The 288358-nt window shown below is 41.7% G+C and overlaps 7 protein-coding genes across 10 annotated transcripts; 2 read left to right on the forward strand and 5 right to left on the reverse strand.

Moving 5' to 3' along the window:
- Positions 1–18048: 18048 nt before the first annotated feature.
- Katnbl1 (katanin regulatory subunit B1 like 1) lies at positions 18049–56684 on the reverse strand. Its single transcript, XM_038330268.1, has 10 exons — positions 56556–56684; positions 28417–28547; positions 27762–27802; positions 26111–26390; positions 24796–24914; positions 23918–23968; positions 23737–23826; positions 23164–23253; positions 22196–22289; positions 18049–19891 (listed from the first exon to the last, which is right to left on the reverse strand). Exons 2-10 carry the CDS (start codon positions 28531–28533, stop codon positions 19859–19861), a joined length of 915 nt encoding a protein of 304 aa, XP_038186196.1. The 5' UTR covers positions 28534–28547; positions 56556–56684; the 3' UTR covers positions 18049–19858.
- Positions 56685–64856: 8172 nt separating this feature from the next.
- Positions 64857–70633, forward strand: Emc4 (ER membrane protein complex subunit 4). Its single transcript, XM_038329625.2, has 5 exons — positions 64857–65068; positions 65376–65490; positions 68696–68849; positions 69096–69256; positions 70246–70633. Exons 1-5 carry the CDS (start codon positions 64983–64985, stop codon positions 70279–70281), a joined length of 552 nt encoding a protein of 183 aa, XP_038185553.1. The 5' UTR covers positions 64857–64982; the 3' UTR covers positions 70282–70633.
- A 1328-nt stretch (positions 70634–71961) lies between these two features.
- On the reverse strand, positions 71962–177134 carry Slc12a6 (solute carrier family 12 member 6). 4 transcript variants are annotated; one of them, XM_038329627.1, is made up of 27 exons: positions 176508–177134; positions 176124–176209; positions 175738–176017; positions 112969–113013; positions 101272–101366; positions 100309–100440; positions 99092–99238; positions 97949–98003; positions 97362–97492; positions 96051–96292; positions 93654–93868; positions 91608–91766; positions 91358–91456; positions 91056–91113; positions 87120–87294; positions 86769–86887; positions 84608–84706; positions 82986–83105; positions 82034–82138; positions 81509–81677; positions 79482–79677; positions 78788–78957; positions 77079–77210; positions 76142–76249; positions 75788–75972; positions 75249–75382; positions 71962–73253 (listed from the first exon to the last, which is right to left on the reverse strand). In XM_038329627.1, the coding sequence occupies exons 3-27, from the start codon at positions 176006–176008 to the stop codon at positions 73162–73164; spliced, it is 3453 nt and encodes a 1150-aa protein (XP_038185555.1). In that variant the 5' UTR covers positions 176009–176017; positions 176124–176209; positions 176508–177134; the 3' UTR covers positions 71962–73161. The 4 variants fall into 4 exon arrangements, with proteins under 4 accessions (XP_038185555.1, XP_041910998.1, XP_038185554.1 ...); XM_042055064.1 differs by having other exon boundaries at positions 175738–176209; XM_038329626.1 differs by having other exon boundaries at positions 176124–177134.
- A 5608-nt stretch (positions 177135–182742) lies between these two features.
- Positions 182743–183486, reverse strand: Nop10 (NOP10 ribonucleoprotein). The gene is made up of 2 exons (XM_038331961.1): positions 183346–183486; positions 182743–183102 (listed from the first exon to the last, which is right to left on the reverse strand). The coding sequence occupies exons 1-2, from the start codon at positions 183397–183399 to the stop codon at positions 182962–182964; spliced, it is 195 nt and encodes a 64-aa protein (XP_038187889.1). The 5' UTR covers positions 183400–183486; the 3' UTR covers positions 182743–182961.
- Positions 183487–186885: 3399 nt separating this feature from the next.
- Positions 186886–197485, forward strand: Nutm1 (NUT midline carcinoma family member 1). Its single transcript, XM_038331669.1, has 7 exons — positions 186886–186962; positions 189495–190200; positions 192289–192417; positions 193819–193955; positions 194370–194644; positions 195094–195210; positions 195542–197485. The coding sequence occupies exons 1-7, from the start codon at positions 186944–186946 to the stop codon at positions 197483–197485; spliced, it is 3327 nt and encodes a 1108-aa protein (XP_038187597.1). The 5' UTR covers positions 186886–186943.
- A 1158-nt stretch (positions 197486–198643) lies between these two features.
- Lpcat4 (lysophosphatidylcholine acyltransferase 4) lies at positions 198644–205847 on the reverse strand. Its single transcript, XM_038330668.1, has 14 exons — positions 205615–205847; positions 204222–204364; positions 203719–203939; positions 203249–203361; positions 203081–203141; positions 202780–202838; positions 202564–202598; positions 202034–202088; positions 201858–201940; positions 201481–201606; positions 201127–201259; positions 199723–199821; positions 199221–199377; positions 198644–198930 (listed from the first exon to the last, which is right to left on the reverse strand). Exons 1-14 carry the CDS (start codon positions 205726–205728, stop codon positions 198755–198757), a joined length of 1575 nt encoding a protein of 524 aa, XP_038186596.1. The 5' UTR covers positions 205729–205847; the 3' UTR covers positions 198644–198754.
- Positions 205848–278073: 72226 nt separating this feature from the next.
- Positions 278074–279036, reverse strand: LOC119814894 (olfactory receptor 4F15). Its single transcript, XM_038330983.1, has one exon. It carries the CDS (start codon positions 279034–279036, stop codon positions 278074–278076), a length of 963 nt encoding a protein of 320 aa, XP_038186911.1.
- Between the last annotated feature and the right edge of the window lie 9322 nt (positions 279037–288358).

Below are 288358 nucleotides of genomic sequence, written 5' to 3' on the forward strand. Positions count from 1 at the left end.
AAGCAGCAGATACAAGGAGGTGGCAAAGAAAGCTAACTGGGAAGGGTGTTAGCCCACCCCACTGACACATATCCTAATCCTTTCCAACAGTTCCAACAGGGGCCCAAGTATTCAAATATATGAGCCTATGGAGCTATTCTTTTTCAAACTGTGACACTACTCACAATTTAAATATAGCTGCTTACTCTGTCCCATGTTCAAGGGAGTGCACAGAAGTATTCTATACAAAAATTACAAGAGAAGAATGAAGTAAGATAGGGAGCTCAGAGCAACAGTATTTGGGGAAGAGGTAGGATGATGGGTGAAAGAAAAACAGGAGAGGAGGGAAAAGTGTTCTCAACACAGTGCGTTTGAAAGCTCGGAATGAAGTTGCACAGTGGTTCACGGAGATGGCCTGAAATGTGCTCTGTCACTGTATGTGTGGGGGGGGATGGTGTGGTCTGTGTGTGTGTGTGGTGTTGAGTTGAAAGGAGTCTGGAGAGAAAATACAAACCATGACAGTAAAGGTAAGTAGTCTGAACTTTATCCTGAAGCCTGAGGTGATGAACATCATTGGAAGGATCCTTTCAGCTGGTCATAAAGGATGAGTGAGAAGATAGTAATTCTTTTAAACTCCTGCCTCAAAGACACTTGTGAAATAGGATCATAAGATTTCGTCATCAAAATAGTTATTTTCTCAATTTACTGAAGCCTTATTAAAGCACCAAGAAATTCCAGTTAGGTCACTAGCAGTGGTGAGCAGAGGTCATTAACTCTGAACAGATCCTGGGCCAAAATGAAGTGAGTTAAACTCTGGTTTCTACTATATATAATGATGCTGTCATTCCTTTTCCTCTAAGATCTAACTACAAAATATGAGGCACACAGTGGTTTTGTTAACACCAACAATAAAACAATTCCAATGAGGCCAAGTGATGAAGGAATTAGGAAGCTTATATTGTCTGGATGAATTTTTTTTTTTTTTTTTGGTTTTTCGAGATAGGGTTTCTCTGTAGCTTTGGAGCCTGTCCTGGAACTAGCTCTTGTAGACCAGGCTGGTCTCGAACTCACAGAGATCTGCCTGCCTCTGCCTCCCGAGTGCTGGGATTAAAGGCGTGCGCCACCACCGCCAGGCTGTCTGGATGAATTTTATATTTAATATGTGCTATCTGAAATTGATAGTGCCATGTAGAAACCATGTTTTCACCAATCCTTCAGAATGAAGCAATCAACCCTAATCTGCTGTGGGAGCCCACAGACAGGATCTGTTCCACCTTGACCAAAGGTCAGAGAGTTCAGGCCACTTCTTGTTCCTTCAAGGTTAGGACAGAAGGCTTGACCCAGGGTGTGGCTACTAACACAGTGTTTTGGCCTAGGGTGTGGTTACTTGATGCTTTGAGAAGGTGATTACTTTGTTCCTTGTATCGTTGTTCCTTGCGTCATGGTAAAGAAGTCTTTTGTCTTCCCCCTCCTGTTTGGACTGGGGTATATAAAGCCTAAGAGACATGAATGCAGGACAGATTTTGTGGCTCTGTCTTTTCTTTTATATCTTTATTTTTCTACCTGCCACTTCTCAATCCTCACGCTTCCCTCCAAGCATGAACAAATAAGTCCGGCAGGATGTGGCTGAGTCGCCTGGACGCAGGAAAGGCATACCCACCCAAAAGAAACCTTAGAAGCCACTGATACACAGCCACATCTTCCAATCACCTGCTTTTAAGGAACTTAAACAATAATAAATTCTAATCAATAAACCAAAAGGATTTGTCAAGTTAATGTCATTGCAGGGTTGCAAAGTTGGCTCAACATACATAAATCAGAAAGTGTAATTGGGTACAGAAATAGACTTAAGGACAGAGGCCATATCATCATCTAAATTTATGTAAAAAAAGTTAAATATCACTACACAATAAAAGACCTTAGCTGGGCGGTGGTGCACTCGGGAGGAAGAGGGATACTCTGTGAGTATGAGGCCAGACTGGTCTACAAGAGCGAGTTCTGGGACAGACCCCAAAGTTACAGAGAAACTCTGTCTTGAAAAACAAAACAAAAAAGACGTGAGGGGGGTAAAACTAGGGATAGAAGGAACACACCTCACATAATAAAGACTATACATGATAAACCTACAGCAAGCATACTTCTAAATATGAAAGAAATGAGAGCATTTCTCTAAAATATGGAACGAGACAAGGGTGCCCAGTTTTTTTCAATATTAGTGCCCAAAGTGTTAGAACAATAAAAAATTAAAAGAATATAAATAGGAAAAGAAATCAATTTATCCCTACTTTCAGAAGACATAATCGTGTACTTAAATTAAGACTCCAAAGATTCCACTAGAAAACATAAAACTAAGAAAACACTTTCAGCGGCATACAAAATCAACACACAAAATTGGGAACTTTGCTGTATTCCAACAATCATTTTCTGAGGTGGAAAATCCTATTCATGGCTGCTCCAAAAATTTTAAATGTTGGCCTAGGGAGACGGCTCAGTCAGAAATGCACTTGATGCACAAGCATAATGAACTAAGTTTAGAAGCCACCAACCCACATAAAAGCTGTATGTGGTGGCACATGCCTATAATACCAGTGAAGGTAGAGAAAGGTGGATCCCTAAAGCTTGCAGGGCTAATCTAGCTCAATCAGTAAGCTCCATGTTTGGTAGGAGAATATGTTCCAAAATTTAAGGTGAAGAGCAAGAGAGGAAGATACCCAACATACATCTCTATACACTCAGCATGGTCATGGGAGATGAATGACAATGTTTAGTGACAAAGTGTTTGATAACGCCATGGGGAAAACTATTACTTTGTATCATATTAAAAGGAATGAAAAGATGAGACCTGAAGTACCCAGAGATGGTAAGACCAAGCAGCTTGAAATGGACTTCCCTTCAGAGACCAGGCTCCTTCTTTCTTGACTATCCCACTATCAAAGAAAGCAGCCTCCAGTGACTCTAGAAATATGTGCCCAACAACAGACTTCCTAGGAAAATTAGTTTTATTCTTATTTTAAAGATATTATTGAAAAGGAAGTTGTAAGTCTCTGAATTTAAATAATTAGGAAGAAAGCCAAAATTCTCTCTTAACTTTACACTCAAATTAGGAGTCTCATATTCATTGTGTGATTCTTATTATGAAATGCTGTATTTACAAATAAAGGAAAGGATTTCTGTAGTACTTTTCTTACAAATTTTGTTTGAGCTGGGCAGCAGAGGTTTGTGCCTTTAATTCCAGCACATAAGAGGCAGAGGCAGATCTCTGAGTTCAAGGATAGTCTGATCTACAGAGCAAGGACAGGACAGCCAGGGATACACAGAGAAACCCTGTCTTGAAGACAAAACAATAACAACAACAAAACAGATTTTAAAAACTCTAAATTTTCTGCTTTATAAATTGAATTAAACCTTCTTCTATATTATCAAAATATTTATAATTATGTAGTATGTAATGCCTAACTCAAAGTTTAAAATTAATATATTAAACAATATAGGATTTATATATGCAATATATTACATCACACAGACACACGCCTGCCTTACAACAATACTGGGAACTAACCTCAAGTCCTCTGGAAGAGCAGAAAGTGCTCTCTCCCAGATCCATGAGTGTTTTCTGATACAATGTCTTGCTATATAGTCCAGTTTGCCTTGAACTTACTATGCAGACAGCACAGCTTTCCTCCTGCCTCTTCTCTCAAGTACTAGGACTACAAGAGTGTGCCACCATACCTGCTTCAGTCTTTAGATGGAAAAGACAATCTCTGCTATTAAGGAGAAATCTGAGAGAAAACCCTCAATGTCTTGCTGTGTCAAAATAAAATTTAACTAGTACTTCTAATTTTCCTACTTTATCTTTAATTATAAAGGACAGTACTCTGGACATAAATTTGTTTGGAGCTGTTGTAGCAAAGATAAATGAAAGTACAAACACAGCAGGCACAAACATGTAAGATATATTATATTGCTATCAGAACACCCAGAACTTCACAAAAGCTGATCAAAACATTCATGTAAGATTTAATGTTTTGTACAAAAGAAACACATTAGACACTTATCCTGAGTAGCAAATTCTTTGAAAAACCACAAGACTGACACACTTAAGGGTATTAGGAACTCCTATTTTATTAGATGTCTATCCAAAGGTTATCTTCTTTACTCAGCTGTGTTACTGTTCTGGATGAGAACTACTAGGAAATGGTGAAGATCAAGGCTGTGGTGTCAGACTGCTACCTGCTTTCCTACTTCCTAGCTGTGGAGTGGCAGGCAGATCAGTTACCTTCTGAGCTTTCATTTCCTCCCACCAAACAATCATAGTACCCACTGCACTGGTGCTGAGAGGAAGAGATGACATGGAGTGGTAAGCTTTTGAAATCTCCAAGAACCTCTTTCTCTGCTGGGTCCTCAATTTCATCTAAGGCTTTCTTCATTTGTATTCTTCAGTTATGTCTTCGAAATGCAGCAATATATGTACATTATCAAAAAGCCAAAGAATAAGAAAAATGTTTATTAATGTAAATATAATCACTAACAACTGTTGGGAGAAAAATAGAGAAAATAGTTACAATAAAAATCTGACTCAAGTAAGTTGCTACAATGTTGTAAGGGCTCATGTACAAATAGCTCTGCTGTGCTTCACATAAGCAGTTCTCACAGTGCTGACCCAATCACAAACTGTGACTCAGCAAAATCTGCTAGAAGACAAGGGATTTACTGAATACTAGTCCAAATAAAGGGATTTGATGCTCTTCTGAACACAGAAATTCAAAGCAAATAATCTACTAATACTTTTATGTTTAGCAATCTTCAAGATCTAGAGTATACAAAAGGTCAAATCAGGACAAGGTGAAGGCACTTAAGCCTATTAGAGATTGCGGATTTACTTCAGCTTCTGGTCTTCAGGAATGCAAAACTTTCAGTGTGACAAAGTGTTGACCAAATATGTCAAGGCACATTAGGCAGAGGTTTATCAAGCTCACCTTTCCATTGTGGTATTCAAAGGAGGTTGTTCAGTGTAATGAGGACTTAGTATTTTGGGATACTGAAATGAAATTAGATTCATAACTCATAATCTATGTAAATAAAACCACTTTACTTGAAAAATCTTTCTGTGCCTCAATTTGAAGTATTTAAATATAAGGTCTCCAGGTGCTAGGCCAGTGCCTTCTCTAGTATTATCTGTGACTTTGACTGTAGTATAGAACACTTTGTCCTGAGTCCTTAAAATGAAAACTCTAGCTGTTAATGTAGCTCAATGTTGAGTGTGTGAAATCAGTATGTGAAACCCCTCATTAAACCACCAGCATTAAACCAAGCAAGCTACGAACCTCTCCCTAGACTGCCTAACAACATAAGCAATTTTAAAGCTAAAAGTTCCTTAATTTCCTATGAGATAGTTCATGGAATTTATTTCTTCTCAGCTAACCACACCCCTACAAAGGAAGTACTTTTGGCATATGGTTTGTGTTAAAAATGCAACCTGCAGTTATTGGGTAACCACTGTATAATGCCAATTTTGTTAAGCAATCACACACACACACACACACACACACACACACTCACTTTTTCGAGACAAGGTTTCTCTGTAGCTTTGGTGCCTGTTCTAGAACTAGCTCTTGTAGACTAGGCTGGCCTTGAACTCACAGAGATCTGCCTGCCTTTGCCTCCCAAGTTCTGGGATTAAAGGTGTGTGCCACCACTGCTTGGCTAAATAATATTTTTAGTTAAAAAAATTACAGAAGATGGGGGCAGGTGATGTGGGATTCCCCTCTGTATGCTATGAATATGTTTTACTACCACTGGTTAATAAAGAAGTTGCTTTGGCCTATAGCAGGGCAGAATACAGCTAGGCTGAGAGAAATATTGAGAGTACATGGAGTCAGAGAAACAAAATGTAGCTGCAACAGAGAAAGACACCAGAATAGAACCTTACCCGGTAAGCCATAGCCTCGTGACCATACACACATTAATAGAAATGGGTTAAGATGTAAGTTAGTTAATAAGAAACCTGATCTAACAGGCCTAACAGTGTTGTAATTAATATAGTTTCTGTGTGATTATTCAGGTCTGGGCGTCCAGAGAAACAAAAAAGCAACCTCCGCTCTACAAAATGGTACACAAATGTGGGATTAACATACATGACCAGCCACACACTTCAGGTCCAGATACTTGTATGCCCACTTGGGGTCAGCAGTTCAGCACCCCTACCTGGGCAAGCAGCCAAATCATGTCTGCTAGGTGTGCATAGGCAGCAGAGCATGGTGGATTCCCACTGCCATACACAGATATCTCCAGGCTGTGTAGTGCACTGCATGGCCCATTTAGCTAGCTTACTCAGATAAAAAGGGTTTATGTGCTGCATGCTCCTACCCAGAGTTAAAGCGGCAAGCATGGCTCTTACCCTGCAGTCCCAGAGCTGGTGGTAAAGGTACCTCTGCCATACTGAAAGGTTGAGAGAGGTGGAGTCAGCATCCATGGCCACTGTGACCAAGCTGCTTACCATTTTAAAAGCACTCCTGCTAAGGAAATGACTACAGATATGCTATAAAGACAGATTCAGATGGAAAAATACCTCCAAATGGGTCACAGTGTTAGATAAATGTATGTAGGTTTGGGAGAGAGAAGAAAAGGAGTACAGTTATAAAAAGAAGTCTTTAAAGAGACAGTAAAAGTAACATAAGAGTACAGACAGTCACTGATTAAAGGAGTAATGGAAAATAAACCACATAAAGATGGAAAATAAAGTGTCTGGACTATGTATATTTTATTGTTTTCTTTCACCTTTTTGATTGCAGGGAGACATTTGATTCTAGGGGCTGCTAAGTTAAACCAACATAAAGGTATCTTGACTTCAAAATTTGGGTCTAAGGATATGTTGCTTTGGAAAAGAGGTTCTGCTTTTGTTTCCACAGAAGATGAGAACCTGTAGATTCCTTCCAAGCTAATGTGGTCTGATGAAACAAGAGCCCTCAGAAGTTCTCTATGAACCCTAAAAATACTTCGCCCAAGAAAAAGCAGGAAACAGTTTGAAGAAAACTACACCCAAATTCCCAAAATGACTTTTTATAAGTGTTTGTTTTCATTTAAAGGGAGATATGATATACAGAGATGAATATTTTGCATTGGTATGGATCTTGATCTACTGATACAAATTTAAGGTCGATTTTATTACACTGTGTATGTATATTTAAGGTATTGTTTGTGCCGCTCATTTAAAAATGTAATGTATAATTAAGAAATACAGATTAATAGTTATCTGTAATAATCAAACATTTAATTGTTAGTTGGGTTTTCTAGATATAGAGATATATTTCAGAAAGATAATCTTCAACACTTCAGAGACCTACAAAATATGGCATTTAAAATGTTTTAAGAATTTAGACTTTTCTCGACATTGAAACATATCTGCTTCTGGCAGCACCAATTACAAGGATGATGAGCATTGAAGAGGCTCCTTATGGAGTTTGTTAGCCATTTGAGTAAGAAACTGTTCTTGTCTGGACTGCTTGATGGTATGCTTTATGAACTAGACATGCAGGAAAAGTGGAGAGTGAACTTGCCTAAAGAAGGTAAGAGTCCTTCAGGGCTCCTGATTCACAGAGGAAACTGCCAGACATTCTGCAGGACACAGAAGAAAGCAACTAATGAACAAGGCAGAATAGATCTTCAAATTTCCTGCTTCATGGAAAAGCCTGCCAGATAATATTGGCCTGTAGGCTGAAGATAGTTGCCCCAACATTTCAGAAGAACTTTGGGTGACTGTCCAGGCAGTGAGATGTCTCTGCTTGCTTGTTCCTGGCTTCCCAGATCTGAAATAACCACTCAGAAACTATATTGTTTGTTACTACAGTTTGGCAAATAGCTTAAGCATATTTTTAGCTAACTCTTATATCCTAAACTAACCCATCTCCATTAATCTGTATATCACCATGTGGCTATGGCTTACCGGGTAAAGTTCCATCCAGTGTCCGGCGTCTGTCTCTGGCGGAGCTACATGGCTTCTCCCTGACTCTGCCTTCTCTGTCTGTCTGTTTCTCTCTCTTCCAGCCTGGCTATATTCTGTTAAGCCACTGGCCAAAAGGAGCTTCTTTATTCATTAACCAATAAAAGCAACACATATACAGAAGGACTGCCCACACTATCTGTCATTTATAGAAGTTTGGAAGTTGCTTACAATGCACTTCTTGTTTACTTAGGTAAAATCCTTCTGAGTCTTTGATGGAGTTGAAGACATAGTTATAATTACATTTATTAGTTATAAATAATAAATTAGATATAAAACTTTAGACTCACAAAGATAGGTTAGATGATTAAGAATATTTTCCTTAATTTGCCAAATAGTAAATGGACTAAATACTGTATCTATAATTTTTGCATGATTACTATTTTGTCATATGTAATTTTACTATGTTAAATTTAAAACCTTTCTATTTAAAAAGAAAAGGGGAGATGATATGGGATTCCCCTCTGTATGCTATGAATATGTTTTATTACCATGGTTAATAAAGAAGCTGCTTCGGCCTATAGCAGGGCAGAATATAGCTAGGCTGAAAGAGATTAGGGAGAAAGTAGGTGGAGTCAGAGAGACACCATGTAGCTGCTGAAGGAGAAAGACATGAAAATAGAACCTTACCTGGTAAGCCACAGCCTCATGACAATACACAGATTAATAGAAATGGGTTAAGATGTAAGAGTTAATAAGAAGCCTGATCTTACAGGCCAAACAGTGTTGTAATTAATATAGTTTCTATGTGATTATTTGGGTCTGGGTGGCCAGGAAACGAAAAAGCAGCCTCCTTCTACAGGCAGGTACATTGATAGACTGGATTTATGTAATTTATACACACACCCCTCTATGAAAGATGACATAAAAATACAAAGAAGTTGGAGGGATGGCTCTGGTTAAAAGCATGTACCGTGCTTACAGAGGACCTGAGTTCAGTTCCCATCAGCCATGTTTGTTGGCTCACAAACGTGTAACTCCAGAGGATTTAATGCCCTGCTCTAGCCTCCAAAGGCCTATGTACTCATGTATATACCTTTCACAAACACACACTCATGCATATCTAAACTTTTAAAGAAAATATGAAGCAACTTTATAGTTTTCTTGCTATATATAATGTAAATTTTCCTCGAAAGAGCCAAAAATAGCAATTAGGAAAAATATTACTGCCACAATTTAGGAAAAAGTGGGAGAAAAAAATGAATCAATTTAGAATTTACCAAATAGTCATTTACTTAGTAGGATTCAAGGAGTGTAGTCCAGCAGACTTATTATATATATTAAACAGGACAATGATTTTTACAGAATATAGAATAAAATTTAAAAGGAAGAACCACAAAGGAGGGGAAGACAATTTTTAAAATTTTGTTAGCAGTTTCTCTCCTGAAATGGGTAAACAGTATAATTCATAATGGCATGATACTAAAGAACATCAGCACTAGGAAGTTCTGAAATCCTTAGTTCAAACAAGAAAAGATATTCTTGGAATGACGTAATAAAATGTGTAAGAAGTTCTCACCAGGAAACCTTCCCGGAACTCACACTCTACAAAGATGCAGGGAACAAATAAGGAGCATAAAAGTACAGAGCCTACTGGAAATTGGTGTTCTCCAAGGAAAATACAGTGGATAATATAATATATACATATGAAACATTTAGTTCATTTACATATTTTATGAGGTACTGGGACTCAAATTCAGAGCTTTGCACATGGTTGGTCAAGTGCTCGGCCACTGAGCTACAACCGGAATCCTCTCATATACCATAAAAATGAACAGATGACAATGATATATTAAACTTACTAGAACATTCTGATTACAAAGGGCTTGAGATACCTACTGATACAAGGGCAAACCACTTCCCTCCTCTAGTTCAAAGAAAAAGCTGAGCTGGATGTGTAGCCCATGACTATAATCCCAGCAGCTGGTATGATGTAGCAAGAAGCTCAAAAATTTGACCCTGTCTACAAAACCCCAAACAAATAAAGAAAAACAAGAAAAACAAACAAACAAACAAACAAACCCTGGTTTTAATGCAGTGCATTCCTTTTACGTTTGAGTACAACTGTTTAGTTTTGAATCTTCCCAAGAGTGAAGGTTAAAATGTAAGACTTCCAAAGCACAATTTTAGAACTATAGTGTACTTACAACTTTCTGAGGTAGAGAATGATTTACCCTTTGCGTGTGTGTCAATACACAGCAAGAAATTGGTAACTTATGAGCAGCCTCATCTTCATCCAACTGGTACCTGACAACCTGGCAGATTGATGCCTGTGTTGCATACCCACAGGCAATGGCACATAGAGAATGCTATTGTACTCTTGTAATACTTAGCTTGAATGTGGGCTCAAAACCATCTTAATTCTATAATAAAAAGTCTGGGGGAATCTAAAGTATGCCTTTAGAGAACTGAATCAGAATTAATGAAAAAGAAGTTCCTATTAGTTCAACTGGAAAAAAACATTCCAGAGTCTACTTAGATTTTGAGACTATATTCTTGCACTGAACCTACGGTGAGGTAAACCAAACATTTCATTGCTATTGCTAGCACTTCTTGCAAAAGCTGCATATGGACATTCAGAAGCTTAATTCTACAGCCCTCAGACCACTGCTAACAAACATTACTGCAACGGCCCAAGGAAGTTTTCTCTTTCTATGCAGTCAGCTGTGGCTTTATTCTCAGAAGATAGTACAGGAGATTATTTTAAGAGATAGCAAGTATCGACTAGAAACTTAATCCACACGTGATATGACAAATGGGAGTGCCAGCTGCTGCAAAGGCTCACGGAAACTGTATATTTTATAAATACCCTTTGATTAAAGTATTTGATTTCAAAGATATGTTAGTTTGTCGTATCACACTAGACAGCAGCTGCATTAGCATTTAAAGGTACCACATTGCATGTCAATCAAACAGGAAATCTGCAATTCACATATCAACCTACATTTTCAGAGTTATTGAGTTCTATTACCTTTCTAGCTCTATCCACCTCCCCTTTGCTAAGATCTGGAGGCAAGCACCACCACAGCTTTTACATGGGTGTTGGTGATCAGAATTTAGGTCCTCAAGCTTGCACAGCAATTTAACGAGTCATTATCCCAGTCTCTTTTATATTATTAAAAGACTAACAAATTTGCTATACTTACATGCAGTTAGTTACTTTTAACGAGTGAATTTTATCTTTAAAAAGCTTTTCATAGAAGACAAAACCAAAAAATAAAGCATTTAAAAAGTATTACATTTCGGCTGGTGTTTTGCTATTTGTTGGCTTAAGTGTTAAGTCAGAAATCCGGAGAGACTGCTCAGTTGGGCAAAGGCACTTGCTGTCTGAGAGTGTAAGCTGGTCTACCTGACTGAGAAAAGTGGGAGGAGAGGAACAACTCTATAGAGTTGTTCTCTGACTGCCATATATGTGCCATGACATTCATGCCCATACACATCACATACACAAAGTGAATTTTAAAAAATTAAGACTTTACTAAAAATAATAAAATCACAAATCTATTGGATCTTTCAGTTGGTGTTTACTGAAACAGGGTCTTTGCAATCCAGGCTGGCCTTGAACTTGAGTCTCTCAAAGACATCAGATAGATGTGTGCCAATACTGTGCTTTAAAAAAAAACCTTGAATTTGTACTATGCTAAGATGATCAGTAACTTTATAATAAGCAGAACTTATGCTAATTCTTTAAAACATTTAAATGCATCTTTTTAAAAAGCAAGCTAATATAAAAGGTGATTTCAGAGTTGACAAAGGCTTAAAAATTCTACCTATGTAATAGTATAAACCGTTAATAAGCTAGGGACAACAGTGATAAGTCAACAGCACATCTGTCTATTAAAAAATCCTACTCCTTTGCTCCCATGAGAAGACAAGAACCTTTTTGGCCAACTGTAATAACTATGTATGCACAGGGTAATACTGAAATTTTTGTTGTTGCTGCTATTATCAACAGGACCTCAGTAATCCTTTGTGGCCTGAACTTGCTATATTGGGCTTAAACTTCTCATTCTCCTGCCTCAGTTTCCTGAATATGGGGATTTCAGGTATGAACCACCATGCCTTGTCTACACACACACACACACACACACACACACACCCCAAACACATAAACATACATGTTACCTTAGTTCTTATTAACTTACTTTCTAGTTCCGATTATTAACTTTTATCTATTTCTAGCCCAAAGCCAATTTCCCCCAAGACAGAATATAATGATTACTGTTAAACTAAGACTACAGACTCTGTGGACTGGGGTGGGGGGTATGTTACTGTTCATAGGTAGAATATTTGCCTAGCATGCAAAAGGCCCTTGATTCCTAATACCACCAAAAGAACATTTAGGCAGGAATTTGTTAACTGTTGTTAGAAGTACTTTATTAAACTCTTGGTAGAAAATACTTTGAGAGTATGATATCAGGAATTATCTTATGGATCTTCAAAATCAACTCTTAATTCTACACTGACCTAATAGTTACAGCATTGTTTCATACTTAAAGAGAATGGGGTACCACCTAGAAAACTGTTTCCTGGCTTAAGAAAATCTACCTCACATCTCTGATTGCAGTACTCAGGAGGCTGTGGCAGGGGAATCTAAGGAGTCTAGACTATACAAGATGCTATCTTAAAAATAAAAGCGGTGACATGACATGATAAATCACATTTGTTCCATTTATTTACTTAGTGTGTGCATGCACATGTGATAAGGTACATGTACGTGGATCAGAAGACAACATGTGAGAGTTGGTTCTCTTCTTCCACTATGTGAATCCCAGGGATGGAGCTCAGGTTGTCAGACTTGGCAGCCAAGTGCATTTAACTGCTAAACTGTCCTACTAGCTCTGTATTGTTTCTCATTGTAAGACAACTTTCTGACATTAAAAACGTTGATTAGCAATGGTCAAAAGAGCAGAATCATACACTAAGACTGCTTTAAAGGTAATTCTCTAGCTGGGCATAGTGACACAGGTTTATAATCCTTGGATTTATATTTTTAACCTCTTACAAAGAAGTTTTTTTTTCCAGATTTATTATGAATACAGTATTCTGCCTGCAGGCCAGAAAAGGGCACTAGAACTCATTATAGATGGTTGTGAGCCACCATGTGGTTGCTGGAAATTGAACTCAGGCTCTCTGGGAAAGCAGCCAGTGCTCTTGACCTCTGAGTCATCTCTCCAGCCTTCTCTTCCAAAGAAGTTAACAACCACCATTCTCACTAGCATGGTGGCAGGGCATACTTATAATGCCAGAGTTGGGAGACAGAGGCAGAAGAACTGATTTCCTGCTTGCACACTACACTGTGAAATCCAGGCTTGCAATACATAGTGGAACCCCTTTTTCACTTCAAATTCCTGCGATTAAAGAAAAAAAGCTTTCCAGTTACCTTTGATCTTTTTCAGCAAGGAAATTAGGAGACCACATATCAAATCTCAGCATGTAGAGTACAACTTAACTTAGATTAAAAATATACATTCAGCTGGATGGAGGTAGCGGCACATGCCTTTAATCCTATCATTTATGAGGCAAAGGCAGGTGAATTTCCAAGTTCAAGGCCATCCTAATCAACATTCTAAGTTCCAGGACAGCCAGGGTTACACAGAAAAATCCTTCTCAAAAATTCAAAGTCAAGTGCATGCACTCAGCACTTACGTGGTGTGGGAAGTCCTGTAGCCCTGCTGGTGACAGACGCCCTATGGAACCTTACCTGGTAAGCCACAGCCACATGGCTGTATGAAGATTAATGGAGATGGGTTAGTTCAGGATATAAGAGCTAGCTAGAAGTACGCTTAAGCTATTGACCAAGCAGTGATTCAAATAATATAGGTTCTGAGTGGTTATTTCGAGTCTGGGCAGCAGGGAACGAACAAGCAGCCTTGTGCTGCGTGCACGCGCGCGCGCGCACACACACACACACACACACACACACACACACGAGAGAGAGAAAGAGAGAGAGAGAGAGAGAGAGAGAGAGAGAACATGAATGTACACATACATACTTGAATGCACGCATGTACACACAGAGGAAAATCTGTAAGAACAGGACCATGTGGTTTGCTATGGGATAGATTAATCCATGTTTAATTTGGGGAAACTATTTTGTGACTTTAAAAATGAATTTAAAACCACTAGAATGATTCCAAATTATTTCTAGATAAAAGTGGAAAACCCAGGGGACACTCTTGGATTATTAAAATTTACATATTTCACACATTCTATTAAAACACCCATTTTATCTTATAAGTGGCTCATTTGTATGGATTTGTATGGAATACAGATAGCATACGGCAGAGAAGACAAGCATCACAACCTTTAACAATCACACACTTCAGGTGATTTTATTTTGTTGCAGCACAAATATTCATAACCTAATATCCTAAAACAAAAGGAGAAAATAAGATTATTTTTATCCCAGAACTATTCATTTTATCTGCTATGCTATCAGAAATAACTGTGGAATAGTAAATTACTTCTTTATACAATTTAGGTCCAAAAACCCTACAATTTTGCTTAATTCTGTAAAAAATAAAAATTCCAATTGCTTCCTGGGTTTTGTGGTAAGAACTAGGGACCTAGCCAGGAACACAGCCAACCACAGAACACTGATAAGTTGGGGTAAGGAAACAGAGCTAATGAGACTGTCTGGTAGAGGTCTGTACTACCCAGAGGCTACAGAGGAGTCCCACAAAACCGTGAAGGCCAAGGAAGTGATCAACTGAGTGAATCTGGGGCAGACTGAAGGAGAACAAAGCATTTTCAGAAGAAGCACAGCATACCTCCAAATTGAACCAAGTGCTTTCTCTCCTTTAGTTCATATGCTTGTCCATTTAGTCAACCAAAATGCAGTTTCTCTTCTACCCTTCCCCCGAAATGAGAACAATTAATGCAGATGCTAAAGGAAATGACAGGAACAAATGGTGTTTTTCAAGAAAATGGTAATGAGCATAGAAGGGATCTGAAGGGTGTGAGTCAGGAACTTGAACACCAGTGTCTACAGTAAGTCTGGAAGCACATAGCTCTGGTGGTTCAGCATATTCTGGGACTCAATTTTTTTTTCTTTTGGTTTTTCAAGATAGGGTTTCTCTGTGTAGCTTTCGTGCCTGTCAGCTTGTTATGGAACTTGCTCTGTAGACTAGGCTGGCCTCAAACTCACAGAGATTCTCCTGCCACTGCCTCCTGAGTGCTGGGATTAAAGGTGTGGAACACCATCGCTTGGCTCTCAAGCGTCTTATCTGGACAAAGCATTAACTGTTCCTAGAGCTTTGGTGTAAATAAAAAATTTACATCACTCTTCAATGAAAATATAATACCTTATAGGGATTAGAGCTGGGCGGTGCTGGCACAAGCCTTCAGTTCCAGCACCCAGAAGGCAAAGGCAGGCATATCTCTATGAGTGAGGCCAGCCTGGTCTAGTCTACAGTGCAAGTTCCAGGACAGCCAGGACCACGCAGAGAAACCCTGTCTAGAAGGGAGAGGGAGGGGGGGGGGAAGAGAGAGAGCGAGAGAGAGAGAGAGAGAACTTGGAAATTCTCACCTGAAATCTATTCATAAAACAAAAAATTTTGTAATATCAAAACAATAGTTTATGACAGATTTAGAAAAAAATAGTGGTTGTGGTGTTGCTTTTACTGGAACTACAGGTAAAGAGCAACTGTATTATTTTGTTGTGACTAATTACTATCTTCAAGGGAGAACATGGTGACCTAATGATCTGTATGTAGTTGTACTTATTTAATAACGTTTGGCTTTTAAAAGATACTGCTAGCTTAATGGCTTGACCCAGAGAAAATTATGAAGACAGTATTTCAATATACTGACTTTTAAACTATGTCAAATATAGTGTTGGAAAATGTACCCAACATACTAGATACACAATGTGCAACATTCATGTCTATTGCTATAGTGTTGTTAGTGACTTAATACAGATATATATTATAAATTAGAAACATGTGTCGGGCAGTGGGGGCGCACACCTTTAATCCCAGCACTTGGGAGGCAGAGGCAGGCAGATGGATCTCTATGAGTTCAAGGCCAGCCTGGTCTACAAGAGCTGGTTCCAGGACAGGCTCCAAAGCAACATAGAGAAACTCTGTCTTAAAAAACAAAAACAAACAAAAAGAAACATGTAATATTTAGGGATAATTTTTGTTTACTTTCTTTTTGAAACTGGGTCTCACTCTGAAGCTCTGGCTGGCCTGAACTTGCTATGTAGATCAGGCTGACCGCAAGCCCACAGAAATGACCTGCCTCTGATTCCCAAGTGATGAGATTATAGGCCTGTGCCACCATGGCAGGCTTAGGAATGAACTTTTTATGGTATGCTCCTGCCACAAAATAAAAAAGGGGAAGAGAAGAATATTGAAAATAATTTTTTACAATTCTATGCCTAGAAAAATTAAAGAACACATATATCAACCTATCAATACACGACATTCTCCATTTGACAGAACACATATATCAGCAACAACCTATCAATACACGACACTCTCCATCTGAAAGAATCCAGAAAATAACTCTGTGCTAGAAGCCATGTTGTAAATTCACTCTGCATGAGTCAAGATTTATGGTTCTTACTCTTTACTTCTTCAGTGGACAAAGGCCAACTGATATAACCATCTTATTAAGCAGGACAATAACTATGAGCACCTGATGAAATATTAAATACTGCTTTTTCAAACTCCTTCACTAAGTAACCAAACACTTAAATATGATTTCTATTATTAGTATTTAAGAGCTAAGGATCCTTCCAATTAATTATGGCTAATGTTAATCATATTAATTTCAGGGATCTATTAATTTAATGGCTAAAAATATAGCGATGGAGCCAGAGAAGCACAATGAAGGCTCTGACATGGCATGAATCAAACATGTTTAAAGTCATTAGCATTTAATTTCTTAGCAGACCTTACAGTTTAGTTCTAGGAGTATAATGCCTCAGATACATCAAATTCCCACATTTTAGGATTTATACATAAAACTGATGCCAATCATCTTTTAAATTGCTGCCAAAAATATTTTAAAAGCTATTTGCTAATAACTGCTTCCTAATTTTAAGTCTTACTCTGACCATGCCCACGTATTACAAAAATCTATTTACTGTATCTGTTGTGGGTGCAAATTATTTGATAATGATCCTCTATCACAGCTCAATAATCTAGCTGCCCCTAACCCTGGAAAACTGCCAAAGTACAGAAAACTTAAGGCAGAAAAGCTCAAAGGGTAGAGAACTCAGGTAGTTCCTGTTTGGTATTTAGCAGTACAGTCACAAAAAGGCAACTGAATGTAATAATTGTCCTACTTGAACTAGGACAGCACAGCAAGTGACCCTACTATGTTCTTTGACTCTTTGGTGGAGATAATTCTATCCCAAATAAAATGTAGTATGAAAAGACTTTAGCAGTAATAAATGTGTCGAAAAATACTTATTTCACACACCTGTTGTCCAAGATCACAACTTGGTAGCTAAGGTGTAAAGGTCAAGAAAAGAACTGAAGTGTGTGCTAGGGAATAACATTTGTGAGATAAGGCTGCTGCTGCTGCTGCTTCTTTTTAAAATTTACTTATTATGTATACAGTGTATGCCAGCAGGCATGCCTGCTTGCCAGAAGAGGGAACCAGATCTAATTATAGATGGTTGTGAGCCATCACGTGGTTGCTGGCAATTGAACTGAGGACTTCTGGAAGAGCAGCCAGTGCTCTTAAGCACTGAGCCATCTCTCCAGCCTGTAAAACTGCTTCTTTCATTGTTCAGAGCATACAAAATAGAGCATGCAGTTTACTCAATGTCAGCAAACATTTAGGGATAAGCATTCTGTTAAAACAATAGCACTGTTTCTTACTAAATTTTTATTGATACTTCATTTACTTGAGCTTTGATTTATTTTAAAAGACACTGTTTAGTCAATAATCTGGTCCATATTATTTAATACTGTGCAACTAGAAATTACAAAGTATGTGAGATCTTATTTTAAATATGTTCTTCTCAAAACTGGAAATCTATACTAACATACAAATCAATCATTCTATTTCTCTCTGAGAAGTAAGCTATGAAAGCAAACTATACACACCACATCCTTTGTGATCACACATTAAATTTATTAGATGGATACTAAGGAAAAGTGCAATCTGAAGCCATGGAATTATTTCATGCATGTGAAAAGTTAATGAACTTAAAAGGATCAGAATCAAATCCTTCAGTCTCATGAGCATCACACTACACCATGTTAACCTGCCCAAATGGTCGATAAGACCATGGAAAGAAAAGCACTAAGAAGAAAGACAGGCTGTATTTCCTGTCTTAAGGTTTCAGAGATGATGCAGGTTATGAAATTCTCACATCCTGAAAAAGGACTTCTTACATACCTCACCTCTTAATCACAAAACTGCAGTCATCTGGAGTGAGAACATAGCAATCAATTACTACAAGCAATGTCCGTCCTGTGGAGTACATAGCCATCTGGAATGATAGCTATACAAAACCAGAATTTAGTGAAAAGTAACACTTTAAATATTTTCACAGCAAAAAAAGATGCTGGGGAGGCCTCTTAGTAGTCACTCTTTAGGTGTTAAAATGTTAAAGACGTACATTGGAGTATGAGGAGAAATTTGATTATCTCTTCTGGAAGTTTTGCAAGCCTTATTAAAGAAAGATGATGGATGGATCAGGAGTGATATTCAAAAGCAATTCTAAGACAAGGACAATTCAGAACTGTTAAGGTATTCCAGAATTGAGTACACTAATGCTAAAAATGGTTAAAACAAAACAAAACAAAAACCACTTGCATATAGTTTGCTGGGATTTCATACTAACCATTAGAGGAGGTAGTGATGCAATGTGTTGGAACTTAAAGTACAATGTCAGCATTAATTGTAAACAATTCTGAAACAAGTATAGAACTTTTCAGAACACATGTAGTGAAAAATTAGATTTCATATAAAATCAGAATTGAAAAAGCAAAAAATAGAAGTATTTAGTAAATTTACTCAAATGAAGTTTAAATGCTACAGAAATGAAAAATATTAGAAATTATATACAATAAAAAGTGAATATAAATTAGCCAACTCCAAGAACATTTCCAGTTAAACATTCATACAAATACATATTCACCTTTTTTCTTTGTATACGAATAACACATTCATACAAACATATCATGAAGATTCTGGCAAAAAGAAATTCAGAGATGCTAAAAATTTCTCAAGTTTAAAAAATGGTGTAGAATATATTTCAACAACATTCTACATGAATGTAAACCCCTGATTTAATTCCATGATTTTATCATGCCAGAAGCATGGCTGTTTTTAATTTTTTTAAAAGAGATATTGGTATTATAACACATTGGCTTATCAATAATTAAGGCATTTGTACACGGTATCAGTGTGGACAAAAATTTTTAATATTACTTATTATCATGTTTTAAACTTTTGAAGTCTTTTCAACAGAAGAAATAGCTGCACACATTTAAGTGTTTCTTCATAAAACACAACAAAAATTAATGATTGGTCTTTGTAGTTCCTGGTAATAGTCCTGTCTTGTTTTGAATACTATAATGATATTCTTATGCAGGAATGAGTTAAGACCCAGAAAGAAGTTCTTGAACACCCCTACCAAACGGCCATAATGGTTCTGTGTGCAGCAAAGGCGAACAGTCTTCATAGTGCACTTTCACCTCACTGAAGTTGAAGTTGCTCCTTCCGGATATTTCCACTTCAATGTGAAGTACATTGTTAGGATTTCATTAGTGGCTTTATTATGTGGCTTTTTAAAAGAAAAAAAATGTTTTTATTTCTTCCACAGTTCACAGTTCTCAGGAGAGACCTACTTTTGGAAATCATATAATCCAGCGCTGTTTGAACAGCCAAATACTCTTTAGAAGATGAAATCTCTCAATGCAACTGTAATAAATAAGCATCTACATCCTTAAAGGATAAAACAAAAACATTCCATTAGTTAATAAAGCAAATATAAACACACACAACCCTCTTTCTTTTCTGTTTTTGTTTCTTAATTTGCCCTAGATCCCTTTGTAACCTTTAAAAAGAAGGAAGAAATTTTATTCAAATTTTTTTTATTTTTATTTTTTTATTCAAAAATTTTATCTGCATTTGTTTATTGCAGGGCCTGGCATATAGTGCATGTTCAAAAATGCTGAGTAAAACTAAGTGAATGTTTTGATTCCTGTGCTCAAACAATTCTGCTTTGCAGTCAACATTTGCAGCAATTCTGTAACTGCTATATAAATCAAAGCTTGAAGCATACATAGTTTGACAATATCATTTCTCTAATTTTTAAATATGATTTATTTTTATTTCATTTTATTTTTTTATTTATTGTTTTGGTTTTTCTAGACAAGATGTCTCTGTGTAGCCCTTGCTGTCCTGGAACTCACTCTGTAGATCAGGTTGGCCTGGGCATGTGCCACCACCACCCAGCTTATTTTTATTTTATGTGTATGAGTGTTTGCATGCTTGTATGTATGTGTACCACAAGTTAGGAGAGGCAGGGTGATTGGAGGTGGTGGGAGGATACGATTAGTACCAGAATGTACTATACACACATATGAAACTGTCAAAGAAAACGTTTACTTTTAAAATGACATATTAGGTACTGATATTGTAATAAAGACTTGATTATCGATCTCACATTGAAATTAATTACTTAACAATTTTCAGTATTACTATAGTATCTTAAGTCCATGTTTATAAGAAAAGGTTTTTTTTTGCTTTGTTTTATTTTGTTTTTTTAAATAAAAAGAAAACTGAAGGGGGCTGGAGAGATGGCTCAGCGGTTAAGAGCATCGCCTGCTCTTCCAAAGGTCCTGAGTTCAATTCCCAGCAACCACATGGTGGCTCACAACCATCTGTAACGAGGTCTGGTGTCCTCTTCTGGCTGCAGGCATACATGCAGACAGAATAATGCACACAAAATAAATAAATAAATGAGTAAGTAAGTAAATAAATAAATAAAAAGAGAGCTGAAGATAGTCAGGCTTGGTAGCATATTCCTCTGATCCCAGCACATAGAGGGCTGCAGCAAGATGGTAATTTCGGCATCAGTGTGGGCCTCATAGAGCCCCAACTATACAGACCTTGCCTTAGTAACCATTAACATAAAAAAGTGAAGTTCTAAGGAAACATGCTTTCAGCTCTACTATGGTCTTCAGGGTAATGCATTTTGTATACCTTAAAAACACAAAACAAGCCGGGCGGTGGTGGCGCACGCCTTTAATCCCAGCACTCGGGAGGCAGAGGCAGGCGGATCTCTGTGAGTTCGAGGCCAGCCTGGTCTACAAGAGCTAGTTCCAGGACAGGCTCTAAAAAAGCTGCAGAGAAACCCTGTCTCGAAAAACCAAAAAAAAAAAAAAAAAACAAACAAACAAACAAAAAAAAACACAAAACAAACAACTTCAGGGAAATAAAGTTCTGTTTATAAGACTTTCATCATTAAAGATTCTGAAGGATATTAGAAAAGATGAATTTGAATAAAGCATGACTATACACAAAACATTAAAAAGTCAATAATCAAGAGGAAAAAAAAAACAGTGAATTAAAGAATTCTAAGGCATGGTGGCACAAGCCTTTAATCCCTGAACTTGGGAGGCAGAGACAGGTAGATCTCTGAGTTTGTGGCCAGTCTGGTCTACAGTGTGAGTTCCAGGATAGCCATGACTATACATTAAAACCCTGTCTCCAAACAAACAAACCAAAAGCATTTTTGCCAGCCATGGTAATATACATTTTTAATCCCCACACTTGGGAGGCAGAGGCAGGAAGACTTCTGTTTGAGTTTGAGGCCTGTTTGGTCTACAGAGCTTCAGGCCAGCCAGGGCTTCATGGGCAAACATGGTGTCAAGAGAAACATTAGAAAGGTGAGACAGAGAAGAGCAAATGGATTAGGGGGATCTGCTGAGTATAATCACCCAGAGTGACACATTTAATGCTTGGTGTCATTTGTTCCTTTTTATGTAGGTATCCAAGGAATGTTTCATGAGTCAATGATATAAAGATTTCCTTAATTCATATAATGCGCTTATTTCCTGGTAAATACCTACTAATTTTTTTTTTACTACTAATTCTTTCTGCAATTATACTATCAATGTCCTCTATGAGTTGAAGTATTAAAATCCAAACTAGCAATGTATCTTTTTCCTATAAGAGATAAGCATATCAATACATATTACTATTAGATTCATGTCTAGCTTTTAAATTACAAATATAGATTACCTTAGCTATATTACCAGTATATCCTGGAACCAAAGTAAGATGGCTTTCCTGTTCCCATAATCCATTCAATTGTTGCTTTAAAATTTTAATATTTCTAAGAGTAAAAAAAGAAAAATGAGAAAGCAAATAGTAAGATATGGACTTGATTTTAATTTACATCAGTAAAAAAAATACACCAATTCAAGCAACTTCTTGAAGTTGTACGTGCCAGGCATGGAAATTCAAGCGTATTTAGTTACAAAAGAAGATAAGCAATAAATAAGCAGGTATTTGTAGCATGTGAACAACCTTCTTGGATATGACAAAGAAAATTCTGTGAGTCTACAAAGATTATGGAATTTAAGAGGTGGTTAGGGAAGAGAAAGTGTGTGTTTTCAAGACTGTTTTATTGTTTCTTTGTCCCTCCTCCTCTTATTTTTTAATTTTAATTGTTCCACCATGCCTAGCTTGAATCCAGCTCATCCATGTAGAATCCTCTTATTTTCAAGCTAAGGCAATACTCAAATCAGGATGATTCTAACAGTTTTCAGAGAGATCAGGCAGGATACTTCCATTTCCTACTGCACCAGGGGCAACTCCTTCCTTCTCCCTTATTGGTACAGGGCATGTGAAGGTTAAACCACTGCTGGGTTGCTTTCCTTCTTGAGGGAATGGCTGAGGTAGGTATGCTGTCTTACACTCTGCACTGAGAAAGGTGGCTGAAGATTGCTGAGTTTGAAGGTAAGTCTTTGCTACACAATGAAAAGCCACGAAATAAAAAAACAAAAAGATCAAAGACAAGGTTCTGGCAGAAGAGATATAGGGAGTTAAAAGGTTCTGTGTGGTTTTTCATAAATAAAAATTACCTCGTTTTAATATTTCTCTGAAAATGAAGAGAATAAAATTATGGGATAAACTCACTACTTTGTTTAATTAAGATACTTTTTCATAGAAATTTCAGCATGAATTATCTTTAAAGCTATACGTACCCATCACTTGTAATTTCTGATTTAGAAGAGAGTTCTGACCACCACCTTTTTATTACTGCTTGAAGCCAGTTTAAGCCAACTATTACATATCTGAAATGAAATATTTTGACAGAATTTGTTTTCATATAACAAGCCTTTAGAAAAGACGACACTCTCCCACCTAAAAGCTCCCACACATACACATACTTCTCCCTTAAGAAAAACATATTTCAATACTCTTATGATCCTCACAAAACCATATAACTTACACAGCTGTTCTTAGATGCTTTTGTAACTATCCTTTATTATTTACATTTCTTTCCTAATCGAACTATAAACTTCTTGGAAATAGGAACAACAGGGATGGAGACCGAGGACTCCGTGGGTGAAGGCACCTGACACAAAACCTAACAGCCCAGTTAATCTCTGCAGTTCACATAGTGAAAGAGAACCAACTCCTACAAGTTGTTCTGTCCCCCTCTGTATATAACCAGGTTATCATATATGTCCCATGTAGCCCAGTCTCCTATTTATTTACGAAACGCAGAATCAGAATGTTGAAAGAGAAAAGGGGAGATTTAGATTAGTACTTACTCTTCAAATTTGCTTTGAAGTAAAGACTTTACTAGAGGCAGTAAGTCTACACAGCAGCCAAGTGAGATATATTGCTTTTCTTCCTGTAAACTAAGGAAATTCTAAGTTATAAAAGATAAGCCGATTATAATTTGTTTTTCTTTAAAGCTTACCTTTTTTTCTGAAAAAATACTGTTTTTACCTATTGGTTAGAACAGGAAGGCAATCTACCACAACTCCAAGGTCTTCTATCCTGCAAGTACAAAACAAGATACCACTGCTTACATTCATGTTGCAATTTCCATCCTTTTTTGGAGGCATTCAACATTTAACAAATAACTTCAGTATTCATCATGAGTCAAGGACTGAGGATATATATAAAGAGGAAAATGGAGACAGGGCTTGCTTTCCAATGCCTGAATAGGAGGTGGCAATGGAACAAAGGGACAAACAAGTAAAATACATAGAGCAGGACGCTAATGGTAAACACTACAGAGGAGAAGAAAACAGGAAGAGGTGGAAAAGGATGAATTACATCTTTTTAAAAAGTACTCAATGACCCAGCACTCGGAAGGCAGAGGCAGGCGGATCTCTGTGAGTTCGAGACCAGCCTGGTCTACAAGAGCTAGTTCCAGGACAGGCTCCAAAGCCACAGAGAAACCCTGTCTCGAAAAACAAAAAAAAAACCAAAAAAAAAAAAAAAAAACAAAAAAAAAAAAAAATACTCAATGAGGCATCAGTTAAGTATCAAGAAAGGAGTATTTGAGAGACTTAAATAAAACGAGGAGATGATGCTTAAAATTCTGAAAGGCTTTGTTTTTTCTTTTCAAAAGGTAAGTTTCCTACACTTAGTTTTACAGCTAAGAAAAGAAAAAGTAGCAGCTTTTTCAGTCTGATAAGAGTTTTCTGTATTCTCATTAAATTTAAATTGGTGATGAATGTAATTTAAACTATACTGACTCTCTGGATGCTAAATACAATGGCTTAAATTTTTAACATAAAAACTTTTTAAAAGAGTCACTTTTCATATCTTATTAAAATTATTCATGTTAAATAAAGAACAAAAAAAATCACACTCACCTCACTAAATAAGCTACAAGCTCACTTATACTTCTCTTTCTCCAGAAAGTCAAAGCTACATTCAATCTCAAATTCCTGCTGAACAGAACCTGGGCCATTGTCTCGTGGTCCTGAGACACCTGAAAGGCAATCAATCAGGCAATCATCTAATGTGTTAAATCATAATGAAACACGACACAGCCTTTTTTTTTTTTTTTTTTTTTAAATGAAAACAGTCTGGTAGACACAGCTTTAAATTATATAAGGGCAACAATTCCTTTTACTGGTCCTCAGAAAGGAATATAACAGTTTGCAGTTGAATACAGAGAATGAACGATGTAAACAAATTTAGGACCTTTTCTTGCCTCCCCTTGCTACCAATTTTCAAAAATCTGAGTTAAGCTATTTCTAGTTAACCCATAAACCCAAGACTTAATTTTATGCATGTGAATACAGAAAAAGGTAAGCATATAAACGGGTTATTATCAAATGAGCAGCATGAGAAAGGAAGTACAAACCTGAGTTATGTCCTGTTACAAAAGTTGCAAATGTACCATCTACATGAATTTTTAAACAAAGTAATATTTGGTATAAAAACTTTAGCTCAAAACTATTCAAGACAAAAAAATGAATACTCTACTGGCAAAACTGTGTGACATCATTCTCCAGAAACAATTACAGCTACTGAACTGGAATGTGTCCTCTAAATCATGCTTTAGACAATGAAAAGTAAGTATATCAAGCTAAAAATTAAATTTTTAAAAGCTCTTCCTTTTGACTATACATGAACATATGAAATCTATGAACATTTTCAATGCTAAAATACATATTGGCTTCAGTTAACAAAAAAAAATAGCATAGTTTTAGTCTTTACATATCACCATTTAGAATATTTGTTTCTTTTTATTAATACTGTTTCTGTGAATTTCATGATGTGTGTAAAATATATGCATCTGTACAATTACTTTCCTTAGAGTTTATTTTACAGCTAGAAGAGATAGTGGCAGGTTTGCTGAATAAGGTCCCCACCAGGTCGTTCTGAGAATCCAGCAAAATGTGACTGGATAACAGCCTTCAGTGATCTACTTTTTAAGGCAAAATGTCTTTTCCCCCTTTAATTTTTTCCTTGCCAACTTGTCATTTTGGGTATTTACAGTAGCCTGTCAGGCATTTGATTTTACAGGGAGTTAATCTGTACAACTGTCTTAGGGTTGATTTCAATGGGTGACTGCTGAGAGAGTAACACAAGGGGGAAAAGAAAGCAAGAACTTCAAACCAAGCCAAAGCAACCTAGTGTACTGTACAATATGAATGAAGTTAAGCTATAATGACTTACCTCAGAAAAGAAGCCACTATACTTTGATGACGGGCTTTCTGTCTGTGAAGAACCATGATCACTGGTGTTAACTACAAATGTTCGACTATCATGGCGTAAATTTTCAGGCAGATGGCCTGCGCAAGCCAGTTCATTTTCTTTATTTGCCATGTCACAGCCCCCGCTGTTAGGGGACTGCTTAGCTCTGTAACTAGGATTTGGAAAGGGATGACGAACTAACTTCCTGTGATAGAGCACCTTCCGCAGTTTATCTGGATTTTTCACAGCTTGTCCAACTGTTCTGTAAAAAGAATTTATTTCTTAAGTGAAAAAAAGGAAAAGGTACGAAGAGAAATTTTTAAATGTGAATTTTAATTGTCTACATTTTGTAATTGTAATCCACTAAAATTAGAAGATAATAATTTAAAAAGTCAACTTTTATTTTGAAGAGGAAAATAAAAGTTACAAATCAACTGGAAGGCAATGAAAAGAAAGTGGCAAGTTATAGGAAATGAAAACAGAAAAGGACAAGAGGTACTGTTTTTAAAATGACATTTTAAAGGCAATCATGGGAGCAAGAAAATATTAACATTTTTGAGACATCGAAGCTTTTTCTAAACTGAAATTTATTTTCTAACAAATAAAAATTATTCACATTTGAATATTTTAAATTTATGTATTTTAAGCTGAATCATACTTAATTTTGTGTATGAACGAACACAAGAGAGAAAAATCCCATAGAGTACAAGAGTTTCCAGATCCTTTGGGATCATTATTACTTTTTCTTTTTTGCATCCTTTCCACCATAAGAGAAACAGTTCTCTCTCACCATGATAAACTGCCTCATCACAGCCCCGAAGGCAACAAGTCATAGACTGAAGTTCTGAAACCATGAGCCAAAGGTTTCTCACTATGTGGCTTGGGCAAAGTCTGCATTCATAAAATTCTGTTGCAAGTGCTAGGAATCTAGGCATACACAACCACAACAGCCCCCCCCCCCCCCCCCCACACACACACAAGTTTCTTCCCTATAAAAAAGTCACAGTACTGGGAAGCTAACTAAAAAAAAAAAAAAACAAAAAAAAAAACATGCTACTATAGAATATTTTACCAAAAGAAACACGCTTTCCAGAACAAACAGAAAAATTATGAAAATAGCGGTTTCACAATTTTATCAATTTCTGATGCTCAGTTTAACAGAAGACTGTTTATTTTCATTTCTGTCTCTATTTGTTCTCTTGTATTTCATTTTATTCTATTTCCAAATAACTCTTCTTGTAGAAGAGTAGAAATGGACAGAATGAACAAGGACTTCAAACACTCCCTGCAAGGGCCTCAGAGAGTCCCAGGTCCTTGGGTAATATCTTGGATACAAGTAGTTTACAATGCTGTTTCTGATAACTCTGGAATGCATGCCATTTTTACTACTTTCTGGCTACACAACCTGAGCAAATCACTTATTTCCTGTGACTATTAGTATTCTCTTCACTGTTTAGTAATAATGGCAGCTATAAAAGGAACAGATAATACTAATGTATTAGTACAGAGACTGGCACAGAAAAACTGTCTGACAAGTTAACTACAATTATAATAAAAAGAACACTTATTTGTTTTATGTCTTTATCTCTAACCACTTTTAAAAATTTCCTTCAAACTTTAAAGAAGCTCTTACCTACTTATGTAAGCAGCCAACTGTTTTGGAGATTTCTTAACCTAAAAATCAAAGCAAATAGTGGTATCACATTCAGTTCTTTAGTAATAGTTACGAAAACTTTATGACTGATGTCAACAATGCAACGTAAAATTCAATAGGTTATTTTCAGGTCAATGTATTCTCTGTCCTAACATCATGGTTTCAACCACTAGGTACACTACTGTATCTCGTATATATGGAAAAGCAACATATCTACCACCCCCTTGTATTGAACTTAAAAGGTGCTAAATCAATCAGTTCAAACTTAATGTGGCTTAAAGCAAATTATTTCAGTGCCATTAAACCTCTCAATGAACAAAATGCATGACTGAGTTCCTTGTCAACTAAAACATTTATATTACAGCTTATAAAAACAGCATACTTGGCTGGGTTGTGGTGGTGCACGTCATTAATCCCAGCATTTAGGAGGCAGAGATCTATGTGAGTTCAAGGCCAGCCTGGTCTATAGAGTGAGTTCTAGGACAGGCTCCAAAGCTACACAAAGGAACTGTCTCAAAAAATAAAACAACATGCTTGACAAAATCTTATTATAACTTTAGGAATAATAGTCTTGTTTCATTAATTCTACTTAATCTAAGAAATTTAACAGATTTGGTTTAAATTTCTTACTTACCTCCTTCATGTTCTTACTAGTGAAATTAGAGATCCTCTTTCTAGGAAGATCAATAGGATGATCCTCAATACTATTAGAGAAGTTCCGTTTTTTAACATGGTGGGTGTCAGATGCCATAATCTCCTAAGTGCCTAGGAAAATAAAAATAATAGAAAATTTAAAAGGCCAAAGAACGTGATCTTTATAGCATGTATGTACGTAAATCAACGGCGCTGGGTGGTGGTGACACACGCCTTTAATCCCAGCACCGGGGAGGCAGAGGCAGGTGGATCTCTGTGAGTTTGAGGCCAGCCTGGTCTACAAGAGCTAGTTTCCAGGACAGGCTCCAAAGTGACAGAGAAAGCCTGTCTTGAAAAACCAAAAGAGAAAAGAAAAGAAAAGGAAAGGAAAGGAAAGGAAAGGAAAGGAAAGGAAAGGAAAGGAAAGGAAAGGAAAGGAAAGGAAAGGAAAGGAAAGGAAAGGAAAGGAAAGGAAAGGAAAAAAAGAAAAAGAAAAAGACATGGGTGTTACTGTTTGCTTGCTTCCTTCTGAGAAAAGGCCTTGTAGCCCAGCCTGGCTTCATATTCCAGATCCTCCTGGCGTCCTGACTGTTGGGGTTAGTATGTGCCAGGACTACAATTCTATTCTATGAAAAGCATAAACTCATGTTCTTAGAATAATATCAGGTACAAATGCAGTTGAAAGAACATATTCTAAACACCAAGAGTCATATAAGCGTTTACACGCTAAATTTTGAAACCTTTCTTTCACTTGGCTCACCAGGGCTTACAATTCTCCAAGGAGAGCACAAAAGATGATTCTTTGGAACACTGACCAGTCCCACAGTAAAACATACATACATATAAACCTATGAGCACACACACATATACATATCCCTTAAACATATGGATATAATGGTAGTAAAAGTTGTCAAAGAAGTTTCTGTATTTAGTTTACAGTGATGCTTATCTATCAGAGATAACAAAACCAATCGTGAGACCCAGTCTGAAAAAACAAAGCAATGAAATATTGCTAGAAATTTAAAAATAGGATATATTAAGACTAAAACAAATACACAAACAAAGAAAAAGAAAAACCTCAAATACGTAGGGACAGAGAGATGGCTTACCAGTTGAGAACACTGGCTGCTCTTCCAGATAACCTGGATTCAATTTCCAGCATCCATATGGTATAGATCACAAGGTCTGCAATTCTAGTTACAGGGGATCTGACATCCTCTTCTAGACTCAGTGGGCATTGAATGCATGTGGTGCACAGACATACATGCAGGCAAAGCACCCACACACATTAAAAAATTAAGACAAAACAAAACAAAAACCTTAACAGAAGTTGAAAGAGAAATTTGAAGTTATCTTCTAGAACATATGGGCAAATGATAAAAAGAATCAGAAGATAGGCTTAGAGGGCCCAACATCCAAACAAAAGAAGTACAAGGAAGAATAACAAGAGACCAATTAGAAATTAATGACAAAATTTAAGAAAACTATACAAAACTGAAGGTCACAAATTTCTAGATGAAAATGGCTCCACCCAAGTCACAACAATAATGAATGAAAACAAACCTAGATGGTACCACTTCAAATTTCACAGAATTAAAAATACAAAAAAGAAACAAACAACAACAACAAAAAACCCTAGAGAAAGTACTATGACTGATTAAAGAAGCTGGATTAAGAAAAAATGGCCAGGTGTGGTGGCACACACTTTTAATCCCAGGACCTGGAAAGCAGAGGCAGGAGATCTCTGTGATTTAAGAGGCCAGCTTAGTCTACATAGTGAATTCCAAGCTAGCCAGCATGATAGAGAGAACCTTTAACAAAACAAAACAAAACGCCCCAAAATCGGGCAACAACTTCATTTAGTCAAATGTGAGGGGCAGCAACCATTCAAAGTTCAAAACAAATTCCTTTCCAGTAGCAAGAATGACAGGATTCTAAAAGGATAAATGAATTCTAAAATGAAGTCTAACATTCTAGCAGTGTAGATTTTCTGATCTATACTGGAACAGGTTATAAAGCTTAGAAGAGCTAGGTGGTGGCAGCACAAGCCTTTAATCCCAGAATTCGAGAGGCAGAGGTAGGCTGATCTCTGTGAGTTCGAGGCCCGCCTGGTCTATAGAGCAAGTTCCAGGATAGCCAAAGCTACACAGAAAAATCCGTCTTGGGGGTGGGGGTGGGGTTTAGAATAAAAATATTCACAGAAATGAAATGAGTTTTTAAATAAAAACTGGGCCAGGCTTGGTGGCACAGCACTTTAATCACAGCACTCTGAAGGCAGAGGCAGGTCAGCCTGGTCTACAGAGTGAGTTCAAGACAGCTAGGGCTACACAGAGCTATACCCTGTATAAAGACATAAATAAACAAACATATAGACAGAAAAACAAACAAAGTGCTGGATACCCATTAAAGGAAAAAAGACAGAGAAAGAGAACTAGAGCCAGAAGGAAATGGCATACTTTAAAGTGCTATAACACACACTCCTCCTTGCCTAACTAGGCTTCTATAAGAAATAATATTCAGCAGGAATGAAGGGGGAACAATGACATTCTCTCTCTCTCTTTTTTTTTTTTTTGGTTTTTCAAGACAGGGTTTCTCTGCAGCTTTGTTAGAGCCTGTCCTGGACCTAGCTCTTGTAGACCAGGCTGGCCTCGAACTCACAGAGATCCGCCTGCCTCTGCCTCCCGAGTGCTGGGATTAAAAGCGTGCGCCACCACCGCCCGGCTGACATTCTCATACAAAAAAAATTAAGATAATTCATTGCCAGCCTACAAGAATGGCAAAAGGGCTGTGGGGGTAGCTCAGTGGTTAAGAGCACACTGCTCTTGGAGAAGACCTGAGTTTGGTTCCCAGCATCCATGTCATGTTGCTCACAGCCACCTGTAATTTTGGTTCCAAGGGATTTGATGCTGGCACCCTCAAGCACCTGTACTCATGTGCACAGATACATACACTCACATAATGTTAAAAGAGTCTTAAAAAATGAAGTGTATATTTGTTCTTGAGTTTTCAGAAATATTTTTGGTGGTTGAAGCATTTTGTAATACTACATAAACATGGTTCAAAATATACACAAAGGAAGAGTATTTACAATAACTGTAAATATTTACAAAAACTGTAACAGAGGGTAAAAGGAAATTAAGATGTAAAGTTTCTACATAACTTCACTCAAACTCATAAACTGCCAATACCAGTAAACCAATAAAAGGCTATATTAAGAATCATACTTTAAGCCAGGCAGTTAATCCCAGCATTCAGGAGGCAGAGGCAGGCGGATCGCTGTGAGTCAGAAGTCAGCCTGGACTACAAGAGCTAGTTCCAGGACAGGCTCCAAAGTTACAGAGAAACTGTCTTAAAAAACAAAACAAAACAAAACTTTAAAAAAATTGTAGCTAAAATAGAATATTCAAGCAATTCATAGAAAAGTAAAATAAACAAAAAAGAACAAAAACCAAAAATGACAGACTTAAGCCTAAAACACAGCAATTTACCTTATATGCATTTTTTAAAAATATTTATTATTATTATTATTATTAGTAGTAGTAGTAGTAGTAGAGTAGTAGTAGTAGTAGTAGTAGTAGTAGTAGTGTGTGTGTGTGCATAAGTACACACACGCGTGTGTGTGCATGTATACCATAGTGTGCCTGTGGGAGGACAACTCTGGAGTTGATTCTCTCTTCTGCCATTACATGTGTTCTAAGGATTAAACTCAGGCTCTGTGGTTTGTGCAGCAAGTACTTTCCCTATGGAGTAGTCTGAACAGCTCTTAAACGTTATTCAGTGATCTAGACACGCTAGTTAAAACACAGATGTTGGGACAGTAGATTAAGAAACATGACCTAACGATATGCTGTCTATTTTATATTGCTCAGGTTTTTTTTGTTTGTTTGTTTGTTTGTTGTTGTTGTTTTAGAAAGGGTTCCACTTTCACTATGTAGCCCTGGCCAGCCTCAAACTCAGAGATCCACCTGCCTCTGCCTCCCGAGTACTGGAATTAAAGGTGTGTTCCACTTTGACCTGTTATATAGTGCTGAGTATCATACATGCTAGTCAAACACTTTCCCAACTGAGCTACATTCCAACCACACACAACATTTTTAAAAATGAAAGACATTATCATTAGAAAAATAGAATCAAAACTACATGAAATACTATTTTATGCCCACTAGATGGCTATGCAACAAAGACAAAAAAAAAAAAGTGCTGAGAAAAATGTGGAGAACCAATGACCTTCAGGCATCACTATGCAAAGTCTTCTTTACACACTATCTCCTTCCCTCTGTCAGTACTGGGGATGGACATCTAGTGTGATATGTATATGAGGCAAGTGCTTTCCCAATAAGCTAAAATTCCAGCCATGTCAATTTCTTACTATTAAATACAAATTTACAATAAAAATCAGCAATTTCACTCTTTCATATTTACTGAAGGGGAAGGGAAACATGTTTACAAAAAAATTGTATGCAAATAATGAGGATAGTCAGAAGACAAATATTTTGAATGTTTATCAACTGGCTAGCAAATTAAATGTGTCCTATCTATCTATATTGACTAGCAGCAAAAATGAACTAAGTACTCATAAATCTGTGTACGCGTGAGCAGTATAGTAAGTAAAAGAGGACATGAAAGACAAGTCATGTGACAGAATTCCATTTATATGAAAAATGTACAGATAGAAAACAGGTTGCTTCAAGCTGGAGTAGCAATGGAAGTAACTGCCCAAGGGCACAAAGCTTTTCACAGTGACAGAAATGCTCTAAACATATATTGGGAGAATGTTCCATTCTGCACTTAACAATTAGTGAATTGTTTGTTTGTTTATTTATTTATTTATTTATTTATTTATTTATTTATTTATTTATTTATTTATTTTGGTTTTTCGAGACAGGGTTTCTCTGTAGCTTTGGAGCCTGTCCTGGAACTAGCTCTTGTAGACCAGGCTGGTCTCGAACTCACAGAGATCCGCCTGCCTCTGCCTCCCGAGTGCTGGGATTAAAGGCGTGCACCACCGCCGCCCGGCGAATTGTATATTTAAAACAGGTGAGTTTCATGGTGTATATATACTTTGCATCACAATAAAGATTTATAAGGGGAATTACCAAAATTGTAAGACAAAGACTCTGTAAGCTACACATTCTGTTTTACCCATGCCTCTTGCATTAAACAACACCTTTCTTGAGCAATAATACAGCATTGTCCTTCTTCCCCAAAGGCACTTAGCAATGCTACTACTGGAACTAGTTTCGAGTCTTCTATGCTTTTGAAGTTCTAACTGGAAAGGGTATTTTTTTTAACAAGCAAAGAACAAAATAAGTAGGGCCCTAAAAGAACAAAAGCAAAGAGAAAGAGATCGAAAAGGGAACAATATTCTAATTTTATTTTACAACGTCTAAACATCAGATGTATAATTTGTAGTTTTCTTACAATAAGGCAATGCTTACAATCAGTAGCTTGTTTGAGAAAAACAACAGCGTAAAAATGGAGCTCACAGGACGATTTCTCTTTATATAGTAACTATCTCCTACCAGAAAGATAAAAAGGGATCTATTCATATACTCTACTACAATGACTGCCTAATTAAGTAATTAAACACTCAAAGTGTTCAGATCCTCTCTGTCTCCTCACAACAAGGAAAGCTCATTACACAGGAATGAAACATGTCTGGACAGTTCAAGACCAAGTTAGCTTTCTCTTTACATAAATACACTATACTATATTAACCATCCACATTGTATTTAACTTTGTAATTCCACTAGGCAATTTCTCTATGAAACAAAACACAGCTGTTGTTTTTTTGTTTTTATTATGCCATATATTTTTCTCCTGCTTGCCTCCCTTCTTCCCCCTTCCTCTTCTATCCTCTCCCATGACCCCCATGCTCCCAATTTACTCAGGAGATCTTGTCTTTTTCTATTTCCCATGTAGATTAGATCCATGTGTGTCTCTCTTAGGGTCGTCCTCTTTGTTGTCTAGGTTCTCTGAGGTTGTGAACTGTAGGCTGGTTTTTCTTTGCTTTGTGTCTAAAAGCCACTTATGAGTGAGATAAAGACATTCTTCTACTTACTACAAGAATTCCTTCTATATCTTCTAAGAGTCATAAAGATGAAAACAGTTTTTAGCCACTATTTCTTTCCTTCTACCTTCCCTCTTCCCTCTCTCCTTCCTGGATAAATCTTAGTTGGAGCTTAAAAAAAAATCACTACCTTATAATAATAAAATACATAAATAAGAAATAAATTCAGCAGTGCAATACCTTAACCACTTGATCACTTTGTCATATAATCCCAGGATTCAGGAGACAGAAGGGTCCATCCTTTGCTAAACAGAGAGACTCTCTCTCGAAAACAAAACAAAAAAGACAAAGACAAATCCCTTCCGAAGAAAGTCCTGAAAAGTTAAAGTTTTAAAAATTGGTATTTTAAAGCATAGGGTACCGGAGAGAATATTTTAATGGTAATGTGTTTGCCAAGTATGCACAGAACCCTGGGTTTGACTCTCTAGACTCACAACACTTAACGACAACAACAACAAAAACCAAAACTATTAAAACAGGATACAAAGCAATATACTGCATAATCCTGGTGTGATGGTTAATCTTGGTTGTCAAGTTGACTATATCTGTCATCAATTAAAACCGAAGCAGCTGGACGTTGAGGGATTTTCTTGATTGGATCAGTAAGTGGAGAAGACTCACCCTAAATGTGAGCCATACTTTCAGGCAGCAGCCTATATAAAATGACATATAGGAAGCTTTTTTCTTTTTGCCTGCTTGTCCTCACTCTATCCTGGAAGGTTCTTCTATCCTGTCCCTGAGATGTTCCTTCACTGGTATTGGAACCTACTTTTTAGGAATTCCAAGGGAGACTCAAGACTGGCAGCCTCTAGTACTCTAGCAGACTGGGACTGCTGAGAAATCCAGTCTTGAGGCCTAAACAACAACCAGATCCATTGCCTTTCCCTCTGGAGACATCCATAGTTTGATTACTCAGACTACAGCCTGTAAGCTACACTAATAAATCCTTTATTGTATTCATGCAATCAGTGCTGTTCTTTTGGAGAACCATAACTAATATATCTGTTTTTAAAGGTCCTATTAGTCCCCCCACAAAGGACACAAGGATAGAAAAAGACAAATAAGATCACATCAAATTTAAAAGCTTCTGCACAAAAGAAACATTCATTAGAAAGAAAACCTAAAGAATGGAAAAATATTTGCAAATTATATAATCTGACAAAGAGCTAATATCCAGAATAATACAGGAACTCAAAACCTGCAAGAGCAAAAAAGAAAGAAAAGAAAAATCAAGCAGCTCGATTAAAAATGGGCAACGAACCTTATTACAGTTTGGATCTGGAATGTCTCTGAAAGGTTGAAGGAGGTAAGACCTAGTGTGGAATCTAGGGGAAGTAGGTCACTGGCAGCATACTTAACTCTTAGCCCCTGGTCCCTCCCCTGCATTCTTTCTCCTTGGCCACAGTGAAATAAACAGTTTTGCTCTACAAGACTCTACATACAGTAATTTTCTGTCTTGCCACAGCAATGGGGTCAAATGAACTATAACCTCTGAAACCGTGAGCAAAAATAAATCTTTGCTCTTCTCAAGTAGTTTGCTCAGGTATTGTCACAGCGGTAGTAAGTTAACATAACCTAAACAGACATTTCTCAAAGATAGACAAACTAATAGTCAATGGAAACATAAGTGCTAGCTAGCTAATATTACTACTCATCAGAGAAATTCAAATCAAGTCACAATGAATTATTACCATATTCTATGAGGAATGCCTATTATCAGAAAGAACAGAAAACAAGTGCTGGTAAGGATATATAGAAAAGAGAACCCCTTGGGCTGGTGAGATGGCTGTGTCCTCTGACCTATACATGCACACCAGGGCACACATGACCTCTACCCACACTCCTCCGCAAATCATACATACACACAATAATAATTAAAAGGTTTACAAACAAAGAGAGATTCCTACACACCAATGATGGGAATGAATATTAGTATAGTCATTATAAAAAACAGTACAGAAACTTTTCAAAAAAATCAAAAACTATCTGATGATTCTGTAAATCCACTATTGGATATTTATCCAAAAGAAATAATTCTGTTTGTCGTAGATAACTATACGCCTGTGTTTACTGTAACACTATTCACAATAATCAGGAAATGGAAATAATCTACTTACTAGTAAATGATGAAAAAGAAACTGTGGTAAATAAATATAAACAACAGAATACTACAAAGGATGAAATCTGTCTGGAAATAGAGATTATGTAAGTGAAATAAACCAAGGACAAAAAGATAATTAACTCATAATCTCCTACGTGGAATCTAACACTTCTAATCATGCAGAAGTTGAGAACAGAAGGATGACCTAGGTTGGTCAACAGGCTCTAGTTATAGGTAGGTATGAGTAAGAAGTTCTGGGATGTTGAAGCACAGCAGAGTGACTGCAGGGAACAATTACGTACTGTGTTTTTCAAAAGTCCAGCAGGAGGGATTTTTAGAAAATTTGCACCCTAAGGGAATGGTTAAGTGTTGGAGGAGATAGACATGTGTAACCTGACTTCAACAACACAAAATGTATACATGCATCAAAATACCATCTGTGCCCTATAGATTTTACAAATTTGTTTAGAGGTACATATTTTTGTTATTTTTTTTTCCAAGACAGGGTTTCTCTGTAGTTTTGGAACCTGTCAGGGAACTCACCCTGTAGACCAGGCTGGCCTCGAACTCAGAGATCTGCCTGCCACTGCCTCCCAAGTGATGGGATTAAAAGCGTGTGTCACCACCATGCAACCCTTAGAAATTCACTTAATCAATTAAAAACCTAGAAAAGAAACTACCAAACTTAAGTTGGGGATGGGGACTCAGTGATAGAGTGCTTGCCTAGCATGCTTGAAGCCCCAAATTTAATCCCAAGCACTGTAAAACAACAACAAACTTTAATTAAAATTAATGCTGATGGGATTATGGTCATTTCCTCAATCACATCCAGGTTTTTCTATTTTCTAAAAGTATGAATTATTTTTATTTAAAGAGACCAATCTTTTTAACTTTTCCAAAATTAGGACAACCTAATCTAATTTTCTTACTTCAGCCCACTTGCTTCAATGATTTTCTTTTAATTCTTCCCTTTGAACTGATTCCGCTCTGTCTGCTTTCAAGCATGCTCCAGTTTCTCCTATCAACTCCTATACTCTTTCTTGTTTTCCTTTCCTGCCAAATTTTTACAATGAGTGCTTTTTAAGCTTCCAATCGGTTCTTAACCCTTTACAATTTTACCTTATTCTGTTTTCTTATGTAAAAAAGTCTACCAATGTGTCTGCCTGTCACTTAAAATTATATGGCAGCCAGGCATGGTAACAGTCTGTGCGGAAGCACCCTGGAGGCTAAAACAAGAGACTGTGAGTTCAAAGCTAGGCTGGACAATATAATGAGACTTTGGCCAAAAAAGGCAAGAAAAAGAGAGAAAGAAAGATAGAGGGAGGAAGAGAGGGAGGGAGGGAAGGAGGGAAGGAATAGAAAGAAAGAGAGAAGAAAAAGGAAAAAACAAACACCTTTTCGCAAGAAGCTTTTAACACTTGATGCTCATGGAGAGCAACCAGGCCCATGCTAAACACCGCATAACAACTGCCTATAGTGTTCACAGAAAAATACTAATTCAGAATTTCCCAAGTTATGTTTAAATTACGTAAATCTTAAGGATGCCTTACTCTGTTCAAGTAAGTTTGGCTACACTGCATGTTAAACTACTTCTTGGAAATCTATACCTAAAAATGCTGAGACTTCATTCAATTAATGTTATTTAATTCTGTGAGACTCCTTTTTGGCTACCATAGTTTTGGGAATTAATTTATATATGTATATTAAACTATCTAAGCATTAAACAACTCTTGTTATTTGGCACCACACTGTTGTGGGAATTTTGTTGTTGTTGTTGTTGTTGTTTTTGAAGGGTGAGAAGTCAGGAACAGTGGTTCACACCTATCATCCTAGGACTTAAGAGGCAGCAGCAGGAAGAGCAGGAGCTCAAGGTTATTTTTTTACTATAGAGCAAGTTTAAGACTAGCTTAGACTACTTTTGAGATAACCCCTCAAAAAAAAAGAGAGAAAAAGAAAAATGAGAAATCTCAGCTACTTTTGAATGGAGAGGAGGAGAGCTGGAAAGGAAGTGATCCAATTCGATGATGTCAAATAATAAGTGTATAAATAACCTTATTAGATATCTGTATTTCTTCTCCATATGCACACACACTTATACATAAACACATACATTTGTACTTTTAATATAGATGAGAAACAAACTTGCCCTAAAATCAACAACAAAAATGCAAACAATGAGGGCTGGATTCTAGGCATTCTCCTTCTGTCTATAATCTTCAGATTGATTAAATAATTAACCATCCAAACCAAGACACTTTTGAAAGTGAGAAAAGGAATTATGAAAAATGATGTTAGGACAACAGGCATAAACTAAGCCTGTGCCACGCAATCAGGATATATAGTATTTGACCTCAGTTCTAATGTTTACTGTCCTACAATTATTTTTTTTCAGTAATTTCTTTTTATAAACATTATCAACTACTGACCTATAAAAATGAATAAACTAGCCAGGCGGTTGTGGCACACACCTTTAATCCCAGCACTGGCCAGCCTGGTCTACAGAGCTAGTTGCAGGACAGCTAGAACTGTTATACAGAGAAGCCCTGTCTTGAAACCCCCCACACACACACAAAAAAAGAATAAACTATAGACAACATGAATAAACTTAACTATACTGTGCTAAGTGAAGGAAGCTAAAAGTAAAAGGATATTTTTAGGACATTCTAAACAGCAAAAATCTAAGTGTGGAAAGAAACATATCAATAAAACCCAGAGACTGAAGGCAGAGAAAGTTTACTCCACAGAAACAAGGAAACTTTAGAGGTAAAGAGGTATTAAATACTTTAGTATAGTAACGACATGCCATTATGTGCAAGTGACAACTCATAGAAACAGTAGCTCAATACTCCATTTTTAAGGAAATTGGGGAATAAGATAGGAGTGTAGTTTAGCGGTAGACAAGATGCAAGGATTTAGATTCAATCCCCAGAACAAGGGGGAAAGTAGGGGAGAGAATCTATGTCTTTTCACCAGGCACTTGCTTGACAGAAGCAAGGAACTATGGGCTCATTCCCATTTTCTTCCCTTTAGGAAACTAATCTATCCTGGAGTCCTCAAAGTTTCAGAAGCATTCCTTAAAACACCTACAATATACACTTGTTCTGACTGAAAATGACCAAAGCCAGCCCAACTGGTTCTAGCACTAGACTGTGTGGGTTGGATCTGACGCTGCAGACCTAGCTGAAGATGCCCTTGGTGCCCTTTTTATGCAAAGGCATGTGGGAGTTTTAAAAGCTGAATTAGCAGAGGCTGCTGGGCTCCTTCCACACTCTCTCAACACTCTGGGAACCTTACTGCTCACTGTGTAGTAGTAAGTATGTACCACAGCTTATTAAGTAAAACTCTCTTCAAACTTAAAGATCAGTGTAGCTTAAAGATTAGGTTCAAAAGAACCAGCTTCCCCCCTTAACTATTCATGTAACTCTGGAAACAAACTATTTTAGTTTCTTATTAATAAAATTAAGATTTTTTTATGTAATTTGCCTTGACTTACTCCAAAAGAATGAAAAAAAAATTTACAAATGACAAAAAAGGACCTTGAAAAGGGGAAAAAATTGGAATAAAGAGAAACAAGAGTAAATAATCATTGTTATTGAAGCTTAATCTTAAAGAGAGAAATTTTTCTTTAAGACAGAGTCTCACTATTCAGTCATTGACCTGGAACTTGCATTAAGGCTAGCATATGGGTCCTGAGGACAAAATTCAGGTCACTGGGCTTGGTAGTAGTGCATTTACCCACCGATAGATCTCTTCAGTCCCAATTTACTTTAAAATTATTATTGCTCTTGATGGTGTTGGCGGTAGTGGTGTGGGGGGGTGTGCGTGTTCATGCGCTGATGTGGAGATCAGAGGACAACTTTGTGGAGCTGATTCTCCCTTTCAGATCATTAGGCTTATGCAGCCAAGTACTTTTTTACCTACTGAGCAAGCTCAAAGGCTCCCACCCTCAATTCCTGATCTTCTATTTCTGGCTCCCATTTTTTTGGGCCACAGATACATACTACCATGTCTGGCGTAAGAAGAGAATATTTTGAGGATTGGTCAAAGCTGATTTCAAGGTATCAAGCAGTTTGGAAAAGACTAATTATTGAACACTACAAAAGGAAAAGATGGGGGGGGTGACATGAGACCAGATATGGGGGACAGGACATGGAAAACCCTGAGGACATTAAACCTGTTTTACAAAGGGAAAGGATAGGACCTCTAACTATAGTAAGCATTCTTGAATATAGACAGCGTAACATTATCATTTTCCAAGCTTTTGCAATAAACACTGTTTGTTAGTGTTGCCTATTTTGTTGAAACAAAATGTTTCTTATCTAGGAAATGTTCCCTTCCCTCCTTTGTGCTTTATCACAGCCTCTCATATCATAAGACTGAGTTGGAATCTCCTTTTCCAAAGCATTTCTTGATTCTGGTCTTGATTCAAGTCTTCCTATACCACCTCTTGGAATACTCAGCTTAATATTGCACAGTTTAGACCTTTTGCAAATAACAAATACATGAGGGCTTAAACGTAAGACATGTCTGAGCACTAGCTGATTTTGGTCTGTCTCCTGCCAATCACAATGCATTTTTTTAAAAAACAAAAATTTTTCTTAATTTAAAAAATTTTCGCCGGGCGGTGGTGGCGCACGCCTTTAATCCCAGCACTCGGGAGGCAGAGGCAGGCGGATCTCTGTGAGTTCGAGGCCAGCCTGGTCTACAAGAGCTAGGTCCAGGACAGGCTCTAAAAAAAGCTGCAGAGAAGCTGAGGAGAGGGAGCCTGAAAAGGCCAGTTCCTATAGCCATACTGATGAATTTCTTGCATATTCACCTGACGATAGATGAAGAAAATGACAGAGCCCCACATTGGAGCACCGGACTGAGCTCCCAAGGTCCTGATGAGGAGCAGAAGGAGAGAGAACATGAGAAAGAAAGTCAGGACCGTGAGGGAACCTCCAGCTGGCGACAGATGGGGAAGGTGACTGAGCCCCACATTGGAGCACTGGACTGAGCTCCCAAGGTCCTGATGAGGAGCAGAAGGAGCGAGAACTTGAGGGAGAAAGTCAGGAACGAGAGGGGTGCGTTCACTCATGGAGACGGTGGGACAGAACTAATGGGAGATCACCAACTCCAGTTGGAATGGGACTGATGGATCATGCGACCAAACCCGTCTCTCTGAATGTGGCCAACAGCGGGGGCTGACTGAGAAGCAAAGGACAATGGCTGTGGGCTCTGATTCTTCTGCATGGACGGGCTCTGTGGGAGCCTTCTCAGCTTGGTCGATCACCTTCCTGGACCAGGGGGGTGTTGGGAGGACCCTGGTCTTAGCATAGAGTGGGGAACCCTGATGGCTCCTTGGCCTTGAGAGGGAGGGAAGGGAGGTATGGGTGGAGGGGAGGGGAGGGAAGGGGGAGAAGAAGGGGAGGGAAGGGGGAGGAGGAGGGGAGGGAGGGGGGAGGAGGAGGGAAGGAGATGGAAATTTTTAAATATAAAAAAAAAAAAACCCATGAAGGGAAAAAAAAAAAGCTGCAGAGAAACCCTGTCTTGAAAAACCAAAAAAAAAAAAAAAAAAAAAAAATTCTTAAATTTTCTGTGTGTTATGTGCACATAAATGTTACTATGTATGCAGAGGTCAAGAGGACAACTTGTCAAAGTTTGCCCTCTCTCTACTATGTAGGTCACAGGGTTGAATTCAGGCTGTCAGGCTTGGCATCTTTACCTAGTGAGCCATCCCTAGACTATAAAACTTCTGACAGACAAGTATGAATACATTAACATATACTACCCATAATACAATTTCACAATCACTAGTTAATATACTATACACAGGCATGTGCACACACACACACACACACACACACACACAGCCCTTTCAGTGAGCAAATATGTATACTCACAAATGATAAAACAGCATAGTCTCTCTACAATTTTGGTGCCTATAGAGGCCTGCTAGGAAGAGATTTCTAAAAGGCAAATTATGTCTAGAAGGCTGTGGTACAAGGTCACTTTTGCTGGCTAGAAGCGAGGTCTCTGGCACCAAGAGAGCACAGAGCTCTTCTTAAAGAGCCGAGGGTGTTAATGACTGAGATGAGACTGGCTTCTCCTTGGGCAAGAGATATGCTTATACATATAAACAAAGAACACAGTGACTACTGGAAGCAAATCAAACCAAACCAAACCAAACCAAACCAAACCAAACCAAACCAGAGTAATCTAGGGAAAGGTGACTTGGGCCCATGGAAACAGTGACATGGTTCCTGCCAAATTCCAAAGCAACCTTCCTGCAAAGGTCACTGGACACAGAATTTGTGTGATGTTGTATTATACTCAGATTTAAACTACTGAAAAATAAATAAACAAAAGTAAAAACAGCACATTCTACATTTAATTTACTATCTATTATACTTCAAAATATAAATAAGTCAAAAAAATATAAATAAGACAAAAAAAGCCAATAAAATTTATTATTTAAAAAGGCACGGTCAGCCAGGCGGTGGTGGCGCACGCCTTTAATCCCAGCACTCGGGAAGCAGAGGCAGGAGGATCTCTGTGAGTTCGAGACCAGCCTAGTCTACAAGAGCTAGCTCCAGGACAGGCTCTAAAAGCTGCAGAGAAACCCTGTCTCGAAAAACAAAAACAAAAACAAAAACAAAAAACAAACAAACAAGAAAAAAAGGCACGGTCAGTATTGGTTATTAGAAACCAGAAGCAGTGTATCTCACGGAGCACTAAATACTTAGAATATATCCCAGGTCACTTTAGACGTGAGTCTTGATGACAAATGGGAAATTTTTAAGGAAAAATAAAAGAGGGCTAGAGAGATGGTTCAGTGGTTAAGAGTGCTTACAGTTCTTCCAGAGGATCCAAGTTCAGTTCCCAGCACCCACAACAGGTAATTCACCACCACCTGTAACTCCAACCCAGGGGCATCCAATACCCCTGCCCTCTGCACTCAGGTACACATATATACACAGACACATCCATATAATTCAAAATAATAAATAGTAAATTTAAAAATGATATAAAAGAGAGATCTCTAAAACAATCACAGTAAAAGTCTTATGCATTCAAAAGTCAGAATCTAGGGCTTACTTATTTTCAATTCTTCTAATCAATTTGAGAATAAATAGAAAATGAAAAGAGTGATAGTGATCTTTACCAGAAAAAGATCAAGTTCACAACATCCGTCCCAGTGACCAACCAGAGCATCACAGAAGACAAAGCTGGAGATATGCTTCCTGTGATACAACAGGAAACTTTTTACAACACTACTATGTATTTTTGCAACACAATCTAATGATCACTTTCTACCAGTGATGAGTTTAAAAGAAATAATAATAATACAGGAGGAATTTGTTTACCCCCACCAGGTATTATTAGTTATTTTTCTCAGTGTTATAACAAAATATCTGACAAAAAGCAAACTTTACAGTATAGTTCACCATGTTGTGGAAATGATGGTGGCAAAAGCTTGAGAAGCTGGTCACACTGCATCTAAAGGTAGAAAGCAGGAAGGGAAAAATTCTGCTGCTCACCTTTTGATTCAGTACCAGACCCTAGATTGAAAAACGGTGCCACCCACATTGAAAGTGAATCTTTCTCAGTTAACAATCTAGATAATCCCTCAATAGGCATGCCCAAAGACCTGTCTCCAAGAGATCCTAGGTATTTTCAGGTTGGTAACTAATACTACTATAAGGAGCAATTACAAAAATTTGAAAATGGAAGCATGTGGGGACAGGACTTACTTTTTTGAATAGATACTTTGCAAGGAAAGAAGTTTCACTGCTTTAATTTTCTAATCAATACCTAATAATGAAGTGTTTAAGCCATTTGCTCTCAAATAGACTGTGCAACACATTTGTCCTGGGTAAGCTTTCTGTTGCAATGATAAACTCCATGATCAAAAGCAACTTGGGAAGAAAGGATTTACTTCATCTTCCACTTTACAGTCCATCATTATGGGAAGCCAAGGCATGAACTTGAGGCAGAAGCCACAGAAGAATATTGCTTACTGGCTCCCTCCCCAATTCAGTCAGCCACGTTTCTTATAAAGCTCAGGCCCAACTGCCTAAGAATGGCGCTGCTACAGGCCCATCTGAAGGAGACAATTCCTCAACTGAGGCTACCTCTTCCCAGATGACTAGGTTTGTGTTAACTAAAAGTAGCCAAATAACATTCCAGTAATTTTCATAGAAATAATACCTACTTGTTCACACTGGGAACTGAACCTAAGGCCTTGTATATATATACCAGGCAATTAAGTGTTCCACCTCTGGACTTTAGTACCAGTTTTCTGGGTGTGTGTGTGTGTGTGTGTGTGTGTTTCCATTTGAGACAGACCGCCCTCCAATCTGCATTCCTCTTGCCATACCCTCCAGTGGAGCTGGGATTACAGGCCTCTGTGCCTCCCTGTCCTGTTTTATAAACAGCAACTCCTATTTTAAACGATTACATTTACTAAATTTATAACAAAATAAACTTGGCAAATATGCAGGGATTGACAGTTGTCCCTACGAAGACTATTCTAAATCAGGATCCTGGTAGGAAAAGAACAAACTGACTACTATCTGCACCCTTAATAAAATATAGTATGTGGGACCCTGCATATGTTAGGCAAGTGCTCAACGTTGAGCTATACCCCTTTAAAACATGATTCTGTATTGGCATTCTTTCAATCTTCAAAAACTGACATATTATAAATAAAAAATTTTAGTTTAATCCAAGACTAAGTAGGGGGCAGGTCAAAGTGCTTGCTGTCAAACCTGACTACTTGAGTAGGAAGAGAACCAACTCTTGCAAGTTATCCTCTGAACTACAGGTGCATCATGGCATGCACACATGGTGGCACACACACAAACTGCAAAAAAAAAAAAATTAGTGAAGTTATAATTTTCTTGTTATTAAGCTAAAAAGAAAATGCAATATGATGCAACAGGGAAATAAAAACAAAGGGCATTTCAGAAAACTGTAATCTCCACAAAGAGAGGGCTGAGGTTGCAGGAATTTGTCTCATAAAATATAACAAGGAAACAAAAAAACTGCAAAGTCAGAGTTACTGAGTTTGAATTCTATTACAATCTTTTGTTGTTGTTGTTGTTATTTTGTTTTTTTGGGACAGTGTTTCTCTGTGTAGCCCTGGCTGCCTGGGAACTCATTCTGTAGACCAGGCTGGCCTAGAACTCACAGAGATCTGCGGGCCTCTGCCTTTCATAGATAGCCGTTGTTGGACTGCAGCTTATAAGTCATTCCAATAAATGTGCTTTATATGGAGAGAGAGATATCCATTCTCTAAGTTGTGTGATCCTAGAGAACCTGAATACAGATTTTGGTACCAGAAGTGCAATATCGCTGTGACAGACCTGACCATGTTTTTGGAAGGACTTTGGAATTTTGGACTAAAAGAGTCTTATCCAAGTGGAAGCTTGGATAAGAATGTTAAGATCACAACAGAGAATGGAGCCCTGACTTGTGAAGTTTCAGAGGGAAGTTTAAAGACACTATCAGGGCCATTTGTTATTTTGAATTAAGGTCCTGCGGTTCTGATCAGCTGGGGCTGAAGAATTAGCTGTGATGAAGATACCAGAACTACTAAAGCTAAATTCTGCTTTGCTGAGATACTCCATGCTAGTCAGCTGAAACTGAGAAATTGGTGGTGATGAAGAAGAGACCAGCAGCACTGAGGTGGAATCTTCTGAGAAGTGTTTCCTGAGAGCACAGAGAAGCTGTGTTCCAGAAGTGGCCAAAGTTCTACCTCGTGCTGGCAACCAGACTTGGTAATATGTAAGCGTCACCTAAATGATACTGGTATTGAAGGCATGAAAGGGTCACGGAGAGCAGCTGAGGCTTGGCACTGTGAGAAGCCAAGAGAGACCACTGGAGAAGGTGCAGCCTCAGTAGCTGTTGAAGGCCCAGGACTGAAGGGGTCATGCAAAAAATTTGAAGCTTAACACTGTAAAGACAGCCTGTGAAAAGATATTAGTAAAGTGCAGCTCAGTTGCAGCAAAAGACCCCAGTGTTTTGGAGATGCCAGTAACATGGGATGACCACCAGAACAATAGTAGCAGTGGAGTGGAACCAGCTGGAGCCTAGGAGACAAGCTGTGTGTGCTGCAGAGGACAGAGCCAGAGGTGACTCAAGCCCATTGGAGGAGTCCAGAAGATCATGAATGAATCCCAGAATGTTGGACATTGAGTTATTTATATTGTTGGAGTTCGGTTTTGCTTGGTTCAGATTCTGAAAGTGCCCTGATTCTTCCCTCTTGAAGAAGGTATTTAATTCTGATCAGCCCACAGATGAAAGACTTGAAATTTTAGGAGAGATTTTGATATTTTAAAGACTGAAATTTGAATGTGTTTGAATTTGTAAAGACTGTGGGACTTCTAAAGTTACTTGTGAGATCTTAGGGGTGAATACAAAATAAAGGGTTGTGCCAGCCTGGTCTACAAGAGCTAGTTCCAGGACAGGCTCTAGAAACTACAGGGAAACCCTGTCTCGAAAAACCAAAAAAAAAAAAAAAAAAAATAAAAAAAATAAAGGGTTGTGGCTTAATAGTGATGTGTTTGTGTGTTAAGTTGACAAGGAGTCAGTTGTACTGGCTAGTTTTATGTACGAACTTGACACAAGCTAGAGTCTTAAAAGAGGAAGGACACTGTTGAGGCAATGCCTCCATGATATTCAGAAATAGGGCATTTTCTCAATTAGTGATTAATGGCAGGGGGTGGGGGACATGGTAGGTGGTGTCATCTCTGGGCTGCTGGTCCTAGGTTCTCTAAGAAAGGTGCCCTGAGCAAGCCATGGGAATCAGTCAGTAAGCAGCACCCCTCCGTGGCCTCTGTACCAGCTTCTGTCTCCAGGATCCTGCTCTGTTTGAGTTCCTGTCCTGACTTCCTTCAGTGATGAACAGCAATGTAAAGTATAAGCCAAATAAACCCTTTCCTCCCCAACTTGCTTTCTGGTCATGGTATTTCATCACAGCAGTAGTATTAAGCATGGTGTTATTATTGAAGATCTATCCAAAAGCTTGGCAAGAAAACTGTCTTTTGTGTTTTTTGCTTGTTTTGTTTTTATTTTTTGTGTGTCTTTTTGTTTTTGTTCTTTGAGACAGTGTATCTGAACTTGCCTTGTAGACTAGGTTGGCCTGGAATTCACAGAAATCTGCTTCTGCCACCTGAATGCTGGGATTAAAGGTGTGACCAACACACACGGAGAAAACTGTTCCTTAAATTATGCAATTCAAAATGGAGTTGGAGAGATGCTTTAGTGATTAAGAGCACTAGCAGCATTCTTAGAGGACGTAGGTTCAATTCCCAGCTCCCATTCGACAGCTCACAACCATCTGTAACTCTAGTCCCAGGGAATTCAAAGCCCTCTTCTGTGGCCACCTCTGTACACATAAATAAATATTTTTTAATATTTATTTATTATGTATACAATATTCTGTCTGTGTGTATGCATGCAGACCAGAAGAGGGCACCAGATCTCATTATAGATGGTTGTGAGCCTCCATGTGGTTGCTGGGAATTAAACTCAGGACCTTTGGAAGAACAGGCAACGCTCTTAACCTCTGAGCCATCTCTCCAGCCCCTAAAATAAATATCTTGAAAAATATTTACTTTTTAAAAATAAATATTTACTTTTTAAAAAGAAAATAGAAAATAAGTTTAAAGCAAGTTATTTATAAGCTTTTCTTTTAAAAACTTTTGAATTAAAATATAATTATACCATTTCCCCCTTCTCTTTCTTTTTTTCCATATCAGTACCTCTCAAATTCCTGGCCTCTTTTTGTTATTGTTTTACACACACGTATACAAGCAAGCACAAACTAAATATATAAAAAACTACCTGCTCGGTCTGATTAGTGTTACTTGTACGTATATGATTTCAAAGTTAACTACTTTTTACCAAATAATCAATCAGGGAACTCATCACAGGGAACACTATATTCCCTAACTCTCAGTATTCCTTAGTTACTTACAGATCATTTTACAGTTAATACAGCTTCTATCCAACAGGATTTGCACTGTATTTCTCAGTGAGTGTTTCATTAAATTCTAATCACTGTGTAAAGTTTACTTTCATAATTATTAAAGTTTCAAAACAGAGCAGACATATGTATCCCAGTTCAGGGCAGCAAAATTTATCCTAAGAATAAAAAACTCCCTGTAGTCTAATACTAAGTCAGATCCAAAAGGACAGCACTAGTCTCTAAATTTGACAATCCTTTTTTGGGAATATTTAGTCACAAGTCAGTAGGAAGTAGGTTGCTCACAGGGACAGTACACTCATAAAATGATCAGTGATCAGTCAGGAAAGAACAATAATAAAATTCAAAGACATTTGGATATGTTAAATTATGAATGTACAATTATGATAAGCCCTAAACCGTGCCATGTAAAATTAGTTTTTCTTTCATATAAATGATAGGTTAGCATATTATCCTTTTTTGGAGGGTTGCTTTGGGGGACAGGGTCTCAGGTAGCCCAGATGCCACCAAATCGCTATGGAGCCGAAGAGGACCTTGTCCTGTCTCCACCTCCCAAGTACCAGGATATCAGGTATTACCAGGCATGGGCTTTCTCATCTTGAAGTCAGATATGGTCATGTGGCTCTGAACAATGAAATGTTTTTAAAAGGCTTTTTCTTTTCCTTTTTTCTAAAGACAGTCTCATATCACACCTCAAGCTAGCCTATAACTCACTCTAGACTAGGCTAGCCTTGAACTCACTCAGTCTACCAAGTGCTGGGATTACAGAAATCAAATTACCACACCCCACTTTAAAGAAACAGCCGGAGTGTGATTTCTATCAGTTTCACCACTATCATGACAGCCAGCCATAGGTAAGAAAATTACAAGTCTGCAAACACACATTCCTAAGCAAGGCCACCACAGAGCAAAGCCCACAGACAAATGTACATCCCATATCAAGGAGAAACAAAGCACTGTTGTTTAATGGGAGACTTGGGGACTATTTGCTACTGCAAAATAACTTAGTTTTTCCATACTGATAAGCCATACAAGTAATACTGTGCGTGAGAATGGTTTAGTCAGTCCCATTAAAAGAGCTGTAAATTGATACTCCCAAAGAGACATAATTTCCTTCTAAATATTACTTAAGTTTCCAAACAAGTCTGCCAACAAGGTTAAAAAGTATTTATATGTAGTATATCAGTAAACAGATAATTCAATGAATGTCGCCCCTAAAGGTTGAGAAATGGTCTGTCAACCTCTTTTCATCTCAAAGCATACTTTCTTGGTTAGAATCACTCCATTTTCCAAGTCAGCCATTAGGAAATTATTAGGCCTAAAGTATGGATCTCATAAAAGATAAATTTTTTTTCCTTTTTTTCTTTTTTATAATTTTGGTTATGAGCCTAGCCTTTAACGGCTACCCTCCAGCCTCTTTTTTTCTTTTTTAAAGAGACAGGGTGTCACTGTGCAGCCTTGGCTGTTCTGGAACTTGTGACATAAACCAGGCTGGCCACAAACTCACAGAGATCCATTTATCTCTGCCTGAGTGCTGGGGTTGAAAGAGAACTATTCAATACCATTTATTATTTGAGAACCAGGGTGTCTGAAACAAAAGGTCAGGGATATTAGTTTTCAGCTACTATGCCATGAATCCTCCATGGACAAAATGCCAAATTTGGTCAATACATAAGATTTATTCTTACTACAATAGTATATCCTATTGATGATGATAGTAAGTGGTATAGGGAATAGGCAGGGTACAGGTTTTTCTAGTGATGAACAAAATTGTATTTTGGGATTAAGAGGCACAGACAGGAAAGTATTCCAGAGTTCAGAAAGGCAGCCAGACTGTGGCTGTTCCACTACCACTGCACAACACTTCTTCACTGTAGGGCTGTATCCTGTTGGTCTGTACTCTGAATTCTTTCCAGGTATTTGGATGATGTGAACACTCATGCAAACTAGCTTTCTCAACAATCACCCATTCCTTCATTTTTTCATTTACTTAACAGCAAGTATCAAATGCTCATGCTGAATTAATGACCACTGTAGGCCCTAGGGAAATCCATGCACTGAGTTAATGACCACTGTTAGCCTAGGGAAGGCCCCAATCCTATGGGGGTAGGCGGTGGCATATACAGATAACCTCAGAAGAAATCCTTCTTATCAATTCACATTAAGATGTGAAAAATTATTTCTTTCCCTCCTCTCCAAAACTCTCCCCTTAAAAAATTCAGAGATTTTACAAATTCACAGTTTCTCTAAATTGGAAAGACCCTGGAGACAACTTCAGTTTACAGATGAGATTAAATGACTTGAATCCCAGAAACACTAAATTGCTAATAGGAGAGCCTAGTTTAGAACTATGACGTCAACTAAGAACGCCAATAATGAAGTTGCAAACAGAGTCTCAAGAGTAATGAGAGAATAATCATATGCAGGTCATGGGTATCTGGGAAACTAGCTCAAGGCAAAAGAATTTCAGGTAACAACACATAAAGAGAGGAGTAGTCATGGGGAAGAGAGTCAAACAAGACCTTTTAGAACAGTCTTCACCTCTACACTCAAAATGAGTCAAAAGCAAGGATAACAGATTTAACAAAAACATTTCCAAAGAATATACTTAGAATAAGAAACAGAAAATGCAGCATTTGAACCTGCTAAGGAAAATCCAAATAAGATCCTATCCAATCACCAGAGCATGCTCCTCGCTTAAGGTATGCCTTTAAAATCTGCTTTCGCAAGATGTGGTGATGACTCCACATGATGGTGGGTAAAGTGTGTGCCATACAAGTCTGAAGAACTGAGCTTGATATACAATACCAACTGGAATATGCTGGAGATGTGGCTTTCGAACTGGAAAGCCCCAGGTCTCAGTGAAAGAACCTATCTCAAAAAACAAGGGTGGACGGTTCTTAGGAACTTCTGAGGCTGACCTCTGCCCTCCAAATATACATCTGGGATGCTGAAGTACAAAGACTGTCATGGTTACAAGCCACCCTATACCACAAAAATAAAGCCTTGTTAATAAAACAAACAGAAACAAGAAAGCAAGCAAGTAGTCTTTTAATGGTTTTATATAGAGACTGGGAAATTCAAGATTCAAAGGCCACATCTAGTGAGGGTGTTCTACAATAACACAGTAGAAGAAGGCATCACCAGGGCAGGGTGAGGGGTGATGGTGGGGTGTGGGTGGTATGAATGAGAAAGGGGAAAAGGATAAGTACAAGAGGGTAGAGCACAGTTGGAACAGTCAGAATTACTGACGCAATGGCATTAACCTATTCATCGGCATAAAGCATATGACCTAAATGCCTCTCATTAGGCCACAACTCTTACACTGTCAATGTTACCTACATAGTCATGTATTGAAGCCTTGAGCCCAGCTGGTTGTACTATCTGGAAGGTGCTGAAAACTTTAGGTGGTGGGCTGAAGCTGGGGGAAGTAGGTCATTCACCAGTGTATCATCTTACACTCCATCTTGTCCCCAGCCCCTTCTTGACTTTGTCACTGTATGTTTTCTGTCCTCCCCACTCACTGCCACATTATTTTGCCTTGCCTCGGGCCCAAGCTATGAATGCAGCCAACCTTGAGTAGAAACCCCTGAAATCTAGAACCAAAATAAAACCCTTCTCTTCTTAAATTGTTTCTCAGGTATTTGTCACAGCTACCAAAGAACTAACAGTTACAATGACAAATTAGTTTGAAAGGGTCATTTACACAACAGCAATCAAGTAACATGACTGATAAACACTAATATTGACTGGTATATTTTATGACATTCTGTATGGACCATATATTTTTAAAGGTAATTTCCTGCTCCCCTGGGGAGAAGTTATTATCAGTTTATAAAACTGTATAATTGTTACATTAAAAAACAAAAACTTAGCCGGGCGGTGGTGGCGCACGCCTTTAATCCCAGCACTCGGGAGGCAGAGGCAGGCGGATCTCTGTGAGTTCGAGACCAGCCTGGTCTACAAGAGCTAGTTCCAGGACAGGCTCCAAAGCCACAGAGAAACCCTGTCTTGAAAAACCAAAAAAAAAAAAAAAAAAAAAAAAAAAAAAAAAACTTGGTGGGCAGTGGTGGTGTATACCTTGAATCCCAGCATCGGAAGGCAAAGACAGGCAAATCTCTGTGAGTTCGAGGCCAGCCTGATCTACAGAGTTCCAGGATAGCTAGGGCCATTACAGAGAAACCCTGTCTCAAAAATCCAAGAGTTAAGCTTTAAAAAACAAAAAACTCAACATTAGCCCCTTAAACTTTCTGCTTCATGACCAACAGATTTAAGTCTAATCTAGTAACAAAAAAAAATGTATTTTTGAAAACAGGGTGAAGCAGAAAGCTTGCTATCTGAAATGTAAACTTAGTATTAAAAAAAAAGAACACGATTAATCTTAGGAGTTTGGACAAAGATTAAGATGACAGAGAGTATGGGCCGACGCGTGTGCCACACGTGTGCATGCGTGCGTACTCAAGATACCTGGATATGTGGCGGAATGTTTGTCTACTATGCACAGGTCCTAAGCTGGATACTCAGCATGGCAAAACAAGAATTATCTGACTGGGCACTACATAGACAAAACTTTCTGACTTTAACCCCAGCTCTGAGGAGGCAAAGGCAAGTGGCTTTCTGAGTTTAAGACTAGCCTGTTCTACATAGTGAGTTTAGTGAGACCTTGTAAAAAATAATAATAAAAATTAAAAATCAGGGCCGGGCGGTGCACCTTTAATCCCAGCACTTGGGAGGCAGAGGCAGGCTCTCGACTCTGTGAGTTCGAGACCAGCCTGGTCTACAAGAGCTAGCTCCAGGACAGGCTCTAAAGCTGCAGAGAAACCCTGTCTCGAAAAACAAAAACAAAACAAACAAACAAACAAAAAACAAAAACAAAAAAAATTAAAAATCAGAATAAGTGTGTGTGAGAGGTGTCCTGAATGTATCTGTGTGTACCACATACATGTATGTGCAGATACCCTCAAGAGACCAGAAGAGGACTTTGGATCTCCTGGAACTGGAGTTACAGAACATCATAAGGGACCTGATGTTTGTGCTGGAAACTGAACCTGGGTCCTTTGCAAGGGCAGAGTGTTCTTAACTGCTGTCTCTCTGGTCCATAATCACAGTTTTATAAAAAGTAGCTATCAGCACTTAAAAAGCTTCAAGAGAAGCTAGGAGGCAGTGGCGCACACCCTTAATTCTAGCCCTCGGGAAGCAGAAGCAGGGAGATCTCTAAATTTTAGGACAGCCTGGACTACAAAGCAAGTTCTAGGACAGCCAGGGCCTTACACAGAGAAACCCTGTCTTGAAAAACAAAAGAGCTTCAAAAAAAGCCACACATCCTTTAATCCCAGCACTCACTGGGGAAGGTAGAGGCAGGTGGGTCTTTCTGAGTTCGAGGCCAGTCTGGTATACAGAGCTAGTTCTAGGACAACAGCCAGGGATACACACTGAAAACCTGACCAAAGAAAACAAACAAACAAACAATTAACAGTTGTTCTATTCAGGGCAAGTGTTTATAAGTGATCTATTTAAACTTTAAAAAATTGATTTAAAGTTATTTATTAAATATTTGTGTGTGAACATATGCAAAAGTATGAACAGAGGCCAAGGGATAACTTTAAGGAGTTGCTTTTTTCCTTCTTCCTTGCAGGGGAAGGATCCCTCTTGTTTTTGCCATGCTGCAATACTAACATAGGCTAGGTAGCCCTCGGACTTCTGGGGGATTCCATCTCCCATTTCTCCACTGCCTCCTGTCTTATGGTAAGGAGTGCTTGACTGGGATTATAGAGGCGACACTTCACCTCCTTTTGGGGGCTCGTTTTGTTTACTAATTGTGGGTTCCAGGATCAAACTCAGGTTTGCATACTATACTGACGACATTTGGAGTAACTGTTTCTTATGGGGAGGGTCTGTCTGATGGTAGGATGTTTATATGTACTCCAGCCTGTGCTCAGTAGATTGACAGTATCACCCCATCCTCAAGAGTTTCACATCCCTGCCCAGCGGGGTGGTGGGGTGGTGGTACTTCAAGGCTAGCCTGGTGAGTTCCAGGACAGTCAGGGCTACACAAAGAAACTGTCTCGAAAAACAAAACAAAACAAAACAAAGTTTCACATCTCCAAAAGTCCTATGGAGGGGAAAAATGCAAGGTACCCAGTTGAAACTCACTGACACAAACGTTTACAAACTCCCAAATCCTTGTTTGCTGGAGAGCTCTGTGAATGTGTACGTGTGTGCCTATCAGACCTCTCTGACACATCTCATTTATAACATTCCCTAGTCTTGCTTCATATAATATTAACCAACAAGAACTTTCAAAAGACCAGGCCTACTGTTTCCAATAAAAGTAATTTTTTTTTTCTGGATTCTTAGTCTTTGGACAATTTCCTCGATCCTCCACTTCCAGTAAATGTCTTATCAGCTGTTAGCTCCGCCACAGCTTTACTCAGTTCCGATTATCATTCAGATAGCCGCTGCACCAGTGAAAAAGAATATCACATACCGTTTTTGTTACTAAGTTCACACCAAATTAACTTGGTATTTGTTGCCTGTCACATTTCTTGCCTATAGCTGACTAGATTCACAACTGTGCTGGACAGTGAGGCAATCAAAACCTTGGTGAACAAAGTTGAAAGGTTTTGGTATAAATAAGCATGAACTGCTGACCACTCATGAAGGGGTTTGCTTTGGGGCTGCATTTCTTTTCATGCAGTCATTATGTAAATCCATTTCAAATACAAAACAGTGCACCATAGTTTTAAAGGAACATGTGTTTCCAGCTGTTCTCCACAATCCCTAAAAAGATGAACCTCAACTATGAATTCTATTTACCTTAGGAACAATTTAGTGGAAGGGGCTCGGGCCCCAAACTTAAGTGTGGTCAACATGAGCAGAGAACTCATTGGTGTGTGGACTGATTTATGAGTACACAAAGATATACTCACAGAAATATCTCCGAAGTTGAAGTAAACAAAAAGACAACACTTTGTACATCAGCAAGAGCGAAGCAAAGGTAGTCTCCAAGGGTTCCAACTGTATCAGCTGTGTAAGCTTGACTTCCCCGAGACTGTTTCTTGTCAGAAAGATGATAATAACACTATACCTATTCCAAAGCTACGCTCTTAACTCAGCACACAGAAAACTAAATAAATATCACTCGTTACAGTTTATTACAAGGTCAGCTTCTGGCCAGATAAAAGCCTCCGTGCATAAACTTCTCACTCGAAGAAGCTGATTTAAAAGAAATAAGAAAAATCCTGATTTTTTTTTTTAAACACAAGTTGCAGGTATTAGGGGACTAGTGTCTCAGAGCGTTTTAAAGTAGGAAACTGGCAACAATTACAGAACCAATTTCTCTTCCAACTACTTTTTCCTCCAAATCTGCAAAGAAACGGATACAGATATATTTTCAAGGAACTTTATAAGCCACTAGACAACAAATCAACTCTTTGTTGTCTCCACACGTAAGCCCAGTTAAGCCCCTAGGTACAATTACAGAATAACTTTACAGAAAGTACAACGAGGTTTTAAAAGCAGCAGTCAACAATTCCTGGGCAGCTCTGTCAAATTTCTGCCCTGAGAAACAAAAGCCGATCTGCCTGGGAATCAAAAATTCCTGAGAAAAATGAGGAAATGCCTCAGCCGGGCCTAGGCAGCTCTCGCGAAAACCTGTCCCCTCCTCGCGCAGCAAACCCCTCGCGCGTCCCGTCCTTCCCCGTGGGGCGTAGATGTCGACTCCACCCGAGAATAAAGAAGCGATGACAGCAGGTTGGGTCCACGCCTCTCCCGCCAGGACCCCTGAAGCCAGCAGCCCCAACCTTCCTGCCGGGGCCCGCCCGGGGGCTCCGCGGGAGACCAGGGGCCCCACCCGCCTGCGCCCCGCCCCGCCCCCGCCGCCCTGCCCGGGAAAGGCCGCCGCCGCGGGGCCTGCAGGTGGGCCCGGCCAGTCGCTTGAGCAGCCTGCGCACGAGCGAGCGGCAGCGGGCGTCCCAACCCGGTCCGGCCGTCACTTACCGGCGCCTCATGGTACCGCAGCGCCTCAGCCCAGCCACCGTGCTGATGAACCGCGCCCGGCAGCTCGGAGCGTCCCTCGGAGCCCCAGCCAGGCCCCACTCACAGCCATTCAAACGCCGCCGCGCGCGGCCCGCCGGGATAGCTACTCCGTGGGCGGCCCGCGGGCCCCGCCCAGCGCAGGCTCCGCCCCCTCGGATGCCGGCGGGAGGGGGAGCAGGGCGTGTGGTAGCGCCGCCCCCTAGTGGCCGCCGCTGCTCACGGACGCTTTGCTGTGGCGGTGCAAAAGAATTGCTGCTCTACAGGTCGCAGCTAGGAAAGAAAGACCCCGAGGGATAGGGATAATCTAGTAAGGGACCACACCCGGCGCAGACAATCTGCTGTTAAAATACCGTTTAAGGGAAGATGAGCGTTCATTCTCATTCAAACGACCAGGATATAGTGGTTAAAAGCGTAAACTTCGAGAATATCTTTTAACTATTCTTATAAACTTTATTATTTAAAAATAACTTGCAACTCCCAGCTTCCCAAACTCACAGAGTACGGCCAGAAATTTAAGAAATACATATGATAAGGCCCTCTCGTCAGGAAGCAGGTTTGGTTTCCTTGGGATGGGAACACTTGACTTTGAGATTACGATTTGTTCTGTCCCTGACGTGTTTTTAATTCCTGAAGACAATTCTCTCAATCAGAGACTAGTCAGGGTAAGTCTCTGGTCAGGGTTACCAAAACTGAGACAGTAAGTTTGTCTTCTGTGGCTGTCTTCCCCTGGGGAGAAGAAAGCAAGTGGGACATTTGATGGAAGTCTCCCTCAGTCAGACTACATCCCGTGGCTCACTTTTTTAGATGCTCCTTTAAGAATTCTTAGGGATTAGGGAAAAGGTTGCTTAAATTAGGTCCAACATGTTTAAGGACTTCCTCTGTGCCTAGGACACACAGCTCCAGGTGCTGGGGACAACAGGAAGTGGCTGTCGACGACTTGGAAAGTCAGAGAGTGATAGTCCCAATACACCACACTGAGTGAAGTCATGAAAGGTATATTCTAGGGCTGGAGAAATGGCTCAGCGGTTAAGAGCACTGACTGCTCTTCCAGAGGACCAGGGTTCAATTCCCAGCACCCACATGGCAGCTCAAAACTGTCCGAGAATCCAGTTCCAGGGGATCTGACACCTTCACACCAATGCACATAAAATAATAAAAAAAAAAAGATAAATAAATCATAAAAAAATTTAAAAAAAAAAAAAAAAAAAAGGTATATTCTAAATGCTGTGGGCATTAGAGCACTATTTGGGGCTGAGGGACCATTAGGTGAATATGAATGTAATGTGTTTCCTTCTGCAGTATCAGGGCCCCTACTTAATCCAAAAAAAAAAAATATGTAATGATGAAAATTTGAAGCAACCAGTTATGGCAATGGGAAAATATTTTTCGAATGCTTTGTGTGAGCCACGTCTGTGAGAGTTTCTCAGATGATGCCAAGCACAAGCAGGCACATGCCTCCATTTGTGGCCACACCTGTCAGCTCCAGCTGGCTGAGTGAGCGAAAGGAACTGGGGCAAGGCAGACTGCTTCCTGAGCATGGCTGCTACGAGGTGGGTGGTGGTGGTTTAAAAGAAAAACTTAACACACCTGAAGTCACTTTCCCTCAAGGTATTTCTTCATCATCACAAACATGAATTTCTCGATGGCCCACTATGCAATAAAAATCATTGTCGGTCCCTCGGCGGAGGAGAATAAAGAGTTAAGATATGTACCTTACCTCAAGAGCGGCTAGGTGGTGTGGCAGCAAAGAGCAGAGACCCAAGACTGCTTCATTAACAGAAAAATCTCATCAAGAATAAGGAGTCCCGGTGCCTAAAGACCAGAAAAGAACATTAATGTTCTCATTCACAGAAGATGATGAAATACAGAGTCTCAAAAGGGTTCTTTTTCTAGACCCAGACTCTAAGGTTTACACCAGCGATGAGCGGCCCAGGTTTCCCAGCTCATATTTTAGCACAAAGATTAAAGAAAACTGCATGGTATTGAAACCTTTGAGATACATACAAATCGTACCATGCTAATTCTGAAAGCACCAATACTTTTCCTATCAATAAAGTTGATTTTTTTCTTGATACCCAATAAAGATTGATTTTTTTAATGAAAGAAGCATAGCATGTGCCCCAGGGAAATATCTTAGTTGGTGTATAGAGCTTGCCTTGCAAGCACAGGGACCTGAGCGCAATCCTCAGAATCCATATTTTAAAAGCTAGGAGAGATGGCTCATGATTATAACCCTAGTAATGAGAAGGTGGAGGCAGGTAGGTGGACACCTGGCTTGGTAGACTACTCCAAAAAAAGAGGAGGGAGATCGTGGTGTGCAGGGGTACCTGCCTTTAAATTCCTGCACTCAGGGGTATGGGGACCCAGGAAAGAGGCAGGCAGATTTCTGAGTTCTGAAGCCTGGTCTACAGAATGAGTTTCAGGACAACCAGGGCTACACAGAGAAACCCTGTCTCAGAAAAACCAAAAAGAGGAGAAAAACCAAAAGGAGGGGGCAGCAAAATGGCTCAGTGGGTAAGGGTACTTACTGACCTAGGTTTGAGGTCCAGCACTAATGGAACCCACATAAAGATAGATGGAAAGAACCAACTAACTATACACAGACACACACACACACACACACACACACACACACTGGCACTCATGCACCATATTTTTTTTAAAAAAAAAAAAAGACAGTGCCAGGAGTGTTGATTGTTTTCTGTCCTGCCCAGTCCTTGTTCTGCCTGGTTCCGATGGTCGTATTGTCTGAGGCTTCTGACCTGCCTGGTTTCTGTCCTCTCACCAGGTCCCATAGCCATTTAGCCCCAAAGAAATCACACAGAGGTCTACATTTTATAAACTGATTGGCCCATTAGCTCAGGCTTCTTATTAACTCTTATAACTTATATTAACCAATTATTTTTATCTACGTTAGCCACATGGCTTGGTACCTTTTTCAGTAGGGCAGGTCACATCTTCCTTCTGCTGTGTCTGGGCAGGACTGGGGAGGGAACTTTCTGCTTCCCAGAATTCTGTTCTCATTGCCCCACCTCTACTTCCTGTCTGGTTGTCCCGCCTATACTTCCTGCCTTGCTACTGGCCAATCAGCATTTATTTAAAATGTAGTTGACAGAATACAGGTTATCCCACACTACCAGGAGCAGGAAGAGGAAGATCAGAAGTTTGAGGTTAGCCTGGGCTACACATTTTTCTCTTCCCCTTGGTCACTATTCAGAAAACCATCTCCAAACACAAACCAACAAAAATACATACCCTGCAAACTTCTTTGCCAACATACCACCCTTCCCCCATTCCCTGCAAAATGACCACTACCTCCATCCCAGGACTTAGGAGGCAGGGGTAGGCAGATATCTAGAAGTTTAAAGCTAGCGTAGTCTATGTATTGAGTTCCAGAGCAGCTGAGGCTGTGTATTTAAGAACCTATCTCAAAACAAAGAGACAAATAAAATGTAGACGATGGTGCCTTTAGGAATGACACACGAGGTTGTCTTCTGGACGCACACACATGCACACACACAGAATTGTACCTCCAATCACATGAGCATAAGTAAGAATGTAACCCATGTATCCTTTTTATATCCCAACATGAATATTTAAGCACAAAAGGTGGCCAATTCCAGACCTTTCCAGTGGGCAGTCTGCAAGGGATTCTACTCATCATTTCCTTGTGAGCAAACAGGCAACTGAGTTGGTCTTCCTGCCTCATTCGCAGGGAACTGCAGAAGAGTGTAAGACCACTCAGTGGCAATGTGTAGAGAAGCCCATATCCACAGACACCTGTAGGTAATGAAGTCTACATAAAGATCTCTGTACACCATCTCTTAGTGGAATTAGGGGTGGGGTGGTGAAAGAGGGTTTGAACTGGCCCGACATGCTAGTCAGTATTCTCACAGCTCTGCTGTTCCAGAGAGAGAACAGGAAGTGGGCAGTAAGTGCAAGGATCGCTGTCTACCCTGGGCGAGCCGAGTGAAGACCACTTGGGAGACTGGTGGGCGGGAAGACTGAAACCTACACAGCCACCCAGAGTGTTGTAAGCACCTGGGTTTATCGAAAGACGGTGGTTGGAGGTACTTGAGGATTCTGCAGACATGCTAAGCAGGGCAGTGACGGTTACTTCATTCTTCTGAAGACTGACCAGCATGCCGAATGACTGGGAAGGGCAAGGAGGGCTGGCGGCAACCATAGGTATGAAGAATTGGATTGGAGGTTTAGGGAACTGAATCAGTGACGGCCTTGTATATTGTGTTCATTCACTTGAGCTGACACTAAGAGGACAGGGCTCACAGCGACAGATCGTCTGTTCCTTAAACAGCAGCCACTGCTCTGCTTCAAGCACCTCTGGGACGTTCCAGCCAGTTAACTTTGGCAAAGTCAATCCCCATCTTCCTGTGCAGGCTGTGGAAGGAAGTAGCAGCAGCAGAGCCAGATAAGGCAGCTCCTGGTTTAGCGGACTCGTGATTGTCTCAAACATTGTAATGCCAACGCCCTGCTTTGTGCTACTAATAACTGCTTTGTTTCTGGTAGATAGATGAGGGAAGTATTAAAGGGTGTGGGGGTTCTACCGAGAGACAACGCGTCTCTGATGCGTCTACAACTCTCTTAGAACCAGGAAGACATTTGAACCTATCAGCAGCTCAAATCCTAAGTGCATGATTCTCTTACAGAACTGTACCCAGAATGTTCACAACAATGTGTGGGTGTCTGTAATAGTGAAAGATGGGGACAACCTCAGTGTCTGTCAGTTGGAGACTGACAAAGTTCAAATGCACCCATGCCACATAGACTTTGCATCCTCGGCAAACAATCACCTAGATCTAGATCTGAATGACAGACATGGAAGACATCCAAGACAGATTAAATAAAAAAGAGTAAGTTAATAGAGTTTAGTATGTTTCTGTTAATGTAATGAGTAAATCAAATACTCCATCCATAAATGTGTTTTTATTTTTATTTATTTGTGTCTGTAGGTCAGTTTTCTTTTTCCATCATGTGGATCCCAGAGATCAGGCTCAGGCTGTCAGGTGATTTTATTCAGCTCCCCATACATGCGTTTTAAGGAATAATTATCTTTTGAAGCATTAAAAGTTACTGAGTTCTGCTCCCCCCTCTGATTAGTTCCTTGGGCTGATCTAGTAAAGTATGAGTGACTTAGACGTCAGAAACTTAAGTTCTTACGGTTCTGCAAGCTGGGAAGCTCAAAAATCAATGTGTGGGCTACTTCAGTCCAGAGGTTAGGGCTCTCTTCGCGGTTTGCAGATGGTTGCTTTCTCACTGAATTCTCACTCGGCAGGGACGGGGAGAAGGCTGTTTTCAGTATTTTCTCTCTTCTTCCAGGGTTACTATTGCAATCAGGACTCCGCCCTTATGACTTCATCCAATCCTAAATGCTTCTCAAAGCCCTATCTCAAAATCACACTAGGGATTAGGATTTCAACATAAGACATCTGTGAGAGACCTAGACATTAATTAGTCCATCACAGTCCTTCAGAAATCTAGGGTTGTAAACAGCATTTTATATTTCAACTGAAATGGACACAAAGGAATTTTTTCTAAAGGACTTGGATTGGTCATTCTGATTTAGAGACACTTTAGTCCACGTTCAAGAGGCTTAAATCACTCACTGGGATGAATGGATGCAGCCAGAGTAAGGAAACTTGGGGAGACCTGTTAGGCCATCATGTTATATCATTATGACTCATGCTACGGTTGTCATTCCCATCCTTGAATGGGTTCTGTGGGAATGGCAACCCTCCCAGCTTCCTCAGCAAGTGCTGCAGGAAAGCATACTATAATGGGGACTTGTTAAAATGTGAATTGCACAACACTGCTCTTGAAATGAAGAAAAGGTAATGGCCAAGGCGAATGGTATGACTAAATCAACATCATTTCAGACACACTACTCTGCCAGTTTGTTTCACCCTGGCAGGAGCATCTCATATCATTGCAATCATGAACCAGAAAAGGAAACTTCTAGAAATTAGAATCCCTGTAGCTATTAAGTGGCCATCCAAGAGTAATTAGTAATTAGTAAGCCCTCCAACATGATTTGAAAACCCAGACAGACAAAACGGAGGGTGAAGTTTTGTTTTTAAGACCCTATTACTAACACACACACACACACACACACACACACACACACAGCATCACGGAAGGTCTTTGAGAGTCGATAATAACAGAGTCAGAATAGCAAGGATTTGCAAAGGCGACCCATTTATTGACACAGCAAAGAGGTTCAGGGGCTATTAGAGCATGCTGGGCTAACTGGTTGGACAAGAAAGGGTAGTCAAATAGAAGGATTATAGAGATACCAGATACTACAAAAGAAAACTCATGACATATCTAGAAAAGATCTCTCTCTAGAGATATCCTTGCTTGCAAATCTGTCTGAATAAAATGTTTCCCCATTCAGGTTTTAACCCAAATGCAACTAGTTGGAGACAAATGGCAAGGAACAAATTTTCTGACACCTAGGAGGAATCAAGGATGAAATACAGAAACAAACACAAGAGAGGCTTGAGAGTTTCAGCTCCAGAATACAACAGCCACCTAGTGTTTCAGGCCCTGGGCTTGATCCCTAGCCCTGCAAGATACATACAAACGTGTAAGTGTCACACATTATAATAGTCAAACAAAATAACCCTCAAGCTACCAAACTGAGTTTTGTCTGTTTTGTATAATTAAAATAATGGTTGCTCAAAAATACAAAGTAAGAGAAATTTGATGTTTATTTTACAGTTTCAGTATTCTCAATTTTCCTAAGTTTCCCAATTCACTTCTGGTCCAGTCAGAGGTACACAAAGAGGATCTCAAAAAAGCCCCTCAAAGAGGCTTGAATTCAATTGTAAAAAGCAAAACTTTATTATTTTAGGGCAATAAAAAGCTTTAGTTCAGTAATTTTTTAAAGTCTTTCTGTACAGTACTATCAAAAGAACCACAAGAAATGCTTATGCCCAGGGCCCACCCATAGAGATGTTCAGAATCTTGGGAAGCAGTGCCCAGGCACTAATCATTTTCCTGAAGGGTTCCAAGGTACTTTACTGTTTCTTGTTTCTGGTGTGTCATACTTTATGAATACATGTTTCTTTACTCGGCAACACCTGTGAGTTGATTTTGAAACAATCCATGGATTAGGAGACCAGCTGCCATGATTTCACTGATCTTGCTCTTAAGGATGGCTCTGCCTACAGGGGGCAGGTTCCACACCATTCCAATTGTGTTGCTGTATCTGCCCATACTGCAGTTCAGACCATGCTCCCACAGCACACAGAACTACAAAATTGGGAAATAGAGCAGAGGTGGGGATCTTCAATGTGTGTATCACCACACTCTCAGGAGGCTAAGGAGGCCTTTTCGGCCTTATTCTCAGCCACACTGCCAGTACACTCCCTTCCTCGAAACAGCAGCCATAACAAATTACTTGGAAATATAAATAAAACTAAGTAAAATAAATAAACTACTGTTTTTTTTTAAACTTAAAGTGGGCATTTAAAACAATTCTTCTAAAATGTACATACTCTCCGATTGAACAGTTCCATTCCTAGTACGATAGCTTAAGGGAATAGATGTACTAGATGATCTTCAAACTAAAATTAAATTGAAAAAGGAGAGAGCAGAAACAATTTTCCAATAATAGGCCAAATTACAATACAGACAAGCTATCGAATATAAACTCCATTTTCCAGGAATGCTAATGAATACTTAATAAAAAAATTAGGCGTAGGTTACAGATCCTATTTAATCCCACAATAGAACTTCAAAGTAGGCGAACATTCCATTTTTGCACGACGCAGGCGGAACAATGGATTTGGCGGAGTCGAGGTGGCACAGTAAGTCTTAAAAGGAGACTTAAAAGGAGACCAGTTAGATTCTGAGCCCACGTATCTTTCCGCTCCCAGTGTCAACCTCATTGGGTTAGTTGGCGAATTAAGTGGAAAAACAAACAAACAACAAATAACCCAAATGTGTAGCTCCTGCAACACGTGGACACGTAGTAGCCAGAGGCTGAATAGCTCGCTCAAGGTCACCCAATTCTAGGTAACCTTAGCTTTAAAACAGGATTTCAGTTGTGCGCTCGTCTTGGCTTCAATTCCGGTCATTTCGGACTTCACTCCGGCTCGGCGACACGCACCTAAGAAACCGGAGCAGGAGCGAGAGGTCTATTCGCAGGGAGGTCTCAAGAGCCTGCCTTCTGGACCGCCTTGCTCTCCGTCTTTCCGGACGCTCGAGCGCGAATTTCCGGGCAGCGCGTGACGTACATGTTATGCACCGGAAGTGCGCTGTGGCGTTAGCGAGCCAGTCGGAGTGCGGACGGTCACCATCTCTGGTTCCTTCGAGGGGAGCGCAGCGGCGGGAGGGTTCGCGCAGCTTTAGCCTGCGGCTGCTGTCATGACGACCCAGGGGGGCCTGGTGGCCAACCGAGGCCGGCGGTTCAAATGGGCCATTGAGCTGAGCGGGCCTGGAGGAGGCAGCAGGTGAGGCTCTTGAGCGAAGCTCGGTGTCCCAGCCTTTCTCTAGAACAGCCCGAAATCCAGCGGACCTGGGCCACAAGTTTCCCACACGGGTGGATGGCGCACAAACTTCTCCTGAGACGGTTTTGTGCTGTGGAAGTTATTTTACCGTAAGGATCTTTATTTTAGTCTTTCCAGGAGTCTAGAACGCACGAGAGGGTCTAATTTGGGTAGCGACTCCTGAGGATCTTTGTTTTTGTGATTGATAGACCTGGAAATGCGGGCTTGAAAAGTGGCAGTCTTAGTCTCTTGATTTGGTTTGGTTCTTTAGGGGCCGAAGTGACCGGGGCAGTGGACAGGGAGACTCACTCTATCCTGTCGGTTACTTGGACAAGCAAGTGCCTGATACCAGCGTGCAAGAGACAGACCGGATCCTGGTGGAGAAGGTACAGAGGTATTAGATGTCATTGTAGCATTTGGGCCAGCCCTTTCTCACCTTGCTCTCCAGAGGAGAGGTAAAGATAGCCATTGCCTGAGTGTTTGGGAGCTAATCTGCTTTAGATTCATATTACAGTATCTTACATATAAGACCCAAAAGTGGTTGGTTGAAAAATAATACGTCTGTGAAATGGGTTGAAAATGGCATGGTGGTGCCGGGCGGTGGTGGCGCACGCCTTTAATCCCAGCACTCGGGAGGCAGAGGCAGGCGGATCTCTGAGTTCGAGGCCAGCCTGGTCTACAAGAGGTAGTTCCAGGACAGGCTCTAGAAACTACAGGGAAACCTTGTCTCGAAAAAATCCAAAAAAAAATCCAAGTCCAAATGGATCAAAGACCTCAACATGAAGCCAACCACACTGAGCCTCATAGAAGATCACTCAAACTCAAACTCTCAGACTCACAGAGATCTGCCTGTCTCTGCTTCTCACTTGCTGTGATTAAAGGTGTGGGCCACTACTGCCCAGCCCCCCCTCCATTTATAATAAAACATGGTTTCTCAACCTCAACACCATTTTCTTTTGGGAGCTAAGTACTTCTTTTGTTGTGGGGACATGTACTGGGTACTGTTCAGTACTCCCGATCTCTACATATTAGGTGCCATTATTTCTTTCCATTATTGTGTGAACCAAGATGTTTCCAGCATTGCCAGATGTTTGCTTGGGAACCTCTAATCTAAAAGGGTACAATTCGATGATATACAACAGTGTATACCCTCAATGAAACCACCACTATTTTGAAAGAGAACCTATATTCAAGTCTCCCCCTTCTCAGATTCCCAATATCCCTTTCTGTTTAAAGTTCTTACCGGTCTTGCTGCTTCTACCTTGTCCCACTATAGTCTCCCAAGTACAACCATCAAAAATGATCCCTTTAAAACATGCCAGATCATCCCTTCTCAAAATCAGTCTATAATTTCATGTTCATCCAGCATAAAAAAAAACAACCCAAATCTTTTTAGTATTATACATAACTCTGCATGCACCAGTCAAACTCCTTGTAGCATCTTTAGCCTTATGTCTTAACCATTTTTGCATTTGTTTACTCTGGTCATAATGGTTTCCTTGCTGCTTTTTAAGGATTCTAGACAAGTTCCCATTCCCTGCTTTTTATGTTTGTTCTCTATTCTTAGAATGCATTTCCTCTGGATTCTTTTATAACTGGCTTGCTTGTTCTTTTCCTTTAGGTTCTCTAAACTGTTACATAGTTAAGCCTTTCTCCATGGCACTCTGTATCCTTTGTGTTTTTCTATGTCGTTTATATATGTTAAAAAATATATCACATGGCTGTTGTTATTCATCATCTGTCTTATCCCTCTTGTAAAGCTACATTAGCAGGAATTTTACAATAGAATTGTGTCCAAAATGTTTAGAGTGGTGCTTGATATTTTCTTTCCTTATAATTCCCTCACAGCCTTAATATTGCTGAATATATGATTTTTATTCCAAGGAATGCACAATTCAGTTTTTACAATATGAAAATGACAGAGCCATTATTAATTTTTTATAAGTATTATCTCATAATTTTTCATCTTGGCACATCAAAGTATACGATTACATTATAGTAAATTATTAAATGACATTTTTAAAAGGCAGATTATAAAATACTTTTATAACAATTCTGTGTTCTATGAATGGTCTATAGGAAATTATTTACAAATAAGGCTTTATAAACGTGAATAAACAAAATAGTTATTGTTATATTTATATAGATAGATTTACTTTGCTAATACTGTTAAGATTAAGTTTTTTTAGGTTTATTTTATGTATATTAGTGTTTTGCCTTCACATACATAATATGTATTGTGTATGCCTGGTGCTTTCAGAGGTCAGATCCACTACTGAAGTTACAGAGACAGGTGCTAGGATCCAAACATCCGTTCCCCTGCAACAAATACTTTTCAACACCAATCTCTCTAGTGCCATTGTCAGGATTTTTGCAGTTAGATTCATTCATGAGTAAGATTTATTTATTTACACACACACACACACACACACTCACTCACTTTTCATAATGGTCTTTTAAAGTTTGGGTATTTGTGGGTTTTGAGTTGTAGTATTTTTAGTTTAGTTGTGTTTCCTTCCACAAGAGTTTAAGACGATTTTATTTTTAGCTTTTAATGATTAGAATTTGCCAAGAGAAGCCACCTGGGCTTAATTATAGGGTCAGCTTTGTTAACTGCCATGGGACTATATTTGTTTCTTTTTTCTTATGCCATTTGTATAAGCCATGTTTCTAGGAATTTATCCATTTTCTAAAATTTCAAATAAATAGTCTCTAATGTGGCCAGTGTAACATCTGCAGGATCCATAGAGCTGTCTCCTTTTCCTTCTGGACATGAGTTGTCTTCTCTCCTTTCCAATTCCTCACTTACCAGAATTGAATTTATAATCTTCGCAAAAAGCCAAGTTTACTTTTAATGATTTTAATCATTAATGAATTTCTCTCATTTTTGTTTTCTTCTCAAACTTCTTTAGTGTGTTCTTTCTTGGTCTCCTTTCATGAACTAGATTCTGAAACTCCTCAAACATTCTTTTTTGGTTTTTTTGTTTGTTTGTTTTGTTTTTTCGAGATAGGGTTTCTCTGTGAAACAGTCCTAGCTGTCCTGGAACTTGCTTTGTAGATCAGGCTTGCCTCAAAGTCAGAGATATGCCTGCCTCTGCCTACTGAGTGCTGTACATTAAGATTATAAATTTCTAGTTGAATGTGGGTGAGAAGATGATGCAAAAAAAAAACAAACCAAAAAACCCTCAAGTTGGAGGTCAGCCTGGACATAGCAAGATGTGGTCTCAAGGAACAAAGATAAATTTCTCAAAACTTGCTGGACAGTGGTGGCACATGCCTTTAATCCCAGCACTTGGGAAGTAGAGGCAGGCAGATTTCTGAATTCCAAGACAGCCAGGGCTACACAGAAAAACCAACCATTCTGAAAAATCAAACAAAAAAAAAAACCCTGGGAAGCTTGTATGGGGAAGAGCGTAGCAGTAGAGTAGAGAACTTGTAATAACCTGAAGTGGTGATGGAGCTGAAAAGCAGCTCAGACAAGCAGAGAACTGAAACTTCTGTTCATTTGACTGAAGCATCAGTCATAAGGCGGCAAATGGGAGACCGAATGAAGGGTACTGATCAGAGGTTTAAACTGTGTGTTTGTTTCAGCGCTGCTGGGACATCGCCCTGGGTCCCCTCAAACAGATTCCTATGAACCTCTTCATAATGTACATGGCAGGCAATACCATCTCCATCTTTCCTACTATGATGGTGTGTATGATGGCCTGGCGACCCATTCAAGCACTGATGGCCATTTCAGCCAGTAAGTATTCATAAAATAACCACCCCTCAATGGGTGCTAAAGATTGAAAGCAAATTCTGTGGTCTGTTTTTGGCTAGAGGGTACACAGGGTGGTAATGATAGTGGTGGCATGAAAAGAAGATGGTGTGTAGTTCTCTGTTTACTTGGAGTCATACTATTTACAGTCTTGTGTATGTATGTATAAATTCATAGTTGCTTTCATTCATAGTGGGAGACAAAAGGTTTTTCACAATATTATCTTAACAGCTTTCAAGATGCTGGAGAGTTCAAGTCAGAAGTTCCTTCAAGGATTGGTCTATCTCATTGGGAACCTGATGGGTTTGGCATTGGCTGTTTACAAGTGCCAGTCCATGGGACTGTTGCCTACCCACGCATCAGATTGGCTAGCCTTTATTGAGCCCCCGGAGGTAAAGTTAATGTTTCAGGCAAATGGGATGTATGGATCATTTGATGGGAGAATTAGAGTTGGTGTTGAGAGTTCACTTAATTTTTTTAAAAGCTTTATTTTTTACATTTACATGTTTATTGCATGCCTCTTTGTGTGTGTGTGTGTGTTGCGTGGGTTAGAGAACAACTTGCAGGAGTTGGTTTTCTCCTATTATATTGGTTTTGAGAATTGAATTCAGGTTATCAGACTTGGCAACAAGTGCCTTTACCCTCTGAGCCCTCTAGCTGGCCCAAGAGTTCATTTCTTCTTCTTCTTTTTTTTTTAAATATTTATTTATTTATTTATTATGTATACAATATTCTGTCTACATGTATGCCTGCAGGCCAGAAGAGGGCACCAGACCTTATTACAGATGGTTGTGAGCCACCATGTGGTTGCTGGGAATTGAACTCAGGACCTTTGGAAGAGCAGGCGATGCTCTTAACCGCTGAGCCATCTCTCCAGCCCAAGAGTTCATTTCTTCTTTTTTTTTTTTTTAAGGCATAAAGCTAAACATTTATTAAAGGAGAGGGGGAGAGAGAAGGAGTGGGAGAGGGAGAGGAAGAGAGAGAGAGAGAGAGAGAGGGAGGGAGCGAGAGAGAGAGGGGGGGGGGGGGGCGGGTGCACACACCAAGGGAGGGCAGAAAGAGAAAGAGTTCATTTCTTAAGTAGTAAAAAAGCATTGGGGCTGGCAAGATGGCTCAGAGGTTAAGAGCACTGACTGCTTTTCCAGAGGTCCTGAGTTCCATTCCCAGCAACCACATGGTGGCTCACAACCATCTGTAATGAGATCTGGTGCCCCCTTCTGGTGTCAGGTGTACATGGAAGGAATGTTGTATATATAACAAATAAATAAATCTTAAAAAAAAGCATTGGGAGTTTGGAAGTTAGTGTCGTGTATGGCAGAGTGTGTGATTAAGTAACTGAGTAAGTTATGCATCATTCACCTGTTGCTGTTTCTTTTTTTAGAGAATGGAGTTCAGTGGTGGAGGATTACTTTTGTGAACCCAGTAAGCACCTGGTGTCCGTGTGTTTAGGCCTTGTTTGCATGGGCCTCGTTTTCACTCTGCTTAAGCTCACAGCTCCTAAGTGTGCTCACTTAGAATAATCATGCATGTTGAGAAGAACCAAAGTCTGCAGTTCTTTCATGGTGAGAGACAGATTCCACGAGGACAGTGTGCAGCGTGTTACAGCAGAAAAGAAACTATAGCACAACTTCTGACTGAAAATAATGTAGAAAACTTTATTTATGTTCTCAGCACAGAGCAAAACAAACAAAACCAGACTATGTAAACAAAAGAATAGCAGCCGCTGAGTAGCAGCATCTCCTTTCAATAAATTAAACGGTTGAGAACAATGCTTTAAAAGTTTCTCAAGTTCCCCTTTTATCTGTGTTCATGTTTCATTTCTGTATCACATAAGCAGAGACAAAGATTCTATATCCGACATTTTTTTGGAAGATGTGAGAAACTTCTCCTGGATTCAAATTTTACATGATGAAAAGAAAGCTAAACCAGAAAAAGAGCATGTAAATATGCTTACAGTGTGACTTATTTAATACCACAATAAGAAGTTTTTTAACATTTAGGGGGAATGAGGATTGATGGGATCCTTGGGGCCACAAGAATAGGGTGCGACGGAAGAGGAAGAGCAGTGACTTCCTCTGCCTTGAGGAAACTGGCACTTGTCAAGCAGGCCCTGCAGTTCAAACTCCAGCTTTTAAGATAGCTATGAAAGGCTGAGGGCCAGCTGGGGGAGAATGAATGTTACAGCCTGCCTGCTAACTCATAGACACACAAGCTGGGTCTTCGAAGAAGGCAGAAGGTCTTTCTCTTCCCTCTAGAAACATTTGGCCCCTTCCCCTAAGGTGCATTTTCTCTCAAGTTTTCAGTATTGCTTTATTTGCAGTGATTAAAAGAGATAAAGACACTTTGCAGACAGACAACATAAGCAACACATAGACATGAAATGCTCTAGACAGAGATGAGTATAAATCTGGCCTAATAACCATTTTTCCATGTAACAGTGATTTTATGCTCTAGGGACTGAAGTAATAGCTATATTAATAGCTACTGATTTTCTTACCCTTTAAAAGATTCTTACACAGCTCTAACCACAGCCTTTCTAAAAGTTAACTTTATTCTCTGCCCATATTTGTTTGACAGCTGAAAAGGTGGTATCACTTTGGTCAGGGGTAGATGTGTTAGGCAGTTCCTGGGCAGGCTGGCTTTTACAGAATGGTTGTTTAATACCTTGGAGCCTAGGGCACTATACTCAACTATACAAGTGAGTGTTGGAAAGGGAACTGGAGACACTTTCTACCTTTTGCTGGGAGGAGCAGGAAAAGATTTTGCAACCTCTATGCTATCTTGAGTGGGTGGGTGGGGGGGATTAAGAACAAATCACGACTCAGCTTCTTAGGCCATATTTGAGGGTCTTCTGTCTCGGGTTAAATTTTGGGTGTTCCATTCCTACAGGATATGGACCGTGGCAGATTTACCATAAAGGAAATTTAAAAGCAGTCATGTATGTAAGCAGGAAGACAGTCTCTTAACTATCTTGTAAAGAATATGAAGGTTTCACATACTTGAAATTACTGCTCAGCTACAAAGACTTCCTATGCTGGTAAGCCGGGTGTTCATGATCGATAAATTAGAAAAATAAGAAGCTGAGCTTTCACAAGTATTTCCTTGGCACATTTAGAGATTTCTGAAAACAAAACTGACAGAGCAGATCATTGGCTTAGGGAACCACTTGGTTCAGAGCCAAGTTTCTGGAGTCCGAGTGAAGAATAACATTGCAAGGGGGCTAGCTCAGCTTTGGGCATGGAGGTGAGCGCCTCAAGTCTTCACTATGGCTTTGGTAAAGAGACTACAGATTGATTTCTTGTAAAAGAAAAGCTGCTTATGTCAGGCCAATGCGAACCTGTCTGCTGCTACTTTAGACAGATAATTTTGGCACCATGTAAAGGGTATGGCTCTCACATGCCCAGTTCCACTGCTGAACCCCTCAGAGGTAACAGTACACAGTCCTATTGTCTCTTGTCTCTTACAGCTTTTTTTTTTTTTTTTAAACTAGTGCCTACTAAGGATAAAAGAAGAGACCCTCCTGGTTAAGCTGCTTAACAACCTCCAATTCTTAAGATAATACATTGTGTGCTTTGTGCAGATTTTAATAGTACTCTCTGGAATCCTGTCCAGCCATTTGAAAACCAGAAAAACATCTTACCTTTCAAAAACCTTTTTCCATAGTAACACTGTCTGCATTACAACCACAGCCTGGGTTTTAAAAGAAACACCGTTGAAATATACAGTGGCACAGCACAGACAGTAACACTTAGTATCTGGGGGATCTGATTTTTGAGTAAAAGTAGAAGCTGCAGCTATTTTTCAGGTTTTGTATATTAGTATCCTAAATTTTCACTTGGTTTGCTGCAGGCTATCTCCAACAACGGTAACATTTACTTGGCCGCTCATTTTTTGCTAAGGTGAGGCTGACTGGCTGTCACCTCTCTGTTGTCATTGAACCGTGTCTTCTGAGACTCATCCTGAATGTTGGATATTAACTTGTTTTTTTGCTTTTAGTTTAGTTTCTAGCATATGTTTTACTAACTCACTACCTTCAAGCAGTGCCAAAAGATTCCCTTTGGCTTAGCTTGTTAACTTTGGCTTGCCTTCTCCTGCCATAGGAATAGCTTTTAGGACTTGGTCGTTCTGATCGTAAGGGAATATTTGCCTCTGCTGGGATAGCAGATCATGTTGTCCAAGAGCATAGTTGGGGCTCAGCTCCGCAAGAGTAGAGTGGGAGTGGTAGGAAAGAGCTGTCATCTCCATGGACGATGAGTCTTAGGGAAGGTAAGACCAAGCAGAATCTTCCACAAGCTGATTATGAGTAAATGGTGATTACTTCACTGCCACCACCTCGGACAAGTAGGACTCGCTCTAATCCCTCGGTGAGGACTTCTAGGAATTCCATGTCTTCAGAAGTTGTCAAGGAAACAGGCAGATGAATAGTACACTATAATCTGGCACCAGTAATCTAAGTTTATTTGATCACAGAGCTGCAAGCTCAGCATACTCCTCTTCATAATTACATATTCAGAACAGGAAAAGCCTGAACTCTGGACTCAACATCCATCTGTGCATTCACCACCCATTCATTCCAGCAGTGCTGTGCATGAAAACAAGGGCCTTGTGCATGCTAGGAACACCCTACTATGCAGCTGTTTCACCTGCTCTGATTATAATTTTTTAAAATTCGGAAACAGGGTCTCACTAAATTGCCTAGGCTGGTGTTAACTCTTTATGGCAACCTGGGCAGACCTCTAGTTTTTCCTTTTAAATATATATATAGATATAGATATGTATATATATATATATATTATGTATACAATATTCTGTCTGTATGTATACCTGCAGGCCAGAAGAGGGCACCAGACCCCATTACCGATGGTTGTGAGCCACCATGTGGTTGCTGGGAATTGAACTCAGGACCTTTGGAAGAGCAGGCAATGCTCTTAACCTCTGAGCCATCTCTCCAGCCCTAGTTTTTCCTTTTCTAAGTAGCTGAGATTATAGGCTTGCACCACCAAGTCTGGAATTGGATTTAGTTTTAAATCTATGAAATAATCCTGGGATCTAGACCCTTTGCATATTTAATACAAGATATTCTCATCTGTTTCCTTCCTCCCACCTTCAAGTACTGGGACCTGAACCAAGAGTCTCATGCATGTTAGGCAAATGTTCCACAACTGAATAAGCCCCAGCCCTTATTTGTTATCTGCTAAATGTGATTTAAAACTGGGTGAACAGTGAGATGGCTCAGCTCCAGAAAGAATTTGTACAAGCAAGCCTGGCAACCTGAGTTCAATTCTTTGTAATGAGTGGGGAGAACACACAAACACTTGGAAGGTACTCTCACTATGTCCTGAAATGCAGTGATCTGCCTGCCTCTGCCTCCTGAATGTGGGGATTAAGGGTGCATCACAATGCCTGGCATAAATAAAAGTTTTAAGTGGCTGGAGAGATGTCTCAGTGGTTAAGAACACTTGATGCTCTTGCAGAGGACCCAGGTATGAGTTCTCAGCATGCATGTGGTGGCCCATGACCTTCTGTAACTCAGTTCCAGGAACTTCAACATTCAACACCCTCTTCAGACTTCCATGAGCACCAACCAAATATGCACAAGCATTCATGCAGGCAACAGACACATGAAAAAAAAGGGCTTAAAGTAGGGGTAGGTAAAACTGTATAAGCCTGATTAGCCAGCTGAGTCTGATTCTCAAAGGGTGCCTTCTGACCTTTACATGCTATGGTGCATGTACGTTCATGTGCTTGTACACATGTGTATGCATACACCAACTGAAAACTAGAACTGACAGTATGTTTTTTCTTTTGACAAAAATGCCAAAATATAAGGGCTAAAAAAATACCAGTTCAAAAGATCTCTAGCGAACCCACAGAATTTCTAAGTGGAGCTGTGTGAGTCAGATTTTCATACCATTTTTTCCATTAATAAACCATCCCCCCCCTTTCCCCAATGGTGTTGCTAGGAATGGACCAGTCTCATTGCAGGGCTAGAGGGGTTCCCATAAACATAACCCTGGATGAAGAAGAAGCCTTAGGCCTTTTCCTCAGTTAAGAAGTTCTATCTCAAATGCTTCTCTCCTAACTCCATCCAAAAGACGGCTTTGCAGAGGATCCTGAAAGGAGAATGGATGTGGGTTCTGTCTCTAGGTTTATCGCTGAAAATTAGAAGTCATGGTATACATGGGATTCAGAGAGAACATAGTAACTCCCTGCCCCAACTGCCTGAGAGGAAATCAGTTAATCTCACAACTTTGGAAGCATCCCTACCTATAGCATTTAGCTCTTTCTCAGAGGGAAAGTGGGGAACAGACTGACTTTAATTATTGCCTTGTCTCATAACAAACTAAGATTTCTTTCCTATTGGCAACTTCACAGGAAGGATACAGTTTTCGTCACCTTCAGGGTTCCGGGGTGGTCCTGGCATATTCAGCAAAACCAGTTTGGCTTCATGGGACTTGTTAACTATGACTTCATTGAGCTTCACTGCTGTGTGCATACGTCTCACATTGGACTGGTCCCTGGTGGGGAAGAAGTGAGAGAGCTAAGGCAAGAAGAAAGCCAGTTATAAGTGCTCTTTATTTGGATGCCCAGAGCCTTTTCACTTGACTACACAATGTCATAATGTGTGTGTGTGTGTGTGTGTGTATGTGTGTGTGTGTAGGAGGGCAGCTTTTTGGGAGTTGGTTTTCCTTCCACCAACTTTTGGGAGATCAGTCCTGGTGCTCACGATCAGGTCCTAAGGTTTGGCAACAAGCCATTATTTCGCTGGCCTGGTTTTCTCATTCTGCTTTCTTATTTTTTAATAATAGACAAATAATACAGAAATGAGTAATGTGGAGGAGAAAAGGACGGTTAGCTTGTACAGTAAAGTCACTTGTAGCACTGTATTGTTACAGGATAAGCTTGTGAGTGGAAACACTTACGGACGCATATTAAGTAGGTCCTGGAATCCTTCCATTGACTTGACCTTTTGCCCCCGGGTTGCCATGTACTTATCCTTGGTCCAAGTCATGTGTACCTTCTCTTGGTAAGTTTCTGTCTCTTCATCCTCATCAGAACCAATGCTAGTTAAGCGTAGCATTGAGTTTCGATCTTTCACCAGCTGTGCCTAGGGAAGGTCAAACAGTTATTCTCCCTGTTCTTATGCTTTAACTGTTTTGAAAGGACTGTAGGCTGTACTAGAATAACTGAAAAAATGAGAAGAAAAGATTTGTCTTCCGATATCACTGTCAGACCTCACAGACCAGGCCAGGTCAATTCAGCAAGCTCTTTCTTACCTCTCTGTCTCGTTCTGTTTTAGACAGTCGCATGTGCCGGAGCATCTGGGACCTCTGCTCCATCATCAGGGTGCGCTCATATGTATAGGCAGATATGTCACTGTCATGCTGCCACAGACAGCACACAAAGCAGGCACAAAGAAAAAGAAGGGTTAGCCAATATTTGTATTTCTACACATTGACTTAATTCAGAAAACCTGTCACCACACCATCCTTTCACTCCTATTTCGTTCAGGCTTGAGTTACAAGGACATGACTTCAGGGATGTAGATTAAATACAGTCACTGAGTATTTTCCATGATTTGATCATATTTGTTGCCTTGAAAAAAATACTGCAGCTTGTATTTTCCATACAAAGCTAGTGTGATTTTTAACATGAAGTAAATATTAATAAATATATTAAGCAGCTAAGAGTTTGATATATATACATATTTTATTATCAAACATCAATATACAACATATGTATGTATGTATGTATGTATGTATGTATGTATGTATGAGCTGTATAATAAATAACAAAGCAAAGAAAAAGCAACCCCAGGGGTAGGAAGATGACTCAGTGGATAAAGACATTTGCTGCCAAGTCTGATGCCATGAATTTGGGTTCAGAGACTCACAGATAGAAGCAAAGAAGTGAACCCTGTAAATTGTCCTCTGACTCTGACTCTGACACACACACACACACACACACACACACACACACACACACAGAGAGAGAGAGAGAGAGAGAGTAATAAAAATATAGATAATTAAAAAATGAAAGCAAATAAAAAACCTCCCAAACATTTATACATCCTATAAATTAAATTAGGGGTTTGTTTTAGGACTAGGGGGTAAACCACACATTTACAGCTGATTAGTACCCCAGACTAGACTCTAGAAGAGAGCTGGGGTTGAGGGGTGGTGTTCTCCTCTGTTTCAAGTTCCACTTCCTCACCATCTCCACCACTTCCACTTCTGCCTCAATGCGCAGATGGTACAGGAAGGTGGCCAGATCTTTCTTCATCTGGATACTGTTGTCTTCGAGTTGGGCCACGGTGAAGATCCTTATGCTGCATTTTCTCCATACCTGATGAAATGCCATGTGTACATGGGAAATTAGGTGCATGAAGGGGAAAAAGTGAGTCCCTAAAATGAGAATTTGTGCCTAGGATGACCTTGCTGTAGTATCAAGTATTTGTTCCTTGCTTCTTGCTTGATTCATTTTTGTAGTAGTGTAAAATGATGTGAATTGCCTCTCTGTATGCAGTGAATATGTTTTGTTACTATTGGTTAATAAAGAAGCTGATATGGCCAATAGCCAGGCAGAATAGAGCCAGGTGAGAAATCCAAGCAAAGATAAAGGGAGAAAGAAGGTGGAGTCAGAGAGACACCAGCAGCTCCCGAAGGAGTAAGACGCCAGAGCACTACTGGTAAGCCATGGGGCATGTGACAATATACAGATGATTAGAAATGGGTTAATTTATACGTAGAGCTAGTCAGTAAGAAGCCTGAGTCATTAGTCAAACAGTTTATAATTAATATTAAGTCTCAGGATGGTTATTCTGGAACTTGTGGGCTGGAGGTTTGACTAAGCAATACATTAAATACAATCTAAGTTAACACAATAGCTCAGGCTGGCCTTGAACTTTGATCCTCCCTCCCACCTTGGCCTCCTGAGTGGTGGGATCTACCAGCATCCTTCACCATTGGTGGTTCTAAGTTCTTAATTCTGTTACAATTCTGCTCATGTAGTATTGTGAAATTGATGTTTGTCCCTGACTCCTGGCATTAATTTGTAAAATCCTTGGAAGGACAGAGGGGCTGAGGATTGGGCTGACCACCAATGGTGAATGGTTTAAGGCAGAAGCATGGGTAGAACAGTACTTGCAGTCTGCATCCTCGGGATGCAAGAAGGCAGTGTGTAAGACTATCAATCTGTGGGATAGAATGCTACCTCCAGATAATAAAGTCAGAATTGATTCAGCAACACCAAGTTGCTGCCTACTGCAGGAACAGCTCCTGGCTTCATATGAGGAGTGTAAAACACATCTACAGCCGGGGCGGTGGTGGCGCACGCCTTTAATCCCAGCACTCGGGGGCAGAGGCAGGCGGATCTCTGAGTTCAAGGCCAGCCTGGTCTACAAGAGCTAGTTCCAGGACAGGCTCTAGAAACTACAGGGAAACCCTGTCTCGAAAAACCAAAAAAAAAAAAAAAAAAAAAAAAAACCACATCTACATAGCCCCATCCAAGACACACTGAGAGTGCTTTATTCAGACAGCATAACAATGACACCATACAAACATATCGGAGAATGAGCATATATGGGTATGGCAGGCACAACATGTACATACTTACCCTTGAAACTCATGCATGTGTTCCTGTTGCTTTTGTCTGTTTGTTTCAAACACTCATACGGAATTCTAGTAAACTTGTTGGAGTCCACTTAAGGTGGATTGGTAACATACAACAACAACAAAATAAAATTAAAAAAACCCTAAACCCATTCTACTTGTAATAATGTTGAAGCTGGGATTATGGGACAGCCCAGGATAAGCCCCATCTCTTGAGATTTGAAGTGCCACCACTACTCAGTTAAATAATAATAATGCATGTAGTGAGCCAGGACAGCAAGAGGGAATGCTTTGAAAGAGTGTCCAGAGTACCTTGTGCTGTTTCAGTAGGAAGGGTAGCAGCATGAGCATGCCCCCATCATGCACAATCCACCACACATCAATGTTGCCCTCAGAAAATGGCTCCACATTGCTGGGAAAGAAGGAGACATTTTTAGCCACCAGCAGGGCTAGATGGGCAGCAGTTGTCACTCGAACTGTGCCTATGGAGAGAAGAGAGGATTGGGATATACAAACAAGAATTGCTGGACTTTTCATTGCTTCCCACCATCTCAGGACAGGAAGGTAATGCTGACTGACATTTCTTGGAATAATGTGTCGTATGGACACCACACATCACACTTTATGAAGAGACAGAGGTCACTGAGGGAAGTCTAGAGTGCTAGTAATGAATGGAGAAACATGGTTTAGGAAACTAGGGATACAACATATTTAAAGTTATGAATTTGAGAGTCTGATGAAAAACAATCTTTCCAGTTCTTGTGAGGACGTCAAAATGAAAATGATAAATGAATATGACAATAGATGAGACTTGACATAGATAAATAATTTGTGAGCATAAATGTAAAGCTGGACAGGGCAGGTAACAGGTTTTTAGGAGTTTTTAAGTGGCCTTCTAATAGCATGTTTCAACACAGCACAGTCTCTACTTTATAAGAGTTAGGGTGACAGATTTAACCTGATCCCCCTCTGGGCCCTCAGGTCAGTACAGGAAACAATTCTGTACCAATGAAAGTCTTCCAAGCGCGAGCGTCTTCACTCTGACGCCAGCCGTTGGGCCAGCCCATCACCACTGTGTTGTGCTTCATGCCCCCAAGGCCACAGGACTGGATGAGGTGTGAAATACCCTCTTTCAGTTTGGCAGCCACCACCAGCTGGCAGAATCCTTTTACCTTCTCTGCCTCCATTAGGTGCTTAATGGTCTGAAAAAGATACAAAACTTCAACTGTGTTGTCTGGTTTCTGTCCTGCACAACTGCTTCGCCCTGAACCTTTTAACTCATCATGCCTTCTCGTTATTGTATTCCCATCTTTCTCTAAATTCAATGTAATACTGTAACATAATAGATGTAATAACATAGTATAATATAATAGAAAAGTCCAAAAACTTCAATGTGCTCCATTGAAGTGTCGTTTTCGTTTTTGTTTTGTTTCATTTGTTTTACTGCCTATATGTGTATCTGGAGTGGTGGTCCGTACGTAGCTCCTCTTCCCTTTCCTCTATTCTTACTGCCTATATGTGTATCTGGAGCGGTGGTCCGTACGTAGCTCCTCTTCCCTTTCCTCCATTCTTACTGCCTATATGTGTATCTGGAGTGCTGGTCCGTACGTAGCTCCTCTTCCCTTTCCTCTATTCTGCTTGCTTCCTTTCAGGTGAAGTACTGAGCACAGGGCTGTCCAAAAAGTGAATAGTGGACATAGTTTCTTGATTGACAAGGCAAATTCACTAGTGTCAACACCATACTCTTGTTAATCCCAGGCAAACCCTAATCTTTCAGGAAACCTAGGCATCCTAATAACCTCATAATCTGATGATCCCTCAAGTTCACTTGAGAATTCTCTCAGGGAAGGTTTTCCTTTCCCCTTCTCTTTTTCTTATATTCATTCTGACATTTGAATGGTGACTGAGTACACCTGCATTTCATTTATTATGATGCATTTAGTTAACTTAGAGGTGGTATCACATGCCTATTTATTCTTACCCAACTTCTCTGTTGGAAAGGGAATAGGAATAATGATGTACAAAATAGAAGTGATTTTCTCAAAGACACAAGTTAAATTAGTGGTTATCTAGGGTAAAGATATTGATTTGCAGCCATATGCTTTTTAAAAATTAACTTTTGTCATCTGGGTTAATATTTCCCAGAATTTCTAATTTAAAAAAGGATTAATTTTAAAAATTAATTGCGTGTGTACGTGCTGGCAACCAAACTCAAGTTCTCTGTGAGCGCAGTATGTACTCTGAACTATGCTGCCATCAGATTCAGGGACATTATCATAGTCGAACATAAATTCTCACATAATTTCTCCTTTCAGATCAGCATTTGGAGTCTAACTGGAAATGATGTTTATTGATAATCTCACGGGAAATGCTTTAAGTGGGGAGAGTAGACATCTACTTTGACTCCTTTTGTCTTGGGATTACGACTGTTCAAAAGGCAGCACTGAGTTGGAAGCCTAGGTCACACAGAAAAAGGTATATCTTAGAGACCTGAGGGCTTCCTTCTAATCTGAACTTAGCTTATAGATGTCACATAAAGTTGATAAGTCTTTTAAAAATATTACTGAACCTTATGTTCAAAGTTGGTCAACACTTATGCAAAAACATTCTTTTAAACTGACTTTTTTTACATCTGCTATACCATTCAAATGCTTTATGTCCTCCACGATTTCCTCAGCAATCTCTTTTGAAGGGTACATATAGAAAGGCATTTGGTTTTGGTTTCATGAAACAGGATCCTGGCGCTCACTGTGAAGACCAGATTGGCCTTGAACTTACAAAGATCCACTTAGGATGCCTCTGCATCCCTAAGTGCTGGGATTTTAAAGGCATGCACTACCATGCCAGGCTCAGAAACAAATTTTTAAATAATTAGGAATAGAAGCATTTTCCAGCTTTTATTATATGCTAACATAAAAGGTTTACCATTTGGGGAGAGAACCCCACCCTTCTCTGCGAACAGTGCTGGCCTTCTTGTAGGCCATTAAACACAAAGCACTTGAAGAATGCAGGTCAGTGGACTACGTTCCTTACCTGCTCTGCAGCCAGAGCTTCCCCATAGTTCTCCAGGAAGTTCCCCACGATGACAGAGCCCACAATAGTGAGTCCCTTTCCTGCCTTGAGCTGGGAGGCAAAGGTGAGGAGGCGAGGGTGCTTGACGTGTAAGTCTTCATCCAGCTTCAGCAGTACAAGCAGCTGAGGCCTGTGCAGAGGTGAGGAGCAGACACTTAGGTGTGGCAAACATGGCAACTTCATCCCTTCTTTCAGGAGGTCTTTACAAAACATTTGACTTGATAGAAGGATGGAATAAGAGGAATGGTAAATGATGGTTCTGAGTTATTTCAAACGTTCTCAGTATTGTCTAAAATTGACCAGTCTTCAAAGAATAACAACATACAATAAATGCATACAATAAGTAAGGCAGCCATGTTTTCGGATAGTTCAAAACTTGAAACCAGTTCCTTTGAGCCACACAGCTTCTTAATCTGGTGATCAAGAGAGCACTGTTGTGTGCTTTAGCTATGTGCAAACACCACTAAGCTCTGCTGATTGCTTTACCTCCAGTTCTTAGTATGAGGAGGTCCTTCCTCCAGGCGGAGCAAAGCAAAGCGAGCGGCACTGAGGGACAGCCCGCGGATGCCATCGCCCCATTCTTTCTCAGCCCTGGGGGAGGAGAGAAGAGGAGCAGTCAGTTTATGCTACAGTGAGAAGAAGTTCAAAGGAATAAAACCCAGGCTTCTCCGAATCTCACAGTAAAACACATACAAGGTAGAAGACTAAAACTCATGGTTGTGCTTTATCTACTGTCCCTTATCAGCATGAGGACCCACTGCGAGACTGACCATCCTAAACCACAGATGGTCCACAACACAGGCTGGCAGGTCACCTCCCCCCCACCATGTATCTATTCAAAAGCAACTATGTGGAATATAAATTCAGATTAAGAAATTACTTGTAATTGTGATTTTGAAAGTAATGGAAAATCCAAAGTAATCTGCTGAGTCAGGATATAATTTATTCCCATGTTTGTATGTTGTTTGGGGTTTTGGTTGCTTGGATGGTATTTAGATTAATTGCATTTTAGACTATCCCTTGCTTAAAAAGTTTAGCTAAGATGTTCACATTTGTTCTGTACTTTTAACAGTTTATTTATGTGTACACATCTTTGTATAGAAATGCTCATGAATGTTCAGGTGTCTCTGGAGGCCAAATCAGTGTTGAATCCTCTGGGGCTGGACTAGCAGGTGGTTGTGAGCTGCCTGGGGGGTTCTTGAAAGCAAACTCTCCTAACCAGTAGCCATCAGTATCTCAGGATCTGCATCACTTTTTTTCTTTTTGGATTTTGTTGAGAGAGAATCTTGATATGCAGCTCAGGTTGAGAGAGAATCTTGATATGCAGCTCAGGTTGCCTCAACTTCCTGAGGACTGTGACTACAGGTGTGTGCCGCCATGCATGGACAAACCAGTCACTCTTGACCTTAGCAGTGAGCAAGGTAAAATTTATACTTACCCTTGGTACTCAATGTACTTGTAGATCATGCCAGCAATTACCATAGCTACAATGGCATAATACCAGGAAGAAATGAACATCAGAGCTAGACAGATACTCATTCCCATGAAAGAGAGGGCCCTAGAAATGAAAACAAAAATACAGATCAACAAGTATCTTTCTAAGTAGCAAGAAATGATAACAGTTCTAGGAAATGCTTCCTGTACTGTGGTGGGGACTGGAAAATGTTTTTAAATTTCCAGTCAATTATAGACAGAACTTCTGCTAAATATAATGAAAATAATTACTAGGAAAAACCATCATATCCATAGCCTCTTTCCTTCTTTCTGGTGCTGTGGCTCAAACCCAATGCCCTGCACATGTAGGCAGGCCGTCTGTCACTGAGCCTTCACACCTCACCCACACAGGGTGGACCCTGTGCCTCTGTAACAGGGTGCTTCCTGCTGCTGGACGACAGTAAACATAAAGAGAGGTGCCGCAGTGTTATTAGCCACAAGGAAAATTATACACATTTGGAAAAGTGGGGATTGAACACAGTCAAGAATCAAGAAACGTGATGTTAAATTTTTCTCATGTAAGTATTCCTAACATTTTTTATGGGCATTTAATTCCGTATAAGTGCAGAGTCCACTGATGAGAAGCTGCTGTTGGCTTTTTATAGCGAGGGGCTGATTTGGGCAGATAAATTATGCAGACAGTGTATCACTGAAGCCCTTTCATGTGCAGAGTCACATTCTAACCCTGTGATGAATGCTAAAGTGTCAACAGAAGAACAGTTAATTTGGAGATTAAGATATAACACCAAAAATGCTCAGCACAAATTTTTAACTAATGTTAAAGCTAGGAGGAGGATGGGAGGTGCTAAGCCCAGTTAGGATATGCATTCTTGCTACATAAATGTCACACCATGGGCCATTACTGGTAAGTGAAGCCAGAGGAGTAAGGAAAGTTGGAAAATAGGAACATAGCAACAGGCACACCTGAACATAAAAACCCACATGTTTATTATATGATCACAGGAAATACATGAAATAGTGGCCAAAATCCTTGGATGGCTCCTTTAGGACTGGCAAGAATTTACTGTGGTACCACAGCTTTTCACTGAGAGCTGTACTGTGTCCCAGCACTGCACTTTAGACGCATTACTCCCTGTCATGAATTAGTAAAATAAGCATTCGTGAGGCTATATGCGCTCATGCATATCACAGGGCTCAAAGGGTCAAGGTGAACTGAGGACTCGGGTGCCCTAACCACACAGTTCGCATTCTTAATTACTAGATGAAATCCTGACAGCTGTGAGAATGAACACAGATGAGAATATAAAAGCAGAGATAAGGGATGGAAGCCAGCGCTCAGCTAAGAGGAAATAGGAGAGCAGATGTGCAAAGGGAAGGTTTGAACCCCAGAAATGAAGCAGCCTGTAAGTAAGAACTTAATAGTTCTGTGGATCTTGTCAGTTATTATGAAGTAATATAGACAGGTGTGAAAGAATAGGAAAGAAGAAATTCAACTGACAACTGAACATTGACATAGTATGGAATGGCTGAAAATTAAAAAGATTTTATTGAGAACCCAGAATATCCTAGATTTCTAGAAAGATGAGGAACAAGATGAGGACTCACCAGTGATAGTAGCGAAATCGGGGCCTCCAGTTGGGGGTTCGGAGTAATGTCTGCAAGGCACATGCCAAGTTCACAAAGAGGTAACACATGAGGAAAAACCTTGGATAAGAGCAGTGAGAAGAACTGTTTTAAAGTGATTCTTTTAGGATAACTTTAAATAATTGGAGGCCTCTGTGCTACTAAACTCTGTTTACAGACCACCAGCCATTTATCAAACAGCAAGTAAAGAAACCTAAAACATTTCCTTGCAAACCTGTTTATCTTCCTATCCTCTCTTTGGGCTGATGGCCAAAAATCATTTTTTTTAAAAATTAATGTGTATGGTTGTTTTTTTGTATCTGTGTAACATGTGTGTGCTTCTAGTATATAGAAGACAAAAGAGGGTGCTAGGTCCCCTGGAACTGGAATTACAGAAAACTTTGAGAAGCCACGTGGGTGCTGGAAATTGAACCCAGGTCCCCTACAAGAGCAGTCAGTGATCTTAACCACTAAACCATCTCTCCAGTTTGGTAAGTTTGGTACAACCATTGTTTACCCAGATGTTCAGGGGCAAATCCATATTTCTGCTTCCTTATTAATTCTCCCTCCAAATTCACCTATCAAGCCTAGGATTCTGCCTATTTCAAACTCCCTGAACTTCTTTATTTTCTTTTTCAGTACTTTCATCCTAGTGCAGGATTTCACTTCTTTTTTCCATTTCCAGCTTAACATTATCCTCTTCTAGTCCCCCACACACCACCTTTTATTTTATATTAGTTTTTGAAACAGAGTTTCATTTATGCAACATTGGCTGTCCTAAAACTCACTGTCTAGATATATAGACCAGACTGGCATCAGACTCCCAGAGATCTCTCTGTCTCTGCTTCCTGAGCTGGAATGAAAAGGTGTGTACCATGACACTAAGTAGGGGTTTGTTTATTTTTATGTGTGTGGTGTCTTGCCTGAGACATCTATGAGCAGCACACTCTGCTTAGTGACTGCAGAGGCCAGAAGAGGGCACTGAATCCCTCTTACTGCAGACTAACAACAGCCGCCTTTGCTTCGCAAACAACCAGACAGCCTTCAAGACACAGGTGTCTTGTCTACAGGAGTCCTCTCTGCTCAGGTGCCCTCGTGGCACCCAGCGCTGACCTTCGCCATTCTCCATTCATTGCACTATGTGGGGGAACTCTTGGTTTCCTTATCTACCATCAGATCCTTGAGACTATGGGCCTTACACATCGTTATATTCCCAGCTCATTACAGTGCCAGGCAGACAGCTAGTCATCAGAATGTCACAGGTAAATGAAGAGAAGCCAACAGCAAAATCAACTACAAATGATTCATAAAATAAAGGCAGGGGCTGGAGGATGCACTTCATAGAAAGATGTATAGTGTAGAGCCTGGTACAAACAAAGCCCTGGGTTCAAAGGCCAACATTTTTTTTTTTTTTTTTTTTTTTGGTTTTTCGAGACAGGGTTTAGGCCAACATTTAAAAAAGAAAATAAAAGAAACAAAAGGAAAAGGAGACGGATACAAGTAACTTTAGAAGTTATATAGGTAGGAACACCCCCCCCATTAAATTAACAGTCATTTATAAAAGCCTTATACATGAAAGTTCTCAGGAGTAAGTATGCTTTCTTTCTTTGCTTTCTTTCCCTCCCTCCCTTCTTCCCTCTCTCTCTGTCTGTCTCTCTCTCTTTCCTTTTTTCAGGCGAGTGGTTTGCGATAGGATTTCTGTGTAGCTCTGGCTGTCCTGGAACTCGTTCTGTAGACCAGGCTGGCCTTGAACTCAGAGATACACCTGCCTCTGCCTCCGAGTGCTGGGATTAAAAGTGTGTGCCACCACTGGCCAACTAGTATTCTTTTCAGGACTTAAGTGTGTGTGTTCATATGAGTGCCCACAAAGGTCAGAGGTATCAAGTCCCCTGGAGCTAGACTTAGAGGCAGTTATGAACCATCTACATGGGGGCTGGGAATTGAACTTAGGTCCTCTGGAAGACCCATTACATATTGTTAACCAATTAGCCATTTCTCCAGTCCCATCTCAGGAATAATTTTGGAAGGGAAGTGAAGTCTGTGATTGGTCAATTCTGTCATTATCACTACTTTTACATGACTAATGGAAATCAAGTTATATATCATTAAACAACCATAGCTGAAGAGAGTAAGTGGCTCTTACATTGAAAGAATTGGGGCCACGAGATCCAGGGAGGCGATGAGAATTCCCAGCTCTGCTATGGCAGCAGTTAGAAGTAAGGCCCAGGTAGGTTCCCCATTGGCTTTGCTGTGACCAAAAACCTGTACAGATGAGGGAAAACATCAGGCACGGGGCAGTGACCCAGTGTGCCAGTTTCAGACATCTGAAAAATAAGAACAACTTCACAGCGATCACATATTAACACAAAGAATTCTGAGGGCCTCGTACTAAAATCTAAATCAACATTTATGATCTCCCATCTGTTAAGCTGAAAATGATAACATGTTTTTACAGAGCCTGGGAAAAAAGAGGGCACAACAAAGTGTCACTCACCCTAAGGAATGGTATGATGTTATCCTTGGCAATAGCCTGCAGCAGCCTAGGTGCACCTGTGAGGCTCTGAAGTCCAGCCCCACACGTTGAAAAGAAGGAGCCAATAACAATCACCCATGGGGATGGCCAAGATAAGGTGCCGACAACCAAATTACCTTTCACGGCATCCCCAAATCTAGGAAAGAAATAAATAGTAGAGAAACTCTATCTGAAAACAACTTCAGATTAAAAAAATAGGACGATAATCATGAGTGAATATTTCAGGCTTATAATTTTTATAGACGCAAACTGAAGTAAACATGATACTAAAAATGTAAAGGTCCATAGTTTTCATAAAAGCGCACTAACAGCAGGCATTAACATGCCTGTAACCCCAGCTCTCAGGGGGCTGGGGCAGGAGAATTATGAGTTTGGCGAGATAAGGGTACATTCTGAGTTCAAGATCAGCTCAGGATGCAGAGCAAACTCTGTCTAAAAAGAAATTACTGGAAGCTGGGTGGTGGTGGCACATGCTTTTAATCCCAGCACTCAGGAGACAGAAGTAGGTGGATCTCTGTGAGTTCAAGGCCAGACTGGTCTACAAAAGCTAGTTTCCAGGACAGGCTCCAAAGCTACAGAGAAACCTTGTCTCGAAAAAATAAACAAGCAAAATGTTACTGGGCTGAGGGTAAAGCTATTACAACACATCATTTGCTTGGTATATTTCTGATGCCCTGGGTTCAATGCTTCGCAGCACTGTGTGTGTGTGGGGGGGGGGGATTAATAATCTGTATTAAAAAAAACAGTACAGTACAGTAAGAAAATAAGCCAAGTTTCACTTACAGATTTCTCTTTCTAACTGGCAGTGAATCTGCTTTTGGGATGGAAATTGGAAAAGTGCAGAAAAACACACCAGGGAGAAGGTCTACAAAAATTTAAGAATATCTATTAATTTTTATTTTGTCTGCATGAATGTTTGTATACCGTGCATGTGCCAGATGCCTGCAGAGGCTAGAAAAGGATGTCAAAAGTCCTGGAACTGGAGTTACAGATAGTTGTGAGCAGCCATGTAGGTGCTGGGAACTGAACTTGGGTCCTCTGCAAAGGCAGCCAATGCTCTTAACCACTAAGCCATCTCTCCTGCCTCAAGAGGTCCATAATCTTAACTTGTTAGTTAGCATTATGCATACTTTGCATGTTCCATGTATTTATAAAATTTTTACATTACCCAGTATTCTACTATTGATATTCTATTATATGAAATATTATAATCAATCTTTATGAACATATATAAATATTGACACATAAAAATATTTTTCGTAGAGGCAGATTCCTAAGAGCAAGTAACTGCAAAAATTAATATATTAAAACATTTTAAGATCACTGATGTGTTTTATTATATAAAACTAATACAGAGTCTGAGGAGATGTCTCCAGGTAAGTGCACTGAGTTAAAATTCTCAGAACCCACATAAAAAGCTGGTATAAAATAGATGTGTGTACAGCTGTAACTCCAGAGTTCTGTAGTAGAGACAGGTAGACTGTCACAGTTTTCTGGCTGCCACTTTAGCTCAGGTAAGTGAGGGATCCTGTTTCAAGGAAATAAGGTAGAGAATGAGAGGGCGGGGCACCCAACATTCTCCCTAGGCAGGTGTGCTACAGTTGCGCCACGCACAGACACACACACACACACATACACAGCTGTGCACAGACACACAGACACACAGACACACACACACACACACACACAAAACCCATGCACACACTTCCCCCCAGAAAAAAAAGAAATAGGTAAAACAGCATAGTATTAAAACTCATACCAGTGTGTGCTTGAGGGAAATAAAGATGATGTGTGGGAATCGGAATAAGAAATTTATGTATGGCCGGGTGAGTTGGCACATACCTTTAATCCCAGCACTTTGGAGGCAGAGGCAAGTGGATTTCAGTGAATACGAGGCCAGCATGGTCTACAAAGCAAGTTTCAGAACAGCCAGGACTATTACACTAAAAAACCCTGTTTCAAAAACAAAAATAAAAAACAAAAGCAAAACAAAGTAAGAAATTTATATATGCTGGTAATATTCATACATACATTTTGTGTTTGATTTCTCAAAATTGCAAAATTTTTGTTTGCTTCATGTACTCCCATAGCTTCATGGCTGACAACTGGATTAATATTAATTTATGCATTCTGCATAAATTCAATAAATAAAATAAAATAAATAAAATCCTTTTATTTGAACCATTTAAGAATATTACCACTATGATTCTTAATGCATATGCACAAACATTTCTGCTGAATATACCCAGAAATGAGACTGCCAAGACAGGTATGGACATATGCAATGTTAGGAGATAGTGGTCAGTAATTTTCGAACTAAAACTGAATAATTTCTATATATGTATAAATTCACCACTGTTCCCATCCAATAAAATAGCAGAGTGAAACACTACGCCTTGTACACACACACACACACACACACACACACACATTCACAAACACACACAATTTTTTTGGTACCTATTTTCCTCAACAATATTTATAGAGCTCAATCAGGGGAACATAATATGAAAATAGTAGCTGCAATTCAGGATGGTAAGAGCAACACCATAGAATGTTCAAATATAGTAGGTAGACAAAAGGAGGAGTGGTTCTGTTTTGGGGTGAAGATGGAAAACTACAGGAGAGGAGCCCCTTCACTTGATCTTGAGGTGAAGCGAGTCTTCCAAGTAGGAATAACCAACTCAAGCGAAGGAAACAACATAGACAAAGGTATACAGAAAGAGGATCTTGGTGGCACTATGGAAAAAGGTGGTAAAACTCAAAAGGAAATTAATATGTGATTATAAAGAGAAAAAAACCCTGAAGCCCAGTACTGAGTGATGGAACCACTGAACAGTGGGAAGTGGACAGCATTCACAGGACTTGGGAAAGACTTGGAGGACGGATGAAAAGGAGGGAAGACTCCTAGGCTACGACCGATATCTAGAGTCCACTGTAACAGGGAGTGGAGTGAGGATATGAGCCAAGACGTGGAAAACACAAGAATCATCAAGTTTCAGGGAGAGATCTGACAAACATCTCACAAAATGTATCCGAGAGAAAAGAAACAGTAATTACTAAGACAAAGGAAATCAGTGACCCACTTCCATTTAGTACGCCAAGTGGGAGTGGACAGAGCCTCCCTATAAAGGGAGGCTGGAGACACCATACAGTTCCACTCGCCCTGCTGTACGCTCAGCGTTCTAGCAGTTCTTGGTGTACAGGAAAGTACTTAGTATTTAGTCAACATCATGGCTTTTGGGGGGAAGAGTTATATTAGTTAAATCTTATAAAATAGCATTGGTTCTCATTATTTACTAATTAATTACTGCCTGACGCAGGTGGACTGCTTAATCCCATAAATTTGAGGTTAGCTTGGGGGAACATTGCAAAAGAAAAAAGATTAACAAAATATTTTCTTATCATAGGCTAAATTATGCACATATACCTTAATCTCTTTTTTAAACCTTGCTTTTTGTATTGCTGAGACCAAACCTAGAGTATTATTTGTGTTACACAAGCTCAGTGATATATATTCCTCTGACACACACATACGCACACCCTCCTTTGTCTGTATGTCATATATAGATACAGATATAGAGGATCTCTGTGAGTTCGAGACCAACCTGATCTACAAGAGCTAGCTCCAGGACAGGCTCTAAAGCTGCAGAGAAACCCTGTCTCGAAAAAACCAAAAAAAAAAAAAACAAAAAAAAAAAACCAAAAACAGATATAGGTATATCACTTTCATATATACATGAGACATGTATATATGTATATATATATATAAATATATACATTTTCTATTTTATTAGTTATGATTCACACCTTGGCCTGGTATGAGAGTATATCTGTGTTGACACTATGATGAGTGACCAGATGTCATGGAAGACAGACACATGGTTTTATACTTACTTGTCTCTGAGAACAACTCCTTCAATACATGCGCCAAAAAGGACAACATTGCTTAAATCTGTTATGCTGCCAGTCAAGGAAATTGTTGTTATCCCTTACCTTTATACAGTAACTACCCTAAGGATGATCCCTTTTCACTTACTGAGTTGCTATTCACTAATCCTAGAAAATCTTTCTTTAATGATGCTTATGAAGCAGGGCAACTATCTGGCTAGTGAGGCAGTAGTCAGAGCATTATTATTATTAGGTAAAAATACTTATCTTTATTCTACTGCATGATCCCACCATGACTCAAAGGATACACACAAAGGATGTGGTCAGGATGGCAAGGATGGTTCCAATGGGAATGGACTTCTGAGCATCTTTCAGATCTCCAGATCTGTTTGACCCAGCCATGATACCTAGTGAGGGGAAACACCAAGTTGGCCTCTTGGCTTTCTGGGTACTTTGATGTTCATACTGATACTGAAGACTACGGGCAAACTTAGAACACTGAGGATATGTCTATCTCCTATGGCTGATGGCTTCTAAAACCTAACACCCACTGCTTACCTGTGACAGAAGGGAAGAAGATCCCCACCAGCAGAGTGAAGGAGGTGGTGATATCAGCAAGGACGTACTCATGGTTTAAGTTGCCCAAGACGTCAGATGACTTGGCTGATGGCTTTTCAATCATCTCACCCTTTGGTAAATAATTACTCCAAAGGTTTTCTGCAAAGGTGTGAGAGGTGGAGGTGGGAGGGGAGGAAGAAAGAAGATATAAGGATATTAGCAATATGGAAGTAATATAAGTACATGATTTCTTACCCAAACAACATTCTGTCAGAAACCCCAGTAGTTATTGTTATAAGTACTGTCCTGGAGACTGACCCAAGAGCTTTTTATATGCTAGGCAAGTACTGTTCCTACATCCACTCCAGCCCCTTAGGATAGTTTTTAAAGCCATTGTTCTTCAACGTGAATACATGTTAAATATTATAGAATAAAACCAATGCTATTTCTCATTTGTTCTAATATAATTTTATAAAAGGCTTTGGTATAATAAATGTAGTTAACTTTCTAATACAAATTTGTGAAAGTTAAATAGACTAAAATTAAATACCTCCAAAAGCCTATTTTTAAATTAGTTATGAAATATAAAGCCCACTTTAAAAAGCTAATATCAAAGTAGTTTTTAACCTCTTAGTATGAACTTGCTTAATTGGCAAAGAAATTGGTGGACAACATTTAAGAGGACGCCATGTAAGGAATAAAGTCCAGGAATTTAGCTAAGCTAGGAAAACGTGTGTCTGGTGACATTAAAACAGTTCTATTTTAGCTATCACTGCAGGAAGATCACTGGCAATTTTTCAAGAATACATTGAGTCAGACACGAAGGCAAATCCTTATGGTCCCAGCTTGTCAGGAGCCTGAAGCAGGACTGTTTAAGCCCAGGAGTTAGACATTAGCTTGAAGAACATTGCAAAATAAAAATATTCACAAAATATTTTATTTTACCCTAGGCTAAAAAGTAATTTGTCTGCCTCTATTCTCAAAAGAAGGCAAATTGTAAGAGATGCACTCTGTAATGGAGTTCTAAATACAGAAAATTTCCTTGAGAGAAAAGCAGAAATATGCTAGGTATAGTGGTGCACACCTATAATTCTCCCAGTACTCAGGAGGCTGAGGCACAGGGACCCCTGCCAAATCCAACAGAAGAGTCTTAGACAGTGGGCTGGGTGTGGCTCAGTGGTAGAGCACGTGGGTATTGTCAGAAATAGTCCCTGGGTTCAGTCCTTACCACTGCAATCATAATCATCACCACTTAGGTCTAGGTCATTGGCCCAGTGGGGAAGCTACTATGTTTGCTAATAGACATGCTGTGCTTGTCAAACTGCATTCTAAACTATGTGTAGCTTATACGTTAGAGCTGCTATCAGCTTTGGTCAGGGAAATTTGTTTTTACAGTGGCAATGGATGGTGACTGTGGAGGTTCATTAGTTACTGGCAAAAGTGATAAGAATAACTGATTAAGGTTTAGTCATAAAAATATCTGTATCATCCCCTTCAAGGCTCAGGGTACATTGTAGGCAGGGGACTGGAAGAATGGAAAGTCCAGAGGAAGGGAGGGAATGAAACAGAATGCTGATTCCTGATGTGGCCCTTGTATGCTTGAACTTGCAGCTGCTCTGATCACCTGCACAAGATCTTCACAAGGTTGGCTCTATCAATATCCTGTCACATGAGGAAGGGGGCACTCATGTGACCCCACCCATCCCTGAGGCTTTACACCCAGCTAATGGTTGATGGTTGACATGGGTGGGAGAGACATTTTCTTCAGTCCTGTAGCCACTATAAGGGGCCCATGATGCTATAAACAACACGTCACCCATGAACCTATGAGCAATCCTAAATAAATGAGAGAATGGGGATATGTGTCGGTATGATTAAAATACATAATATACATGTATAAAATAAGATGATAAACTTGTTGTTATACATAATATAATAAAAAAATGAGGGACAAAAAAGAACCTAAGATGGGAAAGCCTATTTCCTCACTGTCCTTAAAGAAGGAACAACAACAAACAAAATGAGTCTAATTAAACTCTAACTTACCAGTAATGATACCACTAGCCAGCCCAGGAATGCCTTGGATTGAGGTGACATTATTGTGAACAAAGTACTCATCACAGGTGGCATTAAAAAACTGACTTGAGTTACAGAAGAATCCCCATAGCTTTGATGGCACTGTCATGTTGTTAATGTCCTTGGTCTTAGAGCAAACATCAAGATGTCTTGATGAAAGGGTGCGGTTGCCCAGCATGCAGACCCTAAAGCAAAACAAACAGGGAAGAGAAAGATCAAGAAGGGGGAAAAAAGAACAGAAAAAACTAAGTTTTAAAGAGGAAAAGCAGGTTAGTAAAGGAAAAAAAAATATCTCATTTCTGAGAGATTCTACTGCCATGGGTAGGAAAGGACAAGGAATAATGATCACGGTGACTTGCATTTTCTGCCAGTATAATCCTCACGGATCTCACAATATTTTAACATTTATCTTCTGTGGCCGGAGGCACTGAGGTTTACAGACGTTCAATATTCTGCCCAAGATCAAGGTCATATACAAATGGCAGATGTAGGTGATTTCAAACACAGGGACTGTACAAAGAAACCATACTGATTATGGACTAAACATATTTGGCTATTTATCCATTTTCAGGCCAGAAAGAATCCTGGAGGGGCTAAGGTGATGACTCAAGGGTGTCCAGTGTTTGCTATGGAAGCATGCAGTCCTGCGTTCAGATCTCTAGCACAGAGGCAAGCGGCCTGGTGTGCTTACATATGCCTGTGATTTCAGCCCTCGGGATAGGGGTAAAGACAGAAAGGCTGAGTTCCCTGACCTGCCAATCTAGCTAAACAATGCCAACAATGATGAGCTTCAAGTTTAGCTAGGGCATCTCAGGGAGTAAGAAGAGAGCAACAGAGGAGGACACCTGATACTGTCTGGTTTCCACACAGGCACACAAGTGAACCCTCCCCCCCCCACCCCCACCCCCGCCTACCAGCCAGCAGCAACAGCAAAACCGCAGAGTGCTTCTGCTGGTTTTCTTTTTTTTAAGTTCCAATGATCACATTTTCATTTGTTTGCTTTTCTTTCGAGGCGGGGGGGTGGTGGTGGTGGTGGTACGAAGGAGGGAAAGAAAAAAGGTCTGAAATGAAAGGAGAAGGAACTGCCTGTTCTGCTGAACCTTCTGCCTATTGTTGTAGGACAGCTTGACTAGATTTAAAAAGTACATCCCTCTATGGCCCAAGAGACCTTAAGCCTAGACACAGTAGTAAAGGGGAAATTTAAGTATAATACAAATATTAATTGCAGATTCATTTTTTTCTTTTACACAGAGATATAAACAAGGATGGAGTAACAGACCCATAGTAAAATACTCCTGAGAGGAAGAAAACAAGGTTCGGAATCTGCAGAGTATGTTCATACATGCATAATGAACTGCATTCTATTACTTGGCTTCAACAACTCTTGACAATCTCAAGTTCTGTTTCATGGATCCTCTGCAGTTTTGTTTTTTTAAACATATTATGCTGGAATTTAAAAAAAAAAACAAAATAACACGCACTGTGCTTTTTCCCCCCAACCAAACAGAAGTGGAGAAGCCCCAAAGGGGAACCTGAAACAAAATGGAATTTCCCAAGTTGAGATACAGCTAAAATGTTGCATCTAAAACTTTTATAACTTTGAAAAGGATCTTTAATTGTTTTATGGCCCCTAAGTAAGCAAAATGAAAGTGTATGATGAATGTATCACATAGAAGAAATGCCAAATACCAGTAAGGAAATCACAAAGTTCCTGTTCTTGCCCCACCACTTTCTTTTTCATCGTGGGAAAAAATTTGTTTTTTCTGCAACCTGTTTAAATCAACGTGGTACAAATAAATTTGATTCCCAGCTGATCCATATGACTTCAAAAGCAACTTCTATAACAAGATTACAAATAACTGAGTGCCCGGCCTGAAAAGTGCACCAGGCGATTCCCCTGGAACTACAGTTACAGACAGTGAGCCACCAATTGGGTGCTAGAAATTGAACCCATATCCTGTGGAAGACTCTCCAGGGCTCTTAGCCTACAAAGTCCTCTCTCCAGAATGCTACTGTAGAATTCTTTTGGACTGGTTTTTATCTTAAAAGGCAACTGAACATTTAAATGCCCCAAAAAGGTTGCTGGTAATGACTATGACTGCAAAGTCCTTCAGAGACAGTTCACATAACACAATTGTTATGGGGTCAAGAGGGGCACCAAGATAGATAAACCTAACAATGGCTACAGCCGCTAGGTCTACTCTTCAGAAGTGAGGAAGGGGTCAACAGGACAGTTTGTCAGGAAGCTTCCTGCTGGGAAACTGGGTCACTAGGGAAATCACCCCATAAATTTTGAGGAAATGCTCATATCACCAGATACTGCCACTGACTACCCAACAATGACTTGGTGGAAACATGGGCACGTACGGGAAGTGTGGTGGAGCAAAGGAAGACTTGATGGCACCAGCGTAGATAGCCAAAATGGACACAATTACACAGGCCAGGAAAAGTGAGGCAAACTTATTCACATAGCGTACGCCAATGAATACCACCAAGACCATGAGGACCAAGAAGGCTGTGCCATAGACACGCATGTTATTTAGCATGGCTGCTGATTCCTTGAGTGCATCATCACTGCGGAAGATGGCAGCTCGAGGGACGATATATACCTGTTAGGAAAAAAAAAAAAAAGAAACAGAAAAGAAATGCAGTCATTTAGAAGCAATCAAGTAGAGGGACTATATATAACAGCTTATATTACTTTTATAAAGGAAAAGAAAGCTGAAATAAAAAATTATTTAAAACATTAATTAAAAAACATTAATTTTTTTAAATCTTCTTTTTATTCATTTGTTTTTAAACAGGGTCTCAGTATGTAGCCCTGTTTGGCCTGGAACACAGAGAGATCCACCTGTCTCTGTCTCCTAAGTGCTGGAATTAAAGTTATGTACACACTGGGCTGCCAATTAACCAAATTTTTAGTTGGCTCTAGAATGTCTATAGAAATATTATTTCATGGATTATTTTGTCTTCTCATTGCTGTTTTGAATATCTGCATTTGCAAGTAGGAAAAAGAAAAATGATTCTATTTAAAAGGCTTTAGAGAAGATTTATAGTATGAGTAGAGAAATGAAAATTCTTTATTGGGATAAAGTTATCAAAAGAGAAGCTGGGGATACAGCTCAGTCAGTGATGTGCTTTGCTGCACAAGAATTAGTACTTGAGTTTGATCCCCAGGACTTACGTAAAAAGACAGGCACGGTGGCATGTGCTTGTGATCTTAGCATTGGGAAGGTGCGGACCCCCAGGTGGAGAGTCTCTGGTCCCAGTGAAAGACCCCACCTCATAAAACAAACTGGATGGTTCTTGAGGAACAACAACAGGGAGGAACCAGGGTGATCTCTGGCCTCTACACACATGTATTCAACACACTAGAACATATACATGCACAATATAAGCAAATGAGATTTATTTTACTTTTCCACACTGGCACAAGTCTTCTAGCTTGATATGAGCTCCCTGGCTGAGGGGACAGAGTTGGGAACAATCGGAGAGAGGTTTCAGAAAGGACGGGCAGGTGAAGGACACCTCAACCTTTCTGCCTCAGAGTCATGGTAAGACACAGTCAGAGCAGCCAACATCTGACTGGCTGCCACACCTGATCTCAGAAACTTTAACATCTAAGAAAACAAACCCACAGAGCTTCTGGATTGTAGGCGCAACTAACTCATTACTTACCAGGAAAATTTCAATGGCACCAAGAATATACATGGCTGCTGCAAATGTGGTGCCCAGATAAAAGCAGAGGCCAACAGCCCCACCAAACTCTGGGCCCAGGGCCCGGGAAATCATGAAGTATGAGCCCCCAGCTACAAGACAAAATAAAAGGAGGGTATCACTAAGAGGATTGTAGACACGTATAAGTAATAATTCAAAAACATGCACAAAAGATGTTTGGGAAACTCTGAATGTAACAAAGGAGATTTATTAATGGGAATATGATGTGCACAATACATTTTATTACTATTAGGAAAAATTAGATTATTTTCTACAGGAATATGATAGTATAATAAAAAGTATTTTATAAGCTAAGTATGTGACTGACATTAAAGTACTGTAGACTAAAAATAATGAGATTTCAAAGATAGCATTGTTAAGCCAAACAGTATTTGTCCCTGGCTTCTAGAAGGTGACACTGTTACAGTACACTGTGAACAACAGAATAAACACATTAAGTGTCTTTGGAGTTTATACCTCCAGCTTTACAGCATATGCACAGTGATTAATCAAGGATAATCCCTGAAATTGAAGCTTGGGCTACTGACCTGGCACCACTCCATTAGTGGCAATGGCACTCATGGAGATGGCAGTCAACATTGTCTGTAGAGAGAGAAAAAAGAATTTAACTACTGGGAAGAGCTAACATTTCCGTACTACTTTCGAGCATTTACAAATATTTAACTGCATCTACTTTTACAAAGAGTTACTGCGTAGCATAGTTTAAAGGACTAGCTAGGGAGACAGAACTGGAAAGTAGGCTAGACTCTAACTACAGACTGGCTACAATGTCAAAAACAATATGTGGCAAGAAAGAGACTACCAGGACAAATTTAAAACATTATCTAGTAACACAGCAGATAAAGGTCTTTAAAAGGGAGTAGCTGGAGGCACAGTGACTAGCCAGTAGGCTGCTGTTGTACAAGTGAGAGGTAACACCTACAGTGAGATAGTGGGCATGCATATGAAGTATCTCAGAGAGAGCAGACTGGCCGTGATGAATGGCAACCAAGGAGTCAAATATGGCCTCGAAGTTTCAAGCTTGAGAAACTGGGAGTGGACAAGGCAGTGCCACTAAGTTATTAACGACATAGATTTGCTTAACTTGCATGGTTAGCACTCAGTTGAGCATAATGCATGCGGAGGACATAATGGTTACTAAAACAAAGGGGACACTAGATTGATGGACAGGGATGGGATATATAAAAATGAGCAGTTTAAATGAAAGGAAAACCAGAATGGGCTGAGTAGGAGAGAAGAGTTGGAACAACTGAGGAATTTCTGGGGAAGGCATACGAAAGGAGACTTCAAAGTGAACCAAACTGAATGCGGATTCCCCTCACCCTTCCCAGGCACTGCCAATTTTATTTTTCAGAACATTTTAGAATAGCTTATACATTACAACATCAGTGCTTTCAAGTCCAAATTACCCAGATTTTGAATTATTTGAAAACTTGTATTTTGTTTATTTCCAAAAATCTAGGACACCATATACATTATATACTACATAGGAAATAATGGATAATGGGTGCTGAATGAAAATCCTTTAGATTTTAAGGTCAAGTTCTCTCTCTCCTGTTGAGATAGTGAGTCTTTATGTATTTTCTGTCCCGGCTCCCCAGGAGGTCAAGTGATAAACTCAACAGGAAATGCTGCAGGTGAGTTCTAGGGGCCAGAGCAGGAGGACTTACACAGCAGCAGCAGATAAGGACAATCGCAAAGGCCTGAAGGACTCCAGCTGTGCCCACTACCCAGGTAAGACGCAGGAAGAGGATCACTCCAAAAATATTTTGTAGACATGGGAGGTAGACGCCCATAAAAGTACCCATTTGGGGGCTCTGGAAATAAAAATGTAAGACAGAAGGAAACATATAGTTAGCCATAAAAGATGCTTAGATTTACCACAGACAGGAAGTTCATGCAATATTTTCAACAGCTCAGTGAAGTTCATCATTATACTCCCATTATCAGTATGCATTGTAATTTAGATAAGTTCCCATGTTTTTTATTATTCCTAAGCAATGGACCACTCAACAATCTAAAAATGTCTATTCTTCAAGGTTGTTAAATTTTTATTCTTATTTAAAAACAGAACAACTTGTGGAAATTCTTGAGAATTAAGTACAAATTTTTCACAATGGTAAATGAAACAGTCAGGGAAAGTAAAAACTTGAGGGCCCCTTTGCAAAGAGCTGAACTATGTGTATTGGCATAATTTTATTGTAAGAAAAACAGTAGTAGTAGAAAAGTCTAACAACTACTGGGAATCATTATCATGGTGGATGCCTATGATCCTGGCACCTGGGAGGCTAAGGCAGGAGGACTGAGTCCAAGGCTAGCCTGTGTTATATGTGAAACACCACCTCAAAAACCAAAACCAAAACCAACCAACCAACCAACCAACCAACCAACCAACCAACCAACCAACCAAACAAACAAACAAAAACCTTTGTACCAGGCAGATGGCATCAGAAGCTGGGTAGAGATATCTCGCCCCACCGATGTGCTAACACTTCTGCTAACATGGCTAACTTCCTCACTAGGACAGTTTCTGTACAAATCCACCATGTCAGAGGGCTTTCTCTGTCTGACCTACCGGAGTATCGAACCCTTCCAGCAGGCTCTTGTCAGTCTCATTCCTTTTAACCCTGCTTATGTTTTTGGTCAAGCATTACTTGACACTGAAGATGCAATATACTTTAACAGAGTTTCAGTGTCTTAGGGACTGGCTTCCCATGAGAAGCTATAGTACTGTACATTCTGTCTGGGCCATGGTGCCAGTGATCAGAATGGTACTGGGTATAGCAAGCATTTGATACAGTTTCTTAACACAGACTGGTGCCCTGGGCATGCCTTCAGTGCTCATATATGGGGCTGGTTTTATCTGTCCTGCATCCTGAGGCCTCACCTTGGTAGGCTTCTTCTTCCCTTCAGTGATGTTCTCTGCCTCTTCATGCTCCTTTGCTCCCTGTGTCAGGTTAGTATAGTTGGCCATGCGGTTGAGGAGAGATGACACTTTTGGTCTGGTGTCCATTTCTTCCTATAAAGTCAGAAATAATTTATGAAGGATACTGGAATTCAGCAACAAAATAAACTTTCTGCCAGGAAACAGCAAAATAAATGATAACCTCTTTCACAGGTAAATACTTGAAGAAAATTCTTCACTGAGCCTTGTCCCTGACATGTGAAAGATGACAGGGAGCTGAGAGTACACGCATGAGGTCCTGGGGCTAATCCCCAGCCCTGAGAGGCAGAAAGGACTACACTTAATAGGGCAGCAAGTCAAGGTGAGATACAAAGTACTGGGTTTCATTAAGGTTTCGTTCATACAAATATGTAATTGTTCCCCTCCCCCTCTGCCTTCCCACATTCCTTCTGACCCTCTTAAGGCCCAGATCCTCCTGCCCTCTTTAGTCTCCTCTGCTTTCACGTTACAGGCGTTCTATTACCTCTGCATCCACTTCTCTGCCCCCTGCATCTCCTCCATTCTCAGTTTGCCTTCTGTGCGTTCTCTCTCTCTCTCTCTCTCTCTCTCTCTCTCTCTCACGCGCGCACACATACACACACACACAGGAGAAAAATGACTATTCATCATTTGTCTTACTTTGCTTAAAATAATGATTTTCATTTTCAAACATTTTTCTGAAAATGTGATGGTTTCATAATTTCCTGTGTGTGCGTGATGAGATTTCCATTTTGTGGGATGAAGAGATGGCCCAGTGGGTAAGAGCACTTAATACTTTCCCAGAGGCCAAAGTTCAGTTCCCAGCATCTATATTGGAAGGCTCACAACTACCTGTAACTCCATCTCCAAGGAAATATGATGCCCTCTTCTACTCCCCCACAGACACACACATAATTAAAATATTACCTCAAAGAGTGCCAGATTTTTATCAAAATACTCATCTCCTTCTTCATAGTTGGAACTGTTGAGATAAGCATTTCGAGCTTTCTTATGTCCATCATCTGAAAAAGAAAGGCAAAATTTGGGTTTTCATTGGGTTCTGAGCCACCAGCACCTATAACTATGTTGCCTCTGTGGTAACAGACCAGTTCAGATTCAGGTTCAGTCTGATTGGTAGACTTCAGTTAGCACTGTTTGGAGAATGTGGTGTTTTTCTAGCAGGAACAAAAGCAAATAGGGAAACCAAAGAAATCAAGATGAAGAATTCCCTTTCTTAGTACAGAGATCTCTGGAGACAACTGAGTGCCTAACCTTAAACTTACCCATAAATAAACAAAACACACAGTATTTTTTTCTTGGTGTGTTATACTACTCTAGACATGGACTACTTTACAAACTATTGTTGCTGATAATGGGCCTTCTGACATTAAAAATTTATTGTGTGTGTGTCTGTCTCTCTGTGTGTGTGTAGGCACGTGTCATGTGTACATGTAGAGGTCAGATGACAACTTGTACATGTGGTTCTCTCCTCCTACCCTTACCAGGGTTCAAGGGATGAAACTCAGGTTGCCAGGCTTGCATACCAAGTATCTGCTGAGCTATCTTGCTGACCTCATTTCTGATGTCATCAATTATAACAGGTGATTAAATCTATGATGATTTTCAAAATTCTTGAGAATTGCATACAATGTATTTTGAATATATTCAAGATCCCAATCCCCTCACTTCTGCCTCAACCCTCTCATTGTTTCCAACTGAAGTTGGAGACTGCTGCTGCTTCTTTCTGTTTTAATTTGACCTTCTTTCCCCATCAGGTCTAGTTTGTGCTGCTCAGCTAGTTTGGGGGTTGAGATCTGTTCTGCTATGTGATCACATTTATCAAGGTCATCATTATTAAATGATGACCTGAATCTCCCTTTCCCAGAAATCACTAAATGCTAATAGCTCCTCAGCTGGCGCTGGGATTACATATTCCCAAGTATGCATGGATTCTGTTTGACTGGAGCTTGTGTAAGTCTTGTGCATACTGTCACAATCACTGAGTTCATATATGCTTCTGTCTGGAAAACATTGTTTCCTTTAACTTATCCACCACCTTTGGCTTTTACAATCTTTCTGCCCCCTCCTCCAAAAAGATCCCTGAGCCTTGAGATAACATATGATCGTCCAAACTGGAGCTAAGCACTCTACAGTCTTTTGTTTTCTGTATACCAAGCAATTGGAGGTCAGTAGTAGTTTTTGAAAAAATGTCACTATGAGGCCCAGACTGGTCTCAAACTCTTAAATATCCCTCCTCAGCCCCAAAGTACTTGATTATAGGTGTGTATCTTCATGGAAGCATCCGATATATATATATATATATATTGGTTTTTCGAGACAGGGTTTCTCTGCAGCTTTAGAGCCTGTCCTGGAGCTAGCTCTTGTAGACCAGGCTGGTCTCGAACTCACAGAGATCTGCCTGTCTCTGCCTCCCAAGTGCTGGGATTAAAGGCGTGCGCCACCACTGCCTGGCCCGATATATTTTTGTATGAACACTTCCATATTATTTTTATGTTGAGAGGTACTTAACTGGAATCTGATGAATCAGTTGCACACAAACAAAGAAGAAACAGAGTTTCTGAGATAGCCAAGTTTGTGTTATATGAATACTTCCTAATCTTTGGCTTTTAAAATTGTGCTTAAGTTACATGATTGCCCAGTCTGGCAGGAGAGAAGAGAAAAAAACTTGTAAATACGATTTAAAACTAAGGTTTCCATTACTGAAGAACATACTAATATAAAAAGGAAAGAACATTAAAGTAATATACATTACTTTAAATATGGAAGATGAGTCTGGCAAAAAGCCAGAAAACTACTGAACTGAGCCGGTCATCTGGAAGGACATGAGACTGACTTGAAGGAGTTCCTGATGGTCATGATGGGAAGACAGAACACAAGAGATATTCAAAATAATACATATTTTTGTTTGTTTTTCAAGACAGGGTTTCTTTGTAGCTTTGGAGTTTGTCCTGGAAATTAGCTCTTGTAGACCAGGCTGGTCTTGAACTCACAGAGATCCAACTGCCTCTGCCTCCCGAGTGCTGTTATTAAAGGCATGTGCCACCACTGCCCAACTCGAAATAATATTTTTAAAAAGGAAATTATGCAAAGTTTTAAGGAAACAAAATACAACTCTGAAAAATAGTAGAAGAATCAACTGTGCTATCTGTTTTGAGGATAATTATATAGCTAAACACTACTTTTTTTTTTTACAGCACATTGTAGTTAATTTATGATACATGGAACAGTACATAGGAAATCCCTGCCAATTTGCTAACCCTAGTGAAAACAACACATCTAGGCAATCTTCATCAAGGGCTGTGAAAGCCATCAATAAAGGACTGAGGCATAACCTTTGAGCGGGCAAATGAAGATGACTATGAGCCTGTTGACTAACAAATATGAAGGAAAGACGCTGTTCATCCTTTGTATTCTTAGCAAGAGAATGGACGCACAGTCTAATGAAGCCTCTCAGGATCGCAGACAATACAAAGGAGGAATATGGTAAGCACACACAAAGACCACCACCAAAGTCAGAATGTGGAATAACCTAATTTCTTCAGCAAATCACAAACTAGACAAGTGAACTTTTACAGATTAAAATTCAAGCTGTGACTGAAATTTAAGATAGGATTTTTGTTAAGACTCCTCAAACAAATGTGAAGAGACTTTTTTCTTCAGTTTTTTGAGGCAGGGTTTCTCTGTGTAGCTTTGGAGCCTCTCCTGAAACTGTCTCTGTAGACTAGGTTGGCCTTGATCTCAGAGAGATCTGCCTGCCTTTGCTTTCCAAGTGCTGGGATTAAAGACATGTGCCACCACAGCCTGGCTGTGAAGAGACATTTCTAGAACAAAGAAATGTTGGGCTGGAGATGGCTCAGTTGTTCTTTCAGGGGACCTGGGTTCAAGTTCTAGCACACACACAGCAGCTCACGACCACCTGTAACTACAGTGCCAGGGCATCCAACACCCTTATCTGGCCCATGGGCACCAGGCACACACATGGTACACAGGCACATATGTAGACAAAGCACTCCCATACACATAAAGTATTTTTTAAAATTTAGAAACAGGGAAATTTAAATATATGCTAATTTTAAAAATTGCATTTATTTACCTCAAGCTTCTGCAGGACCAGAAATCACTGTGGGACCAGGTCACTGGGTCCACTGGGATCTGAGAGCACTGAAGTAGCCTTCAGTCCCAGTAGTCTCAGAGGACAATGGAGGCCTGAGCTTCAGCTTTAGTGTCTGCTAAGAAACTGGGGCTTTGTCTTCAGTGCCTTTAAAATTAGTGTGGGTGTGGGGTTTTCAAGTCTAAGGTTCCTGTGGTCACTGCAGGACTCCGGGGTCTATACTACTGTGGTCCCCCAGAGGTTACTTAAAGCGTACCATTTTAGTCACAGGCTACAGATAGCACCCAGACTTTAGTGGGTCTGACATTTGCTATTCTGGTCCCCAGTGGATCCACAAGATCCAGGCAATGACTGAGGTTCTGACCCCATCTGCCTGCCTTGTTTCTTCATGTACCATTCCACCCGTGATCCTGATGGCACATAGCTATGATAGGATTACCTCAGTGACTACATTAACAACACTAAATTTCTCCAGTCCACATAGCTAAATTTCATGCAGATAACCCTCAAGGGAGAATTACAGAAAACAAAACAGAATGTATTCCAAAGATAGGAAAGTCAAAACTGAATGTCAAACATACTCTAAGAGATGCACAAAATACAACAAAGAAACACAAAGCATATGACACAGCCACCTTCTATGACCCATCCCAACCAACCACTCCCTTAGGAAGGAATTGAAACCATACAGAAAGATGAATGTCTAAGAATTCAGAGTGTTGTGAAATAATCCTTTTGTACACTGTAAAGATTTGTCACTCGAATTGGTTTAATAATATGCTGCCTGGCCAACAGCCAGGCAGGAAGTATAGGCGGGCAACTAAACTAAGGATGCTGGGATGAAAAAGGGCAGTCAGGGAGATGCCAGCAGATGCAGAGGAAACAGGACTTGTAGAAAATATGGAAGCAAGCCATGAGCCATGTGATGGATGGAAGATAAGAAACATGGGCTAAACTGTAAGAGTTAGCTATGTAACAAGCCTGAGCTATGGGCAGAGCATTTACAATCAGTTCCTGAGTGGTTATTTGGGCATGGCTGCCACCACAGGAAAATTCCGCCCACTTTCAGAGTCTTACTTTTTTGAAAGAATAAGTGATCGTATAGAAGATTCAAACAAACAGATGGACAACAAGATAGTCACAAAAGTGAATCAACAGTAAATTGGAGGTAAAAGTCCAAAAATATCAAGGAAAAATTCAGCAAGAATACTGAAACATTAAAAAATGGAAAAGAACAAAACACTTGAGGTACATGAGATGTCAATCAAAGACAAAAGCAGAAGAACAGATTTTAGGATGGAAGAGAAAGACAATACAATCATGCACACATATATTTCTTGTGGTGGTAGGTGCATGAAAATGAGATTGATAATTAAAATGTAAAACACTAAGAAACCCTGGAGTCAGGAAAAACTATTCTAACAGCACGACAGTTTGAGATGTATAGGGCCTGGGACCAGTCAAGAATTTTGATGGACATGCTAATACAGCTACATAATGATTTTGTGTATTTATTACAATAACTTTTTTCTTCTGAGACAGGGTTTCACTATGTAGCTCTAGCTGTCCTAAAACTCACAATGTAGACAAAGTTGGCCTCAAATTCACAGATCCACCTGCCTCTGCCTTCTGAGTGCTCGTATTAAAGGTGTGTACTACACTTCTGGTCCAATAAAGTAAATTTTAAAATTACAATAATTTACTTTTGTTGGTGTTGGTCACATGTGCCACCTTTGTATGTGATGCTCAAAGGACAACTTGTGGGAGTTGGTTCTCTCCTTCTGCCATGTGAGGCCCTGGGATTGAACTCTGGTCATCAGGCTTGGCAGCAAGTACGTGTATTCCCTGAGCTCTTGCTAACCAGTGCCAGTTTTTTAAATGGTAAAACAAACAAAAACCCATAAGGAATGTGAAAGTTTCTTTAAAATATTCTAGGAAACTATCAAAGAATAATAAATAAATTCTTTTGTTTTTGTTGTTTTTAAATCTGGCATTAGGAGCATCCTGTCCAATTCTGCTGCTGCTCTCTGTTTGGATACCTCAGTCTTAAGCCCCAGGTGAATCATCTTATCAGCCAAATCTGGTTCTGGCTGGTCCTGTGCTAGCTTCTATTGTTTGACTACTTAACTGCTTTGGAAAACAGAACAATTTCCATGGAGACTTGGCATCATAGGAAGACAATGATACCTACAAGACCTACTTGTCCTGATCTCTCCTGAATCGGGACAATCATGAAAATTAGAGGTTTTCCACAGAGGGAAGAGAGTTCTTGCCAGATTTGGTTATAGAGAAAAACATGAAACTAGAAATAATTTTACCAAAAGGCATCAATCACTTCTCAGCAAGAATATGGTGGCTGGCAACCAGTCACTGTGTGGCCTTTTCTGTAGTCGGGGTTAACATAGAACTGCGAGAGACAGTGGAAATTCTGAATTTTCCAAATAAAAGTCTTTCTTGGCATGAACTCAGAACAAGCACATATCCCAGGACTTTTGAAGAGTATACAGAATCTGGGCTAGAGAGTTGTCTTGGTGTTTAGAGAACGTAATGCTCTTGTGGAAGAGCTGACTTGGGTTTCCAGTACACTCATCAAAAAGCTCACTATTGTCTAGTTCTAGGAGACTGAATGCCCTCTCCTGACCTCCATGGGCATCAGGCACACACATGTGGTACACATAACTCATGCAGACATTCACACATTTATATAAATTATAAAAAAAATCTTTAAAAGTGGATTATACAAAACCAAAAGAAGATGGCTTTGTAAGACAGCCACTGGGGCTGCAATCCCAGCCCTGGCAGTGACCGGATTTCAGCATGGCGCCATGGCTGTCATGTTTCTTCTCTCTCATTTTACTACCCAAACAACATGGATTCTATGAGAAAGCTGCCACTGTTTCATGGCGCAAGTAAAGAGAAAACTGACAGAACCACTCTTTCTTCTGAAAAATTTGTTTCTGCTTTTCATGACACATCTATGTCCTTACAACTTGCTTTTGTTGTTCCTTTCAGTGTGTGCTAGGGACTGGACCATGGCTTTGAGCACACCATCACTAAGCTATGCTCTCTCCCTTTTCTTTGTAAACAGAAAAAGTGATGTTGAAAGATCTTTATTGTTTGATTCTATTCTATCTACAGTGTTGAAAATTACCACTTATATCTTGGTTCTATAATACAGTGTATTATAGAAATTGTCCTTTAGTGTCCTGCACTTGCCAAATGGTCTTTGCTGGCTCCATCTGGACAGAGATGGAGCATTAAGAATACTTAATTTCCTCTGGCACACATCTGTGTTTGAACCACATCAACAAGAACAGGGAAAAAAATGCCAGGTGGTGGTGGTGCACACCTTTAATCCCAGCACTAGGGAGGCAGAAGCAGGCAGATCTCTGAGTTTGAGGCCAGCTTATTCTACAGAGTGAGTTTCATGACAGCAAGAGATACACAAAAAAAACCCTATTTCAAAAACCAAAGCAAACAAACAAAAACAGGATTTACAATGCTGTAAAAAAAAATCACTTTTTTTTTAAGTGAATGAGAAATGAGAAACATGAGACTTTCTGACAAGTGTGTTGGAAGTGGAAGTATGCTAAGTATTCTGAGAAATACGTGGATATAGTTGTAAGTAGTGAGAAGGAGAAGGCTGAAGATAGGTCTTTCTACTTTTTCCTGGAAGGGATGCACAGGAGTTCACCAGCTGGTGCGCCTGCAGCCACACTGAGCTACAGTGCACACTGCAGCCTTAAGTTCCACTTCTCATCTATATTGCTTGACTCGTCAGTCAGCCAGGAGAACGTTATGACTGACCGCTGCATTTCTTCAGCTACAGTTTCTTCTCTTCAAGAAATTATGTCGTATGCCCTTGATTTTCTGAGGGATTGGATTTTGATGATGATGTGGGTGTGATGCTGTGTGACATTCTGTTTACTGTAATTCTTATGAACTGGCTGACAGCCGAATACGCTTAATCACATCACATTTGTTATTTTTAGGGGTGAGAAAAGGCTGCTGCATGATGGCACTGTGACACTTTATGGCCTCTGGTTACCTTCCTTTCTGAGATATTAACAACTGTTGATGATTAATACTTAGGTCCACTAACTTATGAGGGGTAGAATGTGATGATATTTTCATTCTCTTAGTCTTTATTAGTTCAATAACTTCCATGCAGGAGACATTCTTTTTAATCTACTACTTTGTTCTCAAGTGGTATGTTAAATATAAAACAGATTATTAATTAATTATTAATTATTTTTAATCTATTATCCCCCTTCGTTGAGCAATTAATGAGTAGGCTAACAAGAACATTCCAGTTATGAACAATAAGTTTTTAATATGTTAATATTGGTTATGTTTCCTATCAAATGCTTCATCTACCTATATTAAAATGATTATATATTCTTTAATACTAATACAGCAAGTACGTAAATTTTGTATTTATTTATTTTTGAGGTGGGGTCAGGCTAGCTTCAAGCTCATGTCCTGCATGCCTCATCTTTCTAAGTATTGGAATGATAGGTATGAACCACCAGGTCATAGGTGTATATTTATTTTTGATACAAAGCCTGTCATGTATTTTTAGCTACCATAATAGTATTTCTTTATTTTTGAGGCTTTGGGGAATGAACCCAAGGCCCTACACATGGTAGGTAAACATTCTAACATGGAGCCCACGGAGATAATCTTTAAACATGCTACATGCAAGAAGACCCGCAGAAGATCAGTCTGGCCAGCATTCCAACGAGGAAGAGGGAGAAGCTCACAAGCCCCAACCCCTTGCTGAATAGCTACTGTCAAATAATGCTTCTGGGAGAGGGAAGAATCCCTCTGAAGGGTGTGGGCCCTGGTAGGTCAGTCACACTCCATTGAATGGCTCAGCATCCATGAGAATATGGGCAGCACAAATGGGACTCAGTGGGTTGTAAGGAAAAAAAAAAGACAGGAACTTTGGGGGATGCAGATGGACCTGGAGGAGGCCAGGAGAGTAGCAGGGTGAATATAAAAAAATATTTTGCATTAATACATGATATTCTCAAAAAGTGATAAAAATATTATATTTAAATTAAAATAAAAATACTTCTTAATTCAGATTACAGATACTTTGGGCTGGACAATGCTTTTTTCATATTGCCACTGTGAATGTTTGGTATCAAGGCTAAGAATGACTCAGACTGACTTAACAGTGTTTATTTGGTTTTCTATCCTATGACATTGTACAAGACTGGAATTTTTTTTAATCCTTACATGTTTAATAAAATTTGTAAACCTGCCATGACTCACTGATGTTTGCCTTTTTACTTCCAAATTTTTTTGAACGTGAAAGTTATACACATGCACACATAGGGAAAAGCTCATAAATGGTAAAGTCCAGACTTTGATTCATTAGCACAAGAGCAGTTTCACCTCCCATACATTACCTCAGCCTGACCCTGAGTTTTGCAAGAGAGCTGATGAGTCAGTGGGAACAGTAAATACATTAAAATCACTGAAGCCTGTTGGCAGCAGCAGTATCAGCAGGTCTGGAAGATGGTGTTTTAAATCCAATTTGGCAGGAACAGTCTGAAAGATGTTATTATAAACTGAATTCAGCAAGCAAGACAATTGAGCCAGTGTTCTCCACATGTGCCTTTTAGAAACACCGAGGGTGTGCTGGAAGCATTGGGAGTTTGGTTTTTGAGGTGCTGGGATTTGTATATTGAGGTGCTGGGGTTGAGTCCAGGGTATGGTGCTTGCCAACTTAATACTGTATCACTAAATTACTTCCCCAGTCCTGAAAGGTGGGGCAACTGTAAAATTTTTTTTTTTTTTACAAAATACAGTCTTTCTCTGCTTCAATGCAGTTTGACTTGTGAATGGTACAAATTCTTACCCATCCATTTTACTTGTGAAGGCCTCCACACCTCTACTGCATATATGTTCCTGCTCCGAGTTCTGAGCTTATCTTGGCAATTGCACAATTTAGGGGAGGAAAATAAATTGAGACAAGGCCTCATGTAGCCCAGGCTAGCCTTGTAAACTTCATCTCCTTGTCTCTGTTTACCACGTTGGGATTACATGAATATGTTAGGAAGAGAGGGAGAGGGAGGGAGAAAGAGAGAGGGTGGAAGAGAGGGAGAGGGAGAGAGGGAGGGAGGGAGGAAGGGAGGGAGAGAGAGGGAGGGAGGGAGGGAGAGGGAGAGGGAGGGAGAGGGAGAGGGAGAGGGAGAGGGAGAGGGAGAGGGAGAGGGAGAGGGAGAGAGAGAGAGAGAGAGAGAGAGAGAGAGAGAGAGAGAGAGAGAGAGAGAGAGAGAGAGAGAACACAAGTGCAGTTTCTTCAATATTCTGGAACTTTTCCGTAAACAAACAAGTCATATCAAGTTCTTTCCCTACTGTGGACTTCCTGATAACACATTTTCCACAGCTGCTATTGTATATTCTAACAGCTAAAAGCTCAGCAGTGTACAAACCCAGACATGCACACCACCATACAACATAACTCTTAGTATACAATAATTTCTGATTCTCACCCATAATTAAAGAATAGGCATTCTACCTATTAGTAAATATAAAAAAATACAGACTCATAAAATCAATTTGGGCTGGAGAGCTGGCTCACCAAGAAAAGAAAGAATTTGCTGCCAAGCCTGACAACCTGAATTCAATGTCCACGACACACAGAGGCAGAAGACAACGGATGCCTCAAAGCGATGGCATGCACATCACTTCTCTTATAAAATAAGTAAGTAACTAAATATAACTTGAAAAATAACGTCAGGTTTTGTGACTGAGAGCCAAGCATTCCTCCATATCTAGACCAGTGGGACCATTTATGGTGACTTATCTTGTTGAGAATGTACAGTGTGAGAAAACCTTGCCTACAAATGTGCTGACTGCAAAGATGCAAGTACAAGATGCTTATTGCAAAGTAATTTCTTTTTTAAAAAATTGTATGTGTGTGGGTGTTTTGCTTACATGTGTGTCCGTGTGCCCCATGCTTACATACAGTGCTTACATCGGCCTGAAGAGGGCGTGGGATTCCCTGGAACAGCAGTTATAGATGGCTATGTGCTACAATGAAGGTGCCTGGAATCGAACCCACGTCCTCTGGAAGAGCAGTCAGTGCTGTTAACTGCTGAGCCATCTCTCTATGCCGTTCTACATAATTTCTTTAACAGTGTTTTAGAAATAACCTCAATGCCCATGAAGAGGGGGAACTGGCAGAGTAAAATTGTGGTGAACAACACAATCCTACTGCATTCTAAACAGGAATGAGGTAGAGCTTCACTCACTGATATGCGATACCCAGACAAAATGTTAGCTGACAAAAGGCCATCTGAATAATACAATGTCACTGACATAAAAAGGAAGAAAATAATCAGATGTAGTATGAACATTTATAAAAGTCAAAATAAGTAGTTGGGGAGGCAGAGTTAAGGTAGTGGGAGACAAGACCTTGGAAGGACTACCTTTCTTTATGCTGATCTTCTGTGCTGCTTGGACTCCCCATTGCAGTGTTTGCAGGAAGGAGTCCAAGCTGCAAGTGTATGTTTAGAAAATCTGCAAGTTTTCTGAGAGCTTGTCAAGTTTTCCTACAATAAACAATACCTAGAGAAAACTGATGCACTTCTATAATTTGTTTCATAGGTAAGAAACTGGAATACCCATTTTATAGGCTATTAAAGTCCATATTGTCTATGAAGGCTTTTGGTAATTACATTTCTATTGATTTTATTCATCTGTTTGCATGTGTGGTGATGGTGTGTGGGTGCACACACCATAGCATGCTCTGAAGGAGTAACGTCTTTCATTCTTCCAGGTGGGTCCCAGGACTCAGCCTCAGGCTGTCGGGCAAGGGCTTTATCTGGTGAACACCTTACAACTGAATGGCTTCCAGCATTGAAAATGCGGTTTAACACAAACACAAACAATAATAGAGAAGTCTATCTGTAAAGTTCAAGATATTATATAATTTATTTATTATTGTGCATGTTCATAAAGGGTGTGTGTGTTCATGTGCCACATTGTAAGAGTGGAGGTCAGAGACACTTGGTGGAGTTAGTGCTCTCCTTCTCCTTCCCCTGTACATGGATCCTGGGGACCAAACTCGAGTCACCAGGCTTGCATAGCAAACACCTTTACTTGATGATCCATTTTAATCTCCTTTGTAATAACTGTGTGTGGACATGATGTATGTGGGGGTAAACCTGCCACAGCACATGTGTGGAAGATACTGTCTTTTTTTCAATACAATCCTAGAAAAAGAAGTTCAAGATTCTTTTAACTACAGACTATGTAAAATCACTTTTTAAAATGTAATGAAGCTGAGTTTTAGTAACTAATTACAAAGACAGCTTCCTATAGCTTATCAAGTTAGAAATAAACAGAGAAAGACTTGAGAAGTGAAAAGTAAAGCGAAAGAATCCAAAGCAGCAACAGATCAGGGAGTAAGTAAGTCCGTTAGTAAAACAGGCTCGGGAGACTTAAGAGAGTCACTTCCCAGAGCAATACTATACCTAACAGTTGGCTGTGCTCCCCTGTGATGGAGTTCTGACTCGGGTCTGAAAAACAAACAATTGAAAAGGATAGAAAAAAATGAATGACCAAAATAAACAACTATTTAAAACTCAAACAACAAAAGTCAAACAAGGTATTAAGCAAAAACTTAAAAAAAAAAAAACCAAAACGATAAGAAAGGGTTAAAAAGAAGAAAAAACTCAACCAGAATGAACTACTGTGAAATAATTATCACATTCTTCAATACATTAAACACTGAATTAGTACATGAAACAATCTCACATGTATCCCCCAAAACACCTGAAAATGAGGATTCAGATACATATATTAAGTTCAGATACATATATTAAGTCACGAGTCAAAGGCAAAAACAGTCCAAGTTGTCCTTCAGCAGATGAATGAGCACCTGAAATGTGGTACCCGTATGGATGGAGTATTATGTGGCTATGAAAAGAATGGGATTCTGATCCATGCTCTGTTAAAACACAGACGAAATTTTAAAACACTATGCTAATGGGGGGAAAGGCAGACACAAAAGATATGTGTTCTATGATTACATTTATATGACATATTGGTCACAAGCAAATTTATAGAGACAAAAAAATAAGTGGCCAATGGGAATGGCTGAATGAAGAATAAATATTATTGCTAAATGATCAGAGGTGCTGTTTTGGGGTGATGTGAAATTTGGAAACTTAGGAGTAAGGGCAGGGAAGCACTGTGGATAATAACTGCCAGAAAATACACACTCAAAACTGACTAAAAAGGTAAACCTTGTGTTGCAAATGTATTAAACAATAAAAAGTAACTAAAAATCATCACGCACATCTGATCAGGCAATGGCAGTTCATAAAACAGGTGTAACCTGTCAGGACCTGTGACACAGTCACATTCTCTGCCACAACTCAAAGGCAAGGCATGACCTCAGCGTTCACTGCTAACAGAGCGCTCCTCTGTGAAATGAAGATGAAGTGACTGCGCTAGCTTTGATAAAAACCTGTTTCATTGGTAATCTGAAAGTGGTGATAACAAGCCAGATTCCTAATGCAAGAGAGATGGACAGTCACTACTTAACCACCGACCACTTGCTTATTTTAAAGGCTTGAAAAGCATTAAGAGCTAAATATGGAAACAGCCCTAAGCTCCACTTTCCTCATAGGCTAAGTCTCCTGAGATGCTGAGAACTGCATCTGGTTTCTTGCAAGGATCTGAAGAATAAAATTTAGACCATGGTTCTGTGAACAATTAGAGAAAAAAATTACATCTTTAATTTTACTAATTTCTAAGTGAAGATTTTCTCCAATTATTGTATCAGCAATAAGTTCTATAGAAGTAGCAGTGTTTTTTATGACCATAAGAATCACATTTTAAAAATATCACATTATTAATATTTTTACACAAAATTCAAATAATATTCGCCAAGCTTCAAAAACATGCCATAAATAATTAAATATAACACTTTAAAGTAAAGATCCCAGGGGTAGGGACATAGCTAGTGGTAGAGAGTTGGTTGGCTCTCCAGTACTACAGTAAGCAATAATAATAATAAAAAATTCTCCAAGGAGTTCTGGGCTCTCATCTACACTACAGTATCCCTATACACGGTCATCAAGAAAGAAAAAGTAGGCACCTTATTTCCACAATTAAAGTTTTAAATGCTAAATGGTCATTTTTATCTTAGCTACATTTTCAGAAAATTTTCTTCCTTAATTTAATTTTGGAAAAGAGAAATTTCAGACTTGCCAGTTCAATGACAAATGGGCCAACCCATCAGCAAGTCAATCTCTAGCGTTTCAAAAATGGATCTTCTCATAGAAATAAAACATGCACAAGAACTGTACAAATTTCACTCAGACAGAATTCCAGCACTGAGAAGGGGAGGTGGGACCTACAGCTGACACATGCCGGGAGAGGGAAAATCAATGTTCTCCAATGGAGTGACTCCCGGTCAGGCCTCATGCTCAGCAGTGTCCACCAACACCAAGCAGACTCCATGTTTTGTTTTGTGTGTCTGTGCATACACATGTGGTTTTTGGTTTTTCATGTTTTGTCTTTTGGGGGTTTTCTTTTTTTTGAGAGAAGAAGGGATGGAGAGGAGGGAGAAAAAACATAAATAGGTACAGAGGATCTGGGAGGACTTGGGAGAGAGAATAATATGATCAAAATATATTATATAAAAATATATAAAAAGAAATCTTTAAAGATGAAAATTTAATCTGTCATGCACCATTAACAGCAGAGAGAAAAATATCCATGGGCAGTGCTCATCTACAGTTTTTTTTTTTTTCCTTCTGAGGAGCCTTACTACTTTATTATTACCAAGCAATAATTATTTTCTAATTTTCTGTCAAGAATTTCGTTACTACCAGTTATAAGCTGAGAACAGAAAGATCATGGCTGGTTCCAGACCACAGCAATAAAGTAAGTCATATAATTATTTTTGGTTTCCTAGTATCTATGAAACCTGTGTTTTTAACACACTGTAGTTTCTATGAAATGTGCAGTCGCATTATATTCTTCCTTAAACAATATACACACTTGAATACAAAATACTCTATTGCTAAAGAACGCTAATGATCATCTGAGTCTTTCAGGAGCTACAATCTCTCACTGGTGGAAGATCTTGCCTAGTGTTGATGGCTGCCATTATCAGGGTGCCACAGACAGGGTGGAGGGTGATGGCAGCTGTCAAAAGCAAGACACAAGGAATCTGTGCTGACTGATCCTTCACAAAGTCTCAGGAGCATGTGATGCTTTTTGACAGCATGGCTGTTGTTTTGTTTGGGAAAACAAAGTCTCACTTGGTAGCCAACAAAGGTCTCAAACTCAGAATACTTCCTCATTCTCAGACTCCAAAGTGCTGCTAATATGAGCATGCTACCACAGTTGGTGATTATTTGATAGCATTTAATTTGTAGAACTTTCCAAATTGGAGTCAATCCTCTCAAACATCCTCAGTGCCTTATTTTTCAATCTTTTCGGTAGTGTTTATTAATTATAAAAAATAGGTTTTCTCACGCGTGTGGTATTTATTTGATCACATTCTCCCATGATCAATGTTCTTCCTTCACCCCTGCCCCCAATTGGCTCTTTAATTACTGGCCCCAGTAATCTACTTTCTACTTCATGTCTTAAAAAAAAAATCTAGATCCCATGCGGTGATATTTTGTTTGTATTCTAACAAATAAAGCTTGCCTAACGATCAGAGGGTGGAGCTAACCACTAGCTAACCACCAGGCAGTGGTGGCACACATCTTTAGTCCCAGCACTTGGGAGGTGGAGGCAGGAAGTTCAGGAATTCAAGGCCACACTTGGCTATATGAAATTTAACCAGTTTAAATGAGAAACAAAGATCACACCTTTAATCCCAGCACTACGAAGGTGGAGATAAGAAGTGCTGTGGGAGCTCCTTCCATTCCTTCAGCCAATAGCCTTTAAAATACCAGCCCACTTGGGCAGGGTCTCTTATATTACAAACGCAGCTGTAAAGCCTGCACTCGCTCTCTTGCTTCCAGCTCTCACTGACAACTGCAGATTATTTTTTCTTCCCCGAATTCTCATTGCCCCGCCTCTACTTCCTGCCTGACTAGTGACTGATCAGCATTTATTTAAAATATAAATAACAGGGTAAAGACCATTGTCATGGACAACTGCATCCACATAAAGCTTAAGAGACCTTGGAAAGAAATACTACACATAAAATAATAGAGTTAAGCACAGCTTCCTGATAGCAGCATTTTCTCAGGTGGGCTCTGCTTGCTAGAGACAAGTGCCCTCATTTAAGAGAGGCTTCCGGACTCAGCTTTAGCTGCAAAACCTTGCAGCTCTTTTAAGAGGTCCTGCCATGAAACACTTAAATGGTGTTGATGAAAAGCTGACCACATGCTTTTTGGTGGTGGCAGGGACCTTGAAACGCCATAGAGTCATGGCAATAAACATGGCTCCAGCCAGTACTTCTGCCATGAGGCTAGACTCTCAGAATAAAGCTAAGGAATGGGCTGGATCCAGCCGTCAAAGTCATGGCTTTAATCCTAGCCATATGGCTTAACAAATTAAAGTCTCATGTGGTCAGAAAAAGAGATATAGTAAAGATAGTTTCAGACAAAAAAAAGCCTCTAAACAGTTTACAGTATGTTTAAAAATATATGCAGAATAGAAAAAGGATAAAGTCCTTAAAATAGAAAGAAGGAAAGAAAGGAAGGAAGGAAGGAAGGGAGTAGGGTGTGGTGGTACACACCTTTAATCCCAACACTTGGGAGACAGAGGCAGGTGTATCTCTATGAGTTCAAGGACAACTTAGTCTACAGAGTGAATTCCAGGGCAGCCAAATATACATAGAGAGACCCTGTCTCAAAAAGCCAAAAATTAAAAATAAGCCACATAGAGATGAAAAATACACAGAGAGTCTGGATACTGTATGTTATTGTGTTGTTGTTAAATTGTTTGATGGCTGAGGAAGGAGCAAAAGCTGCTAAAAGACATTTGACTATAAATGTTGCTGGATTAATCATATATACATATGTATATATATATATATTTAAAATGCTTTGATTTTAAAATTTAAGTCAAAAATATGTTATCTGGAGAAGAGGTTTTGTTTTTGTTTCCATAGGAACTGAGAGGCTGTGGATTCATTCTGGGCTAAGAAAAATCAGGTTTGATCAAAGAAGACCCCCTGAAGAATCTCCAATAGGAGCAAATGGCCCAGATATCTGAGTTCTACATCCAGAACAGATTCAAGACTGCTGCCTGAGATGATCAAGCCTCACAGAATACTCCAGTCAGGACTTGATCATAATTCTAAATTTTCTTTAGGTCCTCATAAGATTATCAGCACAACCAGTCAGCAGGAAGTAGCCTGGAAAACTATGCCCACATTTAAAACATGGATTATGGATGTTTGCCTTTGTTTAGAATGTTAGTTACAAGTTGTTATGGATAATGGTCAGGATAAAAGCTAAACAAAGGAGATTTGATTCAGAGTTTTTTTTTTTTTTTTTTTTTTTTTTTTCGAGACAGGGTTTCTCAGTGGCTTTTGGAGCCTGTCCTGGAACTAGCTCTTGTAGACCAGAGTTTTTTTTTAACGGGGGGGGGGGGTGCTGTGAGACAATGGTCTGTACCCTGTCACTTGTATTTTAAATAAATGCTGATTGGTCAACAGCCAGGCAGGAAGTATAGGTGGGGTGACCTGGAAGGAAGTAGAGGCAAGGCAACAAGAATTCAGGGAAGAAGAAACAGTCAGTCTGCAGTTGTCAGTGAGAGCCAGAAGCAAGAGAGCAAGTGCAGGCTTTACAGCTGCGTTTGTAATAAGAGACCCTGCCCAAGTGGGCTGGTATCTTAAAGGCTATTGGCTGAAGGAATGGAAGGAGCTTCCACAGCAAGAAAGTGATATGGCTGGGCAGGGAGAATATAAGAGGGGAGGAGACAGGAGCTCAGCCCTTTTCGCTCTGAGGATTTCATAGAGGTAAGAACTCTAGTGGATGACTGCTCTGCTTCTCCGATCTTTCAACTTTCACTCCCTAATATCTGACTCCAGGTTTTTGTTATTAAGACCAATCTGAATTCATGCTACAGTCCCACATACGGGAGAGAAACTGTACTATTTGTCTAAATCTGGCTTATTCTGCTTAACAAGATGATCTCCAGTTATACCCATTTTCTGAAAATGGCATAATCTAGTTCTTCACTGTGGCTGAATAAAAGTCCATTGTGTGTCATATATACTACATTTTCCTTATCCTCATTTGCTGACAGGTATGTAGGCTGACTCTAGAGCTTGGCCACTGTGACCAATGCTACAATAACACAGATGTCTTGCCACTGCTCTACTACATTTGTGGTATATTTATCTGTCATCATTTGAACAGTGTTCAAATTATGAGCGGGTATTATTTCAAGAAACCACTCTTGTCTCCCCGGATACCGCCTCTCTCTCCCTGTCCCTTCCCAGCTTGCACCCAGAATCCTCCCCCCCTCCCCCTTCCTCATCCTCCCGTCTTTGGGGCCACAAAATCCCACAGCTCAGCCTGTTTGGGCTCTGGGGACCCGGAATTGAGTGCACCCAGGCCTGTGGGAGGTCCCCTCCTTCATTTGACTGCCTGGGGCAAGGTAGGCCTTTGTCTGAGAGCTGCTCGGCCTGCAAGGGGACCTGACAGTCTGCAGGAGGATCCATCATTCTTTGGGGTGAGTGAGGAGTGAGTGCTGGAACCGCGGCAGCTGCCCGGAGAGGGACCACCGACTCTCCACAACTCCCCCTGCCAATAGCACACTTCCTGCTCTTCCTGCAGGGGTTATTCTCCCCGGATACTGCCTCTCTCTTCCTGTCCCTTCCCAGCTTGCACCCAGAATCCTCCACCCCTCCCCCTGCCTCATCCTCCCGTCTTTGGGGCCACAAAATCCCACAGCTCAGCCTGTTTGGGCTCTGGGGACCTGGAATTGAGTGCACCCAGGCCGGTGGGAGGTCCCCTCCTTCATTTGACTGCCCGGAGCAAGGTAGGCCTTTGTCTGAGAGCTGCTTGGCCTGCAAGGGGACCTCACAGTCTGCAGGAGGATCCATCATTCTTTGGGGACACCAAACACCTCCGCGCTCCTTTTGAAGGAAGAGATGGGCAGGCGCCAATGCAGGAGCTCCTCCAACAACATGAAAGGCAACATGACATCACCACAATCCAGACATCCCGAAACAACAAGAATTGAACACCCTACCCCAGAAGATATAGAAGAAACCGACATTAAACAGTACTTTATGAAAATAATAGAGGACCTTAAACAGGAGGTAAAAAACTGCCATAAAGAAATGGAGATGACAAACAAAAAGGTAGACGAAATAAATAAATCTCTCAAAGATACCCAAGAAAAACAAGAAAAACAAGAAAAAGCAATCAAACAGGTAAGGGAAACAGTACAAGACCTGATAAATGAAATGGAGGTATTGAAGAAAACACAATCTGAGGGACGACTGGAAATGGAAACTCTGAGTAAACGAACAGAAACTTCAGAGACAACTATTTCCAACCAAATACAAGAGATGGAAGAAAGAATCTCGGACTCTGAAGATACTATAGAGGAAATAAACTCACAGATTAAAGAACTAAACAAATCTAACAAATTCTTAACACAAAACATTCAGGAAATCTGGGACACCATGAAAAGACCAAACCTAAGAATAATTGGGGTAGAAGAAGGAGAAGAATTACAACTCAAAGGCCCAGAAAACATATTCAACAAAATTATAGAAGAAAACTTCCCCAACCTAAAGAAGGATGTTCCTATGAAGGTACAAGAAGCCTACAGAACACCAAATAGACTGGATCAAAAGAAAGCATCCCCACGCCATATAATAATCAAAACACAAAACATACAGAATAAAGAACAGATATTAAGAGCTGCAAAGGAAAAAGGTCAAGTAACATATAAAGGGAAACCTATCAGAATCACACCTGATTTCTCAATGGAAACCATGAAAGCAAGAAGAGCTTGGATAGATGTGCTACAGACACTTAGGGAACATGGATGCAAGCCTAGACTATTATACCCAGCAAAGCTTGCATTCACCATTGATGGAGAAAACAAGATATTCCAGGACAAAAACAGATTTAAACAATACACAGCCACAAATCCAGCCTTGCAGAAAGTAATAGAAGGAAAATCACAAACCAAGGAGTCCAACAACGCCGACAATAACTCAGGCATCTAGCGACCCTTCACCAGCACAACTAGAAGAAGGGAAACACACAAACTCTACTACTAAAGATGACTGAAGTTAACAACCACTGGTCATTAATATCACTTAATATCAATGGACTCAATTCACCTATAAAAAGGCACAGGCTAAGAGACTGGATACGAAAACAGAATCCAACATTTTGCTGTTTACAAGAAACACACCTCAACCACAAAGACAGACATCTACTCAGAGTAAAGGGTTGGGAAAAGGTTTATCAAGCAAATGGCCCTAAGAAACAAGCGGGTGTGGCCATACTAATTTCCAACAAAGTTGACTTCAAACTAAAATCAATCAGAAGAGATGGAAAGGGACACTTTATACTCATAACAGGAAAAAATCCATCAGATGAAGTCTCAATCCTGAATATCTATGCCCCTAATATAAAAGCTCCCACTTATGTAAAAGAAACACTTCTAGAACTCAAGGCAGCCATCAAACCACACACACTAATAGTTGGAGACTTCAACACTCCTCTCTCACCAATGGACAGGTCAATCAGACAGAAACCTAACAGAGAATTGAAAGACTTAATGGAGGTAATGAACCAAATGGACTTAACAGACATCTATAGAACATTCCACCCAAATAGGAAAGAATATACCTTCTTCTCTGCGGCTCATGGAACCTTTTCGAAAATTGACAATATACTTGGTAACAAAGCAAACTTCCACAGTTACAAAAAAATATTAGTAACCACCTGTGTCTTATTGGATCACCATGGATTAAAATTAGAATTCAACAACAATGCTACCCCCAGAAAACCCACAAACTCATGGAAACTGAACAGTCAACTACTGACCCACACCTGGGTCAAGGAAGAAATAAAGAAAGAAATTAAATTTCTTTCTTGAATTTAATGAAAACAAAGACACAACATACTCAAACCTATGGGACACAATGAAAGCAGTGCTAAGAGGAAAGTTCATAGCACTAGGTGCCCACTTAAAGAAAACGGAGAAAGCGCTCATTGGTGACTTAACAGCACACCTGAAAGCCTCTGGAAAAAAAAAGAAGCAGACTCACCTAGGAGAAGTAGAAGACTGGAAATAATCAAATTGAGGGCAGAAATCAACAAAATAGAAACACAGAAAACAATCCAAAGAATCAATGAAACAAGAAGCTGGTTCTTGGAGAAAATCAACAAGATTGACAAACCCTTAGCCAAACTAATCAAACGGCAGAGGGAGAACACGCAAATTAACAAGATCAGAAATGAAAAGGGGGACATAACCACAGACACAGAGGAAATTCAGAAAATCATTAGATCTTACTACAAAAGCCTGTATGCCACAAAATTTGAAAATGTAAAAGAAATGGACAGTTTTTTAGATAAATACCATGTACCAAAGTTAAACCAGGACCAGGTAAATGCTCTAAATCGTCCTGTTAGTCGCGAAGAATTAGAAACTGTTATCAGAAACCTCCCTACCAAAAAGAGCCCAGGACCAGATGGTTTCAATGCGGAATTCTACCAGAACTTCCAAGAAGACCTAATACCTATACTCCTTAAGGTATTTCATAATATAGAAACACAAGAGTCACTGCCAAATTCCTTCTATGAAGCTACAGTTACCCTGATACCTAAACCACACAAAGACTCAACCAAGAAAGAGAATTACAGGCCAATCTCACTCACGAACATTGACGACTGGCAAACCGAATCCAAGAACACATTAGAAAAATTATCCATTACGATCAAGTAGGCTTCATCCCAGAGATGCAGGGCTGGTTCAACATATGAAAATCTATTAATGTAATCCATCATATAAACAAACTGAAGGAAAAAAACCATATGGTCATCTCATTAGATGCTGAAAAAGCATTTGACAAAATTCAGCACCCTTTTATGATAAAGGTCTTGGCGAGATTAGGGATACAAGGGTCATTCCTAAATATAATAAAAGCTATTTACAGCAAGCCGACAGCTAACATCAAATTAAACGGAGAGAAACTCAAGGCTATCCCACTAAATTCAGGAACACGACAAGGCTGTCCACTCTCTCCTTATCTCTTCAATATAGTGCTTGAAGTTCTAGCAATAGCAATAAGACAACATAAGGGAATCAAGGGGATTCAATTTGGAAAGGAAGAAGTTAAACTTTCATTATTTGCAGATGATATGATAGTATACATAAGCGACCCCAAAAACTCCACCAAAGAACTCCTACAGCTGATAAACTCCTTCAGTAACGTGGCAGGATACAAGATCAACTCCAAAAAATCAGTCGCCCTCCTATACACAAAGGATAAGGAAGCAGAGAGGGAAATCAGAGAAGTATCACCTTTCACAATAGCCACAAATAGCATAAGATATCTGGGAGTATCGCCAACCAAGGAAGTGAAGGATTTATTTGACAAGAACTTTAAGTCTTTGAAGAAAGAAATTGAAGAGGATTCCAGAAAATGGAAGGATCTCCCCTGCTCGTGGATTGGGAGGATCAACATAGTAAAAATGGCAATTCTACCAAAAGCAATCTATAGATTCAATGCAATCCCAATCAAGGTCCCATTAAAATTCTTCACAGAGATTGAGAGGACAATAATCAACTTTATATGGAAAAACAAGAAACCCAGGATAGCCAAAAAAATCTTATACAATAAAGGTTCTTCTGGAGGCATTACCATCCCTGACTTCAAACTCTATTACAAAGCTACAGTATTGAAAACGCTTGGTATTGGCATAAAAACAGAGAAGTTGACCAATGGAATCGTATAGAAGACCCGGATCTTAAACCACAAACCTATGAACACCTGATTTTTGATAAAGGAGCCAAAAGTACACAATGGAAGAAAGAGGGCATCTTCAACAAATGGTGCTGGCATAACTGGATGTCAACCTGTAGAAGAATGAAAGTAGATCCATATCTATCACCATGCACAAAACTCAAGTCCAAATGGATTAAAGACCTCAATATTAATTTGAACACATTGAGCTTGATAGAGGAGAAAGTGGGAAGTACTCTACAACAAATGGGCACAGGGAACCGTTTCCTATGCATAACCCCAGCTGCACAGACTTTAAGGGCAACATTGAATAAATGGGACCTCCTGAAGTTGAGCAGCTTCTGTAAAGCAAAGGACATTGTCACTAAGACACAAGGCAGCCTACTGACTGGGAAAAGATCTTCACCAACCCTGCAACTGACAAAGGTCTGATCTCTAAATATATAAGGAACTCAAGAGACTAGACGGTAAAATGCCAATTAACCCAATTAAAAAATGGGGCGCTGACTGAACAGAGAATTCTCAACAGAAGAAGTTCGAATGGCCAAAAGACACTTAAGGTCATGCTCAACCTCCCTAGCTATCAGGGAAATGCAAATCAAAACAACTTTGAGATATCATCTTACACCTGTCAGATTGGCTAAAATCCAAAACACCAATAATAACCTTTGCTGGAGAGGTTGTGGGGTAAGGGGCACACTCATCCATTGCTGGTGGGAATGCAAACTTGTGCAACCACTTTGGAAAGCAGTGTGGCGGTTTCTCAGGAAATTCGGGATCAACCTACCCCAGGACCCAGCAATTCCACTATTGGGAATCTACCCAAGAGATGCCCAATCATACAACAAAAGCATATGCTCATCTATGTTCATAGCAGCATTATTTGTAATAGCCAGATCCTGGAGACAGCCTAGATGCCCTTCAGTGGAAGAATGGATGAAGAAACTGTGGAATATGTACATGCTAGAATACTACTCAGCGGTAAAAAACAATGACATCTTGAATTTTGCAGGCAAATGGATGGAAATAGAAAACACTATTCTGAGTGAGGTAACCCAGACCCATAAAGATGAACATGGGATGTACTCACTCATATTCGGTTTCTAGCCATAATTAAAGGACATCGAGCCTATAAATTTGGGATCCTTGAGAAGATAATAAGAAGGTGAACTCCCAAAAAAAGATATAGTAATCCTCCTGGATATTGGAAGTAGACACGATCGCCAGGCAAAATTGGGAACTTGAGGGCTGGGCAAGACTGGGCCAAGGGAAGATGGGGAGAGAAAAGTGTGAAGGGGAGAGCGGGGGGAGCTCGGAGGAATGGGGTGCTTGGGATATAGGAAGGGTGGATATGGGAGCAGGGAAGCATATATCTTAATTTAAGGAGCTACCTGAGGGTTGTCAAGAGACTTGACCCTAGAGGGGTTCCCAGGTTTCCAGGGAGACGCCCCCAGTTAGTTCCTTGGGCAGCTGAGGAGAGGGAGCCTGAAAGGCCAGTTTCCTATAGCCATACTGATGAATTTCTTGCATATCACCATAGAACCTCCACCTGACGATAGATGAAGAAAAATGACAGAGCCCCCACATTGGAGCACCGGACTGAGCTCCCAAGGTCCTGATGAGGAGCAGAAGGAGAGAGAGAACATGAGAAAGAAAGTCAGGACCGTGAGGGAACCTCCAGCTGGCGACAGATGGGGAAGGTGACTGAGCCCCACATTGGGAGCACTGGACTGAGCTCCCAAGGTCCCGATGAGGAGCAGAAGGAGCAAGAACATGAGGGAGAAAGTCAGGAACGAGAGGGGTGCGTTCACTCACGGAAACGGTGGGACAGAACTAATGGGAGATCACCAACTCCAGTTGGAATGGGACTGATGGATCATGCGACCAAACCCGTCTCCTCTGAGTGTGGCCAACAGCGGGGGCTGACTGAGAAGCAAAGGACAATGTCTCTCGGCTCTGATTGTTCTTCATGGATGGGCTCTGTGGGAGCCTTCTCAGCTTGGTCGATCACCTTCCTGGACCTTGGGGGGAATTGGGAGGTCCTTGGCCTTAGCATAGAGTGGGGAACCCTGATGGCTCCTTGGCCTTGAGAGGGAGGGAGGGGAGGTATGGGTGGAGGGGAGGGGAGGGAAGGGGGAGAAGGAGGGGAGGGAAGGGGGAGGAGGAGGGGAGGGAGGGGGGAGGAGGAGGGAAGGAGATGGAAATTTTTAAATATAAAAAAAATAAACCATGAGAAAAAAAAAAAACCACTCTTGCTTACCCGTAAGAAGGCAATCCATTATTCATTAAAGTTTTATCAAACAGACATGCTCTCTGACTCTACTTCTAATCCTTAATTTCTTGCTGTTTCCATAACTGTCTACTTCCCCACTTAGGTTTCAAACCTCAAACATGAGGGCAGGAACCAACTACTTTCAACTCTTCTGTTAGTGATGATAGATTGATCCTCCATGGGCCATAAATATTCTGAAAAGGCTTTCTATTTACCTTGCTCAGAAGTCTCAGAAAAATCACTCTGCACAATCATTACCATGGTAAGAAATGTATTTCTTAAGAAGACTTGAAAGTCAGAGTTATTCTTTGATCTATAAGCAGTAAATTGGATATTGTGTTAAGCAGGCATGAAAACTATTTTAATCTTGACCATCTCCATCAGAGTTCTTAGGTGATCAGTAACATAATTGTTAGCTTGAGAGGAAACTGTTTTTGTCCCCTTAAAATTAGGTCTCAACAGTGGGCTGAAAATATTCAGTAAACTAAGCTGAAACAAATACACTGCAATGCCATTCTGGTTTTAGTTTCATTTTCAGAGTACAAGCAGGATACACCTAGCATAATTTTTAAGGGCCAGAAGATATTTGGAATGGCAAATGACCACTGGTTTTAACTTAGTCATTGGGTATATTAGCCCCTAGAAGGGCCAGCCATCCTCTGATGTCCTACAGGAGCCTGATGGAGGAGGGTCATCTGTCTATGTGTTACTTTCAATGATTAATAAAGAAACTTCCTTGGCCCTTTAATAGGACAGAAAATTAGGTAGGCGGAGTAGACAGAATAGAATTGTGGGAGAAAGAAAGCAGAGTCAGGCAGACGCCTCAGGCAGTCGCCATAGCTCTCCTCTCAGAGATGGACACAGGCTAAGATCCTTCCTGGTAAGCCACCACCTCGTGGTGCTAAACAGATTACTAAATATGGGTTAAAGCAAGATGTGAGAATTAGTCAGTAAGAGGCTGGAACTAATGGGCCAGGCAGTGTTTAAAAAAATACAGTTTCCGTGTAATTATTTCAGGTGTAAAGCTAGCCGGGTGGCGGGACACAGCCTGCCGTTCCTTCTACAGGAGCCCCAGTTGGCATCCTGTGCAGGGCTGTGCTGTGTGTGCTATGTAGCCACTTTCAGCGGTCATCTTTGCTAGAGTTTCTGTACAATTTGTTTAAGCATCTACATCAGAACCTGATGCTTTGCTTTGTACTTTATGCCTTGGGAACAGCTTCTTTCTGTAAAACACACCAATGACTTCTGCTCACTCTTCTTCTGTACCTTGCTTTCCTCTTTTAGCTAAGGTAGGGCCCTTTGAAAAAAATCTACCCTGACAAGTAAAGCCTTGCCCTATCAACAACAAGGTTATTTTTGATTTCTTATCATTTATGTCACTGGACTTCATTGCCTGTAAGAAATTCTCTTTCAAATTTGCCACTTGCCTAAATGGTGCAAAAGGCCTAGCTTCCAAAAAATAAAAAGTTCCGTCCTCATGCACATATGTAGAGATAAATAAAAGAAAATTAATAATTTAGATACTTTTAGTTCAGTGTTATGTAAAGAAGGGTAACTAGAGAGGCTATGATAAGTTAACTGGGCAAGCCTTTCTGATGATGTAACCATTAAGGTAAGACCTGTCACAGGGGGCAAAAGGGAATTGTGGAACAGGAAGGGGAGAAAGTAGAGGATAGGAGAGAGGAGGTTAGAAGAGGAAGTAGAGAAGGGATATATAACACTAAAGACCTTTCAAAAAAGTCATAAGGAAACCTACTACAGTAGAAACTTTCTAAAATATATCTAGACACATATATAAAATGAGTTAAAAATAGAATACCCTGTAACTGGACAACAATGCCACTAACAAATAAAAGCCCAGACTCAGGAATGAGTTTCTTCCTTTGGAGTTTCTGACTTGTGGAGTGCCATAGAACCCCCAACAGTACAGGCTATTTACTCTGCTTTTGGTTACCCTCCAGAACTTGAGTCAGACAGTATTGCTGAATATATTGCATATTTGAGTCACAGAACATGGGGAAATCAAAATCAAGCTGGTAGAAACTTCATCCCTCTGGCTAGTTCTCATAGTGCCAGGAGGTACCATGCATGCTACCAGGGAAGAAAGGTAATCACTGATCATAACCAGTGTGAATCTCGGCTTCCCGGCTGTTAAGATAAGGATGGGTCTGGCAGGAAATGTCCACTGGTACAATAGTGGCGTGAGCATCATGGGGGTAACCAACCCCATTCTGACTAGTTCTAAGGCAGCTCCCCAAAATGAAGCCTACACCTGACACCATTATTGAACCAAGAACCCATGTCTAGACAGGTCATAGACCACAGAAGCTACTATTATTATTCTGTTAAACGGACACAGTATTAAACCAGCTCCTAATGACTTAAGATTATACCCAGAGATCCTTGCATTTCTCAGCCTTTAACTGAGAAACTTCTATCTGTAGTAGATGGTGACTAGCAAAGGGTGACTAACTAGGCAAGGTGTATACAATAAGATACAGAATTAAAATAACAAAAATAAAATCTTTAAAAATGATTGTTTGAAATAGAGGAATGGCTGCAGAAAGGCCTTATAAGATAGGAATAAGCAACAGGGCAGTGATGGCGCATGCCTTTAATCCCAGCACTCAAGAGGCAGAGGCAGGCCAATTTCTGTCATTTCGAGGCTTGGACTACAAGAACTAGTTCCAGGAAAGGCTCCAAAGCCACAGAGAAACCCTGTCACGAAACCCTCCCCCTCCCAAAAAAAAGATGGGAATGCGCTTGCTACCTATGGGAACTTGCTAAGTGTAGTGAGCAGCATAGTGTTAAAAAAAAAAGTCAGAAAATTCGGAGGCAATCATACCCAAGTTCAAGAAGACCATGATAACGTTACTTTTATTCTAAACATGATCTGGAGAAATCAGAAGGTTTTAAGAGGCCACACAACATGCACGGTTGGCAGTTGGATTGTAAAGGGAATAAGGACAGAGATAGAGGGTTGGAGAGATGTCGCAGATGTTAAGGGTGCTTGCTGCTCTTACAAAGGACCTGGGTTCAGATCTTAGCATCCATAATGGTAGGCTCACAACTGCCTATCACTCTGGTTCCAGGGGATCTGACATCATCTTCTGGCAAAACGAAAAGTAAATCAGGTTATCAACAGCATAGGAGTGACAGTGTGGTAGAAGAGACAAGCGTAGGCAGTGAAGAAAGAGCATGGCCCACATGAGGCCTTCTAGGACACAGTCAGGACTTCTGGTTACTTTGAGTACGACAGGAAGCCACTGGAAGGCTTATCGTCTCCACAAGATGCTAGATGTTACTGAGAACAGACTGAATCGTAAGTATGGAGGCACAGAAGTATTGGTTAGAAGGCTATGATGAACCAAGAAAAGAAAATGGCACCCTGAATCAGGTCAGAAAGTAGTGAGGATGATGAGTACCACATCATCACCAGAGCCAGATGTGAGGACCACAGAAGACCAGAAAAGGGCAAGTGACCTAGCTCAAGAGGCCAGTCTTCAGTCATTTCCCAGGGCAGCGAGGTAGAAGAGTCTATGCAATGAACCGTTAGTGGCATGGATCTCTTGTAAGGTGTGAGCTAAAAAAATGCAGCGGCTACTAAAAACATAAAGAATTCATTTAATGAGAAGCAATTCAAATGTCCATTGCTGAATGTATAAACTAAATGTATTATATATGTACAATTAAATATTTGGTCTTGAAACAGAAGGTAATTTGGATACAAACTTATTGAATATTCCATTACACTGTAAGCCCCAAGTTTTCGTTTGTGTTAATTAAATAAAATTAACCTTCAGTCAGGAGGTCGAGTTAACAACTAGTTGACAGAGAGTAATTATAGAACCTCAGAGGGCATCCAGGAGAGACAGAGTCACAGGAAATAGTAGGGTGGGGTTTGGAGTGGCGCAGTTTTTCCTGGTTTGGGGAAGCGGAAGCACAGGTCTTCCATAGAGGTCAGCAAGGAGAAAGAGTTAGGTAGTTGCTCCTTAGCCTCTCTGAGCTCATAGGTTCTCAACCCAGCCTTTGAATCTTGAGTCTTATTCATAATTAGAATGATAGAGATTTAAAGCTACCTTTAATGGCAGCGACAGGGCCGGTGCCTGCGGAATCAGAATTCTCTCCAGGCTGTGACCTAAATGGACAGGCTGCTGCTAAAGAAACAAGTCTGTAACCTCGGAGTAGCAATTGGCTGACTGAGACAGCAGTAGATTAAGGTTCAGCCACTGTGCCGAAGTTAGCACGAACTACAGAATGGATGACTCTTACAACGTGCTAAATGGAATACGTCCATCACGTGAACACAACACTGTATGAGTCCACTTGTCTCAAGATCTGAAGCACTCACTCAGAAACAGGAATGATGGTTACTCGGGGTGAAGGGAAAGAGAGTGGAAAGTGTACAATGACTCATACAATGCAAGCATTTCTAAGCTCTTTTGTAGTAAAATGCAAATACACTTAATACAATTGAACTGTACATTTAAAAACTGAGCTGGGTGTGGCAGACTATATGCCTATAATTCTAGAATCTGAGGAAGGAGAATCTCAAGACTGAAGAAGCTTGGGCTACACATGATGAGAGTCTGTATCCGAAAGACAAAAATAAATAAATGTAAAAGTGGAGTAAGATTCTATGTTACACTTTGTCACAATTCAAAAAGTAATAGCTGGTGGTGATGATTTTTGCTTGGGGTGTTCTTTGGTCATAGTGGGGATTGGTGCGACAGAATAGAGACAGGCACTCACTGTGAAGCTCAGGCTTGCCTTACAGTCTCCTGCATCAGCTTCCTGAGTGAGTGGTAGGATCACCTTAGAGTTTGATAAACAGAGTGTGGTCTTCATTCACAGCATTCACAAGTCTAAAATAAGGGCTCAGTTTTGTTACTTGTAATATTTTTTGTGTTCATTAGTCTTTCGGCAGCCCTGTTCCCCAGTCACCAGACAGTATGAACTCACGACACACTTCAGAGATGACGACTCATACAGCTTAAATAGAAAGCCACCCAAAGCAGCCACAGACGTTACTAATGCTATTCCAGTGTTTCTGGAAAAAAAGCTGAAGGACCAAACTTGAAAACTGCCCAATGTAAGACTTTGATTAACTTGGAGAATTCTGGCATATGGTTTTAAGGACAGTTTCTGTTTTAAGGTAAAACCTTAAAAACTGAAAAAATATTTCCATCCATTGCTATTGGGGGCTGATATTTAAGTTAAGAAGCTGTGAAAGCCGAGACTGTAAAAACCTATTTACAGGGCTGGTGAGATGACCCAGTGGGTTAAGGTAATTGCTGCCAAGCATGAAAACCTAAGTTTATTCCTGGAAACCACATAGAGGGGGTTGTCCTCTGACCTCCTCAATTACAGCATGTGCTTGTACACGAACAGTTCAAGTGTATAAACTTATAAATGTTTACTATTCATCAATCATTTGATAGAAGCCATACAACTTTGCTGAGTGAATTTACTATCATTTTTTCTTAACTGAATCATAATTATTAGGCAGGCATATGCCTATCATTTCCATTTTTCATTGATGGCACCAGTTGAACAATATTTGTATCCTTTTAAAACTTCATAACATTACCCCTCTCTGTCATAGATCTCTCATTTACTGTTAAAAATAAAATTTTTGCTGACTTGTCTAAGTAATTCGTTAGCTTTCAGAGAGATGTGGCATTATCTCTTTAGGTACCATATCAATTTGTGTAATGTCTAATCAGCCTATTCACTTATATAAATATATATATCACGGCAGTTTTGGAATAAAATACAACAAACTTTTGAACAGAAATAACAGCAATGGTTACCCTTAGCAGTTATTAGAATATGGATATGATAAGACAGCAAAACTCAACATAAGAAACTGAAAACAGTGGTAGTATTTTATATTAAATAATAACACCCACTTGAAAACTGTTTTCATATATTTTCTTTGGTTCCCATAATAATCCTGTCATATCAGTAGGGAATGAATAAAGAAGCCAAAGCTAAGCTGGGTTCAATGGTCTGGCTAACACATACAGAAGGTAAACTTCAAAAACTAGTTTGATGACAAACAGAACAAGAAAGAAACCAAAGTAACAATACCAATCACAACAGCCTTTAAAAATATCCTGGAATAAATCTACCCAAGGAAGTAAAAGATTCGTACAATGAAAACATTGAAGACACTACCAGAAGATGGAAAGACCTCCCATCTCCAAGGATTTGCTGGAGATTGTGAACATGGCCATCCTTTCAAAAGCAATCTTTTGATTGCAATCCCCACCAAAAATTCCAAAACAATTCTCTACAGAAATTGAAAAAGCATTCTTTTGGGGGGGGGGTTGAGACAGGGTTTCTCTGTAGCTTTGGAGCCTGTCCTGGAGACCAGGCTGGTCTCGAACTCACAGAGATCCACCTGCCTCTGCCTCCCGAGTGCAGGGATTAAAGGTGTGCACCGCCACTGCCCGGCTTGAAAAAGCATTCTTAAATTTCATATAGAAATAAAAAAGATCCAGGACAGCCAAAACAACAGCAACAAACTGCTGGAGGTGTCATCTCAGATTCCAAGCTGATTACAGAGCTATAGAAAAATAGCATGGTAGTGGCATAACAACAGCCATTTTGACCAATGAGACAGAACTGAGAACCCACATGCCTACAGCTACCTACTTTTTTTTTTTAAACAAGGAAATCAACAGTACACACTGGAAAGAGAAAAGCATCTTCAACAAATGGTGTTGCTCAAACTGGTTTGCTCACCCTGCACAAAACTCAATTCCAAATGGATCAAGGACCTTAACATAAGACCTGATACCCTGAATCTGATAGACAGCAGGAAATACTTAATGACTGATTGAGGCAGGAAAGGACTTTCTAAGCACATCTCAATATTGCAGCCATTAAGACCAACAATTAATGCATGGGACTTTATGAAACTAAAACGTTCCTGTACAGCAAAGGACACCATCATTTGAGAGAAAAGGAAGCCTACAGGAAGCGGAAAAAGTCTTTAATAGCTATACATAAAATAGAGGGTTAGTATCTAGAATGTATTTCAAAAACTCAAAAATTAAACAACACAATTAAAAATGGGGTATGGTACTAAACAGAAAATTTGCAAAAGAGGAAAAATAAGTGGCTAAAAATGTTTTAAAATTTAAAAAAGATGATGACAAATGCTAGTATGGATATGGGGAAAGGGAACTTACTCACTGAGTGAAAACTAGCAAAGGAACTGTGAAAGTCAAGGTGGAGGTCCCTCAAAAGAACTGAATCTAGATCTACCACATGACCCCGGCACACCACTCTTGGGCACATACCGAAAGGATTCTATCTACGGCAGAGACACTTGCTCACTCACAATGGTCAGGGAATAGAAACAGTCCAGACCAACTAATAGATAATGAAAATGTGGTATACATATACAGTAGAATATTTACAGCTATTAACAAAAATGAAATTATGAAATTCACAGATAATTAGATGGAGCTAAAAGCAATTATTCTGAAAGAGGTACCCAGGAACAGAAAGACAAATGTCACGTTTTCTCTCATTTGTGGATATTACTTTGAATCGTCAGATATGTGGGTTTCATTTTGGAAACACCCAGAAAGGTCAGGAAATTACTAACAGAGATTTTCAAGAGAGAGAGGAGAGAGAATGCATTGGTATAAAGAGTTTTAAGGGAATTATGGAACAAAAAGGGATAAATTGGTGGAGGGCAAAGAATAATAATACTGGGAGGGAGAAAATAACACCAAAGACTTTCAAAAGAGTCATAAATGAAACCTACTACTGTATCCTAAAAATATATCTAGACACATAAGAAATTTAGAGGCCATAAAATGGGACAGTATTCCTACTGCATACCAGAGACTAACAAATAAAAAGTCCTGTCTCAGGAGTGGATTGCTTCTTTTGGAATTGCTCGTCATTGAAATCCACCCTCAAATATAAACAGGATATCGCTTATGTTCTTGGTTATCCTCCCGAGTTTGGCGGTAAGACACTATTGCCAAAGACATCACATGTATGAGTCACACAGAATATAGAGAGATCAAGCTGGTACTGACTTGGAAGCTTCATCACTGTAATGGTCTGTCCTGTCTCTTTAAGAGACAAGCCATGACCACTCCCTCCCCTGTCCACTGAGGCAGGCAGATCTTCCTTCCTGCTTGCAACCTGAGTCTCTTCCTTTTCTGTCTCCTCCCTCCCAAAGGGGCAGCTTCCATTTCTCCTCCCTCCCTCCCTCCCTCCCTCCCTCCCTCCCTCCCTCCCTCCCTCCCTCCCTCCCTCCCCTTTCCTCCCTCCCTCCCTCTCCTTTCCTCCCTCCCTCTATCTCTCTGCATCTCTGCTCTTCTCCTCTTCTCCCTTCCCCCTCCATAACCCACTAATTAAATGTCCAACCTCATTCTGCATGGTGTGCCTATCTATCTGTCTCTTGCCTGCCACTGCCATGTGGCTTGCTGCTGGGGACCAGCAGCCTTCAAAGGCCTGCTTGGCATGGTCTCGTGTGCTGTCCCCAGCTAGGACTGACTGCTCTTGGGATCCGCTGCCCCCTGCCTGCCACCACATGGCCTGCTGCCTGCCGCAGCTCAGGGACCTGCAGGGTATCTGCCACAGCAGCTACTCGGGGATCCGCACCATTTTTTTATTAATTCATTTCAACCACTACTAGCTAGTTCACAGTGCCAGGAAGTGCCATGCATGCTTCAAGAAGAGAAAAGCAATCATTACTCATACCCAAATATAAATCTTGTCAGTTACAAGTATGACTGGCCTGGCAAGAAACGCCCACTGGTACAGTAGTGGCATAAATGTCATGGGAGTAACTAACCACTTTCTGACTACATCTAAGACCATTCCACAACATGAAGCCTACCCCTGACACTATTATTAGACCAAGAACCTGTGGCTAGACAGACCATAGATCATAGAAGCTACCATTATTCTGCTAAATGGACACAGTATTCAACCAGCTTCTAATGGCTTAAGATTATACTCATATCAACATATTTCTCAACCCTCATCTCAGAAGCTTCTATTTTCAGTAGATGGTGACTAACAGAGAGACCCACAATTGGCCACGGTGCAAAGAATAAGAGATTGTATAATGTTCAGCCCTAAATAGAACAGACATACTGCACGCTCCTCTCCAAAAGCTCAGGGATAATTTTGGAGTTGGGAAGAATGTGAGAACCAGAGGCTGTAGATGACTACAAGAAAAGAGTCTCTTCTGGTCACAGCAGGGCAGCTGATCTTATGAACTCACAGTGTTAGGACAGGATGCACATGATCTGCACAAGCCCAAACCAGCATGGAGAGAGGATTGGGCACACAGCAGAGTAGAAATGGGCCATCATTAGATGCTGGGAGAGGAAGGGTCAGTTTTCTCTAATAGTGCAGTCCCTGGGTAGTTGACCATACTCTAGTTGAAGACCACACATCCAAGAATATTAGGGCAGCACAAAACAGCCTTGATAGGGAAGAAAAGAGATATAAAGTTGGGTGGGAAGGGAAGAGGAGCTGGATCTGGGAAGAGTTGGAAGAGGGTAGGTGAATCAAAACATGTGAATTCTCAAACAACTAATAAAATATTTTCAAACAGCCATATTATAAAATAATGATTATTATCAACCCTGGATTATGACTTTCCTATTACATTATGCTAGTTAGAAATTTTGATATAGGAATGAATTATTATTAATATAGGTAACTTCATTACTAAGAGATGAAATAACTAAGGGTAAAGGATGTCGTATGAAGCATTGATGAATAATATTACAAGTCATAAAAAACTACCTAGTGTGGTATGGGAAGACTATATGGTGCCTACTGTAACCACGTTCAGACACACTTTGTACTCAGATAAGAGGGCCTCATCCCCTACCCAAAGAGCATGGCCAAACATGGGAAGTGGAAACTCCCAGTCACAGAATCCAATCCAGATCCAGAAGGAGGACAGAGAAATTAGGAGGGCACACACAACAACTGCATAAAGGAAAACGATTCTGTGCAGCCTCCAAGCTATTTTACCTATATTAATACTTCTGATTACTAACACAAAGTTCATAAATATTTACTAATGTAAATATGAAAAAAACATTTAAAATATTTGATATTATTATTAAGTTAATTTTTATATTAGACATCATGATAATTTTTAACTGTGATTTTTAAGCTTCAGGATGTGATTCTACCTTCTTGCCCCCATCTTGACATTTATAGTAGCATATTATTTGTGTTTTAATAAATAAAAAAGCTTGCCTGAAGAGCAGAGGGCAAAGCAGTCATACTAGTCAGCCATATAGGCCAGGGAGTGGAGGGGAGACAGAGGCAGACGGATCTCTGAGAGTTCAAGGCCACCCTGGGCTCTGAATCTGTCTAAAGGAGGAACATAGTTCACACAAAGGTGATCCTGGCCCTTGGAATCACAGGCCTTTAATCCCAGCACCAGGAAGGTGGAGACAGGAGCAATATAGCTGGGTGGAGAGAGAAAGATAAAGGGGAAAGAGACAGGAGCTCAGAGTGTGGAGTCTGAAGATTCACAGAGATAGGATCTCATCCTTTCAGTCTGAAGATTTAGTAGAGGTAAAAGGTCTCTCTAGTAGTTGGCTGCTTTGCTCTTTTCTGATCTTCAGGTTGAGTCCCAATATCTGTCTCTGAGTTTTTATTATTTGTGCTAAAGACATTATTATGATCGATACATTCAGAGTTGAAATACTGTATCTAACATAATTTTAATGTGTTGGAATTATCTTTAAATATCTTTTATAACTTGCTATTCTTTTCTTAGAGCCTATAGTTGGCAACAGTATCTAACAAGATTAGTAATACTTGTACTGTATCTGCTCTTAATTTTACTGTACTCATGGCACACAAGCTGATACTTTCACTTTATGACAAATCTTCTGTTAAAAGTTAAAGTAAAAACAATAAATAAAATTGAAGATGATTCATAAAGTTGGAAATGATAAATGAATAAATGGAGTCTCTAAATGATTGAATCTAAGGAAATTTTCTTACTATCATCATATCAAATCTGCACAGCATCCTATGAGGAAGATATTACCACGTTCCTAAGAAACGGTTCTGAGACAGCTAAAAGGGTATGATCAGGGTGGTGTAACCAGTGAAGCTAAGACAGCAGTGCAGGACCAGGCCTCGGCCATGGACTTTCCACCACCTCTCTGTGGCCAGGGGTGCAAAGGTCCAGGTAAAGAAGGATGGGCTGAGGCAGTGTCAGCTGTAGATAGGACTTTTTAAAATCTTTTTTTGTTTGTTTTTTGAGACAGGGTTTCTCTATAGCTTTGGAGCCTGTCCTGGAACTAGTTCTTGTAGACAAGGCTGGCCTCAAACTCACAGAGATCCGCCTGCCTCTGCCTTTTGAGCGTTGGGATTAAAGTCGTGCGCCACCACCCCTTGCTGATTTTTTTTAAATCTTAAAAACAATAAGGGATTCAAAACCAGAGAGAAAAAAAACAAGCATGACACGTCCGGGCAGTTTGGATCACATTAGGAAACATCTTCACACAAAGAGAAAATGAGAAACAATTGAAAAATTCTGAGTAAAGCTGGAAAAATGAAAGATTTTTATGGAACAAATAAAATATGAAAATTAGATGAACTCTAAATTTATTAGAGACAGGCAGGATCATCATACTTATTCTGGATCCTTGTAATTCATCCATACTAACAACAGCATCTCTGTTGGGTGGTGGTTGCACATGCCAGGAAGAAGCAAACAACAACAAACCCAGCGTCTCTAAGGTATTCTCCAGGACAGCAATAAGAGTTATTATTCTGAGATTAGGTTTTACTGTGCTGCCCAGGCTGGTATTAAACTCTTGAACACAACTGATTCCCACCTCACCCTGCCTAGTGGCTTAAGACTACCCAGCACACAGGTACTACTGACTCAACAAGCAGCTGGGAACACAGAGGTGTCTTACTTAGGGTTTCTGTTGCTGTGATAAAACCACAACAGTCCATCATCCTAGAAGTCAGAGCAGGGACTCAAGGCATAAACCTGGAGTAGGAACTGATGCAACCATGGAGGGGCACTCATAACTGACTCGCTTTTCATGGCTTGCTCCACTTGCTTTCTTATATACTCCAGGACCACCTGCCAGGAATGGCACCAACCCACAAAAGGCTGGGCCCTCTCAAATTGATTACTAATTAAGAAAATAACTTACAGGCTAATTTTTTCTTTTTTTAAAAAAGATTATTTATTGTATAGGAGTGTATAGGAGTGCTCTAACTGCATGTTGCACCTGCACACCAGAAGAAGGCATTAGATTTCACTACAGAGAATTGTGGGCCACCATGTGATTGCTGTGGAATTGATCTCAGGACCTCTGGAAGAACAGCCTATGCTCTTAACCTCTGAGCCATCTCTCTCAGCCCCTATAGGCCAATCTTAAGGAGGCCTTTCTCATTAAGGGTCCTCTTCCCAGACAGATATGTTTAGGCTTGTGTCAAGTTTGACAAAACCAACTAGGACAAATGTCATATCGGTAATCTCATCTACCTGGGAAGGATGTGGTAGGAGGATTGTGAATTTGAGGGCCAGTATGGGCACATAATGAGACTCCGTTGGTATGGTTTTTAAGAGGTGACTTTAGAGGCAGGTGGTGGGAGCGCAGGCCTTTAGGCAGATCTCTGTGAGTTCGAGGCAGTCTGGTCTACATTGTGAGTTTCAGGCCAGCCAATGCTACACAGAGAAACCACTGTCGTGAAAAAACCAAAACAAGGGGTGCAGGTGGGGAAGGAAGGTAAGGTACTATATGGACTATTTCTGCATTTGTGTGGCTGAATACCTGACAAGCAATATAAGGGAAGAAGGTCTGCTTGGTACAGTTTTTAGCTTAGCCATCATGGTAGGAAAGCAGAAATGTGGTTGATGTGCGATTCCCCCCTGTATGCTGTGAATGTTGTATTTCCATTGGTTAATAAAGAAGCTGCTTTCGGCCAGTGGCCTAACAGAGTAGAGCCAGGAGGAAGATCCAGGTAGAGATGTAGGGAACCAATTGGCGGAGCCAAGGGAGATGCCATGTAGCCTCCCAGAGGAGAAAGACGTGGGCTGGCAGCCTGAAACCCTGCTGGTAAGGCCACGAGCCTCATGGTAATACACAAAGTAATAAAATGTGTTAATTTAAGATGTAAGGGCTAGCTGAAAGTAACGCTTAAGCTATTGGCCAAACATTATTACAATAATATAGTTTCTTCGTGTGATTATTTCCAGTCTGGGCGGCTGGAACACCACAAGCAGCCTCCGCCAACCATGTGTGGCTGGAGCTCCTTGGCAACTCATCAGACCAAAAGACGGAGAATTTGTGCCAGAAGTAGGTTGGGCTATAACCCCTAAGGGCTCCCCTCCCCAGTGACCACCTCTACTATCAATGCACCCCAAACAGGGGGACCACAATCTTTCAAAACAGCACCACCAACTCAGGACCAAGTAATTCAAATACACAGGCCTGGGTGTGGTCATTTCACACTCAAATCATAACTTCGTGTCTCATGGCCATCTCGTAAGACAAAATGCACTTAGTCATAGTTCCAAAGTTCCCATAAACAGTAACAGTCCCATACTGTTCCAAAGTCCAAAGTCTCTTCTAAGGGCCTGAGGATCTCCATGCTCACATTCACGGGCACATGGTAGCATCATTTGGGGTATTTGAGTAGCATCACCTCTTTAGCCCTTCATCTGCAGCCCATGCGGGCTTTCTTGTGCTAGCTCTATTCTATTCATGCAGTTTTTCTTGGCCCTGACATGTCCAATACCCTATAGTTTCCACGTCAGCTTACTTCATACATTGACCATGCAGGGTCTACCTGCAGGGACTCCAGTCATACAACATATTGCCTAGCCTCATCAACATTCTTCAGGATCTCCAGTGAAAGTGTCCACAACCCACGCCTACAAAAAACAACATCACATTGATGACACAAGGTTTGACTGCCTGTTGTGGTGATAGCTGGGTCCCCTTCAGCACAACAATAGTGGCCTTGGAGATCCTGCACAGCTGAACAAGGGAAAACATGTCCTTTAGTCGTCCTGGTAAATAAAGGAAACCCCAAGTGCTATGCAGCCTCTGTTCAGACACTTTCCCCACTCCTCTCAAATGAAAGTTTTTCAAATAGGTTTGCATTTTGACTCCCAAGCTCAAAGCCTTGTCCCTAAGGCCCCCTTTCTTATAACTGCACTAATCACCTGAACAAATATATCTTTTTTTGTCTGTAGCAACCTTCTCTAAGGCTGTTAATGTGTTCATTTTTCCTTCTCAAACTACAATTTTTTCACATTTTCTTGTTCCACTTTTTATTTGAATTTCCACTGTAGTTTTCTATAGGCAGCCACTAACAGTCATGCCCCAGCCTCAATGTTATCAGTCTTGAAATTCCCTCCACCAAATTAATAGCCCATGACTTTTAAGTTCAGGTTCACATCAAATTTTCTGGACACACACGACAAAACATAGCCAGATTCTTTACTAGGATACAACATCAATCAATGGCTTCTTGTTGAGAGATATTTGTACACTATGTGAAGATGTATTGCTGTGATCGGTGTAATAAAAAGCTAAACAGCTAATAGCTTAGGCAGGAGGTTATAGGTGGGACTTCCAGGCAGAGAGAGAACTCTGGGAAGATGAAAGGCAGGGTCACCAGCCAGATGGAGAGGAAGCAGGGGGTGCAAGACAGAAGAAAGGTGACATGACAGAACACAGATTAATATAAATGGGTTAACTTGTTGTAAGAACTAGTTGAAACAAACCTAAGCTTTCATAATCAATAATAGTCTCCATGTCATTTATTGTGAGTTGGGGAACCTGAAGAGAAAGTACTACTACAGCCTCTATCCCAATTTCCCTTAAAAACTTGTGAACAACATTTTGCTGGCCACATTTCTCATCCCCATTTTGCTCTTCTGACCCTTGATTCACAATCACCCCAGTAAACCCTGCTTACAGCATTCAAAGACTTCCATATTGCACAGCTCCACACTCGTCCACATTCTTTCTGCTACACAGTTCTAAAAATTCTACAAACTACATGGCCAGGTTTCTCGAGGCAACGGCTCCACTTTCCAGCACCAGCTTTCTGTAGTAGAGACTTCTGCATCACTGTGACCCAAACACTGAACACAAAGGTTGGTTTTGTCTCACAGTTTCAGTCTTATTTCATGATGACAGGAAAGGCATGGCCAACTCCTGGTGGTGGCAGTGTGTGCTGGGGCTCCTCACATCATGGTGGACCAGGAAACAGAGAGCTGAAGCAAAAGTCCTAGGATTGGGCTATAACCTTCAAAGGCTCATTCCCAGTGACCCAACTCTAGCAACCATAATTCCCACCCCATAGGTTCCATAACCTTTTAAATTAATGCCACCAACTAGGAACCACATGTTTAAATGCCCAACCTGGTTGGGGGCATTTCACACTTAACAGAAGTTACAGTCATTGAAGGACAATAGTGTGAACATTTGATATTTTAAAGAACATTGATTCCATGCCACAGACAGAAGACAATTAGGACAAAAATTCCTGCACCCACCTTTGTTTTCTTGAGGCTGCCAGCACTTGTCATCCTCCCAGCAAATGAACTTAGGCTCTTTTGAAGTGACAAAGAAAAAGCAAGCTATCTCGGGAAACCAGGCAGTCAGCAACAGAAAAACTATTTAGAATTAACAGTTGATTGGACGAGCTAAATAGAGATTCTGCAGTAGTCTCTTAAGCCTAAAAATAACAATGAGACACAGTGGTACACCGCCTTTGTTGCACCAGTTAATTGCTGGGCCAGTGAGAACTGATGGCTGGTAATGTAAACTTTCAAAGCTTCAGAGTAGAGATAGTAAAGCCCTTACAGAGGAACGTGTATATTTTCTCTAGCTAAACATGACATAGCATCAAAACTGCCTGAGAATAAGTAATAGATGAATGTTCAGCCCTAACAAGACTTTATATACCATTCTCTGTAAGGCCCATGGAACCTTGTGGAAAACAGTAGTAGAATCTAAAGAGTTGTGAAGACAGAGAGAAAGGGCTGTAATATGCCACATTTTGGGAAAGACGCAGTCACCCCAACCTCATACTCAAAGCAGTTGCGGATTCCTACACGGATCGTGCAAAAGAACAGGCCTGTGAACAGTCAGAATGGATGGAGGAAGGGCTCAGGCAACCACACCCCTCACTGAAGAACTACTTGTTGTTGCTAGGCTCAGGTAGAGAGCAGTGAGGGAGGGAAGAGTCTGTGTCAGTCAGTCATTGCCTTCAGTTGTGTTATCCACTGGTGAATCCACCAGGCTCTAAGGAATAGTTTCCAAGACAACGCTCACACAGGTGGCTCTGGTTAATTTTGGCAGGACACAAAACCAACCAAAAGTCAAGAATCTGGGAAATGGACTAGGAGGGATGAGAGAGTGTCAGGGATGGGGGAAGGGGTGGTAATAGAGGGCAGAGAGAGTAATCACAAGACATTATATACATGCATGGTCTGGCTATGTTGCCCAGGTTGGCGTCTAATTTATGGGTTCAAATGATCCTCCTGCCTCAGACTTCTAAACTGTTGGGACTGCTGGGTGGCATCAACATATGCTTCTAATTAAACACTTAAAGATTCTCTGTGAAGTCTATAGATTTATAGACTGTCTTGTTTTCAACTACTCCCTTGAATGTTAAGTTCCAGAAAAAACAATAGAAGAAATGAATATGTTACAGAGTTGGACTCAAAGGGTATTGACAAAAATGTATAAATACCAAAATAAGTATACTGTATAAAAGAAGATAATAAATATTGTATTATTCTACTCACATAAACTCTCACAAATGCAAACTAGTGGATAGTGACAGAAAAACAAAAACAGAAGCAGAAACAGAAAAAAAAAATAGCTTCTGTTCTTGAGCCAGGCAATTGAGCTGCAAAGGGCACAGGGAAACTTCTGTGAGTAATGAAAAGGTTCGTTATCTTGATGGTGGTGACTGTTTCACAGGTATATGTGTGTGTGAAAACTCATTATTATACATACATGCAGGCAATTTTATGTCAACTACATCACAAAAACATTAAAAGAAATAATTATTAGGGAAAACAGTTTCAACATTTTAAAGAGGGGGTTGGCATTTATAAATACAAAGAACATCTTAAAAAAAAGAAAAAGAAAAACAAGAGGGAAAAGATAGACGAAAATTTGCTGGAATTTTTGGAGTTTGAAATTTCCTACAATAAAAAATACTTTTCCAAAAATATTAAAAGTCTATTCTTCATCCTTTTAGAATTCACAATACACCTGAAGTAAAAATATAATTATAAAATCAAGTATGTTGGTGTACTCCAACAACTTCAGCATCTGGGAGGCTGAAGTAGGAAGACCTCAAGTTCAAAACCAGCCCTTTGCACAACAATCAATCAAATCAAATATACAGATTTAATCAAAAGCAACTGCAAGTTGAGACACAGTGTTGGGTATGTCTGCCTTCCAACAGACTTATTATATGGGTTTACTGGATTAAAATAGCTCATGTTTTTATGTATTTATGTGCCCATATTCAATTTCCACCACGTCTGTGTTATACCTATATGAGGATTATTTTATTGAAATAAAAATACTTCCTAGACCTGGATGGATGGGGGAGGAACTTGGACTTCCCACAGGGCAGGGAACCCTGACTGCTCCTTGGACTGGAGGGAGTGGGGAGAAGGGGAGGGGAAGGGAAATGGGAGGAGGGGAGGAGGAGAAAATTTGTAAAATTATATAATTTAATTTAAAAAATTAAATTTAAACAAAACAAAAAAAGCTTCACTTCCATCTAATCTGGAGAAAGCAGATGAGCCCAGAGCCACAGTTGTCCCGTCAGCATACGGCTCATCGCAGCACATTCTCCACGAGTGGATATAAATACTGATAATAAAAGAGTAAAGGAAAAGCAAAAAAAAACTAGCATAATTTCAGTAGTACATGTAGTTGTTTCTTGCTTTTTGTCTCTCTCTTTTTAAACAGGTCGCACAGGCTCTACCTCTAGCTCAGGCTGGCTTTGAACTTGTAGTGATACTGCAGTACCAGCCAATCACACCCAGCTTCCATTGTTTTAAAGTTATGCTAAAAGTAAGGTATTTTACATTGTCCTATCCTCCCACTAGCCCTTAGTCTTTGAGTCTCCATCTCACTGGTGTGTGGCTTCCTACAAATGCAAGGAATAGAAAGATATTCTGGAACAGTCAGATTAAGCCAAGTTTCTTGCTTGCTCAGCTTTCTCAATTTTTGGCATCATTTAGAAGAATACAGTATATTTGGAAATAATCCATACCAAGGAAAAGACCAATGTAACCTATGCAAATGCTGAAGGAATGTACTTTCATTTAATTTTGAGGAATTCATGACTTCAAAAGAAATAGAGATTTAGAATTAGTAACTAAGAGAATACATCAGCCTAGTAGTAGAAAAGAGTTTAAATAGTGGTTGATTATTATTACATATACATAGATGTACATATATAAACACACACACAACATGTGGGAATGAAGGCAGGGAACCTGGGAAGGTTTGGAGAGAAGAAAGGGAAGGGGCAAATGATCTAATTTTATTTTAATTAATATATATTAAGTTTTAAAATTTACAATGTATGTTTAGCTGGGGAGTAACAAACAGTGCATCGTTGGGAGGAAGGTTTTGCCATTGTAGAGCCCAAAGTCTGACTGCTACACCTGCCACTTATGTAGCCCTGATTTCCCAGCACCTCACTTTCCTTATTCTGACATGGTGCAATGGTTGCCTGCATTGGTTGTTGTCGGAATTAAGTGAGTCAGTATTGATAGGTGCCTGGTTTAACACTGGCTCAGCCACCCACCTGACTTGGCAATGGCAGCTGCTATTATGACCCTAATGCCAATAACAATTTATATGTAATATTTCTTTCTCTTTCAACCTGTCAAAACCAAGAAATACTAGTTTCTTTAGAGTTTACCAGCTGATAATTTCCTTTCTCTGTATGTCTGAATTTGGACTGAAATTTGAAAATCTTTCAAGTTTGAAATTTCATGGTGAATTTAGACATATTTGGTCAAGTTTTAAAAAGTAGTATAATATGCTAAAATTATACATAATATATTCTTCACTCCCAATTAATATTGAGTATAGAATATAAAAATAATAAAGCAACATTTAAAATCAAATGAGTATATTTGGGGGGTTTTAATTTTGGAGACAGGGTTTCACTACATAGGTTTTTACCTCAACCTCTCAAGGACTGTGATTTCAGGCATGCAGAACCACACCCACTTGTATGTGTATTGTTATAGAGGTTTTATCTTTATAGAGTTCAATCTGTTTCATTCTTGTATGTCTCTCATGGGGCCAAAGTAGCAAACAGTGTATGAGGGTTGGGAGACTAAGCAAGAAGATCTAGGAGAAAGAACTTGTAACAAAGCAGTGGGTATGTAGTGTAGAAATGGAGATGGGCAATGTTCAGGACTGAGAATGTAATATCTCAGACTCACATAGTGTTTGAAAGTGTAGAGAGCTATAGGGAAACACATTCACCTTTTCCCGTGTTCAGTGTATGTGTGGTATGTGCATGTGTGTGGACCTGCATGTGGACGCCTAAGATTGAAAGGTTGCTGAGCTAAACCCAGACCTCACCAAAGCAGCTAGTCCTGCTAGCCATGCAGTATGTTCTGGAGATCCCAGCTCTACTTTCTGATGCTAGCAGGCATGAGAACTCTCGGGTTCTTATTAAACTTGCAGAGCAAGCACTTCAACCATTGAGCCACTCCAAAATCTCCAGCTCCAAAGTCTGAATTTGTGTCCCTAAGTACATAAAATCATGACAAAATAATTGCAGAGATATCTGAGGGACATGTGAAGTCCTTCTGACAGTTCTGGAATACTGGCGTGTAGTATGGGAAGCAGAAACACATGTCCCATCCAACCAGTCCAAAGATAACTTTTAACTCAGATTTTAAAACATGCAGATCTATGTTTCTCTTCTTGGGGTTGGTAAAAATTCCATGCAAATAGTTAATAGGAAGAAGAAAAATAAAGCTTTAAAAAATTTCTTTGGGACAGGGTCTTATGTAGCCCAGGCTGGTCTGGAGCTTGTTATGTAGACCAAGATTGCCTTGAACTCAGAGATCCCTCTGAGTGCTGAGACAGAGGTCTATGCTACGTTACCCAGGCTGGGGATGCAGGTATACACTCACTGCAAATCTTTACTCTAGAAAATAATCTACATAGAGACCAATCTGGAGTTGTCTAGTTCTACCTATTTTAATTTTAGTCATTAAGGAGTAGTTAAAAGCCACATTTAAAAGGATATTTCATAGGTAATATACAACTAATATTTAGCTAACAGTTATATCTTGTGAGTTCCTAAGACTGAATCTTCACTTAACGGAACTCTCACAGTATGACCTTCTATCATGTGTATTCCTACTGTGTTCTGTGTTTGGAACTGCTGTCTATAACAATAGCGGGTGTTTTCTCTACTGCGATAGGTCCATATCTGAGACTTTCCTTAGAGTTCTATTTACATCCCAGAACTCCAACAATCTGCTATCTGTGTCTAGCGAGGTACACCTGGCAGTCCGTATTTGCCTAATCCACAGCTGCTATAAGCTGATCTAAGGAGCAAGGAGATTTACAGCAATTATTTAATGACAATATTTATATGAACCTAATATTTAAATCAAGAACTGAATGTAGCATACATACCTGATTAAGAAAACACAATAAAGAATCAAAATCTGTACAGTCCTATAAATAATTATTTATTTATTTATTGGAGATACCACCTCACTGTACAGCCTAGTCTGGCCTCAAACTCATTATCCTCCTGCCTGAGCCTGGGATTACAGGCTTGTGTCATTATACCTACAGAAAAAAATAATACATGCTTAATAATCCTGTCAAACTCTGTGGACCATGTGCACTAGGACTTAGAAAAATGATGCGATGGGGAGCAAAGGCAACTGGATACTACCTCCAGCAAGATCCTGTTTCCATGGCAAGTACTGTCACTGGCCTGGAGGAGGTACCCTGTAGAGGGAGAAGATGAAATTGATAGCATTTTGATAACCAACCTCCATGTATCATTCTTCCTTGTCTCTTCTTTACCAACTGCCCTCAAATTTCATTTCTCACAGTGCTCAGCTCTCCTCTCATACCTTCGAATTGTTCCTTCTGCTTGTGATCTTCTCTAGATTTCCCCTTAAGGATCCATTGGGTCCCCTTCTCGGATTCCTATTCAGGATGCCCTCCAGGCAACCTATTGTTGTTCCAACTCAGTTATCCAAACCTGTTTCTTTTTCTCAGTGAACCACTAGTCACAGGAAATAGGAATTCTTGTTTGTAGAGCGATGCCGCACCTGCATGTCCGAATCGTCTACCCCCTGCAGTCCTCCCAGCCACCCTGCAAAGTAGGTTTTACTATTCCTTTGGTTTTACCAGTGAGGAGAGAAGTTAAACGACAGACCAAAGTCACTCAGGTACTAATTACTACAAATTGTCACTATTACTAATTAGTAGTAATTAGTAGGTCTGGGATTCATCCAGGTCCCTGACTCTAAAGCCGTTTTACTGCCTTTGGTGGAGAACTTAAATTGTACATCTTCTGAACTTGAAGAGAAAAGTCCAACAGTTGGCCTGAAGGTTGGTGAACTGAAAGGGCACAGAGCACGCTAAGTTGCTTAGGACCCTGAAATACATGTGACCTGACAAAGTCTCCGTCCTCAGGATGCTCACCTTCAGACTGGTGGGGGGACAGAGAACAACACAGTTGTGGCAACGCCACTTTCATAGGCATGCTGCTGAGAAAACAGAGTTCAGGGGAAGAAAGGAAGAAGTTACAGAAATCAGCTTCTGAGTTCCTTTGAAGCTCAAGCAGGACCTACTACACTGACCTCTAGTACTGCATGTAGCAAGAACTACTACTCTTATTTTATTAATGGTTTTATGAAAATGTCCTTATGTAACCCAACAGCATGTACAATATATTCACACTAACGATAATAAAATATGTTAAGAAATACTTAACTTAAAAATTAGTTTGGATTAGCTCTATTAACTATTTTTAAATTTCAAATAAATATATTAATTATATATTTTTAAAAATGATCTAAGTTTGTTTGGTTATATGATACTACATATTTTCCTTGTTACACAGATGCAGAGGGGAAAAAGAAAGGGTGGACTTACATAAGTGGCCAGTGTTTGAAGAACTAAACAACAAACCAGCTACATATTCTTCACTAGTACAGATTCACTGTACAAAATAGGTTTCACTGAGTTCCTTTCTTCTACATTTTTAATTTGGGAGAGCAAGGGGCTAAATTTCAAGCACATGTGTCATGTTGGGGGAGAAATCAACTGTCAATAATAAGAAAAGATTTCCCTTCTTCTCCCAGCTTAACCCTACAGTAAACACAGTCTAGATAATACATTCCCAGTAGTGTTCACTTGTCAAATATTAGTTTTATTCAAGTGGATGCTTTCTGAGATACTATGGAAAACATCAAATTAAAGAGTCTTATTAAATTTGAGTTTGCTTATTTCTGTTGTTTTCTTTTTCAAAGCAATTTTAGGGAAGAAAATATATTAAGCATAATATCACATTATTAATAAGCTGGGGTTCTATCAAATTTTGTCTGGCTTCTAGAGGCTGGGAATACTGAATGACTTTATTACTCTGTTCTAAATCCTCCTTCCAAACAGCAAAATTCTACAAACAAGATGACACTAGTTAATGAACAATCAAATAAAGGAAGAGAAGAGAAATTTAGGGCAAAAAAGTGAGAGGTGAGACCTCACGTGCATTTTGTGACATTACTAAGACAACAGACAAAACACTAAAAGAACTGAAAATATCAGCAAATGAGAAAGGGCAACTTCAAATACATCGACACCTGAGAGTTCAGCTCCTCTAAGCTGAAGCATAGACAAAGAATCAGGTTCAAGGTCAAGGAAGCTAAAACTTGCTTTCACAGCTCGGGCTATATAGCAAAGCAAAATAACCTAGTGGGCAAAGAATTTACATCTTCCTTACTGCTCTTCTGATAAATCCTCTCACTAGAAGATGGAAATAATGAACGCTTCTCTCTAGCTCAAGTTCCGTAACACCTGAGACAGCACCCACAGCTGCTTGTCACAGGGAAGACTACTACAGAGAATTGAGTTCCATTCACTTTGCCACATACAGATCATTTGCTGACAATTTAACGAGTTATTTTTTTAAAAAGATTCCAAGTGTAACTATATTTATACCACAGCATTAACTAAGACTTAATTGCAGGTTTAAAAATCCCAAACCACAATTCGCCGGGAAAGTTTAACTGTCACCATTCAGTGGCCACAACAGAGATAAGCATATTCATCAAATAATTTTATTAAACCCGATGCTATGTTGATCACCACAAATGAACATCTATTGTACTTTTTTCTTTCGTTAAAGAGTTATTAAACGCTCGTTACTGATTTACTGTGTACCTGGTAAACTGAAGCAAAATTCTGAATAATGCAAGTTTGCAAGTAAAAAGGTTCACAGCCAACAAAACTACTGGAAACCATGTTCCTCTGTATATATTATATATACTGCTAAGATTAAAAGGCCCCTTGTCCGTCCAGCTCGAAGTCATTCTCTAGATGAATCTAAGCTGTCTGAGCGAAAACTGAATTCTAAATTCTGCATAAAGGACTTTTATTACTGTCTTTCTTTTGCTTGAAAATTCTTTTCATACATTGCCACCGATTCAATTTCACCTGTTGGTAATGGACACAGAAAAACTCTTTGTGGGGAGAAAACAAAACCACTTCGTGGAAAAAGAGAGAGAGAGAGAAGTTATCAGATATACGGGGAGTAAAACAACAGAAAAACACACTTTTCTTTCATCCGCACCGTGAGGAACAGTTCGAAGACTAATGGCCAAGTTACTAGTTCCCTCACGAAAAGTAGTCTGTGGGGTCCCCAAAGCTACAAGCGCGGGAACTCACCTGGCTCTTGGGGATCCTGAATCCGGGCTTTTATTTCTGCTGAGGCTGGGCTCGGGGAAGACCGGGCCTGCTGCCCCCTCCTCTGGGTCCTCCACCTTGGTCACGGTGAAGTGCGGCATTGTTCTAACCGACCCTTTCAGTCCCTGCTCTTTTTGCGTTTAAATTTCCTTCCCGTGTTTCCCTGCCTCCCTCCACACTCAGATCACACAGCCTAGGGAGACAGTGGCTGGGAATCGGGAAGTACTGAGCCCACGTGATCGCAACCCTAAGGGAGTGGGGCGCTGGAAGACACGCCTTCCGCCGTGTTTATCATTCTCTTAAAAGGCTTAGGCACTCCACCCCTTGTTTATTGTTATTAACCTGTAGAACCCCAACCGTCTGGGCTGTTTCTCCGGGCGGCAGAAAACTGAAGCCTTGGCGCAGCTCATCAGGTGCTGTCCGCCGTGTCTCCCACCTGTTTCCTTTACTTAATTTACTGTCACCCTCTTACCTCACAGGAGAAAGATGAGAGAATTATTTCTTTCACAAACTACCCTCTTTAGTGGAGACTGGCACTCTGTCAATTAAGAAAACAAAAGGTAGGCTGTTGGGTGTCCGTTGTTGCTTACGTTTAAAGCATATGGTAAAAAGCTCCTAAGAGTCAGTGAAAGGCTTTTCTCCTCCCTCAGGTGAAGAAGCATCTATTTAGCTAATATTTAATGACACATATCTTATAAGCAACGCTGCTTTAGATGCTCAGGTGCATGTAGTGACATTCAAGAAGAGAAAGTAATTTTGCTAAAAACACAAATTTGTTTTTGGAGGACCAACCCAGGCGGCAGACCTACTTTGTACTCTACATTGGACTAGAAACTCTACATCACAGTCTCATTAATTCTCTACAGAAATAGATACAAAAGATGCCTAAAGTCATGGTGCTTGTAACAGGTGAAGACAAACTTTAAAACGCCCAAAGCCCTGTGGCAGACTATATTTAAAAGGAATTTCACACATACTTAACCAAATTTTACTTCAGGTGTTTCTAATAGTCCTTGTTTGCATGCTTGGCTGCACACTGTAACCACCTGGAGACCTTTTAAAATACTGATGCTTGGGTTCCATCGTAGATATTCCTATTTAACTGCTTTGGAATAGAGCCTGGACCATAAGACTTTTAAAAGTTCCTTCACATTGTCCTAACGTGCTAAGGTGCAACCAAGGTATAAATATAAGATTGCTATAGGGGTTAAGTTTATAACCTGTGAAGTCTATGTATGTTTCTTTTAAAAAATATTTTTTTCCTCCTCTCTCCTCTCTCTCTCTCGTTTGTCTGTGTGTACATATGTATGTGTCTGTCTTTTGAGACAGGGACTCACTATGTATCACTGGATACCCAAGAACCCAGAGATCCACCTGTTTCTCCAATATGGGGAAGCAAGGTGTGTACCAACCCACCTGGCTTATTTATATCTATTTCTATCTTTGAGATAATTGTCAGGTGTTTTGTCTATATTTATAACTCAGCTGATTTTATTTGAAGGAACTTAGATAAACACCATCAAACTGTCAAAGATTTCACTATTCAGAGTTCAACGTTCACGAATACTTTTAGTATCGATACATTTTCCAATTGGGCCCTACCTTTCACATTCATTTTTATGAACTGTGGCTAGTTTTTTATAGTCAATGAACAGAAACCATGTTTACAAATACCTGCATAGTTTCTGTGCATAAGACTAGATCCCAGGGTTGGAGAGATGGCTTAGTAATTGCATTTGGCTCTTGTAGAGGACTCCCTTGAATCCCAGCAACTACATAAGGCAGCTCACAACTGCCTTTAAGTCCAGCTCTAGGGAATCTGATGCCTGCATGCATGAGTATGTAGATGAGACAAACACACACACTCAAAAATAAACCTTAAAAAAAGACTAGATCTAAATGTTATCCTCTCCCTCTCTTCCTCTCAAAAAACAAAAACAAAAAACTCCAAACTAAACAAGTAGGAATGTGATAAATTCTTGACAGTTTATGATAGGAGTAATTTATTTACCAACTCAATGGTTTTGTGCTACAGTGCTAACAACTTTACAGTTCCTCTTCTAGGATGAACTGTAGAAAAAACTGCAGGCCATAGAAAACTGAAGGCAAAGTAATGCTTACTACACGAATGATGTGAACAGACAGTAATTACATAAGAAGGTGGGATGTCATAGAACACCTAAAGTATAATATACTGTCACATGAAATACTATTATAGTCTCACTGAGACTGTTAAAAATTAGTAAGGCCAAATGTGGCAAGATGTGGAACGGCAGGACTTTCATACATTGCTACTGAGGCTGTTAATAGGATAACTATGGGAAAGAGCATGGCACTTGACCCATCACTCAGAACTCCGCTCTCAAGCAGAACTCCTAATAACCAAGCGTGCCCCCCACAAAATGTCCATATTCCTAACATCCCCAAAGTGACAATATCTCAGACACGCATTCACAAGAGAAAAACTATAGAGTCAAAGTATACTTACAATACAAGAATTTAAAAATGAATAACTGATATAGACAACACGAAAGAATCTCAAAACAAGTTAAAATTCTTTAACTCAAACAGTACATAAGTGAATGCATTGTTACAAGATTTTAAAACAGACAAACTAGTCTATGGTACAAATACCAGATGATGTCAGCCTAGGTGTTTAACAACAGATGAATGGACAAAGAAAATATGGGTTTCAGGAAAATGGGTGCAACCAGAAACCATCACATTTAGCAAAGTAAACTGTGCTCGGAATGACAAACATTACGTAGCTTGTATGTGGGATCTAGACCTAAAGAGGAAGAGGCGGGGTACCAGCGGGAGAAGAAGAAAGCGAGGAGGGCAGTGAGGAGAGATGAACAGGATCCAAGAGCATACTATATGTGAATGAAAATGTCAGAATACAACCTATTGTGTATGGCAAATTCATGCTAGTGGCTTTTCCAATGAGTACAAAAGCTGCCTCTGGAAGTGTGGAGTGGAGATTAACTGGGCTCCCACATGGCAAAACTTCCTGGAACGATGATAATAGCGATCTTGTGAGGGAGTAGGTAAGTGCATTCGCCAAATTTAGCCAATTTACTTGGAATGTCTGTTTGCATTTCACTGTATAAGAAGTTTATTTCAGGCCAGGCGGTGGTGGCGCACGCCTTTAATCCCAGCACTCAGGAGGCAGAGGCAGGCGGATCTCTGTGAGTTCGAGACCAGCCTGGTCTACAAGAGCTAGTTCCAGGACAGGCTCCAAAGCTCTAAATAATAATAGGCATTTTTCAAATTTTGGAAGAAGTGAACTGATACTTAATTTACCTTGAATTGTAAGCCTTTGAACATAAAGTACACATAGATTTCTTAAACTCAATAAAGAAAGACAAGGCTTATGATTGAAACAACTGTCGATGGGTGGTGGCAGCACTCAGAAGGCAGAGGCACACTGATCTCTGTGTGTTCAAGGCCAGCCTGATCTACGTAACAGTTCCAGGACAGCCAGGGCTAACAGAGAAATCCAGTCTTGAAAAGAAAATTGACAAAAGGAAGATAAACAAATGGCTAAGAAACATTTGAAAAAGTGCTCAGTGCCAGGGATTGTTGGGGAGATCCAGGTGAAGATGAAAAAAACTGTGGGAAAAACTGGGGAGCAGATATAAATACCTTGGGAGAAATTCTGGAAGCTTTTTATAAATCTAAAACATACTTTTGCCATATGACCTTGCAAATCCTCTTGGTATTTTTAACCAGGTGTACTAAAACATGCATTTACAAAAACCAAAAATCAAGCATGTATACAGCAGTTTTATTTATAATAACTCAAACAGGAAACAGCCTAGGTATCTATCAGACACTAGGATAAACGTTATTTGATTCAGACAGTGGACTGTTGCTCAGTAATGAACAGGAATAAACTGATAATTTCAACACCACAGTATTAGGTGTTATGTGGTACAGATAACACAAATGATACACATATTAATGTGGTGAGAAGTGAAGCATTTTGATTCCTACAACTTTAAAATGCTTAAAAAATAGATTAATGAAGGGGAAAGGTGTGGTATTATACAGAATGAGAATTATGAGTGTGAACTGCATAAGTCCTTCAAGTGTGGTGGTATCTTGTTTGTACCTAACAAAGCTTGCCTGAAGATCAGAGGGTGAGTGGTACAGGAGTTCCTTCTGTTTATGTGTTGCTTTCATTGGTTAACCAATAAAGAAACTACTTGGCCTGATAGGCAGAACTTAGGTAGGTTGGAGAAGACATAATTGAATTCTGGGAGAAAGAAAGCAGAGTCAGGGAGATGCCATGGATCCACAGCCGGAGGTAGATGTGCTGAAACTTTTCTGGTAGGCAATGACCTTGTAGTGATACACAGATTGATAGAAATTGGTTAAACTAATATGTAAGAGTTAGCCAGTAAGAAGGTAGAGCTAATGGCCAAGCAGTGTTTTAATGAATACAGTTTTTGTGTGGTTATTTTGGGGTGTAAGCTAGCTGGGTGGCTGGATGGAACAAAAAAGGGCCACTCTCCTCGTGCAACAGGTGGGGCTAGTCACTAGTTAACCATAGAGGTCTGGAGGTCTGTACAGAAAGTAATATGGCTAGCAGGAGAGAGAAATATAAGGTGGGAGGAGACGGGAGCTTGGCCCCTTTCTGACTTGAGGAGTTAGCAAGGTAATAGTTGGCTTCCTTGTTCCTTTGTCTCTCTGATCTTTAGCATTTATCTGATATCTGGCTGCAGGTTTTTATTATTAAGACCAATTAGAACTTGTACAACAATTGGTGCCTAACTTCACAGCATAAATTCATGAAAAAGCTGCTTGCCTGTGCCTTTGTAGCCACGGGCACACACTAAAGCTGCATGTTGGGCCTCCCACCACTGTCACCAACCTGCCGGCTGGGTTTTCTTTTCTTTTTGTCCCCAGCCTCTGAGCAAATTTAAGATTTTCCTGTTGTAGCCTCTCTACATAGTCTCCAGCTGCCACCAAAACTCTAGAGGCACGTGGGCTCTAAATGCTACAGAATTCACCTGCTCTAGACCAGCTGGCTCTGCCTTCAGGCAGCTTCCCTCACACATGCTTCTTCTGCATACACAGTTCTGTGTGCATTTTTCAGACAGGCAGCTTCCTCTCCCCTGTGGGCTTCCCCTGAACCCTCTCCTCGACTACTGCCACACTAGGTAGCTGTCTTAACACCTGCTCAGGCTTCTACTGTTGTTGCAACTGCCATGCACTCTCAGCTCATGCTACATGCTAACAGTTGTAGCTGCCCTCAGCCAGACTGTGCTCCCCCGTTTTCTGCTCAAATGTCTATGCATTCAACATCATTGTCAGTAGATTTTGTGAGACAACTGGGAATTCTTAAAGGGAGGAATTAGTTAAGAGAGAGAGTTTTTTCCCACATTAAAAAAATGGGGAAATTATAATGGAAGTAGGTAGGTCTCCATTTGATTACAAAATGATCCAAAACTGGAATAATTAAATGAAAGAATAATCATTTTAAACAGGGTTGGCATAATGTTAATTATCATTTTGATAATCTTTATTGTTAGTTTGATAATTCTTGGCTTAAAAAAGTTGGTTGGTGAGTACCAAGATACAAGTCTTAGAAAAACTTATTAAAACAGATCATGAGACATTCAGATCCAGACAGAGGAATTTAAAGGAGAACCAATCTCAGCATTGCACTTTAAGGTTAGAGAAACAACCAATTTTAATTTATCCAGTAACCTTAAGGAACAGCTGACAAATGATAGATATCCCCAAGGCTGTGCAAGAGCTGAATGGACTCATTTGGAAATGGTGGATTTAAGGAGACTCAAGGGAAGTGACAGTCTCATATGGCATGCATTCACCTTTTGTGAAGCAGATGTAAAGCTCATGGTCAACTTGTAATAGAATTATCCCTCAAGACTGGAGAGACTTGGTCACAGCAGTCTTGGAGCCTGGTCCTTAAGCCTGGTACAATGGAGGACCTGGTAGAAAGAAGAAGCTAAGACCATTGAACAATGAAATAGGGCTAGTGCTGTGGGACAATGGTCTGCACCCTGTCCCTTGTAGTTCAAATAAATGCTGATTGGCCTATAACTCAGGCTTCTTATTAACTCCTATAACTTGTATTGCCCATAATTCTGGTCTGTGTTAGCCACATGGCTTGGCACCTTTTCTAGCAAGGCAGTCACATCTTGCTTCCTCTGTGTCTGGGTGACGACTGCAGACTAAAACCTCCCTCTTCCCAGAACTCTTCTTGCCCCATCTCTACTTCCTACCTGGTTGCCCCTCCCATACTTCCTGCCTGGCTACTGGCTAATCAACGTTTACTTAAAAACAAGTGACAGGGTACAGACCACTGTCCCACAGCAGGCTAGGGATATGGAATCTCCCAAGACCAACTTTTTGGAGGGAGATTATGCCTAACATACAAAAACAATCTCTCTAATAAATGACCACACCTGGGCTTTATGTCACTCAGCAGCTTTGAATGCTTGAGGACAGAAAACTGGAGAAGTAGGAAAGAAAATTGAACCATTTACTAAAGTTATACAGGGCCCAAAGGAAAACTTCACAGATTTCTTACAAAGATTGACTTCAGCAGTAAACAGAATAACAAATTTAGAAGCTAGAAAAATAATAATTGAATTTCTGGCTTTTGAAAATGCTAACACACAATGCAAAAGGGTAAGTAAGCCATTAAAGGCAAGATCAGCACCCTTGAAGGAATGGATCCGAGATACAATCAGTGTTGAATTTCATGACCATGATGATGCTTGGATAGAAGAGGTGATTTCCAGAGGTTTGAAAAAAATTGAAATGTTAAGTATTTCAATTGCAGTAGACATGGCCACCTAAAAAGGGACTGTAAACAGGGCATTCCTAGAAACAATGTTTTTTTCTAAGCATAATCCAGACAGAACGCCTCTCCTTTCTGGATTATGCAGAAGGTGTAGCAAGGGAAAGCACTGAACTATGAATGTAGATCAGCAAGGAACAGTCAAAGTACCCTTTGCTATCGGAAATACTTTGAGGGGCCTCTCGCAGGCCCCTATGCTAAATTCAATTCAGTCATTTCCTGTATGGGTTAAACAATGGCCTTTAACAACAGAAAAACTGAAGGCTTTAGAACAGCTGGGACAGGAGCAGATAGGTGCTCATCATATTAAAGAATCAACCGGCCCTTGGAATTCTCCTGTATTTGATATTAAAAAGAAATCTGGAAAATGGAGACTGGTAACAGATCTAAGAACTGCTAATAAGGTGATTCAGCCAATAGGATATCTACAGTCTGGAATTCCTTTGCCTTCTCTATTCCTTTAAGATAGCCTCTTATAGTTATTGATTTAAGATTGTTTCTTCACTATACCTTTACAAGGAAAAGGGAAAAATTTGCCTTCGTAGAGCCTACTTATAATAATTCTCAGCTTGTTTAGAGATATCAGTAGAAGATTCTCCCACAGGGAATGTTAAATGGCTCCACCTTGGGCCATTATTTTGTACATTGGCCATTGGAAATGATGCATAAGCAATTTCCTCAATCTATACTTTACCACTATATGGACAATATTTTACTAGCTGACTCAAATGTAGATACTTTAGAAAGAATGTTTGAAAAAGTAAAAAAAAAATGTCTTGTTGGGCATTATAAACTGCTCCTGAAAAAATACAGAGAGGAGCTTCTATTAATTATTTAGGATATAAAAGAGGTCTACAAAAAATTAGACCCCAAAGGGTACAATTTATGAGAGATCAATTACAGACTATAATGACTTTCAAAGATTGCCAGGAGACATTTCCTATCTATGGTCCACTATTGGGGCAAAAAAATGATGAAATTAGTATTTTGTTCAAAAACCTTAGATGGTAACAAGGACTCAAATAGTCCAAGAGTATTATCAGCTGAAGCAGAGAGAGACTTTGCTTTGGTGGAAAAGAAATTACAGGATGTACATGTGAATCATTTGGATCCAAAGCTTAATTGCAATTTACCCTTTAATGATTCTCCTACAAGAATATTCATGTAGAGGGAAGATATTATCATCGAATGGATTTTTTTTTAACAACATAGAGAAAAAAATTAAAAACTTATGTGGAAAAGATCTGAGTTGATTCTAAAAGGAAAACTGAAACTTCCTCAATTAGTAAGAATAGACCCAGCAGAAATTATAGTACCTTTTAATGATAAAATTGATAAATTATGGACAGAAAGTGAACCTTGGCAAAGAGCTTGCAGTAATTTTTTGGAGGAGGTTAGCAACAAATATACCAAAATCAAGAGAATTCAACTTATAAAGAGAACTAACTGGATCCTTCCTCACATTGTATGGGACATACCAATAACTGGAGCCCTACATTCTATACTGATGAAAATAAATCAGGAAAGGCAGGTTACAAATCAGAAATTTAAGTAAAGTGGATCAAAGCCCTTATGATTCTGTCCAAAAGTCAGAATTATATGCTATTCTCATGGTACTAATGGATTTTATAGAACCTCTTAACATAGTTACTGATTCACAACATGCAGAAAGAGTTGCTTTGTAGATTGAAACTGCTGAATTTATACCATATGATACATAACTAACTTTATTATTTATGTAGTTACAAGTAATAATCAGGAATAGGAATCACCACATATGTATATAAAACACATATCCTATCCCATATGGGTCTGCCAGGCCCTCCACTACAAGGTAATGAAGAAACTGATAAAAGAAAATGTGCTGGAGACCTCAGAATTTCATTAAAAAATGTGTCAATTGCAAAGGTTTTTTTTAAAAAAAATAAATTGTTTCATCATTTGGCAACAAAGCCAAAGAAATTATAAGGAAATGTCCTACTTTTTCTTTATACAACCAAACTTCACTACCTGCAGGAAGTAACCCAAGGGCATTCAAAGGAATGAAATATGGCAGATGGGTGTGTTCCACTTTGTAGAATTTGGAAAACTAAAATATGTATACCACATCATCGACGCCTATTTAGGTTTTAATGGGAAACTGCTTTGAGTTTGGAAAAAGCTGATTCAGTAATCACACATTTACTAGGCCATCAGGAGTATAACTGTACAAATAAGGACAGACAATGCTCCAGCATATTTCTCTAAGAAAATGAAACAGTTTTTTTGCTTATTGTAATACAAAGTATATTATAAGTGTACCACACAATCCTACAGGGCAGACAGTTATAGAAAGATCAAATTGAACTCTAAAGAATATGTTAAACAAAAGGGATGATAAAGACCCCAGAAATAGATTGCATAATGCTTTATTAACTTTGAACTTTCTAAATACTAAGAAGAAAGGAATAACAGCTGTGGAGAGACACTGAATAATAGAAAAACCTATGAAATTAAATCAGCCTGTATACTTTAAAGATGTGTTGACCTCAGAATGGAAACTAGGACATGTGTTATGTTGGGGAAGGGGTTTTGCTTTGTTTCCACAGGAGAATAAAATCTAGGGATATCATCAAATTGATAAAGGTTCAATTTGAACAAGAGAGACCTCTTAACTAGAAGAGATGATAGTTCATCAAACAACATGGCTGTTCAATCTAAACTAACCTATAAAACTAACCAATGCCTTTCATTTGATCAGATATAACTTGCCAAAAAGGAACCTCCTCAAAATTAGGGTTGGGGGAAGGGTTTCATTTTTGTCTTTTCAGGAGAAAATAAAGGTATCTACTTAAAGAATCTGAAGACTACTGGGCAAATGAGACACCTGAAGGAAATAGACAAATCACTCAGAAAAAAATGTCCCAAGAAAAAAAGGGTAAATTAGGCTATTGGTATATTACAATTCCAACAGGATAAAAGTCCATAAATCTTTCCAAATGTTTGTTTCTGCTGTTCTCTACAAACATATAATGCAAATGATCTTTTTTATAGTCCTAGTCCAATTGAAATTAAAGTTGGCTTTGGAGTTGGACTATGGCTCTCTTTGTCTAAACCCAGGCATGTTTGTTAAAGTAAAATCCAAAATCTCTGATTTATGTCAGAAGAGCTACCTGATAAGGGACAGAAGAAAAACCAAAATTAAGAGACTATTTTATTGCCACTAATCTCATAATCATTTGGTTTTATTTTGACTCTTTGACAGCTTTTCTTGGGGTATAATTATCTCAAAATTTAAGAGATTAATATATGTATATATTTTTAAACTTTTGTCATGATATTCATGGTCATATAGAATATTAACTAATTTAGGAAAGCTTCATCTAGCTTCCTGTACCTGATTTGCGTTGAGTCTCTGTAATTAAGTTTTTGTACTCTTCACGCACATAACAAAATATGGCCCTTTAACCTCTCCAAGATCTGCTGCATATGACATTTAAAATGTTTAAGTCTTCTGCAGTGAACCAAATCCCATGCCTAACAGTGACCTTTGAAGTACTTCAAAAGGAGGATGGGCCCCACAAATGACCATTCCACCCAGTACTATAATAATGCCACCTAAGCTGGACAAATACCATCTAAATGGCCTAAATAACAAAAAATCACCTCAGAACCATTTCAAGGTGGCTAGCTGAGATGATCCAGCTCACAGACTATTCTAGCTAGGAGTGAGACAAGCCCCTGCACTTTCCAAACTACACAGCGACTTGGACAAACAACATGATATAGCTTACCTCTTCTAGGACTTGAAAATTAACCCAAATTTTTCTTTTCAGGATCCCCTAAAGATGCCGACACCTCCAGAATGCAGGATATAAATTTAAGAACACTATGCCCCACATTCCCAAGAGGTGGTGGGTTTTGGTTGTTCAATGGGTTATAGATAATTGTCACGGTCTAGGGTGGTTGGTTACAAGTTGTTATTGGTAATGGTCAGGAAAAAAAGCTAAACAAAGGAGTTAGATTAGGGTTCTTGTTTGGAAAAGAAAAAACAGGGATACAGATTAATAGTATATAAGGGTAGATTATTGAATCTACTCTTGCAATGAAAATGGGGGGTATAGAAATAGGTTAAAAGGTAAAACTATTGAATCTACTTTTAAACCAAAAAGCAAAAAAAAGTTTAAGTATTTTTACACTGATATGAATTTTTGTATATTGATACAAATTTAAGGTTATTTTTGTTAGAACATATGTACATACATTTCTATTCTTGTTCAAGGTATTGCACCTTATACAATTCATTTAACAATGTAATGCAAAGTTCATAGTCCTTAAAAGTTTACTATTTCCAACTATTTAGGATAATAAGAAAATACAAGTTTGTACTTAGTCACCTCATTCCAATCAAACTTGTAGTCAAATTAGTATGTTTTCAAGGTCAAATAAAGATATATTTTGATAGCAGGTCATCTTCAAACACTTTAGAGATCTTAGAATATGGCATTTTAAGATTGTTTTAAAACATGGGTTTTATGACAACAAGACATGGAAGCACCAATCTACTTCGGCGAAGATGATGGGCATCAAGAAACTCCATATGGATTTTACTTTCTTTGTGGCAAAAGTAAGCTACCTGGGCAAGCAGGACACAAAGGGAAAAGAAGGCTGAAACTTTGCCAAGACAAGGCAGCAGAACAGCCCTCGAACAATCTGCTTCACAGAAAAGTCTGTCAACATATGTAGACCTGTAGGCTGAAGATGGAGGCTCCAACATGCAGAAAAACCTTGAGTGAGCTGTCAGGCAGCCAGCTGTTTCTGTCATATCTCACAATTTTTTTTGGAACGTCACTTGCTTGCACTTTCTATTATTTCCTTCTCAGATCTCTGATGGAATTGAAGATTTTATAGTTATAGTTTTCCTAGTTACCAGATTGAGAAAAGAAATTCACTAAAGAGGTGTAAAGTGTAAGACTGAGAGACATTAACAGTTAGTAATGCAGTTAGGCAGTTAGAATAGAAAGTTAATTAGGACAACCTTTTGGACTAACCAAGAAATGTTTAGAGATGGAGTATCTTCTCTGAATTTGTCAGTTGTTAATGGACTAGACATTGTGATGTATGTATTGTCTGAATGTACTGGATATAGCTATTGTATATTGTGTATAGGTTTTCTATTAGTTATAACCTTTAAAATTTTAGACAAAAAGGGGTAACTGTGGAGTAACCTTGTTTTGTACTCTAACAAAGCTTGCCTGAAGATCAGAGGCAGGAGCTAGCCACTAGATAACCATAAGGTCTGGAGGTCTGTACAGATAGACAGGAAGTGAGTGGCTGGGCGCAGAGAGGAATATAAGGTGGGAGGAGACAGGAACTTGGCACCTTTTCTGGCTGAGGAGTAAGTATGGCAAGAGTTGGCTGTAGCTTGTTCCTTTGGCTCTCTGATTTTTCAGTATTTACCCCAATACTGGCTCCTGGGTTGTTATTATTAAGATCAATTAGAACTCATGCAAGACTCAAGTTTTTTGGTACATTTAAAAATTTTCAGAATGAAATGTTAGGAAATACGATGGAGGGTTGAACTTCAGCTTTAATCACTGCAGAGTCAAGTTTCATTTTCATACACAGACTGGAGAGCTGCAGAAATGCTTTGTGCTTTGCTTTAGAGCCCTTGAGAGGGTGTTGTGCTGGAATATTTCACTGTCACATTTTAAAAAGGTGAGGCATTTTAAAATACTAAGATACTGAGGTCAGACTAGGAGTCTTTACGCAAAAGCAGCATTTTTAATTTAAGCACTCCCACAGTGAGTTCTATATTAGACACAAATTACACATTCCCTTACTAACTAGTCATAGTAAGATGTTTTATTTGTAACTATACCTTTAAATTGTCAGAATAGTCATTCTTCAGAAGAATGAGACTACTTGGGGGTAATTATTTTGAAATTAAAACTTACCACGCCACCCCCATTCAATTATGTATTTTTAGACTGAAACTCATCATTCATGATAACCCATGTTTTGTCTGATTCAGGCATTTATTTAAAAGAAAATAAGAACAAGTTAGGCTTAGTGAAAAGGACTGGAACAAGTGAAGTCAGTAGAAAATTATTTTCACAAGGATTATTGCGTTGTAACAACATTTTTAATTATCAATCCAATGGCAGAAATACTCAAATTTTTGGCAAATACTTAGTATTTTTTTCTTGGTTTTTTGGAAAATTGAAAGTTGTATTATATATGAATAAACTAGAGCCATATGATATTTATGTTTATTTACTTTTTAATTTTATTTTTATTATTTATTTATTCATTTTGCTTTCTTTTTGAGACAGAGTCTCACACTGTAGACCAGGCTGGCCTCGAACTCATGGAGATCCTCCTGTCCTTTGCCTCCTAAGTGCTGGGATTAAAGGCTGCACACCATGCCAGGCCTAGAGTCATATGATTTTAATTGCAAACAGGGTTTTGTTGTTGTTTTTGGTCCTTGTTTTGAGACAGGGTCTTAATCTGTAGCCCAAGCTGGGTTGGAATTTGTGATCTTCCTACCTTGGCTTCCTGGGTACTGAAATAAGAACCACCATGCCCATCCTGAACATAGTTTTACGTTTCTTCTAGTAAGCACTCATTTGAAAGTTGGGTGCATGATGTAAGAAAACTATTAGTAAGCAGTAAGCAAAATTCCTGGATTTTAACAGTTCTATATATTTTAAAAATATGAACTGTGACAAATGCCAATGTGCTACTAGTGAGAACATTCTGCAGATATGTTAAACATTTGTCATTTTTTGAATTTAAATAGAACTCACTTTTAAAATAAAATATAAGTTGTTTAATCAACTATTCAGGGGTTATAATCTTAAAAACTGGATACGGGCTGGAGAGATGGTCAGCTGTGAAGAGCATGGCTGCTCTTCTAGAGAAACCTCGGTTTGATTCCCTAGTGCCAACTGCTCACCACCATTTTTAATTCCAGTCCAAGGGGCTGCACTGCCCTCTTCTGCTCCATGGGTATCAGGCATGTACATGGTACATCAACATAATACATACAGGCAAAACATTCTGACACATAAATAATAATAACAGCATTTAAAAAACCTGAACACAGATAGAACAGACTAGATTTTGTGAGCCTATCACTGGGAAGTCGGGCGGTCTTTATCTGTACACCGCTGTTCACAGAATTTCTCTCATTAAATACCAACATACAGCCATAAGGCCAAGGAGTTTATGAACTACCATGTTCACTGGGAATGCTGAGCTAAGAACAATGAATTCTGGCCTTGAAACAGATTCAAATCGTCTGAACCTCTCCTAAACTCCAGCAGTTCTAAGACACCATTCATAGTGCCTTCCCTACTGTCACGACTAAATGCCCGAGGTGGGCCCTTTAAATTCACCCAACTGATGGCTGTGCACCTACAGCAGCACTTCATCCCAAAGGGCACTTTCATGACATGGCCGGGAAAACAGAAAATCCTTGCAAGCAGTTCCAGCATAGGACTGTTTTGAAAATATCTATGGCAGTAGGTTTTTCAGTTTTTGGGTTTTTTTTTTTTTTTTGAGACAGGTCTTACCATGTAGTTATTTAGTGAGTCTGAAGCTTCAGACTCACTAAATAGTCCAGGCTGGCTGGACTCAGCGATTCGTGTCTGTTGCTGCCTCCCTAGTTCTGGGAATTAAAGGCCTGCCACAACCCCACCTGGTCTTAATTTAGAGAGTCTTACTGAATCATTGCAAATATTAGTCAGAGACCAAATAAATTAAAAATTATTTTCATTTTCTGATGAAATTTATTAAACACCCTGAGAACAAATTGCCTGTTTATCCTCAGTTGTAAACTGTGCTCTATTTTATAATCTGTACAATCCTAATATACAATCCTCATCTTCCTGTAGAGATGGGGTGAGGAGAAATGTGAGTGAGGACACATGCAGCTACACTGGGCCCTTAAGTAGGAGCTAGGACTGGAACTCAGATCCTCATGCTTAAACAGCAAGCACCCTCATCCACTAAGTCATCTTCCCAGCCCTAGAGCAGTGGTTCTTAAGCAAATCACCACTGCATGAAAGACAAGGTTTTGCCAGACTCCTATCCAGAAACAATGGTAGAGAAAAACTACTCAATTCCTCAATGACTATGGCATCACTTGGAGGATCAGGCACACATACGAAAGATAATTAACCACTGTTTTAGAATAGTGTTCTGCAAATTATTTCCGGTGAAGACTGTCTTTTTTTCTGTTCAATGAGCCGGGGTCTCATATAGCCCAGCCCAGCCTCAAGCTCACCACATAGATGATGAAGACAGGCCTTAGAGCTCTGATCTTCCTGCCTCCACTTTCCCAGGAATGTGTCACCATGCCAAGCCGAACTTGTTACATTTCCAATTCATTAGATGCTAATAATTTTGTGAAGAAATAACGTGAACTAATGGAAAAATAAAATGAATTTACATCAGATACAATTTCCAAGTTTATATATCATGAAATTCAGCAGCTAGAAGATTCCTCTATCAGGCTTCTAGAATTTCAGTTTCTTACCTTACTTCTTCAGACAGGCAACACACAGCTCATGACCCAGCAATGTCTGCATTCTACACTCTGAATGGGTGTTTTACAGAATACTGTAAACATCCTACAGAAGATAATGAGCAGTTTACTGCTTAAATTTAGAGTTACTTCTATTGCTGGAGCCTGTTAAGTATACTCTTATTCTCCAGTAAAAGATGAATCTACACTTTCCCTATTTATCATATTCAGCAAACCCTTTTATCTATTTGCTACTGAGAGACTGAATAATAGTTTAAAATATCAAAATGATGGGCTGGAATGATGGCTCAGTGGTTAAGAGCACTTTGAAACTTGTAAGAGTTAGTCTTGCAGAGGAATTCCATTTAATTCCAGCATCCACATGGTGTCTCACAATCACTTGTAACTCGAGTCCCAGGTGATCCGTTGCCCTCTTCTGACCTCTGAGGCTCCAGGTACACACATAATGCACATACATACATGTAGGCGAAACACTCATACACAAAATTAAATCAATCTGAATTTTTTAATATAAATGATCAAAAACTAAGTTTTATCGCACTTAGCATACATGTACAGAAAGGGTGAGTAAATTACTTTTGTGAAGACCAGGTATCATAGATAGCAAGGACTTACTACTTAAAAATGAGAAAACAAATTTTATGGAATGTTAGTAGTGGTTAATATTTAATAAATTTTAGCACCGAAAGTCTGAAAGATAATAGATGAAAGACATTACTTTTGGTGGATTCATACTACTGTAGAGAAAGAAGGCAGAGAGTCCTCTGGTTGAAGCCTCAAGACTCTCAAAGAACCATGCATTTATTCTATATTACTGGAATGCTCACTACATACCAGAAATGTGGAATGAACACAAGGCACTGTCCCCTGTCCTGCAGGAGCTTGTAGTCTCTTAGCTAGTTAACAATATAACTCTTAGTACAATGCACTAAAAAAAAAAGAAAGAGCCAGGCGCGCATAACACCCCACCACTTTGCTTACATACTTCCTTAGGAGCAGGAAGCTGCAAGTGTTCACTGGATGGGATGGCTAGCTAATTTCAGAGCAACCTCACCCATTTTGGCAGCTGTGTCCAAACATTAAATAAGGTATTATGAATTGGCTCTGGGAACTAAGTGCTCAGCCCTTAAAGTTGTCTCTTTAATCCTTACTGTAATTTCTGAACAGGGCTGTTGTCCCCCTTGATCTAATGTCATTACAGCCCGTGTATAAGTGGATCCAAGTGGACATCAACCAAAGACGTAGCACTGGCAGCTAAGAACACAGAAAAGTCAGTTTCTCACTCAGGTTTGATACTCCATATAGGATACTTCATTTTTCTAATATTAAATATTTGTTAGATTGGAAATGTGTTTCTGCTTATTATAAAATGTCTATAGAACTTAAACATGACATTAAACAACATACTGTTAAAACTATATAATAGTCTTAAAATGTAAGTGAAGAACAATGAAAACAAAGTCCCAAACAAGATGTCCTGGTTACCTAAACAGTCAATCAACCAACCACTGTTGTTCTGTGGTTGCCAGCTGTCAACCCCAGGGCCTGCCTATGCTGTTAGTGGTGTATCACTGAGGCAGCTTCCCCCAGTTCAGAACCATCCTTCTAATTTACTTCCTACTTCAAAGAACAAATGCTTTATGAATCACTACTTTAACTGTCCCCAACCCTCAAAAGTCCATTTACAAAGAGATTTACTGAGCCAGGCATAGTGGTGTTGAATAACTGTAATCCAGGAACTCCAAGGGTTGAAGGAGGGGGTTCCCATATTCAAGGCCAACCTGGACTAAACAGGAAGACTGCCTCAAAAGTAAACAAAAAATTAAAAATAATAATTATAAAGAAAAAAGATAAAAATTACTAAGGCTTGGAATGAAAATGCGTTAACTTTACTGATGGCCAATGTAAAGTGTCCATTAGCTCAGCAGTACTATACATTGTGATGAACATGAGCACACCATTTGTGTATGTAACAATGAAATATACCTTTCTAGGCCAAATTACCTTTAGGAAACATGGACTCTAGCAATCCAGAGAACATGTAATTGCATTGCCTTCTCTTTGTAGTTTTCTCTTGAATGTCAAGCAAAATAATGTTCCAGCAAATAAAAAGTATATTTAATACCTCTACTACATTATTATACAACTACAGTTTAATGGACTTCTGACAGGGCCAGTTCTGTTGTAAAAACAAAAACACGACCACTGGAATCGCACAGAGCTCCCAGGCTCAGGTCTCTGCTTTTTAACGATCTGTGTGTGTAGTGAGGAGGCAAGCAGGTCTGCTTTTCGTTCCGCTACGGTTCCCACACGGCTAGCTTTACAACCCGGAATAAACAACCACACAAATTGTATTCATTTAAACACTGCCTGGCCCACTAGTTCCAGCCTCTTATTGGCTAATTCTCACATCTTGCTTTAACCCATTTTTAATAATCTGTGTAGCACCACGAAGTGGTGGCTTACCGGGAAGATTCTAACCACCATCCGTCTTGGGTAGAAGCATGATGTCTGCCTCACTGCCTTCTTCCTCCTCCCAGCATTCTGTTCTGTTTATTCTGCCTACCTAATTTTCTGTCCTATCAAAGGGCCAATGCAGTTTCTTTATTAACTAATGAAAGTAACACATAGGGGGCTGGAGAGATGGCTCAGAGGTTAAGAGTACTGCCTGCTCTTCCAAGGTCCCTGAGTTCAATTCCCAGCACACCACATGGTGGCTCACAACCATCTGAATAATGGGTGGGGGGGTCCCCCCCCCCCCCCCCCCTGGTGCCCTCTTCTGGCCCTGAAGGCCATACACACAGACAGAATATTGTATACATAATAATAAATAAATATTTTTTAAAAAAGTACACATAGACAGATGACCCTCCTACACGAGGTGGTGGCTTACCAGCTAAAGATCTTAACCTGCATCCATCTCAGAGAGGAGAGCTATGGCGTCTGCCTGAGGCGTCTGCCTGACTCTGCTTTCTTCTCCACAATTCTATTCTGTCTACTCCGCCCACCTAATTTTCTGCCCTATTAAAAGGCCAAGGCAGTCTCTTTATTAACCAATGAAAGTAACACATAGACAGATGACCCTTCTACATCATGTGTGACCTTGGCCAGCTACTTGTCTGATGCCTCAGTTCTTACAGACAAGACAAGTTAGTCTTAGCACAGGAAAAAACAAAAACAAAAAACTTTGTTGAAAAGAAAAAGTCGAAATGTTTTTAAGGAAAGAATTAACCTTATCCATACAGAAGAGCATTAATCCTAGTTCCTATTTGTGTTTTGTATTGTCAGTGGAAATATAGCATACTGCTAAACTATTAAATCAATCTAAGTCTTTTGCATGAATGTTGGGCTGTACTGGCCACTTATGAAAATAAATATTATTTATATGCTTTAAATAAGTGTAATAAATACAAATAATCTCAAAGCAAAATAAATTCTAATTGGATTTCAGTTTTTCATAACTCCTCAGGTGAAAATGTATATGTGTATGCACAAGTTTTTATTTAGCATTTTTCTTTAACTAGCAATATGGAAAAATGAACAAAGTGAAAGCAAACCTAACTAGTAATATGGAAGATATTCAAATACCATTTAGCCAAAATCTCAATCTACCAAATGATTATGAGAGCAAACAGATAAATGATATCAAATGGCTTTTGCATATGGACTTCTCAAGGTTACCAGAAACATAACACGGATTATCAAATGCAGCAATAAAAACACAAACCAAAAGCTGTCACTGATTAATTAGGTGAGGAAACTGGAGGCTGGAATGGAGATCTTAAAGAGGACTAAAATTAGGAGTAAAATGTAAACATAAGGGATCAGTGAGGTGGCAAAGAAGGTTAAAGGTATTCGTCTCAAAGCCTGACTACAGGGCTCAGTCCCCAGAACCTCCATAGTGGAAAAAGAGAACCACCTCACCAAGGTTGTCCTCCACCTCCACACATGCCCCATGGTGTAGACTTACATGCCCCACCTACAAAAATAAAACAAATATTACAAGAAAAAGTAAGCTAAATGTATCAAAAAAAGAAAAAGAAATATCTGCCACTTTTCAATAATTTAATATAGCTTTCTTATTTGTTTTGTGCTTTTTAACTTTAAAATTTTTCTGAGGGATTTACTTTTGATGGGGAGTGTGTGCAGTGAAGACCAGTGCCCTGAGGTCCATGGCATCAGACCCTCTGAAGCCAGAGATACAGGCTCTTGTGAGATGATTGACGTTGAGTGCTAAGGCTCAAGCTCGGGTCTCCTGTAAATACAGTGTGTGCTTTAACTGCTGAGCAGGCACACCAACCCTAAAACTGCAAATTTGAAAACTTTACCTTTTCAGTTACTCTATGAAAAAATATCAACAGTTTAGATTTTGCAGTTCTCAGTTTTATTTTTTTTATTACATATTTGGTGTGTGTATGTGTGTGCATGTGTGTATGCAGGCAAACCTGTGTGCATACAATGGTGTGAAGACCGAGGGATAACATTTCAGATTGGTTTTTCCTCCTTTCATCATCACTCACTCACTCACTCATGGGGCAGCAGGAATAAATGCTCTGAAACAAGAAATGTTAAAATATGACAAATGTGTACTTTAGAAGCAAGCAATATATTTCTTTTGTTTTGTTTCTTGTTTTTTGTTTTTCGAGCAGGGTGTCCCTATGTAACAGTCCTTGCTGTACTGGAACTCATGCTGTAGACCAGGCTGGCTTCAAACTCACAGAGATCCGCCTCCCTCTGCCTCCCAAGTGCTGGGATTAAAGGCGTGTGCCATCACTGCCTCGTGCAAAGTATTCCATCTATGTGCCTGCATGTTACATATTATGTGGTTTTGCGTTCATGCCTTCATATACAATTAAAGATACAGTACAGTATACTATACAGATTCTATACAGTACACTAAGGCACTAATTAGAGAGCATTAATAGAAATACCTTGTTTTCCTATTCACCTGTACAACTTATAAACCCTATTAAAATCATATTTTAACATTTAATAAAAATGGATTTTGTAATTCCAGCAATGAGCACTTCAAATTTTCATATCTATTGTGAAGAGAGACGTACTGCCAAAGAACTAAAATGTATATAATTTGATTTATTCTGTTAAGAACCCTATTATGTGTAGATGTGCATAAGGGCATCAGGTCTAAAGAGTCAAGGGTAGTGAGGACTGAATGCCAGCTTGCTCTTCTCCAGTGAAACCAGAAGCCTACAGCCATAACGGCTCAGAGAATAAAAGTGGTGGTACCGTGTTAGAATTTGTGCAAAGTTCTTGGTAGTCCAGAAATGTTTACTGGTCACCAGGAGCAAAAGAGAAAACAGTCATGATCCACAAGCACAAAGGGTAATAGTGTCCTGACAGGCCATTGTAGGTTGCCTTAAATAACAGCACTGGAATGTTCTGGTAGGTTATTACAGGGTGCCTTAAATAGCACTCCCCTTATACTAACAGCTTTCAAACAGAAAGCATGACTTTCATAAGGCTCCAGACCTCCAACCTCCAGCAGGATCCTCCCCTCTTGTGCTTTTCCATTAGTAAAGGTTGACATCAGATTATATTGTAAGAGCAAAGAATCTATTTTCAATAAAAGGAAAAAATATGAGAGCCTGAAACCAATAAACAAGCGACTGGGAGGAAAAGCAGGTGGGCTTTTAGTGGGACATAAAGAGAACACTACATACAGGTGGGTGATCAGAATTTAACACAATCACTGTACCTACCAACTGATGGCATTTACTCCACATCTACCATATTTTAGGACCGCCTCTGCTATAGAAAATGCTCCCAACTAAACTAACTTGGGGCCGTGGGGAGAGTGGTTTTGGGTCAAGCCTCAAGCCGAAGGCCTGTGAGTATGAAGAGAACCCTCTACCACTAAGCTGTATCCCTGACCTTGCTTTTCCTGACAAGGGCCTATGTTGAACTTGTGATCTTCCTGCCTCTGCCTCCTGAGTGCACAACTCAACCTTGTATAGTGTTCATTTATAGGATAAAAGCTGACAAAATAGAAAATGGTTTTTCAGGTAGTTTTACAACAATAAATTATAAACATTTTTCAAGCTTTTTTCTTTTTTTTTGGTGTGTGCGTATATGTGCGTGTGTGCGTGTGTGTGTGTTGGGGTGAGGAGCCAGAGGGAGAAAGCTAGAGCATTTCATCTTACCTGTAAATACTCCAACAGGTTTTCTTTTTTATCTGAGACCTTCACACGACCACAACATAAGCACATCTAAGAAAATTCGTAATTCCTTAATGTTTTTACTATCATGCATTCAACTTCCCTCAATGATTGTGACTTTTGTTTTTGAGGCAGTGTCTGAGTGTGTTGTCCAGGCTGGAGGCCAGTTTGTAGGCCACCTGATCCTTCTACCTCACTGTACTGAGTACTGGGACTACAGATGCACACTATCATTCGCAGTCCCCATTATCTCAAAACTGTCTTTTTATCATTGTTCTGGTCAGTCGGAGTCAACCCAAACCTACACACTGCATCTGATTGACACGGCTCTTTTTAATCTATAAAAAGCTTCCCTCTTTATCACTCTTCTTCTACTCTGCCATTTATGTTCTGAAGGATCTAGTTATTAAATAAAATTTTCCATATTCTGGATATGGCTGATTGCTCTTGTGGTAAGGGTAGTATTAGCATATTACCAAGTTTTAAAATGAGATGTACCAAATCTAAGTGCCTCTTTAGTTGACTCATCGATTACAGTCTGCACATCGCACTTCTGTGAGCTTTAGGGACAAAGGTGCCTAAGAAGGTGTTCCATAAGCGAGGAGGAGGCAGAATGCTATCAAGTTTAACGTTAATATGGGATAGGAAGAGAAGGAGGAAAACAATTGTTGGGAAGGCCAGGGAGATGGATCATTCACAAAGTGCTCGCCCAGCACACACAAACACTGGAGCTTACATCCCCCAATGCTCACAAAAAAAGCTAGGTACAGCATCGTGTGTCTATGATATTAATTCTGCAGAAACAGAAACAGGATGATTCTTGGGGCTTGCTGGCCAGTCAGTCGGCCTGGCTGAATAGGCAAGCTCCAGGTACAGCAAGAGACCATTTTAAAAAGTAGAGGAAGCCGGGCGGTGGTGGCGCACGCCTTTAATCCCAGCACTCGGGAGGCAGAGGCAGGCGGATCTCTGAGTTCGAGGCCAGCCTGGTCTACAAGAGCTAGTTCCAGGACAGGCTCTAGAAACTGCAGGGAAACCCTGTCTCGAATAACCAAAAAAAAAAAAAAAAAAAAAAAAAGTAGAGGAAGATACTCAATGTGACCTTTGACTTCTACATGCCCATGCCCACATTTACACATATGTATATAAATAAACCCATGCAAATGTTTTGGATATATGATAACAAAATGCCTTTTTAAAAAAATCAATCAGAGCCAGGCGGTGGTGGCGCATGCCTTTAATCCCAGCACTCGGGAGGCAGAGGCAGGTGGATCTCTGTGAGTTCGAGGTCAACCTGGGCTACAACAGCTAGTTCCGGGACAGTCTCCAAAAGCTACAGAAGAAACCCTGTCTCGAAAAACCAAAAAAAAAAAAAAAAAAAAAAAAAAATGCTATCAAGCAAGCTAAAAGGATACCAAATCGATATTTTCATAAACTATCCATTTTACTTCCTTACATAAAAGGAGTCAAAGTAAAACATGGGAGGAAGTTGGTAAACATTAATAGGACATCTAAGAAGAGCACATACAATGAAATTCATTTGTTTTGGCTTGGAGGGGGGGGAACACAGACGATGTTTATTTGAAAAGTATTTTCTTCAAGTGCTTTGTGAAGCCAGGAATGGTGGCGCACCTTTTAATTCCAACACTCAGGAGGCAAAGGCAGACTACTCTGTGAGTTCAAGGCTAGCATGGTCTACAGAGCCAGTTCTAGGTCAGCTAGCGTTAAGTAGTAGAGACCTTGTCGGAAAAACAAACAAAAAAGTGCTTGGCATTTTAAAACCACAGCCCTGTGAAAAAGCAAAACACACCACCTTTCAAGTTTCCTACTCTGCTTTAGCCCTCACATTAGGGATTGGAGGAGTCGTATCCATACACAGCAGAGACCTGGGAGAGCAAATGGGAAGGGCAACTACCTAGCCACTGCACTCCATACGCAGTGTAGTGATTCCAAGTACAGACTAATATTCTGTACTATTCTTTAACAATTAAGAGAAAGCTAGATGTGACTTGGTGCCCTTCAGTTCACCTTTCAAATGCCAACTCAGATACGAAAGTGTTTTCCACGTGTGTGGTATTAGTCATTCTTCCCCTTTGAGCTGTGGTCAGCCCTGGCTTTATAACTGAACCAGCTGAAGAGGTTTTTGGTTTTTTTTTTTAATTGATTTAACTTCATTTTATGTGCATTGGTGTGAAAGTATCAGATTCCCTGGAACTGGGGTTACAGACAGTTGTGAGCTGCCATGTGGGTGCTGGGAACTGAACCTGGGTTTTCTGGAAGAGAAGCCACTGCTTTAACTGCTGAGCCACCTCTCCTGCTCCAGTTTTTGTTGTTTGAATATTAACATAAAACAATCTATAGGAATGGGAGTAGGGCAGAAACATTTAAAACAATTCTCTAGTTCAGTGGATCTCAAATTCTTTAACAGTCTCTCATGTCTAGTGACCCCCCCCAATCATAAAATTATTTTTATTGCTATTTCATAACTGTAATTTTGTTACTGTTTGAATTGTAAATATCTGTGTTATCTGATAGTCTTAGGCAACCCCTGTAAAAGGCCGTTTGACATCTGCCAGGGGTCATGACCCACAGGTTGAGAACCACAGCTCTAGATAGTCCCACTACACATCAGAAGACACTTCCCTGGGTCAAAAGTTGTCTTTTATCTCCTTTTATCACCTTATCTTTTCAGCTTCTATTGAATCTGTCTCTTTGGCTACGTCTGAGGGTTCTTCAACTCATTATTGAGTATCACACATTACACTAGGTGCAGAAACTGTCCTCAAGAACTTTCCAGTCTGACTGGGAAAGATGAAGTGATGGAGGTACTGTAGTCATGGTCTAGAGTAGGGATGTATGGACGCAAGACCTGATTTCACTGACTAGGATGCAGGACTGACTCAGAAAAGGTATCAGAATTCCTGGAAGGGACTTATCTAGACTGCAGTTTTGAACTGGCATTTTAAACAATTTAAATATAGTGTGATGCATTAAAGACTAAAACTATAACTTGGAAGTATTTGGTACAGGCTGGGGATGCAGCTCAGCTGAGAGAGTGCGTGAGAGGCCTTGAGTTCCATCCACAGCATCACACACACCCTCACACATGGGTGTGGTTGAGAAGGCCTCTAATCTCAGCACATGGGAGGTGGAGGCCGGAGATCAGGGGTTCAGGCCCATCCTTGACCACATGGAAAGTTTAAGGCCAGGCTGAGCTACATGAGATCCTGTCACAAAATAAAAATTAAGCAAACAAAAAATTTGCCATAGGAGGAAATTATTGTCTTTTATTCCGACTTTTAACTTCAACAGTGTAAGGTTCAGCAAGCAGTGGAAAGCAGATCAGGAATTAACACATAAAACTGCCATGAAAGAGAAAAGGACTAGTTAAGGACTAGCGAGTGCTGGAACTCTAAGCTTTACCACGGATATCTTGTCTCAAGACTTTAAAACAAACAAAACTGAGGAACTAAAACTGCTCTGGCTTCCGGAACACTTCAGGTCAGGAGGAGCAGCACTTCCTGAGGCCGGAAGTGAACACTTCAGGTCAGGAGGAGCAGCACTTCCTGAGGCCGGAAGTGGCAAGTCACTCTCGCTTTCCCAAGCCAGTGGCCAAGGCCATGTTCAACTAGAGTGGAACAGAATTCTTAGGAGTCTTTAGAATTCTTAAGGGAATTAAAAAAAAACTAGAAAAGTTACACTGGTCAGGATGTGGCATAAAACGAAGTGGCAGTTCTTGAACTTTGTTCTTGAGTCTGGAAAAGATACCTCATCTCCTCCTTATCACCCCTTCCCACGAAACTCAGTGAAAACTTCTAAATAAGCCAGCCTGGGAAGTTCAAGGTCAAGTCTGGGAAGCAGTCAATACGAGCAGAAGTGGTTCCTTTATGTCCTAACTATGATGAAAGCCCAGAAAAATACACAGAAGAGTTTGTCTAAGGCTCAGCAGTAAAGTGATGTGGGAATCAGGCACCAGATGCCTCTTTGCCAAGTTCCACTCAACAGAATAGCATCTCCTGGCGTGAACCTGGCTACTTTAAACACTCTATAAAAACACAAATTTAAAAATATGGCACACAGCTACGTGTCTGGAAGAAGCCACTAAGACATAAACAGTTATGCCTTGCAAACTGACTTAAAAAAGCCGACTGAAAGAGTCAATGTCCCAAAGCTGTCTAGAAAGCACATATTCAGCCCATTAAATGGCACAGTTTAGGATTCTCTGTGTTGTAAGCGATTTAATTCTTTGTCTTTAACCAAAACTAGTCACTGTAGTTATGAGAAGACAAAAATGAGGAAATCAAAATATGCATTTCCTTGCCTTCTTGCCAGATACTTCCCTAAACGCCAAATGACTACTGCAGTGACCTGCTACGGTCACTGTTATTCCCAGGCTTCTAAGCATCACAGAAAAGAGGGCCTTAATTCCTGGTGATTATTATGAAACGGAGCAGGTAGTTATCCTGCATGAACAACCCAGGGGTAAAACACCCTGTCGTCTGGGTTCTTACTTACCCTCAGTAACATCCTGGGGGTTAGAAATCCGGTCACTGGAAGGATCTAGGGCCACAGTTGCCAGAGAAGTGGTGGCGCCAGACAGTTCACTCATAGGCTCACTACGGCTTGTTTCTGGCACACTTTCTCGGGAGCTAAATCTTACTCGGGAACTAGATCGCGAGCTGAGGTCCGGGCTGGTGTCTGACAAACCTGGAATGTCATCAATCTTTGTTGGTGTCACCATGAACCGAACTGAAGACATCTTGGCGGTGGCTTCTGGAGGATGCATTTTTCCCCCCTTTTTGACAAAGAAAAAAGGAAAAGCTCACAAAAACTCTTCCTCCTACACTAGCTACTTTTGATTGCAAAAATAGAAAACTTGAAAGAAAAAAAAACTCAATTACCTTGATTTACATCCCACAAAGGCCCAATTAAGAATCCTTCCACTTAGAATTCAAGCCAACTGTTTTATAAAGTGCACAGCCAGTAACTGAAAATTAATTTTTGGAAAACAAAATGAGAACAAAACGATGCTAATCTTGTGTAACTTGGTTCCTTCAGGATCCTAGCTATCTTCCCTGGTCCAGGGCTGAGGGTTCCACGCCATGATTTCACAGCTGCTGGTTTCGGCCTCCCTCTGCTCAACCCCCAGGTCCCGATGAGGTAGTTAGTCCTTTATCTGCTGAGTATCCCACGGTTCTAGCTGAGGAAAAGAGCATGCAGGCCCACCCTTATCAGGAGACTATAGATAGCGTGGATCAGATTGCAAAAAGATGTGCACCGGCCACCTGTTGTGTATCAGGTGAATACCCCACAGGTCTGGCTGGGAGGAGGTGTGTGTTGAGCCACTCGATGTTTTTGAGGTCGACAATCCACTTGGGTCTGGTGGGAGAGATGCACATGCATAACGGGAAAAATACCCCCCACACTACAGGATGGAGAGAAATAGGAGAGCAACGAGAGGATGCCGGGGCAGAGTGGATTTCTGTCTCCCAGAGATCTCGTCCTGACAGAGATGCTGGAGGTGGCGGCTAGCGGATCAGGGCAGCTCCGACGGCAGCTCCGGGTCGTGGCAGGTCGTCGCGAGTCCCTCGAGCCCACGACCACTCGCCGCGTTTGCGCGGCTTGTGACAGGACGCGTTTTCCCCCGGGCTGGTGCGGGTGGCCTCTCGCCGGTTTTCCTTGGGTCTCAGCCGAGAAGACGGCCACGCAGGCTGGTCCCGGCTAGGAAGGAGGAGGTCGGTCGCAGGTGCGGGATCCCGCGCCAGCTGATGCGGGTGCGCGCGCAGCTGTTGTTTACTAGCCGCTAACTGTTTCGGAGCCGCGGCGCGCAGGAGGCCCCCTCCCCGGCAGACGCCCGAGGCCGTTACGTGACCTCGCCGCCCCCAGCCCCGGGCGCGGCGGGCTGTGCCCGCGCCGCCGCAGCCCTCCCCTTCCCGCCCCGCTCGTTCCTCATTCGAGGTTAACCGTCCGGAGAGTCTGGGGAGCAGCAGGAGGGCGGCGCCGTCCCGCGGGCACCAGCAGCCCCGCCCGGAGTCTGCAGAGCCGAGGCAGCGTGCAGCGCGCCTGCGCGGGCCGGCGGCTCTCACGTGGAGCACGACGGGAACTGCAGTCCGCCTCCGGGCCTGAACGTGTGTGGTGGGATGCTTTTTTCACCTATGCTGCACGGAATCTGGATGCCGCTCAGAGGCAGTCAGTACTCATTTATCCCGGGACCGCAAAGGTCATCTTTAATTAGAATGTCTCTGGTAACCTTAACTTTCTGGCACCTAAATCCCCCACTACCACTTAGATGGGACCCTCAGTTTAAAATTTCTGATATCTCTTCTGAAACACCTGTATCTTCAGTGTAGGCTAATTTCCCGCTTCTTGCTCCTGTCCCTTTGAAAATCACAAGCCAGGCTTGAATTTCCATTAAAGAGAACTATATAGACATGGAGAAGACATTGAGGTTCTACTCCATTTCTAGTGTCTGACCTACTTTACTGTCAACTAGATGTTTAGTAGTGCATCGAGGTGTGTAATCAATATGCAGAAACTAGCTAGAGCCTTGCCCGGGTCCTTGGTTCCTCTTAGGTGCGAATAATTAAATCTGCATGTTTAATAATGGATCGGGGTTAGAGAGAGCCCTCAGCAGTCAAGAGCATTTAGCTAGTTCATTTCCCAGTTCTCACATGATGTGGCTCATAACTGCCTGTAACTCCAGTTCCGGGGAATCTGACTTCTGAACACAAGACAAAGTGGTGCACTTAGACACATATAAGAGATTTTATATTAAAAAAATAAAGTCATGGATCAGAACGGTCTTAATTCTTGGGCCTAGAAATCCTCCTTGATCAAATAACAATTCCAGGTCTAGCCAGGTGGTGGAGTCACACGCCTTTAACCAAAGCACTCTTTAATCAAAGCACTTGGGAGTCAGAGGCAGGAAGATCTCCTCTGTGAGTTTGAGGTAAGCCTGGTCTACACAAGTTCCAGGGCAGGTTCCACAACTCCACAGAGAAACTGTCTTGAAAAACCAAACCAAACCAAAAGCCTGCGAATAAAATGAAATTCCCATTAAAATATAAAACTGTACTAGCTTTATGATAAAATTTGGCATATCCAAAGTTCTAGAGTTCTATCTTCATCAGTGGAGAATGGAGGTAGGGTTAAAAACTTCAATTTAAAAAAAAAAAATCAAAAAAAAAACCACATTTTGGGGGGCATAAACACATACATACGTGAGTTCTTCTACATATGGGTCCTGGGACTGAACACAGATCTACAGGCGTGTCATGATGCACCTTTGTTTACCAAAGCTCTATTTATCTTTGGAGACAGTGTGAGACCAGGGTTCATGTAGCACTAGCTCCATGTAGGCTGTTCTCAGACTCTCTATATAGCACCTCCCAAGTGCTGGAATTATCACCATTCCTGATCTTCTGTGAATGTTAGAAAACCACTCTACCTAATGCTACACACAACCTGTTTCCTGATAAGAGGATCAGCTGTGCAGTCCAAGCTTGTGTGGAACTCACAGGGATCCTCAAACCCCTATGCTAGTACAAGCCTGAGCCAGCATGCCCAACTTGGGATTCTTTATATAGCCTATGGCTCTTGGTTTTTGAAGAAAAGAAATCCATCTCCTCAGGGATCTACTTTCTTTTTAAATTTATGCTCATTGGTGTTTTACAAGCATGTAGGTTTTGTGTGAGCATGTCAGAAGCCCTGGAGCCATCGCCAGCCCCCTGGGGAGCTACTTTCTAAGGCAGGCTTGCAGTTCAAACTTCACATGCTGGCATTTTTGCTGTCATATGCAGTCTTTTTTGCATCTCATATATGCACTAATCTTGCAGCTCGTCTTTCTTCCTCCAAACACTGATACTCGAGCTCCCTAAATGTCTGTCTCAGATGTTAATATCCAGGGGATCTTTTCAGTCCCTGCTAAATTCATGAGTTTCCTTCTCTCTTCCAGGTTAGTCTTTTATTATGGTCTGCACAGCGGTTGGCATACAATACTAACAATGCTAACTTTCCCACCCCTAAGGACAGACTTGTATCCAATACTGGAGAAAAAAAAAAAAGGGAAGACACACCTCCTACCAGATTTCACTGACTTGGTGGAGCTGGGTGTGGTGGGGCAGGCCAGTAACACACAGCTCAGAAGGCAGAGGCAGGCAGATATGTGTGAGTTCAAGGCCAGCCTGGTCATCAAACTGCAATCCAGGGCAACCAGTGCTACATAAAGAACAAAAACAGGAAGGAAGAAAGGGAGGGAAAAAACTTCCAGGGTTGGGCACACGATTAGTAGAGTCCTCGCCTAGCATACAAACTCTGGGTTCAATCCCCATCATAAGCCAGAAGTGGTAATACACACCTGTTATCCCAGAACTCAAAATGTAGTGGTGGGGGCTGGAGACAGGGGTTCTTCCAGAGGACCTGAGTTCTATCCCAGCAACCACATAAAGCCTATCACTGTGTAACTCTAGTCCCAGGGAATCTGACACCCTCTTCTGACTTCGGTGGGTACCAGCACACATATGCATAGACACATACAGGTAAAATACCCATATACCCATACACACACATAACACATATAGATTTAAAACATGTATGTATATATTTTAAAATCTAAACAGCAAATTTTGATAACTTTTGGGTCTAGAGATGGATCAGCGGTTTAGAGCACTTGATGCTCTTGCTGAGGACCCAGGTTCAAATTCAGGCACCTACATGGTGGCTCGCAAACATCCCATGACTCTAGGGGCGCTCTTCTGTTCTCTGAAGGTCCCAGGTATGTATGTGGTGTACATACACACACAAAGGCAAACAACCCAGTGGGAGAATCAAAAGGTCTAAGTCACCTGAACTACAGGATTTTGTTTTTTGAGACACACTCAGAATAAAAAGTCTGTCTCAAAAACAAAATCAAACTAATACAATAAGCAAACCCAAAACAAAACAGAACATTCCATAACTGTTCATTCTCCCAGCCGTTTGCAGAGTTTTTTTTTTTTTGTTTTTGGTTTTTTTTTTTTTTTTTTTTTTGGTTTTTCGAGACAGGGTTTCCCTGTAGTTTCTAGAGCCTGTCCTGGAACTAGCTCTTGTAGACCAGGCTGGCCTCGAACTCAGAGATCCGCCTGCCTCTGCCTCCCGAGTGCTGGGATTAAAGGCGTGCGCCACCATCGCCCGGCCATTTGCAGAGTTTTTAACATTTATCTTTAGTAGGATATGATTCCTTCTTTAAAATTTCACATACAATAGTAAAAACTGTGTTCATGAATAAGCTAAGAAATAAAATTAAAGAAAAAAGAAAAACAAATATATATAGAGATTGCTCAGCAGAGGACCCAGGTTCTGTTCTCAGCACACACACGGCCACTGACAACAATCCCTAACTCCAGTTTCAGGGGATCCAATGCCCTCTGTCTCTGTGGGCACCAGAAACAAATGTGGCACACATACATACATGCAGGCAAAACACATGGATTGGCTCCTGTAGAGAGAGCCTCCAGTCCAATGAAACTGTCATTATTAACCCTACTGACAATCAGGACATGACTGTCACATGAGGATATGTGTGTCATATAACTTTTACAGTTGTATTTTTCCTTGCTTAGCATGGTAGGATTGATGTTTTAGGGTTAATTTCTACTTGAGACCACTGACAATCTTTTACCCCATCAGTCATAAATACTTCTTTAAAAAAATTCGTGGCAGTCAGCATAAATCCATTCAGATTCAATGTCACAATCCAGGAATGAGACTGATAGCTGGTTAACTTAGCAAGGAAAAGAGGCCAATTAGCATTTCTTGAATGCCTGAATATAATATTTTACTTCACCATCATTCTAATACAAAATAATATAATTAAAAATTACAAGCCAGGGGGCTGGAGAGATGGCTCAGAGATTAAGAGCACTAACTGCTCTTCCAGAGGTCCTGAGTTCAATTCCCAGCAACCACATGGTGGCTCACAGCCATCTATAATGAGATCTGGTGCCCTCTTCTGGCCTGTAAGCATACATGGAAGGAATGTTGTATCTATAATAAATAAATCTTTTTAAAAAAATCACAAGCCACGTGGGGTGGTGGTGGCACACGCCTTTAATCCCAGCACTCGGGGACAAAGGCAGGTGGATCTCCATGAGTTCAGGGCTATCCTGGTCTACAGAGCAAGTTCCAGGACAGGCTCCAAAGCTTCAGAGAAAACCTGTCTCGAAAAACAAAAACACAACAAAACCCACTTAGGTTAGCCAACTGTGGTGGCATTAAGTCTTTGATCTCAGTACTAAGGAAGAAGCAGGTGCATTCGGGTCAGCCTAGTCTACAGAGCAAGTTCCAGGACGGCCAAAGCTACACAGAGAAACGCAGTCTTGAAAAAACAAAAATCAGCCCGAGGGTGGCGGTGCACGCCTTTAATCCCAGCACTACAAGAGCTAGTTCCAGGGCTGGAGAGATGGCTCAGAGGTTAAGAGCACTGGCTGCTCTTCCATAGGTCCTGAGTTCAATTCCCAGCAACCACATGGTGGTTCACAACCATCTATAATGAGATCTGGTGCCCTCTTCTGGCCTGCAGGGACACATGCAGACAGAACACTGTATATATAATAAAAATAAATCTTAAAGAAAAAAAAGAGCTAGTCCCAGGACAGGCTCTAAAACTACAGTGAAAACCTGTCTTAAAGAACAAAGAAACAAAACAAAACAATAAAATCACTTAGGTTGCTGGGTATAGTGACACAGAACTTTAATCCCAGCACTTGGGAGACGTAAACAAGCAGACCTCTCTGAGTTCAAGGATATCTATGAGCTGGGCGGGGGTGGTTCACACCTTTACTCCCAGCACGGGTAGGCAGAGGGCAGCCTGCTCTACAGAGCAGAATTCCAGGACAGCCAGAGCTACACACACAAAAAACTCTAGTCTAAATAAATAAATAAATCACTTATGCTGTTTCCATGGCAGTGGCTGGAGTCCTAAAACTCTATTCCATACACACATAACACTAGATCGAAATACAACAAAAATCTTTTCTTGAAGCTCTCATACCTCTTCAAAATTAAGATCTGTGGGGGCATTATTACACATAGCTTCTGGCTGCCAAAGGAAATATAGAATGTAGGAGTATTATATGTAAGTTAACTAGAGAGAGAAAAAATGTGGGTATATTTCCAGGACAGTAAGCTTGGTCAATGGCATGCTCACTTATAACAGCTGAACAAACCCCTGTACACGATTAAAATTGAGAAAAACGGGGCTAAACACCATGAGTGCCTTTACTCCTTACAGAACAAAGGGGAAACGATACCAGTACCCTAACTTCACAATTCAGTCTTTTGGCCTCTAAGGAATTCAGAATATTAAAGAGGCCACAATTTGCTTCAGGGACTAGAGCATGTTTTCAGTGAATGCTGACCCTTGTAGGAGTCTTTCTCAGCCTTTCATGGCAAAGCACTACTAAAGATGTTTCTCAAGTGGCCCTGTACTGCCAACAGTACGACCCTCCCCCATCTTTTCCTCCAACCACACACAAAACGAGCTTTCAAGTCAGTCTATCTTTAATAACCTGGCATTAATTCAAAGCATGAAAAACAAAGTTAAGAGTGTTCCTTTTACGGGAGATGCCCATTCCGATAGACTCAATCACGTGGTGAGATAGGATTCCAAACAGTACGGGAAGGCGTCCCTGCTCACGGATTGATGCATTTGGTTACTGATAATCGGCCTGGGGGCGTGCAGCAGATGAAATTAACGAACTCTTAGAGAACAGGACGCGGTTGCTGGGTCATGAGCACCTTGAAGCGTTTCTTGATGGTGATTCGGTGTCTTGAGTATTTGTCGTCAGGGGAAAAGCGAGCAGGATGGGCAGAGCAAGTCTGTTGTCCCATCGGGTCAAATTTCTGCTCAAGGAAAAGAGAAAATGATCTCGATATATGAGTGGTGTGATATCAAGGGAACAACGGGAAAATGGGAAACATGAAGAGAGGAGACGGGATGGTCAGAACGAGAAGCAGTGCACTGCCCAAATCTACCACGTTTCGGCCCCGACGTGGTTCCAAGCACCGGAATGCGGACGCCGGTTCTACCGCTCCTCCCACCTAAATTTCTCGTCCTCCCGCTTTACCGCTGTTTCCTCCCCTTACCTTTAACGTGTAGACGCGATCTCCCTGTTCGTTGAGGTAATACTGGAGAAACATGACTGCACTTCAGCAGGAAGACGCCAACCTGTCTGCAGTCAGTCGCCTTTGCCAGGGAGTGCGGCTCCTCAGACGTGTTTGCCAACTTCCTTCTAGTCTCACCGGAAGTCTCTATAAGGCATGCCGGGAAATGTAGTCCATTTCTTCACTCATATCGAGGCGACCAGAAGGGGGCATAGTAGAGCAGGACTTGGCCTTGGACTCCAGCTAGCTACAATCTTGCAAAGTTAATAAGATCCATAAAAGTGTCCACTGTGTGCCAGACACCGCCAGACGTTAGGAGGTAGGGATGAGTGTGGGTTTAAATGTTGATGCATCCAGTTCTATCTTTAATATCAAATCTCATACCCATTTCAAAGGCACTAGTTTTGTAGTTCCTGGAGAAACAAGAGCTCCAGGATTTTCTACCTTCTATAACCTAGGGAAGAAATAAGATCTTTTTCCGAGCCCCACTTTTACATCCGGTTTCCCGCCCTATTTCAAAGTATTGGCGGTAAAGAGTGCATGATGGGTATTCGGTATTATGCAAAGTGAAAAGAACGTAAAGGTTTTCTTATGAAACCGGCGAATTTTGTTTTAGAGATCGAACCAAGATTCAAACTCAGGATTTGGCCACAAATTCAGCTCTTTCTTATATGGTGAGTAGCGAATAATAAGCACAATAAGGTATCCTTGGAGTATTCCCAGTTTTTTAAAAGGATGAAAAGTCTTAGCCGGGCGGTGGTGGCGCACGGCTTTAATCCCAGCACTCGGGAGGCAGAGACAGGCGGACCTCCGTGTCTTCAAAGTGAGTTCCAGGAAAGGCTCCGAAGCCCTGTCTCCATAAGAAAAAAAAAAAAAGGAAAGAAAAAAGAAAAAAAAGATAAAATAGTGCAAAGTCTTGTAAGAGTCTAGTTAAAAAAATAAAACCAAGATATTGCAAATGATCTTTATAGCACTATTTATAGTAACAGAAATATTATATCTTATAACATTAAATTTATAGCCAGAAAACCTTGTTTTTTTTTTTAAAGTAATGGATATAGTTGGTTTGATTTCTGTTGCATAAGATACATTTAAAAAGCCAGGGATTTTAACACATGCTTATAACCCTAGAAGTTCAGAGACTTAGGCAGAAGGATCTCCACAACTGGTAGGTTAAAAGCCAACCTGAGCAGTTTTCTGAGCAGCTTTAAACTGAGAAACAAAAAAACCAAAGTATGTGTGTGTGTGTGTGTATGTGTGTGTGTGTGTGTGTGTGTGTGTGTGTTTACATGTGTATTCTCACATGAGACTTTGCCAGGGGCAGGAATGTACTAGAAACAATATTGACCTCTTCTGGCTTGGAGAACTTAGTTACAGGGAAATAAGTAGGAAGAATGATTGCTGCTAAATATTTTATTTTATATAGCCTGGACTTTTTGTTTGTTTATGTGGTTTTTGTTGTTGTCAACTGTAACACACACACTGAATTTTAGTTGTTTTCACCCTCCTGTACCCCATTTTTTTTAATCCCCATTTCTTTTCCTCTCCAAACTTTTATTAGTCTGACTTTTTAGTGTAGATGGACATTTCTTTTCCACCTGGACTCTCAACTGTTCAGTCCCAAAGAAACACAGAGAGGCCGGGCGGTGGTGGCGCACGCCTTTAATCCCAGCACTCGGGAGGCAGAGGCAGGCGGATCTCTGTGAGTTCGAGACCAGCCTGGTCTACAAGAGCTAGTTCCAGGACAGGCTCCAAAGCCACAGAGAAACCCTGTCTCAAAAAACCAAAAAAAGAAAAAAAAAAAAAGAAACACAGAGAGGCTTATATTAATTATAAACTGTTTGGCCTGTTAGCTCAGGATTATTGTTAACTAGCTCTTAAAACTTAAATTAAGCCATAATTCTTGTCTATGTTTAGGCAGGTGTCTTGGTACCTTTTCTCAGTAAGGCATTCTCATCTTGCTCCCTCTGTGTCTGGCTGGTGACTGACTCTGCCTTTTCTCTTCCCAGAATTCACTTAGTCTGGTTGCCTCACCTAAACTTCTTACCTTGCTACATATTTTAGCTGGGCTAATATATTAATGTAATAACTTTTTAAAGTTTACTTTATTTCGTTTGCACTGGTATTTTGCCTATGTGCATGTCTGTGTGAGGATGCCAGATCTTGGAGTTAACACTTGTGAGCTGCCATATGGGTGCTGGGAATTGAACCTGAGTCCTCTGGAAGAGCAGTCAGTGCTTTTAACCACTGAGCCATCTCTCCAGCCCTTTAATTTAATAACTTTAAAAGGTAATGTAATGAAAAACTTTATAGTAATTTTAAGACAGGGATGGTGGCACTCAAGAGGCCAAGGCAAGGAGATCTAAGATTTGAGCTTAGGCTACATAGCCAGACTCTGTCTCAAAAAATTAAAAGGGACTGGAGAGATGACTCAGTGGCTAAGACTGCTTGAGGACCCATTCTTGCAGAGGACCCAGGTTTGGGTCTCAGCACCCACATGACAACTCACAACTGACTGCAACTCTCCCATTCCAGAGGTTCTGGGAGCACCAGGCATGCACTCAGCTACAAGTCAAACAAATACAAGTCATTCAGACAAATATCATACACATAAAATAAAACGGCATAAACCCTTTTAAAACTATTAAAGGTATATATATTTTTTAAAGGTACATACAGGTCTTTAATCTCAGTACTCAGGAGGTAGAGGCAGGCAGATCTCTGTTGAGTTCCTAGCCATCTAGGGCTATATAGCTTACCCTGTCTTGAAAATAAATGAATAAACAGATAGATAGATCAAGTACATAAATAAATATTTTTTTAATTTAGTAAGGCTTTTCAGCAAATGGAAAAGGCTGTGGCTTCCACGAACTGCAGAGCTGTTGGGACTGGACCTTTTGGGGATTATAGCGAGAACGTCTTCTTCATACAGTTAGTTCCACTTGTAGTCTAAGCTCTTCTCAGCCTCCCGAGTCCTAGGACTACAAGTGGGTGGCGGCTTTTCAAGAAGGCGGTGCTCACCCTGGATCATGAGACACTTCAATTTCAAACATGTAGTTTTCTTGATCCTCAACTATACAAACCGTGTGCTCCAAATTTGGCTCAAAAATAGAGTCATCATTTAAGAAGCCGAAGGTCTACTACTATTAGTAGTTACAGAACTGGAGGAACCGAAGGGCATAGGATTCGATGTATTGTTGAAGAATAGAAGAATAAGAACCCCAAATTGAAAACTACAGTATAATGTTGGGAATCTGAGAAAACAGTGTACAGATTGTCCAAAAAAAAAAAAAAAAAAAAAAAAAGACACCCAGCAACTGTGCTATCAAATTCCTGTAGAGGGATTGTCTAGTTTTTGCTTACTTACTAGAACCCACTGTGGAAGACCTCCTTATTAGCACCACACAATACCCCCCTCCCCCACCATAGAATGCCTGCGTCCGAGATTCTAATTCTGTTTTGACCCATCTTTTCTTCCTTGGATATCATCTGTAAGAGCTGGGTTACTGCCTGGCTCCTGGACCCAACTGTTTCATTCTAGAGGCTTCAGACAGGCACTGTTGGTGTACCTAAACCTCAGATGATGGCATCAGACAGAAGTAAGACTGGGAGTCGTGGAGACTGTAGGCTATCTGCCACCTGCTCACATGCCTGGGCTGTCAGATTTGTCCCTTTACCTAGGAACAAATTATTTAGGCTGACCTAAAGGGATGTGAGACATTCGACCCCACACAGGCATTAGGGAGTCCGGGAAGGTAGATTTTTACCTTAAGAACAGGGGAGGTCCTCCTTGGAAACCACAGTCTCTCGGAAGTAACACACTGAATACTGGGAGGTGAATAGCAACTACCGATTTGATTCCCCAGAAGAGGGAGCAGTTCAGCATGCTTGGGGTAGAAGCAGAGGTTTCTGTACAGTATGAGCAGCCTAGTCAAGGCTTCAGGGAAGATTCAAGACCTGTGTCTTCTGCCAACAAGTGCCTGCTCCAGGACTTTGCCATGAGAAGGCAGCGCGTAGTCTCTTTTGGTCTTTCGAGGGAAAGTAGGCTGAAGGATGGAGAAGTGGAAATGAGCCAGGGAAACAGCTAAAACTCTTCAGTGGGGTTATTCACTTAAGAGTGAATGGGACTAGAAGGCCTATAAAACTGCTTGCACCCGGACCGGACGTCTCCTACCAGCCACAGACATCGCTTCTTTTCAGTCCAGGCAGCAGACCTTTCTTTCTTTCTTTCTTTCTTTTTTTCTTTCTTTCTTTCTTTCTTTCTTTCTTTCTTTCTTTCTTTCTTTCTTTCTTTCTTTCTTTCTTCCTCCCTTCCTTCCTTCCTTCCTTCCTTCCTTCCTTTCTTTTCTTTCATAGTAATTTATATACATATATCTATCTGGAAGTTGGGAACTCTAAGACTAAAGTTCCATCTAATTACTGTTCCGGGGAGGCTACTTTTCTTGCCCCATAGACAATATCCATGTGCATGTGTACGCTCATGCATCTCTGTCTGTGTAAATTTTGTGTTTATTGAAATTGAACCCAGGGCCTTGCAAATGCTGGACAAGCATTCTACGAGCCATGTCTGCAGCCCTCGTTGCACTTTTTAGTTTGAGGCAGGGTTTCACTAAGTTGCTCAAGCTGCCCATGAACTCCCTCTGTAACTCAGGCTGCCCTTGAACTTGTGATCTTCCTGCCTCATCCTCCAGAGTAGTTGTATTTACAAACCTCTACATATTTTTTAAGCATGTTTTTGTTGGGGACAGTCTTTCTTGACTTTCAGGATGGAGGAGATAGGTCATCTTTAGCCACAGTTTCCTTACCTATTGTGGAGCTAAGACCTTAGCAACAATTCACGGTGTGCAGAACTTGGTGGTGATAACCTGGCCCTCTATTGTGTGGTTCAGGTGAATATGAACATGAGTTTGTTCCTATTTCATGTCTCCTTTGTGTTCAGGAATCTGAGCAGTGCTAGTTTGTCGGTGAAATAATCTTTTTTTTTAAAGAGGGAGAAGAATAGCATAAAATTAGGCCGATTGAATTCTCTTTTTATCCTTAAAAGTCATGTGGCTATCCCTGTGGATATCATGTAGAAATAGGCCCTGTTTAATGAAATGCACATTTGTGTGCTCGTCCCCTGCTCTGCCTGAGCAGTATCCACATAGCTCGTCCCCAGCAGGAATTGTGTTCTACATTTCCTTCTTCCTCAGCTCCAGCTCAATGCTTTATGCGTGAGTTCTAAACTTGTAACATTTAATGATGGAGAAGGGTCATCTGGCATACAGCTAAGATTTCCATACTGCCAAATTTCAACTTGTCCAGCAGTTACTGAGGCACTGGAACTCTCCCTGCCTCCATGCCCTTCCCTTACCATTTCCTGGTCCTTATCTAATCCTTCCCAGCTATTCTAGGCTGTTGCATAATGAAGCTTCTGGGAAGCAAGAATCCAGGCTTCCCTACCCTGTCCTGGGGACTGTGCTTCGGTGGATGCGCACATGCACAACACAGCAGCTGGGAGCAGGTGGCTTCTGTCTCGTGGGAGTAGGTGGGGTTAGGAGAGGTCCATGTATGTTGGTGGCATTATTTTTAGAGAAATGAGCTTCACGAGCCCTAGAGTCATTGTGCCTATTCATAAACTGCAACTTCTTTTGTTTGGGGTGAGGAGATTATTAGGAGCAAGAGGACTAGGAAAAGGAGGAGACGATGGACCAATGTTTCTGAATCAGCCTCCCCCTCAAGGACCCCATGGGTGCTTTTCAGGAATCTGAAACTTTCCCTGCGCTTAGCTTTCCTGCAGACAGTTTTCCTACAGGACAGGTGTCAGTCCTATTTCACTTCTTGATCGACTGTGGAGCTGGCAGGGGAGGGCTACAGGGGAATTTTGAGAAAAGCTCTTAGAGGCCATGACAGCTTCAGCTTGCTCTTCTTGGGAGATGCAGGTTTATATGTCTCATTTGAGAGGGAGCAGCTTCTTTAGCCTGGTAACTCAGGAGTGAAGGACTGCTTGGGAGACATTTACAAATACACCCGTCCAGCCCTCTCCTTCACGTGTTAAGAGTCATAGCTCTGACCCCGTAGGGACTAAAAGGAAGTCATATGGCCTAACTTCTGGTCTCCTTCCTTCCCCCTTATCTTCTTTGTCTCAACAGCCTCTCCATTACCAGGACCCGATATGGCCATGAAAGCTGGTGCTGGCCTGCCTCCTTTCCCTGTGCTTCCTTTTGCCCCCGCTACTCCCGTTCCACCAGACCAACCCCTCTGGGAGCCATCACCACAGCCCCCCATACCTTCCGCATTCTCTCCGGGCAATCCTCTACTTCTGTCTGCTTTTCCCAGTCCATTGTTAATGACAGGAGAAGGAGGCTCTGGCCCCAGTGTGGCCGGAACTGGCCAGGTCATTGTCAAAGTCAAGACAGAAGTGGGGCCAGCTGAGCCCTCTCAAACTCAGAACCTTATAGTTACTCAGACAGCCCTAAACTGGATTACCTCGGGTACTCCCTGTGGGGGCCAGGAGGGTCCCCCTCCTCGGTATGTGACAGCCTCTAATGTGAAGACCATTCTGCCTGCTGTGGCTGTTAGAGTGAGCCAGGAGGGCCCCGCAGGACTTCCTCTGCAGGCTCTACCATCAGTTGCCCAACTGGCTCCCATTGTGCCCCTGGAAAAGTCTTGGCCAGGAACACAAGCTGCAACCATGGAAGGAGGTCCAGTGGCTACCCGGAAGCCCTCTCAAGGTGACCTTGCCTATGCTTCCAAGGGTGTTTATGAGAACTATCGTCGCTGGCAACGCTACAAAGTCTTGGCCCGGACTCACCTATCCCAGAGTCCAGATGCAGAAGCTCTTTCCTGCTTTCTTATGTAAGTGGGGGTGGGTACCCAAGACTGATGCATCTAGGGCTTTGAGAGAGGACTCTGGGATAGACCCAGGGGTATCGGATACTCCAGAATTCTTGAAGTCAGTTGTAAGGGTGAGAAGATGCTGTTAAGAGAGAATTACAAGCAGTGCTGCATTCTTCCTAGCTTAGAAGAAACGTTCAGGTACCTTTCCAAGAACACCTACAACTCTGTGACGTCAGACAAACATTTTAGGGAAGTCGTCATTTACAGACGAGAAGACGGAGAGTCTTCCTGCCATAAAGCAGAGATTGTCATATAGATCCCTGACACCAAATGTCAGGGCCCACCCTGCCCTCTGGCATGGATGATCTAGGATGAGGTAGGCTGGGCCCTGACTCATTCCTGTGGGATAGGGAAGATGGCACTGGGCCAGACCAAGACCTTAGCGTGTGTGAACCTTATCTTACTCAGGAGTCAAGTGAACTAGGGAGGGTATGGAGAACTGTTGGCTCCACACACACTCGATTTGTGAGCTGCAGCAGGGACATTTAACACCTTTGCCCTCAATTTCCTCATCAGAAAAGGGGTAATTGTCCCTCTTTCCAAGGGTTGATCAGATTAAAGGTGCTTGGCAAAGTGCCTGGCATACAAAATGAATCATTTAAATGGTAGCTCTTTTATTATTACTGTAAAAAGTCAATCTTAATGAGGAAGGGAGCCCACATAAGGCCAAAATATCCCCTCCTTGTGAGTGTATGTATGTTTAGCCAAGAAGTCAGGAGTTACAGGCTGTCTTTTTTGTTTATACACCAACCATTAGTCATCTGGGAGATTTTTCTCTACTTCTCAAGCAGACCGGGTATCCTCAGCTGCAGACCAAGGAGTAAAAACTGTTTTACCAGACTTTGGAAAAAAAAAAAGCAAGTTTCTTTCTAGTGGAAGAACTCCTTCAACTGGACTTTGGAACAAGTGATCAAAAGACCACTCCCAAAGTCCTCAATAAACACCAACACGGAGTTCTTGTTTTTTTTTTTAATATATATAATTTATTTAATTTTATTTTATGTGGATTGGTGTGAAGGTATCAGATCTCCAGAAACTGGAGTTACAGACAGTTGTTAGCTGTCATGTGGGTGCTGGGAATTGAACCCGGGTCCTCTGGGAGAACAAACAGTGCTCTTAACCGCTGAGCCATCTCTCCAGCCCCCAGCCATCTCTCCAGCCCCCTCTTGGTTTCTTAAGATAGCTCTGAGTTCTCTCTTGGGACCTGGTGGAGGATTTCTAATTCTAGAACCAGCATGAGCTCTCGAGGTTTGGTGAGGTCCCATCCCCTTTGGTTTCTGGCCAACTCCTGTTCCCCAAGCTTCTGTCTGATGGGTGGGATCTTATGCCAGGCACTCTCTAGACCCAGTCATCTGGGAAGCTGATTAGATGCTCCGTCCTAGGATGCTGACACTCTACAATCTACCATTACAGCTAGTTTCCCCAGATGAATCTGATACTCCATAATGTTTAAGGACTTAAAGAGAAGCCAGAAAGGCAAAAATGAAGTCCTTATTTTTAGTCTGCATTCTTGACTTCCTCTGGAGCGTTCCAGAAGTAATGGTCCAATATTCTATTTGAAGATCTATGATGACATTCCGGAGACAAAGAAAAAAAAAACCTAATCCCTAAACCAAAACTCCAAAACTACTACACATGTTTTAATTAGAGGCTCGTGTTGGGTTAGTAAAATAAGTCTGACAATTCAAGAGGCTCCAGACAGGGTTAAATCCGCTTTACAGTTAATAGCGTTCATTTACAAACCCCAGTGTTTCCTTCTTAGTGTCCAGTTAGCACCGTGAGAGTTAAAGGTGGATGCCCTGGTTGATTTCAGAAGGGCACGAGGAGAATCATTTGATTCTGTGTGATTTGCAGATCTCGGTGGGAAGGGCGGCGAGAATGGCAGACAACCGGAGGGGAGGCTGTGGAATCTGGACATTTCATTACACTGGAACATGACAGGGGCAGGCTAGAATTGGTGAAGGAAGGGGGATAGGGACTGAGGTGGGCATCAGAAGAGGTGCAGGGCACACTTTGGTAATGTGTCTGACCTAATGGGGGTTTTAGCCCAGTGCTTCGTTCCTTGGCCCGACTGAAGCCTACTATGACCCTGGAGGAGGGACTGCCGAGGGCTCTGCAGGAGTGGGAGCGTACCAGCAACTTTGACCGGATGATCTTTTATGAGATGGCAGAGAAGTGAGTCTGATGAACCCTCATTCACCCTGCAGGGGCAGGGGGAGTGGGCGAGTGGTAGGGTCGCAGGGACAAGCGTGCGTGTGTCAGGGTGGGTTGTCGGGAGGGTCAGCTGGCAAAGGTGCCCCACCGCCAAGCCTGACAATCTGAGTTTGAGCTTCAGGACCCACATGAAGGAAGGAGAAAAGTGGGTTGCAAAAGCTGTCCTCTGAGGTTCACACACGCATACTACACACACACACACACACACACACACACACACACACACGAATGAATTTTAAAATGAAGAAGGGAATGTCACAGGAGGGCTGCAGGCTAGACAAGGGTCTCCTGGATCCTTGCTGCTTCTTCTACTTGGGCTCTGGGGTTATTTTTATCTTTTCTGCTCATGAAGGCTCTGCTGCCTCTGGACCACTATGGGAGTTTCATACTGAAGGAGTTAGGAAAGGATTGGGCCTAGTACCCCCCAAAATCCCATGCAGAAGGACCCTCACCATGAAGGTTCTTTAACTCAGCAGATGGCAAGTGGCTGTCCATGTACAACTTCAGAATCCCTTTTCCTTTTATACTTTTTGTTTGTTTTTAGAAACAGCACAGAAAAGCCTTTCTCCCCCATCCCAGAGAGGGACTAATTCTCTGCAAGAGGTTGGCCAGAAGAAATCAGGGTATTGGACACCCAGAGTGGTCTCCTGACTCTATCCCCCATTTCTATAGCATAGTCAGGGCTAAAAACTAACTTTGGCTGGCTGTGCTGTGTGAGCCAGCACACATGACCCTGAGTCTGAGCTGAGAGTATCCTGCCATCCCAGGATCCATCCAAGGCCAGCCTGGGCAACACAGTGAGCACTTCCATCACAACAGCAGCAGAGGAAAGAATCGTTTCTTCTAAGTGTACCTTTTACTTTTCCCCTGAATCTGAACCTTTGACTTCCTAGGTTTGCCCCTCAGGGCCTGTTCGAGCCTTGGCACTCTGGTGGGCTCTGCTTCCCGAATTCTGCCAGATGAGGCCATAAAGAGCGACCCTTTAGAGTGTACCTCTAGACCGTTGCACAGGCCAGACTGAGTTTATCGAGCTTATATTAAGTAGTGATGAATCCAAGGCACTGGGTGAGAGAGATACGACACGGAAGTGTCTATCGCCACTTTGTCCTGGAGAATTGTCTAAGCTCTGTACCACCAGTTTCCTGAATCAACTTCTCGAGTGACTGTCCAAGGTGAAGGGACAATATAATGTTATTCCCCAGCATTGTCATTAGGCTACCTGTGAGCAGCTTCCCCTGGCTGACCCAGCTTCAACAGTATTTAGCCAAAATGAGGATGATTGTGGATGCTGCCTGGTGTCTGGGTTGCGGATGAGCTAGGTCTCCTGCTCAGCACAACCTGTGCCTTCTTTACCCTCTGCAGGTTTATGGAGTTTGAGGCTGAGGAAGAGATGCAGATACAGAATGCACAGCTGATGAATGGGTCTCAGGGGCTGGCCCCTGTAACCCCTTTGAAACTTGATCCAGGGCCTCTGGTCCCTGAGGCCTGCCAGCAGCCAGGTAAAGCTACCCACAAACCAGAGGAGGGTTAGGAAAGGCATTGTTTTTGCTTCTGAAACTTTCCCGGAAGTGACATTTTATGAGCCAAATAGAATGCCCTATAGGAAGCTGGGATCTTGGTCCCCTTTGTCTTGAATTAGCTATTGATCTTGGCCAAGTAAACTAACTACTCTCTCATTGAGATTGCGCATGAGCCCTATACTTTATCAACCTAAGCAATGGGGGTGGGGTCAGGCAATTTCTCGGAATGTCAAGGTGTGTGGAGAGGTTTCTAACTGACTCTCCAGCTTTTCCATTTTCTCCCCCAAAGCTTGATCCTATTCTGGAAACATTTCTTGTACCCAGATTTCTTCCCTTTCAAGCATTACTGGAAGTAGATACCAAAGCTTTCGCACATCCCGTCTCTTCCCTCAGTGTACATCCCCAAGAAGGCAGCCTCAAAGACACGGGCTCCCCGCCGGCGGCAGCGCAAAACCCAAAGGCCTCCGCTTCCTGAGGCACCCAAAGAGGTCCCACCAGAAGCTGTGCAAGAATATATTGACATCATGGAAGGGCTGATGGGGAGCCACTTGGATACTGGGAAGGCAGAGGATGAAGAGGGGCAGCTGGAGGATGCAGGGATGTATCCAGATCTAAGTCTTCTGAACTATATGGATGAACTATGTTCTCAGGAAGTCTTTGTCTCCAAGGTGAGTAGAGTCTACATGGCTAACTTCTCCTCTTCCTCCTCCTCCTTCCTGCTCCTCCTCCCCCCTTTTCTTCTTTTTGAGACAAGAGTTTCTCTGTGTGTAGCCTTAGCTGTCCTGGAACTCGCCCTGTAGACCAGGCTGGCCCCGAAATCACAAAAGTCCACCTGCCTTAATGCTGGGATTAAAGGTGTGTGTTACATGGCCAGCTACATGGCTAATTTCTAATAGATATTTGGGGGTTGGGCACTATGGGGCACCAGCCATCTGGGATTCTGCCTATGGCAGGAGGCTCCATTCTACAATTTGAAAATGATTATCCATATATGCACATGTAGCACGGTCTACTACAAACTCCAAGGAGGAAGTGGGGCCTCATAGCTTTGTCTCTAGAGCAACTGGGCTTACAGGTCACTTCATATCAAGGTTCACACCACTCTTCTGTTTCCCAGGTGGAGGCGGTCATTCACCCTCAATTTCTGGCAGATCTGCTGTCCCCAGAGGAGCAGAGAGATCCTTTGGCTTTAATTGAGGAGCTAGAGCAAGAAGAAGGACTTACTCTTGTCCAGGTAAACTTGGGAGGCATAAAACACCAGGAAAAGGAACCTGCCTGATTCTGTATAACCCTTTGATATCCTAATTCTGTTTTAGAGGATTTAGGGTTGGGCTCTGGGTCTAGAACAAGTAGGGAGGGGATCATGTGAACGAAGTATACAGGAGAGGAAAGACTCACATCAGGGGTTTAAACTCCAGAGTGGAACAAGCTACAGTACCCATCTTTGATACCATCACTTAAGCACTTACTTTCCTTCCCCACATTGTCATCTCCTTTCACCCACTCAGCCAGCCACCTCTTTTCCTAACCATGTCTAGAACCGGCATTTGTCCATTCCCTTACAGCTGGTCCAGAAACGACTCTCGGCCTTGGAGGAGGAAGATGCACAGACCCCTCCAAGTTGCAGCGGAGCTCAGTCAGACTCAAGTCCTTCTGTTTCTGATGAAGATGAAGATGGGGGTCGGAGGCTTCGGCCCTCACCTGGCCTTCAGGGGCCTGCGGGCACTGTTCACATAGGAAAATGTGCTTCTCTAGGCAAGCAGGCAAAAGAAATGTATGGTGGGCAGGAACAAGCCCTAGGTGGTCCAAGGGGTATTCACGAAGATGAAAACGCTCTGCTGCCCTCCAGCAGCTTGGACCTGCAGCTAGAACTCACAGCTTCACCGGGAATGCAAGTACCCTTGGGTGTGGGGAGAAAAGGGTCTGGGAAGATTATAAAACAGTTCTCTGAACATCACGAAGGTCACCTGGGAGGTCCTGGGTCCTCTGGGAACTACCCAGTAGCAGATAGGAATCCAGAGTCTTTACCTTTTTGCTGGCAAGAAGGTCCCCAGCCCATGAGAGCCTCCAATTTGGATGCTGGATTTACAGATCCAGTTCCTCTGCAAGGACTTGAGTTAGAAAGTCAGGCCTTGGGGTTGCAGATAAGACAACAGATTCGGGGAGTTGGGGTGCTTACTCAAGGGAGAGACCCTTCAGCAGTGTCCCAGGAAGGCTCTTCAAGGGCCATGTGGGGAGCCGACAGAGGCCTTGCCATGGTTCAGAGTTATGATCAGACCCATTGCCCTGGAGCAACTGGCAACCTGGATAGCGTTTCTCTCAGCCCAGGACTGTGGCTGAGCAGCGACATGGATGGCATACACTTAGAGTTCCCCTTACAGATAGAAAGGGTCATCGACAGCACCCAAGACTGGGCATGCCTAAGGGAGGACCAGACACTGAGTTCCAGAAACGGTGTTTCTCCAAGTCCTAGAAAAAGCACAGTGCTGGAGGGTGTGGGGAACACTGTGGTTCCCCGTGGAGGCACAGATGCGCCCGCTGTCCTAGAAAAGAAAACTTCCGGCAGCTTGCCAGGGTCCCTGACAGTCAGTGGCCCAACCTTGAGGTCCAAAGAACATCGAGAGCTGAGCCCTGAGATCATACCTGATCTCAGTGACCTGTGGGCTGAAGGTTGCTCCCCACTGCTGGAAACATTTGACACCTCCACACTGGGGGCTTCCCCAAACACCCTGATACCCACATGCCAAGACAATCTCCTTATTCTTGAGACCCAGGATACTTCTTTCCCCCAGGCTAGCCCAGAGGCAGAGAGCAGAGATGATCTATTGTTTCCTCTGTTGGAAAACATAGAACATGTTAACATATTAGATGCTAGAAGTGACAGTAGCCCCCAACCAGGGATCAGCAGGGATTGCTGCTCATCAAGTTTTAATTCTTGTAACCTCCAAGGAGAGGGCAGGGAAGATACTGCTTCCTCCAAACCTGTGGCCCTTGTTCCCTTACAAGGTAGTCAAGAATCTTATCCACTCGAGACCACCAAACCAACATCTCACCAGGGTCTGGGAAGTACTTCCCCTAGAGGGAATGCTTTAGTTCTGAGAGACATCTCTAGTAGAGAGACAGGCAGCTCAGCAGATAGGGCCAAAGGAAGTGAGAAAGAGGAAGACGAAGAACTCTCTAACTTTGCCTACCTTCTGGCTTCAAAACTTAGCCTCTCTACAGGAGGGCTTTCTCTTACTACTTGTCATGTCTCTGGAAGTCAGGGAATCCAAAAAATATCCTACACATCTGCCCGAGTAAATGACCTTGACCAGCCTTCACCCTCTTCCCACACATCAGGGAAGGAAGCCCTAGTTGGGAGTCCAGCTACTGCTGTAGAGAGACCCCAGCCTGGTAGTTCTGGACAGAAACCCCTTGCTCTGGGAATAGTGCAGCTCCCACAGATCCGTAAAAGGAGGCGTGACGGTTTTGCCACGAGCAAAAGGAAGAAACGACGTCGCAGCCAGTAGGAAGCTGAGGGCCATCCTGCTCCACCTAGCAGCACCCAAAGGTGGACGCTCCAGAGTATATTTTACAGCTGTTGCTCCCTGGTAGGGAAGCAGCCCTGGCTCAATGTTTTGTTCTTGTGCAAGAAGCTGAAAACCCTGGGGCAGAAGACCACACTGCTGGGTTGTAGGAGCCCCCTTCAGTGGGAGGGAAAGGGAAAGGGCTTTGGCAAATTATATGGAAAAGCGTTTGTTTTTGTTTGGAAATTGTTCTCTGTGTGCTCTTCTGCACAAGCACCTTGGCTGTTACATAGAACAAAGTTTTACAATAAAGGTAGATTCTGCGGATTCCCTGCATTGTTTTTGCTAAGAATGACTTTGACGACCAGTTATGTTCCAAAGCAGTAGACCTCTCTCCTCTTCCCAAGCCCGAACTTGGCGTTGGCAGGTCTTGTCTGGACATCCTATTACTGTAGGTAGGCCCCCTTGAAGGTGGGGAAAGATGCTTTTTTTTTGTATCTGTCAGCTATCAAAGACCTGATTTCCTAAATCAAATTAATTTTTACATATTTGTGTCAAAATATGTAAAGGTGGGGGGGGGCCTTTTTTCCTTTAAGGGGCTGGACAGGAGGGATGTATACATCCACGGCTCATGCTACTGTAGGGAAGCACCGTGTGGCTGCTGTGACCTGGAGAAGACGATTTTACTGACACAGGTCTCCAAGTATGTGTGATGGGATAAACTCTCAGTGGGACTATTAAATATGGAATGGCAGGAAGCAGTATTTCCATCTTTAATGAGGACACAGCATGAGGGAATGGGATGAAAAAGATATTCACAAAGAAGTCTATTAAAACGTGCACATTTAGTAGGGGGCTAACAGCATGGGAAGGATATAAAATCACCGTATGCTTTCTCTGAAAGAAATACCCCAGTCCACTTGTAAGTGAGAAAATTCAGGTGTGCCCAAGACCAATCTATAGTTGTTTTTTTTTTAATTCCAATGGAAATCTGGCAGCTGACCATCCATCTCTTTCCTTCACAACTAATGACTGCATTCCTGGGACCGAGCTTCGTTTTTTTAATAGATATATATTTATATTTATATATAAAATAGTCTTTTACAAAAACCCCACCAAACAAAAAATTAAAATAAACTTAAAAAAACAAACAATGATAACAAAAAAAAAATCAGGAGCAGAGATGGGGTTGAGGCAGAGGAGAGGCCTCTGGCGCTGTCCTGAGAGCAGGGCTGGATTCGAGCTGAGGAGGAGAGTGGGGGGCTGAGGTGCTCAGTCATCCTTCTGCTTGGGGGCTTGCACAGTCCCGTTAGCCAGGGCAGTGGGGCTGCTTGGGGATGAGGCATTTGGTATCTGGGAGGTGCTTCGAGGCTTGTGCGGGGGGCGTAGGTAGGTACTGAAAAGCTTTCCGTACAGAGGGTCATGGAGGGAGAAGTTCTGGAACTGACCTGGACGGGAAGACCAGGAAATGGAAAAGCAAAACCACCTAAGCACATGAACAGGGCCCCTCTCCCTTCCCTTTCCTCAGAACTGGTATACCCAGCCCCGCTAATCTGTTTCTCAAATCCAGTTTTACATTGCTTTTTCTCACTTGCCTGTTTGTTTCCCACCCGCTTTGCCTCCCAGAGGGTCTGCTTCCTAACGTCACTAGCCCTTTCTCTGTCAGCTCAGTGCTCAGAGCATATCCTGGTGCTGATGGTACCCCTGGCGCCTGTGCAGGGTGGACGCAGTGACTCACAGAGGGAGAGGCCTTGGCTGCCTCCAGGCTGGCACAGCTCAGCATGCAAAGTCGTGGCAGCAGGGCGGGGTGAACCCAGCAACAGGTGCAGGATGGTGCTGAAGCCGTCTCTGTATAGCAGGCGGCCAGGTCCTTCTGCCTCTTCTTCAGCAAAGAGCTTGGGACAGAAAGAGAAGCCTGTCAAGTTCTCTCCTCCAGGCATTGCCTCGTGCCGCCTGGAAAGCCTGCCTGACAAGCTCTTCTTCTTCCAAGAGTGCTGCATATAAGCCCTCTTGGACCTCTAGTGCCCTTTCTTTCAGGGTAACTGTAAAACACTTATGCCTTCTGTCTGGCTAGGCCACAGTAGGAGATACCGCAAGATAGGCAGCTTTAGGTAGTGTGGCACACCTGGGCACTGACCATGATTGTCTAAAAGCTAATGAGAACAGCACAGTATACCACGCTCCTGGGATGAACTGTGGAATAAAGGGTAGCAGTTGTCCCCACAGTCCCTCAGAGGTACCTCAAAGGCCAGGCGAATCAGCTCCTCCAGACTCCTGCCTCCATCCAGGGCTGCTAGTGCAAGGGCCACATTTCGGAAGTCCACCAAACCCTTGGCATCCTGGAGGGTGAAAAACCAGAGCAACACGGGGACCATGCATCTTCCTCCTGCCCTCTGGACTTTGGTTTCTCTTCGCCAGGCTTAGAAATGAGGACTGTGGTCACTCTGCTCAGAACTGAGCACCACACTCCCCAGGACTCCTGAAGTTCTCAGGCTGTATGTTTCCCTCCGGAAGCTACACCAATCCACCAAGCCACGAGATAACAAAGCCCTCCCACAGAGGTCTACGGTTGGCAGGGAATCCCCAGGAATTGACAGACCACAGGAGAGCAACCCTGGTTTCCAAGCCAGACAAACTGGTTTTCCTGACTCCGCCTACCTGGGAGAACTGGTCCAACGATGGAAAGGGGGGGCCACAGGCCTAATTTTTTTTTAATCAAAAATCAAAACAGATGCTATGCCAGGGATATGGGGAATATGTTGGCTGAGATGCGGATAGTCTTCCCTAATCTAAGAATCCACATATGCTCAATACTTAAAATGTTTAATTATTATTTTTAAATTGAGACAGTGCCTGTCTATATTACCTAGGCTGGCCTTAAATGTTTGATCCTTTTGCCTCTGCCTCCTGAATGTTGAGGATGTTGAGACCCATAGTCTGTGTCTTAGCACAAACAAAGCCCTTTGAGAGGCTAGGGGTATAGCTAAGGTCTAAAGAGCACCTGCCTAGCAGAAAAATCTGAGTCTATTCTTAGCACTTAAAATACAAAGTGGGCAGTGGTGGTGCACGCCTTTAATCCCAGCACTTGGGAGGCAGGGGCAGGTGGATCTCTATGAGTTTGAGGTCAGCCTGGTCTACAGAGCTAGTTCCAGGGCAGCCAGGGCTGTTACACAGAGAAATCCTGTCTCGAAAAAAACCAAGAACAAACAAACAAACAAACTCGAATTGTAAATTTGTCAGGATACTTAGTTAGATTTCTGGAAATACATTTTGCCAAAATTCTTGAGTTACTTAGGGAATCCTCTGCGAAGGAAAAGAACCGGCCTCTGTATTGCAGCAATTGTGGGTCTACATTCTCAACTGTTTAACCTAATCAGTTTCTTCTCAACCTTTTCCCTTCACCTAACCTTCATGACCCTTCGGTGAAGGTCTTCACCTAGTGTCCCACACAGTCATGATTCCCCATCTTTGCCAATCTCTAAAGTGGCTCCAGGCTCTAGACTTCCCTGATGGAGTCTGTCTTTTGTTCCTCATTCTATGACTACAACATGCTGCCCTGCTCATCAGAACATCATCTCTAAAACCTGAGCTTGTTGGCTCTGAGGGCAAGCTGTCCACTGTGCTCTGGGTTCTAGCCCCATTACCTGCTGGAAGTAGCTGAAGGCACCAGCCACTGTCTGGGGATCTGAGAGCTGCAGCTGCTGGGCAAACGCCTCTTGGCTTATCATTCGACTCCGGCCTGGCTCTGCCCCCGTGTCCACACAACCAGGGGACAGCCTACGATGGGATTGTTGACAGCAGTGAGCTGACTCAGTCTTTCTGGATACGCCAAGCACAATCTTGTCCCCAGCACGAGGCTTCTAGCGTGGGTTCAGCTGCGGTGGTTCCCCCACCCCCCTTATACTGAGGATCAAATCCAGCATGGCACTTCCTCTTTTCCTTATTTTCCCTTTCTAATTTTCTCTATCTGGGGCACCCTCATCTTCAAGGTAACTTACCCAGCCTTCTGTAGCACCTTTCCCAGTTCCCAGAGCCGCGGCTCCAATGCTACCTTCAGCTGGCCCACCACAATCACAGGCAAGCTCCCCACAAACTCACATTCAGTGGCTGGGATGCCCAGGGCCCTATAGGAAGGAGAGATGGAGATCAATGGGAAGGCATGAGAAGAAAGTCCTGAGGTCTCATGACATTCTGTCTGATGAAACGGTCAGCTTCCGTCATCTCTTCCCTCCTCAGTCTCAGCTGTCACACAGCCCTTCCCCACTATCCCTTATCCTGGCTGCAAAACCTCCTGCCCCTTCTGTGGTTCTTATGCTCTGCATAATTGCTCCAGAAAATACTTTGTGGAACACCAGGAAATACTTGCAATACTCACTGTGCCATGACTCTCTGCACATTGTTGGCATAAAGGGTGGGGTCCTTACTCTCCTCAGGGCTGGGCTGATACACTGGCAAGAACTGAAACAGACATGGCTCTCATCAGGACCTGGAAATGAGGCCCCGGCACTGCTACTCTGTTTTCCCCACCCCACTCAGGCGGGCGGGGCATACCTCTACTTCCACGATGCTGCAGGGCTGAGAGGCTGTGAGCCAGAGAACTTTGAGTCTAAGAGAAGAGAAATGGGTGTTTAGCACTCTTTAACTACCCTCATACGAGGCTGTGATTTTAAAAAAAAGGCACCCCTAGCCCCAGTTAACTAGGAGGCTGAGAAGGGCCAGAAAGATGATGGGGAGAGAGAGAAGATGCAGAAACAAATCAGGGGAAAAGCGGCAGGCAAGGGAAGTCTGGGTATCAAGGAAAAGGGAAGAGGCATGCCTAGTGGTGTGGGTGCTCCAGAAGAGACCATCCCCCTCCCAAACAAGAAACAAACACAGGACAATAAATAAGAAGGAACTGTAATCGCAGCAGGAGTGACTCGGGTGGGAAGGCTAGAAGGACTGCCAAGTTATACAGGGAGGTCAGAGGGCAATCTCCTCCAGAGCTCTCTCAGTCCTACGAGGGTAGTCATTCCAGAGATTAGACCAGGGATGCTCTGGTGGACCCGACTCCCCACCCTTACCCCCACAACGCTAGAACTCACACGCCAGGACCCCTCCATGCCCAGCTGGTCGTGTCCTATGGGAAAAGCAGAGGGAGGGGCAGGTTACTTTTCCTTGTGGAAATCACCTTTAGCAGAGACCCCAACCTGACCTCACGTTCCACCACCCCCCCATGTGTATCTTAACACATTTTCACTGATTTCCGTTTAAGGAGGGATTCATGCTCCCCGTTTTCCCCCTCTTCTACCGAGACTCACCAGACTGTTGGGGTATCGGATGAGGACAGGCTGCACAGGCACCCCTGCGATGAAGGCTCCTAAACCCCGTTTCCACCCCCAGCCCCCAAGGCAGAAGTTAGTACACGGAGGTAGCAATATGGCATGAGGGTCTGGAACAAATCCCAAATGATGTGTAGTTTTGCTTTACTAAGAATTTTCTCCCTGACTCACCTTGTCAGCATTAGATAAGAGGTTTCTTGTCACCACCATCCCCTCCTCCTCCCCCAACTGAAGCTGGAGCTCCCCCACAACCCTACCGCCCCACCATCATTTTACTCACCGGGTTTGAACTTCAGCAAAGCCTTCTTGTTAGAACAGGTGCCTTCGGGAAAGAATAGTACCTGGGTGGGAAACAAAACAAGAACCCCCAAGCACAGAGTGAGGTGGGGAGGGAAGAGCAGCTGCTCTGCATACAAGGCGTAGAGAGGGTCTTGAGGCCCTTACCCACCTGAGGCCACTTGCCTCCCGAGGTAGCCCGCCTTCGGACCTCCTCAACCACTCGGCGGCGAGAGGCCGGGTCGTGCCTGGATACTAAGATGGCTTGATTGAATCGCAGAAGGGCTGGGTCGGGAAGGTTAAGGAGGAGTCACTTGGTTCTGACCCTGAGGCACTGACATCTGGCAGCCTCTATTTCCTCAACAGTATAAGATATTTCAACAATTCATTTATTGCTACCACCTATGTATCGTAGGCTGTCTTTCTAGTACCTTGTCTCTGGCCCCAGCCTTGAAGTCTGAGATCAGCTGACACAATTGGGGATTTGCATTTCAACTGCCAACAGTCAGTATCCCTCCTAACTTTTCTCTCTGAGCTTGAAGTTTCCATTTCTGACTTTCTTTGGTCCAGACACACACACACACACACACACACACACACACACTCACTCACCCCTGCCCCATAATTCTTGAATTCTCTCACCTCCAATGACAGGCACAGAAAGATTCTCAGCTCGAGACACAACCTTGGGCAGGTCACAGGGGAGTAGAACAATTGGGTCAAAGAAAGTTGAGTGGGGGGCGGCAACCAGGACAGGGGCTTCCAGGCGAGAGGCCCTTTGTCCCCGAACACGGATCCGGAGGAAGCCAAGCAGGAAGAAGAGCAGTCGGCTCAGACCAAGAACCCCGTTGTGGCATACAGTCCTGCCAGGGTAAGGCTGGGGATCAGTGGAAGAAGGAGTTCTGGCCCTTAATCAAGCCTGTTCCCCACCCAGGCACCTGGGACAGTAGGATAACCCCTTTTCTCCCTTAAAACATGTTGGCCATAGACCTGAAGTAATTGGGATATATCACTTAGAGGAGGTTCTAAGGACCAGATCTTGGCTTGGCTGATAGCTCATTTTAACCGATTCAGAGCCCTCTGGAGGGCGGGCAGAGCCTTCAACAGGGTGAGAAATAGGGTCTTAGGAGTTGAGTCCCACTTACTTCCTCCATCCAGTAATTGGTTCCTGAAGCTGCTCTTCAGTGAGACCTGCTACTTGGAGCCACGCGAAGGGCCAGAGGAGAAAGAGGACGATAAAAGCTAGAAGCACTCGGATTGGGGCCAGCAGTACCCCCAGGAGACAGAACTGCAGAAGGGCAGGAGAAAATCTCCCTTAGGGCCGGGAAAGGCTCATTCCACAGCATCCATCTCCTACGAGGACTGAGCCAGGGGCAGAGTTAAGACCTTGGAGGTGATAGGGTAGGGGCTCAGGGGTCCAAGTGGGATGAAGAAGACACTAGTGAGACCACGAGGATAAAAGATGAATACCATGAGGTGCCTTATTTTCTCTCTCTCAGTTGACTCCCACCCCATCTATAAAGGTTAACGTCATAAAAATGCATCTAGTACTTGAAATGGTCGTTAGGATTTAATGAGAGAATGCAGTGAAGGTGTCCAGCACTGTGTTTGATGTAGGTTAGAGACAGGTTTTCTTCCCCAACATCCCATTCCATAAGTAGCTCCTATGCCAAACAAACCCGGTGCAGGGTTCTTTCCACACTTTGGGCCCATGGAGATGGTTGGAAATAGATCCACTTTTCAAGCCTCAGGTCAATCAATCCCTAGGACTGCAGAACAGCAATCCTTAGGTAAAGCTAAGCCCTATTCCGCAAGGTAAGGGTTGCCAAGAGCCAGGGTGACTCCAGAGGCTTCTCCTCAGGATTGAGCAGGTAAATAAACTTGGTCCCCTCGGGGGAGGGGGGTTCGGCCTCAGGGGAGGTGATCACAACAGAAACCTTGGACACTTCCTTCCCACACCACCTCCTGGCTACCCTAGGGTGGTGCGTCCCTCTACTTCCTGTAGCCAACCCCCCTCCCAGCCTCCCTGCCCCCACCAGTAGGTGCTGCAGTGAGGGTGTGTGTGTGTGTTTGTGTGTGTCTGTCGGAGAGGGGGTGGTAGCGGAAAGAGGAGGTGTTGGAAGGGCACAATGACGCAGTCTCTGGGTCCAAACCGTTTAAGTCGAAGCACGGAGAATTGCTGAGCACGCCCCTTCCCCCACCCCGGCCTTTCCGTAGCCTCCTGCTCCATCCTACCCGTCAACCTCCGAGGGATGTAATCCGCATTCCCCAGTGTCCTCCATCTCTCCTATCCCCGGGTCCTCTTCGGTCCTCCCTCTTCACCCACTCGTTTCTTCCATACTTCTGAGCCTATCTATCGCCTAAGCTCGCGTCCTCACCCACCTCCGGCCGCCCCCACGTGCGCACCCCCGGACTCCCTCTCCAAAAGCTTCTCCGCCGCCTCCACTCTCATCCCCATGCCCATCTCAACCTCGGCTCCTTAACACCCGATCTCCCCATCCCAACCAGTCCTCCGCACGCCCCCTGCCCACACCTTACCTTAACCCTCTGGAGGCCGGAGAGGTGTAACTCATGCACGAACGGGTTTGGGGGCGCCGAGGGCCCGGAGGTGGGATCGAGGGGGGCCCAGGCCCCAGGACTTCCTTGGCTCATGATGGGAGAAGGTGGAGCGAGGGCCGCAGCCCCCCCTCCACCCCCGGCCCGGGCCCCGCTCCCGGTCCCGCTCTGCAGAGCAGCTCTGCTCGTGCGGCGGCTGCAGCGGCAGCGGCGGCGCTCTGGTCCCAGCCCCGCCTGGTGCCGGCCGAGGGGCGGGGAGCCGCGGCGCCGCCCGGGCCGCTCGCGTTGTCAGGGCGCCGGCCGCGGGGCGGAGCTTGCGGCGCCCGGCCGTCCCCGCTCCTCCGCGTTCTCTGCAGCCCCTCGTGCCATTCGGAGCGCGGCGCCCCGAGGACCTGGCCGTCCCTTTCGAGGGTCTCGGGCTGGAAAACGGAGGCGAGGTGGGCGCGCAGAGGAGCGTCCCGGTCACCTCCGGACGCCGCGGCCACCCTGAGAGCGCAGACAGGGTGGAGCCCTTGTCCAGGCAGGGTGCCGACACCGCGGCTGCAGAGGGAGCCTGGGCCCCCATCTCTCCGCCTCTCCTCGGTCCCAGCTTCCCCGTCTCCCAGGCGGACCACCTATTTCCTTCCCAGCCGGCGAGTCGCCATAGTGGAGCTCGCGCCCTCTTGCGACCGAACTGCACTCGGCGTCCGCGCGTGCTAGGCTGCGTGGGCCACCGTCACCCGCGCGCCTGCATCCTTCGATGCTTAGCGGGTGTACGTCCCCCAAGCCCGACTGGAGACACATCGCTATCTCAGCTTCTATATTCGTCTCCCTCTGGAATATGGAAGACACCTAAGTTCCTGTCACCTGCAAACCCCTAAAGCCCTCCCAAAAAGCATTGTACAGCAGCCTAGCAGTTGAAGCACCAGGAAACTGAGTGGACTTTGAAACCCATAGCTGCAAACGCTTATCAAATATATAGTGCACAGGGGAGAAGGAGGCTTTGCTTATGAAAATAAGCCGGGTTCAATTCACCTTGTCTTCCACCTGCCCACTGAAAGGTAAAAAGTGAATGGGTGTTGAAGCAAGAAAACGGGGGGGGGGGGAGGGGTTAACTTCAGAGCTAAGGATGTTTGCCCCAATGCCTTCTTGAGTTCTTAGTTAACTCCAGGACATATTCTGAGGCCAGGGTGAGAGTGATGAGGACTCACAAGTTCTGTTGATAACAAAATAAAACATGGAATTCTCGGCAAAAATCCACAGATAATGCTTGAACTTCAACAAAACCAAAATGGGTGATTCTAGTTTCCTACATGCTCACCGGAAAAGAGAAAGGACAACTTTACTAATTTTCCTTGCCTTGGTTTCAGAATGCCAGTTTTCGTGCGTGCATGTGTGTGCGTGTGTGTGTGCGTGCGTGCGTGTGTGTGTGTGTGTGTGTGTGTGTGTGGTTGTAGGACAACTTGTAGGAATCTTTATTTCCAGTTTTTGGGTCTCAGGAATCAAATTCAGGTTACTGGACTTGGCAGCAGCCGTATCTTAGAAACCTCCTTTGGGAATTTTAAGCTCAGGGGATAGGAGAAAGGGAAAGAAGACATTGAAGGGGTCCTAGGTAGGAGCCAGAAGTAGCTCTTGTCTATATTCTATGTCAATCCCCTATAACCACTGACTGTATCCACACGAAAAGGAAAAGGAACAGCCGAAAGTGTCTGGGAGAGAAAAGTGATGCATCCTAGCTAGGATTTGCTCCTGCTGTATCTGAAAGTTTGTGTGTGCCTCCCCTCCTGCTCCTTCATACGTCGAAGTCCTAGTCCCCAGGTGGTGGTTACTTGGAGGTTAGACCTTTGGGAAACGAGTCTCCCTGTTGTGGCAGAATACCTAACAGAAGCAGTTTAAGAAAGGAAGTATTATTGTGACTCACAGTGAGGGTTACAGTCCATCACGTCAGGGAAGACAGGGAGCGGGAGTATAGGGCGACCGGTCACATTGCACCTGCAGGTTTAATGAAGCAGAGAGACCCAAATGCTATTGCTCAGCTCATTTTTAATCGCTTTTAATTCATGGACCCCAGCCTATGGAATGCTGGGTGTGTCTTATTGAACCTTTCTTCAGTTAAACCTTTCTGGAAACACCCTTAGAGACATGCCCAGAGCTGTGTCTCTATGATGATTCTAAATCCTGTCAAGTTGACCGAGAAGTCTAACCCTCACTCAGCAAGACCCTTGTGATCATAGCAGTACCATTGTAAGAAGATGAAGAGAGAGAAATTGTGCCTGATGAAAGTTCCTGGGCAGAAAAATTTATATGAGCTACATCGGGACCCCTAATCTACAAGCCAGGAAGCTGACCCTGCTGCACAGCAAATCTGTGGGCACTTTCATCTTGGAATTCTGAGGCTCGGGAACTGTGAGAGTTGCTTGCTGTTTAAGCCACTTAGTCTATTACACTCTGTTACAGCAGTCCATGAAGACTAAGACATTTCTTTTTGAGAGAGAGAGAGAGAGAGAGAGAGAGAGAGAGAGAGAGAGAGAGAGAGAGAGAGTGTCTGTTTGTAGTTCAAGGCCTTGAACTTAAGATCCTTTTGTTTCAGCTCTTAAGTCCTGGGATTTCAGCTGTGTGTCATCACATCTAGCCTAAAATAGTGTTTTAAAGTTAATCGTAGGGAAGATTCTCTTGTTCTCTTTTATGCAATACTTAAAAGAAGGCAGGTTTTATATAGCTCTTGTGTTCCAAAGTAGTTCCATTATTTTTATAATCTCATATTTTGTTTTAAGGGAATTCATCAAAGCATAAACATTATTTGGTTTTATGCAATTAGTATTTATTTTTATTGCCGTGTTTAAAACATTTTACTTTATAAGTTTTTGTCTGCATGTAAGTGTGTGTACCACATTCTTGCCTGGTGCCCGAGAAGGTTAAAGAAGGCATCAGATTCCCTGGAACTAGATTTATGGATGGTTGAGAATCACCATGGTAACTGAACCTAGATCTTCTGTAAGAACAACAAGTGATTTTAACCACTGATCCGTTTGTGCAGCCTTCTGCCCTTGATCTTTTACACATAAACTAGCTAGTTTAGGGCGCTTTATTAAATTTAGGATCCCCAAAGAGTACTTATAATAATATTCAAATGGCTAAAATTACTCTAATAACTATTACCTACAACTAACTTTCAGTTATATACAGTTTGGCTGTGTCCATTTATAAACAAAATAAAATAAACAAGCAAACAACAGAAGTATATTCTCCCCAGGGTCTATGATTATCAACAGCCATAGATGTCTGACTAGATTTTCAATACCAGGTATGTATTACCTAACAGAGTGGGCTGCAAATCCAATCAGAAAGCAGTTGGTTATCCCTCAAACAATCATGCTACTATTGCATCAGTGAGTGTATCTTGCCTGACAAATCAATATTGTTGCACACAGGGTCCATGACTGGGTAAGAGCACTGATTCTTTTTCTTCCCTCAGCAGCCTGTTTCACACCTTCTGGTGCTATGAACACTGGCCAGCAGGTAGGTAGTTTCTGGCTCAGTTTAGTATGATTTCTTGGTGTCTTGTAATCCAAGTGTGTGGTGTCTTCCGTAATAGTGTCTTGTGACTTCTGGGAATAGCATTATTCACCCATTTGTGGTGCCTCTGTTCCAACTCTTTTCTCTCTCTCTTTCTTTGCCCTTCCCTTTCTTCTTCCTCTTCATTCCTCCTCCTCCTCCCTTTTTTAGAACAGGGTTTCTCTGTGTGGCTCTGGCTGTCCTGGAACTAGCTCTGTAGACCAGGCTGGCCATGAACTCTTAGAGATCTCCCTACCCCTGTCTCCCTAGTTCTGGGATTAAAGGGGTGCACCACCACTGACTCAAACCATTTTTCTTAAAGTATGTTTTTTAGTTAGCTTATAAAGTAGTAGTTTTCTATATGGTTTCTTTCATACATCCTTAGTTTTGGTTAGCCCTTCGCTTCCTACAATCTTTCCCCCTACCTCTTGTCCCCATTCCTCTTTAATCTTACTGAAAGTTCAGTAAGAAGAAAAGAAAGACAAACATGAGAACAGGCATGTGTAGACAGCACTGGCCTTTATTTTGGGGAATCCCTTGGCTAAAGAGTGGGAGTCCCTGTAAGAATCAAAGCCTGCTGTCAACTTACAAGCTGTCCCACAGTTGGCCACTGGTAGAAGTGACCAGTTAGTGAAGTTAGGTGGGTGACATTTACCTTTCCTGACTGGCTATTACTTAGGGTCCATGCAGAAGGGCAGTAAAGAATCCAGACAAACAGGCTAGTTTAATTCTTGAAACCAAATAGTTGTAGGTGCTGGAATTGACCCAGTTCAACCAAAATGGAGGAGTTTACGAAATGGCGTGGCCCTTGCTAACACTTTCCATACCTTATGGTTCTACCCCTCTACTTCCAAACCGTATGTATCTTACTATTCTCCCTTCAGCTTCTTTTCTCATGGCTTCTCTCTTGCTTTCTAGTCTCTATAGATCTTTTTAATGTTAATATGGTGACCTCCTCATTACCTTGCATGAAACTCCTTATCAAGCAATGACTGGAGATTTATTATTATTTTTCTTCAAGTAGCGATTACATCATTAAAAATCTGAATGAATAAAGTACTTTTCTAAATGCAGAGATAAAAGCTGAAATGTATGTTTGTGCCTATCTTCCTGCCTATGAATGTTTTTCATCTTTAGTGTTGTGATATTTTAAAATAACATAATACATTAAAACAGAAACAGAAGGGCTGGAGTTTTAGCTCAGTGTTAGAACACTTGGCTGGTATGTTGGGATGAAGGGAAAGATGAGGAAGAAGATGCAAACAACATTATTTAACATGGTGTCTTAGCAAGGGTTTCTATTTCTGTGATAAAACACCATGACCAAAAGAAACTTGGGGAGGAAAGGATTTATTTCAGCTTACAGTTTCAATCACATTCCATCACCGAGGGAACTCAAGCAGGGCATGAACTTGGAGGCAGGAACTGAAGCAGAAGCCATGGAGGACTACTGTTTATAGACTTACATCTCATGGCTCACTTGGCCTGTTTTCTTATAGCATGCAGGGCCACCAGCCCAGGGTGGCGCTGCCCACAGTGATCCAGACAGTCCCACAGGAATCATCAATTAAGAAAATGCATCACAGGTTTGCCCACAGGTCAGTCTGGCGGCAGCATTTTCTCAATTGAAGTTCCTTCTTCCCAAATGACTGAAGCTTGTGTCAAGTTGACATAAAACCACAGCATGGACTCATGTAATGGAATTTTGAGTAAAGAAGAGAGATTCAGCTCAAAGGTTAACACAAGTAGGAAGAGTGGACATTTGTAACCAAAAAGTTATGGAGAGGAGAACGGTGGATAGGGCATTACAGAGATGAAACATCAGGCTAAGAGGACGTCAAGCTAAAATCTGATTGTGCTATATGTTTTATGTCAACTTGACATAAGCTAAAATCATCTGAGAGGATTTTCAGTTAGGAAAATGCATTCCTAAGATCAGGCTGCAATCAAGCCTGTAGGGCAGGGGTTCTCAGCCTTCCTAGTGCTGTAACTCTTTAACATAGTCTTCACGTTGTGGTGATCCCAACCATAAAATTATTTTCACTGCTACTTTATAACTAATTTTGCTGCTATTATGAATCCTAATGTAAATATTTGTGTTTTCCAATGGTCTTAGGTGACCCCTGCCAAAGGAAAGGGTCATTCAATGCCCAAAGGGGTTGCAACCCACAGGTTGAGAACCGCTACTGTAGGATATTTTCTTAATTAGTCATTTATAGTGAAGGGCACAGGTTATTGTGGGTGGTACCATCCTTGGACTGGTGGTCCTGGGGTTTATAAGTAAGCAGGCTGAGCAAACCATGAGGAGCAAACTAGTAAGCGTCACCCTTCCATGGCTTCTGTGTCAGTTCCTTCTCCAGGTTTCTTCCCTGATGTGGGATTCCCCTCTGTATGCTGTGAATATATTTTATTACCGTTTGTTAATAAAGAAGCTGCTTGGACGTATGATGGGGCAGAATAGAGAATGGCAGGAATTCCAAACAGAGATAGAGGAGAAAAGAAGCGGAGTCAGGGGGACACCATGTAGTTGCTGAAGGTAACAGACGCCGAAACTTTAATCAGTAAGCCACAGCCTTGTGGTGATTCACAGATTAATAGAAATGGGTTAATTTAAGATGTGCGAGTTAGCTAGAAATATGCATAAACAGAAATATGGCCAAACAGTGTTGTAATTGATATAGTTTCTATGTTATTATTTGGGTCTGGGTGGCTGGGAAACAAATGAGAAGCCTCTGCCTATACTGTCCTGCTTGAATTCCTATCCTGACTTCCTTTGATGATGAGCTGTGATGTGGAAGTGTAAGCCAAATAAACCCTTTCCTCCCCAAATTGCTTTTGTCTCATCACAGCAGTAGTAACCCTGACTAAGGTACTTACCTAAAGGATTTTCACTGAAGGCAGGCCATAGTCGAGGGAAATACATTTGATCAGATTTTAAGGGTGGGAGAATATTGCCTTTCCAAAAGTAGTGAAGATCCACAGGCTGCTTTTAACTAATTGCAAGGATGAAGACAAGCCAATGGCAGGAGCTTTATACTGCCCATAAAACTAAGAGGTAAGCTGAAGACAACAAATAGAATTGACTCCGCTTTCCTGTCCCAAGGCTAATCAAACCAAAAGGTAAGCTGACAATAAAACAGCTACTTGCTGCTCCTTCCTACCGGATCCAATCTCATATCTCTAGTCACACAGAGCAACTCTTGAGCTAACCACAATGCAAACCAAGTAATATTGAGGTTAAATACTTACTCCTTGATTGGATTGAAAAGATAGAATACTCTTGTGCCCAAGGTGTATGTCACCCTAGAGTGAGGGCAATTTTGTATCTCTTCAATGAAAACTGCTTAATGTGTGGTCTGAGGATTAATATTAGCAATTAGATTGAAGTAAAGGAATCAATATTTGCCAGTAGTCTGTTGTCAAAGGAAATCAGGATTACGTGGTCAGTTGCTGCCAATGAAATTGACATAGCTTGTGAATTTATTTATCTTAATTACTTTTCTGTTGCTGTGATTAGACACAATGACCAAGGGCAAAAGGAGAGAGAGAGAGAGAGAGAGAGAGAGAGAGAGAGAGAGAGAGAGAGAGAGAGAGAGAGAGAGAGAGAGAAAGAGAGAGAGAGATTATTTGGGGCTTACATTTTCAGAGGGTTAGTCTGTTGTGGTCTGAATGAAAATGACTTTCATAGACTCATACGAAGTGCATTACTGGAGATGTGGCCTTGTTGGAGGAAGTGTGTCATTGGTGATGGTCTTTGAGGATTCAGAAGCTCAAGCCAGGCCTAGTGGCTCACTGTCCCTTCCTGCTACCTGTGGGTCCTGAAGTAGAACTCTCAGCCTCTTTTCCATCACCGTGTCTTCCTGCATGCTACCACGCTTCCTGCCATGACAGGAATGGGCTAAATCTTTGAACTGCAAGCCAGCCCCAATTAAATGTTTTCCTTTATAAGAGTTGCTGTGATCATGGTGTCTCTTCACAGCAATAGAACCCTCAATCAGACAGAGTTCATGAGCATCATGGTGCAAAGCATGGCTGCAGGCAGGGAAGTATGTCTCTAGAACAGTAGCTGAGAGCTTGTATTCTGAGGCAGAGAGCACTAACTGGGAATGGCTTGGGCTTTTTGAAACCTCAAAGCCCACCCCATGGCAACAAACCTTCTCCAACAAGGCCACATCTCCTAATATTCCCAAATAATTCCACCGACTGGGGAACTAGGTATTCAACTATACAAGCCTATGAGAGCCATTCTAATTTAAACTACCACGCTGTTGTTACCCAATAAATTCTGACTGTGGAAAGCACAAACATGTCTGTCTGTGTTTCTGATAGAGTGCACTCGTGAAACCTGTGTCATTTCTTTAGTTTCTGATTCTGATAGCTTGTCTTCAAATTCCTGTCTGTATCTATCTCTAAATTCTTTTATCTATTAGACCAGGAACTTTCAATTAAAGCTCCGTGCCTCCAGTGACAGAGGGAATCTCTGCCACTATTTTTTTTTTTTTTTTTTTTTTTTTTGGTTTTTCGAGACAGGGTTTCTCTGTGGCTTTGGAGCCTGTACTGGAACTAACTCTGTAAACCAGGCTGGTCTCGAACTCATAGAGATCCGCCTGCCTCTGCCTCTCGAGTGCTGGGATTAAAGGCGTGCGCCACCACCGCCCAGCTCTGCCACTATTTTGAGACAGAGATTCGATTCGGTGCAGAAATCCCCCACCACATTAGCTTTCTAGCACTGTATAATAAATTGTCATACAATTGGTGGCTCAGAATTGTGAGGTCTCAAACTCTCAAGTCTCACTCAGTACCTGTGGTTCCTCCAGCATTTGCCACCCGCCCCCACCCTAAACGGCGCCGGGCTTCTATTTCCCTTTCCCCAGCTTCAGATACATAACTCAGCCATTTTGACTACACTGGTTTCTTGGCCTAGGATGTAAGGGTGCATCTTTCCTCTTATGGTCTGGTTTAGTCTGCCAGCCGTGTTCAGCCTAGACTCTTTCCTCTGCCTGCATTCTACCTTATATCTACAATAAAAATCTTCTTCAAACTTTAGGAGTAGTCTTGTCCACCTCTTTTTATTACATTTTTTTCAAAAATATTTAAAAAATAAATTTATTTATTTTTTATTTTATGCCTAATCGTGTTTTGCCTGCATTCCTGAATGTGTACCACCTGTGTGTATTGCCTGAAGAGGCCACAAGAGGGCATCAGATCTCTTGGAATTGGAGTTAGAGATTGTGAGCCACCATGTAGTTGATGGGAACAGAACCTGGTCCTCTTAACTGTTAGGCAATCTCTCTAGCCTCATCAAAATGATGCCCTTTTATTGTTATAGTTTCTGCAGGATAGACGTTAAACATATTTAGTTAGGTCCTCTGTTCAGGTTGAATCAAGGTGTTAGCCAAACCATGTTCTCATATGGTGGTTTGACTAGGTGCCAATGTACTTTCTAACCCCTTAGTTACCGACATATTTCATCTCCTTTAGGCTGTAGAATTTTTGTTTGTTTTGGATTTTGATTTTTGAGACAGGGTTTCTCTATGCAGTAGTCCTGACTGTCCTGGAACTCAATTTGTTGACCAGGCTGGCTGTGAACTTACAGGGGGATCCACCTGCCTTAGCCTCCTGAGTGCTGGGATTAAAGGTGTGTGCCACCACACATATCTAGCAGTTTGTTGTCTCTGGATGCTTCACCTCTAATTCCATTACTGGCTAATCCAGTATAATATTCCTTTCTATTAAATGTAAGGTCAACTAACCTATGGGCCTTATTGACGTTTGTGAAACCTATGGCTGGGGAACTGTTGATCCCACTGAGCTGGAATAAGATCACTGCCACAGTTTTTGAGTCAAATCTGAAGCAAGCTTTATTAAGTACTGGCTAGGATGATGGACACTGACCAGGTCCATACCTGGGATTCTCAGAGAATGGCCATGAATTTACATTAGTCCAGTGCTTATGAAGGCAAAACCCATAAGACTTCCCACCTTTATCCAAATGGGGCAAGCATACACCTTGATGTACTTCTTGTCTTTGTCCTTTCGCCTAAGTGTAATCAAGTCAAGAATAAAACCACTACTACAGTTGAAAGCTAAATTTGAAGTGAGGTTGAACAGGTTGATGGACTCTGTCCAGGTCCATCTCTGGGTTCCTAGAAAATGGCCACGAGTCACACTTTGCAGAGGCTTCAAAAGGCAACCCCACAAAGCCACCTCATTTCCCATCAGGTCCAATCAGGGGCAAACATATTTCTTGATATATTTCCTACCTATGCCCCCACCCCCACCTACATTCAATCGGGTGAGTATAATCCTGACGTATTTCCTGCCCACGTGTGATCAGGCACACCTGGTGCCTGTGCAGATGGACCAACCAAACTTGTTTAGGGAAGTGAAAGCATAAATAGCCCCCAGCATTTCACGTAGCTTGTTTTCTTACATGAACGAAGGCCCCCAACATTCTAGGAAGCTATCCATCTGTGGGTGAGGTCAGCTCTACTGGCTGCTCCGGCAAGGTGCAGGGCCTACTTTCCTGAATGCTGAAGCCGGTAAGGGGGAGGGTCAGCTCCCTTATCTGCCAAAGGTAGCAAGGGTCAAGAGGTAAGGAGGGGGCATCTTTCCCTTGCCCACACAGAGGAGTAGTGGGGCTACTTTTCCCATGCTCACTACTCCAGGGCTGGCTCACCCATGCCACCACCAACAGGGTTGGCTCTACTGTGCTGCCCAGGTGAGGTGTAGGGCCTGTTTTCCCAAGTGCAGCCACTGGCAAGGGGCAGGGATAGCTCTCCTGCTTTTATGACTTCTGGCGGCAAGCAGGAGAGGGAGGGCATATCTCCCTTGCTCATGCCACCATTCTTGGCTCATCCTTGCCCCTGTCAACAGGGTCATCTGCATTGTGCTGCTTAGACAAGGGGCAGAGCCCACTTCCCCCAGTACTGCAGCTGGGAAAGGGGAGGGTCAGCTCCCTCACCAGTTGCCGGTGACAGGGCTGAGGGGGAAGGGCAGGAGAGGGGCGTGGTACCAGCTATCCCACTTGCATGCCCTTGGGTCTGGCTCACCTACACCCCTGTCTACAGGGTCAGCTCTATTGTGCTGCCTAGGTGAGGTGTAGGCCCCTCTCTCCTGAGTACTTCAGCTGGTGAGGGGCAGGACCAGTTCTCCCTAGTGTTGTAGCCAGTCAGGGGCAGGGTCAATTTTGCACAGTCCTATCCTCTTGGCCTTCAGCACCACAGAAATTAGCAAAGATCCTGGCTGCACCGGGGCCATGAACCCAGACATGGGCTGTGGCAGCAGCCCAGGCCCAGAAACCACCATGGCCATAGGTGACAATCAAGCCACCCACCTCAGTCCACTCTTTACTGATTTCAGATGTGCCCCTGTCCACAGGATATGAACCAGTCTGTCTCTCTCCCATACCACACCACACCACACGTTTGGTCACCATAGTAGTGCCTGACTGCCCAGTGCCACAAGGTGGCTTATGGTCGGCCTATATTTTTTCCTCAGAGCCTAGGGTGGACCTCCCAGGCATGTGTCTGGGTCTCCTTGTGTGGGGCAATATATTATACAGGCCACATATTTCTGCATCGTATTGGCGGCCAGGCTCTCAAGCCACCGTTCACACCTGAGGTGATCACCTAGCACTTAACAAACTGGCTGTGGCCTGGATCAGGATACTCTAATGTTGTTCTGCTCCCTTCTTTGTAATTATGGAGATTGTCTGGGAAGAGGTGTTAATCCAAGCTAGTGACCGATCAGCCATAGTTGCAGGCATGACTTTAGTCCTGCTACCCCGGAAACAGAATTCTAATGAATTTCCCCCTCAGTTTACTTTTGGATATAAAAGTTGTTTTGAGAATAAATGCGGGTGATCTTCAGGATTTGAATGGACCCTTAGATTCCCTTTCGATATTGCTGTGTGAACTGTCTCTCAGTTATTTCGGTGCCTCCACGTCGGTCCAAAGAGATAATTTATGTTGGGGTTGGACCCCGACATTCTTGTCCCACTCAATCCAACATGGCTCTGCAGAACCCTGCATTGTCCTTAGAGCCTGGGGTGGACTGCCTATAGATTTCTTTTTTGAAAAAATTCTTTTATTTTAATTCTTTTTCATTTTACATGCCAAACACAGTCTCCCTGCCCCATTCACTCCTCTGAAAGGGTAAGGCCTCCCATGGAGAGTCAACAAAGCCTGACACTTCAAGTTGAAGCAGGACCAAGGCCCTCCCCCCTGCATCAAGGCTGAGCAAGGCATGCACCAGGGATAGATCCTGGTCCCACTGTCAGGGGCTCCTCAAACAGAACAAGCTACACAACTGTTGCCCATATGCAGAGAGGGCCTAGTTTGGTTCCATGCAAGCTCCCAGCTGTTGGTCTAGAGTTTGTGAGTTCTCATGAGCTTGGTTCAGCTGTCTCTGTGGATATCTCCATCATGATCCTGATCCCCCTTGCTCATATAATCCCTCCTCCCTCTCTTCGACTGAACTCCCAGAGCTCGGCCTTGTGCTTGGCTGCGGATCTCCGCATCTGCTTCCATCAGTTACCCGATGAAGGTTCTATTGTTAGTATTCAGGCATCTGTACCGGCCTGCCCTTAGGGTCCTGACAGGATATGTTTTCGGCTGTAACCACTAAGCACCTCCTGTGCACATTGGTTTCATTTCCTTTCTAAAGGTGGGTCTTGCCCATCTCATGTCTCTCTTTCCCTCTCTTATGTTACTCTTGTCCTCAGGGACCAGTCTCTGCCCCTTCTCTTTCTTCTTCCAATAAACCTCCCTTGTGAGCCCTTGTGGTGTTTTTAAATAAATTACAACATTGGTTCCCTGACTGGGAAGATTCTCCTGGCACTTCTGCCTACCGGCATTCTGAAGCACACTGGGACCCTGGAATTTAATCCACATAGGACAGCCTCACTTCTACAACGGGGCCCCTCCATCCAATACTGGTATGATTTGTGAGCCCCTTCTTCTCCACCTCTGACCATTTCCCACGAGTAAGGACTCATCTCTCGAGTGTGGTTTCTCACCTTTTGGCCTCGGTAAGCCCTGGTTACCAGGCAACAATGTCTCTCTTTGTACTCGGAGCCCTTGGCTCCTGTTCTGTGTTTGATGAATCACTGAGCAGGCTGTGTCTTCTTGAAATGGACTGTCTCTGAATTCCTGGAATGCTAGGAATTACAGACCCTTGGGTCTCATCTGCCTCATTCTTTGGAACTTTGGCATTATCTATACCTCCAACTTTTGCACCCAGTGCCCTATTTAAGGGCTTCTAAACTTGTCTGCCTTTGCAGTCAGATCTGGCCCAAATATCCCTTAGATAGTGCTTTCTGATCCACTCTCTTCCACCTGTAACAAATCTGCTTTTTCATTCACTGGCATCTTTGCCTTACATTCAATACTGACAATTGGGTCTCTGGTGGGGCAACCCGCCCCAGACCGTTCCCCCGGATGTAAGGCTTCCTTTCTCAAACACAGTCCTCTTTTCGCCTTCTGGCTTTTCTTTAAGTACTGGTACTGGTGACTGTGTTTCTCTCGGGCTCAGAGCCCTTGGCCCCTGCTCTTGCATGACGATGCATGGGACAACCTGTGCCTACTTAAGTTGATCCTCTCTGAATTCCTGGGACTCTAGAAATTGCAGACCCTTGGGTCTTCTCTGTTCATGCATGGGAACTGTGTCATTGTCTATACATCCTTGCTCCCATTGGGATGTCTTTTGGAGACCACTGACCACTCATTTCAAATCAAGTCTGGCCTCAGTATTCCTTGGATTAGGCAGTCTGGAAAGAGAATTCTCCACTTTCTTTCTCTTTCATTGCTCCAAAATCCGTTTGTGTTTATCTGCTCACCTTAAATGTCCTGTCTGTTTGCTACAACATGAGGGTCACATGGGAAAGCCAGTTTTCTCTTTCTTAGCACACACTGGTTCTCCTTTTCTTCTTATTTAAAGAACCACATTACTCTTTTCCATCTTGGCTGATCTCATTATGATATAAGCAGCTATGTGGCTGGCAGCCATCTTTTACTAAGGTTAGAGTACACTTCTTAGTCCTAGTGAGCTCTCTGTTCATTTTTTTTTCTCCTTTTAGACCAAGAAAGCAACAAACCTTAAATATTTTGGATTGGTAACTTTGGTTTATAACTCCTAAGTACTTATGACTTTGCCAAGTGCTCAACACCAAGCTTCTAGAGAATTAAAATAAGTGGCAAAGCTACCAGTCTGGCTCTGGCCGAGCACTGAGCGCTATACTCTAGCACTATAGTATCGTAGCGACAAGATCAGAGTTTTCAATTCTCTTTAGCTGCTTTCTAATGTGTCTAAAACTTACCTCTTTTTGTAAACTCAAAGTTCTTGTGAGCTCCAGGGAGTTGATTCACCTCCATCAACCTCGGATGCACCTTGAGCAGCATTTTGCCAGGTCCAAGTGTACCTGATGGCTCCACAGAGCCTGGGGAGTGAAGTGAATCATCCAGCTACCCCAGGATATGGCCAGTACCCCAGCTTTCTCAGGTCCCCCAAAGAAGATTGGTGCCCCCCAGGTCAGCAGGAAGCAGTCTTGAGAACACAGCGTCTTCATCCCTACCTCAACTGCTACCCCTTTCTAACTCCTCATCTTTTTATGATAAGCAAAAGGGAGGAATGTTAGTATTCAGGCATCTGCACTAGCCTGCCCTTAGGGTACTGACAGGATACATCTGATGTGGAAGTCCTTTTGTATATGTGTTGCTTTTATTGGTTAATGAATAAAGCTGCTTTGGCTTATAGCAGGGAAGAATATAGCCAGACTGAAAGAGATATATAGAAAGAGTAGGTGGAGTCAGTGAGAGACGCCATGTAGCCAACAAAGGAGAAAGATGCCCACCGGAGTGTGCAGGAACCTTGCTGGTAGGCCCCGACCATATGGTAATGCACAGATTAATAGAGATAGGTTAATTTAAGATGTAAGAGCTAGCTAGAAATATGCATAAGCTAATAGGCCATGCAGTGTTTTAATTAATACAGTTTCTGTGTGATTATTTCAGTTCTGGGCAGTGGGTACGAACAAGCAGTCTCTGCCAACATACGTCCTCAGCTGTAGCCACTAAGAACACTTACTATACACATTTGCTTAGTTCCATTTTAAAAGGTGGACCTTGCTCACCTCCTGTCTTTTTCTTGCTCTCCCTTTTGCTACTCTTGTCCTCAGGGACCTCTCTGCCCCTTATCTGCCCCCTTTTCTGCTCCTTCTCTCTCTTCTTCCAATAAACCTCCCATGTGACGCCCTGTTGTATGGCGTGACTTCTCTTTGCAGTGTTTTTTTTTTTTTTTTTAACATAAATTATAACGTCTATGATGACAGGGTATTCACCATAGACGTTTTACATTGGCCTCGAACTCACAGGGATCTGCCTGTGTCTGCTTCCCAAGTGTGCACCACCACTGCCAGGTTTACCCTAAACACAGTAATTTAAATTTATACCTTTAGCCCTCACAGAATGTGGTTCAGTAATAAAGTGCTGACCTAGTATGTGGAGGGCTCTGGGTTTGATCATCGATACTGTCAACACCTGCCTCACAACACCCTGCCCGCCCACTAAAGCAACGCAAACAATACATCTGTGAAATGCTCTCAGTGCAGCACACTCAGGGAAGGTGTATCCCATCATGCTTGCCATGTTTGTGTTAGCATTAGGTAGCTAGCTAGATATCAGCAGTCTTGAAGGTCACTGGAGATGCTCTCCTCCCTCCTGACTGAAAGCTTACAGAGCTAGGAGCTGGTGGAGCTTTGCCAATGCCCACTCGCATCTTTTGAGGGGGCCACACATGCACTTTGCCACAAATTCTCTTCTACGCTATGCCCTGTATATATCATCTTTATTCTTTCTACGGCCTTTACAAGGATCCTAGGGCTGAGAATAGACCAGAGTGAGATCCCAGGAATGTTAGCACTAAGTCCTGGCTTTTGTCTGTACTCATCGGGAAGAATTTATCTAAAGATACTGCCTACCAGGAGGCAGGAATTACTGTGCTGCCAAAGGGTGGGCCCACTGCATTTGGAATCAGTGTAATTTGGAGTTCAAGATGACCGCTCTTCTCCCAGTGTGGAAAAAGATGTTTATTTCTCCCAAGTAAAAGTAAAAACTGCTCTCTTGTTCTTTTGAAAAGAACATCTCAAGCTCCTGATTATATGAGCTATACAAAATGCTTAAAGCATAACAAAGGGAACAGTTAAATTGGTCATGATGACTCATGGTGAACCTCCTCGAAGAGAATCATTTAAATTTGATCTTGCCTGATGAATACAACTTTGTAAACAAGCTGGAGGAGCTGGGGGTGGACCATAGTCAAAGACAGGAGAAAGCAAGTGACGTATGAACGAACACATGTGGCCAGGTTGTTGGGAGACTAATATTTAAAGGATTAGTTTATTACCCCACCCCTGCCTCTGGAGTAGTGGGATTAAAGGCGTGCACTTTATTTATGAAGGTTTTTTTTGAGATAGGGTTTCTCAATGTAATAGCCCTGGCTGTCCTGGACCTCACTCTGTAGACCAGGCTGGCATTGAAGTCACAGAGATCTGCCTGCCTCTGCCTTCTGAGTGTTGGGATTAAAATAGTGCACTACTGGGCTGGAGAGATGGCTCAGTGGTTAAGAGCATTGCCTGCTCTTCCAAAGGTCCTGAGTTCAATTCCCAGCAACCACATGGAGGCTCACAACCATCTATAGTGAGGTCTGGTGCCCTCTTCTGGCCTGCAGGCACACACACAGACAGAATATTGTATACATAATAAATAAATAAATATTTTAAAAAATAGTGCACCACTACTGCTTGGTTTACTTTTTTTTTTTGACAGAGTTTCATTATGTAACTCTAGCTCTGCTTGAACTGACTATATGGACCAGGCTTACCTCGAATTCACAGAAATCTGCCTACCTATGTCTCTGGAGTGTTGGTATCAATGGTATGTGCTACGCTGCCTGCTAGTTTATTAATTTTTTTTTTTTTGGCTTTTCGAGACAGGGTTTCTCTGTAGCTTTGGAGCCTGTCCTGGAACTAACTCTTGTAGACCAGGCTGGCCTCAAACTCACAGAGATCCACCTGCCTCTGCCTCCTGAGTGCTGGGATTAAAGGCGTGCGCCACCACTGCCTGGCTTAGCTTATTAATTTTAAATGACTGATACAGATGTTCTTTGACTTCTTTGAATAGATTACGTCTCAAAGAATCCATTGTAAGTAGAAAAAATTTTAAATTGAAAATGGATTTTGAAGCAGATCTAAAAATATCTGGCCTATTGAACATCGTACATGGCTCAGTAGCATAGAACACAGTAGAGTATTATTGCTTCCTCACCCCTGTGATCAAGTGGCTTGCTGGGAGTGTTTCTCACGACCACTGCTAGCATCGTGTGACAATGGTCATACCACACATCGCTAGTTTAGGAAAAGAGCAAAGTTTAAAAGTGAAGGGCCTAGAGAGACGCTCAGCCAATAACGTGCTTGGCACACGTGCATGAGGACCTGAATTGGGATCCACAGCACCCTTATAAAAGTTGGGTATGTAACTGGACTCAGTTAAGAATAAATAATAAATAAAAATCTATAAAAGGATGACATGAAGTTGCGAGGGAGCCGAGGAGGGGAAACCAGGATGAGTATGACTTTCAAAGATTTATATATGAAGTTTTCAAAGAGTAAAAACCCAAATAAAACAAAGCCAGGTGTGTTGGTGTGCTCTATGGTAGAGCAGAGAAGGGCAGATTCCCGGAGCTCATGGGCCAGCCAGTCTATCTGAATGAGTGAGCTCCAGGTATAGTGAGACCTTGCCTCAAAAATGAAGAGCAACCGAGGAAGCTATGTGAGGCCGCCCTCCGGCCTTCACGTACATACACACACCATCACAGCCACATGCGTGTGCACTTACACAAAGTTCAAAAGTCAGCATCCAAGTCTTGCTGTGTGCCTATTGCTATTGCACTGCTGTAAAATAAAAAAAAAAGGAAAAATCAAGTCGGACCATTGCAAACCGGGTACTGCTGACGGAAGAGAGCAGGAGAGCAATTGCATTAATTTCCTGGGGCAGTCGTAGCAAACTCCCATGAGCTGAGTTTCTTAAAGCAGCAGAAATGTGCACCTGACCGGTGATCCCACTGCTGCTGATATCACCATCTCCATTCCATGTTGACCACCACTACCCACTCCCATGCAGCTGCTACCATCACCACCACCACCGCCGCAGCCACCATGGCTGCCTATATCCCTGTACTTTCTGGCTATTGAATGCACATCAATCTCCAATTATTTCTCAGTTCTGTGGTCTTGATCACTGGAACCAACATCTGATGGGAGAGAGGTTTGTTTTAGCTTGGTGTTTTATAAGGCATGTTTAGTTCATTGTGGTCCATGACAGTGTGGTGCTGGAAGTGGCCAGTACACAGAGGTGCACTGTGGCCACTTCTGTTTACATCTTGGCAGCTCAGAAGAGAGAGCTCAGACTGGAGCTACAGGTGGATGTAACCTTTAAGGCGCTCTGCTGCCCATTCCTGTTAGCAAGGCTGCAAGTTGCAAAGGCCCCAGCGCTTCCTAAGCAGTGCCATCTAGCTGGAGACTGAGTTCAAGCACAGAAGCCTCTGTGTCAGGGCATTTCACATTTAATCCACAGCACTCGTGCTCTTAAGGAGATTCTGAAGGGCAGTAACTACTGCTAGGCACAGCATGGTTTCTACACATAAAAGTGAAGTGTGGAAATTCATTAGGACTCCATCTAGAAGCTCCCGTCACATTTTACAAGGGTTCTGACCCTGACCTGGGCAGGGTAAACTTAAGGGAAAGCCCTCTTTTTTGGGGGGTGGGGGTGGGGTGGGGGGGAGGAAGACAAGGGAAAGAGGAAGAAGGAAGGTAGATATAAGCAAAGTGAGATGATTCATGTGCATGAAAATGTCATAAAGACCCCCCTTTTTGTACCCTCACTGGCAAAAGTTAATAAGAAAATATAACCTCAAGTTCAGGGATAGAGAAAACCAGTTTACAGAAGAGTGCGTGTTAGGTGGATTGAAGCCAGAAGTATGTATCGCATATGCTTTTGGGATCATATGTATTTTCTGCTTATTTCAGAGGTAAGTTATTCCAAGAAACAAAACTCTCCTGAGGAGTTGTTTTGTTAATTTTTAAATTTAGTTAAGAATATGAAGTGAATCATATGTAATAGACACCATTCTAGGAATAAGCACAAAAGATAGACGGCCTTAGCTGGAGTTTGGAACGTGGCCTCCTCATTCCCATGTCATTTTTAATATATTTATGTTGAACTATTTTTGAAATCTCGATAATGGAAGCCACTTAAAAACAGTCTTGATTCTTTTTAGGGGATGCAATGGTTGGATTTTTCTTTGTGGTGTTAAATGTTAATTATAGCACACTTTTTTTCTACTTTCTAGGTCTCTTAGAGTATCTTTGGAGGAGTTTGAGTTTGGAGAAAAAAAATCTGATAAACTTCATTCTCAACACCTTAAAATATTTAATATGGACTTGGGATGAGAGTTGAAGTTTTGGTTTGATTTTTTGAGACAGGGTTTCTCTGTGTAACAGCGCTGGCTCTGTTGGAATGTTCTTTGTAGATCAGCCTGGTCACGAACTCATGGGGATCCATCTGCCTCTGCCTCTTGAATACTGGTATTAAAGGATAGCACCATCACTATCTGGTTGGGAGTTGAATTTTTAAAGAGGGAGCATCTACACAAGGGTACACGAGAACTGGAGAAGGGGAATCCATCTCCGAGTTCTAAGAGTGCTGTATGATGGTTACATCAGTTTCATCCTCTGGTGTTTGAGAAACTCAGACTAAAGCAAGCAAGCAAGCAAGCAAGCAAGCAAGCAAGCAAGCAAGCAAGCAAGCAAGCAAGCAAGCAAGCAAGCAAGCAAGCAAACAAACAAAAAACAAACAAACAAACAAACAAAAGCCCTCTAAAACAGTAACTGTTGTGAACTCTTGATCATCCTTTGTTCCTCCACGAGTCACCTCAAACCAGAGTCCTGGAATAATGGTCACTGATCATTGTCCTTGAGTGACTGCTAAGTTTTCCATTTGTAGTGAACTTTGAAAAATATGAGAACAGTAAAGAACAAACGGTCTTGGGCTAGAGAGATGGTTCAGAGGTTAAGAGCGCTGGCTGCTCTTGAGTTCAATTCCCAGCAACCACATGGCTGCTTTCAACCTTGTATAATGAGATCTGGTGCCCTCTTCTGGCACGCAGGCACAAATGCAGGCAGAACACTTTACAAAATAAATAAACCTAAAAAAAAAAAAAAAAAGCAGAGGGTCTTTCCTATTTAAGAAGTACTGCCTTTGTCTGTGCTTTTTTCTTTCGGTGTTCCTTAGGTGTGCACTAACATTTGTGTGGCTATAGTGAAGGACTGTAGTTCAAAATAAACGGCTTTGAATTTGGTACTACAACCCTGTTCATGGGGGCGTTGTTCAGCAGCTTCTTTGCTGAACACACACCCACCTCGCTCACAACCCTGTCTAATTTCTGCTGCCTGGAAGCCATTCCCTCCTACTACTTCTTAGTCGCCAGGGTTTCTGTTTTCGGGTGGCTAAAGAGCTCTGCTTCGTGTCCTCTTCCTTTTATTTCAGACATTGCTATTTGTGTTTTGGTGAAAGAGCCAAGAACAAGCACCAGAGCACAGGGAAGAACTAGATTTAGGACTGTGTGTGGAAACAGGGATTGGCAGCGCTGATACAGGGTGTGGGAAGGGTCAATGAAGAGACCCGTGTGGACCTTAACCGTGTTCGTAGGGCCTAGCGCAACACCTGGCATCAAGTAATTGCTTCTCAACTATTTGTTGAAGGCTAAGTCATAGTTATTGATTTTCATGCTCTGTTTTGCAAAAATTATTTGTTTGCTCTTAATCAGCACAAACAGAATATAAGATGGAAAAATCAGAACTAGGTAAAATATACGTAAGGATGAATACATAAGTTAAGAGGTGAATTAAAAAAAATCCTGAGTTATTCTAAAAACCAACTTTGCCGAGGCATAGTCTACTCTGAGTTTTTTTTTTTTTTTTTTTTAGAAGGCTTTATTGTTACATGGCTGGAGAGATGGCTCTGTGTGGTTAAGCATGTTTACTGCTATTGCCGAGACTCTGAGTTCATTCAGTCAGTATTCACGTTGGGCAGCTCACGTCGGATGCCTTTGACTTCTGCAGTACCAGCAGCACTCATGTGCACATGCACAGACAGATAGACACTCAAACACAATTAAGAACAATACATCTTAATTTTCTATTACATGCATTTATTTATTCTGTGAGTGTGCCAACAAAATGTCATATAGAGGCCAGCGGACAGCTTGTGAGAATTCATTCTCTTCTACCATGTGGGTTCCAGGAAGCCTTTACTTCCAAATTTTTTTTTACAAAAAGTTCACAGTAAATTTCAACGTTTCAAAGAGCTCTGTGTATCCTTCTCAGTTCCTCTAAGGACTACATCTTTCATAACTGCAGACTCATAATAAACTTAGGAAACCAGCCTTGTTGGAAAATATGTATGGTTCTTTCTTATTTTACCTTTTTGTGGGTTTGGGAGCCAGGGATTTCAGCTTGGGTCACCTGCAGTACCAGTGTGCACTCTTAATTACTGGTCCATCTTTCTAACCCCATAATAATAAAAACTTTTTGATGAAAGAGTCGACTCTGCACCAGTAAAGTCAGTTTTTAGAACAACCCAGGGTCTTAAAATCCACGTCAGCTTATTTGCTTGTCCTTATCTATGCTTTGCTGGTCCCACACCCAGTCAGGATGCAGATCTGACTGTCTCCCCAAGGATCTCTTTGTACTTCCTGTCTGTAGTCACAGCTGTCCTCCCTCCCACCACCCCTCATCCGGGCAGCTGGATTAGTCTGTTTTCCATCCCTGGAATTTGTCATATTAAGAATGTTGTATGAATAGATCACACAGATAGGATTATGTTTATGCCTCTTGTCTTGTTTTTCACTTAGTGTAATGCTCTCCAGAGCTATGTTCTTCAGTACTGAATTTATTTATTTTTATTACCATTTGGTATTCCACAAAATAGAATTTATCACAGTTTATTCAACTATGCACAGAATAATGAGCTCGTGGTTGTTGCCAGGTTTTGGTAACTATAAATAAAGCCATGATACTTGTATACAGGCTTTTATATGGAGGTAATTTTCACTTCTCTAGTATTTGTACCCAGGGATATGATTGTTGACTTGTGTAGCATATATATATATATATATATATATATATATATATATATATGATCAGGCTGACCTTGAACTTGTGATCCTCCCTGCCCAGGCTCCCAAATAATTTAAATTGGTATGTTTAATTTTATAAGAAATTGTCCAACTGTGGTCATTCTTTTATGACCACAATCCAACAATCCAGTTGTTCTATATCTTTGGCAGTCTTTGGTATTGCGTTTCTATTCTTTCTTTCTTTTTCTTTTTTTTTTTTTTTTGAGACAGGATTTCTCTATGTTGCCCTGGCTGTCCTGAAACTCACTCTGTAGACCATGCTGGTCTCAAACTCATAGAGTTTGCCTGTTGGGAGAGGCTGCTTGTTTGTTCCTGGCTGCCCAGATCCAAAATAAACACACAGAAACTATATTATTTGCAATACTGTTTGGCCAATAGCTTAAGCATATTTTTAGCTAGTTCTTATATGTTAAATTAACTCATTTCTATTAATCTGTGTATTGCCACGTGGCTGTGTCTTACTGGCAAGGTTCTGGTGTATCTGTCTCCAGCAGCAGCTACGTAGCTTCTCTCCAATTCAGCCTACTTTCACCCAGCATTCAGTTTAGATTTCTTGCCTAGCTCTATTCTGCCCTATCACAGGCCAAAGCAGTTTCTTTATTCATTAACCAACAAAAGCAACACATTTACAGAACTTCCCACATTACCTGCCTCTGCCTCCTGAGTGCTGGGATTAAAGGTGTATGCCACCACTGCCTGGTTGCATTTATTTCTTTATTTTTCCTTCCCTCCCCTCTTCTTCCATCCCCTCCCTTACCTCCCTCCTTCTCCCATCTTCTTTTTCCCTCCCTCCCTCCCTCCCTCCCTCCCTTCTCCTCCTCCTCTTTCTTTTCTTTTCTTTTCTTTCTTTCTTTCTTTCTTTCTTTCTTTCTTTCTTTCTTTCTTTCTTTCTTTCTTTCTTTCTGTGTATGGGTATGTGCCTCTGTGCATGTACAGGCCAGAGGTGGACCCCGAGATTTTTCCCCTATAAGCCTCCCTCTCATCTTTTGGAAAAAGGCCCCTTTACTGAACCTGCATTGCACCATTTCTTGGCTAGACATACTTGTCCATGAACTCTGGGACTCTGCCTGTAACTGTTCCCCAGTACTAGAGTTAAAGGCATAGACCACCAAACCTAGTTTTTGTGGGCGTTGGGGTTCCTCATGTTTGTGAAGCAGTCACTGCTCACAGAGCAATTTCCCCAGCCTGTTCATTTTTATCTTAACTGCTATAACAGGTGTGATTTTTTTGCTATTACCTTGTGACTTTATTTGCTTTTATTTAGCGGCTGGTGATATCTTTCAATGGTTTTTTAATATTCCCTTCCCCAAATTTCTTCCTTTTGAACAATAAAAATTATCTGAGACCAAATTTTATTTCTTGTTCTTACTACTTAACATTCTTTTTTTTTCTTTCTTCAGCATCTCACACCAACAGTATCCTGAAGAAGGAGGGCATGTGGTCAGGAAGAAACCCTCCTACCCCCAGGTCTCTGTCCTTTCTTCTAGGAGACATGGAAGTCCTTGTAGTCATAATCTTAGGGGAAACAGGAATGTTGACACACAGAGCTATCTCTTCAAAGGGAAAGATGTCTGACCTGCTTTCTGTCCAGAAGACTGGGAACAGAGGTGGTTAATAGTCTCGTGACCTTTGCCCTATCTGTATGACCCAGACCACACCAGATCCTTCCCCGGACTTATAAGATGTCACATGTACCTATAGAACTCATCTTTATGAAAGATATCACATGTACTTTACAAAGAGTTTTGGTGGAGTCATACCTTGTGCACATGGACTAAGTTAATTATCACCAGAAAACTTTTTCCAAATTGTGCTGTACTTAAATATGCCTAAAATAAACTTCCGGGTGTCAGACTTTGAACTAACACTGGCTAATGAGTCATGTTGAATCAGACTTCTTTCTTTCCTCACTTGGCTAGACGCTCTGTTGGCTATGGTGGTCACAGAGATCACCTCCACACTTTCTGAAGCTCCCTCCCCCATTCCACATCTCTGTCTTTTCTGAAGCCCTCCATCCCCAGTTCTCTGTCCTTTCTGGTTTCCTCACCTTCAGACACAAAGGGTGCTATTGTCTAAGACATCCTGGGTCTCATCAAGATAAGCGATGATAGCATCACGCAAGAGTTCAAGTTCTCTTCCTGCAGCAAACTTGGACACTCCAGCTTCCTGGAGTCATGAAGATAAGAGATCCAAAGCTATTCTGTTTCCATACTGCCTGGGGTCCTTGGTGGAGAAGTAAGGTAGACCAACTATTCAAACTGTTTTCATATTTTTTCTTTTCCAGTAATATTTTTCACTTGTGAGTTTTGACTTTTGTTGTTAGAGATTTTTGTTTGTTCTGAGTTGTTAGTTTTTGAGGCAGGGTTTTACTTTAAGCTGTATGCCTTCCTATATACTCTGTAACTCAGGCTGCCTTCAAATTCCTAATCCTCCTTGCTCTGCCTCTCAAATTCCAGGATCATAGGCATGTGCTGGCAAGTGCGGTTAGATGGTAACATTTTCAAATATGTACACAACGGCACCTTGATCAGATTCACCCCACTGTCTTCTTTTGCCTCCTCCTTTCCATTCCCCTCTTTTCCCCCTTTCATGTTATATACATTTAAATCTAAACTCACATAATGATGCAAGGCTTGCAGATTTATGAGCTCTTACTCTTCTGCAGCTGATGTTATCTTCTTATTGTACCAAAGGTCACACAGAAGAGCCTCAAAAGCAGCCACCACAAAGACCAGGCATAGACTCCAACTCTGAAGCACCATCATCAGGACCTTCCCACCCTACAGAGCTGCTTCTATCACTGTGGTCCACATGGCAACTGAAGCAGCTCCTTTCCTTGAGATCTCTAGTGGTCACCTGCTGTGGGACAGTGGTTTTACCTTGTAAAGATTTGTTTCTTGTACTTGTTTAATAAGATGCTGATTGGCCAATAAGATTGCTAAGTAGCCAGGAAGGAAGTAGAGGCAGGGCAATGAGAACAGGAGAATTCTGGGAAGAGAAAAGATTCAGTCTGCAGTCATCACCCAGATGCAGAAGGAGTAAGATGTGACTGCCTCACTAATAAAAGGTACTGAGCCACGTGGCTAACACAGACAAGAATTATGGGCTAATATAAGTTATAAGAGTTAATAAGAAAAGCCTGAGCTACTAGGCCAACTAGTTTATAGTTAATGTAGACCTCTGTGTAGTTCTTTGGGATGAACGGCTGCAGGACCGGGTGGAACAGAAACCTCCGTCAACAGAATGGCACCAACATGGACAACTGCATCCACAGAAAACCTGAGATAGCTTGGGAAGTAATTTTAGACACAAAAGAACAGAGTTAAGCATGGCTTCTTGACAGCAGCACTTTCTCAGGTGGGCTCTGCTTGCTAGAGGCAAATGGGTCTCATTTAAGAGAGGCTTCCTGACTCAGCTTTAGTTGCAAAAACTTGCAGCTCTTTTAAGAGGCGCTGCCACAAAACACTTAAATGGTGTTGATGAATAGCCAACTGCATGCTTTTTGGTGGTGACAGGGACCTTGAAACTCCATAGAGTTGTGGCAATAAACATGGCTCTGGCCAGTACTTCTTTTTTTTTTTTTCATGGTTTATTTTTTATTAATATTTAAAAATTTCCATCTCCTTCCCTCCTCCTCCCCCCCTCCCTCCCCTCCTCCTCCCCCTTCCCTCCCCCTCCTTCTCCCCCTTCCCTCCCCTCCCCTCCACCCATACCTCCCCTCCCTCCTTCTCAAGGCCAAGGAGCCATCAGGGTTCCCCACTCTATGCTAAGACCAATGTCCTCCCAACTCCCCCCAGGTCCAGGAAGGTGATGGATCAAGCTGAGAAGGCACCCACAGAGCCCGTCCATGCAGAAGAATCAGAGCCCAGAGCCATTGTCCTTTGCTTCTCAGTCAGCCCCCGCTGTTGGCCACATTCAGAGAGACGGGTTTGGTTGCATGATCCATCAGTCCCATTCCAACTGGAGTTGGTGATCTCCCATTAGTTCTGTCCCACCGTCTCCATGAGTGAACGCACCCCTCTCGTTCCTGACTTTCTCCCTCAAGTTCTCGCTCCTTCTGCTCCTCATCAGGACCTTGGGAGCTCAGTCCAGTGCTCCAATGTGGGGCTCAGTCACCTTCCCCATCTGTCGCCAGCTGGAGGTTCCCTCACGGTCCTGACTTTTTTCTCATGTTCTCTCTCCTTCTGCTCCTCATCAGGACCTTGGGAGCTCAATCCGGTGCTCCAATGTGGGGCTCTGTCATTTTCTTCATCTATCGTCAGGTGGAGGTTCTATGGTGATATGCAAGAAATTCATCAGTATGGCTATAGGAACTGGCCTTTTCAGGCTCCCTCTCCTCAGCTGCCCAAGGAACTAACTGGGGGCATCTCCCTGGAAACCTGGGAACCCCTCTAGGGTCAAGTCTCTTGACAACCCTCAGGTAGCTCCTTAAATTAAGATATATGCTTCCCTGCTCCCATATCCACCCTTCCTATATCCCAAGCACCCCATTCCTCCGAGCTCCCCCCGTTCTCCCCTTCACACTTTTCTCTCCCCATCTTCCCTTGGCCCAGTCTTGCCCAACCCTCAAGTTCCCAATTTTGCCTGGCGATCGTGTCTACTTCCAATATCCAGGAGGATTACTATATCTTTTTTTGGGAGTTCACCTTCTTATTATCTTCTCAAGGATCCCAAATTTATAGGCTCGATGTCCTTTAATTATGGCTAGAAACCGAATATGAGTGAGTACATCCCATGTTCATCTTTATGGGTCTGGGTTACCTCATTCAGAATAGTGTTTTCTATTTCCATCCATTTGCCTGCAAAATTCAAGATGTCATTGTTTTTTACCGCTGAGTAGTATTCTAGCATGTATATATTCCACAGTTTCTTCATCCATTCTTCCACTGAGGGGCATCTAGGTTGTTTCCAGGATCTGGCTATTACAAATAATGCTGCTATGAACATAGATGAGCATATGCTTTTGTTGTATGATTGGGCATCTCTTGGGTAGATTCCCAATAGTGGAATTGCTGGGTCCTGGGGTAGGTTGATCCCGAATTTCCGCCACACTGCTTTCCAAAGTGGTTGCACAAGTTTGCATTCCCACCAGCAATGGATGAGTGTACCCCTTACCCCACAACCTCTCCAGCAAAGGTTATTATTGGTGTTTTGGATTTTAGCCAATCTGACAGGTGTAAGATGATATCTCAAAGTTGTTTTGATTTGCATTTCCCTGATAGCTAGGGAGGTTGAGCATGACCTTAAGTGTCTTTTGGCCATTCGAACTTCTTTTTTTTTTTTTTTTTTTTTTTTTTTTTTTTTTTTTTCTCATGGTTTATTTTTTTTTATATTTAAAAATTTCCATCTCCTTCCCTCCTCCTCCCCCCTCCCTCCCCTCCTTCTCCCCTTTCTCTCCCCTCCTTCTCCCCCTTCCCTCCCCTCCCCTCCACCCATACCTCCCCTCCCTCCCTCTCAAGGCCAAGGAGCCATCAGGGTTCCCCACTCTATGCTAAGACCAAGGTCCTCCCAACTCCCCCCAGGTCCAGGAAGGTGATCGACCAAGCTGAGAAGGCTCCCACAGAGCCCGTCCATGAAGAAGAATCAGAGCCCAGAGCCATTGTCCTTTGCTTCTCAGTCAGCCCCCGCTGTTGGCCACACTCAGAGAGACGGGTTTGGTCGCATGATCCATCAGTCCCATTCCAACTGGAGTTGGTGATCTCCCATTAGTTCTGTCCCACCTTCTCCATGAGTGAACGCACCCCTCTCGTTCCTGACTTTCTCCCTCATGTTCTCGCTCCTTCTGCTCCTCATCGGGACCTTGGGAGCTCAGTCCAGTGCTCCAATGTGGGGCTCAGTCACCTTCCCCATCTGTCGCCAGCTGGAGGTTCCCTCACGGTCCTGACTTTCTTTCTCATGTTCTCTCTCCTTCTGCTCCTCATCAGGACCTTGGGAGCTCAGTCCGGTGCTCCAAGGTGGGGCTCTGTCATTTTCTTCATCTATCGTCAGGTGGAGGTTCTATGGTGATATGCAAGAAATTCATCAGTATGGCTATAGGAACTGGCCTTTTCAGGCTCCCTCTCCTCAGCTGCCCAAGGAACCAACTGGGGGCGTCTCCCTGGAAACCTGGGAACCCCTCTAGGGTCAAGTCTCTTGACAACCCTCAGGTAGCTCCTTAAATTCAGATATATGCTTCCCTGCTCTCATATCCACCCTTCCTATATCCCAAGCACCCCATTCCTCCGAGCTCCCCCCGCTCTCCCCTTCACACTTTTCTCTCCCCATCTTCCCTTGGCCCAGTCTTGCCCAACCCTCAAGTTCCCAATTTTGCCTGGCGATCGTGTCTACTTCCACTATCCAGGAGGATTACTATATCTTTTTTGGGAGTTCACCTTCTTATTATCTTCTCAAGGATCCCAAACTTATAGGCTCGATGTCCTATAATCATGGCTAGAAACCGAATATGAGTGAGTACATCCCATGTTCATCTTTATGGGTCTGGGTTACCTCACTCAGAATAGTGTTTTCTATTTCCATCCATTTGCCTGCAAAATTCAAGATGTCATTGTTTTTTACCGCTGAGTAGTATTCTAGCATGTATATATTCCACAGTTTCTTCATCCATTCTTCCACTGAAGGGCATCTAGGCTGTCTCCAGGATCTGGCTATTACAAATAATGCTGCTATGAACATAGATGAGCATATGCTTTTGTTGTATGATTGGGCATCTCTTGGGTAGATTCCCAATAGTGGAATTGCTGGGTCCTGGGGTAGGTTGATCCCGAATTTCCTGAGAAACCGCCACACTGCTTTCCAAAGTGGTTGCACAAGTTTGCATTCCCACCAGCAATGGATGAGTGTGCCCCTTACCCCACAACCTCTCCAGCAAAGGTTATTATTGGTGTTTTGGATTTTAGCCAATCTGACAGGTGTGAGATGATATCTCAAAGTTGTTTTGATTTGCATTTCCCTGATAGCTAGGGAGGTTGAGCATGACCTTAAGTGTCTTTTGGCCATTCGAACTTCTTCTGTTGAGAATTCTCTGTTCAGTTCAGCGCCCCATTTTTTAATTGGGTTAATTGGCATTTTACCGTCTAGTCTCTTGAGTTCCTTATATATTTTAGATATCAGACCTTTGTCAGTTGCAGGGTTGGTGAAGATCTTTTCCCAGTCAGTAGGCTGCCTTTGTGTCTTAGTGACAATATCCTTTGCTTTACAGAAGCTGCTCAACTTCAGGAGGTCCCATCTATTCAATGTTGCCCTTAAAGTCTGTGCAGCTGGGGTTATGCGTAGGAAACGGTTCCCTGTGCCCATTTGTTGTAGAGTACTTCCCACTTTCTCCTCTATCAAGCTCAATGTGTTCAAATTAATATTGAGGTCTTTAATCCATTTGGACTTGAGTTTTGTGCATGGTGATAGATATGGATCTACTTTCATTCTTCTACAGGTTGACATCCAGTTATGCCAGCACCATTTGTTGAAGATGCCCTCTTTCTTCCATTGTGTACTTTTGGCTCCTTTATCAAAAATCAGGTGTTCATAGGTTTGTGGTTTAAGATCCAGATCTTCTATACGATTCCATTGGTCAACCTCTCTGTTTTTATGCCAATACCAAGCCGTTTTCAATACTGTAGCTTTGTAATAGAGTTTGAAGTCAGGGATGGTAATGCCTCCAGAAGAACCTTTATTGTATAAGATTTTTTTGGCTATCCTGGGTTTCTTGTTTTTCCATATAAAGTTGATTTTTGTCCTCTCAATCTCTGTGAAGAATTTTAATGGGACCTTGATTGGGATTGCATTGAATCTATAGATTGCTTTTGGTAGAATTGCCATTTTTACTATGTTGATCCTCCCAATCCACGAGCAGGGGAGATCCTTCCATTTTCTGGTATCCTCTTCAATTTCTTTCTTCAAAGACTTAAAGTTCTTGTCAAATAAATCCTTCACTTCCTTGGTTAGAGATACTCCCAGATATCTTATGCTATTTGTGGCTATTGTGAAAGGTGATACTTCTCTGATTTCCCTCTCTGCTTCCTTATCCTTTGTGTATAGGAGGGCGACTGATTTTTTGGAGTTGATCTTGTAACCTGCCACGTTACTGAAGGAGTTTATCAGCTGTAGGAGTTCTTTGGTGGAGTTTTTGGGGTCGCTTATGTATACTATCATATCATCTGCAAATAATGAAAGTTTAACTTCTTCCTTTCCAAATTGAATCCCCTTGATTCCCTTATGTTGTCTTATTGCTATTGCTAGAACTTCAAGCACTATATTGAAGAGATAAGGAGAGAGTGGACAGCCTTGTCGTGTTCCTGAATTTAGTGGGATAGCCTTGAGTTTCTCTCCGTTTAATTTGATGTTAGCTGTCGGCTTGCTATAAATAGCTTTTATTATATTTAGGAATGACCCTTGTATCCCTAATCTCTCCAAGACCTTTATCATAAAAGGGTGCTGAATTTTGTCAAATGCTTTTTCAGCATCTAATGAGATGACCATATGGTTTTTTTTCCTTCAGTTTGTTTATATGATGGATTACATTGATAGATTTTCGTATGTTGAACCAGCCCTGCATCTCTGGGATGAAGCCTACTTGATCGTAATGGATAATTTTTCTAATGTGTTCTTGGATTCGGTTTGCCAGTATTTTATTGAGAATTTTTGCGTCAATGTTCATGAGTGAGATTGGCCTGTAATTCTCTTTCTTGGTTTAGTCTTTGTGTGGTTTAGGTATCAGGGTAACTGTAGCTTCATAGAAGGAATTTGGCAGTGACTCTTGTGTTTCTATATTATGAAAAACCTCAAGGAGTATAGGTATTAGGTCTTCTTGGAAGTTCTGGTAGAATTCCGCATTGAAACCATCTGGTCCTGGGCTCTTTTTGGTAGGGAGGTTTCTGATAACAGTTTCTAATTCTTCGCAACTAACAGGACGATTTAGAGCATTTACCTGGTCCTGGTTTAACTTTGGTATATGGTATTTATCTAAAAAACTGTCCATTTCTTTTACATTTTCAAATTTTGTGGCATACAGGCTTTTGTAGTAATATCTAATGATTTTCTGAATTTCCTCTGTGTCTGTGGTTATATCCCCCTTTTCATTTCTGATCTTGTTAATTTGCGTGTTCTCCCTCTGCCGTTTGATTAGTTTGGCTAAGGGTTTGTCAATCTTGTTGATTTTCTCCAAGAACCAGCTTCTTGTTTCATTGATTCTTTGGATTGTTTTCTGTGTTTCTATTTTGTTGATTTCTGTCCTCAGTTTGATTATTTCCAGTCTTCTACTTCTCCTAGGTGAGTCTGCTTCTTTTTTTTCCAGAGCTTTCAGGTGTGCTGTTAAGTCACCAATGAGTGCTTTCTCCGTTTTCTTTAAGTGGGCACTTAGTGCTATGAACTTTCCTCTTAGCACTGCTTTCATTGTGTCCCATAGGTTTGAGTATGTTGTGTCTTGGTTTTCATTAAATTCAAGAAAGACTTTAATTTCTTTCTTTATTTCTTCCTTGACCCAGGTGTGGGTCAGTAGTTGACTGTTCAGTTTCCATGAGTTTGTGGGCTTTCTGGGGGTAGCATTGTTGTTGAATTCTAATTTTAATCCATGGTGATCCGATAAGACACAGGTGGTTACTAATATTTTTTTGTAACTGTGGAAGTTTGCTTTGTTACCAAGTATATGGTCAATTTTCGAAAAGGTTCCATGAGCCGCAGAGAAGAAGGTATATTCTTTCCTATTTGGGTGGAATGTTCTATAGATGTCTGTTAAGTCCATTTGGTTCATTACCTCCATTAAGTCTTTCAATTCTCTGTTAGGTTTCTGTCTGATTGACCTGTCCATTGGTGAGAGAGGAGTGTTGAAGTCTCCAACTATTAGTGTGTGTGGTTTGATGGCTGCCTTGAGTTCTAGAAGTGTTTCTTTTACATAAGTGGGAGCTTTTATATTAGGGGCATAGATATTCAGGATTGAGACTTCATTCTGATGGATTTTTCCTGTTATGAGTATAAAGTGTCCCTTTCCATCTCTTCTGATTGTTTTTAGTTTGAAGTCAACTTTGTTGGAAATTAGAATGGCCACACCCGCTTGTTTCTTAGGGCCATTTGCTTGATAAACCTTTTCCCAACCCTTTACTCTGAGTAGATGTCTGTCTTTGTGGTCGAGGTGTGTTTCTTGTAAATAGCAAAATGTTGGATTCTGTTTTCGTATCCAGTCTCTTAGCCTGTGCCTTTTTATAGGTGAGTTGAGTCCATTGATATTAAGTGATATTAATGACCAGTGGTTGTTAACTTCAGTCATTTTTAGTAGTAGAGTTTGTGTGTTTCCCTTCTTCTAGTTGTGCTGGTGAAGGGTCGCTAGATGCCTGAGTTTTTGTGGGCGTTGTTGGACTCCTTGGTTTGTGATTTTCCTTCTATTACTTTCTGCAAGGCTGGATTTGTGGCTGTGTATTGTTTAAATCTGTTTTTGTCCTGGAATATCTTGTTTTCTCCATCAATGGTGAATGCAAGCTTTGCTGGGTATAGTAGTCTAGGCTTGCATCCATGTTCCCTTAGTGTCTGTAGCACATCTATCCAAGCTCTTCTGGCTTTCATGGTTTCCATTGAGAAATCAGGTGTAATTCTGATAGGTTTCCCTTTATATGTTACTTGACCTTTTTCCTTTGCAGCTCTTAATATCTGTTCTTTATTCTGTATGTTTTGTGTTTTGATTATTATATGGCGTGGGGATGCTTTCTTTTGATCCAGTCTATTTGGTGTTCTGTAGGCTTCTTGTACCTTCATAGGAACATCCTTCTTTAGGTTGGGGAAGTTTTCTTCTATAATTTTGTTGAATATGTTTTCTGGGCCTTTGAGTTGTAAATCTTCTCCTTCTTCTACCCCAATTATTCTTAGGTTTGGTCTTTTCATGGTGTCCCAGATTTCCTGAATGTTTTGTGTTAAGAATTTGTTAGATTTGTTTAGTTCTTTAATCTGTGAGTTTATTTCCTCTATAGTATCTTCAGAGTCCGAGATTCTTTCTTCCATCTCTTGTATTCGGTTGGAAATACTTGTCTCTGAAGTTTCTGTTCGTTTACTCAGAGTTTCCATTTCCAGTCGTCCCTCAGATTGTGTTTTCTTCAATACCTCCATTTCATTTATCAGGTCTTGTACTGTTTCCCTTACCTGTTTGATTGCTTTTTCTTGTTTTTCTTGGGTATCTTTGAGAGATTTATTTATTTCGTCTACCTTTTTGTTTGTCATCTCCATTTCTTTATGGCAGTTTTTTACCTCCTGTTTAAGGTCCTCTATTATTTTCATAAAGTACTGTTTAAGGTCGGTTTCTTCTATATTTTCTGGGGTAGGGTGTTCAATTCTTGTTGTTTCGGGATGTCTGGCTTGTGGTGATGTCATGTTGCCTTTCATGTTGTTGGAGGAGCTCCTGCTTTGGCGCCTGCCCATCTCTTCCTTCAAAGGGAGCCCGGAGGCGTTTGGTGTCCTAGACCAATCTTTGCTGTGACTGAAACTGGTTGGATCTCCCCAGTGCCAGAGGAGGACCTATTCCTTGCGACACAATCTGAAGAAGCCCGCACTCCCTTGCAGGAATCCTCAGACCTGCCTGGAGGCCCGAGTCTGACCCCTTTGGGTGGATGGCCTTAGAACAGGAGTAGGACACCTGAGAACACTAGGGAAAGCTTGGGAGGCACAGGGACGGGAGAAACAGACACAAGCCTGCAGAGGGAAGTGGGGGTAGGGGATCTGTGCTCTCTTCCAGGGCAGGTTGCCCCAGGGTCCGCATTCACTCACCAGTTCAGATGGAATGTCAGGGCACAGAATCAGGGATTCCAGGCAGCCCAGGGTCGCAGCCCAGACAAAGGGGCCAAGGTGGGGGCAGGGCGGGATGGAATACCACACAGCGAACCTGGCAGCACAATCTGAAGGAGCCTGCACCCCTCCGCAGGAATCCTCAGACCTGCCTGGAGGCCAGAGTCTGACCCCTTTGGGTGGATGGCCTTAGAACTGGAGCAGGACACCCCAAAGAATGATGGATACTCTGGCAGACTGTCAGGTCCTCTTGCAGGCCAAGCAGCTCTCAGACAAAGGCCTACCTTGCCCCGGGCAGTCAAATGAAGGAGGGGACCTCCCACCGGCCTGGGTGCACTCAATTCCAGGTCCCCAGAGCCCAAACAGGCTGAGCTGTGGGATTTTGTGGCCCCAAAGACGGGAGGATGAGGCAGGGGGAGGTGGGGAGGATTCTGGGTGCAAGCTGGGAAGGGACAGGGAGAGAGAGGCGGTATCTGGGGAGAATAACCCCTGCAGGAAGAGCAGGAAGTGTGCTGAAGGCAGGGGGAGTTGTGGAGTGTAGGTGGTCCCTCTCCGCCGCGGTTCGGGCACTCACTCCTCACTCACCCCAAAGAAAGCCTGGCCAGTACTTCTGACATGAGGCTAGACTTTCAGAAAGCTAAGGAATGGGGTGGATCCAGCTTTCAAAGCCGCAGCTTTAATCCTAGTCATATCGCTTTGCAAATTAAAGACTCATGTGGTCAGAAAAAGAGAGATATAGAGTAAAGATAGATTTAGGTGAAGAAAACTTCTAAATGGTTTACAGCGTGTTTAAAAATATATGTAGGCTTCGGAGAGAAAAGAAAAAGGATAAAGTCCTTAAAATAAAAAAGAAAGAAAGACAGTAGTTTGGTGTGGTGTCACACACCTTTTATCCTAGAACTTGGGAGGCAGAGGCAGGCAGATCTCTGTGAGTTCAAGGACAACCTGGTCTACAGGGTGAGTTCCAGGACAGCCAAAGATACACAAAGAAACCCTGTCTCAAAAAGCCAAAAATTAAAAATAAAAATAAAAGAAATAGAGTTTAAAATAGAGTTTAAAAGCCACATAAAAATGAAAAACACACAGAGAGTCTGGATACTGAATGTTATTATGTTGCCTTTAAATTGTTTGATGGCTAAGGAAGGAGCCAAAACTGCTAAAAGATATTTAATTATAAATGTTGCTGAATTAATCCAACACATATATTTTGAAAATGCCTTGACTTCAAAATTTAAGTCACAAGGTGTGTTAGTTACTTTGGAGAACAGGTTTTGCTTTTATTTCCACAGGAAAGGAGAGGCTGTGGATTTATTCTGAGCTAAGAAAAATCATGTTTGATCAAGGAAGACCCCCCCCCCCCATGAAGAATTTCCAATAGGAGCAGATGGTCCAGATGATCCAACATTTCAGAGAACCTCTGTTGGAGTTTCCTCTGAGTTCTGCATCCAGAACAGTTTCAAGACTGCTGGCTGAGATTATCAAGCCTCACAGAATATTTCATTCAGGACTTGACCATAATTCAAATTTTCTTTAGGTCCCCATAAGATTATCAGTGTCCCCAATCAGCAGGAAGTAGCCTGGAAAACTATGCCTGCATTCCCAAAACATGGATTATCGATGTTTTTCTTTGTTTAGAGTGTTGGTTACAAGTTGTATGGATAATGATCAGGAAGAAAGCTCAACAAGGGAGATTTGATTCAGAGTTCTTGTTTTGAAAAAAAAAAGTGGGGTGAGAGAAAAGTGCTCTGAGACAATGGTTTTACTCTGTAAAGATTTGTTTCTTGTACTTGTTTAATGAAATGCTGATTGCCGAGTTGCCAGGCAGGAAGTGTAAGTGGGACAACGAGAACAGGAGAATTCTGGGAAGAGGAAAGATTCAGTCTGCTGAGCTACTAGGCCAACTAGTTTATAATTAATATAGACCTCTGTGTATTTTTTTGGGATTGAATGGTGCTGGACTGCGCAGGACAGAAACCTCTGTCAATAGTCACCCAACCCTTGTAGATCCCATTCTAACAGGGCATCACACCCTCAGGCTGGATGTCCATGCTAAGGGCTTCCCACATAGGGTGCAGGTCAGAGAGAGAATCATAGAAGAGAAGTTGAAGGCCCAAACATGTGATGTTGATGATGCCTTCCAAGGCTGTGCTGTAGGTCATATCCACTGCTGGGGACTCTGTTACATTCTCGAAGCTAGCTCAGGAAGTCAAGTATCTCTAGAATCTCCCACACAGTTGTCCTTGACATGAGTCTGTTGGGACTTCCTTCAAATGACATCTGTGTCCCACCCTTTCTAGACTCTCATAGTTGAGGTTTGAGCTGTAGATAGAGCACCATCCAGATGTGGGTTATGTGGTCATCAGAAAGAATGGAAATAGGAGAGGACAGACTTCCCATCACATGGAAAGCCCAGGAATTTCTGATGTAGTTTCTATCTTGAGTCTTACTGCCCAGATTTTCTGGAGGGGATGGGGCTCCCATTCACCAGTGACTTATCTGTCCCTTTGCATATTTTCTTCCCAGCCTTGCCCCAGCTGAGAAACTTCAGCCCAGAGGTGACTCCTCCTGGCTCCCCTCCATGCCTCCATGCCTCCTGAGTCACAATACACTCTTGGCTGAGTTCTGCAGAAGCTTCCTTAGCTCCACCAAGTTGAGAACAATGAGAAGAGCCTGACCTCCACCCCACTGTCCCAGGAAAACCCCCACATCCTTCTTCTCTGCCCACACTCACCTCTTTTGTGCTCCCCCAGGACATGCCCATCTTCCAATGTTGCTCAGAGGTTCTCCTCATTCTCTGCCAACTCTTGGGTCTCTGTGTCCCAGGCGTCAGGGTACAGGTATGTTTCTGTTCATGGCCCCTGTGGCCCTGCCGTACTGTTTTCTGTGTCAAAATGAAGAATGGGTTGATTATTCAAGCAATGTCTGGGGAAGAACTGCACAGATCCGTCTTGAGACCTCAGCGTGAGGCTGTAAGAAGAGGTAGGACCCAGTAGCCATACCCAGTGATGCAAAAAAGCTGGTCTGTCCAGGGACAGCAGGAAATGGGAAAGTCCCACAGCAGCCAGTGCCATTCTCCCATCAGCAGGGTTCAGTAGGGAAGCTGACCCCCAACTTCAGCATCTCCTTTCTTTCTAGTAGTCACAATCTGTCTAAGGGTTAGAGGTAGTTTGATGAAGATGGTACAGACGAATCATGGTTTACTTTGCTCTTTAAAAGGCTCACACTGAAAAAAAAATTAAAAAAAAAAGGCTCACACTCTCAGGGCAAGGCTCAAAATAGGAATGTGTTATGTCTTTTATTTTTATTATTTGTAAATAAAATTTTAATTAATTAAAAAATAATGCTTAATATTTGAAAGTTTGATACAACATGTTGTGATAATATTCACCTTCCCACAAATCCTCCAAGATTGTTTATCTCTGTGTGTGTGTGTGTGTGTGTACATGATATATGTGCACATGTATGCAGGTATGTGCAGCCATGCAAGAGTTTGGAGGCTGGAAGAGGATGTCTGGTGTTCTGATCTATCACTGAACATGGAACTAGGCTGGCAGCCAGAAAGCCCCAGAGAGCTCCTGTCTCAGCCTTTTACCCTTACCTGAGGGGTCACGGGTGTGTGCACAGCCAGGTCCTCCTGTATGAGCAGTAAGTGCTCTTATCAGCTGAGCTCCTTACGTGCTTTACATATGCTAGCTAATTTAACTCCCATAAGAAAATTTACATTACCTATTCTCAACAACTTACAATTTCCAGATGCTTTTAAGGCATGGCTGTGATGGGGGAAGGGGAGGATTTCTCATCCACCCCATGGCACCTCCCCTTCCTGAGGATGAACATCCATTCTCCTTAAGCTGGGTGGAATGGTGAAGTACCCCATTGGATGCATAAGTTTCAACGGAGAAAATGGGGTTTTCTTCAGGCACTCAGGTAGTACAGGCTCTTGTCTGTGTCTCCAGGCAGGCACTAAGTTGTAGAGGACTTGACTCACATTGTTAAAGCCCAGCACTGCTTGTGCCTGGTGAGTTTTATTCATGTCTGTGTTGGAAACTTACGCTGCTCTCCCACCTCTGAACAGCATCCTCCAACTCCAGCTTTGCCAGCACCAACTGGACTTTGTTCATGGTCTCTGTCATCAATGGCTGGAATGAAAGAAGGAAGGACAGAAGGAGAGAAGGATGGAAGGAAGAAAGTTAGGAAGGGAGGGAAGAAGGAAGGAAGGGAGGGAAGAAGGAAGGAAGGGGAGGGAAGAAGGAAGGAAGGGGAGGGAAGAAGGAAGGAAGAGAGGGAAGAAGGAAGGAAGGGAGGGAAGAAGGAAGGAAGGGAGGGAAGAAGGAAGGAAGGGAGGGAAGAAGGAAGGAAGGGACGGAAGAAGGAAGGAAGGGAGGGAAGAAGGAAGGAAGGGAGGGAAGAAGGAAGGAAGGGGAGGGAAGAAGGAAGGAAGGGGAGGGAAGAAGGAAGGAAGGGGAGGGATTTTTAGAGAATCGCAGCACCATCCTCACTGCTCTTCATCTCAAAAATTCAATCTTTAAAAACAAAAAAGGACCTCATTGACTGGTCATTCACAAGACTTACACTAGGTGGCAGTCACACTCTGCCACAAACAATTTCACAGTTTACTGCGGAGAAAGTCATTAAGAAGGCCCCCTGAAACCAGATCTATGAGGTAAGGAATTCTCTTTCCTACTTTCTATGATGCTGCACAGTGCTGGGGTCAGAAGTCACGCTGTTTAGATGGTTCTGTACACGTTGATCTCCTCCACTGTAGTAGGAAGGTCGGCAACACTGAAGCAAAGGTATCGAGAGGAGCAGCTCCACGAGAAAACGATAGTTTTCAGACAAAGAGTCTATACTGGAGGTGTTTAGGGAAGGACCTGAAATTCACCTGCTAGGAAGTAGAAGTTTCTTAAACACATGCTCTGTGTGAGTTGCTGCAGGAAATCGCGCAACTGAGCACTAATTTTGTCTAAACTGAGAGAATGGAAGGATGAAAGGAAGTCATCACCCTCTCTAGGGAGATGTGGTGATGTATGCAAGTGTTAGAAGGACTGCTGCTTATGCAGACGTCAGTGGTGTAGCTATTGGACCCCGAGCCAGTGGGCAAGCTGTAGATGGCACACCACCAGCAGAGCAAGAGCAGGATTGATTCTCTAACATTTAGAACAGAAGGGGGAATGAAGCAGTTGATGAAACAGAGATTGTCTGTGCTTGGAAAGTCTCTCTCAAAGGCTTGGTTATGCTCTCATTATGACAACAGCGGCAGCCACAATTGCAGCAGTCACAGCCGCAGCAGCAGCCACAGCAACACTACCCCCCGCCCCACTCACCATCAAAGCATCACCGTTATTCCCACCATCAGCAGCATACATTATGCTATCTGGGACTACCTGTAGAAGGAGGGGCAGGCTTTATACCCGAAATAATTACACAGAAACTGTATTCATTTAAATACAATTTAAAAACGGGCCCCTGGCCCGTTATCTGTAGCTTCTTATTGATTGATTCTCATATCTTTCTTTAACCCATATTTAGTAATTTATATAGCACCACGAGGGGTGGCTTACCAGGAGAGATCTTAACTTGTGTCCATCTCAGAGAGAAGCATGGCGACTGCATATGGCGATTGCCTGAAGCGTCTCCCTACTGCCTGCTACCCAGCATTCTGTTCTGTCTACTCCGCCTACCTAATTTTCTGTTCTCTTAAAGGGCCAAGGCAGTTTTTTATTAATAAAAGTAACACATACACACTCCTCCATCAACTACCACTTGTCAGCCTGTGTTTGGAACAGGGTTGCTAGGTGGTACTGCTGTGATGGTCTTGGCACCAAGACTGCCACTTGGTTGCACATACTAGTAATGTGGCCTGGGCCAAATGACTGAAGAGAAGTGGTTTTGGTTTCCCATCTCAACATGGGGATAGTTAGAGCATCTATTTCATGGGGTCGTTGGATATTCATGAGTGAGTCTAGGTGGTCTACAGCAAGTGCTAAGTGAGAACGGTAATTAAAATGAGGAAACAAGGCACGCAGAACATGTGTGTAACTTGCTCGAAATCAGGGAAGTAGTGATGAGGTTAGGGCTCAACCCTAGGCAGTTTATCTATGGGGTTCATATTCCTAACCACTAATCAGACAACTGAGATCAAAATTTTAGTAGAGAAGGAAGAAGGCATGACAGTAGGAAGAAGCAGCTCATTCATCCATCCATTCATTCATTCAGTTTCTGAGCTCAGTTGCTCTTCCTTATAGTTTGTAAAATTGACTCAGTTTTGTTAAGCCAATTGTCCCAATTTAGTGCTGAGGTGAACTTCTGTTAAACAACGTTGTAGCCAGTTCACTGTTTTCTTGATATTATTGAAATTACTCTACTTCATTTCAAAAACAAGAGTCATATTTATGCACATGGCCTCACCATGTGAAGAACGTGATAAGGTAAAAGTGACCATCTTTACATTTTATTCATTATTGGTTACCAGAGAGTCACCTGAAAGACCAAATACTAAAACTTTTTCCTTTTCTGTGTTTGAGGCAGAGTCTTGCTTGCATAGCCCGGGGTAGCCTTGAGTTTATGATTCCCACCCAGTCTCCTGAGTGCTGGGGTTAGTGGTCTGCTTTGTTAACTGTTTAGTAGTCTGTTCAATGGAAGGACAGTCATGACTTTTTTTTTTCACAAATGGAAATTGCTCCTATTGACATAGTGTCTGATTCTCTGCAGACTCCAGAACCTACAGTATTTTCTAGTTGAAAATTTACTTCTGATTGCTGATTTGTAGGTCAAAGTGAAGTATGGAATGTAAAAGGGCTTTGCGCACAGTGTAAGTTTCAACCCTCTCTTCTCCTGTTTTTCTTCCTTCTTTTCGAGACAAAAATCTCACTATGTAGCCTTGGCTGGCTTGAAACTCACTCTGTAGACCATGCTGACCTCAAACTCGTACAGATCTGCCTGCCTTTGCCTCCTTGAGTGAAGGTATTAAAGGCGTGTACAACCGTTACAGGCCCTTCTCAGTTCCCTACTTAAGACTCCTTGAAACAAGCAGGAAGTTTAATATATTTACTTAGGAGCCTAGTAAATATATTTATTTATAGATTTCCTTGGACACGCAGACCATTTTAGCAGGAGTTATAGACTAAGAAAATGTGACCCAGTAGTTGTACTTATTGAGGCAAAGAAGGGGATTTTCTTCCCTAGACCTTTCTTTTCTGTTAGTCCGAGGTCAACACGAGTTCACTGTAATTTGCAAATGTGCCTCCTGCAGCATCAGTCCTTTTAAACGAGCATTTTTAACAGGCTTTCCTGACAGGTCCTTCCTGTTTTCTCTCCAACACCAAAGGATTTGCTGTGCTTGCTCCACTACCAGCTGAAGGAAAAAGACAAAGTGATTGTATAGCATCATTTCTTAGGTAAAACGGTGGCTATTTTGTGCTCTCAAAAGAAAGTTGTGTTGTTTATATTCCAGTTAATTAACAGGTTCATCTTTTCAAACTGAAGTTCATCTGGTAATTAGTGTTCTGGGTAATTTCAAAATATGGTTAAACTCTGATATTTCCTTGACACATTCATCAAAATATGAAAATATTGAACAGAGTCTTCTGTCTCCTCATAGTGGGTGGTGAGGACCGGGACTTGGATGGGCATGCTCTGAGCCATGCTGCCTCCCTGCTCCAGGTAAGTGTGAGGTCGTCACCTGATATTGCTGAGCCTGTCCTGTCCTTGATGATGGTGAAGTATTTCCTGAACTTGTTCCGGCCCTGGATGACTCGGAGAAGTGGAGGGAGGGAGGGAGGGCTGCTATCAGGATATATTGTATGAGAGAAGAATAAATAAAAAGAAAAGAGAGAAAAGGAAAGTAAAGATTTAGAGTTAAGATCCACACGTATGAGCAAGTATGAGGGAGGTGTTGGTCTTTGGGTCTGGGTTCCTTCACTCAGTTTAACATTTTCCTCTATGGTCTGCATACCTATAAATTTTATATTTTTCTTTACATATGAATAGAATTCTTTTGTGTTTATGACCCATGTTCTTATTGTCCACTTATCAGTTCAATGACATTTAGGATGTTTTCATTTCTTAACTACAGTAATAATGAACAAGGTCGAGCAATTACCTGTGGATTAGGATGTCAAGTCTTAAAATTTTAAATCCAGAAAATGGAAATATTTCTGTGTAGCTTATCTTACTATAGTGCAATAAAACTGAAAATGAATCTCAAGTAATTATATAAACTAATGAGGATTAAATACGTTACTGAATGATAAAAATCAAGAAATAAAGAATCAAGAAAAAAATAAAAAATTCCTGGAATTAAATGAAAGTGAGAATACAACCCAACAAAACTCCTGGGGGCACATGAAAGCAACCGCTTAGGAGGAAGTACATCCTTGTTTGTCTTTTTGGGTCTGGGTTATTTCACTAAAGATGTTTTTTTTCCCCATTTACCTGCAATTTTCAATATATAGATTTTTTAAAAAAACCACTGAGTAATACTCCATTGTATAAATGAACCACATTCTCTTTATTTATTCTTTGGTTGATGGGCATCTAGGTTGTTTCCAGGTTCTGGCTAGTATGAATAATGCTGCTATGAACATAGTTGAGCAAATGTCTTTGTGGTAAGATTGTGCATCCTTTGGGTATATGCCCAGGAGTGATATTGCCAGGTCTTGAGGTAGATTGATTCCCAGTTTTCTGAGAAACTGCCAGCCTGATTTCCAAAGCAGCTAGCTGTACAAGTTTGCATTTCCACCAGCAATGGAGACTGTTCTTGCTCCACATCCTTTCCAGAGCCATCCTTTCCACTGTCACCAGTGCGTGTTCATCTTAGCCATTCTGACAGGTATAAGATGGTGTGAGACCCTCACCCCTTATTCTGAAAGGGGCGAGAAAAAATTTCTTAGCAGAATGTTTTAAAAAATAGAAACCCAGACTAGACTAGCTTGTTTCCAGGAAGATAGTGGCCTTCCCCTTCCCACCTGGTACAGGCTGATAAAGATGGCCTGACTCAGAAACAGGGTGGCCTTGCTCTAAGAACAAAGAACAAGCTGGGAGAGAAAGCAAAGACCTTCAAAAAGTTGCATCCATGCCAACCCCCCCACCCCCACACTACCCTGAAGGGCTGCTCGTGTTTCTTCTGCCTTTAAGAACTAACCCCACGGAGGAGCTCGAACTCTCTACCTCGCTGCAACGGGGTGTTGGAGTTGAGTTCTGAACTAGTTTGTATCATGCTGGCAATAAAACCTTGCTAATTGTAGTCCGGTCTCTCTGGTTTTTGATGGTCTCCCTGGGGTTCACAATCTGGGCACAACAATGGTATCTCAGAGTTGTTTTGATTTGCATTTTCTTGATGGCTAATGTGCTTGGTCATTTGAGATTCTTCCGTTGAGAATTCTCTGTTTAGATATGTACCTCATTTTTAAATTAGATTATTTGATATTTTAATGTCTAATTTCTTGAGTTCTTTATATATTTTGGAGATAAGCCCTCTGTCAGATGTGGGGTTGGTGATTTTTTTTCCCATTCTGTAGACTACCATTTTGTCTTATTGACTATGTCCTTTGCCTTACAGAAGCTTCTCAGTTTCAGGAGGTCTCATTTATTAATTGTTGCTCTCAGTATATTTAGGAAGTGGTCTTCTGTGCCCATGCCTGCAATGCTTGGGAGTCTCTTGGACAATCCTGACCAACAACTCAAAAGAGGGCTTCTCATGCCTGGTCTTGGGATTTTTATTAAATGGTCTTTGACTCTTTAAAGGAACACTGTTAGTGCAGATGGGAAAATTTCATTAAAACTCTCCATGTACATTTTTATACAGACTTACGTCTATTATAGGTATTTTTGGTAGATAGTAATATGTTTCCTTACATTTTGTAGGCTTCTTTACTGTTATTTTACCTTCCTCTGTCTTCTGTATTTATGTCCCTCCCCCTCCCTAATTAGAGCCTCCTCCATTTCCTTAATTTTCCCAATCAGATCATTTGTACCTTGATATTCCCCTCTCTACTCCTCCCCTAAACTCTCACCCTGGCAATGGCTCCTTTTTACTTTCCTGGTTTCTGCATTTACTTTGGGATGTGTCCTCACATCTGGAGGTTCAGAGCCAGGAGCCTCCAATGAGAGAGACTGTGTAATATTTGTCTGCCTGGGTCTGGGTGGCCTCATGCGATACAATCCTTTCCAGTTTCATTCACTTCCCTGCGAAGTTCACGATTTCGTTTTTCTTTACAGATGAACAGTATTCCATAGTGTATCTGTACTACATTTTCATTATCCATTGGTCAGTTGAAGGACATATAGGATGTATCTATATCTTAAATTAGGGTTTCTGTTGCTGTGAGGAGCTACCATGATCATGGCAACTCTTATAAAGAAAAACATTTAATTGAGGTGGTGGCTTTCGGTTTCAGAAGTTTAGTCCATTGTCATCATTGTGGGAAGCAAGGCAGCATGCGGGCAGGCATGGTGCTAGAAAAGGAGCTGCTGCATGTTGATATGCAGGGAACAGGAGATACCTGCGACACTGGGTGTGTCTTGAGCATATATGAGACCTCAAAGCCTGCTTTCATAGTGACACACTTCCTCTAAGAGGATCACACCTGCTCAAAAAGGCCATACCTCCTAATAGTGTCACTCCTTTTGGGGACCATTTTCTTTAAAACCACCACAGTCCATTTCCTAGCTATTGTGAGTAGAGCAACAGTGAACACGTCTGAGCAAGAATCCGTGGAGGAGGATGTTGATATGTTTGGGCGTATGCCAAGGAGGGGTATAGCTGGCTCATATGGTACATTTATTTTTAGCTTTTTGAGAATTCTCCACACTGGTCTCCATGGTGGCTGCACCAGCTTGCAATTCCACCAATCAGGCTGGTCTCAAACTCACAGAGATGTGTCTGTCTCTGCCTCCTGAGTGCTGGGATTAAAGGCATATGCCACTGCTGCCTGGTGAAGAACATTTATTTATTTATTTATTTTGCATACAATATTCCGTCTGTGTGTATGTCTGAAGGCCAGAAGAAGGCACCAGACCTCATTACAGATGGTTGTGAGCCACCATGTGGTTGCCGGGAATTGAACTCAGGACCTTTGGAAGAGCAGGCAATGCTCTTAACCACTGAGCCATCTCTCCAGCCCGTGAAGAACATTTTTTGAGATATTTCTTTGACTTTTTTTTTTTTGAGACCTCTATGTTCAGGTCCTGTTTTTCCAATGGTTTTTTTGGAATCTTCTTTTTGAGTTCTTGGTATATTCTGGATATTAATCCTCTGTCAGATGTGTAGCTGGCAATGTGTCTCTTCCATTTTGTGGTTTCCTCTTCACCTGGTTGGTTGTTTCTTTATTTGGGCAGAAGAGTTTTAGTTTTATGAAGTTCCACTTGTTAATTGTTGACCTTAATTCTTCGAGTCCTACCCAGAAAGTTCTTTCCTATGCCTGTGTTATGTAGGGCACCACCTATGTTTTCTTCTAGTAGTTTAGCTTTTATGTTTAGGTCTTTGATCCAGCTGGAGTTCATTTTTGTGCAAGGTGTGAGATACAGATCTAATTTCATTCTGCACGTGGATATCCAGTTTTCCCAGCACCATTTGTTAAATAAAAATGCATTCTTTTATCCAGCATATGTTTTAGGTGCCTTTGTCAAATACTAAATAGATGAAGCTAGGTGTACTTATGTTTGGGTCTTTGATGTTCTTTGATTTACATGTCTGTTTTTTATCTTTTTTATTTTAATTTTTAAAAAAGATTTATTTATTTATCTATCATGTATGCATTATTCTGCCTACATGTATGCCTGTAGGCCAGAAGAGGGCACCAGATCTCATTACAGATGGTTGTGAGCCACCATGTGGTTGCTGGGAATTGAACTCAGGACCTCTGCAAGAGCAGCCAGTGCTCTTAACCGCTGAGCCATCCCTCTAATCCCTATTCTAATTTTTTTTATTGATTTTTATTGAGCTCTAGATTTTTCTCTGCACATGTTTTTATGACAGTATCATTTTTTCCCCCCATGATGGCTCTGGAATGCGTCTTGAGACCTGGTATGGTAACCCCTTTGGTTTTATTCTTTTTTTTTTTTTTTTTTTGATTCAAAATTCTTTTGTTTTTTTCTCATGGTTTTTTTTTATTTATTTTTTTTTTAAGTTTTTTTTTTTTTTTTTTATATTTAAAAATTTCCATCTCCTTCCCTCCTCCTCCCCCCTCCCTCCCCTCCTCCTCCCCCTTCCCTCCCCTCCTTTTCCCCCTTCCCTCCCCTCCCCTCCACGCATACCTCCCATCCCTCCCTCTCAAGGCCAAGGAGCCATCAGGGTTCCCCACTCTATGCTAAGACCAAGGTCCTCCCAACTCCCCCCAGGTCCAGGAAGGTGATCGACCAAGCTGAGAAGGCTCCCACAGAGCCCGTCCATGCAGAAGAATCAGAGCCCAGAGCCATTGTCCTTTGCTTCTCAGTCAGCCCCCGCTGTTGGCCACATTCAGAGAGACGGGTTTGGTTGCATGATCCATCAGTCCCATTCCAACTGGAGTTGGTGATCTCCCATTAGTTCTGTCCCACCGTCTCCATGAGTGAACACACCCCTCTCGTTCCTGACTTTCTCCCTCATGTTCTCGCTCCTTCTGCTCCTCATCAGGACCTTGGGAGCTCAGTCCAGTGCTCCAATGTGGGGCTCAGTCATTTTCTTCATCTGTCGCCAGATGGAGGTTCCCTCACGGTCCTGACTTTCTTTCTCATGTTCTCTCTCCTTCTGTTCCTCATCAGGACCTTGGGAGCTCAGTCCGGTGCTCCAATGTGGGGCTCTGTCATTTTCTTCATCTATCGTCAGGTGGAGGTTCTATGGTGATATGCAAGAAATTCATCAGTATGGCTATAGGAACTGGCCTTTTCAGGCTCCCTCTCCTCAGCTGCCCAAGGAACTAACTGGGGGCGTCTCCCTGGAAACCTGGGAACCCCTCTAGGGTCAAGTCTCTTGACAACCCTCAGGTAGCTCCTTAAATTCAGATATATGCTTCCCTGCTCTCATATCCACCCTTCCTATATCCCAAGCACCCCATTCCTCCGAGCTCCCCCCGCTCTCCCCTTCACACTTTTCTCTCCCCATCTTCCCTTGGCCCAGTCTTGCCCAACCCTCAAGTTCCCAATTTTGCCTGGCGATCATGTCTACTTCCAATATCCAGGAGGATTACTATATCTTTTTTGGGAGTTCACCTTCTTATTATCTTCTCAAGGATCCCAAACTTATAGGCTCGATGTCCTTTAATCATGGCTAGAAACCGAATATGAGTGAGTACATCCCATGTTCATCTTTATGGGTCTGGGTTACCTCACTCAGAATAGTGTTTTCTATTTCCATCCATTTGCCTGCAAAATTCAAGATGTCATTGTTTTTTACCGCTGAGTAGTATTCTAGCATGTATATATTCCACAGTTTCTTCATCCATTCTTCCACTGAAGGGCATCTAGGCTGTCTCCAGGATCTGGCTATTACAAATAATGCTGCTATGAACATAGATGAGCATATGCTTTTGTTGTATGATTGGGCATCTCTTGGGTAGATTCCCAATAGTGGAATTGCTGGGTCCTGGGGTAGGTTGATCCCGAATTTCCTGAGAAACCGCCACACTGCTTTCCAAAGTGGTTGCACAAGTTTGCATTCCCACCAGCAATGGATGAGTGTGCCCCTTACCCCACAACCTCTCCAGCAAAGGTTATTATTGGTGTTTTGGATTTTAGCCAATCTGACAGGTGTAAGATGATATCTCAAAGTTGTTTTGATTTGCATTTCCCTGATAGCTAGGGAGGTTGAGCATGACCTTAAGTGTCTTTTGGCCATTCGAACTTCTTCTGTTGAGAATTCTCTGTTCAGTTCATCGCCCCATTTTTTAATTGGGTTAATTGGCATTTTACCGTCTAGTCTCTTGAGTTCCTTATATATTTTAGAGATCAGACCTTTGTCAGTTGCAGGGTTGGTGAAGATCTTTTCCCAGTCAGTAGGCTGCCTTTGTGTCTTAGTGACAATGTCCTTTGCTTTACAGAAGCTGCTCAACTTCAGGAGGTCCCATTTATTCAATGTTGCCCTTAAAGTCTGTGCAGCTGGGGTTATGCATAGGAAACGGTTCCCTGTGCCCATTTGTTGTAGAGTACTTCCCACTTTCTCCTCTATCAATCTCAATGTGTTCAAATTAATATTGAGGTCTTTAATCCATTTGGACTTGAGTTTTGTGCATGGTGATAGATATGGATCTACTTTCATTCTTCTACAGGTTGACATCCAGTTATGCCAGCACCATTTGTTGAAGATGCCCTCTTTTTTCCATTGTGTACTTTTGGCTCCTTTATCAAAAATCAGGTGTTCATAGGTTTGTGGTTTAAGATCCGGGTCTTCTATACGATTCCATTGGTCAACTTCTCTGTTCTTATGCCAATACCAAGCCGTTTTCAATACTGTAGCTCTGTAATAGAGTTTGAAGTCAGGGATGGTAATGCCTCCAGAAGTACCTTTATTGTATAAGATTTTTTTGGCTATCCTGGGTTTCTTGTTTTTCCATATAAAGTTGATTTTTGTCCTCTCAATCTCTGTGAAGAATTTTAATGGGACCTTGATTGGGATTGCATTGAATCTATAGATTGCTTTTGGTAGAATTGCCATTTTTACTATGTTGATCCTCCCAATCCACGAGCAGGGGAGATCCTTCCATTTTCTGGTATCCTCTTCAATTTCTTTCTTCAAAGACTTAAAGTTCTTGTCAAATAAATCCTTCACTTCCTTGGTTAGAGATACTCCCAGATATCTTATGCTATTTGTGGCTATTGTGAAAGGTGATACTTCTCTGATTTCCCTCTCTGCTTCCTTATCCTTTGTGTATAGGAGGGCGACTGATTTTTTGGAGTTGATCTTGTATCCTGCCACGTTACTGAAGGAGTTTATCAGCTGTAGGAGTTCTTTGGTGGAGTTTTTGGGGTCGCTTATGTATACTATCATATCATCTGCAAATAATGAAAGTTTAACTTCTTCCTTTCCAAATTGAATCCCCTTGATTCCCTTATGTTGTCTTATTGCTATTGCTAGAACTTCAAGCACTATACTGAAGAGATAAGGAGAGAGTGGACAGCCTTGTCGTGTTCCTGAATTTAGTGGGATAGCCTTGAGTTTCTCTCCGTTTAATTTGATGTTAGCTGTCGGCTTGCTGTAAATAGCTTTTATTATATTTAGGAATGACCCTTGTATCCCTAATCTCTCCAAGACCTTTATCATAAAAGGGTGCTGAATTTTGTCAAATGCTTTTTCAGCATCTAATGAGATGACCATATGGTTTTTTTCCTTCAGTTTGTTTATATGATGGATTACATTAATAGATTTTCGTATGTTGAACCAGCCCTGCATCTCTGGGATGAAGCCTACTTGATCGTAATGGATAATTTTTCTAATGTGTTCTTGGATTCGGTTTGCCAGTATTTTATTGAGAATTTTTGCGTCCATGTTCATTAGTGAGATTGGCCTGTAATTCTCTTTCTTGGTTGAGTCTTTGTGTGGTTTAGGTATCAGGGTAACTGTAGCTTCATAGAAGGAATTTGGCAGTGACTCTTGTGTTTCTATATTATGAAATACCTTAAGGAGTATAGGTATTAGGTCTTCTTGGAAGTTCTGGTAGAATTCCGCATTGAAACCATCTGGTCCTGGGCTCTTTTTTGGTAGGGAGGTTTCTGATAACAGTTTCTAATTCTTCGCGACTAACAGGACGATTTAGAGCATTTACCTGGTCCTGGTTTAACTTTGGTATATGGTATTTATCTAAAAAACTGTCCATTTCTTTTACATTTTCAAATTTTGTGGCATACAGGCTTTTGTAGTAAGATCTAATGATTTTCTGAATTTCCTCTGTGTCTGTGGTTATGTCCCCCTTTTCATTTCTGATCTTGTTAATTTGCGTGTTCTCCCTCTGCCGTTTGATTAGTTTGGCTAAGGGTTTGTCAATCTTGTTGATTTTCTCCAAGAACCAGCTTCTTGTTTCATTGATTCTTTGGATTGTTTTCTGTGTTTCTATTTTGTTGATTTCTGCCCTCAGTTTGATTATTTCCAGTCTTCTACTTCTCCTAGGTGAGTCTGCTTCTTTTTTTTCCAGAGCTTTCAGGTGTGCTGTTAAGTCACCAATGAGTGCTTTCTCCGTTTTCTTTAAGTGGGCACTTAGTGCTATGAACTTTCCTCTTAGCACTGCTTTCATTGTGTCCCATAGGTTTGAGTATGTTGTGTCTTGGTTTTCATTAAATTCAAGAAAGACTTTAATTTCTTTCTTTATTTCTTCCTTGACCCAGGTGTGGGTCAGTAGTTGACTGTTCAGTTTCCATGAGTTTGTGGGCCTTCTGGGGGTAGCATTGTTGTTGAATTCTAATTTTAATCCATGGTGATCCGATAAGACACAGGTGGTTACTAATATTTTTTTGTAACTGTGGAAGTTTGCTTTGTTACCAAGTATATGGTCAATTTTCGAAAAGGTTCCATGAGCCGCAGAGAAGAAGGTATATTCTTTCCTATTTGGGTGGAATGTTCTATAGATGTCTGTTAAGTCCATTTGGTTCATTACCTCCATTAAGTCTTTCAATTCTCTGTTAGGATTCTGTCTGATTGACCTGTCCATTGGTGAGAGAGGAGTGTTGAAGTCTCCAACTATTAGTGTGTGTGGTTTGATGGCTGCCTTGAGTTCTAGAAGTGTTTCTTTTACATAAGTGGGAGCTTTTATATTAGGGGCATAGATATTCAGGATTGAGACTTCATTCTGAAGGATTTTTCCTGTTATGAGTATAAAGTGTCCTTTTCCATCTCTTCTGATTGATTTTAGTTTGAAGTCAACTTTGTTGGAAATTAGTATGGCCACACCTGCTTGTTTCTTAGGGCCATTTGCTTGATAAACCTTTTCCCAACCCTTTACTCTGAGTAGGTGCCTGTCTTTGTGGTTGAGGTGTGTTTCTTGTAAACAGCAAAATGTTGGATTCTGTTTTCGTATCCAGTCTCTTAGCCTGTGCCTTTTTATAGGTGAATTGAGTCCATTGATATTAAGTGATATTAATGACCAGTGGTTGTTAACTTCAGTCATTTTTAGTAGTAGAGTTTGTGTGTTTCCCTTCTTCTAGTTGTGCTGGTGAAGGGTCGCTAGATGCCTGAGTTATTGTCGGCGTTGTTGGACTCCTTGGTTTGTGATTTTCCTTCTATTACTTTCTGCAAGGCTGGATTTGTGGCTGCGTATTGTTTAAATCTGTTTTTTGTCCTGGAATATCTTGTTTTCTCCATCAATGGTGAATGCAAGCTTTGCTGGGTATAATAGTCTAGGCTTGCATCCATGTTCCCTAAGTGTCTGTAGCACATCTATCCAAGCTCTTCTGGCTTTCATGGTTTCCATTGAGAAATCAGGTGTAATTCTGATAGGTTTCCCTTTATATGTTACTTGACCTTTTTCCTTTGCAGCTCTTAATATCTGTTCTTTATTCTGTATGTTTTGTGTTTTGATTATTATATGGCGTGGGGATGCTTTCTTTTGATCCAGTCTATTTGGTGTTCTGTAGGCTTCTTGTACCTTCATAGGAACATCCTTCTTTAGGTTGGGGAAGTTTTCTTCTATAATTTTGTTGAATATGTTTTCTGGGCCTTTGAGTTGTAATTCTTCTCCTTCTTCTACCCCAATTATTCTTAGGTTTGGTCTTTTCATGGTGTCCCAGATTTCCTGAATGTTTTGTGTTAAGAATTTGTTAGATTTGTTTAGTTCTTTAATCTGTGAGTTTATTTCCTCTATAGTATCTTCAGAGTCCGAGATTCTTTCTTCCATCTCTTGTATTCGGTTGGAAATACTTGTCTCTGAAGTTTCTGTTCGTTTACTCAGAGTTTCCATTTCCAGTCGTCCCTCAGATTGTGTTTTCTTCAATACCTCCATTTCATTTATCAGGACTTGTACTGTTTCCCTTACCTGTTTGATTGCTTTTTCTTGTTTTTCTTGTTTTTCTTGGGTATCTTTGAGAGATTTATTTATTTCGTCTACCTTTTTGTTTGTCATCTCCATTTCTTTATGGCAGTTTATTACCTCCTGTTTAAGGTCCTCTATTATTTTTATAAAGTACTGTTTAATGTCGGTTTCTTCTATATCTTCTGGGGTAGGGTGTTCAATTCTTGTTGTTTCGGGATGTCTGGCTTGTGGTGATGTCATGTTGCCTTTCATGTTGTTGGAGGAGCTCCTGCATTGGCGCCTGCCCATCTCTTCCTTCAAAAGGAGCGCGGAGGTGTTTGGTGTCCCCAAAGAATGATGGATCCTCCTGCAGACTGTGAGGTCCCCTTGCAGGCCAAGCAGCTCTCAGACAAAGGCCTACCTTGCTCCGGGCAGTCAAATGAAGGAGGGGACCTCCCACCGGCCTGGGTGCACTCAATTCCAGGTCCCCAGAGCCCAAACAGGCTGAGCTGTGGGATTTTGTGGCCCCAAAGACGGGAGGATGAGGCAGGGGGAGGGGGGGAGGATTCTGGGTGCAAGCTGGGAAGGGACAGGAAGAGAGAGGCAGTATCCGGGGAGAATAACCCCTGCAGGAAGAGCAGGAAGTGTGCTGGTGGCAGGGGGAGTTGTGGAAAGTCGGTGGTCCCTCTCCGGGCAGCTGCCGCGGTTCGGGCACTCACTCCTCACTCACCCCAAAGAATGATGGATCCTCCTGCAGACTGTGAGGTCCCCTTGCAGGCCAAGCAGCTCTCAGACAAAGGCCTACCTTGCCCCAGGCAGTCAAATGAAGGAGGGGACCTCCCACCGGCCTGGGTGCACTCAATTCCGGGTCCCCAGAGCCCAAACAGGCTGAGCTGTGGGATTTTGTGGCCCCAAAGACGGGAGGATGAGGCAGGGGGAGGGGGGGAGGATTCTGGGTGCAAGCTGGGAAGGGACAGGAAGAGAGAGGCAGTATCCGGGGAGAATAATCCCTGCAGGAAGAGCAGGAAGTGTGCTGGTGGCAGGGGGAGTTGTGGAGAGTCGGTGGTCCCTCTCCGGGCAGCTGCCGCAGTTCGGGCACTCACTTCTCACTCACCCCAAAGAATGATGGATCCTTCTGCAGACTGTGAGGTCCCTTGCAGGCCAAGCAGCTCTCAGACAAAGGCCTACCTTGCTCCGGGCAGTCAAATGAAGGAGGGGACCTCCCACCGGCCTGGGTGCACTCAATTCCAGGTCCCCAGAGCCCAAACAGGCTGAGCTGTGGGATTTTGTGGCCCCAAAGACGGGAGGATGAGGAAGGGGGAGGGGGGGAGGATTCTGGGTGCAAGCTGGGAAGGGACAGGGAGAGAGAGGCGGTATCCGGGGAGAATAACCCCTGCAGGAAGAGCAGGAAGTGTGCTGGTGGCAGGGGGAGTTGTGGAGAGTCGGTGGTCCCTCTCCGGGCAGCTGCCGCAGTTCGGGCACTCACTCCTCACTCACCCCAAAGAACGATGGATCCTCCTGCAGACTTTCAGGTCCCCTTGCAGGCCAAGCAGCTCTCAGACAAAGGCCTACCTTGCTCCGGGCAGTCAAATGAAGGAGGGGACCTCCCACCGGCCTGGGTGCACTCAATTCCAGGTCCCCAGAGCCCAAACAGGCTGAGCTGTGGGATTTTGTGGCCCCAAAGACGGGAGGATGAGGCAGGGGGAGGGGGGGAGGATTCTGGGTGCAAGCTGGGAAGGGACAGGAAGAGAGAGGCAGTATCCGGGGAGAATAACCCCTGCAGGAAGAGCAGGAAGTGTGCTGGTGGCAGGGGGAGTTGTGGAGAGTCGGTGGTCCCTCTCCGGGCAGCTGCCGTGGTTCGGGCACTCACTCCTCACTCACCCCAAAGAATGATGGATCCTCCTGCAGACTGTGAGGTCCCCTTGCAGGCCAAGCAGCTCTCAGACAAAGGCCTACCTTGCCCCAGGCAGTCAAATGAAGGAGGGGACCTCCCACCGGCCTGGGTGCACTCAATTCCGGGTCCCCAGAGCCCAAACAGGCTGAGCTGTGGGATTTTGTGGCCCCAAAGACGGGAGGATGAGGCAGGGGGAGGGGGGGAGGATTCTGGGTGCAAGCTGGGAAGGGACAGGAAGAGAGAGGCAGTATCCGGGGAGAATAATCCCTGCAGGAAGAGCAGGAAGTGTGCTGGTGGCAGGGGGAGTTGTGGAGAGTCGGTGGTCCCTCTCCGGGCAGCTGCCGCAGTTCGGGCACTCACTTCTCACTCACCCCAAAGAATGATGGATCCTTCTGCAGACTGTGAGGTCCCCTTGCAGGCCAAGCAGCTCTCAGACAAAGGCCTACCTTGCTCCGGGCAGTCAAATGAAGGAGGGGACCTCCCACCGGCCTGGGTGCACTCAATTCCAGGTCCCCAGAGCCCAAACAGGCTGAGCTGTGGGATTTTGTGGCCCCAAAGACGGGAGGATGAGGAAGGGGGAGGGGGGGAGGATTCTGGGTGCAAGCTGGGAAGGGACAGGGAGAGAGAGGCGGTATCCGGGGAGAATAACCCCTGCAGGAAGAGCAGGAAGTGTGCTGGTGGCAGGGGGAGTTGTGGAGAGTCGGTGGTCCCTCTCCGGGCAGCTGCCGCAGTTCGGGCACTCACTCCTCACTCACCCCAAAGAACGATGGATCCTCCTGCAGACTTTCAGGTCCCCTTGCAGGCCAAGCAGCTCTCAGACAAAGGCCTACCTTGCTCCGGGCAGTCAAATGAAGGAGGGGACCTCCCACCGGCCTGGGTGCACTCAATTCCAGGTCCCCAGAGCCCAAACAGGCTGAGCTGTGGGATTTTGTGGCCCCAAAGACGGGAGGATGAGGCAGGGGGAGGGGGGGAGGATTCTGGGTGCAAGCTGGGAAGGGACAGGAAGAGAGAGGCAGTATCCGGGGAGAATAACCCCTGCAGGAAGAGCAGGAAGTGTGCTGGTGGCAGGGGGAGTTGTGGAGAGTCGGTGGTCCCTCTCCGGGCAGCTGCCGTGGTTCGGGCACTCACTCCTCACTCACCCCAAAGAATGATGGATCCTTCTGCAGACTGTGAGGTCCCCTTGCAGGCCAAGCAGCTCTCAGACAAAGGCCTACCTTGCTCCGGGCAGTCAAATGAAGGAGGGGACCTCCCACCGGCCTGGGTGCACTCAATTCCGGGTCCCCAGAGCCCAAACAGGCTGAGCTGTGGGATTTTGTGGCCCCAAAGACGGGAGGATGAGGAAGGGGGAGGGGGGGAGGATTCTGGGTGCAAGCTGGGAAGGGACAGGGAGAGAGAGGCGGTATCCGGGGAGAATAACCCCTGCAGGAAGAGCAGGAAGTGTGCTGGTGGCAGGGGGAGTTGTGGAGAGTCGGTGGTCCCTCTCCGGGCAGCTGCCGTGGTTCGGGCACTCACTCCTCACTCACCCCAAAGAATGATGGATCCTTCTGCAGACTGTGAGGTCCCCTTGCAGGCCAAGCAGCTCTCAGACAAAGGCCTACCTTGCTCCGGGCAGTCAAATGAAGGAGGGGACCTCCCACCGGCCTGGGTGCACTCAATTCCGGGTCCCCAGAGCCCAAACAGGCTGAGCTGTGGGATTTTGTGGCCCCAAAGACGGGAGGATGAGGAAGGGGGAGGGGGGGAGGATTCTGGGTGCAAGCTGGGAAGGGACAGGGAGAGAGAGGCGGTATCCGGGGAGAATAACCCCTGCAGGAAGAGCAGGAAGTGTGCTGGTGGCAGGGGGAGTTGTGGAGAGTCGGTGGTCCCTCTCCGGGCAGCTGCCGCGGTTCGGGCACTCACTCCTCACTCACCCCAAAGAACGATGGATCCTCCTGCAGACTTTCAGGTCCCCTTGCAGGCCAAGCAGCTCTCAGACAAAGGCCTACCTTGCTCTGGGCAGTCAAATGAAGGAGGGGACCTCCCACCGGCCTGGGTGCACTCAATTCCAGGTCCCCAGAGCCCAAACAGGCTGAGCTGTGGGATTTTGTGGCCCCAAAGACGGGAGGATGAGGCAGGGGGAGGGGGGGAGGATTCTGGGTGCAAGCTGGGAAGGGACAGGAAGAGAGAGGCAGTATCCCGGGAGAATAACCCCTGCAGGAAGAGCAGGAAGTGTGCTGGTGGCAGGGGGAGTTGTGGAGAGTTGGTGGTCCCTCTCCGGGCAGCTGCCGCGGTTCGGGCACTCACTCCTCACTCACCCCAAAGAATGATGGATCCTTCTGCAGACTGTGAGGTCCCCTTGCAGGCCAAGCAGCTCTCAGACAAAGGCCTACCTTGCTCCGGGCAGTCAAATGAAGGAGGGGACCTCCCACCGGCCTGGGTGCACTCAATTCCAGGTCCCCAGAGCCCAAACAGGCTGAGCTGTGGGATTTTGTGGCCCCAAAGACGGGAGGATGAGGAAGGGGGAGGGGGGGAGGATTCTGGGTGCAAGCTGGGAAGGGACAGGGCTGGTTTTATTCTTTATACTCAGGATTGTTTTAGCTATCTGGGGGCTGTGGTTCCATATTAATTTTAGGATAGGTTTTTAATTTTTTTTGTGAAGAATGAGATGGGGATGGCACTGAACCTGTTAATATTTTTTCGATGTTGCTTTTTATCTCCATACTGAATCCTTCAAGGCTGTGTCTATGCCTTGTTCTTCCCTCTTATTCTTTCTCTTCTACACATGCTCCTTGTGTAACATATCTTAGTGTATTAGAGTTGTCATTACTGTTGGAGAATCCACAATTCTGTCACTTTTTAATTCAATATCTTCCTCAATAGCCTACAAATATTTAATGAGCAATATTTTATCAAGAAAATGAACTAGACACTTGGAAACCACAGTCTATAGAATGATTATAAATATTTATTTGGAGCTGGGCATGGTGGCACATACCTTTAATCCCAACACTCAGGAGAGTGGGGGCAGAGGCAGGTTGATCTGAGTTCAAGAGGTCTACAAAGAAAGTTCCAGGAGAGCCAGGACTGTTACACAAAGAAATCTTGTCTCCAAAAACAAACAAACAAACAAGGAAATAAGTATTTATTTCGTAGAATGATATTTCTTTTACACAGAGGCACCAACCACCATTGGTGAAAACTATTACGTAGATTAATAGGTACATTTGAGATAGAACCAAGAATAAATGGTTTACTTTTTGGTGACTCTTTTTCTTCGAATTTTGTTGTATTTGATTATTCTTTTTTGTTTTTTGGTTTTTCGAGACAGGGTTTCTCTGCAGCTTTAGAGCCTGTCCTGGACCTAGCTCTTGTAGACCAGGCTGGTCTCGAACTCACAGAGATCCTCCTGCCTCTGCCTCCCGAGTGCTGGGATTAAAGGCGTGCGCCACCACCGCCCGGCTGAGGAAGAATTTATTGGGTAAGCCTTTTTCTTTTTCTTTTTTTTTTTTTGGTTTTTCGAGACAGGGTTTCTCTGTAGCTTTTTTAGAGCCTGTCCTGGAACTAGCTCTTGTAGACCAGGCTGGCCTCGAACTCACAGAGATCCGCCTGCCTCTGCCTCCCGAGTGCTGGGATTAAAGGCGTGCGCCACCACCGCCCCGCAAAATCAGAGTATAGTTTTTTTTGGGTTTTTTTTTTTGTTTGTTTGTTTTTTTTTCGAGACAGGGTTTCTCTGCAGCTTTAGAGCCTGTCCTGGAACTAGCTCTTGTAGACCAGGCTGGCCTCGAACTCACAGAGATCCACCTGCCTCTGCCTCCCGAGTGCTGGGATTAAAGGCGTGCGCCACCACCGCCCGGCTTGATTATTCTTTCTTTGGCCTACCTAAATATATGTATCTAGAAAATAAACATTAAGTAGTTTTTTTCTTGTGCTGTCTTGTGTGTATATGGGAGTAAACATGATTTCATTCAAAAGTAATTAGAAGCTGAGTGTGATGGTTTGTGACCTCAGCACTTAAAAAACCAAAGCAGGAAGATTGCAAAATATGAGGCAGTCTGAGCTAGTTATTTGTAAAATCCTGACAAAATAGAAAGAGAGTGAAAAGTATTCTAATTAATCTTAGGGCTTCATTTTGCCCTAAGCCCCAGGGAGAAAACCATCCAGGGAAGCTGCTCTCCTCAGGAGGGGGGGATCACTTCACTTCCCCAGGTGACCTTTCGGTTACCTCTATGTGGTGGGGAACTCAGTCTAAGACACATTCAGTATGGGCTGAAGTCACACTGGTCTTTCTATTTTGTTTGTCACCACTTCCTTTCGGCTACCACCTGTATTGCTAAAGAGCTATGTGTTTTCTACTTCTGAGTCACGTCAAGTAGAGCCACACGCAGGTGTAAGATTTCTCTGCTGTCGTCGGGCCTGCGAGAAAATGGGGTGAGAAAAGATGGGCTGCGTTTCAGTGACCAGGACCGTCTTTCTTTTCCAAAACACATTTGCTTATTTATGTATATAAGTGTGTGGGTGTGTGCGTAAGTGTGTGGGTGTGTGCATAACACGGAGCACCTGTAAACATCAGAGGACAGCTCACAGAAGTTCCTTCTGCGTCTACCATGTGTGTCCTAGGCATCACACTCAAGTCATCCCGCTTGGTGGCAAGTGTCTCACTTACTTACTTGCTGAGCCGTCTTGCTGGCCATGATCAAGATTTTCTGGTAACTCATACCATGTTTTGAAATCACTGAGTAGAGTGGAGGAGGTGTTGAGACCGTTGACAGCAACGGTTGAAGATGCGCTGTTAAGAACAAAGTCTGGGCCGGGCAGTGGTGGCGCACGCCTTTAATCCCAGCACTCGGGAGGCAGAGGCAGGCGGATCTCTGTGAGTTTGAGGCCAGCCTGGTCTACAAGAGCTAGTTCCAGGACAGGCTCTAAAAAATCTGCAGAGAAACCCTGTCTCGAAAAACCAAAAAAAGAAAAAGAAGAACATAAAGTCTGGTATTTAAGATTAGGAACCATGCTGTGAGAAGTGAGTCAGGAGAGAGCACGCAAGAGTATGAATAGTTCTGGGATATTTGGATTTAGCTGTGGATTGAAATTAGTTTGGTAGAAAACATCTAGAAGTGGGTTTTTTGATAGTAAAAAACGGCTTTGGAGATCAAGCAGACACAAGGACATAAATCAGACAGTGTGACCTAAAGAAGCAGAAATTAACTGGCTATAAAAAGAGGAACGAGGAGAGCAAACCCGAAGTAATTACTGAGGAGGCAAAACATTATATTTCCTCTAATCTCCTTGGTTGGATCCCTGCCCTCTTGAAATATTTAAACCTTAATTTCTAGTTTGGATTTTACTGACTCATTCATTCAGCGAAGACCGCTTCAGCTTCTATTGCGTTCCTGCTTTTGCACTGGATGCTGAGTATCCATGTTCTTCCCCCTTGGAGCTTGGGGCCTGGTGTGAGAGACCGAGCAGAGTTTGTAGTGTGCAGCTACCTAGGGAGAGCCAGAAAGAAGGGCCACTGAAGGAGGGGGTGCCCTTCAGGGAAGTGCTATATTGGAAAAGAATGGAAACCCATCGGGGTTTGAAAACTCAGGACATGTCTGCGTGAATAGTTTTTCCTTTTAAAGATTATGCTGGGAATGTGAATAGAGCCCATCCAAACTGTAAAAATACAAACGAGTTTTTTAAAACTATTTGTTTATTTTACATCCCTAGTGAAGTTTCTCTTCCTTCCTTTACTCCCAGTCCTTCCCCCTCCCCCACCTCCTCTCTGCCCCTCATCCACTGCTCCTCCATTTCTGTTCAGAAAAGGGAAGGGCCTCCTGAGCATGTTGGCAAAATACGGCATATCAAGTTGCAGTAAGATTAAGCACCTCCCTATGTATTAAGGCTGGACAAGGTGATCCAGTATGAGAAGTAGAGCCCCAAAAGCTAGCAGAAAGTTGGAGACAGCCCCCGCTCCCACTGTTAGAAGTCCCACAAGATCAAACTGCACAACTGCCACATGTATGCAGAGTCCGTTCCATGCGGGCTCCTCTGTGAGCTCCCATGAGGCCAGATTAGTTGATTCTGTAGGTTTTCATTGTAATGTCCTTGATCCCTCTGCTCCTACAACCCTTCCTCCCTTTCTTCAGCAGGATTCTTCAAGCTTGGTTTAATGTTTGTCTGTGGGTCTGCATCTGTTTCTATCAGTGACTGGATGATGCCTCTTCTTATGACTATTGGGCTAGGCACCGATCTATGAGTTTAGCAGAATACCATTAGGCACTGTTACATTGACTTTTTTTCTCCAGTCATGTTTGGTTCTATTCTAGGTCTCTGGGCCACCCAGTCTCTTGATCATGGCACTCCAGGTAGTGTCAGTGGTGGGCTCACTCTTGTGATGGGTCTCTGACTGGACCAGTTATTTGTCAGCCACTCCTACAATCTGTGTGTCAACCTTACCCCTGCCGCGCACTGTGCCTCTGTGTCTGCGTTCAGTGCGCTTTTACCCAGTTACCGAGCATCGGGCAAGGGGCAGGAGGATAAAAAACACAACACACACACACACACACACACACACACACACACACACAGACAGAGAGACAGCGACACGGGTCATCCTTGAATTCCCCAAGAAAGCCCCCTTTATTGTGTTCAGAGGCAGATTATATAGAGATAGCCACGCCCCAGCCAAACCCACCAGAAACCACTCTCCTGCCATCAGGAATTCCTGAAGGTCTCGTGCTCAGCACAGCTGTAGACACTCAGATCAGGGGATTACAAGTAATTCAGGATCTGGGGTCTCACTGCTCCCAACATCTCCCCCCTAAACTTTTTATAAAACAGAAGACCCTCCTGACTACACAGCCTTTGGGTCACTTTGATTGAACCTGTACTCAGGAGAGAGTGACAGCATCTCCTCAGGAGAATACTGGCTTTTAGGGAACACAAGAGAGCAACTTCACTGCCTTCTCCTTGTCCTGCTGCTGTGTTCTCAGGCAGCCCAGTGGGGTCTGTGCTCCAGTTTGTCTCAGCTCCAGCACTTGTTGTGCATTGCTGTGGCATCCGCCAGGCTAGGCACCAACTGGGCTGAGGCAATGTGCCTTCCACCACAGCCACCTAGCAAAGCTCTGCTCCAGCTGCCTTCTAGCCCCAGCTGCATTCGTTCTGGGTCCAAACTGGTGCATGAAGTGGAACAGAACTCAGGAAAGCAGGCTTGCTGCTCTGCAACCACTGAAGGGGCCCCACTTAGGGAATTTGGGCGTTGTCAATCTGTCTGGCTACTTACTGCTGAGCGGGGACGCTGCATTCTTAGGGGTATTTACTGCAATTCACTGCCATTTTCCAGTAGTCGCAGTCCTGCTGCGCTTCGGCGCCCTGAGGCCCGCACTGGAAGTGGGCCTAGTGTTCTTGCCTCGTCGGTCCTCGAGGCAGTTTGCCTGTCGTAGTCCCTCAGCACTGGCCACCTGGAGCCGCTTGGCCTTGGAGCCACGGCCGCTCACACTCCACTGCAACATTTCAGGAGGTCTCGGGGATTCAAACCACATGAATCTCGAATAAATCCTTAGGCTCTCATTGTCTGTGGAGACAAAAACAGAACCTCTTTTCCAAAGCATCAAATTTTTAAGCCCATATTTCAAAGTCAAAATACCTTTTTTAGCAGTTCCTAGAATCAAATGTCTTTCTCCAGTCCAGAACACAAAAGACAACACAATCAACATATCATACATCTGTACACATTTATCTTCTTAAGCTATATACTTCTTCCTATCTTTTCCCAATACATACGTCCCCTCCGGCCGGGAACAACCCTGTTCGTTTACCCCTCTTTCTCGGTTGGAGTTCCACTTGCTACCAAACCGAGCGAAGGACGTCAGGATTAATCATATACCCCAATCCACCCTCACCTTCTGAGGGCGACCTTTTAGCGTTCCCTAGTTCCCGATATCTCGGCTGGAACCTTCAATTGCCGCGCGCAGCGCCCCCGTGTCTGCACTCCGTGCGCTGGCACCCAGTTCACGAGATTCGGGCAAGGGGGCTGGAGGTTAAAATACACAGACACACACAGACAGAGAGACAGCGACACGGGTCATCCTTGAATTCCCCCAAGAAAGTCCCCTTTATTGTGTTCAGGGGCAGATTATATAGAGATAGCCACGCCCCAGTCAAACCCACCAGAAACCACTCTCCTGCCATCAGGAACTCCTGAAGGTCTCGTGCTCAGAGCAGCTGTAGGCACTCAGATCAGGGGATTACAAGTAATTCAGGATCTGGGGTCTCACTGCTCCCAACATACCCCAGCACATCCCATTGGTCAGACAGACTGTAGGTTGAAAATTATGTATTTGGGCTGGCATCTTAATCCCTTCAAGGGAAGTCTTGCCTGGTCACAGGAGGTGGCCAGTTCAGGTTACATATCCTCTTTTGCTAGAAGTCTTAGCTGGGATCATCCCTTGCACCAAGTTTCTATTTGACCCTGAAATGACCTCATTTCTAGTTGACTCCTTCAGTACTGTCCCCCATCCCCACCACATGTTCCTATCCCTACCTGCTCCCAGTTCACCCATGAAATCGCTTCTATTTTCTCTTCCCAGGGAAATGTATGTGTGTCCTCCCCCCCCCCCCCCCCCCCCCCCGTGCCCCTCACTCCCCCATCCCTGCCCCAAGTCCCTTCTTATTGCCTCGCCTCTCTAGGGTTGTACATAATAAATGGTTATTCTTTACAGCTAAAATCCTCTTATAAGAGGGTACATACCATGTTTGCTTTTCTGGGTCTGGGTTATCTCACTCAGGATTTTTTTTTTTTTTTTGTCTGATTCCTTATGAACAAATGCATTTTACAGTTTTGCCCCACCTTTGCTCTCTTTTTAAGCTTTTATCCCCCTCTTTTAAAGACAGAACTTCAAGTAGCTTAGACCCTTGAACTCTTTATAAAGCCAAGGATGACCTTGGATTTCTAAATTTACTGCCTTTGCCTTCAACTGCTAGGATTACAGGTATATGCCACCATAGCCAGTTTAGTGAATACTAGGGTTCAAACCCAGGGCCTTGTGCATGCTAGGCAAGCATTCTCCCACCGGAGTTACATCCTCTGTCTTGCATTTTCTACCTATTTTTTCTTATGTTTCCTTTATCGTCATCACCCAAAATGGTTGGAACAACCATTGAATATTTCAAAGGAATGAATTTGAATTAATTTATCAAATACCTATCTACTCCCCAGAACTGATAGTTATACCCAGCCATATGTCCTTTGATCTGAGGATGAAGGCACAGATGACTAACGCAGGAAAGTTGTTTTCTAGAGCTTGGGAATAGAGAAAATACTTTGCATACAACCAACTCCACATGTCACAGATGAAAGACACCAAAAAGAACTTTGAGATGGGGGATGGGAAGGAAAGGGGAGGGGAGGGGAAATTAAAATTATTTTTCTAGATAGGAGAATTGAGCAGGCTTCATGAGGTTTTACCTGGGGCTCTGAAAATGGGGAATATTTCAGAAGAGATGAGACAATGTTTTATGAGGGGGAATGTTTTAACAAAAGAGGAAAAGGCCTCCTGAGCTGGTGAGGACACTGACTTGGTTGAAGGGAGCTTGAACTACTTAGATGGTGCTGATGCCTGGAGGCTCTGAGGCTGCTTGATGTGTTTCTCTGGGCACTGGGGACTAATCAGCCATCTGGGAGCAGGAAAGACATGTACCTATAGTTTCAGAGGACTAATGTGTCTACATAGTAAGTTCTAGGCTAGCCAAGTCTACACAGTAAGACTCTGATCTCAAAAAACAAAACAAAATGAAATAAAAACCACCCATCCACCCACCCACCCATCCAACCAACCAACCAACCAACCAAATCTCCAAATAACTTTTCCACTTTGAGGAATTTCATTTCTTTTAGTTCAGCTTTTTAAGGTCTCTGAAGTCATTTAAATTTTTGTCTTGTATTCTTCCTATACAAATTTACAGAGTAGCCCAGAGAGTACTTTTACTCTGAGTTACTTACTCTTTCTTCTGTATGTTTCTCTTCTCTCGAATGTCCATACTTATTTTTTCTTCTTTTTACTGTTCTGTAAAAATTTATGATATATATCCTGTATTAAAAGAACATTAAAAAAGCCCACTTGCATATTACAGACAACCAAATGAGGGTTTGAGAGATGGCTCAGTAGTTAAGAGCACATGCTACTCTTCTAGAGGATTCAGGTTTGATTCGGAGCAGCTCACAACTAATTCCAGACCATCTAATGCCCTCTTCTGGTCTCCACGGGTACTGCATGCATGTGATGTACTTACATACATGCAGGCAAAACACTCATACACATAAGATAAAAATAAAAACATCTAAGAAAAAAGAAAGTAAAATGTAACTCTTATTGCGTTCACCAACTCGGTTAAAAGAGTGTTTTCAGAACCTTAGAGAACTTCCATACTTTTGTATTTTTATTCTTCTGTGTTCTAGGGTTAATAATATGTTGGTAGTCTCTTGTGTTTTCTTCTCTTTATGATAGAAATATGAAAAGAGGGAAAAGCAAAACAAAGCAATTAAGGATGCATACATTGGTCCTTGCATGTCCATTTTCCCCACTCAGTTACATTATTATTGTTATTATTATTATAAGTATTATTTTCTTTACATAACTGAGGACCGAATCCAGGACCTTGTGCCTTCTAGGCCAGCACGCCATCATGAGCTAAATCCCTAGCCCTTATGTCTGTATGAAAACATCATCTCTTGTTCTCACTGCTACCCAGATTTTCTTTCCTTCAAAATGGGAGGTGCTGCTTCATGGAGGACCTAAGCAGGCAGTTTCTAGACGGCCACCCCTTTGGTTCTGCTTTGGCAGCAGTGAGCCCTAAGTCCGTATCCTTCCTGGTGTGATGCTTAAGATGTGGATGGCGGAGTGAAAATGTGGTGGCGGTGGAATAAACGGCCAACAGTTTCCAGCTCAGGTGGAATCAGCTGATGGAGAAAACTCACTACAAATCTCCCTCTGCTGGAGGCTTGCTTTGGCCTGTATTACAGTTAGAGGTCTGCTTTTTTCCCCCACTCTCCTTTGAGAAATACTGGGCTGTGGGAACGTGCCTTGTGTCCCAAACTCATTAGAAACGTGTATTTGGGGATCGAAAGGGCTCTTTCATATTTTCATCCTCTTGTTAGTATGGTTTTTGTTAAATTTTCATTTATTTCCACAGATACATTACACTTTCTTTGTTTCTCCCAATTAAAACTTAACACAGAAATTATATAGTCTCATAAAATCAGACGGGGGAAATATCTTCTTTTTCCTGTTTGACTTTATTCAAATTTCACTAGTCGTCAAGTTTCTTGACTCTGCTAGATCATGCCGTCGGAACTGCTAGATCATGCCGTCGGAACTGCAGCTGCTTTTGTGGGATAATTCTGACACTCAGTTGAAAGGCCAAGCAATGACTGAGTTTTAAAATGACCGATTTTCAAATACAGCTGTGAGATTATGTAGCTTCCTATTTCATCAGCAGTCACATAAGCGGGATCAGCATAGGTGGCCGAGTGTTACTGACACAGGACTCCAAAGGCAGAGGCAGGAGGATAGTGAGTTTGAGGCCAGCCTGGGCTACACAGCGAGACCGAGACCTTGTCTCAAAACAAGGGACAACAGGGACAAGCTAAAGAAAAAGGAGAAAACAGGACATTGAAATGAACTAACGTCACAAATTTATAACGAAGGGACTAATGAAGACGTGGCTTACTTAATAAAGGAAGGCTAGGATTGTGGGAATTATGATGGCGCTGTCAAGCACTTCACGGCTGTTGACTCTGTAAAGAAAGATCTCAGGAGCTGGGCCTTGGTGGTGCACATTTTTAATCCCAGCACTTGGAGGCAGAGGAAGGTAGATTTCTTTGAGTTTGAGATCAGCCTGGTCTACAGAGTTCCAGGACAGTGAGGGCTACACAGTGAAACCCCATTTTTTTAAAAGGCCTGAGTGTGAGCGTAGGTTGGAGGAGGTTCCCCATCACTGGTTAGTTCTTGGCAAACAGAAATGCTCGCAGAAATGAGAGACTAGGGAGCCAAAGACAAAGTTAAGGACAGCTAGTGTCCTGACCAGACCCCTACCTTGCAGTTCTCTGCAAAAGGCGATCCCTCGCCTACGCTCACACTGTAAGATGTATTATTTTAATGTAACGTGTTGTAATAAAATGTATTAATATGAAACTCTATGTTTTTCTCCCTTCTCCTTGATAAAGAGGGCTTTGGACTGACCAATTACATAATACCATTCTGCACTCTGAGGAAGTATTTTCCTTTTTAGATGCTTTTTGGTTTTTGTAGATGGAGACTGCTCGTTCATTTCTCAGCCGCCCAGACCCAAATAATAACAAATAACCCAAATAAGAAACTGTATTAATTACAACACTGTTTGGCCAATAGCTTATGCATATTTTTATTTAACTCTTATATCTTAAATTAACCAATTTCTGTTAACCTGTGAGTCATCATGAGGTTGTGGCCTACCGGTAAGGTTCTGGCTGACGGTTGGCGTCTTTCTCCTTTGGCAGCTACAAGGTGTCTCCCTGATTCTGCCTATTTTCTCTCTATATCTGTTTGGATTTCCTGTCTGGCTTTACTCTCCTAAACCACTGGCCGAAAAAGCTTTATTCATCAACCAATAAAAACAACACATATACAGAAGGACATCACACATGAGGTTTTATGATGCACAATATGAAGAAATTTGCAATTTTTACACATGTTTAAAAAGTGTTTTTAACAGAAGTAGATTTGCATCCCTTCCTGCCTCCTTCTCCTCCCTCCATCCCTTCCCGGGTAACCTTCCTCCAACTCTTCTCAAGATAGCCTCTTTTTCCTTATTATTGCTACATATATATGTATATTCATATATGCACAACTATATGTACAATTGACTGAGTCCATTTTTCTGATTTTTTTTTTTAAAAAATTTTGAGACTCTGGGTAAGGCACTGTGGAATCAGTTGTGACAAATGAGAAAACGAATGAGCATAGCAGACATTAAAGCAATAGCACATGCCTCATCCTTCAGTGTATATTGCCCTTGTATAAGAAAAAGAAAACAGTAATCTTTAAAATTACCTTTTTATATTTTTGAGATGATCTTTTACATATCCCTGGCTGTTCTAGAGCTCACTATGTAGACTTGGCCATCCTCAAACTCACAGAGATCCATCTACCTCTCCTTCCTGAATGCTGGGCTTACAGGTATATACCATCACATCCAGCCCTTAAAATTGCTTTTGGTGTTAACCACAGCATCATCCTGAAACTGGATCGCTGAATTACAGCTTTTTATGTGTGCCGGCCAGCGCTACAGCAAGTACAGATTAGGCCTTCGAATCACTTCACCCCCTTTAAAAACTGTGTTCCAGCAGCGTTGAGGGTTAGAACAACAGAGATCTGGTAAGAAACAAAGATGGTGCTGAGTTTGTTGCTCCCATGTGCTCCCTAATGCCCTGGCTGTAATTTCCCTGTCATGTCTAGGAGACACAATCTCACAGCAGACCTCCTGGCCCTCTGGTTCTAGCAATCTTCCCGCACTATCTTCTATGATGTTCCACCAGTTTTGTTGCAGAGGTAGCCACGGGGGCCAGCTGCTCAATAATTAGCTGCTCTCCGCATTGTGACAATTGTCCTTTTTAAAAAATGGTCTCCATGTACCGGAAAGAGAAGCTTCTTTGATGAGGGGTGAGAGCTACACTTACCTGTTGGTTATAAGGACAAGTTTTAGGGTGCAGTTAGGAGTTACGCCGGCCTGGTAAAGTGACAGTAGTGGTTCTTCTCAAGATCCACGACCTCACTGGCCTTGCTCAGCTGGCTAGGATTACAGTACCTGGCAGGGGACGAGGTCCTTCCTCCTGAACAGGCTTTAGCTACAATTAGACAGCTGTTGGTACTGCCAGAATATGAGAGCCACCGCTGCACCTTTAGGGATGTCTTTACATGCTGATCAGTGTTAATGGTCAATGGGCATCATACCTGGTTAGGACTACTATTTGCTTCCCTTCTTTGGCAGCTTGCCTAGCACCTGGTACTGTGGAAGCTAGGGTGCAGGAAGGAGGCTGTCAGGTTAGATCCAGCTCTGATCTGAGTCCTGTGTCAGACATGTAGAATGCCTTCAATAGCAGAGACTTACCTGCAACCCCCAAAAGGCAATCCAGGACAATAGCAATAGCATACTCAACTGTGCTTAAAAGACCCATGTTCCTCCTCCTTCTTCTTTCTGATTTTTTGAGACAGGGTTTTTCTGTGTAACAGTCCTGGCTGACCTGGAACTTATTTTATAAACCAGATTGGCCTGGAGCTCACAGAAGTCCACTTACCTCTGCCTCCCTGAGTGCTGGGATTAAAGGCATGTGCCACCATAGCCAGCTCTCCTGCTCCTTCTTACTATTGTACTGAACATTAGAAACAATTTTCTAAATTTCCTGGATCAAAAAGTAGAATATAATATATATTTAATGTATTTTTATCAACTAAATTTCTATTTCTATTTTTGCGAGCTAATCACTTTGATAGTTTCTTCTAGCATGTTAAGCGTATCACTTTGGTATTTTCTTCTAGCATTTTAAAACACATCATTGAAGAGCCACTTGTGATGGTTCATGCCTATAACGTCAAACCTTGGGAGAGGGAGGCTTTAAGAAACTGCCGCGTGTCAGGTCAGTGGTTCTCAGCCTTCCTAATGCTGTGGTCTTTGATATAGTTCCTCTTGTTATGACTCACAGCCATAAAAATTACTTTCGTTGCTTCTTCATAACTGTAATTTTGATATTGTTATGAGTTTTAATGCAAATATTTTTGGAGATAGAGGTTTGTGACCCACAGATTGAGAACCACTGGTCTAGGTCAAAAGGGAGTTTTAGACATTTTAACCCCTCCTTCATGCAGGATGCTAGACTTTGTGCATGAAGAGGTTAAGTAGCTCAAATTAGTGAAAGGAAAAGTAAGACTAGAGGTCATGAATTGTGTCTCATGTGTGCATGTCACTAAATGAAAATAGATTCTACCTGAGAGATCATCGCTGGTGTCGCTGTTAAAGTTTATGGCATTTCTTTCAGATACTTTTCCTTATTCACTTACTTTAAAAATTGATTGTAGGAATTGGGATTGGATTTAATAGTCAGGGGTGCAGAATTAGGCTGCTCATTTGATGTCTTCAAGTCTTTTATTAATTTTATTTTAAAATAAATTTATGTCATTTATTTGATATATGTGAGTGTATGTAAATGTGCATGTGCCATGTGGATGTTGATGGTCAGAGGAAAACTTTTGGGGTCAGGTGTCTCCTTCTACCATATGGGACCCAGGGATTGAATTAAGACAGGACCTCCAGTCTTTCAGTTTGGTATCAAGTTTCCGAATCTCTGATTATCTCTCTGACCTTTGAGTAATTGAGAAAAATTCTCTGAAACATATATCAATTTTCTTAGACTTTTGCAACAAGAGAGATGGAATTTTTTTACAGTCTGTAAGCAATTAGGAATAATAATCATTTAAGTTCTAGTATCCTCTACTAAAGAAATTCTTGGTAGAGAAGATTGGAATTATTTCAGAGGTAGCTGAGCTATAGAGCACTTGCTTATTGTGTATGAGGTCTGGCTTGATCTTCAGCACTGCAGAAGGAAAGGAAAACAAAACACACCGATAGAAATCAGAGCAGAAGCGTTCCTAGTTCCACAGCCCTTGAAGAAACTGTCTTACTTGCCACCATGTGAGACACCAGAAAGACTCAGATGAGTTTTTAACTTATAGAGCTAATGGCCTAAAGCTGGGCTGCGTAGGAGCTGGGTTTGAAGAAAGCCCCAACAAATCTGAGGCTAGAAGGTTAGGTTAAGCACACACAGAAGGCGATGAGATGGAAAACACAGTGGGAAAACCAGGAGGGTAGGTTCACGTGTCACAATAAGTAAAGCCAGGAGCATTTCTAGAGAGATAGAAACAATCTAATAGCTTGTTTCTAGTAGAACACAAAGGCAGAGGGTAGAGAAAGAAGTCCTAATGATCTCATTGTACTTGGTGCTGAGGAGCAGTGGGGAGGAAATGGATGGTATTGGCGAGGAAAATAGTTCATATATTTACAAAAGTATGTCATTATGAATGGGATAGTAACCAAGAAAAGTGTAGTAGGATTTTGATGTTATTAGGATTGCAATGTAATTAACACTATATAAATCCAGCAATTATTCAAAATAAAAACTCTTCTTTTGTTAAGGATATAATTATAAAACTCAGTGACCCTAAATGTTTCTCTACTGAAGAATGGATAAAGAAAATTTGGTACATTTACACAATGGAGTACTACACAGCAGTCAAAAATAATGACATCTTCAAATTTTCAGGCAAATGAATGTATCTAGAAAAAAAAAAACATATTGAGTGAGGTAACCCAGACCCAGAAATACAAATATCATATGTATTCACTCATAAGTGGCTTTTAGACATAAAGCAAAGAAAAACCAGTCTATAGTTCACAACCCCAAAGAAACTAGACAATGAAGAGAACCATAAGAGAGACATACAGGGATCTAAATAGGAAGGAGAAAAAGACAAGATCTTTTTGGTAAATTTGGAGTGTGGGAGTTATCAGAGGGGGTAGAAGAGGAGGGGGAAGGAGGGAGTGGAGAAAAATGTATAGCACAATAAAAACAACAAATAATAAATAAATAAATAAATAAATAAACAAACAAATAAAACTCAGCAACCCAAGACACTCCAGAGTGTAGTGGGGGTGACTGTGTACAGAAGACAAAAATAAATGTCTTTATTTTAACCTGTTTCCATTCAGCAGCAAATTTTCCTGTGTTAAATTTAGGAAGCGTGACTCTCTACTTCCCTACTTGCCACTCCTTAAATTCTTAGATGCCTTTGTTTGTATAACTCAATTAAGGCTGAGGTCATATAAACAAATAGTCACAGAGAACTAGGAATGGAAAATGGGGCTATTCTCTGTGAGTAAAATGGTTAGGTGAACCTTATGTTGTTTATTTTTATTTCTTATTTTGTGTGTGGATGCACATATCTGTGTGCGTGTGCAGGTTTATGTCTGCTATCAAGACGATTACCTCCCTCTATTATTTTCCACTTAATTTTATTTTTTTGGGAAAAGATGAGCTATGAAATGCCTTCTGAAGGACTCTGTTTTTTAGGGTTGTCAGTTCTTTTGATGAAACCCTGGCTCCAAAGATTCTGAAAATAATGAGGAGCAGTTAATTCATCCTTGGATAGGAATTGCCATTATTACTGCATGCTGTATGTTATTTTTATACAATGTTTAGCAATTGAATGCTGTCATGGTTCCTGGGTTAGAAAGATATCTGTCTGCCTTTGCCTCCCAAGTGCTGGGATTAAAGATGTGCACCACCATGTCTAGCCTGAACTTGTAGTCTATAGCTTAGATGGGCTGCAGACTCACAGCAATTCTCATGCCTCAGCCTCCCAGTTTCTGACATTACACATGTGGGCCACTATACTCTATGGATTTTCTTTTTAATATAATTTAGGAAAATATGAAGAAAATCTCAATAATATTTTGCCAAAGCTAGTGACAAAGAGGCATGTTTATATTTAAACATAAGGATCAATAAAATTATAAAAATGTCTATTTTATAAATACATTTCATGGCTCTAGTAAGATCTGAAAGTAAGGCTTTTTTTTTATTTTTCTCTTGTGGTGTTAGGAACCAAATCCAGGACCTCCTACATGCTGGGAAAGTTATACCACTGAGATATGTCTCTCATTCCAAGAAAAAAATTAAATTTATTTATAGTTTAGTTTTATAAGAAAATTTTATTCATTATTCTATAGTATTTTAAGCATAAAGCTGTCTTCACGCTTAACATATGGCAAGGTTTAAAATACATTAATCAAGATATGAATTAAAATAAATATACATCTACTTCATAACCTGAACATTATCAGCATGTACATCAGCCTGTCTCACCTGCTCTGGTCCTTGAAATAGTTCTGATTGTAAACAGTGCTTCCCTGCTGGCAGTGACTGCCCCCTAGTGGACATTTAGTAAGACCTCACGTAACTGCATGAAATCACATAGGAGCAGGTTTAAACACACTTCAGGACACACACAGACTCCCACCAACAAAGACTCCTCCAGACCAGTGCTGATTGTGTCAAGTGATTTATTAGCCCTTGGGGGAAAAAAGAATCAACTCCCATTTTATAAGTAGTTTCCCTTCCAATTCTGAAACAAATTTTACCAACCAGCAAATAATGATTTAAAGGAGCCATTGTTGTCAAAAATAAGTTGAGTGTAGTGAATTTTATGCTCACGGCAGATACTATTAGGCTAGGCTTTGAAACGAACTCATATTTTTTGTTGTGGGTTTTATTTTATTTTATTTTTAAAAAACAAAACAAAGTATCCTTTTTCATTTTACATATCAATCCCAGTTCCCACTCCCTCCCCTTCTCCCTTTCCCTCTCCCTCTTTCTCCCTCCACTCCTCAGAGAGGGTAAGGCACATTGCCTAGGAGAAGGTCCAAGGCCCTCCCTACTATATCTAGGCTGAGCAAGGTATGCATCCAAAGAGAATGGGTTCCCCAAAAGCCAGTGCAAGCAGTAGGGATAAATCCTGGTGCCACTGCCAGTGGCCCTGCAGTCTGCTCCAGCCATACAACTGTTACCCACATTTAGAGCATCTAGTTTGGTCCTATGCTGATGAACTCATGTTTTATGATAATTTCTTCTATGTGAGCCTCTTCTAGTGGGATCTGTAGCTCAGTTTTTAAATGTGTCACTTGCTCAACCTATATCAGTGGTATTATTTTCTTCAAGCACTTCTGAAACCTTAGTGCATGACTAGAATAAATTTTGGTAAAAACAGGTAAGTTTTAGCTTTTGATCTTTCTGTGTCAGGAGCTTATTTTCGATGCTAACTAAGAAGATGCTAGAAGTTCAAAGTGGTAGCCCATATTGCCGTTTTCTTTCATGTGGCAGTTCTTCCTGGTGTCAGCCTCAAGTTATTGCACTTTCATCAGTGAGAACATATAATCTAGGTGTTGAACCCCTGGCTCATCACGATGTATAATATTGCTAGGAATGGTGCACACATTGCACAAATCTTAGGGATGTCCCTGACATTTTGTGGGACCTTTCCTGCAAACCTTTTATGACATTTTCCTGTAGTGCCTAAGATAGCTCCACACTCTCCCCATTGCCACTTTCATGTCTTTGTTCCTGAATGTATAGATGACTGGGTTCAAAAAGGGAGTGATAAATGCATCAAAAATAGCAAGGTATTTATCCAGGTGTGAGGTTGGTGATGGCCACGTATAGAAAAACATCAGTGGCCCAAAGAATAAGATGACCACAGTGACATGGGCTGAAAGGGTTGAGAGGGCCTTAGACAATCCACCAGTAGAATGTTTCCAAACAGGGAACAGAATGAAAATATAAGAAATCACCAGTAAGAGAAAGGAGCCCACAGAAATGAGCCCGCTGTTGACAGTTACCATGAGCTCAAGCTCTTGAGTGTTCGTGCAGGCAAGTCTCAGGAGTCGGGGGAGGTCACAATAAAAACTGTCCAGTGTATCAGGACCACAGAAAGGCAATCCTACCACAAACACCAATTGTACCACTGAATGAATAAGGCCAATGACCCAAGAAGTGACTAAAAAGAACAGACACACTCGTGGGCTCATGATGATCAGGTAGTGCAGAGGCTTACATATGGCCACATACCTGTCAAAAGCCATGGCTATGAGCAGCACCATCTCAGTGCCCCCAACGGCATGACTGAAGAAGATCTGAGTGATACAGCCCCAGAAGGAGATGGTTTTGTGTTTCTTGAAAATGTCACAGATCATCTTAGGAGCTGTAATGGAGCAGAATATCATGTCAATGACCGAGAGATTAGCTAAGAGAAAGTACAGGGGGGACTTTAGATGAGCGTCCAAGGTTACAGTGAGCACAATGACAAGGTTGCCAATCATGCTCGCAAAGTAGAACAAGAAGGTGAAGACGAAGAGAAAGAGTTGAATCGCCCATATATTAGTCATCCCGAGAAACACAAACTCGGATACTACAGAGCGGTTCATCCCATACATTGCTTCTGATGTCAGAGTCAGCATTCGTATTTCCTGAGGGAAGAATGAAATTGAGAACAGTTGACTTAGGCAAGAGTGAGTGTTCGAGAAAGAAACCCTGTAACAATGGAAGTAATTATTAAATTAAAATTATGCACAGCAAAATACCCTATCACATGCATGCTTGCTTCCTCTTAGATGGGCCACCTGACTTCCACATGATGGCATAATGTTTAAAGCTACTGCTAGAGCGTCCCCACCTCTAGACCTGTTTCTTCTCTGTTGTTGCTTGATATTAAGTGAATATTTTCTATTTCCTCTTGTCCAGGATATTCTACCTGGATGACACAAAGGTCATTTTTAGATCCCTTTGACCACAGTTTCTTATGAATTGAGATGATTTCGGCTATTCACATGAGCCACTTAACAATACTCATGCATGGTATACAGCTATAAAAGTCCCTACACTTATTTTTTTTTATTACTCAAACTTTAAACATTTCTTTTTTTCTTCAACTTCCAAAATTTCTGTCATTGTATCATGCATTACACAAAGTCCAAGTCTCAAACTGCAGGTAAGCATGCCCTGATTTGTGAAATCATAGTCTGACAGAATCTTCACACACTCAATGCTTTAGTCCTGGCTAGTTCTGATGCCAGCTTGACCCAAGATAGAATCATCTGAGAGAAGGGAACCTCAACTGAGAAAATACTTCCTTAAGACCAGGCAGTGGGCAAACCTTTAGGGCATTTTCTTAACTAGTGATTGATGGGGGAGGACCCAGTCCACCGTGGGTGGTGCCATCCCTGGGTGGGAGGTCCTGGGTTCTAACAGCAAGCAGGTTGAACATGCCGTAAAGACCAAGCCAGTACTCCTCCAGTTCCTCTGTATCAGCTCCTGCCTACAGATTCCTGCCCCTTTTGATTTCCTGTCCTGACTTCCTTTGATGATGAATAATGACATGGAAGTGTAAGCAAAATAAATCCTTTCTTCCCCAGCTTGCCGCCAGTGTTTCATTACAGTGGTAGTGACCCTAACTGAGACAGCTCTGCTCGTGGTTTATTTTGTCATTCATAATTGCCTAACTGCCCATTTCTTGAACTGAAATGTAGCTTCTTGCTGGAGGTGCTGCCCAGAGGTAGAGTACTTTCTTAGCATGTGCGAGGCCTATGTTTGATCACTGGAACGTCAAAATAAAATGTAGTTTAATCTGATATGGGAATCAAGTTTTGTTCATGTGTTGATGCGGCGAAGATTGGAAATAACCAAAAATAGTCCTTTTATAATTATTCAAGTTTAATACAAAGGGAGATAAGGGAACTTACAGAACCAAGGGTCCAGCGGAGTGAGCGCGGGGCAAACGAACGGGGCGCCTTCCGGCTCCCCAATCCTATTTAAGGGGCATGGCTACCCCGCTGGAGCAGCCACGCCCCTGAACGCAGGGATTGGGCCAGCTGCCCCAACATCTCCCCTTTTTTGTCTAAATAAGACAGATTCAGAAACCAAATACAACTATATACAATGGGAACTGATCATATAAAATTACAAAAAGTAAACAATATCAGGCGAGAAGTATATAACGAAGAATTTTTCTAATCACTCTACTTTGAGAAGTCTAAATAATCTAGAAGGTAGCTACCATTATCTAATCTTCAACCCCATCAAAGATCTGAGAAGGAGAGTAAACTTACCAAAGCAACCAGGAAGCACAAACGAGAAACTTCCAAAATGTGCAACAGAAGACAGAGACAATTGACTACCTGGGCAACCACACGAAGTCTTGATAGCAATGTTGAGGCAACCAACTTTGGCTGAGGCCTGAAAAAACCTGACATACCATTATACAATGGCAAGGAACCTTTAGTAGAACTATCCTATCCTGTCTTGGCAAGATAAGACAATTCTGTTTTATCCACTTATGGATATTTTGTACTTTAGTCAGTAATGGAGGTATGGGCTTTTCTTTGCCCCAAGGCCAGTTCTGCCAAGTAGAAGACAAACTCCCAGTGGAGTGTCTTTGGTGCTCAACGTTCTCTCGGGAGTAGAGCATTGTTGCCAGGAGTGATTGTGTCTCAAAAATACAAAACTGTAGGTTAGATTAAAGGCCATGTTCTACAGTTCTTCAAAGAGGTTGAAGATTATGCTATCTATACTAAATACAACCTCTATGTGTCTAAAAAACCTGATTGTCCTAAATATAAATATGACCAACATATAATTCTCAACACTTATGTAACTGTATGACTAATAGAATAGACGACTGTGCAAAAAATGAAGACAATGATTTCCAAATGTAAACAGGGTCCTTACATAAATAATATCTGAGGTAGAAATGTACAGTGCAATATGGTAAACAATGTCATTACATAAATAATATCAGAGGTAGAGATGTACATTGCAATATAGTAAACAATGTCAATATAACAATTGTTTCAAACAGAGGTGGTATCATACTCTCATATAATGTTCAATATATCAATATACAAGAATCAACACTCATATAGTTTTTTTTTTTTAAAAAAAAGAAAAACAATAACTCACAAAAATCAATTATTCCTTCAGATCACCAGTTAATCCCTCCCTCCCCCCCCCCCTTTTTTTTTAATACATATAGATATACACATAAATTATACCCCTGAGTCCATATAAAGCCTTCCACAACCCGACCACCCTATACCAGCCACCAATTAGTGTCCCTAAATCTGAGGGTAAACTTTATTGGGAGGGGGGGGGGCGTCGTCATCCAAGATTGCTTCCAGCTGACATAGGGGCGACTTTTCTTCCCAGGGGTTCCTGTGAAAGCAAATGATGGTAGAATACCCAGGGTAACATTTCGTCTAGGAAAAATGTGTCCAGCCTCTGAATTTTTTTTTTTTTTTTTTTTTGAAAATGAGGCCAGAACGTTGTCAAAAATGTGCACCATTCAAAAGTGTTCTGTGCAATTGGTACCAAAAAACAGGCCAAATATTAGCGCTACTAAAACATGACGTCATAATAACTAGTTGGAGTTGATGTTGCGGGGCCCCGTCTTCATCCTGGAAACTGCAAAGATTACTGAAGAAAAAAAATTTTTGTCGTTTGTTGTGAGAGAGATAAGCATTATCTACAAGGACACATACAGACGTATACGTGCATATCTTCAAAGAAAGGTGCATTAAAAACAACCATAGATATGAATGAAGGCAAAGAAGGCAAATATATTGGTACCATTATCAACATTATTGTTATTAATATTCTGTCTCATAATATTACTCCTAACCTGAGACAGAAACTCTGAGAAATCTCTTATAAACAAGCTTGGAATTGGAGAGGGACTGGGCCAGAGTCCAACTCCAAGAAACCAGCTCTGAATATCTATGAAGAAATGCATATTGACACACATACAAAAATTGTTTTCTATACTCACCGAGCTTACCCAATGTTAATGCTGATCCTTGTTGGGTTGCAATTGGTTCCAATTCATCAATATTCAAGGTATGCAGGGTCCCTCAGGTCCTTTGAAGGTGAGCGTCTTCCTGTGGGGATAAGAAAAAAACCCTGCCCCCGTACTATATGTTTCTTACCATCAGTATGGTCACCATCCTTGTGCATGAATTGTTATTTTTCATTTCCAAGGGGGTTCTCCTCTTCAAACCGAACCTTTATTAATTTTGATGGTATCCACGATTTTTCTTCTCCTGTGGAGACAAGAGCAAAACCCCTTCCCCAACGCAGCACATCCCCTGGCTTCCATTGTGAGGTTAGCACATCCTTGAAATAAACTGGTTGATTTAATTCAACAGACTTTTCCATTATCCAATGTCTCTCTGCAGCCGTTGTCCCCTTTTCATTAGCGTTGAGAAAATTCAAAGTTAGTAAAGCATTATGTAATCTATTTCTGGGGGTATTCTCCACCCCCTTTTGCTTGTTTAACATTTCCTTTATCGTCCTATTTGATCTTTCAATGACTGCTTGACCTGTAGGATTGTAGGGTATGCCTGTAACATGCTTAATATTGTAATAGGCAAAAAACCGTTTCATTTTTCTAGAGACATAAGCTGGACCATTATCCGTCTTTATTTGCGCAGGTATACCCATGATGGCCATGACTTCTAATAAGTGAGTGATTACTGAATCGGCCTTTTCTGAGCTTAAAGCAGTTGCCCATTGGAATCCTGAATAAGTGTCAATGGTATGATGTACATATTTTAATTTTCCAAATTCTGCAAAATGGAACACATCCATCTGCCAAATTTCATTCCTTTTGGTGCCCTTTGGATTAGTCCCTGCAGGCAGTGGTGCTTGGTTATAGAAAGAGCAAGTAGGGCATTTCTTTACAATCTCCTTAGCTTGTTGCCATGTAATAGAAAACTCTTTTTTCAAGCCTTTGCTATTGACATGATGCTTTTCATGAAATTCGGAAGCCTGCAGCACACTACCAATCAATAGCTGATCAATATCTGCATTGCCACGTGCTAAAGGACCTGGCAGACCCGTATGGGATCGGATGTGTGTTATATACATAGGGCAAAGTCTGTTCCTGATCATTTCTTGTACCTGGATAAACAATGAGGTTAGCTCAGTATCATCAGGTATGAATTCGGCAGTTTCAATATGTAAGATAACTCTTTCTGCATATTGTGAGTCAGTAACAATGTTAAGAGGTTCCTTAAAATCCCTTAGCACCATAAGAATGGCAAATAACTCTGCCTTTTGGACAGAATCATAAGGACTTTGTTCCACCTTACTCAAGTCTTCTGATTTGTAGCCTGCCTTCCCTGATTTATTAGCATCAGTATAAAACGTGCGGGCTCCAGTTATCGGAGCATCACGGACAATTCGAGGAAGAATCCAAGAAGTTCTCTTTATAAAGTTAAGCCTTTTGCTTTTTGGATAGTTGTTATTAATTTCTCCTAAAAAATTAGCACAAGCTCTTTGCCATGGTTCAGTGGTTAGTGACCATCAGGTCACTAACAAGGACTCACACAAGCTGATGACAAGTGCTTCATGCTTGCTGAGAGAAGGAATAAATTCACGGGACTGAGGGCTGACATTCGAGTTGAGAGTTTATCACAAGCCGGTTGGCTTCAGACCAATAGTGTGTAAATAGCACGCCAATCAGAGGCTGTCACAAGATCCCAAGGTCATTCCTGTACTTTTTTTTAACTACACAGAGATAAGTTGTATGGGAAAATTCTGTTGTAAGATAATTATGAAGCCTCAGTCACACATTTAAAAAAGTCAGTCAAAGGCATCTAATGTTTCAAAATGAAGGAAGTCATTTTGCTTTTTAATCAATATTCACTTTTAACGAAGTCTGTGGTCTAAAGGGTTGTGAGACGCGATAAAACACCCTACGTTGTAGATCTAATATAGATCTGCACACCCACTTAGCTCCTCACATAAAATTTATACTTCTTCAAGATAGACTTGAATTGGGTTAAAAGAATGGTAAATAAAATATTGGTAGGAAAGAGCCGGATTGTCTGGGTGTGTGCTTGGGGGCAGGGTGATTTCTGAGTTCTAAAGAGCATAGAAGCAGCTAAGGCCAGCGGTCACATCACAGCACGGGGAAGAAGAGGACAGTGGTTCTCTAGGGATCAGGAACAGGTGCTGCAGGTGGATGGTGAGATGACTTACACAGAAGCAAGTATCACCAAGCATCATGAAACTTTACACTGGGATCAGTTCCACAGCCTCTCAATAAATGTTCTTCACAATAAACAACTTTTCAGCTCTCTTTTTATTTACTAGGCACTTCTGGGGACTGAACCCAGGTCCTTGTGCATGCTTTAAAAACAAGCGCTTTACCATTGAGCTGTTTCCTTGGCCCCACAAGTAGCTTTTAAATTGGTTTCTGATCACTGTTGTAAGAAATGGTTACAAAATTTGGGCCTTAAAACAGCTGTCCTGAGCCAGATGGTGGTGGCACACGTGTTTAATCCCAGCACTTGGGAGGCGGAGGTAGGCGGACCTCAGTGAGTTTGAGGCCAGCCTGGTCTATAAGAGGATAGTTCCAGGATAGACAGGGTTGTTATAGAGAAAAACCCTGTCTCGAAAAACCAAACCAAACCAAACCAAACCAAACCAAACCTAGCTGTCCTGTCCTCAGTCCAGTGTTCCAATTCCCACACACCCACCTCTCTCCTCATCCTCACCTACCCCAACACACAGTTTTACAAACAGAAAAGCTGATGTGAATCTTTGAGTGTAAAATTAAAGTATCCCCAGAGACTTATTCTTTTGAAGTTTCCAGAAAAGGATCTGTTTGCTTGCCAGTTCCGGCTTCTAAAGACCGCCTGCATTTCTTGGTTCAGGGTCTCGCAATGCCAGCATCTTCACCTAATCCTCTCCCCTCCTTTCATTCTGACTCTCCAGCGTTCTCTTAGAATTATCTCTGGAATTGTGTTGGACAGATCAATGATAACTTTAAATCTTAAAATTCTTGAACCAATTATATCCACAAAGTTGCCTTTGACATAAGGTAATATTCACAGATCTGCATTGAGGACACATGCATCCTTGAAGGACATTATTCTGTATGCCACACTATTTTATGGGATAATGACAATCTTCCAATAAAGCAATGAGTTTGGCACTATGGATTTTGGGTAGCTTGTGAGGATATTAAAAAGGACATTGAGGGGCTGGAGAGATGGCTCAGAGGTTAAGAGCAGTGACTGCGCTTCTGGAGATCCTGAGTTCAATTCCCACAACTACATGGTGGCTCACAGCCATCTGTAATGAGATCTGGTGCCCTCTTCTGGCCAGCAAGGATACAGACAGACAGAACACTGTATACATAATAAACAAATCTTTTAAAAAAAGGATATTGAGGGGTGAGGGATATTTAGTGCATCCTGACCTATGCCCTATGAGTTTGCATCGATGGTTTCTGACTCTACTAATACATAAGATTATTTAGTGCATCCTGACCTATGCCCTATGAGTTTGCGTCGATGGTTTCTGACTACTAATACATAAGATGGACAATGAGTGGCCATCAGTGATGAGAGTCAGTGGTAGTTAGTCAACCAACATGTTATCAGAGAAATTGTTATGGCAGGTATGTAAATAGCCTCTGAGTTTTTCTATGACTTTTTCTTGTTCATTAATTCAATAAATATTTTGAATACCCAGAGTGCCAGATACCATTCCAGAGGTCTCAGGTATAACATTGACAATTATTCTTGGCTTTGTGGAATCCATGTTCAGTACAGAAAAATGCAGTTTTAAAGTTATATCTTCCTTTATCAGAAGGGATAAGTACAGTGTAGGAAGAAACTCTGTAATTCATTATTTGGAACATCTCAAAACCTCTGCTTACATCAGAAAGCTCTTCTTGCTGTTCTGACTTCTTTTTATCTGAATTATTATGTGTATAGTTCCTATTACGTTTTTTACTTGTCAAGGTCTTTATTTAGTAATTGTGAATGGATCTCCCACTTACATTTATAAAACTTAGGGTCAGATATCTTATTCTATAACAAACTTTTTGTTAGTGACTGAAAAATCAACCCAGAAGCAACACTAGGGAGATTTGTTTAGTTGTCTACTCACTCATTAGACAAATGTGCATATGGAATCTAGAAAGTCTCTAGTAATATAGTAATGTAAGTCTTGGAGATAACAGAATGGTGCAAAACCTGGCGATCATGTGGAATAATTTAATGTTATAGAAAATTGAAGGCACACAAAATGGCAATGAAAACAATTTTAAGAGCTTTACAAAACCATTTCTTTCTGTTAATTTGAGTTGTCTCTTTCTTTTTAGTTGGGTTAAGGATTTCTAGATCTTGTTTAAGAACCAGCTCTTAAGCCGGGAGATGGTGGTGCACGCCTTTAATCCCAGCACTCGGGAGGCAGAGGCAGGCGGATCTCTGTGAGTTTGAGACCAGCCTGGTCTACAAGAGCTAGCTCCAGGACAGGCTCTAAATCTGCAGAGAAACCTTGTCTCAAAAAACAAAACCAAAACAAAACAAAAAGAACCAGCTCTTAGATTCTTTGGTTCTCTGCATTGTTTCCATCTAGTGCAGCTCATATCCCTTTCTGCCTTTCTTTCATCAAAGAAACTTCTCTTTGGAACAGATGGAGACCATTACAGAAAACCACAACCAATCAAAATGCAGAGATGTGAAGTCCAGTTATTACTGATACAACACAAGTCCCACACCCAAGGCTCAGGATCATTGTGAAAGAGAGGGAAGAAAAATTGTCTAAGCCAGAGGAAGAGTTTGTTGTGAGACTGTGTCTCCTAGAAATGTCAGGAGCTTTCTCTAGGAAATGTGGCTGCCTAACATGAACCGAACAAGGATGACACCACTAGATTTGCTAATGTGAAAAGGGAAGTTCCTGCTGCCTCAACTGTACACCAAGCACTGTATACAACTGAGGAATGCTGAGAGCAGAAGAAAGTGTTCCTCAGCAAAGAGCACACCAACTGGATACCAAATAGTCAGCCCTGAAAAACAACACCAAGTAACATTGTACAAACTGTACAGGTTGTATTTATATATTTAGGAAAAAAAATATATAAAATAAAAAGAGGCCATGAATTTGAAAGAGAGCAGGTGGTTGTTGTTGTTACATATGAGAGTTTGGAGGGAAGAAATGGAACATAGAAAAGATGCAAATATATTATAATCTCAAAAAATAAAAATAAATGAACTAATTTATGATTTCTATTCAAACTTCCATGCGATGTGCTATAAACTAATCAAAACTTCCCTAAAATGGGAAGTTTAAAGGCCCCCATAATTCCTTGTGATTACTAAGAAAAATATTCTTTTCCTTAAAAAATTAGGCTTGTATGAGATAAACACAGTGAGAATATACTGTGAAGTGGGAACATATGTGATTCTTTTTCAAATTGAAATTTGGATCGCAAAAAACAAAAAGAACTGGAAGTAGCGATGTACTCTCAGGAGGTTTGCTACTAGTCTGAGTCCAGATTATTCTCCATGGTGAGTTACAGCTAGCTGGGCTGGATAGAGAGAGCGTTTGAGAAAAAGGAGAAATCATCAAGCTGAAAAAAATGATACTCAACTGTTCATGGATTTATAAGGACAAGGTGAAAATTAGGATATTTAAGGGTTCATTTAAGACAAAATATGATACTCCATATACAATTTGTGCAAAGATAAAGACTAGGTAGTGAGCAACTTGGATATTTTAGAGTAATGGAATATACTTTTAAAATGGGAAAAGAACTGGATGGGAAAATTTGAAGAAGAAAGAGAAGGGGAAATTAGATCTTTGAATGTGGCAGGCGATGAAGTTGGCCAGTAGGGCTGAACATTATGATAAAGAGGAAACAACAGCACCCCCAATTAATTCCCTGTCAGGACTTGCCAGCAGAGCTGTGCCATTTTAGGCAAACACATTGCT

This window comes from Arvicola amphibius, chromosome 5 (genome assembly GCF_903992535.2).
Source record: "Arvicola amphibius chromosome 5, mArvAmp1.2, whole genome shotgun sequence".
NCBI lineage: Eukaryota > Metazoa > Chordata > Mammalia > Rodentia > Cricetidae > Arvicola > Arvicola amphibius.

Bases quoted from the DNA above. Each gene is read 5' to 3' on its own strand.
- Katnbl1 (XM_038330268.1), bottom strand. From the start codon at position 28,533: ATGGCATCTGACACCCACCATGTTAAAAAACGGAACTTCTCTAATAGT. The intron at 23,254-23,736 runs GTAAGTACTAAT...ATTTCATTTCAG, and splicing joins CTTCAAAGCAAATTTGAAGA to ATATGTAATAGTTGGCTTAA. The intron at 19,892-22,195 runs GTAATCTATATT...TTATCCTTTAAG, and splicing joins ATACTGGTAATATAGCTAAG to GATGTAGATGCTTATTTATT.
- Emc4 (XM_038329625.2), top strand. From the start codon at position 64,983: ATGACGACCCAGGGGGGCCTGGTGGCCAACCGAGGCCGGCGGTTCAAA. The intron at 65,069-65,375 runs GTGAGGCTCTTG...TTGGTTCTTTAG, and splicing joins GGGCCTGGAGGAGGCAGCAG to GGGCCGAAGTGACCGGGGCA. The intron at 65,491-68,695 runs GTACAGAGGTAT...TGTTTGTTTCAG, and splicing joins ACCGGATCCTGGTGGAGAAG to CGCTGCTGGGACATCGCCCT.
- Lpcat4 (XM_038330668.1), bottom strand. From the start codon at position 205,728: ATGAGCCAAGGAAGTCCTGGGGCCTGGGCCCCCCTCGATCCCACCTCC. The intron at 201,941-202,033 runs GTATGCCCCGCC...TGTCTGTTTCAG, and splicing joins GCAGCATCGTGGAAGTAGAG to TTCTTGCCAGTGTATCAGCC. The intron at 198,931-199,220 runs GTGAGTCACTGC...CTTCCCGTCCAG, and splicing joins CAGCCAAGGCCTCTCCCTCT to GTCAGTTCCAGAACTTCTCC.
- LOC119814894 (XM_038330983.1), bottom strand. From the start codon at position 279,036: ATGCTGACTCTGACATCAGAAGCAATGTATGGGATGAACCGCTCTGTA.
- Nutm1 (XM_038331669.1), top strand. The intron at 192,418-193,818 runs GTGAGTCTGATG...TACCCTCTGCAG, and splicing joins TTTTATGAGATGGCAGAGAA to GTTTATGGAGTTTGAGGCTG. The intron at 193,956-194,369 runs GTAAAGCTACCC...CTCTTCCCTCAG, and splicing joins TGAGGCCTGCCAGCAGCCAG to TGTACATCCCCAAGAAGGCA.
- Nop10 (XM_038331961.1), bottom strand. From the start codon at position 183,399: ATGTTTCTCCAGTATTACCTCAACGAACAGGGAGATCGCGTCTACACG. The intron at 183,103-183,345 runs GTAAGGGGAGGA...TTCCTTGAGCAG, and splicing joins ATCGCGTCTACACGTTAAAG to AAATTTGACCCGATGGGACA.
- Slc12a6 (XM_038329627.1), bottom strand. From the start codon at position 176,008: ATGCATCCTCCAGAAGCCACCGCCAAGATGTCTTCAGTTCGGTTCATG. The intron at 101,367-112,968 runs GTATAGTATTGC...TTTCTTTTTCAG, and splicing joins GGAGCACAGCCAACTGTTAG to ATGATGGACATAAGAAAGCT. The intron at 79,678-81,508 runs GTAAGGAACGTA...TATCTTTTTCAG, and splicing joins AAGCTCTGGCTGCAGAGCAG to ACCATTAAGCACCTAATGGA.